Genomic DNA, 288,358 nt, shown 5'->3' with positions numbered 1-288,358 from the left:
AATATGTAAACTTTGAAATACGCTTATTAGGGAAATAGGCTGGTGAATGGGAGGAAACTTGAGGACATTAGCCGAGAGAAGGAAGTTGGCATTGGTGGTGGGAATTGGTTTTGTAGCATTGTAGGCTTGAAACTATTATGAACAACTTGTAAGTCATGGTTCCTTCATAAAAATAAATGTTTAAATATTTATTTCAAAAAATAACCTCTATTGTGGTTATTTGCTGAGACTGGAAACTGGATAGTAAACTAGTAGAGGTGCTTTAAAATACTTGATTTAGGGATGGAGATAGTACAGGGATTAAGGTGTGTTCCTTACACTTTGTTGGCCACAGTTTGATCCCCAGGGCTCATAACAGACCTCAGCACAGAGCCAGAAATAGCACCTGAACTATTCCAGGTGTGGCTCAGCAATCATCCTCATGTCAAAAAAAAGAATGCCAGCTTCATGGGGACAGTGATGGAGCATGATGGACAAAGTGGGGGTAATAAGTACAGTAATAAAGTACAGTAATAGTAATTTACACAGACAGTAAAGTACAGATGGTACCGTAAATTTGTACATCAATACTCTAAAGAGAGCATTTAGGGGCCAGAGTGATTGTGCAGCAGTAGGGTGTTTGCCTTGTATGAGACTGACGCAGGACAGACCACGGTTCGATCCCCGGCATCCCATATGGTCCCCAGAATCAGGAGCATATAGCCAGGAGTAACCCCTGAGCATCACTGGGTGTGGCCCAAAATTTTTAAAAAAAGAGTGCATTTAACCACATTACCTAAACTAAATGTTTAAAAACTATAAAAATACCTAAAAGATAAACAAAATTTAAAACAAATACTTGGATCATGTTTATAACATTATCCCCACAGTCTCTACCATCAGACTTCCAAAATTCAAAGACTGGTGAAAGGATCATCTGGCATTACTGAATGGCAGGACCAGGTAGGAGAAACTCTTTACTCCTTGAGACTTTGGTTTTACTCATTATAAAATCAAATTTTCAACTCTCTAAATGAAGCAGGATATAGGAAATAAAGAACTGTCTTTACTAAAAATAAACTCTTTCCATTCATCAGTTCTTCTTCCAGGATAGTTTCACTGATGGGGCAAAGGACGGCTTCATTAAACAGATGGATGACACTAGTCCTAGAGATCAGTGGGTTCAAACTGTCTCAAGCACACATGTTGACTGATGAGTACCAAAGAAACAATTTGTGAATACAAAACACAACTCAAAGGGTTCAACAAATAGTACAAGAGAGGGGGCCTGAGCAATAGCACAGTGGTAGGGTGTTTGCCTTGCACGCAATTGGTCCAGGCCAAACCTGGGTTTGATCCCTGGCATCCCATATAGTCCCCCAGAGCCAGGAGCAATTTCTGAGCGCATAGCCAGGAGTAACCCCTGACTGTCACCAGGTGTGGTTCAAAGCCAAAAAAAAAAAAAAAAAAAAAAAGCACAAGACAAATCCTAAAAAAGCGATAACATCACTACAAAATTGCAATTTTAATGAAAATAATAGCATTTTTCTGCCTCTAAAGTTTACTTTTCAAAATAATATTAATCAATAACAAAATAGAAAGAAAAATCAGGTCAGCTGCTAAAAGCAAGCAATTACAAATAATAAAAAATTCTCCCACAATGTCCAGCTCAAAAGCAAGAAATTTGCATCAAAAATATTTGGCAGGTTCTATTATCTAGTTATCCTTACTGAGAAAAATAACAAGTACTTGCATTAGGAAAAGAAAAACCAACACTAGCTCCAAATCCTTTGTCTTTTGAATATCCATTTACATTTTCAGCAACTTGCTTCTAAGGATTTCAAAATGCTATGCAAACAATTCTGAGCTCTCTCATATGGGGCTGTCAAGGAGAAAAGACCTGAAAAAAATAAAACCTGGCAAGGTGACTCAATGGGGGGGGAGGGGGCAGAGGGTGAAATTCTTAAATCTCAGTTTCTATTTTCCTGTTTTAAACTTTTCCACTTAGGAAAAGTATGCATCTTATTTTCTCACTCCTTTCAAATTCACACACACCCAGAATTTAAACCTAAAATCAAAAGTCCTTTATCTCCTACTAAAAATCCAATGACAGAGAAATAAACCAGAGTATTAAATGTACTGTGGTCTAATTGTTATTGTACCCACAGCCCTCACTACAATGTCTGGAACATAATGAAAAATCAGTAAGTACTTTTTAAAATAATTAACCTAATTTAATATTCATCAAAACTGTTCTCATATGTAACAATGTAATGAAATTGACCCAAATTCATAATTCACGTATTTGTTCCAGATGGAGAGCTTTTAAAATTTTGTTTGGTTCATTCACTTTTTTTGTTTGGTTTTCAGTTCACACCCACTGGTGCTCAGGGGCACCACTGTGTGTTGTTCAAGAGTTGTTCCCAACAATGTTTTAGGACCATGTAGGTCCTGTTGGCAAAAGACATCTCAAGCCCATTGAGCTCTCTCTCCAAGCATTCAGATAGAAAACTTAAAGATTTATTTCACTTAATATATTCAAAGTTTTATCCTCATCAGGATAGGTGTGTTAAAACATCAGAATGACAAGATTATGAGTCATAAAATCTAAGATGCAGACAAGAAAAATTAAGGGTTATTGTCCCCAAACAAAAAAACTTAAATATAAAAACCACTGAGTTATTAGTTCGTATCTCTCAAAGATGTAACTAAATTAGTATCAAAGAATTATTTAGTCCTTAAGCATAAATAAGAAAAATCTGAGACCTAATTCCCAAATATGCTCAGATATCCAGAAATTACTTTCTAAAATAGTCAAATGTCACCTAAGCGGAGAAAAGATATAATAAAAATGAAACTAAAGAAACTGACTGACTCTCAGATAAGTTTAAAAAAAGAAAAGCACATCTACTCCAAGCCAAAGTGATTGGAGAATTAAGGTCTTATTAAACAAAAATTTTCATGTTTGATTCATAGCAGAAATTGTTTTGTTTTGTTTAGGGACCACAATTGGCAACGGTCATGAGTAACTCCTAGTTCTGCACTTCTCTTGACAGTGATTGGGGAACCGTATAGGAATGTTAGAGATCAAATTCAGATCAGTCTAGTGCCTTACCCACTGCTTACCCACTGTCCTATCTCTCCAGCCCCACTTTGAAGAAAATTTTAAGTTATTGAGTTTAGACGCAATATATTGAAAATTTGTATTTAATATTTAAATGTCTCTTATGTAGTTATTGTAAAATAACTATAATAGCAAGAAAGCTAAAGCACTTGCTTTGCATGAGACCAATCATGAGTTTGATCTTTGGTACCACATATGGTCTCTCAAGAACCATTAGACATGCTCCTAAAACCCAGAGCCGGAAGTAAACCCTGTGCACTAGAAGGTGTGGCCCAGCCAAATCCCTTCCTTCCCGTCCCAAAATTAGTGAGAGTAGATAAGGATAACTCAGCAGTAGAAAATATGCCTCACGAGTTTGAGGATCTCAGTTTAACCCAAGAACCCTCTCCCAAATTAAAAAATAAATTTATCAGGGGCCAGAGTCATAACATCGAAGGTAGGACATTTGTTTTACTTGCAGACAACCTGAGTTCGATTCCTGGCATGCCGTATGGTGCCCTGAGCCTACCAGAAGCAATTTCTGAGTGCAGAGCCAGAAGCAATGCCTGAGTGCTGCCAGGTCTGGCCCAAAACCCAAAAATAAAATAAAATAAGTTTATCAGGGGTCAGAGCAATAGCACAGTGAGTAGGACTCTTGCCTTGTACATGGATGACCAGGATTTCATCCCTGACATCCCATATGATCACCAAGCACAGTCAGGAGTAATTCCTGAGTGCAGAGCCAGGAATAACTCCTGAGAACCACTGGGTGTGGCCCCTCCAAATTAATAAATGTATATATGAAGAAAGGTTTATTTTTCTATGTGTCAAGAAGAATATATAAAGCAACTTCAGCCTTACTTTCATTCACAGCCTGAAGATGATAGAAGCCTTCTACTGTCACATTTCAAAATATTTTTTGTAAATGACCAATGCAAGCAAAGGAATGTTTGTACCGTTGGATACACCCTTGGATAAAGCATAAATCAGAGGGAGGATTTTTCTAAAAAGGCTGTTGGAGTCAGCACTCACATTTTGTCACAAAAGGACAAAACATCCCAGGGGTGGGAGAAGACAGGATATTCTATCCTTACCTTAAGTCTGGAAGGAAACATGCAGTGCTCATGGAAACCACTCAGGAAGGAAGCATGCATCCTTTGGAGCCTGAAATCCAGTGGACTTGGGCTTGACTTGTATGTGAAAAGTTGCTGTGGTCGAAGTTGCCTGATGCAAAGTAATTAACAAAAATGTTGCCTCGAACATTACTAATATTCCAGCAACAATGAGTAAAAGGTGCCTATTTTATATACATCAGAAGTGGAGAGGATGAGAGAAAAGGAAAAGAAATGAGAGAATGAGCGAAAGGAACAGATTTAGATCCTTTTTTCTAAGATCTTGCTTGAAATGGCATTAGAAAAAAAGAAGTTGAAAGTAAACAAATAAATACCTGGGAAAGAAGCCCTGAGCAAAAGCAATCAATATGGGACTATCAACCACATTAAAGAATCGAGAGAGCTAACCAACTCCAATTGCAGATGTCACTTTGAGCCCTTTCTGAATTCAGAGATTGCCAATACATTTCATGGCATTACCAATCAAGTCAGATATTTTCCATCCCCTCACTTTCATCCCCTGCCTGCTTTCAAACTGAAGCATAAGTGAAAAGGCAGTTAGTGACCAAAGGAAAGTGGACACAGAGCTCAGGTAGAAAGTTACTTGTTTAATTAGCTGCTTCATTTACTCCTCTGCTGAAATACAGAGAGGAAATTTTATTGTGATACTGTATTGGACACATTAATGACTGAACTGAGTCTGGTTTGAGTTGTGAAGAGACCACAGAGAATAACAGCTTTCCAAAAAAACTTATCAGATGCTATGTAATCAGCATTATTGACCTTATAATTTTTCTTTCAGAATTTATCTTTTTTTTTCCAGTTTTCAGACCATAACCAATGATTGCTCAGAGGTTATTCCTGGTTCTGGACTCAGGAATTATGCCTGATATAGCTTAGAATACCATATGGGATGCTAGGGATGAAATTCAGGTCAGCTGCATGCAAGGCAAGTATCTTGCCTCTCTGGACTATCTTGCTAGTCCGAGATTTATCTTTTTAATATCAAATTTTATATCTATTCATTAATAGGTGTTTATGCCTCTGAACTCACATGTATGTTCATGTATATGCACACATGAACAACTCTGAGTATTCTTCCAGACAATTCATTTTTCTCATTCAGTCCCTAACACATGTACTCAGAGTTATTGAACACATTATTTACCTGGTACTGTGCTAGTTGCTACTGTGAAGCAAAAGTTTAAAAGTCCTTGAGTTAGTGAGGTACCTAACTTTTGATACTCTGAAGACCATTTATAGTGTCGTTGTCTGCTCCAACACTCTATACTTCTACTAGAAAATTAGTAGAATGGGGATTGGAGTGCAAATACAGTGGGTAGGGCAATTACCTTGCATGTGAAGAAAGAAGGAAAGATGAAAGAAGAAAGAAAGAAAGAAAGAAAGAAAGAAAGAAAGAAAGAAAGAAAGAAAGAAAGAAAGAAAGAAAGAAAGAAAGAAAGAAAGAAAGAAGAAGAAAGAAAGAAAGAAAGAAAGAAAGAAAGAAAGAAAGAAAGAAAGAAAGAAAGAAAGAAAGAAAGAAAGAAAGAAAGAAAGAAAGAAAGAAAGAAAGAAAGAAAGAAAGAAAGAAAGAAAGAAAGAAAGAAAGAAAGAAAGAAAGAAAGAAAGAAAGAAAGAAAGAAAGAAAGAAAGAAAGAAAGAAAGAAAGAAAGAAAGAAAGAAAGAAAGAAAGAAAGAAAGAAAGAAAGAAAGAAAGAAAGAAAGAAAGAAAGAAAGAAAGAAAGATAGAAAATAAAAGAGCAAGCCAAGCAGCTGTCAGCCCAGATAGAAACATACATCAACTTGCAAAGAATATCAGGAGGGAGCTTCTGCCCTTTTTGCCTTCACTGCTCCTTCCTCACTAAAGCCAGGAGTTAATGCTGATGGACAGCCACAGTCACATATTATATTACCTGCACTGATATAAGCATTAGTAGGAGCAGCAGTCAGAAATAATCAGCATCTCTCCTAAGCTTATTGAGCAAAACATAACATTTTAATACACAATTTTGAATTCCCTCTCTTTCCAACCTTTTGTGTATGCTATAAAATCACCTAACCCATCTTCCCAAGTTTGTTGTTGGGGAAGGGGGTTGGTTGTTGAGGTCACACCCAATGGAGCTCAGGAGCTATTCCTGGTTCTGCATTCAGTAGTAACCACTGGTGGTGCTCATGTCCCGGCTTCTTCCCCAAAATGGACCAACATAGGTTTTTCTGCAACCTTGCAGATACTTGCTTTGAGGGTAGTTTTTCCCACAATCTCAGTTGATATTGAGCACCTTTCTATCACAGAAGAAAGACATTCAGCCATAAGTTCTTATTCTCTTCACTGTTATTGTTAAAAGAATGAAAAATGTTACACCTATTTTCTTTTTTATTTCTACATTAAAAGTACCAGAATCCCTAAATCCACTGACTTACATTGAATATTCATATTAATTTGCCCTAGTATTTCCTTTCTTTCTTCTAATAGTTTTTCTTTCTCATCAATGGCACATGCCTAAAAGAAAGCAAGACCTGACATCTAAGAGGTCTTTTCTAAAAATTTTGTACATATTTTCTAGGTATATTTGACACCTAATTAGGAAAGCTGAGATAGTAGAAGATGTAACAAGTAACCTTGAGCAATATTTCTGACTCAAATGAACACTGTGAAATCTTTGTTCTGATGCCATAGCAGCAAACTTACTTCGCTAATTCTATTTTTCTTACAATCACATTAAAATGGGTTGCAATTCCCAGTACATATTAAATGTGGTTGAGAGTATTTTGTTAAAATGGCAGAAGCATTAATACACACACACACACACACACTCACACACACACAAACACATACACACCAGAGACTAAACTTGATCCCTAACGAAAAGATAAAGTGGCTGCAATACTTGTGAGGCACTTAGCTATCTAGTAGATGACATTCCAAAATGGAATGCAATGCATTATTCATGTGCCTGTAGAGCATCCACTGGGAATATCAATCAGTACATTTTAACTTGTACCTATGATAGAGTGCAAAAAAATCACATTTCTTTATTTTTCTCAAATAAATTATCAAAAATAACTCCAATTGGACAAGGTTAGCAGAAGAACAAAATCAATCCTATAGTTGTTTGTTCTTGTTTTTGTTATCTTTTGTTTTGTTTTGTTTTTGTTTTTGGCTTTTGGGCCACACCGGCAGTGCTCAGGAGTTACTCCTGGCTGTCTGCTCAGAAATAACTCCTGGCAGGCACGGGGGACCATATGGGACACCGGGATTCGAACCAACCACCTTAGGTCCTGGATCGGCTGCTTGCAAGGCAAACGCCACTGTGCTATTTCTCCGGGCCTTGTTTTTATTTTTTAGAATCACACCCAACTATGATCAGAAATTATTCCTGGCTCTGCACTCAGAAACACTCCTGGCAAGGCTTTATACGGGAGTGATGCCAGGGATTGAAATCAGGTCTGGTCTATGCAAGGCTAGTGCCTTAACCACTGTACTATCCCTCCTGCAGGTCCCAGAACAGAGTTGATACCATGTTTGCACAGATATCTCTCTATATATAAAGAGGAAATCAAAAAGGTAATAAACATAACCTAAAAATAAAAACTATAGAGATTCTACACTTCAGAAAATTGAGATGGTCCCAGGTTCATGTACTGGGTGACCACTAGTCAGTTGTGGCCATAGAGTTTCTATTATCCATGGTTGACCATGTAATTATCAATCCAGGCTCTATCTCCTTTGGTGAAGTGCAGAGCAAAGGGAAATGGACTAAATATTTGTGTAGTTATACCTGCTCAACCTATCATCTCTTTCTTCTAGCAGACTCAGGGAGTCTATCTTCACATCTCCAGAAGATAACCCACTGACTGCTCCCCAAATTTCACCCATAATATTCCCCAGTTTATGCTCTAACCAGTTCTTTATGATGATTTTCCATCTTTGCAGCATGAAGGCTTCCCTCTGAATTGTGGAGAGGTTTGGTTTCTCCTGGAGGGCATATATGGTTCCACTCCACAGAATCATTCAGAGACTCAGACTGATAGATGATCAGTTGTTTTCAATTTATGCCAACAAGTTTGTTTGGAGCATGAATAACAAATAAACAAAAGAGAAAAATAAATAAACTTGATCCCTAATGAAAAGATAAAGTGTCTGCAATACTTGTGAGGCACTTAGCTATCTAGTAGATGACATTCCAAAATGGAAGGCAATGTTGTTTTGGAGCAACAGTGACACCCATTAAATCTTCTTACACTCCAGAAATAGTTGAGTCATAGTGCCTCAAAAAACATCAAGAGCTCTGATTAATTCTATACAATGAAAGGAAGATATATATTTTGATTATTAAATAAAGATTTCTGCTACCAAGTTACCGTATCTACTTGAGTATAAGCCGACCTGAGTATAAGCCATCCCCACCTAATTTTAACCTAAAAACTGGGAAGACTTAGTGACTTGAATATAGGCCGAGGTGGAAAATGCAGCAGCCACTGGTAAATTTCAATAATAAAAATATATACCCACAACAATTACAATAATTGAGGAATCAGTAGGTTGAATGGTTTTAAATGTTTATTGCTAAAGAAAAACTATAAACTAGCAACAATAACTTTAAAACATTAAATAAAGTGCAAAAAACCGTAGCTTAACAGGTAATCAAGCTAAATCACAAAGGTTAAAATCCTTCAAAAATGGATCCTAATCATCATCATCTGTATGTCCAACAGAACTTCAGCTGTATCTGAGGTGAGGGTATCAGCATAAACATTGTCATCATCACTGAGTTCGCAGATAGCCTCATCACTGCTGTCGGTCTTGTACAAAATGCAGAATATTGTGGGTTAAATGGTTCAGGGGCATACAGTTCAGTTCAGGCACCTTCCTCTTCAGCTCAGCTGGGACTTGTGGACTGAGCTGAAGCACCACCCACTCCAGCAAAAGTAGAAGATGACTAGAGACTATGTGCATTTGATTCAGTGCTTGCAAACCTGTATGATTTTAATAGAAGCCCAAAATTTTGTGCTTATACTCAGGTTAAACTTGGCTTATACTCTAGTATAGATGGTATATGTAATCTAAAATATAAATATGTCTTGGGTACTAGTGTTGGTGCCATGATCTTTCAGAAAAAGAAATGTGAAGATTTTCATTCTTTTAACCAAAATGAAGTCAGAATAATTAGCAGATACATCTTGTTACAAGATATATGTTATCTTGTAAAGAGCTAATAATTGAGAAGAGAACTAAAAAATGAAGTACCATAATTAAAGTGATGGGCATGGAACAGACCAAAAAAATTCACAAGACTGTGAAGTATAGAGAGCTTGCTTGACATGTTCTTTCTTTTACTTTTCTTTTTTTATGTGAAATAGTTTTTATTTACCTTTGTTTTGAACTATACCCAAAGGTGTTCAGGGCTTACTTCTGGCTCTGTAATATTTATTATTCCTGACAAGGCTTGAAGAACTATATGGGGTTCTGGGGATATAACCCAAGTTGGCCAAATGCAAGGCAAATATCCTACCCATTGTACTATATCTCAAGCCCACAAAAACCGTTTTTATTGAAAGAAATTTAGAAGTATGAGAGATAGATACATATTCAAAAGACAACATGGGCTTTTCTAGAGTGGAAAAAAGCCTATTTCATTTTTTTTCAACAACAACAAATAAGATCCTAATAAGTTAATTGCCCTTAGTTACAAAAATCATTAAGAGCATATAAAAACTGAAATCCCATGAATTTTTGTGGAATCCTTTTTCCACTAGAATTCAATTTCCCTAGTTTTAGGCTTTGTTTTTACCAATATACCCAACTCTTTCCAGCAAGAATTATTCCACACTAACTTCCTCCTTGAGGAGAAAGAAGACGAAGGTAATTTCACATTCGTACTAAATGTCAAAAAGCACTTGTTGACATATATGTATACTTCTGACAGGGTTATAACTTCACACTCCCTATACCACTTATTATCAACAAGGTTTCAGCTTTTCACACTTAAAATAAAATGTATAAATGGTCAAAATGTTCCCATCTTGAACCACATACATTTAATTTTGTCAAGCAATGTATTTCATTTTTGGCAGCATTTATATCAAAAATGTGTATTTATTGCCAACAGGAACTGCATTTAAAGTCACTGATGATTCATAGAAAAAAATAGAATTTCTATTTAGGGATAACTTAACTTCAGTACAGAATAATGCTTGCTCTCTGTGGCTTTCATTGTGTTTAGAGAAATCTTCTTTAAGTCTGTAAGTTCACTGACTCTGTTATCTATTTCTCACCTGAAATATCATCTCAGTTTCTGATGTTAAAATTTGCTGCTAAAGAAACAATTATTGTTGTGTCAAAAGACCAAAGGATAAAGACTTTATGAGTAGCCTAAGTAACAAGAAACTAATTTAAAAAAAACTCACAACAGAATTACTATTTTCATACTCAAGTTGCTAGTAAAATGTGTTGGAGAAAAGGGAGAAGAAAAATGAAAGGAAATAAAATGTCACTTGAAAGTGTCAACAATTTCTAGAAGAAAACTTTGTTAATCATTTTGGAAAGTAAAACTGGTGTTATAAACTTATGGTGCATTCCTGCCTTTGTGAATGTCTTCTAGAATGCCAGAATAAATTTTTGGAATGAGGGTCAACTTCACAGAATGTACCTGTCAGAGCCTCTTAGCCTGTATTTTAAGAGGCATCTTCAGCAACTCATATATTTTCTCTTCACAGGAAGTAATGCCAAACAGCAAGAGAACCAGGGAGGTTTTTTAAAGAATGGCAGCCAAATAGAATGGTAAATGGAATTTTTCTATTGCTTGTGAATTTCAACTAAGGTCACCGAGAACGTAATTTGTATTTCCCACCATATATATGTAGAGAGTCACTGGGAAGTCACCAGCCACACTCTCAGTGCATTCACTATAATCATGGCTACCATCACATCCTCATTCCCACCAGACACTTTCCGTGGGGTTCTCACTAAAATAATCTGAAGAACTTTTCAGATGTATTCATACCTGAGTCAACTAATCAAGTCTTAATTTCTATGGTTACTCCTTGGACACTAATATTCTATTAAAAGCTTCCAGGGGATTCTAATGTGAGGCTTGCTTGGAGAACTATAGGCCACAAGGACAAAAGACTAAACATCTTTGGATCTTTGGAGTTGTACAGTGTTGGCGGCCAGTGCCCTTATTTCCCCTTTGACTTTCTGGATCTAGGTAAGATAGCTCTGCACTAAATTTAACTCTGACTTTTCTTCTCAAAGTCCTACTTATATCCCCCACAGAGATGTAGCCATCACAGAAAATAAGGAAAAGACCATATGACAGAAAGTCAGAAAACTAAGCTTTTCTCTGAAATACTTTTCCTGTGCTCCAACCCAAGAGGTGAAGGAAGGAAGGAAGGAAGGAAGGAAGGAAGGAAGGAAGGAAGGAAGGAAGGAAGGAAGGAAGGAAGGAAGGAAGGAAGGAAGGAAGGAAGGAAGGAAGGAAGGAAGGAAGGAAGGAAGGAAGGAAGGAAGGAAGGAAGGAAGGAAGGAAGGAAGGAAGGAAGGAAGGAAGGAAGGAAGGAAGGGAATATACCCTTCTCTACCACAGAAACCTATCAAGCATTGATCTGGGTAGCTGAGTCTGAGATTCTAAGTGTCTGTTACTCAAATGAATGTGAGACTGAAATTTCAACCTAGACTAGATACAATTGCACTTTTATTTTTGACCACACTCAGCCACTCTCAGGGGTTTTTTCAGAGTGTACTCAGTACTTCTGGCAGGCTTGGGGGACTATATGGAATGCCTTGGATCAAACCCGGGCAGGCTGCATGCAAGGCAGACTCCCTAACCACTGTACTATAACTCTGGGCCAAAGAAGTACACTTTTTAATATCTGAAAATACTTAAGATTTACAGAACAGAATCTGTTCAAGTTATTAAAGGATACACAAATAAAAAGTATGTTTTGTTTTGTTTTGTTTTTAACAGTGGGAAGCAGGTTTACCTTGCACATGTCTGGCTCAGGCTCAATCCCTGGCATCCCATATGTTCCACTGAGGCCTGCCAGTAGTAATTCCTGAATGCAGAGCCAGGAGTAATCCCTGAGCATCACCAGATGTGAATCAAAATCCGAAACTGAAATTAAAAATAAATTAAAAGTAGTTCAAAATAACATATTTGGATAAGATTGGAGAAAAATTACTTTATATTTAAATCCCATTAAGTTGTGATACCCAATAAATCTCTTGCAGTTGATGTCTTTCTTACATGAATTTTCAACACAATTCAAGAACATAAGAAAAGTATAAATTATATAATTTCCCATGATCTCTCTTTATGTGAGTTTATCATATATAAGATAACAAAGAATTAAAAAGTGAAAACAAGGGGACTTTTTGGAAAAAGAAGAAATTTCAAAGATGAACACTCAACTATTCTATTTGTCATTTGTGTTTGCATAAGAAATGTCTCCAAGAGTTAAAATGCCCCTTTATTTTTTTTAAATTATGAACAACTTTGTGAGTTATTGTATTTACTTTAAAATAAATAAAGAGTCGGTGAGGTGGCGCTAGAGGTAAGGTGTCTGCCTTGCAAGCGCTAGCCAAGGAAGGAGCGTGGTTAGATCCCCCGGCATCCCATATGGTCCCCTCAAGCCAGGGGCAGTTTCTGAGCGCTTAGCCAGGAGTAACCCCTGAGCATCAAATGGGTGTGGCCCAAAAAACCAAAAAAAAAAATAAATAAATAAATAAATAAATAAAATACATATGATCAAGATATTTTTAAAGGCTAAGCATTTGACAAAGGAGCAATAAAAAGAGATCAGGTACATCAGGACTCACCAGATTCCTAGAGACTTATCTTTTGGAACTGCTAGAGTGACAAGTAATGTGGTCACCAGAATGGAAGCTAGAAATTAAACTCAGTTTCTAAAAACTGAAGGTAACAGAGTTACAAAGTTCCTTTTGAAGACAATATTGTAGTAATGCTCAGAGACAACAGAGATGAGAGCTGGAAGGATTGGCTTTCAATGTGAAGCTCACTACAAAGACTGGTGAGTGTAGTTAGAGAGATGACTACACTATCCTGACAATGTTAATGAGTCAGAGAGTAGAATGCCTGTCTTGAATACAGGAAGGAGGGAGATAGGGGACATTGGTGGTGAGAGGTTGCACTGGTCAAGGGAGGTGTTCTTTTTATGACTGAAACCCAACTATAATTATGTATGTAACATGTTGCTTAAAGAAAAAAAATTTTAAATTAAAAAAAATCCAAAGTCCTTTTGAAGGAACCACTTCATGATTGCAAGTTGTGAGGGTTTATTTGTCCATCCAAATTTAATTGTCATCATAGCAGACTATTAGTTGCCTTCTTATCATGAAGTGAGAGATGAAAGAAGTCAGAGAGCCCTGCAACCAGAGTAGAGGACACTATGCAATTGCTGAGACATGAATGCTAACTCTAAGCAGGTGAAGTGATTGACTGACATTTCCTGAAGATTATCTTTTTTTTGGGGGGGGGGGGTTGGTTTTTCAGGCCACACCCATTTGATGCTCAGGGGTTACTCCTGGCTAAGTGCTCAGAAATCGCCCCTGGCTTGAGGGGACCATATGGGACACCAGGGGATCTAACTGTGGTCCTTCCTTGGCTAGCACTTGCAAGGCAGACACCTTACCTCTAGCTCCACCTCACCGGTCCCGAAGAAGATTATCTTAAACCTTCCATAAATATGGTCTTCCTAGTAGCAAAAATTTACATTTCTTTGGACATTATATACAATAATAAAAACAGAAAGAGAAAAAGTCTAGCCACAATCAACCTAAAGACCATTAAATACTAAAAGATTTGTATTCTTTTCGAAATTAATCACCATAATCTTCTTAAAATCACTAACATATAAAACTCCAAGGCTATATATCATCTCTAAAAGATAAATTATAGGGGCTGGAGAAATAGCATGGAGGGTAGGGCATTTGCCTTGCATGCAGAAGGATGGTGGTTCGAATCCCAGCATCCCATATGGTCCCCCGAGCCTGCCAGGAGCGATTTCTGAGTGTAGAGCCAGGAGGAACTCCTGAGCGCTGCCTGTGTAGCCCAAAAACCAAAAAAAGAAGAAAAAAGATAAATTATATTATCCTTAAAATGGATTAAATCTATGAGTGCAGTTTGTGCTAAATATATCCATATGTTGGTTGGATATATAGATGAACAAATAAAGAACGAGAAAGAGAAAAGTAGGAGAGCTCATTTCTACCTTTTAGGTTCAAGGTTCTGAATTTAGTCCTCAGCACTATCACACATTCTGAGTATGACTACAACACACTACCATTAGGATCCAAGACTCATGGAAGCCAAACCAGAACCTTCCACCATGTTTGTGCAAGCAGCCAACACCCATTGACTCAGGAAATTCTAGAAAGAAGAGTGGCCCAGTCAGTAGGAAAAACTCATGGACATATGGGCCCCCCATCTAATCGCACTGGGGTCCCTCAAAAGATCCCTACAAACTACCACTGTCACCATATGAGCTCATCAATCCAGTGACCCTCACATTTTTGGAATACGAGGCAATACCAGGCTACACCCCTATAATTTTAATTCTTATTTCCCAGTAGTAATAACCAAAGATTTAAGTAAATTATTCCTACCTGTCAAGGGGCAGGTTAGGAAACTAATGATCAGGGTAAAGAAAATATTACATTGGTGGTGGTGGAATATTGAATGCCATAAATAACTCTATTATGAACAACTCTCTAATCACAGTATCTAAAATAAAGACATTTCATTTTAAATAAAGAAAAGAATTATGTAAGCACCACAAGATGCAACTTTCACCGAGAGTGGAGCACTACAGAAGGGGTGAGCAAATACTACAGCCAAATGTGAAGCTCCTGGTCATCACACAAATGACAAAGGAACATAGAGAGGGAAAAACATTAAATAATTTCTAAATAAAATAACAAAAACTGAATATGAATGCACATGTTTAAGATAGGGCAAACCAAGAGAAACACTGTATTTGGATGGGGCTTCAGGAGAGAAAAAGACATAAAAGGGTAAAAATCAGAAATAAAATTTACAGCATCATTTTCCCCCTAACTATGCTATGAAAAATTACTGGAGCAGGGTTGAATATCATCCCTTCTAAATGAATAAATTTCAACAGTCTCTTTGCCTAATGATTCAAAATTCAGATGGCTTTGGATTGGCCTTGAAATATGATCTTGCCTAGGTCTTCCCATTTAAAATTGTAAGCTTTTTCCCCCCTCAGCTGGCAAACTGCAGTTTCAATATTTGCACTAGACATGAACAATTGTATACATCATAAAATCCCAATTAAGCAATTCCTATGAATACAAAGATTTCTCCCAAATTAGATCTCTCCTACAAATCCACTCTTGATAAAATTAATGTTGAGTTAACGTAGTGGAGCGTGTGCTTTTCATGTTTTGACAATGTTGAATCTATGATTACAAACATGGATTTCTGGGTACTCTCTGTTTATCCCGTCTCTCCACATGCACTGTAATAAGAGCATTTTTATTCTTAGTCAAGTGTCTCTAGTTCCAAAAACAAAGATACTCATTTTATATGTAGACATTTTCTATTACCTAGTAAATGCAACCATCCCCAAGAGTAAATAATAACTTTATCACAGTGCAAATTAGAAGCCATGAACCCTGGGCTGGTGAGGTGGTGCTAGAGGTAAGGTGTCTGCCTTGCAAGCGCTAGCCAAGGAAGGACTGCGGTAGATCCCACCGGCGTCCCATATGGTCCCCCCAAGCCAGGGGCAATTTCTGAGCGCTTAGCCAGGAGTAACCCCTGAGCATCAAACGGGTGTGGCCTGAAAAACCAAAAAAAAAAAAAGAAGCCATGAACCCAATTCACATTTTCATTAATCAAAAATTACTTAGATTTTTCCAATTTTTTGAAAAATTAACATACAATTCATTTGTTAACAAGTGTTGAGCCACAACACATTAACAGCATGGTTGTGAATATTTTTTTTTGGTTGTGAATATTTATAAAATGCAGAATTCCTCAGATTCTAGTGAGATGCAGCAAATGCAATGGCCATTCATTTTTATTTTTTTGTAGTAGTTGAGGTACAATGATGGTTAAACAATGTAATGCTTTCGGTGTATAAAGTTAATACATCTCCATCACCATTTAAGTGTCAAAGACCTTTTCTCACTGTCTTCTTGTTATTTCTGGCAATTCTCTTCCTACCCAATTCCCAAAGTTTCATCCTCCATCACGTGGTAACCTTAGTTCTGTAGTCAAAACCCACAGAGGTTATCAATGAATACTGTACTGTACATTTGTCTACTTTTCTTCATTATATGCTAAGTATGAATAAGATAGTATTTGTCTTTCTCCCTCTGATTTATTATTCACTTAATATGATCTCCTTTACATCCATGCAAAAAAAAAAATTTTTTTTGGGCCCCACCCGGCGGTGCTCAGGGGTTACTCCTGGCTGTCTGCTCAGAAATAGCTTCTGGCAGGCACGGGGGACCATATGGGATGCCAGAATTCGAACCAACGACCTTTGGTCCTGGATCAGCTGCTTGCAAGGCAAACACTTCTGTTCTATCTCTCCGGCTCCAATCCATGCAAATTTTTACAAAACACAAGATCGTATTTTTTCTTATAACTTAGTAATATGCCATTGCGATATAATATACCACAACTTCTCTAGTCATTCATCTGTCATGGATATGTGGGTTGTTTCCAAACTCAAATTCTAATTATTATGAATATATTACAATAAACACAGATATGCATATGTATTTTCATGTTGATGTTTTTGTGTTTGTGAGAATTAAGTGAGGTTTTATTTTATTTTTTTACCTGTCCTCTGGAAGTTTTTTGTGGGGTTTTTTGTTTGTTTTCTGTTTTTGTTTTTGTTTTGAGATCTTTGTACTCTGTCCTCTGAACCAGCCAACATTCTCATCAACAGTGAGGGTTCCTTCTCACCATAGTTCTGCCAACACTGGTTGTTTCCAGTCTTTCTAGATACAAGTCATTTTCACCAGTGAAAGAGACAGAATATTTCAGTTTTGATTTGCATTTCTCTGATAACAAGTGATGATGAATATTTTTTCATATGCCAACTAGCCATCTGTATGTCTTCTTCGAGGAAGTGTCTGTTCAGCTTTTCTCCCCATTAATGGGGTGTTGCTTTTTTTTTTCCTTAATTCGTTACAGACCTTAGCCCTTAGTCTGATGTATTCTGTGGAAATATTTTCTCCCATTCAGTAGGGTATCATTTTTATCCTAATCTTAGTTGCATTTCCAGTGCAAATGCCTGTCTCAAATGTAGGCAAGGGGGTAGGGGAGGAGGGTGAGATGGAGCTTTGGTTGTGGGAACATTGCACTGGTAAAGGGGGTTGTTCTTTTTTATAACTGAAACCCAACTACAAACATGTTTGTAATCTGTAATCATGGTGCTTAAATAAAAATATTTTTTAAGGGCCCGGAGAGATAGCACAGCGGTGTTTGCCTTACAAGCAGCCGATCCAGGACCAAAGGTGGTTGGTTCAAATTCCGGTGTCCCATATGGTCCCCCGTGCCTGCCAGGAGCTATTTCTGAGCAGATAGCCAGGAGTAACCCCTGAGCAACGCAGGGTGTGACCCAAAAACCAAAAAAAAAAAATTTTTTTTAAATATATAAATAAAATTTAAAAAAGAACTTTTAATTAGATGCATTCTTGCTTACTTTGTTGTTTGTTTGTTTTTGTTTTTTTTGCTTTTTGGGCCATACCCTGTGATGCTCAAGGGTTACTCCTGGCTATGCACTCAAAAATTGCTCCTGGCTCGGGAACCATATGAGACACTGAGGGACAGAACCAAGGTCTGGCCTTGTGCCAGGCAAATGCCCTACCACTGTGCTATTGCTCCAGCCCCACTGCTTATATATTTTTGCTTTTGTTCTCTACCAAAGAAGTTGAATCATTAAGGACACCTTGAGAAAAATCTTATGGAGAGTGCTGCTTATGTGTGTATATATGTATGGTGATTGTTGTTGTTTATTTTGTTGGTTTGGAGGTCACCCAGGGCTTACTCCTAATTCAATACAGCAGTCACTACTGGCAATACTCAGAGGATTTTATAGGGTGCCAGGAATTGAACCTAGTTGGATGCATGTCAGGCAAATGCCCTACCTACTCTACTATTGCGTCTATATTGTTCTAAATGTCTTTTATACATTCTGATTTTATATTAAGGTCTAAAAACCTTAAGGAATTTCTCCAAAAGTTAAGATTTTACAATATATTTTGTTATTTTGAATGCTGAATTTGAGCTAGTCCTTTAGACCTTTGACCTTTTAATTAGATAGAATTTAAATTGGAGATAGTATAGGGGAATCTTGCCAATCCTCATAAGGAGAAATTTTCCCAAAATTATACATCTTCCTCATCCTATTTCTTTTTTTTTTTTTTTTTTTTTGGGCTACACCCGGTGGCACTCAGGGGTTACTCCTGGCTCTGTGCTCAGAAATTGCTCCTGGCAGGCACAGGGGACCATATGGGATGCTTCGATTCGAACCACTGTTGGTCCTGGGTCGGCTGCTTGCAAGGCAAATATCCTACCGCTGTGCTATCTCTCAGGCCCTCATCCTATTTCTTTGGCTTTTTTTTTTTTGAGCTACACCCAACTTTGCTCAGGAGGTACTCCTGGATCTGCACTCATGAATTATTCCTAGTAGTGTTCAGGACCATAAAGAGTAGGCTGCATGGAAGGGAATTGCTATTACTATCACTCTAGCACCCTCACCCTATACTTTTTCTTATTCCACTTAATGGAAGAACCAGCCTCGCTACTCACTCTCTTTCTTACCCTTCTATACTTGCATTTCAGCAGTAAACTCTCTGGAAGATAAACTACCATGAGCCATAATTATATTTTTTTACAAATCTACAAAAATTTTTATTATATATTTTATGGAAGTTTTATTGGAATGTAGCAAAAATAAAGAGTATATGACAAATACACGATTGAATAAATTCATATGGTGTAAACACACTGCTGGAACTGCTACCCAGATCAAAAAATTAAATATTACCAATACCATCATTCTCAATCATCCTTCCAAAAGTAACCATAAGTACCAGAGATTTATTTTCCCTGTTCTTAAAATTGATGTAAATGGAATCCTGTAGCTTTGCACTTTTTTTGAGCTGGTTTCTTTCAATTTACATTATATCTGTGAAAGGATATATGCTTGTATTTTTATATGCTCAGTTTTTGCTGCATAACATTCTATTGCGTGATTATACCACAAATCTGACTGCAAAGGAAGATCTAGGGCTATTCTAAATTTGGGGCTATCATAAATAAGGTTTGTGCTCTGTTTGGGTACACATACACTTTGTTTTCTGGTGGCCATATACTAATTGCATTTTGACTACTGATAAAAATGAATCAGTGAAATTCCTATCAAGGGACTATTTAATTGTTGAGCTCATATCAAGTGAATAATACACTGCAGTATCTTTTGTTCCTATTGATTGACTGCAGAATAGAACAAGGAGGCATTACTGCCCACAGAGAACTTGATCATGACTGTGCTGAGCTAGGAAAAGAATGGCATGGTCAGCCCAGCGGGCTCATTTAAAGAAGATGAGATTTGTGAAAGAGGCCACTACCTATTATGAATTAAAAAAAAAAAAGAGCTGTTTGTTGAGGCTATCTTTGATGAAAGGAACCAGATTTTGCTGAGCAGCAGCCAGAATCTGAGATAATGGGTTCCAAATGCTGTCTGCCCAGTTATACAAGGAACCTATATTCCCATGTAAAAGGCCAGAAGTTTATATAAGACACAACACTGGCTGCATGGTGCTTTGTGCGTATTTCATCATTTCACTATCTTCCTTTTTGCTCCAAGCTAGTTAGAAAAGAAGAAACTACTTTAAGTAGTACCAATGAACACAGAGTCACTGTACAGAATCACCTGCAGAGTAGTCAGGGGGTGCTGCACCCAGAAAGCTCATTTGAAAACACTCTATCAGAGCAGAAGCCTGTGACATCAGTGTAGGTGATAAGTGAACAGCTAAATGAGAAACTTGCAAGAAAAATAGCTATCAAGTTTTTTCTCCTACCCCATCTTCTTCCCTGGGACTTCTGCCATAGTCACCTCCATTTTTGATGAAGAAAGACATACAGGAACTCCACTTAGAAATTAGACTCACTTCCAAATTGGACTCACAATTGGATATTGCTGTATATATCCAAGTTCCCACTAATTTAGTTTGGTTTTGGTTTAGGGGCCACACCTGGCTCTATGCTCATATGCAGTGGAAGGATTGAAGTTGAGTCATGTGCAAAGCAAGTGCCTTAATCTCTATCGCCAGCTTCCAAGTGTCCATTGTAGTTAGCTATGAACAAGGATTATTCTGTTAATAACTGAAAATGTACATTTTTAAGTATTTATGAAAATGTTTATCCAGGGGCCAGGCGGTGGCACTAAAGGTAAGGTGCCTGCCTTGCCTGCGCTAGCCTTGGACGGACCGCGGTTCGATCCCCCGGTGTCCCATATGGTCCCCCAAGCCAGGAGCAACTTCTGAGCACATAGCCAGGAGTAACCCCTGAGCGTTACCGGGTGTGGCCCAAAAACCAAAAAAAAAAAAAAAAAAAAGAAAATGTTTATCCAGGTGAAAAAAGACCAGCCATTAAAGATAGATTAAAAGAATGCCCACTTTCTAGCTTCACCACCACAAATGGGGCCAAGCAGTCACTAACAGACAGAAATGGTCTGGATTCCTAGGTCTAGTACAAAAGAGACGTACATGCCAGACTATTCATCCAACAAGGATTCTTTCTAAAGTAGTTAATAAGCACCTAAGGCATGCCAAGAAGTTATGAGATTTCTACCAGCAGAGAAGGCCTTTATTCTTCTGAAAAAAGGTCTCCTCTGGGCAACTGCATAGGACCTCACTTCTCAGAACATTTCCTTTTCATAACATATCCTTCTCTTTCAAAATACCTGCCAACAGAATGGCTCTGGAGGCAAACAAGTTTTAGCATACCTGCCTATCATTTTTTGGATCACAATCTGTATTAAAATAATAAAGACTCCAGGACCAGAGCAATAGTACAATGGGTAGAGCATTTGCCCTACACATGGCCAATCTGGGTTTAATTCCAAGAACTCCATATGGTTCCCTAGTACTGTCAGGAGTAATTCTTTTTGTTTGTTTGTTTTTGTTTTTTGGGGGGTCACACCTGGCAGTGCTCTGGGGTTACTCCTGGCAGGCTTGGGGGACCATATGGGATACTGGGATTTGAAGCACTGTCCTTCTGCATGAAGGCCGTGCCTTCATGCTATTTCTCCGGCCCCAGGAGTAATTCTTGAGTTCAGAGCTAGGAGTAACCCTGAGCACCACCAGGTGTGACCCCCAAAAATTAACAAAAGATAATAAAGACTCTAAAAACTTCAATCAGTAAACCTTGTTATTTGTCTTTAATTCAGGGCTAAGAAATAGTATATTAATTCACAGCACTGCCAAGGTAGCCCAGGAATCCCTGACACCACAGGGTTCAAGCAGCATTTTGTCCTCTAATCTTTTCATTCAACCACATGCCTGGTTGACTGAGAATATCAGTGAGGCTCCCAGGCCTCCTGAACACTGCATGGAAGGCTGCCAATTTTTACTTTAAGCTAATATTTAGCAAGCATACTTGATCTTTGAATACTTTATATAAAATTATTATATTCCTGGATAACATAAGAAAAGATGTTATGAAAAAGTCACTTACTTTAAAGAAGCATTATCTGGATCATATGGGAGCTCAATTTTCAGTTTTTGAGGAATCTCCATATTGTTTTTCCATAAAGGCTGGACTAGATGGTATTCCCACCAGCAATGAATAAGAGCTCCTTTCTCCCCCTATCCCCACCAGCACTGATTGTTCTTGGTCTTTGTGATGTGAGCCAGTCTCTGTGGCATTAGATGGTACCTCATTGTTGTTTTGATTTACATTTCCCTGATGATTGGTGATGTGGATCATTTTTTCATGTGCCTTTTGGCCATTTGTATTTCTTCTTTGAGAATTGTTCATTTCTTCTCCCATTTTTTGATGGGATTAGATTTTTTTCTTGTAAAGTTCTATCAGTACCTTGTATATCTTAGATATTAGCCCCTTATTTGATGGGTATTGGGTGAATAGCTTATCCCATTCTGTAAGTAGCTTTTGTATCCTAGGCATTATTTTCTTTGAGGTGAAGAAGCTTCTCATCTTAATATAGTTCCATTTGTTTATCTCTGCTTCAACTTGTTGGAGAGTGCTGTTTTCCTCCTTGAAAATGCCTTTATTCTCAGTGTCTTGGAGTGTTTTACCAACATGTTATTCTATATACCTTATGGTTTCAGGTCTGATATCAAGTTCTTTAATCCATTTGCATTTGACTTTTGTCCAAAAACCGGAAATCGAGCTCCCATACGATCCAGCTATACCACTCCTAGGAATATACCCTAGGAACACAAAAATACAATACAAAAACCCCTTCCTTACACCTATATTCATTGCAGCACTATTTACCATAGCAAGACTCTGGAAACAACCAAGATGCCCTTCAACAGACGAATGGCTAAAGAAACTGTGGTACATATACACAATGGAATATTATGCAGCTGTCAGGAGAGATGAAGTCATGAAATTTTCCTATACATGGATGTACACGGAATCTATTATGCTGAGTGAAATAAGTCAGAGAGAGAGAGAAAAACGCAGAATGGTCTCACACATTTATGGGTTTTAAGAAAAATGAAAGACATTCTTGCAATAATAACTTTCAGACACAAAAGAGAAAAGAGCTGGAAGTTCCAGCTCACCTCAGGAAGCTCATCACAAAGAGTGATGAGTTTAGTTGGATAAATAACTACATTTTGAACTGTCCTAATAATGAGAATGTATGAGGGAAATTGAGAACCTGTTTAGAGTACAGGCGGGGGTCGGGTGGGGAGGAGGGAGACTTGGGACATTGGTGATGGGAATGTTGCACTGGTGATGGGTGGTGTTAAGAAAAAAAAATATTGTTATTCAATAATGGAATACAATGTATATACAATATATTATTATATACAATACATTGCATTATAAAAAAAAGAAGAAAAAGAAAAGATATCAGCAAGGGGACTTCTTCTGAGAATTATGTTATGGGTGATTGTCCTTCCACTGTAACTTTACCTTGTCCTCTTTCTTTGCATCTTTGTTCTCATAATTAAAAATAAAAAATTAAACAAAAGAAGTCAGAAAGAGAGATACACAGAATAGTCTCACTCATCTATGGGTTTTAAGAAAAATAAAAGACATTATTGAAATAATTCCCAGAGATGAGGGCCAGAAGGACCAGTTCATGATATGAAGTTCACCATAAAGAGTGGTGAGTGCAGTTAGAGAAATACTACACTGAGAACTATTATAACAATGACAATGAGTGAGGGAAGTAGAAAGCCTGTCTTGAATACAGGTGTGGGGGGGGTAGAGATGGGGGCATTGATGATGGGAATGTTGAACTCATGAAGGGAGGTGTTCTTTTCATGACTGAAACCCACTACAATCATGTTTATAATCACAATGTTTAAATAAAGATTTAAAAAAAAAGAAACATAATACTGAAGAGAATGTATGTTAACACAATAAGTGCAATCAATTCTACTTAAGTTATAGTGTTGCTGCATATAAACTCATTCTCTTACATAATATAAATTATAAGAAGGTATAAGAATCATAAAATTATAAGGAGGTTTGCGACATTTTCCCTTCATAGAGATCATAATCCATAGGTATAGGTCAAGTAGAAGGGAGACCTTGGCAGTCACTGATAATGCCAACTTGAGGAAAAGAAAAGAAAGCATCTGCCTTTCAACAATGCTCTCTCTCCTCTTTACACTGTTCAACTTTACATTTTATACTGTTTGTATACACTTTTCAACTCAAACATTGATGGAAATGTGGCTAGTGTTTTCCATATTGGAAAGTATAGTTCTCTTCCTTTCTTCTCTTCCTTCATCTTCTCTTCCTTCCTGTGACTTTCTAACAGGTCAGCAATGGCCCAGATCATCTATATTGCAGTATTTCAATACCTGAAAAAGGCAGTTTCATGTTTTCTCTTAGTTAAAATGAAACACACTGTAGATATTCTTAGGAAGGTAAAACCCTTATACATCTTTGTGGGCTCATTTTTCATCATTATTGAACTCTTTCAATTATATTCCTGAAGGGAACTGCCAAAATGCAAAATAGAGGCAAAGAAACAGCATAGGGGATTATATGTTTATATCACATGTGCCAACCTTGGTTCAATCAGTTACCTCATATAGTTTCTTAAACATGGCCAAGAGTATTCTATGGACACAGAAAAAAGAGTAAGCACACCCTGAGCACATCAAATGTGCCCCCATAAATAAAATTATGTTTGTTACAGATGAAATGATATAATGATGTAATCACATTATCATGTGAGGAACACCTTCATGTCATTAAATTTATCAACTCCACAGTAGGAAACAGCGTCATGGAACACATTGTTAATAATATAGAGAACTTATTGCATGAGAGTTGATGCAATGAGAATGACAAAGGAAGAATAGACTGTTAGTGTAAGGGCATTTGGGGGAAAATTAAATGAGAAAGATAACAACGTTCTTAGACAATTTTGGATCACTTTGAAACTATTCTGTAGCTTCATAAATTTTTGGTTTCTCCTTCTGTTAAATAAATCCTTAAGTTAAGAAATCTTAAAATTCTCATAAGCTTAAGCTCTCATAATCAAACCTTAAGTATAGGACATTAAATACTGCATGCTACTTGTATACCTCACAAGGCCATGCAGATAGGACTTTTGAATTTTAGCCTAAACTTTGGTTCCCATGAGAATAGAAACTTCAACAGAAAATGGTTTGAAATGTCTTTAAATTCTATTAACTTCTACTAAAGTTTCAAAATTGAGAAAGTCATTTATCTTTCCCAGAATACTGACTTTTTAGCAAGTTTTTTCTTTTATTATTAAAGAATGATCAGAGCTCTGGAGACTTGTCATTGAAGTTAAATTTCTGTATCAACTTTCATGGCAAATCTAAATTGGCAATGCCAAAATACTAATAAAACTAGCTCATACTTATATTCTTCTCTTTGACTTTTCTTTTGTTTCTTTGTTTGTTTATAGACTTTTATAAAATTTAGGCAAAGGCTCTAAATAGGAAGAAAAAAGAAAAAGCAGCATTTGTACATGTATGAAAGCAATACATCCTGTATTTACTTCAACATAACTATGAATATATTGAATATAGATATAATTAAAAGTTTTATTTCACACAATAGCTATAGATCATTAAATGTTATTGTCCTGACCCAAAAATTAAAGACAAGAAACATATAGCACTAAAGCCAAAGTAAGAATAAATTTCCAAAAAATAGCAAGAATAAATTTCCAGAAAATAATATATGTATAGAACTCAGGTAAAAAATTTCAATAAACTTCCTGACGAGATGAATAGAGATCAAGAAAATCGAGAGTTTTCCTTTTTCAGGTAATTTTTAGAGAAGAATAAAGTTATTTAGAATCCTCTAGCAAAGTTTCTTCAAAGTCAAGGAATAAACCAGAAATACAGCAAAGCTTTCTGGTGTGCCTGCCATATGCACTGTCACTGTTAAAATTCAGTTTGCAAAAAAATGAGGATTTATGAGGCAGAATCAACCATAAGTAATAGCTGCATTTCAAGTCCTCTATTAGGCCATCTCAGTGCTTGGTTCCTGTTCCTTTCACTGTGTGTATTTATTACAGAAAGGTTCCATAATGTTCTTCTTGCTACTATCAATCTGCACTTGTATTTGGTTGACGAATTGCTTCAATATACACTAAAGAGTTGAAAATAAAAATAAAAGTATGCCAATCAATAGAGCTTTATAAGGAAACCCTATTTCTGCTTTGTTTGACTATAAAGAGAAATTCACTTATGGCCTAAAAATGCATTAAGTAGAAAGACTCATAGTGTAGAAACTAAACTCAGAATGAATCATTGTGGTCAGAACTGAGCCAATTTGTGCATGGGGTTCTGTATCTAACACCATATAGTGAAGTCTTAGAAAAAGGTGTAGTCATGGGGGCCAGAGAGATACCATGGAGGTAAGGCGTTTTTGCCTTGCATGCAGAAGGACATCAGTTCAGATCCCAGCATCCATATGGTCCTCTGAGCCTGCCAGGAGCAATTTCTGAGTCTAGAGCCAGGAGTAACCCCTGAGCGCTGCCAGGTGTGACCCAAAAACCAAAAAAGAAAAAAAAAAAAAGAAAGAGAAGGCTGTAGTCAAAGAACTGGTCCACCCACAGAGATGTTCTGGGTAAAAAGAAATTTGGAAGCCAGATGCCATACACTGTGTACATCCTATCTATCTTATTTCTAGTCTGGGCTTTCAGGGAGCACCTGGCTTTGAAAAGACAGCTTGTGGAGGAGTCCCAAGTGTTCTGGTTTGGCAGGTACCTAGTCAGATGGTCTGACCAGAAACATCTTCCCCTGACTCTGACCTCCACAGATTTGGAAATCTCTGACCTGATCCTCTTATTGAGATGAATCTTAGAAGATTTAGCTTGGAAATTGGGAAGGGAGTAGATTGCATTATGATTAATGCTATCAGCAGATGTTGGCAATTAACATGACCACAAAATTTTGATCATCTGGTCTAAATACTCGAGAGCTTGCTTCAATTGAAAGGACAGACACTTACTTGGGAAGACTGTGAAAGTTAAGGCTAGAGAAGTCCTGCAGAACACAATTTGTCTCAAGGTATCTCTGCATTCTTCTCCTGAAAATGATTATTTAAGGGTCCAAAGAGATGGTATAGTGGATAAGGCTATCTATTGCACATAGCTAACCCAGGGTCAATCCCTGGAACCCTATATGGTCCCTCAGCTTTGCCAGTAGTGATTACGGAGCATAGAGGCATTGGGTGTGACCTAAAAACAACAACAACAAATGAAAATAATAATTCTAAATTAACGAGTTTTGATCTTCTAAGACATCTACTGACTCCTGACAACCTTTCTGCATTTAAAGAGAAAATAATTCTCTTCATAATAGGTTCTCATTAATACATGCAGAGAAGCATGTTTCTGAAAGTTAAAGAATATACTATGTTTATAAATTATCCATGATAAGATTCATTTTATTAAGTAAGAGCAAAAAATTTCTGTTCCAGAGCCGGAGAGATAGCATGGAGGTAAGGCATTTGCCTTTCATGCAGGAGGTCATCGGTTCGAATCCCGGTCCCCCATGCCTGCCAGGAGCAATTTCTGAGCGTGGAGCCAGGAATAACCCCTGAGCACTGCCAGGTGTGACCCAAAAACCACAAAAAAAAAATTTCTGTTCCCATTTTAAGAATGTGAAAAGAGTGAGCCTTTCCCTTCATACTAAAACAAATTTCTGGTGCTCTTTTGTAATAGCTTAGTTTCTCACCTTTTGTTGTCATATGCTGGCTAATGATTATCTCTAAAATCCAGTAGCACTGCCTCTCACTTTAAAGTCTAGAGTCTTGACCTATCTGATATCACCAAAAATGCACATTCACTCACATTCTTCATCCTCTTCCTTCATGAGTTGGATCCTCCTTCCCCCAACTTTCTAAAACATCCCTTGCATTTCCCTTGTGATCATTTTTTAAAATGCTTTTCTAGGGGGCATTGGTGATGGGAAGGTTGCACTGGTGAAGGAGGGTGTTCTTTATATGACTGAAACCCAACTATAATCATGTATATAATCATGGTGCCTAAATAAAGAAGAAAAAATAAAATAAAATGCTCTCTACTTAGGAGATGGGTAATCAAGAACTGTGAGGAATGCCTTCCATACACAAACTGTTCAGACCCTTTCCTGATTCCCACTACACATCATCATCACATCTGGACTCAGATATAGCCTGAAACAATGTCACCACAGACACTGTCCTGGGTCACTCTCCTTCCCTCAACAATATGTGAGCTGCATTCAGCCAGCAGGCCAATTGGTTCCCTTCCTTTTCTCTCCCCATTTAGGCTTGGTCTCTTTAGCACTACCAATAGAAACACAGAGCTAGCCACATCAAAGTTTCAGTGTTCTCGTGGTCACATTTATAAAGTAAAAGTGGGGAGAAATCGGTGAGATTAACGGCTTATTCTATGGGAGCTGGAGAAATATTACAGCAGGTAAGGTTCTTGCATGCAATACTGCTGACCCAGTTTGATTCCCAGCATTCCTTATGGTTCCTTAAAGAAGCATTTACTCATTAGTAAAGCCTAAGAACCACCAGGTATGGTCCCAAAACAAATAAAAATATTTTATTTAGCCCAATGTATTCAAACACCAATATATAATCAAACTGAGATGTTTCTTCTTTTTTTTCTGTTAACTTTTAAAATTCAGTATGTATTTTATCCTTACAATCAACCTCAGTTTGAGACTTACATATCTGTTGAAAGTGTTGATCTATATCTAATTTTTATAGAATTTACAGATTTAAATGTTTTCTAGTGTCTGAATTAGTGTCAGTATTTAAGTTAGGGTCGGATCAATAGCACATGGAGGGCATTTGCCTTGCATGCAGCTGACCCAGGACTGATACTGGTTTGATCCCCCACATCCCATATAGGTTCTCCATGCCTGCCAGGGCAACTTCTGAGCACAGAGCCAGGAGTAACACCTCAGCACTGCCGGGCTGGATGTGACCCAAAAATAAAAATAATAAAAATATATAAGTTAGTCAAATTGTCTCTGGTCGCCCTTAGAAGCAAATGGTTCCTCCTAAATTTCCCATCCCTTCAGATTCAGTACTGGTGTTATACTTCTCTCTGCTCCTCAGTGGAATTCCCATGGTGCTTTTCCATGAAGCTAATAACATCTCCTGGTAATGAACATACTGACCCAATCATTTTTTTTCACATGTCAGAATTGTGCCCCACCCCCACCCCTTCCTCTCACTTTGGAGAACCTCGGTGCTCCTGATACCCCAGCTTCACCTTGGCCTCATGGGTAGTTGACACCTAAGCTTTAATGACCTTCAATTTCTTTCTATTCTAGTCATCCAAATTAACAGCTATCTGTAGCTTTTATCTTAACCCTGAACTATCCCATACCTCCAAACTTTTCTCTCATTTGTAGATACTCTTCTAACCTCCTGTAACTTCCATTCCTTATCTCTCCCGCACACACAAACACCCCCAGAGAAGCATTTTCCTCCCTAAATTCGACCTTTACTGTTCTCTGGTCACTCAATAGCACAAAAACAAGAATAGTCTTTGAGCATGGTTGGCTTGTGTATCCCTTCCTGCATCCCCTAAAAAATATCTGTGCCCTGAAAGAATTACATTTTGATAAAATCATTAGGGCCTTAGGTCCAATCCCAAAACTGTAAATGAGAGTGACCAGGCACACCTGGATCAGTATAGACCTGGGTTTAAGAACATTAAAAAGTGGAAAGCAGTAGCCTACTCAAAAGGGTTGTGAGTTGAACTTGTTCAAAAGAGAGGTTTTACAACAGATCAAAGATCTGTCTACAAAACTGAGCTTACCATGATAGTCAGATGTGTGCTTGTGTATGTGTGGCAGGGGAGCATAGGGACAGTAGAAAAGGGATTTAGGGAAGACTCTGAGACAAAGGTGAAGGAAAATGGACACCCTGGTGAAGAGTGTTGAAGTATTATAGTCACAAAACTCTATCACTGACAGTATAATAAATTATAGTGACTTAAAAAACATTTGAAATAATTAAAAATGATGTTTTTAGGTTCTCCTAAAACTAAGTTACTTTTAATATCTCTATCACTATTAGGGACTCTAGAAAGCCAAATTGGGATGTATGCTAGAAAAAAGATCTCTATATAGGTCTGTTACTAAACATAAGCATGCTGTTTGCCATTCAATAACCAACTACTTGACACAGAACTGAAGCAAAAAGGAGTTTTATTCTGATGCAGTCAACCAGAGAGGATGACAAACTTCTGGTCTCAACAAATCAATCTTACTTTTAGGTTAGAGGCTAGAGGTTATATGAGACTGACTAGAAAATAAAGAAGACATTTATAGTAGAGAGTCAAGAGAAAGGGGCTCCTGTCTCAAGCAGTCCAAGTTGGTGTCAATGGTTAATGAGTTCTGGAGTCTGTACTCTGAAAAACTTTGTGTCATCATGATAAAGCAACCTACCTCTGGAGTCTGCATAAAAACCTTCTTTTCAGAGGGTTTGCTCCCACCTGCTCTCCATCCATAGTTATATCTGAGTTAACATCACACATGCATGAGGACATCTCTTAGGGTAAAGAGACAGACAGGAGTTCAGGAGAGATAAGAGATGATGGAAAAGAAGCACCTATGTGAAAAGGAAAGTGGAGTCTCTATCGCTTGCTCACTGACTCATCTATTATTTTTGTCCCAAAAGATAGATACTGGAATCCTAACATCCAGCACTTCAAATGGCCTAATATGAAATATCTGAGTCGCTGCAGATAGAATTATATCAAGATCTGAACTTCCTGGAAGAAAGTGAGCACCTAATGCAATATGGTCAGTTTTTATAAAATAAGGAAATATTTGAATATAAGCATCCACGGAAACTGCATAGATGTACGACTGGGAGAAAGAGTAGTTTGGTGGAGAATTTTAAAGGAATCTTTTCTGGAAGAGAAAAATAAAAACCTACTTCTCTGACCAAAGAAGTGACTCCATGAAGGAGAAATAACTATTCAAGATATTAAATCCCCACCCTGAGCTTTCCCCCAGGATCCTGCAATGTGGCAGTGAAGAAATGTCTAGGAGGTGGGTTGGTCCCCTTCAGCACCCCATTCCATCTCTGTCCACTCCTCTTGCTCTGAAGTCTGCATAGGACAGAGTCACATTCTCTTATATCTAGAACATTTCACAAAGATCCCAAAACACTGTCATATCAGTATATAACCTTTATCTCAGAGCCACCACCTTTTAGAAGATCAAAACTGTACAAAAGAAACAATGCACATTACTGTCAACTCAAATCAAGGTTAAAGTTCTTGAAGCTTTTTTAACTCAATCCTTGATGGATCACAGGCTTGGGAACTTGGGGAATCTGAGCTGTAGTGTTAAATAATTAATGATGGGATGTTGCATTAAGCCCTTAGGATGGACTTGGATGGTGGATGGAGATGGAAGCCTTTGTCCTTAGGCTCAGAACCACGCGGCTCCATCCTCCATTAACCATCAGGTTATCATCTTTACGTGGTCCTGGCGGGTATTGAACTCACTCACAGGTAGGCTTCATGAGAGATAACATCTTTAGTCAGCTCTAGCCAACAGATGTGGTTGCTAACCATTTACGCATGCCATTCTTAGCTTGCCCTGCATCTTAACTCCTTTCAGCCATCTTCCCTCTGACCTCCATGCTGGCAAAGACCCAAAGACCCTGATCCCCTGGGTCAAAGCCCTTATCTAACTTCTCCAAGACCCCTCCCAGGAAATGGGAGGGTTCTAGCCGGTAAAGATATCATAATATCCGCTTCCCAAGACCCCTCCCAGAAATGGGCGAGTCTCAGGTAGATACACCTAAATCCAGGGTGGAGTTACACTGAGCCATTTCTGAATAAGCAGCTTTATTTTATTCGATACCAGAGACCTTCTCCTGTCCTATTCATATTTAATAAGCCAGATCCTATTTGCTGCAAAAGGTCTACATTTCCAAGTAGAGCTCTCTTCTCTTCTACCAGCCATCAAGTCCTATTTTTTCCTCCTTATGGCTGTTCACTTGGAAATTAGTCTTTTTCCCTTTATTTCCCACTGCCTCCACAAAACTCAAAAACAAAACTATAGGACACTTATCAGTCTTTATAGCACACAGGCTACGATTGCAGGGGTTAAGGGATTTTCAAGATGGTCAAGCAAACAACAAACTTTTTTGGTGGGAGGCCACACCCAGTGTGTTCAGTAATCACTCCTAGTAGGATTCTGGTATCCTGTGTGGTGCCTGGGATGGAACCTGAGTAGGATGTGTTGTAAGACAATTGCCTGACCGCTATTTTTCAACACACAACAAACCTTTTTGTTGTTGTTTTTGTTTTGGGACCACACCCAGTAGCGCTCAGCAGTTACTTCTGGCTCTGTGCTCAGAAATTACTCCTGACAGGCTCAGAGGACCATATGCAATGCTGGAGGTCAAAAGAGCAAAGCAAACGCCCTATCTGCTCTACCTATCGCTCCAGCCCTACAACAAACTTTTTTTATCTTCCTCAAGCTTCATTTAACTAATAATTAAAATTATTTACACTAACAAAGCATTTTGTGAGCATATTCTAATTTACATTGACTACCATTTTTTATTAATCTTTCACAGTAATATTAAAGGTACATAGTGACAATGAATCAGGGGCATTCCCACCTCCAGTGTTGTCCTTCCTCACCCCTGTTCTCAGCATGCATCCCATATGTCTCTCCTTAACCCCTCCCCAGACTGCTAGTATAACTGGTCCCCTCTTTCTATAGCTTGTTATAGATTGGGTATCGATTCTGTTGTCGTTGACTTTGGGTTTGATGTTTAAGTCTGATCATTTTCTATTTCTACTCAATGTTCATACAACTGTTTGGTCTTGGTACCATCCATTTTCCACCCCCTCAATTTATGAGGCAGAACAAGATGGTTCAAATTATGTGATTCTGTTTTAAAAAAAAAAAAAGACGAAAGAAAGGAAGGAAGGAAGGAAGGAAGGAAGGAAGGAAGGAAGGAAGGAAGGAAGGAAGGAAGGAAGGAAGGAAGGAAGGAAGGAAGGAAGGAAGGAAGGAAGGAAGAAGGAAGGAAGAAAGAAAGAAAGAAAGAAAGAAAGAAAGAAAGAAAGAAAGAAAGAAAGAAAGAAAGAAAGAAAGAAAGAAAGAAAGAAAGAAAGAAAGAAAGAAAGAAAGAAAGAAAGAAAGAAAGAAAGAAAGAAAGAAAGAAAGAAGAAAAACTGGGAGGTGTTGGTCTAGAGGTTATAAATATCAATTTAAAAGAAGAAAGGGGAAAAAAGAAGAAAAACATAACAAATCAAAAAAAAACCCCAAAAACCAGCAACTACCATAAAAGCACAACAGCAAAAACAAAACAAAACAACAAATAATGACCACAAGAATAAAGAAAAAAGGAAGGAGGGCTGGTGTGACATGGTTTTGTGTTGCTTTTTTTTTTTTTTTTTTTTTTTTTTTGCAGAGGCACAGTAAATATTGAGGAAATTAGAAAGAAAATTCTGTTGGTCTAAAACAGGGGTCTTCAAACTACGGCCCGCGGGCCACATATTGTATTTGTTCTCGTTTTGTTTCTTCACTTCAAAATAAGATATATGCAGTGTGCATAGGAATTTGTTCATAGTTTTTATTTTCACTATAGTCTGGTCCTTCAACGGTCTGAGGGACAGTGAACTGGCCCCCTGTTTAAAAAGTTTGAGGACCACTGGAAAAGATACAGGGTTTCTCCGCTTGAAACATATTGCCATGGGAACAACTACAGGCTCTGTACATTTTCATTTTCACACCCCAAGGTCTTTTTATGGTGCCAGGAAACTTTCTGCTCATTTGTGGATGATAAAATCAGGCCTCTGTAAATAGAGATCTTGGTATTTGCACAGGTCATAGGATGAAGCCTAGAATAGAGTCTTTCTTTATGGTTCTAAAAGTACTGTTCCATCACTGTACAACAAACCATTTTTAACAGAACATTTTAAAAGTCCTGTTCTTGGTAGCCTGGAGAGATAAGTAGCACAGTAGATAGGGTACTTGCCTTATATACCGGCAGAACCGGGTTCGATCCCAGGCATCTCATAAGGTCTGCCAAGCACCATCAGAAGTGATCACCAAATGCAGAACCAAAAATAAGCCCTGAGCATAGCGGGGTGTGGGACTAGGGACAAAGCCCAATGGTAGCATTCCTTGGGTTTGATCTCCCACTTCACCGAAAAAAAAGCATAAAATCCTGCCCCTCCACTGGAGACTTCCTTGATCCCCACCCTCAGTGGCTCAAATGCTTTTGCTGAAGTTGGGTCTTCCACACCTCTGTTCTTCCTCACAGAGAAGGGTGACTGATGAGGATCCCAAACTCTGCCTTCCTCTTAAAGGCTTACAAAGTTCTTCTAAATTAAGCCAAAGGCCCTCCCTAAGATATTTTTCTGGCTCCAATTACTAGGCTAATTTTTTTTTACCTCAATACCAGTCAGATCAGGTTTAAACTGGTTGCTTTTAGGTTTTTTTTTATTTTTAACAACACACACACACACACAAAACCCTCATTTTTTCTTAGTTTTTAAAAGCCAATTAATGTAATTTTTTTTTTTAGTTTACTGCTGCATTTGACTGAAGTGTCTGCTTATAAATAAATTCACTCTGGTTCACCTACTCTGTGCGGTTTAGATTGTTTTGACAAATTCTGACAAAGTTAAAAAGGAATATGAGGCAACCAACTGCCTCCACTTCAAACTTAGAACTTAATTTGATTTTTACTAATAATCAACCAGGACAGAAGTACTTAGGAAAAAAGTCTGATTATTTTTTACTTCTTTTTGAAAATAAACATACTGTGAGAAAGATGAATGTATATTGTTACTAAATTAGTCACAAATTTATTCTCTTCCTTACTAGAAAATAAAACAGAAACTTATAAATGATCTCACACATAGTGCCTTAAAATTAATTTTATCTTACAATAAATCTTAAAGACCGAGGGGCTGGGGGAAAGTTACATGTTTTTGCTGGTAATGAACCAAACTGGCAGTTGTGTTGAGTCCTGAGCATTCTGAAGTTTGGTTTCTTCTTTTATTCTTCCGCTGTCCCCTTCCACATCCCTGAGACCAGGAATTTTCTCTCTGTTTCAGTCATCTCTTGATAGAATGCTTTCCATATGAGTAAGGTAGCAGAGTTCATGAAAATAACATGAGTATCGTAAATATTGATCTATGAATTCTAGCTGTGCTGTTTCCAGTCACAAAACTTTGCATAAGTTATCTAGTCTTTTAGACATTGATTTCTTCATATATTGCCTTAAGTTAAAAAAGTGTCTCCCAAGTTCTCATAAAGGCAACGAACAGCCAGAATTTTAGTTTGCCCTTCTGTTGCCTGGAGTATTTTTCTATGTGAAGGGCAGAATTTAACTTATATTTTTTTTGTTGTTAAATAGGGATTGGTGAGGTTCAGGACAGACTCCTCCCACAAATGACACTTTTGTACTTTGCATATCACAGGCCTTAAGCAAAAGAAATCAGAATAAGGATTAAGGCAGAAAGGTCGTGCTTCCTTCTGGTCCCTTTTTCCCTGAAGCCATTCCCTCCCTGAACCCGAAGGTACCATTTTCATTACCAGAGAACTGAGAGCTGAGAAACCTGTTCTGAAAGCACCAACCGAAGTTCTTGCTCGTGTTCACTTTCTATAGTTCAAATCCCGGATGTTTCTTTGCAAATATGTTGCTTCTTTGTCTAAAGGGTATATAAGCTTCCTGCCCTGGTCACAACTTTGGATCTTTCATCTCTTGCAAATGTTTCAATGAAGTTGTATCAAAAAAAGCTATTAAAATGTGTCTGCCCTCCTCCTCTTAATCTCTTTGTCAGCTTAATTTTCAAACCAGCCTTCGATACCAAGAGGAAAAAAAATACCTGCTTTGAACAGGGCTTCTTAAACTTTGACTCCCTTTTTACCCAAGAAATTTTTATGCAACCCAGATATATAAATATATAAAATAGGTATACAAGTCAAACACTTACTGATAATAAATAATAAATTTTTAAACAAAAAATTGAAAGGTATAAGACACCATCCAGGTCACAAGCCACAATTTAAGGAGCTAACTTTTACTGAATGCAAATATTCATATCTGGTACAAGTTAGAATCTTGAAGATTATTAATTTGACCTTGTTTGAACATTAGTTTTATAGCTTACCCATCAGTCTTGTATGTAAGGCAAGGGCCTACCTACAATACTATCATTCTGGCCCCCAAGCACATCATATTTTTGTTGTTGTTTGTTTGTTTGTTTTTGGGCCACACCCAGCGTTGCTCAGGGGTTATTCCTGGCTGTTTGCTCAGAAATAGCTCCTGGCAGGCACGGGGGACCATATGGGACACCGGGATTTGAACCAACCACCTTTGGTCCTGGATCGGCTGCTTGCAAGGCAAACGCCGCTGTGCTATCTGTCCGGGCCCAAGCACATCATTTTTAAATAAACTGCATATCTATATGGAATGCTTTTTGTCTTAAAATTGTCTTTCTTGATTCTCCAAGCACTCGCAGAAATGGCCCCCAAACAAATACAAAGCAAACAGAAAAGCCTCCTCTGTGAGGTGTATTTACTAAGGCAAGGTATACAAAACCTTTATAAAGTCAGGGAAACTTAAGCAATGCCCCATTTCTAAAATGAAGTGCTACTGCATTTCAATTTGTCAGCTCCACTGGTTCCTCTCTAGGAAGCCCTTCTGAGGGTCTTCCAAGAATGCTCTCTCTCTTTAATCCCTCCCTCTCCCTCTCTTTTTCCTCTCTCCCTCATTCTTTCTCTCTCCCTCTTTCCTCTTTGCCTTCTCCTCCTCCTTACACATACCTACTTAGCACTTTCTATAGGTCTCATTTTTTAAAATCACTGTGATCTACAAAGTCCTTCATAACTGAATTTCAGATATACAGTGAGTCAAGGCCATTCCCATCACCAGTGTTGACCTCCCTCCACTAATGTTCCCAGAGTTCATTCTAAACCACTATCTTTTGCTCCCTGGCCTGCCAGTATAACAGGCCCATTTAAGTTTAGATGGTTAAAGTTTAGGTCTCTTGATTCTATTGTTTTTTACTTTGGCTTAGATATTTAGTTCTGTCCTTTGTTTCCCCACCAATACACCTGAGACCACTTGGCTCTGCCCTCCAGCCCTTCTTTTCTTCTTAATGTTATAGAAAAATGCAAAAATATGAGATAAAACAAAGTATTTCATGCCCCCAAGGTTCTATGAAAAAGGCGGGAGTCTCTATTTAAAAGATAAAAACGAAGAAAAAAATTTTATATTTTAAAATTTTTAAAAAGGCAGTTTTTTGTATAGGAGCAGCAGAAGTTGGGGAAAATCAAAAGGAAAAACCTTCGGCATAAAAAACAGGGTGTCCCTATCCATGAAGCACCTGCCATATAACCAACTACAGGCTCCAGCATACTAAGTTGTCTAACTCACAGTCTTTCTTCATGGTCCCTGTAAAAGTTCTCCTCAATCATGGGTTATCACGGTCAGGTTTCCATAATAGATATCTTGGTTTTTGCACAGATTCTATGTCAAAGTCATGGAGCATTTTCTGGTTTCATCTCACTGTTAGGTTCTATATTTGTCTTCTTAAAAACAAAACAAAACAAAACAAAACAAAAAGCATATGTTGCATTCCAGACTTTGAGAACCATATATCACATACTAGATGCAGCACTTAGCAGGCAAGACCTGGATAAGAGACTGGCGTGCAAGAGGCTGAGGAGCATGCCAGTTCACTGGGGGTTGGAAACTGAACAGTGTGAGAAGGGAGTACCCTGAGAAGAAAGGTCTCTCCAATGTGGAGGCCTCTCCTGCAGACAAAAGGAAGGACACCTCTAGGAGCTTTATGATAGGATTTGATATGAATTTGACAGAGACTCTGAAGAGGAAACAAAGAATGAAGCTTCTTTTATTGTTTTGCTTTTTGGGCTACAACCAGTGGATGCTCAGGGTTTACGCCCGCCTCTGCTTTCAGGAGTCATTCTGGCAATGCTTGGGGGCCATATAGGATGCTGGGATTTGAACCCAGGTTGAACACCTGCAAGGCAAAAATGCCCTACCACCTGTGCTATCACTTGGGCCCCAAGAGAGAAATGATGCAGAGAGCAGGCTTTACTCCCTCCTTTCTTCTCCAAGTGACACAAACTTTATAAGTGTCCTGGTATTACCAGAAAGCAGTGTGGTGCCTTTTAGGCATGTGGGATGGCTCAGGACAAGTAAGCCTGCAGGGGCAATTGTCCTCAGTCAGTCTTGCGCATTATTTGTGTGGCCAACTCAGGAAACTAGAGCTCTGATTCTATTGAAAATACCCTATATGAACAGTTTTATGTGTCTTAATTCTTTAAGTTTCTATCTGCCTGATTGTTTTAAAGTGATGATTTTTTTTCCTCTCAGAGCAGTTATCCTCATATCTTCATATTTTTTCCAGTATCAAGAAAGGCATTTTTATTGATCCTATAAAGCAGTGTCTCCCAGAGCTATAAAATTGTGTCTGCATATATATTTTGTTTGTTTGTTTCCCTTGCTTCCAGAAAATATAATTGAATTGATGTGTGTGTTTTCCTTTCTCCCTGAAGAAAAACCAATTGCTCCAAAGTTGTTTTGAGCCCTTTCCTATTTTAAATATCTCTCTGTCTCACTCTCTCTCTCTCTCTGTATCTCTCTCAAACCTGCCTGACCTTTCTATTTAATCCCACAGTGTGGAATAAATAGCCAAAATCAATCTAGAAAGAATGCTGAGCGTTCTACTGGCACAAGCTGGAAAACAAGGGACCATCTCCTGTCCGACAATAAGAAAAGCAAGAAAACAGCATCTGTCTGTCTCCTGACACATGGGCCCTGCTGTTATTCTGGTTTTTCTGGCTGTCTTTCCTTCCCTCTCCCAAGCAGGCATCTGTATGAAGTTGCCTGTCTCAGTGGGGCATACAGCCATAAGGATGTCAGTGAGATGAGGTCTGCTCATTTAACGAATGGCAGCTCTGGGCCACAGTTTCAGGTAGAAATAAATGGTACTGCTATGTTCATTCAACAACCCCATTTTACATCTGGAAAGGATATGAACTCCCTTTAGCATAGGAAAAACTGAAGCTCAGAAAGTTTATTCAACTCACTTACAGTTCCATATCTGAGAAGTCAATAGTCTTTATGAAGTCCAAGCCTATTCCACTCACCACCAATCTCCAATGAGAAGAAATGAGCTAAGCAAATCTTCACACTGATTCTCCCAACTCCTAATATATTTGGACTAATTTGTTGATAAAATTACATTTTAAAGCAAAAATGCATAATTATCTATGCATGCATAGATAATTATATCTATATTTCCATTAGGGAAAAAGTCCCCTGGAAGACAAAGGTGGAAACATTTTAGAGCAGAAATTGTATCAGCCTTCATGTGCCTATTTATTAAAAATGGGTTCCACAAAATCCAACAAAGCTGAATTTTTTAGTTTTTCAATTGCAGACTCTAAGACTTCTAAGGATTGACTGTATTTTTTGTAAAATCAGGATTCATATATGCATTACGGTCAAAGAGGCACTGCCCTGGTCTTTTCAAATGTTAGAGAGTTGTCCCCAGTTATGTACCATTATCTCACTGTTTCACCTATTTTCCTGGACTTCATGTACCCTTCATGTGATTTACCCTCACCCACTAGTATGGGGAGATTAAATAGTGCCAAGCCTACTAGTTGGTCACCAAAATGTGAGTGACAAAAGAAACTTAAAACCAAGTCCTGGGCCTGGAGAGATAGCACAGTGGTGTTTGCCTTGCAAGCAGCCAATCCAGGACCAAAGGTAGTTGGTTTGAATCCCGGTGTCCCATATGGTCCCCCGTGCCTGCCAGGAGCTATTTCTGAGCAGACAGCCAGGAGTAACACCTGAGCACTGCTGGGTGTGGCCCAAAAACAAAACAAAACAAAACAAAAACCAAGTCCTGCACCACAATCTATCCAAGATTTACTTTCATAAATTGGACCACATAACAATTTGATCCAGTGGTACTAAACTTTGAGGCACTCAAGGAAAGTTGAATCAGAAAATGTCTGTTCAACTTATTCCAAGTTGTAGGAGTGAGGGGGGAAGTTAGGGTATTAGGGTCCTTAGGAGAGGGAGAGAGTACACTGGTGATGTGTGTGGTATTGGAATTATGTACACGAGAATAATTATTAATAAAATTGTAAGCCACTGAATACCAAATTTATTTATTTATTGGTTTTGGACCACACCCGATGATGCTCAGGGGTTACTCCTGCCTATGTAGGTGCCCCTGGGTCGGGGCACCATATGGCATGCCACCAGAGACTGAAGCTATGTCTGTGTCAGCCATGTGCAAGGCAAACTCCCTGACACTATGCTATCGCTCCAGCCTCACAGGATATCAATTTTTAAAAAATTGTAAGGGGGTAGAGGAGTTTAAAAATAAATTTTAAAGACTTACTCCAAGTTCCACATCAAAGAAAATGATGTGGATCAGCCCCAACTCAAGAGATCAGATCTCTGAGAAATAAGAAATTACTTTGGCCAAGTGCCAGTTTAGCCCTTATTGAATCAGAATTATATAAATAGTTGAGGGTCTGATCTAGCCTATCAAGTGGTGTCCTGTATATAGTAAATGCTTAATATTTGCTTGTTGAATAAATGAGATATTCTACTTCAAGTCACACTATTTATAGCTACATTTTGTTTGTTTGTTTTTAGGCCACATCTTGAGGAGCTCAGGAGTTACTCCTGGCTCTGTGCTCAGAAATCACTCCTGGCAGACTCAGAAGACCATAAGGGATGCCCGAGTTCAAACCTGGATCAGCCACGTACAAGGAAAATGGCCTACTCGCTATGCTATATAACTCTAGCCCCCTATTTATAATTACATTTAATCATTCGGAGAACCTAATTTTTTTTGTGTGTGTGTGGTTTTTGGGTCACACCCGGCAGTGCTCAGGGGTTATTCCTGGCTCCAGGCTCAGAAATTGCTCCTGGCAGGCACAGGGGACCATATGGGATGCCGGGATTCGAACCGATGACCTCTTGCATGAAAGGCAAACGCCTTACCTCCATGCTATCTCTCCGGCCCAGAACCTAATTTTTTTAATTTTTTATTTTTAATTATGAGAACAAAGATGCAGAGAAAGAGGACAAGGTAAAGTTACAGTGGAAGGACAATCACCCATAACATAATTCTCAGAAGAAGTCCCCTTGCTGATATCTTAACTTTGAAATTTCAGCCAAAGAACATTAAGATAAATAAAACAGAATCCATGTACAATTACTTTGTCCCTCAAGTCCCCAGATTGTAACACATTATAATATTTCTTAGCAGCACACAAGGCAATCTAAAGCCATAAAATTTATGTAACTCCTTAAACATTAGAGGCATAGTATTTTTTTTACATTTCCATGTACATGCATATTAGTTTAAGTTAACCTCAAAAGTTTAAGTGGGTTTTTTTTTAAGGATTAGAGTCAAAGGAGCACAGTAAAACGGTGTTAGAGTGGCAATTGTTGTTTGCATAGGCCCACCAAAATATGAGGGGCATGGAAAGGAATAACCTTGGCCTAAATACAAAGAGACCCTACTGCTGAAGTTTCCTGGCATAAGACCAACTCTAGGCTCCAGGCAAGCTTGATCGTCCAATCCAAGACATTGTCTGTAGTGCCAAAACACTTTTATTTTTCACACAGTCTCTGTTGTTGGTATCATGTTTCTGTATTAAAGATCCTGGAATCTGAATATCCTACATTTTAGTCAGAATGGTGCGGAGCATCCTCTTATTTCACCTCACAATTAAAGGGCAATGCAGAGAGCCTTGTCCTGTAAGCAGGTCGTTGTTGTTGTTAAGTCTTCTCAGTGGTAAGGGAAGTCTCTTTTCAGCAGGTCGATATCTGAGCGGTGGTAGGGTCTTCCATGGTAGAGGATTGCTTCCAGGTGATGTTACAGACAAACTTGGATGTTTCGTGGATGGCTTCCCTGCAAAGAACCTAATTTTTATTCAAGTCATTTATCTACTGGAATTTGGTTGTTCCTTGTTTAATCACAAAAAGAATCCTTGTATCTCTTACTGGGAAATTGTATACCTAAACTAGCAAATCTGGACTGCAGGCATCCTATATACAAGCACCCACAATAGCAGTCTAAACCAGGAATAGATAGGAGAGATCAGGTGCAGGATCTCAGGCTGATTCTAGCCAAGTTTGAAAACCTTTGTGCTTATCCAAGAGAAACATCACTCTTACAATTATGTGGCAGCACCTGGCAATTTCTGCCTCCGAAATATGGCAGACTATTGCAATGATGCCCCCATCATGTTCACCAGGTCTCCAGGTTTTTTCTGTGTAACTTTATAGTTCCCCCATCAAAGCATGAGGTTTTTTGCATCTGTGTTTAATCTGTTTTTAATTCTCAACACCATACAGAATAAAAGTCATGATACTTCTCTAAAATATTGTTTTCTTGTTATTCCTGCTGCTGCTGTTTTGTTTTGTTTTGGGGTCACATTAGGCTGTGCTCGGGGCTTAATCCTGACTCTGTGCTCAAGGATCACTCTTGGAAGATTCAGGGAATTATATGGGGTGCCAGTAATCAAACCCAGATAAGCCAGGTGCAACGCAAGTACCCACTGTATATCTCTCCAGCACTGACTTTTCTAAACCTTATTGCAGGGTGTTAAAATGATAAACTGAGGCATCTTAAACAATATATGACTTGGGCAGAACAATCAATTTGAATCAGCCAGTGCTTAATGGGAAGTGGTTGAAGCTTTGTGCTGGCAGGAACAAAAAGCAAAAATTTATACTAAGACGACACTTCTGCAGAACAGGAAAATGATCAATGGGAAACAGCTTAAAGCTTAGCTGCTGCTTTTAACTGGCTGCCTTTAGAGCTTGGGTTCCATGCCTTGAAGTATGTACAGGTTTGGATTTCAGGGGTGTGCATAGGACCTGCCCCATGGTTTCTGTATCCCATTGAGTTAATATAGGAATGTGGGAAGTATGAAATCTACTGAAATAATTTACCTGCAAATTATGTCAATGTATATGTTCTAATTTCACCATTCAAGGCCTGCTACTTCATCTTCATGATTAGACAAGCATTTGGTGTTTAATGCCAAGCACAGGAACTGTAGCAGCTGTAGCAGAGATGAGGGAACCAATGCCAGCTCAGAAAACAGAGCAAAATCAGTCAATAAAGAATAGACACCTGTCTACTGCAGGACATCCAGCTTATTAAAAAAAAGAAAACCCTCAGCAGCCAGCAGATTCATAAGCTGCTCTTCATTTCCTCTAATGGATTCTGAAGGAATGAAGGCAGCCTGTGACTCACCCTTGATCATCCTGATACCACAGGTATTGAAGGTAATGCATATTAATTTCCTGCAGTAATCAATAGCTAGAGACTTGGTGACTTAAATGAGTGAACATTTATTCTATCGTGGTTTGGAGACTAGAAGTCTATAAATAGCTTCTGTGGCCCAAAATGTGGGTGTCTGAAGGTTCTGCTCACCCGGGCAGATGAAGGAGAAAGTGTTCTTGTCTCTTACAGCTTCTGGGGACTTTTGTCATTGATTGTCATGTGATTATGCAGCTCCCAACTCTGCCACTGGGATCAGATCCTTTATCTGTCTCTTCTGTTTCCTTCTTACAGTGCTATGTGAGGTTACATTTAGGGACCATCCAGTGTATCCATAATCTCTCCATCTGTAAATTCATTTGTTTGTTTTTTGGGGGCCACACCTGACAATTCTCAGGGGTTATTCCTGGCTCTGCTCTCAGGAATCACTACTGACAGTTCCAGGGACCATATGAGATGCCAGATCAAACCTAGATTGGCTCTGTACAAGGCAAACACCCTACCCATTGTATTATTGCTCCAGGTCCCTGAAAAATCTTAATTTTGCACATCTCTACCCATATTCACCTTTCTGCTAACACGATAATAATTACCGGCTCTAGGAATTTAGAATATCTATTGAGGCAGCATTATTCAGCCTACCAGAGACAATTAAGGAAATTAGGGAGTGTGCTTGGGGGAGGTGGTTAAAAGGCAATAAGCAAAGGCTCTGGGGAAGTTATTGATGGTCTTATGGTCACACCATTAGAAAGCAGATAAATCGGGTGTTGAAGAGACTAATCTTCATGACTTTCAGTTAAAAACTTTGCCTCTGTCTCATACTGTGACATATGGTGCTTTAATCCCTTACATATTATTATACTTTCAAGTGTTATTCATGCACCTATAATAAAAAACAATAAATTATCCATTTAAAATCCTCTAGGCAAAAAATAAAGGACTCAAATTTATGACATTGGCTTTCTTAATAAATGCTACTCCAATATTGTTTAAAGACCCGATATCAAGAAATAAAACATGGGCCTGGAGAGATAGCACAGAGGTGTTTGCCTTGCAAGCAGCCGATCCAGGACCAAAGGTGGTTGGTTCGATTCCCGGTGTCCCATATGGTCCCCTGTGCCTGCCAGGAGCTATTTCTGAGCAGACAGCCAGGAGTAACCCCTGAGCACCACCGGGTGTGACCCAAAAAAAAAAAAAGAAATAAAACATAAGATTTTTATCTGCAAGAAAATATAGATTTATATTATAAAATAGTATCCAATATTGATCACAAATCTGTGCAAAAAGTGTTCAATGAGCACCTACTTTGTGCAAAACACTTACAGTGTTAGAGAAAGTAGGAAGTAGACACCAGCTGTCATTTCAAGTTGATGAATGATCGGACAATGCTCTACACATTCAGTGCTCACTGAGCACTTTATATGTACTCTAATCAGAATGTGATTAAGTATAGATAAGGTAGGGTCTTTAGCCCAGAAATTTTTGTGCCTTGGATGTGTGATTCAGTTTAAATTGAAAGGAACAGGGAGAGCTGGTTCAGTGCTGGGAAAGGACCAGGGTAATAGCCAACATTAGAAAGTCCCTAAAATACCCCTGTCAAAGCTTTATAGGTCACAACTCTCTAATTATGTGTCTCACATGCATGGCATGAACAGGCAGCCAGAAAGATGTAGCCCAGCAGTCCATTAGTGGGTTACACAGGATTCCAAGAAATAAATAAATCAAAGGTATAAATTAGTTTATGGTTAACAGGAGAGAAAGAAAGAATGGAAGAGAGAAGAGGAGGGACCTTCATGCATATTGAAATGAGTGTTGACTCCAGTAGGTACCTTTCTAGAGATCACTTCTCTGTAAGAAAGTGGATACTCTGGAATAGAACAAGAGTCAGAGAATGTTGCAGGAATTAGTATACAAAGGGGGTATATAAAATACAAGAGTGGGAAGCTTGCTTTCCTTGACAGTATTTCATAGGGTAGCCCTAAGGAGAAGTCAAAGAATCTTAAGAGAACTTGAAAAACACTCGTCTTAGATATTCTGATGCCAGTGGGCTTTGCAATCTGTACTTCAAATCAGTGACTTGCTAAGTGCTAAAAATGCCTGCTCCCCCTTCTCCACTTTTTAGGCAAAAAAATACTGAAGTTATAAGGGTGCTTCCACCTCTGCCACCCACATGGTGTCAATTCAAAGGTGAACCTGTTATAATTAAGCCTTTTCAAATAATCTTGACTTTTTCCTGTCATCTTTCAAGTTCAGTTTGAAGGGTAACTTGACTCTCTTGGAAAAAAAAAAAAGAAAAAAACTTGTCAGCTAATTATATCCTTGAGGAAATCTTGGTCAAGATTTCTCTTGAAATCTAAAAACACCACTTCGTCCCTTCCTGGGTAAGAATGGAAATAGTTACTTGTCTGGATTCTGCACTCAATCCTGTGCTCTGAGACTACAGATTGACTCCCAAGTGAAAACTGGAAACCTTAAGTTATTGGTTTTGTATGTTCCATTTCAGTATAGAAGTAGACAAAGGGAGTAGACTATTGTAAACAACCAAAAGTGTTCGCTTGACCACATCCGTAGAAAAAATATTTGTGTAACCCAGACCAGTCCTCACTTCAATCCTGAGCTCAATCTTATAGTAGTTACAAACTCAGAGCCACTAGGGGGTGCCTTTCATCTAATGACTACCAGTCCTATATTATATTTTTCCCCAGATCCAGTTTTGAGTCATTTCAAATGACAACTAACATTATAATATCTTCTGGTCAGAATTATGTTACCATTTTTCTTTTTTAGAACTGTTATCTTTTATTTGGGGGGGGTCTTAAAAATCTAAATTTAATTTTAATCATTCTTTTTTAAAAATTTTTATTGTGATCATAGTGGCTTACATACCTTTCACAGTAGTATTTTAGGTACATATTAACATTGAATCAGGGGAATACCCATCACCAAATTTGTCCTCCCCCCATCCCAGTTCCCTTTCTGCAATCCATATACCCCACCATCACCACCCAGGCTGCTAGAGTAGGTGGGCCCCTCTTTGTCTAGCTTACTATTAGTGGTCTTATATCTGTTTGATCCTGGTACCCTCCCTTGTTTCTGCCTCTATTTAAGATGCGGAGCTAGATAAATCGAGTTATGTGGTTTTGTTTGTAGGAAAGAAAAGCAATAGAATGGGGTAAAAAATAAGAAAAAAAAAGAAGTCAAATACTTTGAAAATGGGCGGAGACCTTCTAGAGGCTTTCAAATTCAGTTTGAGAGAGGACATGAAAAAGGTAATGAAACACCACAACAATACAGAAAGAAATATCAAATTCAATATCCAGTGAGCACTACAGCAATAAAGACAAGCACCACACAATAGTCTCGGTTCTGAAATCAAATCATGCTGGAGTGAAAAAAGAAAGAGAAAGATAAAATAAAATAAAATGAAATAAAATAAAATTGGAGATATCAACTTCAATATCTACACCAAAATAAAGACGTCAAAAAATCAATCGATCAAATAAATGTGTGGAAAGATGATTATTTTGTGTTTTTTTGTTGTTGTTGTTTCCCCCCTGCATAGGCACATTAAGTATTGGGGATATTATAGCGGGAATTCCCTTGGCCCAGGAGTTACAGGATTTCTCCACCCCTGAAGTATACTGTCATGGGATTAACTGTAGACTCCTTGCATGATCATTTACTCTCCCCTCGGTGCTTTGTGGTATATGGAATCATTCTTTATTTTAATAATTTTTATTGTGACCAATGTGAATTACAAGTCTTTCAAAGTTATATTTAAGGTACATAGTGACAGTGAATTAGGGTTATTTCCACCACCAATGTTGTCTTCCCTCCATCCCTGTTCCCAGCATGCATTCCATACCTCACCTTTGCCCCCTGGACTACTAGTGTAACAGGTCCCCTTTGTGTATAGCTTGTAGATTGGGTATCTTGATTCTGTTGTCTTTGACTTTGGGGATCGTGGTTAGATCTGATCATTTTTTATTTCCACTCAATGTTCATGCTAATGTTTGCTCCTGATACCATCCACTTTTTCTTCCCCCTCAATTTATGAGGCAGAACACAATAATTCAAATTCTGTGGTTCTGTTAGAAAAGAAATCTGGGAGGAGTCCATCTAGTAGCTATAAATATCAATTTAAAAGAAGAAAGGGAAAAAAAGAAAGAAAAAATATAAACCAAATCAAAACAAGCAAGGACAAAAAATACAACAGCAATGAAAAACAACAACAAGAAAGAGTTGATATAAAGCAGGGGTCTCAAACTCGTGGGCCGTGGGCCATTTGTGGCCCTCCGTACAACATTTTGTGGCCCTGCCCTAGAGGAATCTTTTTTTGTTTTGTTTTGTTTTAGTTGTTTGGGTCACACCCCCAATGTTTAAGGCTTACTATTGACTTTGCACTCAAGGATCACACCGACTTTGCCTCCTAAGGCCCCCAGATAAATTGAGTCTGAGACCCCTGAAAAGGGAAGGAGGGCTGGTGTGGCAAGGTTTTGAGGTTTGTTTTTTGTTGTTTTTTATTTTGTTTTGCATAGGCATAGTAAGTATTGGAAAAATTAGAAAGGAAATTCCCTTAGCCTAAGAAATACAGGATTTCTTCTCCCTTGAAGCATACTGTCATGGGAACAACTACAAGCTCTGGACATGCTTGTTATCAAACCCAAAGGTTGTTTTTTTTGTTTTTGTTTTTGTTTTTTTTATGGTGCCAGGAAATGTTCTATTCAGTTGTGGTTGACAAAATCAGTCCTCTGTAATTAAAGATCTTGGTATTTGCACAGGTCATAGGACGATGTCTAGGATTGAGATTTTCTTTATAGTTCTAGAAGTTCTGCTCCACAGTTGTTGTAGTCTGTCTTCTGTAATTAGTGATCTTGGTTTTTGCACAGACCCTCAGATAAAGCCTAGGATATAGTCTTTCCTTATGATTCTAGAAGTTCTAGAACTATTACCTTTTAATATTCACATGAGAATTTTTCTGCAGACATTTCTATTTTTTTTGGGGGGGGGGCCACACCTGGCAGTGCTCAGGGGTTACTCCTGGCTGTCTGCTCAGAAATAGCTCCTGGCAGGCATGGGGGACCATATGGGACACCAGGATTCGAACCAACCACCTTTGGTCCTGGATCAGCTGCTTGCAAGGCAAACGCCGATGTGCTATCTCTCTGGGACCTCTGCAGACATTTCTAGCACCAAACAGAATCTCCTTAGATCTGTGGATCATGGCAAAGAGGATGTGATCCATTCACCAACGTTCTTTGACATGATACCTTATGGAACTCTGTCAGTGAGGTTTCTGAAGCCAAACGTGGGCTCAATGAGAAAGAATGCTATGCTATGATCAATGAACTAGGCGGCAAAACCCATCCAAGATGGACCCATAGTAAAGTCAGAACCACCTAAATAAACTACTTGGGACTATTAATTGCAATACAGATTTTTAATTAATTAAATAATTATGTTAATTAAAAGAATTAATTAATTAATTAAGATGATTATTGATATTAATTAAACCACAGAAACAACTTCAAGGGGCAGAGCTGTAGTGCAGAGTATCAGGCTCTTGCCTTTCATGTGGCCAATCCAGTTTCAATCTCTTGTATCCCATGTGGTCTGCCAGGTCTACTAGAAGTCATCTCTAAGTACAGAGCCAGAAGTAACCCCAGTTGGGTGTGACCCAAAAACAAACAACAAAAAATGATACACTTGGGCTATAGCAATAGTACAGACTTTTGGAGCTGCCTAGAGCATAGCAACCTAAGTTCAATATTCAGCAGCCCATAACAGTCAAGACTACAGCTCATAGATGGAGTCTGCACTGTGCATATATGTGTTGAATGAGTGTGAGACAAGGTCCTGAGCTGTATCCCCAACAGTAATCCCCCAAAATTGCTTTTAAAACAATCTCAGAATGTCACTGTTTTTGATATTAAAATTACTACAAACTCCCAATATATCAATGAAGTTCACACAGGGGACATAGCTCATGTCTATAAAGGTCCACTTCTTTGCTTGTTTTCCTGGAAAAGTACAATATGTGCCGGTTCCCAATAAAGAACTCCAGAAGTGACATCTGTGCATGTCATTCTTTCCTTTAAAGGATACAAGATGAGGATAAATCCATTTTTAAAAGCATTGAGTAAAAGGAAGTGGTAGGTCAGATACAGATGTATTAAGAACACAGAGCTTTCATCGCCAAGAAAAACTCAGCTAGATTCGCCACATCCTGTGCTCACCTCCAGTCTAGCACTCAACTAAAAAGGACACTAAACAGCACAATCTTTTGCACAAACTTCATCCCAAGGGATATTCATCACAAAGATTCAGCAATCAATAAAGTTAGAAACTTACAAAGTCTCTAGAATAACAGATCATGAAAAACAATATCAGTTCTTGCTCCACTGCATAATACAAACAGAATTTTATAGGCATCCTAGCCTTTTAACACAATTCAAAAGTCCATTTACTGGAGAGTTACACATTTGTTCCTCACATTCAGCATTTCCACCAGGAAGCTGTAGGTATGCATTTAACTCTTTTGTCTGACAAGCCATTTTTCACTGGAAGGAGATAACGAAGTGGGAAAGAGGCTGAGGATAACAAAAGACTCCTGAAGACAATGAAATGGCTACCAAATTCACCTATGGATGACCTTGTCTGCACTGGCCTGAATTGAGTTTCCAGGAAATTTCTTTACACTGTCTTTAGGGACATTTTCAGGGACCAAAATTATTTGCCCAGGCTCAAGTTCTATACAGCAGAACAAATCCATACGTATCCACGCATATGAAGAACAGTGGTTTTTCAGCTAATTACTCAATTACAAAATGAGGGAGCTTTTAAAAAGGTTAATAAACCAAAAAATATCTGATCTAAATTCTGTAGATTCGCCTCAATAAATTAGTCTAGAAATTGCTGAGGTGAAACCAGAAAGATCTCTTAGAACTATAAAGTCTTGGATCTAGAGATATATAGTGTGAAGGTGCTTGTCTTGTATGTGGTCAGCTTTGGTTGAATCCCCATATAAACCCTGGAGCCCATCAGGATTGATCCCTAAGCACAGAACCAGGAAGGAGTAAGCTCTACATTGCTGGGTATGGACCCCAAACCAAACAAACAAACAAACAAAATGAATAAAACAAAAGGCCAAAGCAACTGTACAGCAAAGTAGAATTAGCCTTGCACATGACCAACTCTAGGTTTTAGCCACAGAACCTCATTTGGTCCCCTGAGCCCACCAGAAGTGATTCTTGAGTGCAGAGTCAAGAGTAAACCCTAAGCACAAACAGATATGACCTGCACCCCAAAAAATAAATAGATAAAAATGTTTAAGGCTAGCTCTGACCATATAAATATCAAATCAAATTGCCTTGCTCTCAAATCCATTTTATTCTAAAAATTAAGTAACCTAATTTACTTGTTAATTTAGCTTGAAAAAGAGGTCAGAGCTCTCATTTATTCATTCAATTAGTTTTTTAAATACTTTTTATTACTCTCCTAGAAAACATCAGGCACTATCCTCAGGGAGCTGCAAGTTCAAGGCAAGGACCCAGGTTTTATTGGTGGTGGTGAGGTGTGTGTCACCTCTTTCTTCTCCTGCTGACCTCAGTCCTTGGCCTCCTCATCACTCCAAAATACACAGTCCTTGTTGCAAGGCCTGAGTTAGGGAGATTTCATCACTTGCAGTCATTTATCAAAGTAGATGAATAATGATAAAGAAATCTTTTAATAAATCCTATGAGTGACTGAAGAACTTTTCCCTTTCTGATTGAACACAGAGATTTCCAGATTTCCAGAAAGAACAGGAATAAATAAGTGACATTTCTAAACTCCATATTGCCTGGAAATTTGGAAGTGACACATTCTGAGTGGGTTTCAAGCTAGAGAACAGGTTGATAAAATGGCCCTCTGGCAGCAACTCCATGGAGGAAGCTGGAGCAGAACCTTCTATGGAAAAACATCTGCTTAGAGCAGAGCTACTCAGGAGCACATGCAAAACCAGAGCTGGAGAGGAGGCCAACACTGGGCTGAATATGGAACCTCAGGGAAGGTATATATTCTTAGAAGATGAGAAGTAACTGTCTTCAGCTGCATCAGTGTGTATAGTTTGCACTGCTTTTTTTCATTAACTTTCAAGAATTCTCCATAATATAAGTCATCAAGTGCTTGAGTGAGGGACAGTGAATAAAGTACTTGCTTACAGCCAACTTCTGTTTGATCTCTGGAATCAGATTTATTCCTCTGAGCCCACTAGGAATGATCCCTGAGTGCAAAGTCAGGAGAAAGCCCTGAGCTCTCACAAACAAAATTAAATTAAGTTTAACAATTAAATATATATATATTTATAAATACACAGAAACATCATACAAACAGGTTTTTAAATATATTAACACTTTAAATGTTAATACATTTAATACACTGTTTTGCCCTCTTATACTATGAATAAGAGAAAAATAGGACTTGATTATTAGCTGCAAGATTATAGCAGGGTAATCTTAGGAAAGCTGTTTTATCTGTTTAGTTACCTAGTTCTTTAAAAAGTAAAATATGGGACAATTACCTCAGGATTATTGTGGAGATTGAATGAAATGACCCAGGCAAACTTTGAGTTCAGTCTGACCCACAGGAGATGTTGAGAAAAACAAGCTCTCAGCATATCCACAAAGCAAGCCCATCCTCCAAAGGGGACAAAATACAGCCACTCTGAATTTCCAGTTTCCTGTGGCAGGGCCCAGTCCTATATAACCCACAAAGAAGGGAAATCCCTGCATTTAATAAAGGGTATCACCCAGATCAGTACCAAGTGGTGGGTATGGGGCACGTCAGGAAGCTGCCACACCAAACCCAGTTCTCCAACAAACTGCCAGGAGGTTCAGAGTCTATGACATTCTGCAGCTGCAGATCTTCATAGCTTCTTTCACAAGGTTTGCATTAAGCTAAGTTTTCATAAAATTCCAGTAGAAAAGTGGAGAAACATATGACTTCCCTTCGAGTTAGACAATGTGCTTTTATTTCCAAACACATTCTTCAACATCAGGCCCACCGAAAGGAAATACAGTAGATGAGCAGGGAAGTGAAATGATGTGGCTAAGAACTCATTAAGCATCAAAGACAAAAGAAGGATGTGGAAGAAGCACCCCCTGAATATGGACACCATGAAGGGCCTTCTCAATTCAAGAACCAGCACTGAAATGTGGTGTGAAACTGGGGGGAGGAGGGTATTTGGGGGTATCTTAAGTGGCATATGCTCAATTCAAAGGCCACCACAGTCATTGGTTCTTTGAAGTGCAGGCAAACTCATTTGAAACTCTTGAAAAGAGATGTTTGTCAGCTCACAGTGCTGCCAGAAAGCCCCAGGACCCAGTTCCTCAGATGAATGGAGTCGCTTGAACTCATTTGGCAGACAGAGTGTGGAAGCAAACTTGGACAAGAGAAACGTTTTCTCTTCATCTTTAATCTTAACCTTTTCTTCTGTTGGCACTGACTAAAGGAATGGGTAAATTTAGACTGTAACTTCCTTCTGACATCCCTCAGTCACTTGGCCACATCTCAAGCCCTGAGTTAGCTACATTTTCTTTTAAAAACAGGAGGCTAGGGGCTGGAGAGATAGCATGGAGATAGGGCATTTGCCTTGTATGCAGAAGGATGGTGGTTCAAATCCTGGCATCCCATATGGTCCTCCGAGCCTGTCAGAAGCGATTTCTGAAAGTAGAGCCAGGAGTAACCCCTGCGCAATGCCAGGTGTGACCTTCCCCCCAACAACAACAACAAAAAAAACATGGGGCTACTTTGAAAATGTACATGTCATGTCAAAATAACACGTAGGTGCTCAAGCAGTATGCCATATTCTTATTGTACCAAAGTGAAAACAAAAGGGAAAATAGTATAGAGAGATTTTGAAGTTATAAAATGTCCTCAGTTCTAGGGCCAGAGAAATAGTGCAGGGATTAAGGTACTTACTTACCTTGCATGTGGCAACCCAGTTCAATCACTGACATCACTTATGGTCTTCAGAACATCAGGAGGAATAAACCTTAAACTCAGAGCCAGAAATAAGCCCTGAGGCCTGCTAGGTGTATCCCAAGTCTATAACTCCCCTCAAAAAATAGCATTCAAGTCTCGTATAAGCAGAATCACTCTATGTGGTGAATTAATTTTAAGAAAATAAAGCTACATATTGTGAAAATAAAAAGTCTATCAGTGACATGTTATTTTAATTAAAATTAAAAACGCAGACATTAACATAAATGCCCCAAGTCTTAATTCCAATTGAGTGTACTTGCAAAAAGAAAAAAATTAAGACCAACAGTTTGCAAACCTCTTTTGTATTCATTTGCTTAAAGGAAATAAGTAAATGCTCAGCTCTTTACAAATAGTAAGTCCCGAGCTCTTCCACAGCTTGGCAGCTTGTGACTGAAATTTGTTCATAGAGCACTTGCACAAGTGATAAAGGCCACTTTCGATTACCACCTTGAGCTAAAGGGTTTGTCTCCTTTCTCACACTGATTTCAGAGTTTATAGTAGCTTGTTGTGGTTGTTTTTTGTCTGTTTGTTTGTTTGTTTTTAACAATTTAGATGTGTTAACATTAGGGTTGGCAGGTCAACATGACAAGCAAAACAAAAACAAAACCCTGGATTCATGAACAATTACACTGACTTCTCTCGCCCTTGAGAGACCACTTTGAATTCCTCCCTAGAACAACAAGTAAGCAAATCCAGCCCCATCTTCTTTAAGCCATCGAATGCTTGTGAGGCCTTTATGCTCTGCAGCTCTCACAATCAATAAAATTCAGCTTCAACTTGTTAATAAGGACTGAAACTCAGAGATAACTAGAAGAAACCATCTGGGAATAGAATCAGTCTCATTGATATAGCTCTCTCTCCATATTTTAATGTCTCACCACATCTGATTTGACAGTTTTAAAGACCATTGTTATTATTGAGTCTTTACAGAGCATTTGTTTCCATAGAACATTTCCTTAATGTTCAAGCTCATTCCTCATCCCTTTGAAAAGTAGTTAAGTTCTGTGGTTATAAAATAACATAGCTGGTATAAACACAGTGGGAAACACACAATGGAGACCTCGGTGTGTCAGGGAGTTGGGTGCTTCACTTCAAACTATCCTGAAAAGAGCAATTAAAAACAGCTACCAGGTCTGAAACTCCCCTTGTGCCATCTTCTAGTCAGGCTCTGCTGAGCTCCTTTAAGTGTCAGCTGCAAGGCAGTGGGGCAATGGGGCAACTCTGAAGGTGTGCTGAGGCTAAGGGATCCACTGGACCATCACCCATCAGGCTCCCTGAACAGTAGGGCTTATTCAGTGGGTTACAGTGTGTAAGGGCACCTGCATCCCATGTTTCAAGTCCCAAAGGCAGCCGAGATAGAAGGGTGGGGGGTGGACACCACCATTTGATGAAAGAAGTTGCAGCATCACAGAGAAAAGGAGCATGGGAGCAAGGGGACACTGTCTTCCACTCCTGGTTAACAGAAGACCTGTAATGGAAACATATGCAGCAGATAGCAAGGGTAACCCACAGTTGAAAATTCTCAAGGGTGCCAAGGCTTGATATGATTTTCAAGGGAAAGGAGATTGCCTGCTCTTCCAGGAAAACCCATTAAAAACCATTAAAGAGAGCTACAGCTTCCCAAATTTGTGAAATGTAAGGTGAAGATCAACTGCTTTTACCTTCCGAGTTATGATTTGGGATAAGAATGATGTGATTCCTGGGGTCACACAGCTGACCCTAATTTAATTCCTGACATCCCAAATGGTCCTCTAAGCACCACTAGGAGTAATTCTACTAGGAGTGCAGAGCCAGGAATATACCATAAGTACCACCAGGTGTGTCTCTAAAATAAGAGAATAATGTGGTTCAGGGAAAATGTGACTGAAGCTCGCTAACTGTTCCATAAAACCCATATTTCATCACTTTCTGAATTTTTACTGGGGCAAAAATGATCTGAGTTGTTCTAGCTAATGGTCTGTTATTTCCAGCAAAACCTAGTGCTATTCTAATTACTGCAAAAATCTCACTCTTCCCTTTTCGTGGTGATCTCAACATCTAAGGGGGGCAGATAGTATAAAGGAATATCGTCCAACTTAGGTTCAACTTTACATGAGTGAACAGTCAAACTATACCTGCTTTATACTACTAAGAATTCAGAACCACTCTTACCTCTGGATAGAGATAGAACTCTCCTCATTGATTTGAAGGACAGCACTCCGTGAAAAAATACACGTGGAATACACTATCCATTAGAGAGGAGGAGGATGGGAGCTGCCTTCAGATCACTAGACTAAGAGCAGAAACCCTTTGAAGGAACCAGAGCCCATGAGGCCTGCTCTCACTCCAACACCTTCCACCAAAAGGTGTTCTCTCAGCCATATGGGAAAAACTGTCAGGCCCAAAACACTCTAATTCTAGAACATCCTTATTCTGAGCAGAAAGCTTTGCATGGCAGGTGGTGTGCTAGGGTCTAAGTGTGCTCTCTCTGAGGTGCTTTCTTGTCTCTCCATGGGTAGTTAGGATGAACGTCAGATCCATTACTAAAATCCTTAGAACTGAAAAAAAAAAAACAGATAAAAAAGTCTGTCTATACTGTGTCATGATATGGTGATTCCATTTTAAGACAGTGACAATAAACACATGAGTTGAAACATTTGTCTTTTACCTCCAACACTATAACGCTTGACCTGACACCCATTAAACTTGCACCATCACATCCCCCCTCAGTCTGAAAAAATCTAGTGAAAACTCTGGTAACTACAATGCACATATGTTAGTAGATCTCTGAGATTTAAGGAGGTTATTTTTTTTTTAAATTTTATTTAAGCACTGTGGATATAAAATTGTTCATGATGGAGTTTCAGTCATAGTATGTTCAGCACCATTCAGCAGTGCATATTTCTCGCCATCAATGTCCCCAGTTTCCTTCCCACCTACCTTCCCTTACCTGTTTCTTGATAAGGAATCTTACTTCTCTCTCTCCTTTCTCTCTCTGTCTCTTTCTCTCTCTCTCTCTCTCTCTCTCTCTCTCTCTCTCTCTCTCTCTCTCTCTCTCTCTCTCTCTCTCTCTCTGTGTGTGTGTGTGTGCGTGGTTTGCACTATTGTTAAAGAAGGGGTACCATACATATTACTTTATCCCCTTTCAGTACCCAGTTTTTGCCCATAGTGAATAGTTCCAACTATCATTGTCATATTTGACAAGAAGGGAAGTTCTTGAGGGGGTTTGAGTTGATAAGAAAAATCCTTAAACAGACCAAATGATGTCAGCTAAAGACGATGTAAATGATCCAGTCCTCACACATTCAAAATAAGAGATGAGCATTCTTTTCACACATGTGACAGTATAATTGGTTCTAAAAGCCTGGTATCTGATGTCAGAGATTGTGTCACCCTTCTATATAGATTACAAGAAATGTTCTGTTGAGATAGCATAGTGGTAAGACATTTGCCTTGTATGTGGTTGACTCGGGACGGACGTGGGTTCAATTCCCGGCATCCCATATGGTCCTTCGAGCCTGCAAGAAACAACAATTTCTGAGCACAGAAGTAACCCTTGAGCATCACCGGCTGTGGCCCAAAAAACTAGAAAAAATATATTACAAGAAATGCCAGTGACCAACCCAAAATAATTCCAGTTCCAACCTTCTCATACAGCCTTTGTCCTCTCTCTTTCTCTGCATTTCCAGCACCACACGTGGTGCATCCTGGACTGTCTTGGCCTGTTTAAAGAGACCCCATTTCAAATATTTGTTTTATTCCACTTAAAAATAAAAATATCAAATCCAAATCAGGAGAAAAGCAAGACCATTGCTTTTCCTAAACCTGTGTGGCCCTTGGCATCTTCAGCTCTTTGTGTCACAGGGATAGGTGTCCAAAGCACTAGGATTCAACATCCCATGAGGATTCTGAGAAGTGGGGGGGGGGCATCTTCAGAATCAACCCCTCCTCCTCACAATCAAACCTCCAGTTTTCTAAATAGCTTTCCCATAAGAAACCTCCTGTGACTTTATTCCAAGTGTTTTGATGGCAACATTTGTGTTCTGCCTTTTAGAAGAGGTTTCTATCACCTTTCAGACTTCATACTCTGAGAAGCAGGGTATACATGATTAATCTGTGAGGTCCCTCCATAAGTATGCAGGTAGAAACAACTGTAAGTAAGGCAAGATTGTAGAAGACTAGCTGGGGGTTGAGGAAAGAAGGAAACCAAGGCGGAAGAGACTGTAGGGGTCAGAGGTAATGGCCTGGGCACTAGTGAACACAGTTGTGGCCCTACCTTGAAACAGACATCCCTCATCCCTGCTGGAGAAACAGGAGGCATATCTCCATAATTTCCCTCTTCAATTTCCCTTGGACTGTCCCCCTTTCTGCTCTAGGGTAATGTGGTATGTGTATGCTATGAGATTTGTAAGCCAGCACCCTAGAGACCAGAAAATCGAAGAAATGGGAGTTGTATGGGTGCCCAGCATACTATGGACCTAGATCTAGATCTGAGAACAAAATGGAACCAGAAAATTTCCCAGCCTGGTAAACTACCAAGTTCTTTTTGCAACATTATGAGATGATTTTTCTGGGCCTGTTATGCTGGCAGCTGGAGGCCGGGGGTAGTCACATGGAATGCACTCTGGGAACACTGGTGGAAGGAGGTGGACCCTGGTGGTGGGATTGGTTCTGAAACATTGTATGTCTGAAACCCAACTACTTAGAACTTTGTAAATCACAATGGTTTCATTAAAAAAAAAAAAGAGGACTTTTTATCACGGCAATGAACACACTCCTGGAGTTAGCACACTTGTCTGTGAATACAAGAATTGCTCCATATTGGGGCTAGAATGGTGGCACAAGCAGGAAGGCATTAGCCTTGCCTGTGCTAGCCTAGGACAGACCAATGTTTCATCCCCTGGCATCCCTTATGGTCCCCAAGGAGCGATTTCTGAGTGCATAGTCAGGGTAACCCCCTCCCCCGTGTCACAGGGTGTGGCCCAAAAACCAAAAAAAAAAAAAAAAAAAAAAAAAAAGAATTGCTCAATATTGAGGAGTACAGTGAAATGCTAATAACTCAGACACTACAAGTGACTTTGTCACTGGAAAAAACATAATAGGACTTCCTGGCTATCAAAATATTCATGTATTTGACTACTTAGTTACAATTCGGATACTATATTCTTTGACAATATAACATTAGCTCAAAAAGGTATGATAGAAATATATTTAATACCAAAAAATAGAAGCAATACCAATGTCAATAAGAAATTGTTTTTACAGGTTTATGACTAGTGGATTATAATGTACAAAAGGTCCATTTAAATGATTGCTATGGAAATGTACTTTATATTTGATTTTAATACAATACTTTATATTAGAAGATAAATGCAGAACAGATTTCAGGTTTTATGAATACTATGGATGGAACTATAAAAATCTGTGTTTGGATGAACAGAAAACAAAAAAACCCTCAAAGACAAAGTTAGATGCATTAGAATAGTGAGTTATTTTTAACATAATGCTATAAAAATAGAGTTATTATTTAGTAGCATTTCACACTATGGGAGGAGAGTGAGAAGGTAAATAAAAGACTGAACAAGAGAGATAGTACAGTAGGTAGAGTGCTTGCCCTACATGCAGCCAATCTGGGTTCATTTCCCATTCCCTCTTTTTTCTCCCAAGCTCCACCTGGAGCAATGCCTGAATGAAGCAGAAGAAATCTCTGAGCGCATTGCACAGGGTCTGACTTCAAAATAAAACAAACAAAAAATCATGTAAATGAAAGACCAAAAAGCATTTAATTATCTCAAGACAAAATTCGCCATGTGAGATGTAGTTCATGTCTCAGAACTGCGATTTATTTTGGCATTGAATATTTCAATGAGGATGATGATTACATAATTTGTAATAGGAAAAGCATGCTTACAATTGGAATCTACTTATCCAGAAAGATTTATTCACACATCTTAGACCAAATTACTTTCATACCTAACTATATGAGGAGAAAAGGGCGACTTCAATTTACTTTGCCAAAGATCTACTTGGCTTGGGTTTTCTTGCTGTGGCCTGACAGCCAGCTGTGTGGAGAGGAGCTGGCGACTGAACACCTCTGGGTCTCAATTTCTCCACAAAACAACCAAGTAGCTGATCTGCAACCCCAGAGAGTCTTGGCTGTAGTGCAGATGATTTGGAAAGATTATAGATGCCTCAGTACAACTTACGAGTATTTCTTATTTTTTTCCCTTAAATTGGTTTCTTCATGGAAATGTCACTTTCAACCAAATTACAAAAATATTGGTATAATGTGTTCAAGCATTGGCAATGTATGGTCTCCAGCACATCGTTAGAAATGAACCTTCAGTACTGATATGGAAATAACCCCTTAGACTGATCAGATATACTTATGTTATCTCCAGTCAGCCCCATCATTCCTACTCACCCTTTACTGCCTTCCTTGACCGTCTCAATTCTGAAATCCAACACCAAGAGTTTGGCTTAATAGTTAGATACCTTCCATTCCTTTGTCTTATTTTTCAATATACCACAAACAAGTGCTGCTTTTTGATAATCTATGTAATCATTAATTACCTTATTGTATATATTCACATTGCCCTGTTGTCAACTTATGCTAATAACTATTGAGATGTTTTGATCCATTAGTTGCTCTGGCAGTGTTTAGGGGACCATAGGATGCAGGATTCCCACATGCAAAGCATGTACTCCAGCCCTTTAAATTCTCTCCCCAGCTTCTAATTTTTCAGTACTTTTGTTAATTTTTCATATACCTTATATTCTGCTTTCTCATCTTTCCCTTTGTGTTGAAATATCCATTCTCCATGGTAGTTATTCTGACAGGGCCATGTTAAGTCAAAAAAAAAAATATCTATTTGCCTTAATTTGAATGATCTTAAATGATGTTGAATTTTAAACTGACGATTTTCTCACAACATTTTGAAAATTTCATTGTAACATCTTCTAGTTATTTTAGTTAAGTTGTTAAGTCTTTTGTCATTCTGTCACTGCCTTAGCGATAATATGTCTCTTCTGCATTTCAGGTTGTTTTAAAGATATTCTGTCTTTGATGTTTTGCCATCTTAACATGATATGTATTTTTATTTTTAGATTAGTTTTCCTGAATCACTAGATAGACCTTTTTTATATATTATACAAAAGTTCAGTCATATCTCCTTAAATAATACTTCTCTGTCATTCATTTTAATCTCTCTTTTTTTTTTTTTTTTTTTTTACACCACCCATCACCAGTGCAACTTTCCCATCACCAATGTCCCAAGTCTCCCTCCTCCCCACCCGACCCCCGCCTGTACTCTAAACAGGTTCTCAATTTCCCTCATACATTCTCATTATTAGGACAGTTCAAAATGTAGTTATTTATCCAACTAAACTCATCACTCTTTGTGATGAGCTTCCTGAGGTGAGCTGGAACTTCCAGCTCTTTTCTCTTTTGTGTCTGAAAGTTATTATTGCAAGAATGTCTTTCATTTTTCTTAAAACCCATAAATGTGTGAGACCATTCTGCATTTTTCTCTCTCTCTCTGACTTATTTCACTCAGCATAATAGATTCCATGTACATCCATGTATAGGAAAATTTCATGACTTCATCTCTCCTGACAGCTGCATAATATTCCATTGTGTATATGTACCACAGTTTCTTTAGCCATTCGTCTGTTGAAGGGCATCTTGGTTGTTTCCAGAGTCTTGCTATGGTAAATAGTGCTGCAATGAATATAGGTGTAAGGAAGGGGTTTTTGTATTGTATTTTTGTGTTCCTAGGGTATATTCCTAGGAGTGGTATAGCTGGATCGTATGGGAGCTCGATTTCCAGTTTTTGGAGGAATCTCCATATCGCTTTCCATAAAGGTTGAACTAGACGGCATTCCCACCAGCAGTGGATAAGAGTTCCTTTCTCCCCACATCCCCGCCAACACTGTTTATTCTCATTCTTTGTGATGTGTGCCATTCTCTGTGGTGTGAAGTGGTATCTCATCGTTGTTTTGATTTGCATCTCCCTGATGATTAGTGATGTGGAGCACTTTTTCATGTGTCTTTTGGCCATCTGTATTTCTTCTTTGTCAAAGTGTCTGTTCATTTCTTCTCCCCATTTTTTGATGGGATTAGATGTTTTTTTCTTGTAAAGTTCTATCAGTGCCTTGTATATTTTGGAGATTAGCCCCTTATCTGATGGGTATTGGGTGAATAGTTTCTCCCACTCAGTGGGTGGCTCTTGTATCTTGGGCACTATTTCCTTTGAGGTGCAGAAGCTTCTCAGCTTAATATATTCCCATCTGTTAATTTCTGCTTTCACTTGCTTGGAGAGTGCAGTTTCTTCCTTGAAGATACCTTTAGCCTCAATGTCCTGGAGTGTTTTACCTACGTATTGTTCTATATATCTTATGGTTTTGGGGCTGATATCGAGGTCTTTAATCCATTTGGATTTTACCTTCGTACATGATGTTAGCTGGGGGTCTAAGTTCAATTTTTTGCAAGTGGCTACCCAGTTTTGCCAACACCACTTGTTGAAGAGGCTTTCTTTGTTCCATTTAGGATTTTTTGCTCCTTTATCAAAAATTAGATGATTGTATGTCTGGGGAACATTCTCTGAGTATTCAAGCTTATTCCACTGATCTGAGGGCCTGTCTTTATTCCAATACCATGCTGTTTTGATAACTATTGCTTTGTAGTAAAGTTTAAAGTTGGGGAAAGTAATTCCTCCCATATTCTTTTTCCCAATGATTGCTTTAGCTATTCGAGGGTGTTTATTGTTCCAAATAAATTTCAAAAGTGCCTGATCCACTTCTTTGAAGAATGTCATGGGTATCTTTAGGGGGATCGCATTAAATCTGTACAGTGCTTTGGGGAGTATTGCCATTTTAATGATGTTAATCCTGCCAATCCATGAGCAGGGTATATGCTTCCATTTCCGCGTGTCCTCTCTTATTTCTTGGAGCAGAGTTTTATAGTTTTCCTTGTATAGGTCCTTCACATTTTTAGTCAAGTTGATTCCAAGATATTTGAGTTTGTGTGACACTATAGTGAATGGAGTTGTTTTCTTAATGTCCATTTCTTCCTTATTAGTATTGGTGTATAGGAAGGCCATTGATTTTTGTGTGTTAATTTTGTAGCCTGCCACCTTGCTATATGAGTCTATTGTTTCTATAAGCTTTTTGATAGAGTCTTTGGGGTTTTCTAAGTAGAGTATCATGTCATCTGCAAACAGTGAGAGCTTGACTTCTTCCTTTCCTATCTGGATTCCCTTGATATCCTTTTCTTGCCTAATCGCTATAGCAAGTACTTCAAGTGCTATGTTGAATAGAAGTGGTGAGAGAGGACAGCCTTGTCTTGTGCCAGAATTTAGAGGAAAGGCTTTCAGTTTTTCTCCATTGAGGACAATATTTGCCTCTGGCTTGTGGTAGATGGCCTTAACTATATTGAGAAAGGTTCCCTCCATTCCCATCTTGCTGAGAGTTTTGATCAAGAATGGGTGTTGGACCTTGTCAAATGCTTTCTCTGCGTCGATTGATATGATCATGTGATTTTTATTTTTCTTGCTGTTGATGTTGTGTATTATGTTGATAGATTTACGGATGTTAAACCAGCCTTGCATTCCTGGAATGAAACCTACTTGATCGTAGTGGATGATCTTCTTAATGAGGCATTGAATCCTATTTGCCAGGATTTTGTTGAAGATCTTTGCATCTGCATTCATCAGCGATATTGGTCTGTAATTTTCTTTTTTCGTAGCATCTCTGTCTGGTTTAGGTATCAAGGTAATGTTGGCTTCATGAAAGCTATTTGGAAGTTTTCCTGTTTTTTCAATTTCATGAAAGAGTCTTGCCAGGATTGGTAGTAGTTCCTCTTGAAAGGTTTGAAAGAATTCATTAGTAAATCCATCTGGGCCTGGGCTTTTGTTTTTGGGCAGACATTTGATTACTTTCTTAATTTCCTCAATAGTAATGGGTGTGTTTAGATATGCTACATCCTCTTCATTCAATCGTGGAAGATTATAAGATTCCAAAAATTTATCCATTTCTTCCAGGTTTTCATTTTTAGTGGCATAGAGTTTCTCAAAGTAGTTTCTGATTACCCTTTGAATCTCTACCATATCAGTAGTGATCTCTCCTTTTTCATTCCTAATACGAGTTATCAAGTTTCTCTCTCTTTCTTTCTTTGTTAGTTTTGCCAGTGGTCTATCAATCTTGTTTATTTTTTCAAAGAACCAACTTCTGCTTTCGTTGATCTTTTGGATGGTTTTTCTGGTTTCCACTTCATTGATTTCTGCTCTCAGCTTTGTTATTTCCTTCTGCCTCCCTATTTTTGGATCCTTTTGTTGAGCACTTTCTAATTCTATGAGCTGCGTCATTAAGCTATTCAGGTATGCCCCTTCTTCTTTCCTGATGTGTGCTTGCAAAGCTATAAATTTTCCTCTCAGTACTGCTTTTGCTGTGTCCCATAGGTTCTGATAAATTGTGTCTCCATTGTCATTTGTTTTTAGGAAGGTTTTGATTTCCTCTTTGATTTCATCTCGGACCCACTGATTATTCAGTATGAGGCTATTTAACTTCCAGGTGTTAAAATTTTTCTTCTGTGTCCCTTTGTAGTTTATATATAATTTCAGGGCTTTGTGGTCAGCAAAGGCAGCCTGCAAAATTTCTATCCTCTTGATATTATGGAGATATGTTTTGTGTGCTAACATGTAGTCTATCCTAGAGAATGTCCCATGTACATTAGAGAAAAATGTGTATCCAGGCTTCTGGGGGTGGAGTGTCCTGTATATATCTACTAGGCCTCTTACTTCCATTTCTCTCCTCAGGTCTAGTATATTCTTGTTGGGTTTCAGTCTGGTTGACCTGTCTAGTGTTGACAATGCCGTGTTGAGGTCTCCCACAATTATTGTGTTGTTATTGATATTATTTTTCAGATCTGTCAACAGTTGTATTAAATATTTTGCTGGCCCCTCATTCGGTGCATATATGTTTAGGAGGGTGATTTCTTCCTGCTGTATATATCCCTTGATTAATACAAAATGTCCATCTTTGTCCCTTACTACTTTCCTAAGTATAAAGTTTGCATCATCTGATATTAATATGGCCACTCCTGCTATTTTTTGGGTGTTGTTTGCTTGGATGATTTTCCTCCAGCCTTTTATTTTGAGTCTATGTTTGTTCTGACTATTCAGGTGCGTTTCTTGTAGGCAGCAGAAGGTTGGATTGAGTTTTTTTGATCCATTTAGCCACTCTGTGTCTCTTAACTGGTGCATTTAGTCCATTGACATTGAGAGAAAGAATTGTCCTGGGAGTTAGTGCCATCTTTATATTAAAGTTTGGTGTGTTTGTTGGTAAGCCTTGTCTTAAAGTATGCCGTTCAGTTTTTCTTTTAAGAATGGTTTTGAGTCTGTGAAGTTTTTGAGCTGTTGTTTGTCTGTGAAACTATGTATTGTTCCTTCAAACCTAAAAGTGAGTTTTGCTGGGTACAGTATTCTAGGCGAAGCATTTATTTCATTGAGTTTTGTTACTATGTCCCACCACTGCCTTCTGGCCTTGAGTGTTTCTGGTGACAGGTCTGCAGTAAATCTCAAGGATGTTCCCTTAAATGTAATTTCTCTTTTAGATCTTGCTGCTTTCAGAATTCTGTCTCTATCTATGGGATTCGTCATTGTGACTAGAATGTGTCTTGGGGTGTTTTTTCTGGGGTCTCTTTTAGTTGGCACTCTTCGGGCATGCAGGATTTGATCACATGTATTCATTATCTCTGGTAGTTTCTCTTTAATGATGTTCTTGACTGTTGATTCTTCCCAGAGATTTTCTTCCTGAGTCTCTGGGACTCCAATGATTCTTAGGTTGTTTCTGTTGAGCTTATCATAGACTTCTATTTTCATCTGTTCCCATTCTTTGAGTAATTTTTCCATTGTTTGATCATTTGCTTTGAGGCTTTTTTCCAATTTCTTCTGCTGTATGTAATTGTTATGTATCTCATCTTCCAGTGTACTGATTCTATCCTCAGCTGCTGTTAACCTGTGGGAAATCTCAAACATGTTTTTCTTCAATTCATCTACTGAGTTTCTCAGACCTGTTATTTGATCTGAAATTTCCGTTTGGAGTTTTCTCATTTCTATCTTCATATTCTCCTGATTCTTTTTAGTTTTCTCTTCTATACTTTGTTTGAGTTCTTTGAACATGTTCCATATTGCAACTCTAAACTCCTTATCTGAGAGACTGACTAGGTGGTTGATCATGTTCAAGTCATCAGAGTTGCCATCTTCATTCTCTATGTCTGGCACTGGCCCATGTTGTTTCCCCATTGTCACACTAGTACTGCGTGTTTTTCTACGTGTTGTGATTGTATTCATTGGCTAAATGCTGTGCACCGTCGCTAAGGGGAGCGGAGCAACCGTGCTCCTCTGGCTTCTCCCTTTCTGGGCGTGTCGACTCACCTCCACGGAAGGCTCACAGGAAGGCAGGCTGGCAGATGGGCTGCACCCAGGATGAAATCAGGCCAAAAATGCAGGACAGCAGAGTAGAGAGGCAGAAGGGTGCTGGCATCTGAGATCCAGCGAAGTTCAGTGGCTCCTCCCTTTCTGGCGTGTCGACTCACCTCCACGGAAGGCTCACGGGAAGGCAGACTCCCCGGAAAGTTCACAGGAAGGCAGGCTGGCTGATGAGCCGCACCAAGGGTGAAATCAGGCCGAAAATGCAGGACAGCAGAGTAGAGAGGCAGAAGGGTGCTGGCATCTGAGATCCAGCGAAGTTCAGTGGCTCCTCCCTTTCTGGGCGTGTCGACTCACCTCCATGGAAGGCTCACGGGAAGGCAGACTCCCCGGAAAGCTCACAGGAAAGCAGGCTGGCTGATGAGCCGCACCAAGGGTGAAATCAGGCCGAAAATGCAGGACAGCAGAGTAGAGAGGCAGAAGGGTGCTGGCATCTGAGATCCAGCAGAGTTCGGTGGCTCTCATTTTAATCTCTCACTTTAGGTTTCTGTAGGTCTTTCTCATTTTAAGTTCCATAATTCGTAACATATATTCTTTATTTCTATCTTGAGAACTGTGATTAGTTCTGCATAATAGACATAGGTCTAACTTTCAGTTCCCCAGTTTATTTTTTGTGTTCTATTGTTTATGCCCTAATACATTTTAAATAATTAATCTTATATCTATTAAATTATTTTAGGTGCTTTTGGTTGGCTAATCAAACTATTTGCAATATTTGTGGATCTGACAAAAGCCACCCACAGAATGGGAGAAACTATTCACCCAATACACATCAGAGAAGGGGCTAATATCTAAGATATACAAAGTACTGACTGAACTTAACAAGAAAAACAAATCTAACCCCATTAAAAAATGAGAAGAAATGAACAATTTCTCAAAAAAGAAATACAACTGGCCAAAAAGCACATGAAAAAATGCTCCACATCACTAATTATCAGGGAGATGCAAATCAAAACAACGAGGTACCATCTCACACCACAGAGACAGGCACACACTAAGAACAAGAACAATCAGTGCTGGCAGGGATGTGGAGAGAAAGGACTTCTCATTCACTGCTGGTAGGAATGTTGTCTAGTCCAGCCTTTATGGAAAACAATATGGGCATTTCTCAAAAACTGAAAATTGAGCTCCCATTTGATTCAGCTATACCACTCCTAGGGATATATCCTACTAACACAAAAATGTCTTCCTCGTACCTATATTCACTGCAGCACTATTTACAATAGCCAGAATCTGGAAACAACCAAGATGCCCTTCTAACACATGAATAAAGAAACTGTGGTACATATACACAATAGAATATTATGCAGCCATCAGGAGAGATGAAGTCATGAAATTTTCCTGTACATGGGTGGACATGGAAACTATCATGCTAAGTGAAATGAGTCAGAGGGAGCGAGATAGACACAAGAGTCTCACTCATCTATGGGTTTTAAGAAAAATGAAAGACACTCTTGCTATTATTTTCAGAGACAAAAGAGAGGAGGACTAGAAGTTCCAGCTCACTACATGAAGCTCACCACAGAGTGATGAGTGCAGTTAGAGAAAAAACTGCACTAACAACTGCCATGACAATGTTAATGAGTGAGAGAAGTAGAATGCCTGCCTTGAATACAAACAGGAGCATTGGGGAGGAGGGAGATGGGGCATTGGTGGTGGGAATGTTGCTCTGGTGAAGGTGGGTGTTCTTTTTATTACTGAAACCCAACTACAGCCATGTATGTAATCATGGTGCTTAAATAAAAATGTTATTAAAAAAAGAAGCAAAACAAATTCAAACAAAAATGTTTGTGGATCCTATTTACTTTAACATGTAACCATAATTTTTAAGATTTATCTTTGAGTTTTAAGGTTTACATTTTTTCAATTGAAATACATTAGTTTTCAAGAGTACAGCTTATATGTCAATATTTATACATACTACATTATTTTCATTACATGTATCTAGTAATTTTAAATTGTGAAGTTATATTCAGTGGATTTGGGGAATTTTGAGTTAATTGGTTCAATGGTCTAAGCCAGTATTTTCAACATTTTTGTGCAAAGGCACACTTTATTCATGAAAATAAAAATCATGAGGCATACCACTATTAGAAAATGTTAAAAAAAATTAACTTTTTGACTATATTGACTATATATAAAGTAATTCTCTTGAATAGGATTCAAATAAACACAAAGATATTATTTTATATTTACTTTATTATGAAGTAATAAAGTATTTTACAATGATTGGTCTATTTGTGAGCCGAAGCCACATGTTATGGATGAAATTGAATTTTTCCCACGGCACACCAGGCAATGTCTCATAGCACACTAGTGTGTCATGGCACAGTGGTTGAAAAACACTGGTCTAAGCTGTTGCTTGTCTGGTGAAACATTTATATGAGAACAAATCTATTTTATAAATTCTTAGGAAGACATATGCTTTCTCAAGTCCCAGGTCAAAACTGGTTTTCTGGGGGCTGGAGCAATAGTACAGCAGGTAGGGTACATGTCTTGCACAGGGCCAATCTGGGCTTGATCTCTAGCATCCCATATGATCTTCTGAGCACTGCCAGGGTGATTTCTGAATGCAGAGCCAAGAGTAACCCCTGAACATTGCAGGATATAGAAACAAACAAACAAACAAACTTGGTCTTCTAGAGAAGTAGATTGTCCAAAAGAAATATAAAGTGAGCTACAAATGGGATCATATATAAATTAATGTTTTCTAGTAACTATTTTAAAAACTAAAAAAGAACTTGTGCTATTAGTTTTAGTTTCAGTGAGCACTAACATATAAAACATTATGAATAAAATGGTTTACCTTCTTTCATGCTAAAATTGTGAAATAATTTTTATGATTTTTGTTGTTGTTAAAGTGTGAAATCCTTTTATTTGCATTTCAAAGTTGGAGCGCACCTAAATTTTGAGGTGATCATAATTCCTTAATAGTTGCATGTAGCTCCATTGGAGAGATGGAGTGCATGATTTGGGGGTATATGTTTGTAAAGACATCCCTTTCACTACTGCTATATCCCTTTAAAAATTTTGTATTTATGATGTTTCTGTTTTAGCACTCTTTTGAAAGAGCTTGAGGCATTATTTCTATTCCTGTATGAGTATTAAATCAAATCCCCTAGATTCCTGAAACTGAAAACTCCTTTGTAACTCCCACCCAACCCTAGGGCAACTGCAGTTTTACTTCATGTGCTTACAACATAGTTTCTTCAAGGGGCCTGACAATATCACTTACATTTTTTTGTAAGGCTCAGAGGGAAAGAAATTTTCAGGTGACCTCCATCACTGTACTGTAAAAATAAAGTCCTGGATCTTGGTCCTGAAAGTCATCAAATAGGTAAGACTGAAGCCATACCATAGCACAGCAGATAGAGTATTTGCCTTGCATGAGACCCATCTGGTTTCGATCCCCAGTATCCTATATTTGTCCCCCATTCCTGTTAGGAGTGATTTCTGAGAGAAAAGCCAGGAGTAACACCTCAGCACCACCAGGTGTGGCCTCAAAACAAAAACAAACATAAAATCCAAGGGGTCAAAATATTCTTGTCGTTTAGTGACTAGAATATTTAAATGCATTTTTATGAAATATAAAAATAATCAACTAACATAAATGCAATTTTGTGAAATATAAAAATAACCATTAAGCCTAGACATTAGAAATAATAGGAAGTCTGTCTAATAATGACAGTTAAAGGATTATCACCAAAATTATGGTAGAAACAAATGATTTAGACTCTAAGAGCATGCAATAAACAACTTGATAAAAATTAATTTAGAAAACAATGTGAAACAATGTGAATTTACAAAAACATTTGGAATGAGTTTTAAATCATACAGGTGTGTACTAATTATCCTTATGCTAAAATATATATCCTAATAAAATGATTTTTAAGGAAAAGTATAAATTGTCAAAATTAACAAAATATATGTACAAGTCCAAATAGTTTAGTAACTAAAAGAGAAAAAAAATTTAAGTTATTCAGAATCACCTTTTAAAGTTCCCCAGGCTCTGGTTAGCATTGATAGTTCTTCTATATTTTTAATCATCAACAATACATGGTCCACACAGTCATTGCCTCACACTGCAGGAAGCAGTACAAGACAAGCTCTATAGTTATTATCACCTCCTAGTGCCTATTTCTTCAGGAGAACATAAAGCCAAGGGGCAGGCATGTGTGTCATTGTTTGACCAATGTGCTTTTCCCTACTAAACCCACCTGAAGGGCATTTAATGAATTCATGCATTGCTAAATAAAACAATAAGAGAGTCTACTGATAAGCAATTAAGAATACCCAAACAGTTTTGTTTGTGTTGGGGTGACACTTGGCAGTGCTCAGGGCTTATTCTTGGCTCTGCACTCAGGAATCTCTCCTGGCAGGGCTCAGGGTGTTGTTCAGGATCAAGCCTGGGTCAACTATAAGCAAAGCACATGCCCTATTCTTTGTACTAGCTCTCCAGCCCTCCCCAAGTGTAATAATAAAGTGGATGACAACATAATAATGTAAGAGAATTATTACAAAATAATCTGTAAAGAATTTTTGGTATATGCTACTTTCAGAACAAATTGGAATCAAACTTTTGATTCTTATTAGCAATAATTACAACGAATTTAAGAATAAAATTAAAAAAAATAAAATTAAGAAAAATATGCAAAAATGACAAATAGAGAATTACATCCTGTTTGAAAGAAATAGAATAAGTTAGGAGTTGTACATTCTCTGAAAGGGGAAGGCCACACACACACACACACACACACACACACACACACATGTATTTCATATATGTAAAATATAGGTCAATGTTTTACAAATTAATCTACAGACTAAATTTAATTTCAAATAAAATATTAGTTTAAAGAGACAAATTATTAAGTCTTATGAGCTACACCTGCAACATGAAATATCATTAAACAGATATATGAGGGGAAAAAATGGACAAGCCCTAGAACAGTCCAAAAATTCCAGTATAACTAAATACTATATGCAATAGAATACTAGTTTTGTAATTATTGTTTCTTTTTATTTGTTTTGGTTTTGGTTTTGGGGCCACACCCAGTGACACTCAGGGGTTACTCCTGGCTATGCGCTCAGAAATTGCTTCTGGCTTTGGGGACCATATTGGATGCCTGGGGATCACCACTGTAGTCCTGGGTCAGCCACGTGCAAAGCACGTGATGCTGCATCATCACTCTGGCCCCTAATTGTTGTTTCTTAAAAGATAGTTTTGCATATGTGCATATGCAGATAAAAATATTTTATATATACCTTCCAGCATTAAGAGAAGCTACTTTATCCTAAATGAAATATGAGTGTTTGATGCTACTTCTCTCCCTTTTCTCTATTACCTTCCTTCCTCCCTCCCTCCCTCCCTCCCTCCCTCCCACCCTCCCTCCCTCCGTCCCTCCCTCCCTCCTTTCTTCCCTCCTTTCTTCCCACCCTTCTACCCTCCCTCCCTCCCTCCCTCCCTCCCTCCCTCCCTCCTTCCTTCCTTCCTTCCTTCCTTCCTTCCTTCCTTCCTTCCTTCCTTCCTTCCTTCCTTCCTTCCTTCCTTCCTTCCTTCCTTCCTTCCTTCCTTCCTTCCCTTTCTTTCTTTTTTTCTGTTGTTAGTTTTTGGGCCACACTCGTCAGTACTAGGGGTTACTCCTGGCTCGCTGCTCAGAAATCACCCTTGGCAGGCACGTGGATGCCGGTATTTGAACCACAGTTAGTCCTAGGTCGGCAGCTTGCAAGGCAAACACCCTATCACTATGCTATCTCTCCGGCACCCCCCCCTTCCTTTATTTTCTTTTTTTTTTTTTTTTTTTGGGCCACACCCGGTAACGCTCAGGGGTTCCCTTCCTTTATTTTCTAATGCTCCAATAATAAACAATGAATAACATTACTTGTACAATCAGGAACAAAATGCACACACATAGGAAAGTGCCTCCCCAAAAATCACAAGTCCCGCAGAGGTTGTTTAAACTGGACACCACATCTTCGGTGGCCCACACACAGCAGGCATGCACGGCTCAGTGGCAGCAAATACCTATTATCCTGTCAGTGCTCAAGACTTTTAAAACTGTGCTTGGCTGATTCCAGATGTTCTTGAAATCCAAAGTGCATTTAGAAATCTTGATGGAGCGTCAAAAGGGAACAAAACAGATGGAGTGCCAATCCATCTGAGCATTACTTTAGTTTCATTTTATTTGAAAAGAAATTTCCATCAAGTCAGTATTTACCCAAACGACTTTATTTTTCCTTTTTAGTATTTATCCACTAAGCAAGAATGATGTCTTCTTGAACAACTGATGGTTTTCTTCCCAGGTCTTTAAAAGGAATGTGTCAAGGACACTAAGTTGGCACTAGCACATACACCTACCCTCCCTAAATTTGACCTCTGTCACTTCACCAGGATGTTACTACAGGTGCTGCTCCTAAGGATCCATCATGAGTCAAAAGGTCAGAGCCATAAATATAACATCAACAGTTACAACTGTCAGAACTAACATTTATTGCTGACTGCTACGTGCCAGGCAATGTGTTGAGCCTTTCCATGTATTAAATAGTTCATGTCATCTTCTCAAGAACCCCCACAGGAAAGGACTGACACCATCTCTGCTCATCAGCAAAGAACCAGAGATACAGAAAGAACCCTCTTCTGGAACCACAGAACCAGACCCAGTGTCAGGAAAGCAAGAGTCTGAATATCAGACGTCACAAAAGAGAAATACCATCAACGGTTCCCCCTAAGGGAAATGAAATGAGAATAGGGCTAGATAAGCAGCAGGGGAAGTGTGAGCCCTCTGGGCAGCAAATCAGTCAAAACAGATGAGAGGATATGCCTTGAAAATGTTTTCAAAATGAGGGAGGAAGTCAGACTAAGACTGAAATACAGGTTGCATAGCAAGGAGGTAAAGGGATGCAGATCTGCATGATGTAAGCATGGTTAAAAGTAGCCAAGAAATCAGATTAGTAGAAAGGTCTTTGAGTGTGTGCAGATCAGAGATCAGGATATGAAACACAATCAATGGGCTTGCCAGCCAAACAGAAGAAATGGAAATGTAGAAGAGAAAATAGCTCTACTCTGGAAAAGCAAGAGGCAAAGGGGGGTGGAGGCACTAAGTTGAGGGGGAATTGAATCATTTCCTTTTCACTGTTATTGTAACCTTGGGGTGATGTCTTCCTGGCTATGTAGCCCAACTAATGACAAAGAATCCTTCCTCACGGCTCAGCCTTAGAGAGAACTGAATGTCAACCATCACCACTGTCCGGAGGCAGATCAAGTTAGTTTGGATGCTTGGATTTCTCTCTGGCTTCTGTGTTTTTAAGGGATTGTTTCTAAGAATAAGGTGTGTTTTCAGTTGAAATTAAGCCATTTTTGGGCCGGGCGGTGGCGCTAAAGATAAGGTGCCTGCCTTGCCTGCGCTAGCCTTGGATGGACCGCGGTTCGATCCCCCGGTGTCCCATATGGTCCCCCAAGCCAGGAGCAACTTCTGAGCACATAGCCAGGAGTAACCCCTGAGCATTACCGGGTGTGGCCCAAAAATAAAAAAAAAAAAAAAAGAAATTAAGCCATTTTTATTTGGTTTTTGGGTCACATCTAGCAGGGCTCAGGAATCACTCTGGCAGGCTCAGGTGACTATTTGAAATGCTGAGGATAGAACCCAACTCAGCCACCTAAAAGACAAAAACCCTACCTACTGTGCATTTGCTCTGGTCTGTTCTTTTGTATTCTTGTCATAGCCATGATCACCTTGAGAAGGAATTCCGGAGTGTGAGAACATGTGCTCAGAGAATGGTAGCCACAAGGAGGTGCCTCCCTCCAACTCAGAAATAATCCATTACTCCCCACATGCTAGCAGGCCACACAGTGAAGCTCTCTAGGGACTTGCCCTTGCTCATATTTTCATAACCTTCATCCCAAAATGAATTTCCTATATTGACATCTTGGCAGCTCTAATGCTACTCAGATATGCCAAAAAGTCTATGTAAGAGGATTAAGAATTAAATGGCATGGGCTCCCTTTGATTCCAGAGCTTAGTTATGGATCATAGTTTATCTACCAACTAACTCTTTCATGTTCAGACAGGGCATGTGAAGAAACACGAGCTACATCCTTAAATAATGGTCAAATTTGGAAAAAGACAAGGTGATGAGAACTGGAGAACAGCTTTCAGTTCAAATAGTGATAGAAGCGGGGGGGGGGGCAGATATTTGTAAATTCAAAATCAAAGGAGCAGAAAAAGAGAGCAAAGAGCATCTAATTTCAATGAGAAAAATGAAGCAAGATTGTTGTGTTTTAAGCAGGATGGTCACAAGTGGTCAGGTTGAAGATGAGTAAATAGCAGTCACTTGGTGTGGTACTTGGTAAGGCCTGGGGAGTCTCAGAGCAAGATTGCTACAAAGGCTATTCTCCAGGAGAACTAAGATTAAGGAACTTTTCTCTATATTACACACACACACACACACACACACACACACACACACACACACACACACCCCAGAACTCATTTTTACCAGTCCTTTTGACTCTGTACAGAGAAGTTACTTTTGCTTCACTGAAGGTTTTTGTTTTGTACCATATTCATCCTTCTAGTAGTGTCCTTTTATGTTCAGTCCACCTTAATGAAATCTATTCCTAGAGTTAAGTATGCAGCTCAACTCAGCCCTCCTGGCCATCAAAACATTATTCCATGGGCCATTCGATTGCTTCAGTGTTATGTCTGTAGCCCTATAAAAATCAATGAGACGAGGGGCCAGAGCAGTGGCACAAGTGGTAAGGCGTTAGCCTTGCCAGCACTAGCCTAGGATGAACCGCGGTTTGATCCCCCGGTGTTCCATATGGTTCCCCAAGCCAGGAGTAATTTTTGAGCGCATGGCCAGGAGTAACTCCTAAGTATCATTGGGTGTGGGCCAAATATCAAAAAAAAAAAATTGATGAGATACAATGTAATAAGGGAGAAGGCTTTGCTTTTTCTGCTGGAATTTCTCTAAGTAAATTAATACATATCTCTAGCTGCCCTGGAGAAATAAAAGGCAAAGCCAAAATAAATTTCTCTTTACCAGATAGATGGGATAGCCTTGACATTGAGAAACAAACTCTTGTTTCCCTGCACGGCACCTGCCCAGGTGGCAAGAACTTAACCCAAGTGCTCCTCAGTGGAGAGAGGTCTGGTGTGGACTCACAAAGACTCAACCAGCTCTCAGCCCAAACTTACTGGGCAAACAGTCACCATCGCATAAAAACAGAGAATTTAGGCAATCGTACTGAAAAGCCAACTCTAAGAGACTTTCCTGATCTCCAAATAGTGAGCAGTGTCCACTATTTATGCTCTGTCCTCTAATTCAACACATCCTTTTCAGTAGACCTGGTCAGATCACTGACCATGTCAAATGTTCTCCTGTTCATCCACAGGTTGGCTCTTAGCTTCCTCCATCTCATCCTCTTTACCATCAACCTGCCTTTATTTCATGACCTGGCTCAAGTCTCTTCCATTTTTTTTATTAGCCATAAAATTTCCATTTAATTTTCTTATCCAGAAAAAAAATAATAATCCTTTAGGCATTTAGTCAATCAAACATAATGATAATGATCATAATAGTTGCCATTAATGAGGGACATTGATATATATCAGGCACTGTCCTAAGTGCTTTTCCTATATCACGTCACTTGATTTTATGCATCCTTATGAGAATGTTGTTGTTATGACATACAATGAGACAACAAAAGCAGAGGTAGTTTAAGTAACCTGTCAAATATCATAGAGCTAGAAGGCAACAAAGCTGTATTTCAAACTCAAGGAGTTTTATGCCAAAGCCTTCATTCTGATGTTCCAGTGATACTTAGTGGTGCTAAGGTATAAAGATGAAATAAGAGCAGGAGCTGCGGTGCCATCAGAACTCTGCCCAAACAGTGCAACAGCAAATGAAAGCCCTCTCAGCACACTGTACTCACACAATGCCAGTGCTAGAGTTTTCACTACTCTCTTATTACTAGATTAGTGCCCTAATGAAGACTCCCCCTTCTATCCCAAAACATACATTTTTTTTTTCATTTTTGACTTTGTTTTAGTACCACACTCAGTGGTCTTCAGGGATCACTCCTCGGTCTGCGCTCAAGAATCACACCTGGTGGTGCTTGGGGACCATATAGGATGCAGGGGATGGAACTCAGGTTGGCCATATGCAAGGCAAGCAACCTACCTGCTGTACTATCACTCCAACACCCCCAAATCAAACATTCATATCACCAGTCAGCTGTCCAAGCAACAATGATAACTATGCACAATCATTTGTTATTCCGTTCAGGAATTCAACTGGGATAAACAATGTTCCATTGGACCTGACAGCCCCAGTCATGTCTTGTTGCCCTTGTAGACGGTAATAACTCCACAAGCATAATTTTGCCCTGAGTCTGTTGGTCACCCAAGTCTTACCCATATTTTCAGCTGGGGGAGAGAGCATGATAGATGTCCTGTCTGTTCCTCCTACAATCACCCTTCCCATTCATGTTCCCAATATGCTGTATATCCTGAAATGAGGGTGATGCCTTTTAACTCCAGATGGGGGGGGCACCTTCTGGAGCTTCTCTTTAAAAGTTCTAAAATGGTAAGAACATTAACCCAAGGCCCAACTATGGAACAGAGAAAACAAAGTAATAACAGTCTGCATTAGCATTAGTTTTAACAAACTACAAAATACCATAGAGGAGATGGGGAGTGGGAGAATTTAAACAGACCAAAAAAAAAAAAAAAAAAAAACCTATATATTTAATCACAGAAAAAAATAAAATAAAGCAAACAGACATTTCTTCCTAGTAGTTCTGGAGGCTGGAAGGTTCAAGATCAAGGTGCCCGGAGATCTGATGAGGAATTTCTTTCGGGTTTACAACTGCCTCCTAATGAGACTCTCCTGTGAGAGTGAAGGGCTGGGGATGGCCATGGTCTGGTGTCTCTACCTGTTTTCTATTCTTTTGGTTTTGGGGCCATACCTGGTGGTAATCAGAGTTACTTCCAACATTGTGCTAGTGTTTCTAGGGAAGTGGGGGAAATCAAACCTGGGCCTTTCCATCTTTCTTTTCTTATTAGGGTGTTAATCCATCACAGATTCCTTAACTTCAGCTTCATTAAAACCCTCAGAGTGCTGCCTCTCAGTTCAAATTCTTAGTGGGTGGGGGCTTGTGCTTGTTTGTTTTCTCATATGCAGCAGTGCGTAGGGCTTACTCCTGGCTTTATGCTCAGGGATCACTCCTGGCAGGGCGTAAGGAACTATATGGAGTTTCTGGGGATCGAACCCAGGTCAGCTGAGTACAAGATATGAGACTTACCTGCTGTACTATTGCTCTGGCGTTTGTACCCACAATTTAAACCCTTCTTCACGTCCCTGCTCTAACTCTCCACCCCAGAAATTCTCATACTTGCCCAGCATTGGCAGCACATGTGTCAAGTAACAACTTGCCCCCACCCTGATGAAGGTAACCTTAATTTTTCCTGCTGAGCTGGAGGCTGCAGCAGGAGGGCCACTAGGAGGGAACAGTGGCCCCTCAGCTCTTCTCTAGCTACCCCCAGGGGCCAAGTTCTCTGGGATCTAGTGGGCGGCCACGAAGGAGCCGACTTCACCACTGCACAGCAGGGCCCCAGGACACTCTGTAGGGCTCCTTCTACAAGCGCTTTGACCCGACATTGATCAACCATGCAGGGGTGCGGGTACCAGCTCCCACCCTCCCTCGCTTCCTCCTGCCACATTCTGATAAGGCTTTCTCCCGGGTTGTGTCCTTTTGCAGAGGGGCGATGGCCGGAGCTCACGAATCCTAATTTATCCTTCCTGCCCTGCATAGTGACAGGACAATGGAGCTGGAAGTTGAGTGATCAAGCTTTGCGCACCCACTTATCTGCTGTGTGACCTTGGGTCAATCACACCTGCCTCCCTTTCTTTACCGAGTGGTGAAAGCTGGGGGAGCGATGTAAGGTGGAACCTGGAACAGACCATGCTGATCCTGCCGCTGGCCATGCTGGCTGGTCTTAACAGCAGCGGGGCTGCTGCTGAGACGGAGATGGCCTCAGGAGCCCTCCAACGTGCTCCTCCTCATTGCCTCTCCTACTGGAACATTTCCAACAGGACCCAGAGGTGAACTCGGAGGGAACTCACTGGCTTTGAAGTTGGCAAAGCTGCTTTTCAGACATTCAACTTGGCAATTTGTAATTGTTCTCCCTTTTATTTTTTCAGGCCTCACAACCAGGGCTGCAAGGCCACAGACCCTCCAGCTGGCAGTCTCCTGCCTGGGTGGCTCAGCCTGGTTCTGCAGAATTTGGGAACAATTGCTTCCCGCCACCCAAAGCTCACCTGAGCTTATGCAGTCTGCATTGGACCCTTTTTGGTTCTTCCTAGACAGCACTGAGAAATGACATTTCTTTTTCTTTTTCTTTTTTTTCTTTCAGTTTTTGGATCACACCTGGCAGCACTCAGGGGTTACTCCTGGCTCTATGCTCAGAAATCTCTCCTGGCAGGCTCGGGGGAACATATGGGATGCTGGGATTCGAACCACCAAATCTTCTTCATGTAAAGCAAATGCCTTACCGCCATGCTATCTCTCCAGCCCCAGAGAAGTGACTTTTCTATAAGAAAGGACAAGTTGTGCATACCACATGGCCTCGTATGCCACCATGGCACATTCAGTACGGGGCTGGCCTCTGCAGAGGAAGGCAGAGTAGACTCTAGTAAGAAAGACCCAGGTGCTTCCAGACAACTCACAAGCATGCAAATCCCTGCATCCAAGTGGGGCGGGAGGGGGAGGATAGAGAGTGTGCACCTGGAAAGATTGCACTGTCCCTAAACTGAGGGAACGTGGGCAGGGCTGAGGCAGAGTGGCAGAAAGAGAAGTGTTGGTCTGGGCACAGGATCAAGGTAGGGTGTGAAGATGGAGAGCAGATGTTTGGTATGCAGTGACACAGGGAAGAGCATGGTTCAATGTGACCAGGTTGATCTTATATAACTTGTTGTCGTTTTTTTTTTGTTTGTTTGTTTGTTTTTGTTTTGGGTCACATCCGACAATGCTCAGGGGTTACTCCTGGCTCTTCGCTCAGATTCCTGGCAAGCTAGGAAGACCATCTGGGATACCAGGATTCGAACCATCGTCCTTCTGCATGCAAGGCAAACACCCTGCCTCCATGCTATCTCTCCAGCCTCTATCGTATAAAATTTTACAAATCACCACAAATTTAGAAGCTTAAAACTTTTGTGTTTTTTTTTTTTTTTTCAGGAGCTTAAAATTTGACACCATTGCTTTTCAACTCTGGTAGTCAGGACAGGGTTTTGCTGATTTTAAGGGGAATGCAAAATGAATTACAATAAACAAAAATGACTTTAGCTCTATTTAATTTAGATTGAGGGGCCTGAGAGATAGCATAGCAGTAGAGAGTTTCCCTTGCACAACCCGGGAGGGAGCCAGTTTGATTCCCAGCATCCCATATGGTCCCCCAGCCTGCCAGGGGTGATTTCTGACTGCAGAGTGAGGAGTAATCCGGAACACCGCTGGGTGTGGCCCCAAAATCAATCAACCAACCAATTAATAAAGTTTAAAAATATGTAGATTAAATTCAGGCTGCCTGTGGCTACATGAAACTTATATACCATTATTGAATTGGCCTCCAGAAGATACAACATTCAACTTAATTTTGTTCTGAATTGTGTTCGGAAAGGAGCATAGACAATGGTATAGTCTCTCAACCTTTCAAAATCAAGACTTTAGCAAGGAAAAGTTCCTCCTAAAGAAACTACGTGATGCTTAGACAACACCATCAACTTGTTACTTTTACTTTTCTTCCCTTTGTAACTTCAGCATCACCACCATTCCTTGGCTTGTGGTCTCCTCCTCCATCTCCAAAGACATCACTTTTACCCTTTTACACACTGCCTTTTTTAAAATTCTTTTTTCTTTGTTACATTTCCAACCATAGCTGGGAATGTTCCTCTGAATCTTGACTCCTGTAATTAGATTTAGATTCACCCAACTCGCCCATTTCAAGATCTTGCCCTAAACAAGTATGTAAAATTCTTCACTATGTAAAGTAACACAATCACAGTCTCTGGGGTTAGACATATTGGGAGGTGTGACTAGGAAGGGTGTTGCATTATTCTTTCTACCACAGTGAGAAAAACCTAGAATCAAATTTGGGTTTTATTCCACAGTCTATGCTCCTTCCTGAACACAGTTCAGAACAGCAGCTAAGCTGAATGTTATTGTGTCTTCTAGAGGCCAACTCAAGAATGGTATGTAAGTTTAATGCAGCTACAAGCAGCCTGAATTCAATTTACATTTTAAAGAGTGCTGAAGTCATTTTTGTTTATTGTAATTCATTTTGCATTCCCCTTAAACTCAGTAAAACCCCGTCCTTCTGTGCACTTGCAATGCCTTGGGATAATGCATGAACATCTAATTGTGTATCCTCACAGTTATTTAATCTGAGAAACAAGATGAAAACAAGGAAATAGCTTTAAGATTGGTAATGAATCAGACTTGGGCACACATTTGGAACAAAAGAAAGATTAGACTAGTAGGAGCTGTGTTCATGGACTTATCAGACTTTTCACCTCTACAGTAACAGGTACTCCTATCTATGGAGATTCAGTCCCTAAACCAAGGAACCAGTCAGTCCACACTTCCTGAGAGCAGAGAGAACTCCCAGTACTACTCTGTAGTCCATCCTACCTCCTCATTCTCCCCTCCATTATCACTATCTTGATGAATGGCCTAGACCTAACTCCAAGTCAGATGTACTTATCACACTCTCACAGGGTAAGGACACAGTTCCATCTTTCATTAGGCTTTTGGTGGATTTCTTTGCTATTACAATGAAAGCTCAAATTAAAACAATATACCAGACTCAGCTTTGTTGTCTTTGGATCTAGACAGAATGTCTGTCTGGTAGACACTCAACAATTTGTTCAATAAAAGTTGACCAATGATATTTAATTTTCACAACCACCTGAAAAAATAAAATGCATTATTCTCTTCCAGTGAGTTTAATTAGTTAAGTCGCAAATATCAAGATACACATCCTGTCTTTCTCTAGTTACAAATTCACATTCTTATCTATACTCAGTTGTTCATAAGATACTCAAATGTCACAGAAGACTCTGTGCTAATACTACAAAAGTAGGTCAGAAGTGCCATCCCCAAGGAATTGAATGCAGATGAGTCCTAGGGAATGATGGTTCTTGAATAGGCAGTTAGGATACCTCTATCAAGATAAACCTCCCCACCTAAGCAATTGGCCTATGCCAAAAGTGTAAGAATAATCAATAATTTTTAGTAATGGTAATTCTCCACTAAGTTTTAACTGTTTCTAGTATGGAGGTGCACAGGGGCCATGAAGGTGACATCTATCATGGTGTCATAACATCTGTCATGTCATCTGTCACGGTCATGACAACTGTCACCATGCCGACAGTTCTGATGAGCAGGAGGCATCTATACCATGGAACAAAAACAGAGCCTCATATGTAGCCATTTTTTCTATCACTTGAGTTTATTTCTTTTCTGTGGTGAGGAGGCACACCTGGTGTTGCTCAGGGCTTACTCTTGGCTCTGCTTAGAGATCACTCCTGGAGATGTTCAAAGACCATAGGAGGTGCTCGCAATTGAATCTAGGTTAGCCATGTGCAAAGCACTGCTCCCATAGTTGAGCCCACATTTTATTTTAAGGACATTTTAAGAGGTACAAGCGAATTTATGTGCAAGGACATTAATCATAGTAAACATCCAAAGAACAGTTAAATCAATTTTTTTTCATGAGTTCTTTTAGAGAGTACTTCTGTGATCCAAGAAAATATGAGTAAGAAAAGCAAAGTACTATGAAACACTAGGATGGTCCATATTTCGGTGGCAAGTATTTCTATCCATAGTGAGAAAAATACAGCAAATTATTAGTTATTTCTCTAAGAAATACAATTATGAGCAACTTATATTTCCTTCTATATATATAAGTATTTAACTGATTACCATGAACATGTGTTATTTTTATAAGGAAAAATGCTATTAGAAAGTAATTTACTATGTAATTAATTTAAAACATTTCAGCTATAATTTAAAAATGGCTTAGAAATAAACTGCTCCAAAAAAAAAAAAAAAAAAAAAAAAAAAGGGGCCGGGCGGTGGCGCAAGAGGTAAGGTGCCTGCCTTGCCTGCGCTAGCCTTGGACGGACCACAGTTCGATCCCCCGGCGTCCCATATGGTCCCCCAAGCCAGGAGCAACTTCTTCTGAGCGCATAGCCAGGAGTAACCTCTGAGCAATACTGGGTGTGGCCCAAAAACCAAAAAAAAAAAAAAAAAAAAAAAGAAATAAACTGCTAGATTTTTTTTAAACTGCTAGATTTTTGAGGTATTTTTTAATCTCATGTTCTACTTTAGGCAATTTATACATGGTGGATACTTAATGTTTTAGGTCAAACTTTGGGCCTGGAAATCATCAGTCCAGTCCTTAACAGGGAAAAAAAATGGACAAAACCCAGTTCCTTTATTTACTTTTTTGTTTGTTTGTTTTGGGGCCACATCTGGAGGTGCTCAGAATCTACTTTTGGCTCTGTGCTCAAGGGTCATTCCTGGCAGGCTTGGGTGCAATACTGAGATGGAACCTGGGTCAGCCCTGTGCAAGGCAAATGCCCTACCTGAAGTGTTATAACTCTATGCCAAACACACACACACACACACACACACACACACACACACACACACACACACACACACCAGCTTCTTTAATTTAGTTTATATTTAGTTTATACACGGATCTCACTTGGACTTACAGAGAATTGAGTTAGTAGGATAAGTGGATTCACTGAAACATGAAAACATCTGAAAATTTATTCACAAGTATCACTTATTGGAGCAAAAGTGTAAGTGGATCAGTTCTGGGGATCATAGTCTAGAGAACCCCTTGCATTACTCTACATTACTTCAAGAAACCTTAATAATTTCTCATGGAGATCTGAGAAAGATCTGCTCAAAACTAAGAATTGGGCTTCCATATGACCAATATTCCACTTCCTGGCATTTACCCCAAAGGATCTAAAAACTATTCAGAAAAGACATTTGCTCTGTTTGTTGCAGCACTATTTACAGTAGCCAACATATGGAAACAACTCACATGTCCAAGAACAGATGGGTGGATAAAGACTATGGTACATATGGTACATATATAAATGATATACTACTCAGTTCTAAGAGGAAATCATGCAATTTACCTCTGTATGAATGGACCTGGAGAGTATCATACTCAGTGAGGACACAGAATGGTATGTGGGATATAGACATAGTAAGGAAATAACAAATTACTGAAGGCAACAGAACATGAGAATTAGTTTACAGAAATGAGCTTACCAAGTTAAGAGGCTGGGAGTGGGAAGTTGAGGGGTGGAGGGTTGTAGTGGGGGTAACCCTGAGAGAATGGTGGAGGGATGAGGGCACTCTGGTGGAGTCTGTGTTGCAATGTTGCATGCATAAAACCCTTATTAATGAACAGTATTATACAGTATGGTGCACTGAATTAAATTTTTTAAAAATATAAAGACGGACCGAGAGATAGCATGGAGGTAGGGCATTTGCCTTGCATGTAGAAAGATGGTGGTTCAAATCCCGCATCCCATATGGGGATGCGAGCCTGCCAGGAGTGATTTCTGAGCATAGAGCCAGGAGTAACCCCTGAGCACTGCCGGGTGTGGCCAAAAAAAAATGAAAACCAAACAAAAAATATATATGTATATATATAAAGACATTTCATTGTTATTATGTTGAAGATAATGTCAGTAACTCAAAGAACTCAACAACCCTACCTTACCAGAAATGTTTCTTCACTGGTGAGATGAGTTAAAATAGATTTTTATTTTAGTCTCTTATTTCATTCCTGTTCTGAAATCCTATCACTAAAAAATTAAACTAAAAACCCTACCCTCTGGGGACAGGAGAGATAGGACAGTGGGAAGGGCAATTGCTTGCACAGGCACTTATTCAGATTTCATTTCTGGTACCCCATATAGTTCCTGAAACCCACAAGGTATAAACTTTGAGTACAGAGCACTAGCACTGCCAGGAATGGTAAAACAAACAAAAAACCAAATAAAAGCATAAAGCCTACTTTTTGGAGAGAAGCAGACACTGATGGAGAATGAGTGCTGGAACGTGAAATATGGAGTATGTATGTAACCCTATCAACAAACCATGGTGCCTAAAATTAAAAAAAAAAAAGTTATCCTCATCTATCTATAAAATGCAATGTCTACAAGAACCCTTTCAAAAGTAATAAAGCAGATTTAAAATAATTTCATATTACTTCAAAAGATCTTGGTTAAAAAGTCTGCACTTCCATATACCATATTTTATAGTCTTTAGTGGTTTTACCTAGAAGTATAATATTTACTTACCTGATTCAACATTTTCCAGTGTATTGTATTGTGAATAAAAAAGATTAGGGGAAATAAAGGCTCTTTCACAGTATTGATTTCACCACCAGAGACTGCCCAAGACATCAGGCTATCAAGTTAGAAAAGAAAGGACTGAGCCGCCTTCTTGCCTAAAAGGAACTTGCAATTAATTTGTGATTACCTCCACTTGTGTCAATAGACTTCCCTTTCCTGGTTGGCTGTCAATAAATGCACTTCTGAATGCAGTGCACAATGTTATGAGCTACAATTTCCTTGTCAATCAGAAAGTTTTGCTCTTAAGATTGCTCAAGTTGCAAGAGAAAAAAGAAACACTACTTTGAGAATAGCCTCAAGTACACTGTGGAAATGGCCTGTCTCTTGAAATAAGACACTAACTTTGCTTCAGGTTAGTTTTTGAGGAAAACAAAGTTTACTTCAGGTCAACTCAGTCTCAGCTCGATTTTCCTGCTGTAACCTCTTGCAACAACAAATCACAAACAGAATCTTAGCCATGAGGCCAATTTCCAACTTGAAAACCATCTGCCACATGGCAGACAGATCTATACATGCTTCAAGCCTCACTGGCCTCATACCTGTTCTGGCCATTATCTGCATTCTATTTCAGCCCTACTGGGAAATTAAATGGCATGGAAATCAATGTTTCACTTTGAAAGAAAAAAAGGCTAAATGACCAGATATTTATATATTCCTTGGATCAGACAGTTCTTTAAAGCCCACTTAGCTAAATAAATCCCACAGATCCAAATGAGGTAGGCATTTACTGGAACAAGAAGCGAATCTTCTTGCTGGTTAAAAATCTTTAATCATTCTACAGCTGTTAAATAAAGGAAGAATTCAAAAGAAAATGTAGTCAGTGTCTATCGAATTTAAACTTTATCCAAGAAATGTACCAGGAGTCCTCAAACTATGGCCCATGGATCCCATGCAGCCCACTGAAGACATTTATCCAGCCCACTAGGTGTTTTTACTGCCGATGCCTGTCCTACTTAGCTGCTGACTAGTCCCCGTTCCACAGTGTGCATGTGTGGAATGTGTGCCGCACTCTCTGACTTGCCTCCTTCTATCCGTTGACTCCATCTCTCAGTCTCGGGCAGGGGTCCTCAAACCAAGGTCCGTGAGCCACCACTGTTCATAGTTTACTGTTTTAAACTATAGTACAGCCTTCCAATGGTCTGAGTGACAGTAAACTGGCCTGTTGAAAAAGTTTGAGAACCCTGCTGTGGACCATAAAGAATCCTCCTTCCCCTCCTGTCAGAAGTTGGACTCCCCAGAATTAAAAATGGAGAAATTCAGATCAAGTGGAATAGTATCTGGAGGCCCTTCCATGGCACTAAAGCTCAACTACAGGCAGAAGCATGAGACTGTAGAAAAGGTTGAAGCTATACAGCCACATAGCTGTATCCACGTAGAGGATCAGACTTCATGAAATACTAAATTCTCTATAATATGGAAGGTCTGGCAGTTTAATCTTCATGGGGATAAGGAGACTGATATTTAAGGAGGCTGGAGTAACAGTGCATCTGGGTAGGGTATTTGCCTGGTGTGTGGCCAACCTGGGTTCAATCCCCATCATTTCATTTGGTTCCCTGAACATCACCAGGAATAATCCATGAGCACCACTGGGTGTGGCCCCAAAACAGAACAAAACTATCTTTAGTCCTACCTATAAAAATACCAAGATCAAAACTCTGTTCTCAGGGAATACTTTCTTTTGTCCTCAAAAGAGATTCTGTCAAGTGAACACATAATGCTTCTTATCCCAAATACAGTAAAATAAAGCACTCTAAATTCTGGAAGGTTCTGTACTGAGCCAGGAACAGACCATGAGCACTGTAGGGTATGGACAAAACTAATAAGTAAATAAAATTTTTTTATTTATTTACTTATTTATTACTATTTTTACTTAATTCCAATTCAGAGCTACTGGGCCCGGATAGCACAGTGGCGTTTGCCTTGCAAGCAGCCGATCCAGGACCAAAGGTGGTTGGTTCGAATCCCAGTGTCCCATATGGTCCCCCGTGCCTGCCAGGAGCTATTTCTGAGCAGACAGCCAGGAGTAACCCCTGAGCACTGCCGGGTGTGGCCCCAAAACAAAAACAAAACAAAAAACAATTCAGAGCTACTCTTGTTTTTGTGTCACAACGGGGGGTGCTCAGGGGTTACTCCAGGTTCAGCACTCAGGAATCGATCCTGGCAGACTCCGGAGACCAGATTGGAAGCTGGGAATTGAACTGGAGTTCGTCCTGTGTTGGCTGCAAACAAGGCAAATGCCCTTCCGCTGTGCTATTGCTCTGGTCCCTAGAGCTACTTTTTAAAAAACTTATCACGAGTTAGAAAGACACTCAGCTTTGATAATGCTTATGGTGTGCATATGGAAGACCAGGAAGCCACCAGCAATCTCCTTGTAGAATCGAGTATTTCATTAACTAAAGAATCGGAGCAATCTGTTCTCAGATTTCCGAGAACACTGAAATGGTACTTCAAATGAAAATAAGTGAACAACAAAAAAAAATCACCCTCGAGGATTAAAGTTTTTGGTCTTTAAGGAAAAAGGAAATTAAAAGGGTAAGTAGTATCTGCTGCCACCTGTAGCCCTGGCATCTACAAGGACAGCAACAAATGTGCATGCACGTGTGTGTTTGTGAACACTTGAGCGCGCTGGGGATAGAAAAGGGAAAAATAAAATCCAACAAATCAGTCAGAGGTGAGGTATCTTTGGAAAATTTAATTTGGGCCATACATTGTATCTCTTGAATTGCTGCAAACATCACCTTTCACTCGCTGGGTGCCACACTTTACCAAGGGTCACAAGGTTTCCCACAGTTACATAATGCACCCAACTTGCTACAAAAAGAACATTTATTTTCCATGCTTGCTTCTGATAATGTCCTTAAAAAAATGCTGTAAAGGTTTTTTTTTTTTTTTTTTAAATAAATGGCAATTTAACAAAGTAAGGCTTTATTTTTTCCTCCCCATCTTTTTTGGTATTCTATGCCAGAGGAATAGGAAGACTTGTCATGTGAGTGTTGTAGCCCAGAGATAGCTGTTGGGTTCTCAAGGGGCACCCATTTCACTGAGGTCTGGATGGTTATAACTATGGAGACCTGTAAGTACTGGCCAGCCTGTCACTGCCCTGCATAGCACTCGAGCTTCTGTGGGCCACCAGCTGCCTCCCAGTGTCTACCAGGCTTCCCAGCCTTCAGGAATAACAACAGGGCCAGGGCAAAGCTTGGTCAGAGGACACCCAGCTAACACTTCAACAGAGCAGGCTGACTTCTGCAAGTTTTACAATGTGCATTTACAGAGAGATTAAATACAATACTGAAAATAAAATGAGGGGGAAAAAATCCCTTTACTAATTCTTCTATCAAATTACTAGAATGAAGATAAAATCATGTGATAAAAAACATTTCTAAGATATGTTATTCTTGTAAGAGAATATCAGTACTAAATATCTGTTAGAATCTATTTTTGTCTAGTGCACAAATTTCTTTAACTGTGTCAACTGAACAGTGTGCAACTTTGTCATTGGATTGCTCAGAACAAAAAGGAGAGAAAAAGGAGGAGAAAAGAAAACAAAAGAAAAAAGTGAAAAAGTAGCCAATTTTAACTAATGTAGGTGGTAGGAAAAAATTTTCAACATGAACCCTTATCTTCTCAAGTATCAAGAGCACATGATTAGGAGCTAATTGAACTGTTTCTTCTTAACAGGAAACTAAATAGCTACTGCTGTCACATCTCTCTCTAGTAAACACGCTGTCCCTAATAAGTACAAAATTAAAATCTTCAGAATGGTGGTTTTAATTATGAAATTTACATTTACTTGTTGAATCTCAGTCATAGCTGTAGTTGTATGTATGTATGTATGTATGTATGTATGTATGTATGTATGTATGTATGTATGTATGTATGTAGCTGTAGTTGAATGTGTTGTTTCTTTATTTTCATATAAAAGGGATTCTTTAGCTTCTCAGCAGGTTCTCGCACAGACGACAGGCTGTGTTCCTCAGCATACTTCTGAAAGCGGAGGCGGCCACATGCCTATGCTTTCAGAAGCCCTGCAGGAATTCCTCTAGCTGGTTGACGATCTCGGTATCCACTGTCTCCATGAGGGACTTGAAGCCTTGCTCTCCCAGGAGTGCCTGCTGTGCTTTGAGCTTCTCAAAGGTGAACTGCTGCAGCGACACTGTGTGCACGGGGTCCTTCAGGGCCAACTGTGGGGCAGAGAGGAGGCACATTGTCAAACCATGGAAACAAGGCCCTTCACCTAGGACTTGGGAATAGTCCGTTGTAACAGAACTGCTTCTGTCTCTCCCCTTAATAAAGGAATATAAAAAACTGTGAAAGTTGGGCTGAAAAGTAGCGCTGGCGGTAGGATGTTTGCCTTGAACGCGTTAACCTAGGAGGGACCACGGTTTGATTCCCTGTCGTCCCATATGGTCCCCCAAGCCAGGAGCAATTTCAGAGCGCATAGCAAGGAGTAGCCCCTGAGCATCACCAGGTGTGCCCCCCCCCAAAAAAAAAAAAAAACTGTGCAAGTTTTATCAAAGAAAATTCTCAGGCAATTCATCTAACCTCACTTCCCTGGGCTTCTGAACATAATGTATGATGAGCCCCTTCTTTTCTAAAGAGCTGAGAGTTCATCCACACAGAAACATCAGAGCCTGGTAAATGGCTCCCAAAAGGAACAGAGCATGCAGAAAAACTTGTACACACAATTGTCCAGGCTTCACCTTAGGAAGCTTTGCACCCCACAATGGCAGCTCAGCAGGGACTAGGTCCAGAGACATGGGAACTGTGTGCCCTTGTCTTGAATGATTACACTCAAATCTAGTCATTCTGTAAGCTACACTCCTCATTTATACCATGTAAACTACATTTCACATGTTAGTTATACTGAAAAACTACACTCAAGCTAGAAATTACGTTCCAAATGCTAGCTACACGCTGTGAACTACACTCTACATGTTAGTTTCACTCTACAAACTACACTGCCAGCAAGCTACACTGTCAACTATACTGCACTCTAAATTATACCCCATCTACTAGTTACACTCTAAACTACATTCAGCAACTAGTCACACTCTGTATGTATTACACCATAAACTAGTCACAATCTATGTCAGTGACACTACTAAGACTAGTTATACTTTGTAGGCTGTAAACACTGTAAACTAATTACACTCTATGCTATGCTGTGCATTCTCTGGTTAAAAAAAGAAAAATGGTAACAAAACAAACACATATATAACCTTTGGGGGATGTATAAGACAATTTTAAGTAACTCAATTTCATTTCCTAAAATAATCACCACAGCTTGCTTATCTTTAAGCCCTTGCTTCCCCTTGAACACATATCTCCTTTGCTTGTCTGTCTCTGCTTGCTTATTTCCAATCTGCAGAAGTCTGTGTTCTCTCTTGAATACATTATTTCCCCCATCTTTTGAAGTTTTGTTTAATAAAACAAACTTGCTTCTCTAAAAAAATAATTGAAATAAATTAAAATAAAAAAATCACAATAGAAAACATTCTAGTCTCTTTAGATTTTTCTGTACCTGAACAGAATTTATATACATAAAACCTAAATATACAATTAGGACTATTTTTCATTTGTATAGTTGCACTGAAAACTCTAAATTAATACATTTAGGGGTCAGAGAGATAGCACAGCGGCGTTTGCCTTGCAAGCAGCCGATCCAGGACCAAAGGTGGTTGGTTCAAATCCCGGTGTCCCATATGGTCCCCCGTGCCTGCCAGGAGCTATTTCTGAGCAGACAGCCAGGAGAAACCCCTGGGTACTGCCGGGTGTGGCCAAAAAAAAATTAATACATTTAACAAGTCTATTCTAACCACTGGGATATGGTTCAATGATAGAGCACCTGCCCGGGCTATATGAAGCTGTGAGCCTGATCCATGAAACTGTTGTTGTGATTTCCAGCATTGCATATGTGGAATAAATAGCCAGTATACTCTAGCAAAGAACAGGATCCCCCATCCTCCTGTGCGTAGGGCAACTAAGTATGAGAGACTTGGCACCATCTATAGACTAACACTGTACTAACGAGAATATGAAGAAAAGGTAGAAAAGAATGTTATTTATGTCAGTGTTTTGCTTTAAGAATGAAGTAATTCTGATATAATTGGAGTCGATATATCACTATTCCTTGGTATTACATAGCCTTTCTCTATATTTAAGGTTACTTATATGTTTCTACATCAGGAGAATATTTAAAAAGAATAATAATATTGTCAAGTTATTCTCAAAACCTGCACTTTGAAAAACTGTAAATTTTCACATTATGAAGGTCACAAGTATTATCAATATTAAAATGCTTTATAACTAAATAATCAGTAGTACTCTACTGCTTTAACTTATACATAAAACTGCACATTTGTAAAATTAACATGCATGAGGTCTTGTGTCCAATACGGCTGCACAGAAATTCCATTTTCTTACTGATACTCAACTTTATTCCTAAGTAGATAAAATAGCTGAATCACATTTTTAGTTTGAGCAAAGTAAATAAATTTTAAAATAATAACCACAAACAGAAATTATAACTGAGAAGCAAAGACAGGTGGCATAAATTTGAAATCAAATCTGATATGTTACATGATAAAGTCAAGACAAGAATAATTTCACTACTTAATTCATGGTATGGTAAGAAATAACACTAAAAAGAACTGCAAACAAAAACTGTTTTCGTAAATCTTAAAGCACACAAAGTATACAGAAATTAAAGAAAATAGGAATAGTTACTCTCAAGCAATACTTATTAATAATCACTATTACTATATTAAAAAATATAGGCTTTACCACAACAGCATTATATAACTAAAATCACACCCTAGTATTAGAAAAAAAAAACAGAAATAAATTGTTTATTTGTTTAAGGAACCATGTGGTGCCTCCAGCAAGCAAAGCACATGGTTCTAGCTAGCCCTTTGAGCTATTTCCCCCTCACCACCAAGTATTTTAAGAGTATGATTTAAATACTGCTTCTCTTTGCTATAGAACTGGTAGACAGTTCTATATCATACATTCATCTTTTAATCTGCAATGTGAGGGAGAGAAACTTAATAAACCACATTAGAAATGAAAAGAGGGAGATCACTACGTACACTACAGAGATTCAAAGGTTAATCAGAGACTACTTTGAGAAACTATGCCACAACACATGAGAACCTAGAAGAAATGGATAAATTCTTATACTCTTATAATCTTCCACAATTGAATCAGGATGATCTAGCATACCTAAACAGACCCATCACTATTGAGGAAATTAAAATGATAATCAATTCTTCCCAAAAACAAAAGCCCAGGACCAGATGGATTCACTAACAAATTCTTTCAAACCTTTCAAGAAGACTTAATACCAATCCTTTTCAGGCTCTTCCAGGAAATTGAAGAAACAGAAACACTCCAAAATAGTTTTTATGAAGCTAACATCACTCTGATAACAAAAGCTGATAGAGATGCTACAAAAAAGAAAACTACAGACCAATATCCCTGATAAACATAGATGCAAAGACCCTCAACAAAATATTAGCAAATAGGATTCAATGCCTCATCAAGAAGGTCATACACCATAACCAAGCAGGTTTCATTCCAGGGATGCAAGGAGGGCTCAACATACATATATCAACATAATATACCATATCAACAAATGAAAAAATAAAAAACACATGATCATATCAATAGATGCAGATAAAGCATTTGATAAGGTCCAATACACATCCATGATAAAAAAAAACTCTCAACAAGAAGGAACTTTTCTTAATATAGTCAAGGTCATTTACCATAAGCCCATGGCAAATATTATACTTAATGGAGACAAACTAAAAGTCTTTCCTCTAAAATCTGGTACAAGACAAGGCTGCGTCCTCTCATCACTTCTGTTTAACATAGTATTGCCATAGCAATTAGGCAAGAAAAAGATATCAAGGGCATCCAGATAGGAAAGGAAGAAGTCAAGCTCTCACTATTTAAAGATGGCAAGCTACTATATTTAGAAAACCCTAAAGACTCTACCAAAAAGCTTCTAGAAACAATAGATTCATATATCAAAGTGGCAGGCTACAAAATTAACACACAAAAAACAATGGCCTTCTTATACACAAATAATGACAGAGAATAAATGGGCATTAAACAATCCCATTCACAATAATGCCACATAAACTCAAGTACTTGGAGTCAACTTAACTAAAGAAGTGAAGGACCTATACAATGAAAACTACAAAACATTGCTTCAGAAATAAAGGAGGACACAGGTAATGGAGACACATATCCTGTTCATGGACTGGGAGAATTACCATCATTATAATGGAATACTCCCCAAAGCATTGTACAGGTTTAATGCAATTTCTCTAAGGATACTCATGACATTCTCCAAAGAAGTGCATAAAACATTCTGAAAATTCATTTGGAACAATAAAAACCCATGAATAACTAAAGCAACTCTTAGGAAAAAGAAGATGAAAGGCATCACTTTCCCCAACTTTAAATTGTATTACAAAGCAACAGTCATTAAAACAGCATGGTATTGGAATAAAGACAGAACCTCAGACCAAAAGAATAGATTTGATATTCAGAAAATGTTCCCCAGACATACAATCAATTAATCTTCGATAAAGGAGCAAAAAAACACAAAATGGATCAAGAAAAGCCTCTTCAACAAGTGTTTTTAGGACAACTATCAGCCACATGCAAAAAAGTGAACTCAGACCTCCATCTAACACCATGCACAAAGCTCAAATCAAAATGGATTAAAGACCTTGATACCAGACCCAGAACCATAAGTTCTGAGTTCATATATATATGTAGGTAAAAATACTCCATGACATTGTGACTAAAGGCATCTTTAAGGAGGAATCACCACTGTCCAAACAAGTGGAAGCAGAAATAAAGAAAGGGGATTACATTAAACTCAGAGGCTTCTACACCTGAAAGGAAACAGTGACTAGGATACAAAGGCCATTCACGGAATGGGAGAAACTACTCACCCAATACCCATCAGATATGGGGCTAATATCTAAAATATACAAGGTACTGACAGAACTTAACAAGAAAAAACATCTAACGCCATCAATAATATGGAGAGACTAAATTAACTGACACTTCCTCAAAGAAGAAATACAGATGTCTAAAAAGCACATAAAAATGTTTCACATCACTAATTATCAGGGAGATGCAAATCAGAACAACAACGAAGTACCATGCCACAGATACTGGCACACATCACAAAAAGCAAGATCAGTGCTGGAGGGGATGTGAGAAGAAAGGAACTCTCATTCACTGCTGGTAAGAATGCTGTCTAGCTGGTCAGGAGAGATGAAGTCATGAAATTTTCCTATACATGGATGTACATGGAATCTATTATGCTGAGTGAAATAAATAAGAGAGAAAAACGCAGAATGGTCTCATTCATCTATGAGTTTTAAAAAAAATGAAAGACATTCTTGCAATAATAATTTTCAGACACAAAAGAGAGAAGGACTGGAGGTTACAGCTCACCTCATGAAGCTCACCACAAACAGGGATGAGTTTAGTTAGAGAAATAACTACATTTTGAACTATCCTAATAATGAGAACGTATGAGGGTTATAGAAAGCCTGTCTAGAGTACGGGTGGGGGTTGGGTGGGGAGGAGGGAGATTTGGGACATTGGTGATGGGAATGTTACACTGGTGATGGGTGGTGTTCTTTACATGACTGAAACCCAAATCACACAATCATGTATGTAATCAAGGTGTTTAAATAAAATATATATAAAAAAAGAAAAAAAAAAAGAATGCTGTCTAGTCCTTTATGAAAAACAATATGGAGATTCCTCAAAAAACTGAAAGTTGAGCTCTTATATGATCTAGCTATACCACTCCTAGAATATACCCTAAGAACACAAAAACACAATACTTCTGTATTGTGTTCATTGCAACTCTACTTATAATAGCCAGAATCTGGGAACAATCCGGATGCCCAACAAGAGATGAGTGGTTAAAGAAACTGTGGTACATATACACAATGGAATACTGTAACAGCTGTCAGGAAAAAAAATGAAGTCATGAAATTTTCCTATACATGATGGACACAGAAACTATTATGCTGAGTAAAATACGTCAGAGGGAGAGAAACAGGCATAGAATAGTCTCACTCATCTATGGGCTTTAAGAAAAATAAAATATAGTATGTAATAATACCAAGAGACAATAGAATAGGTTTGAAAGGACCAACTCATCGTAATACAAAGATTGGTGAGTGCAGTTAGAGAAATAACTACACAAACAGCTATCATGACAATGGTAGTGAGAAAAATAGAATGCCTTTCTCGCAGATAGGCAGAGGGTGGGGAGGAAGGATGGTGGGAAGGTTGCACTGGTGATGGGGATGTATTTTTGTTGTTGTTGTTGTTGAATCCTAACTAGCAAACATATTTGTAACTATGGTGCTTAAATAAAGATATCAATAAAAAAATAAAGAAAATAAAAATAATTTTAAAACCCAATGACGCTCAGGGGTTACTCATGGTTATGGGCTCAGAAATCACTCCTAGCTCAGGGGACCATATGGGATGCCAGGGATCCAACAGCGGTCTGTCCTAGGTCAGCTGGATGCAAGGCAAACGCCCTACCGCTGTACCACAGCTTAATTGAACAGTTTTTATTGTACAGTTAATTGAACTGGTTTTCATTTATACTGTTTATTTGCTTCAGCCAAATCTAATTATCTTAAGATTCAAAGGATTAAAAATGTGTACTATTCCTCACACTTCTCATTCTCTTAAAAGCAGTTTTCTCTTTTGAAGTACTGAAGAATTCTACCTCATGCTCTTGATCTCCGTACAAAGGCAGTAAGATTAGCATCTTCAAAATAAATTATTTTTCTTTTGTATTCACACCACATAATATTTTTCAGTGCTTGCCATATGTGGAATGTTGATCTTTATCATTGGTATTTCCTCTGCTAAAGATACTTCTTCTATCCTCAAAATCTATCTTATGGTATATGTTCTTTTTTTAAAATGTAGTACATTGGTTTATTACATACTCAATCTATTTAAGTGAAAGAATTTCTCTCTGCCTTGCTCATATCCTACCTTCATTTCTTGACTAACTATTAAGCTGCTAATAATACATCCTTATTTTCATTTTCATGTGATACTAAAACACAAAAGGGCACAATAACTAAAGCTGACTGTACAAATAGTATTTCAAAACTGTAAATTTTGGCCCTCAGTCACTGTTGCTATCCCCTAGTTTTAGAAATGCACTGTTGCAATGGTTAATTTGGTTCTGAGATACTGTGGTTACAAGTGACATTAAAGCAATCCAAGAGGACAGGAAATAATGAATTAAAATAATCCAGCTGAGATGTAATACAGACACAAGTTGATAACTAGGCATCCTCCTGCGATAGCAGCGCTTCCTGTGATGGAGTGAAAATGTTAATCAAAAAATAGTTTGTGATCTAGAGGTTAAGATCCTTCACAGTAGGCCACAGAATAGTAATCAAAAGATTCTGAAAGAGAAAATTCTATTGCAAATGCCCTTGAACTAAAAAGACAGTGCTGGTTTCTGTGTTGATTTTTGAGTTAGACTAATTGTCTGCTGACATCAGTATTCTTAAATGCACATACTCAGTGCCTCTTCATTATTTACTTGTTTAAAAAATATTAATTAGGAGGAAACCAGAAATTTACTGCAATTTCCTTAGAAACTTTAGTAAAGTGGTACTAACTCAAAGTAGTAAATGAAATTTGATGTTTGTCGATAGTGAGCTATTTTCACATAGTTTAGATAGCATGCCAGTGAACATTAGACAATCTTAATAGTTTTCCTGAGTGTCCTTCTACTTCATTGCTTTTCTCAAATAGTTTTTTTTTTTTTGCTTTGCTCAAATAGTTATCAATACTGCTAAATGTGTTTTTACAAGGAACCACTGTCTTTTGAGGAAAGTGAAATAAAGTGTTTTTTATGAATTGTCTTAGGAATGTCTAAGAATTGTATTAGTTTTTTTGTTTTTAAATAATTCTAATCATAAACCCAATAGTTTAAAAACAAATAATTGTATGGCTTGAAGGGCCCTTTCCCCACCATAGCTTTTCTAGCATTGATTAAGCCCAGTTAAATATATCTATATGTACATATTTTTCCATGTACTTTATTTGGCTCTGTAAAAATGTTCTAAATGTAGTTCACCAATTATTAATAGTATACATTATTTTTGCTGCTTAATGTTCTTTTTACTCTTATACATGCATGGATACTTTCTTTTCTTTCTCCCTCTCCTAATAGTGCTTGGGGGAACTGGTGGTACTGAGGATGTGTATACACATGAGTATTTTGAGCTATGTCCAGTTTTTAATTTTCTTAATGAAGAAATATAAATAGGTAATTTTATTAATCCTTCACTTTTGAGTCTAAGTCTTCCAAATATTTTTGTGTCATATATATATTCTTAGGGAAATTTGGGGTCTGAGCTGAGTCCTATGCAAGCAGTATAAATGTAGAAGAGTGGTAAATAGATTAATATATCAGACTTGGGTATTTGGCATACATCTTTTAGAACACAGCCTTCTAATTCACAGAAAAGTACCGTAGTCTGATTTTGAATTTCTGTGTCCAGGCATGTGTTATGACATACCTTGCGAATATGGTAGGCAGAAAGCAGTATGCTCAATATGTTTTCTACTGTTATAAGTTAATACCATGTATTTTTCAGATACTTTTTCTTTTCCTTTGATAAATGACTTGTTCTCATTTCCCCCTCATTTTTCTATTTCAAATATATTTTTATTTGCTTTTAATATTTGAGTTCTTTAACAGTATTTATTCCAAGAATAATGATATAATACTGTCTTTCATTCTATGTTATTCTTTCAGTAAAACGTTATTAATTGAGCTCATTTATGCTTTATGACTTAGATCTATTCCACAGAATCAGTTCACATTAATAGGTCTGAAGAGATAATACAAAGGCAGGTCTCTTGCCTTGTACATGGCCAACCCAGATTCAATTGTCTAGCATTCTATCTGGTTCCCTGTACACTACAAAGTAGTAGTTCCTGAGTGGAGAACCAGGAGACAACTCAGAGTATTCACCCAAAACAAGCAAAAACTGTTTCTTGTAATCTTTCAATCATCAATCAGTAGAGTGAACAAGCTCTTTAGAGAATTTTTAAAAGTCAGCCTATAGTCTTCAAATATATTGACTTCAACTTGGTATTTGTTTTTTTAAGCCAGATGCTTTTTTAAAAAGCCACAAATTTTGTATATGGCATGTTGTTGCAAGGGAAAATTCACATAATGGGAATCATGCTGTATGTTACATTTTGTGAATCTCAGTTTTGTATAGTTTGGGAAATTAATCACAGGAGAATCATCAGATATTTTGTAAACTATTCAGATTGCTGGGATAGTCAGTGAGCCATGAGGTTAACCATTTTGCTCAATTCATCAATGAATTCCTGGATTTGGAATCCAGGAATCCTAAATGAACTTGGCCAAAGAATATAGGTTTTATGATTTGTCATGGTTGTCTTATTTTAGAAGCATTTCTTGCATATTAAGGTTTAGGAGAATTTGTTTTGTGACCCCTTAGTCCCGTTTTGCAAATTATAACCTGTGCACTAGTTCTCTACATCTTTTATAGCTGCCGGTGGGACACCCTCATTAGACTCTTCAAGATGGATGGCTGGGGCCGGTGAGGTGGCGCTAGAGGTAAGGTGTCTGCCTTGCAAGCGCTAGCCAAGGAAGGACCGCGGTTAGATCCCCCGGCGTTCCATATGGTTCCCCCAAGCCAGGGTCAATTTCTGAGCGCTTAGCCAGGAGTAACCCCTGAGCATCAAACAGGTGTGCCCCCCCCCCCAAAAAAAAAAGATGGATGGCTAACTTTTGAGGATGAAATCAGCCCACATTTGCTCTGCTCTTTGAAGTCATTTTGGCTTCAGTGGTTGTTTTAATCTCTTTTAAGTGTCAGCAATTTAATTTTTGATTTCTTACTTTTCAAGTTTCATGTTTGAAATGACTTACTCCACTCTCAAGAGCATAATTCTTTATGCATCTGTGATGTTATTTTATTTACATCTGTAATCCAACTACAATTTTTTTTTTTTGGTTTTTGGGTCACACCCGGCATTGCTCAGGGGTTACTCCTGATTGTCTGCTCAGAAATAGCTTCTGGCAGGCTTGGGGGACCATATGGACACTGGGATTCGAACCAACCACCTTTCGTCCTGGATCGGCTGCTTGCAAGGCAAGCGCTGCTGTGCTATCTCTCCAGGCCCCAACTACAATTTTTTTAAATAAATGAATATCTACTTAAAATATAAATAGTTAGCCTCTGTCAAAAACTAGTCGTCTAGCCTGTGCTATTTTCAGATGCTAACCATTACTGGATACATTGCCAGACTGGCAGATTTATTTCAGGACTAAAGGTTGTAATCTGTTGAATTGTCTGTCTGAATTGGGAAGCTTAAAAATTTCAATATTTTAATAAATTAGTACATTTTAAGAACATTTACCATATTTTCCAGCGTATAAGACAACTTTTTAACCCATGAACAACTTCTTAAAAGTTGGGGGGGGCGTCTTATAAGCTGGTATATGGCATGCTAAAACTTACTCCAGCTTCAGGGACGAGTGATCCATCCCCCTTACTGCCACATCCCATCCAGCTGCAAGGCATCATCACTCAGTCCTCTGTTTGTCCTGATTCATCTTTCAAGGCATACAGAGGAGCTGAGTTACCAAGCACCATATCTCATCCAGCTGCCGGGTATATATGGCTTTCCAGTGCTCAGACCTGTTCATCATTTGTGGGACACAGAGAAGGCATGCATGGGGCCGGAGAGATAGTATGGAGGTAAGGTGTTTGCCTTGCATGCAGGTCAGTGGTTCGAATCCCGACATCCCATATGGTCCTCCGAGCTTGCCGAGAGCGATTTCAGAGCATAGAGCCAGGAGTAACCCCTGAGCACTGCTGGGGGTGACCCAGAAATCAAAACAAACAAACAAACAAAACAGATAAGGCATGCTGTCTCCCTCTAGCTGTCCTATAATCACTGTACCCCAGCCAGCTGATCTTGGAGGAGCCCCCTCTCCCTGCTCTCAATGTAGATCACAATTAAAAAACCACAGTCACTCACTACAAATGACAAATGTAAAGTGACTGTTGGCACTCCAAAGTCTAGCTTGATTAAACATATACTGTTAACCTTTGAGGGTTTTACTCTTTTCCTTACTTTTTTTTTTTTTTTTGGGTTTTTGGGCCACACCCGGTGACGCTCAGGGGTTACTCCTGGCTATATGCGCTCAGAAGTCGCTCCTGGCTTGGGGGACCATATGGGACGCCGGGGGATCGAACCGCGATCCGTCTCCTAGGCTAGCGCAGGTAAGGCAGGCACCTTACCTCCAGCGCCACCGCCCGGCCCCTTTTCCTTACATTTTTTAATTTCCATTTGGTGTACGTTAAAAGAGAGGTAGCCTTATATGGCAAATATAGTCCAAACCCACCCTATATTTTATTTATTAATATTATTATTTTGAAAACAAAACACATAAACACTATCACAGATCTCTACATGTGACCAACCCCACAAGGAAGTGTATGGGACTACCCAGGGAACATCAGTGAGAGACTCTGCAGATTTCTTCTTAGAGAAGGAACATTGGGAAAGACAACAGGGCTAAAGAGGCAGAATAGAAGGAACAGAACTTCATACAATTTGGGCTGGGCAAAATCAGTATCCAATAGTTACAACAGGTGTATATCTGTGGCCTTGGCAGAAAAGCAATTCAGAGATATTCCAAACCAAGGATAAAGGGCATCAGAAAGAAATACATCTGCCAAGATGAAAAATAAAGTACTTAAGTTCCCAGAGTACAAAGGACACAACAAAAATGGTTCTAAGAGGTAAGTACATAGCAATACAAGCATTCATCAGAAAGCAAGATTCAAATACTAAACTTACCTCAGATATTAAGAAACTAGAAAAAAAAAAACAAAAAGTTTTAAAAATAGGAGCAGGAAATAATACAACTTGAAATAGAAATGATTGATCTAAAAACTAAAAACAAACAAATAAAACCGTCAACAACAACACAAAGAATTAGAAAACTTAAACGTGTTTTTTTTTTTTTTTTGGAAATAAATAAACAAGATCAACAAACACTTAACTAAACACAGATTTCGTTTTTCCTTTTTAGTTTTTGGGTCACACCCAGCATTGACAGTGGTGCTCAGGGGTTACTCCTGGCTCTGCGCTCAGAAATTGCTCCTGGCATGCTCAGGGAACTATAAAGGATGCCAGGATTCGAACCACTGTCCGTCCTGGATTGGCTTCGTGCAAAGCAAATGCTCTCCCACTGTGCTATCTCTCTGGCCCTAAATACAGAAATTTAAGAAAGAAAACTGAATAAACCAGAGCAGAAATGAAAAGGGAGAAGTTACAATAAATACCATAGAAATAAAAAAGTCCATACAAGAATACTATAAAAATATTTATGCCATGAAATTTGAGAGCCTAGAAGAAATGAATATATTTGTAAAAATCTTGCAACCACTCAATACTAAATAGGAAGAAGTGAAAAACATACACTGCCAATTACTGGCACAAACATTGAAATAGTATTCAAATGAAAGTTGAACCTAGATCCTTCACTAGTGAGATCTTCCAAGCTTTTAAAGAGGATATACTTATCTTTCTCAGGCTCTTCTAGGAACTCAAAAAAATAGGAATTCTCTTGGCCTCTTTAAGGCCAATATAGACATGTTACCAAAATCAGACAGAGCTATCACATAAAAGGATAAATATTACAGATAAACATTTCTGATTAATCTATATGTAAATATCTCCAACAAAATAGCTAAAGCAATCATTGGGAAAAATATGGGAGGAATTACTTTCCACCCTATATTTTAACAGGAAAAGTAGGGGGTTGTCTTATACGCCGGAAAATACGGTAACTTTAAAATCATTTCATGTAATTTATAACACAAGACAAGCAGTTCTAAAGAATATTGAAAACTTCAGCTTAAAGTGGAAAGATCTGTAATTGTTGGAAAGCAGAAGAAACAGTAGTATTGATTTAAACTTAAGAGATATAAGGTTAGCTATTTTGATGCCAAGAACTGCAGGTTTATTTTCCTTTTGAGATACTTTCTTCAATCTAATAATATTACAGCTTAATCTTTTGAGCAATGCATTGAAAGCATTTGCTTCTTTAGACCTTACCTTAACTGTATGCTGTGTGTGGAGAGCAAGCTTGTCCTACTGTCTATGACTTAATATAAATGTACTAAGGTATGTGATTTTAACACAAAGAGATTGTGGGAAAGAATTAGTCCATTTAGCTTTATTTAAAGCAATTTCTATATAGATTAATTCTCATCTATATAGTCATATGTTCACAACAAAAAGATTGGTTTTCATGTTGTTTATTTTTGAGTAGAAAGGGATTATCTATAAAAATTGACAAATTTGGGACTGAACAATGGGTAGGGCACTTGTCTTGCACATGGCTCACCAAATTTTTTTTCTTTTCTTTTCTTTTTTTTATTTTTGGGTCATACCCAGCAGCGCTCAGGGGTTACTCCTGGCTCTATGCTCAGAAATCGCTGCTGGCAGGCTCGGGGGACCATATGGGATGCCAGGATTCGAACCACCATCCTTCTGCATGCAAGGCAAACACCCACCTCCATGCTATCTGTCTGGCTCTCACCAAGTTTCAACCCTTGGCATTCCAAATAGTTTCCTGAGCCTACCAGGAGTGATCTCAAACACAGTTCCAGGAGTCAGCCCAGATGACTGTGAGCATGGCTTAAACAAGAAGAATATGAAAATTAAATGGTTTTGGACTATTATAACCACTTTTCTTTTTTATGTAAATTGATCTTGTGAAATGACTTGGTGTATCATTTTATATAAATGGAAAGATCATACTAAATCACCTGATTTTTACCTCTTAGAAGTATTTTAAAATAAAACAGATATTAAAGAGGAAATCTTTTGTTATAGAAACTCTGTAGGAGTTATTTATAACTTTCAACTTGAAATTTTTCTCTCCACTGCTTATCTGAGCTGGAAGAAATAACAATGAAGAAATGGATGAATTTCTTAACTCTAGCTAAAATGACTTTAGGTCATTGTATAAATTCAGTAGAAATTTACTTTTACATACAATAGACTCATATCTAAAAGAACACTCTTAGCTGAGTGTTCTAAGCCCACCAGTGGATTTATACATTGTCTGGAGACATTTTTATTGTCAAAGCTCTAGGCAGTAATCTGGCATTTAGTGGTAGGAGCCAAGGATACTTTTCATCATTTTACAATACCCAGGAGATGTAGTTGCTTTACCATATTTTCTGGCGTATAAGATGACTTTTGAAACAAAAAAAGTCAACCAAAAATCGGGGGTCGTCTTATATGCCGAATATATCCCGATCGATATGCTGCTAAACGAAAATCTTCTGAATATGGCCACAAAACAAATTTTCCAACTTGATCCTGTACCAATCACTACAAGGCTGCTTGAACCGCCTCTCTAACTCACCATTCCAAGCAGGCTTTTTATGTTTGCAAATTATACAATGTTCTGTACTCGAATCTATACTGTAAAAAACCTGCTCAGATTGGCCAGAGCCAGAGAGGAAGTCTATTATAGTATAACCTTTGAACCTTTGCTTATTGTGATTGACTCACTGTGGTACACACAGTTGCAGCACAGGAACGTTTTGTATTATACAGCGAATATAGGCCTAAACCTGTGTTTTAACTGTAAAATTAGGGGGGTCATCTTACACACCAGAAAATACTGTATCTGACTGAACAGTGGGTAGTTGCAAGAATATCACACAAGAAACTTGTATTGGGTGCTTTCTGTATGCCAAAACAACCAAACTGTAGAGGGTATTATATGTATATGATAGATGTGGTATGAGAATCATCCCTTTCATTCCCACTGTGTGCCTGCTTTAGAACCTGATCTTAAGAATAGATCTTAAGGGACCAGAGAGATAGTTCTGCCGTGTTTGCCTTGCAAGCACCCGATCCAGGACCTAAGGTGCATGGTCCCCCGTGCCTGCCAGGAGCTATTTCTGAGCTGACAGCCAGGAGTAATCCCTGAGCACTGCTGGGTGTGGCCCAAAAACCAAAAAAAAAAGAATAGATCTTAAGAACTCATATATTCCCTATGAGTATGTTTTGTTGCATGGAAAAGTAAAACTATGCTGCTGCTTCTTGATTATAAGGAAGATTATCTAGAGATTATCTAGGTAAAGCAGCTTCAAACAGGTTGGAATTTCAGTTAAATGGTCACAGAACCAGAATTTCCTTTCTTAGAGATAATGAACGTACTAAAACATTGCAATTTCTTCAGTATTATTTTTGTCTGTCAAATGATGGTCAAGGTGAAGTCCTATTGTTCTTATTTTCAGTAATTTTTATTGAAATTTCTTATTTCAATTTCCTATTATAAAGTGGGGGTGTGTGGAGGAGGGGTCTCCTAAGCAGTGCCCAGGGGACGTGGACCACTCCCAGGTATAAGGAGCAATAGAACAAGTTGGTTCAGTGCTTAGATAACTGCAGTACTAGGGCTCAAACCAAAGCTCTCCCAAACTACTGTTCTTTAATTTTTTTGCAATTATTGGTGGTTTGGAATTCTTTGATATAATCAGTATCCCACTATATCTTTTTCTTTTGGTTTTTGGGCCACACCTGGTGATGCTCAGGGGTTACTCCTGGCTATGCGCTCAGAAATCACTTCTGGCTTGGGGGACCCTATGGGATGCTGGGGGATAAACCGTGGTGGTCTGTCCTAGGCTAGAGCAGACGCCTTGCCACTTGCGCCACAGCTCTGGCTCCTAGAATCCCACTTTTGCAGTAGATTGAAGGCACTGATTTTTGTTATACCTTCTTGTGTTTATGGTCTCCTTCAGCATTTCATGTTTATAGCACTTAAACTTTTCAATCTTTTGCCTAAGAGCTTGACTTTACAGAGCATCTTACCATGAGACTTGAGATCTCATAAAACTTGCTAGTGATCTCACATCAAACCAGAGATAATTGGATCAGTAAGGGAGCAGGCGCTTTTTATAGAAGGCTCCCACTTACAAGGTTCAGATTTCGCTGTCCCTTTAATAAGGCTACAGGTAGCAATAAATGATATTCAGAAAACCCAGATAACACATTCAGTGATGACATTACATTGCAAATATAAACCTTTAGGGGTTTTTGGTGTCTCTTTTTATCCTTTCTGTTCTCAATATTCTGGTAACCACATATAATTGGATGAATATATTATGACAAACAATTGGTTTTATAGTCTATTTTCTCAGTACAGATGTAAATATTAATATTCCTGAAAGCAAGTAGGAGTCAAAGGTTATTACTATCTGATCAACTAGGCTGTTTTTTTCAATAATATGCTTAAGTTACTATATATTAATAGTATTTAGAGCATATCCCTAAATATCCTATTGTAATTTGTTATAGTCATTTTAATTTGAAGGTGATAAGATAAATAAAAGTAGGGTATCTTTATTATTAATTAGTTCTATTTCAGAATTGATTTGTTTTTTTTGGGGGGTCACACCCGGCAGCATTCAGGGCTTACTGCTCCTGGCTCTAGGCTCAGAAATTGCTCCTGGCAGGCTCGGGGGACCATATGGGATGCCAGGATTCAAACCAATGACTTTCTGCATGCAAGGCAAATGCCTTACCTCCATGCTATCTCTCCGGCCCCTATAATTGATTTTTAAATGTAAACCGTAGCATTAAATTTCATACCATTAAATTTCATTACTAGAAATTTTTGGTATGTTTATTGCTAAATTTTGCTTATAGTAGAAATGCTTTCATAAAGCATAAATGATCATTTCAAAAGGTATATTTTAATGGGATTTGAAAGATGTGTCTAGTTGCTACTATTGTACAGGGAATTAGATGTGTGTCTTGCATGAGGCCAAATCTAGTTCTATCTCTCACACACCACATAGGGTCTCCCACAAATCTTCAGGAGTGATCTCTGAGCACGGAGCCAGAAGTGATCCCTGAGCTCTCCCAGGTGTGGCCCCAGATAACCCCCCAAGTAAAGATGTGCCTATGAAGATAACATTGATTGATCCAGTCTACTTGCGTGCCACATCATCCCATGACATCCAAGTAAACAAAACGCAAGTAAAGATGTGCCTATGAAGATAACATTGATTGATCCAGTCTACTTGCGTGCCACATCATCCCATGACATCCAAGTACACAAAACGCTAGGTAGTCTGTGGGAATCCTTCAATCCTATTTGTTTATTTGGGTTTAAATTAATCATTTCTTTTGGGGGAGCATAGACTACACCCAGCAATTCTCAGGAGTTACTCCAAGCTCTGCTAGCAGAGCTTGGGGGATTTGGTATTTGAGAATTGGGATTTAGAGATTAATCCCGGTTGGCTACATGCAGACAAGGCAAGCCATCTACTACTTTACTATCTCTCTCTAGCCTCAATCTTCACTAATTTTTAATATTAAATAATGAAAATACAGGGATTCAGAATTCAAAATGTAAGTAAAAGAGATAAGCCAATGCTAGAAAATATTAAGATATCTTCTGTATCAGGTTTCTTTTGGAATCAGGATTAGGGTTTTACTATGCCCACTCAGCATAGTAAAAGTTCTTAATCTTTTGATTCTAAGACATAGGATCAGGTGACATTTTTTGTTTGTTTTTGGTCAAAACTGGCCAGGGCTTACTCCTTGCTCTGCTCAGGGATTACCATTGATGGGCTCAGAATCATATGAAATGCTGGGCATTAAACCCAGGTTGGCTGGGCTGAATGCAAGGCAGCTCATCCCCACAGGAAAGATAGCTTTGACAGCAGAGCTGAGTGAGATCCTACAGAGTGTGGTCATGGGTGGATGAGCAGCTGTGAGGAAGTGGGCCTAGGGTGGACAGAAGAACTCAGAAAGGAACCCTGATCCACAAGGTGGTGTGGTGGGCACATGACCTGCTGGGGTCCTTGGACATGTGCCACCTCCCAGGCAGCCCTCTGGGGCTTTTGAGGGAAAGCTGGCTCTGCTGAGTGACAGCAGGCAGGGGAGCAGAGGCAGGGGCCCCACAGTAGTTGGGGTAGTGGCGATGCCATGTCACCATAAGGTTGGTGGAAAAGCCTGGCTTTTCCTTTCTGGCTCAGGAACACAGTGCAGAGTAATCAGCTGGGCAAGCAGTAGAGAACCCATCTGCTGAGATTGCAAAGTACAACACCTGGCTTGGGGGAGAAGTGTAAAGAGCAAAGACTTGGGGAACTGGGAGCACATGCCAGCACCCCACTCCATGGAGCTCATGCTGACCTCCCAGGAGGTCAGAGGCACGAGAAGACCCAGACTAAGATGACGGTAAGTAGGGGAGTCTGCCCGAGGTGAAGAGGTTGAGGCCCCACGACCCTTCGATGGAACACAAAGCTCTGGGAGGTCCAACATCCCCAGGTAAGGGAAGTAGGAGCACAATGACAGATAGCTGGGGCCCACACTCACTACCTATAGCACCCCCCCACCCCAGGCCCTGCATGCCTGGTGGGGATACTGTACCTTAGTACAAGAAACAATAGAGCAAATCTCCATTTGAAAGGTAAAAACACAATCAGATGTCTGCTTCATATTCTGCCAGTTGACAGATATTTTTTAATTGCTTGGAAATTATAAATGGAAGTAAATATTCGTATTTCAAGAAAAAAAAGTACAAACACAAGGAATATGTTGGAATTTTTATAGGAACTGGGGTGTGGTTTGACATCCCTCCATTATATGAAGTCCTGAGTTCAATTACTGGCACTACAAATTGTGAGTTTTATTTAACAAAGCTTTATAAAGTTTTATTTGCATATCACTGTCTAATGTTCTGTTCAGATATGTATACAAAGATAAATGAGACATGGTGGGTATAGCTAGTATAACGTAGTATATTTGTGTTGCTAAGGTTACATAGTGCATTGTGGTTACATTACAGAAGAAATGCTACCGAAGTTCAATTAAGACAATTACTATTTACTTAACGAGTATGGATAGGAATGGTGATTAGATAGATGAAAGGATGTGTCATGAGGAAAATGCCAAATGAGCAGTCAGAATGGACAGAAAGAAGACAGAAGGTTCTCCAGGTAAAGAACTAGTATAAGCTCTGACAGAGGCAGGAAAACATGGTATATAGGGAGATAACTTCTTTAGTTTAATTCCTTTAGTTTAAGCTGTAAAAGAGTGAGAAAGATGAGGACAAGGCTAAAAGGGCTAGTACAACACTGAATAGATCCATAAAAGATGATCTAGTAGGCCAAACAAATAATACAGGAGGAAGGCACTTGCCTTGGAACAGATGGCCCTGGTTTCATCCCCAGCATCACATGCATATGGTCCCTGAAGCACTGTCAAGAGTTGATCCCTGAGCAGAGCCATATACATCCAAAAATCAAACAAAGCAAACAAAATAACAAATAAGGATGATTAGGCATATAGATATTACAGCAGAGGCTTTCAGTATCAGCTGTACATCAAAAAAGTATATGAAAGTTTAAGAAATAATGTAATGTAATGTCCGGTTTTCATACCCAGAATTTTAGGACATCTAAAGCAGAAACAAAGGTAAAAACTAAAGGAAAATGGGGGAAATGTAGGTTTTATGACAGAAAAGTGATCATTAAAATAAGAGCAAGTTGGGGCCGGGCGGTGGCGCTAAAGGTAAGGTGCCTGCCTTGCCTGCGCTAGCCTTGGACGGACCGCGGTTCGATCCCCCGGTGTCCCATATGGTCCCCCAAGCCAGGAGCAACTTCTGAGCGCATAGCCAGGAGTAACCCCTGAGCGTTACTGGGTGTGGCCCAAAAACCAAAAACCAAAACAAAAAACAAATAAAATAAGAGCAAGTTAAAGATTGAAAATAAAGATATATAACACATTTACCAGGAGAAAAGGAATGATACATAAGAAGAGAATGAGTGAAAGAAATGGCAGATTTCAGGAAGAGGTCAAGATGTGCCATAAGGAAAAAAAAAGCTAAAAAGAAAGTTCTTTAAATTTAATGTGCTAAAATAAAGTAAGTTATTTATAATTATTATTCTTCTGTGTGTTTGTCTGTTTGTTTTGGGTTTTGGGTCATACCCGGCAGTGCTCAGGGGTTACTCTTGGCTCTGTACTCAGAAGTCACTCCTGGCAGGATCAGGGGACCATATGGGATCCTGGGATTCGAACAGGGGCCTGTCCTGTGTTGGCCAAGTGCAAGGCCTTACTGCTGTGCTATCGCTTTGGCCCCTATTCACATTTTTTGGGCCATACTTAGAGATGTTCAGGGTTTATTCCTGGTTCTAAACTCAGAAATCACTCTGGAAGAACTCAGAGGACCATATTAGGTGGTGAGTGATCCAACTTGTGACACCCACATGTAAAAAGAACAGTCTACTCACTGTTTTATTTTTTTCAGCTCTTGCCAGAGTATTTTAAACCATTTTTTTAATTGATGGAAGTGGTGATTAGGTACTGGGTTCCCAGGGGGCACACCCAGCAATGCTCAGGGACTACTTTTGGCTCTATACTCAAGAGTAAGCCCTCGTGGCACTTAAGGGTGCATATGCAGTGCCAGGAACCAAACCCAAGTAGGCTAGATTCAAGGCAAGTGTATTATTACAGCCCTAAACAATCATGCATTTGTTTATTGAATGCCATGAGGCAAGGGTTCTCAAGGAGGAATTTAGAAGCAACCAACATGTTGAGCCATATTATAATTTGTAAAATAAGACAGCCTCTTCTGCATGAATTTTGAGGCTACTAGTAATTAAGTAAACACACAGTAACCTTGTTCTTGTTAATGGTGACCAAATACAATTATTTCTACTAAGTGTACTTAGATTTTCTAGACAAATGGAAGCAATAGGCAAATGAATAATTCTAGTGATTTCAGCAATCAAAAATCATTCAAGGAGAATTTATAAGACCCCACCTCATTACTAAACTACTATCACACAGCGTACACACTGTAATATTTGGACTAAAATTTTTCCAGACAATACTAAGAAATGTTTTCAACAGGTAAGTGTTATTTCTCTTACAATGTACTCTATTATTTAAATTACTTTTATTGAGGAAGGGAGCAACTGGGCCACAATTGGCAATATTCAGAGGCTATTCCTGGCACTGTACTAAGAGTGATCTCTGGCGGTTCTAAGGGGAACATATGTGCTATCAGAGATTCAAACAAGGTCAGCAAGATAAATTTACCCCTACAGTGTATCTCTCTAGTCCATCCAAAAATGTATTCAAAGTTCTGTTTAGTAAATCTCTGAGAAAATTTACTAAATTTAAATGTTGAACAAATAAAGTTTTCAGGAAGTGTCAATAAGAGAAGTCAGGGAGAAGTGGTAGTGGTAGTGGCAGAGACATTCTTTCAACTCTCAGAGGGACTCTACCTGCACTCAGAAAGAAAATGTCAGTTGATTTTTGAGATGATTTCACACAGCCTTTTTGCCTTGTCCTAACCAAGGTATTCTAAGGATTTTTTATATTTGCAATAAGACAGAATCTGGTTATACATTTATGAAATAAAATGCAACCCAACTTAATATGCAATCAATCTACTTGGATGAACTATCCCAAAATTATAAAATACAGAGGCAGGGCCTGTTAAAGCAAGAACCTACACATATTTGGCAGTGCTCAAAATCCTACTCAGTTTGACTGCAGGGTGATTTATATGAAGTTCAAGTTAAAAATTATAAGCCTATTGATTATGAAAATATTCATATCCATCAGAATCTAAAGAAATTACTATAAAGCAAAAAAACTAAACTACCAAACGCTCATTCACTTCTGATGGGAATGTTGCCTGGTTGAGCCTTTATGGAAGAATATGGAATCATGTTTGTAATCATGGTGTTTAAATAAAGATATTATAAAAATATTTATAGAGCTTTCTGAAGAGGGAAACACAAAGCCTCTGTTTAAACAGGTGTTCAATCAACCTCTCACTGCAAATACCTATAATAATGTTCTAATGTATTTATTCACAGAACCAGGTACAGAATATGATTGGAAGCCAACAATTCCTGCTGCAATGCTTATTACCAATATGTTCTAGTGCCTTAATTTTATTAGGTATAAAACAAATTTCCAGCGTCTTTGTCCACAGTGGTTCTTGGAGATTTAGGGTGGACAACCTAATTTTGCAAGGTGGTGCTCAATCATATAAGCTACCTTAGACAGTGCTCATTATGACAATGTCTTGATAAAATATCCCAATCTACTTACTTCCCTTTTGATTATATTTTCTATTAGGACATAAAACATATGACCATTGAGACCACTGACTGCACACCACAAACTTGTTACAGGTCCCACTTTTTGAAAATTGCTATTATCCCTCTTCCTTTTTTTTTACCCTTTCTTCTTTTTTCTTTCCTCTTCCTTTCTTCTTCTCTTCAACTCAACCTATGCTACTATTATATCATAAAGTCCATGTCAGTTTCTTTTCAGAAAAGGAACCTCGATGCACAAGACAGGGCAGATAATACACAGGGTAGGCACCTCCTAAAGTGCTCACTACCATAATGTTTAGTACTATAGATGTAAAAAGTATCCTTATGCTGAAATGCTCTAGCCACACCTGACCCTGAAAGTTTCATTTAGCAAAGTTCACTCCTGCCATTGATGAAGTGCCTAGAAATTAGAAAACCAGCCCACCCTGTGGTGCCGGCCCAATTATTTTTTACTTATTTTTTCTTTATTTTTTCCCCACTTCTCCTTTTTTTCTTTTCTTTTTTCTCTCCTAATCTATATTTCAGCCATTTACTTATCTTTCCTTAATTCAAGTATTTCTTGAGCACTCAGACCCACCCGATGAGGGTCAACCCTCCAACAACAACTTATGAATAGATCTCTAATGTCTATCTATAAGTTTGGCATGAGCTTGTATACAATCGATTCCTCAATATCTGCTCAATTTATATTGTAAACAATCCATGCCTATACTGTATATAGCCCTTATTATACATTTTCCCTTTTCCCCCTTCAGAACTCCTTCTATCTTTGCATCCCCCCAACCCATATCCATTATCTCCCCCCACCACCACTTACCCCTCTTTACCCTCAGTTCTTAACTCATTAGGTACTGAGACCGACTTCTAGCTCCAATAAGCCACCACCCAGCTCCAAAGACACCCTCTCAGTTCCACATTTGTGGCCCGGCAAGAAGCTACAACAACCACTCCCATGACTCATTCTATGTGGCCCTTCTTCTCATACTCTCCCCTAATGTAAACTGTTGAAAAATGTGCCTGCTACTGTGCCGGATTCAGCTCCAGTGAGACCTTCAGCTCAAGGTAACTGATCCCTTGCTGCTGCAAACCATTTCTCAAACCCAACAGAACCACAGTGTGGGATGAAAATGTGCCCTGGATCTCACCCCCACCAAGAATATCTCAAAAAACCGAATGAGGATATCTTTGTATGTTTAATACCTCAATAGTCAAACTTCTAGTGTGTTTATTTCACAAAGTAAAAGTAGCCTCCTTCACACCTCTTTTTATTTTTTATTATATATATATATATATATATATATATATATATATATATATATATATATATATATATATATATATATATTTTTTTAATCTTGCTTGTTTTGGTTCTGCTTGATATGAAATTTTAGAAGAAAGATTCTTGCTTGGGATAAAAGCTCAGGACAAAACCAGGGCACAGAGATTGTATAGCCTATTATTCTTACCTCCAAATGTACCAGCAACTTAATATGCACTGTTACCTTTTGTATAGATACCCCTTTCCCTGTATCGTCCTTCTTCCAGGAGGTCTGGCAGCTGAATACATGGCCCTAAAAGCTGTAGTATCAATAATAATGCTTTGAATTTCTGGAAGAGTTAATTTGTTTGATACTGTCATACCTAGAGGAACACCCCAAATTAACAGAATGGACAGCTTTACTTATCTTAATGGACAATTTTACTAAACGTTCTACCTTTGTATTAACAATTTCATTAGAGATATAATAGTTTTCCAAATGTGTTTGCTACTGTGCCCTTGCAGGCCTCTAACAAATTGAGATGTCAATAAAAATCTCAATTAATATATAAGTTCATTAATATATTGATAGAAAATTTACTTTTTTAATTTTCTTCTTTTCATCTTATTTTTTATTTCTATTTTTTCAATAACTTCACTTTCACTTATTGGAAACAAATGTATTATCATCTATGTCAACTATGTGATGCATGTTCTTTAAATAAATTTAAAAATCTTTAATTAAAAATAAATTGTAAAAAAAAATAAATAAATTGTGATATAGATACACAATGAAATACTACACAGCTCTGAGAAAAGACAAAGTCTTGCCTCATAAAAATGTAGAGCTTACTTCATGTGAAATAAGTCAAAGGAGAAGAACAAATATCAAATGATAGCACTTATCTGTAATACAAAGAGAAATAAAGGACTAGACAAAAGGAAAGAGAAAACACCATTTGCAAAAGTTAAATGATCAAGTGGAGGGGGGCTATGGATGGACATGAAGGAAGAAATGTAGAAACTGAGGTGGAAGGTCTGGGGAAGAATGTGAAGTGAGGCTCGAGAAACAGTAGTTTCAAAAAGTCTGAAGACAATCCAGGTTTGAACCCTAACATACAGTCTCCCTAGCCCCATCAGAACTGATCCCGAAGCACAGAACCATGTGTGATTCCAACAAAAAACAAACAACCTCCCACCAATACAGCAGTATTTTATTTAAAAAATATTCTGATAAGAGTCTGAAGTATATCTTAAAAGATTTGCTGCAAAGGTCCATAGAACAAGAAGAACTGAAACAATTTCAATAAATCTAAAATAGAAAGATTTAGCATTACATGATAAAAAAGGCTTTAGTGGGCCAGAGCAACAGCACGCAGTAGGGTGTTTGCCTTGCACGCAGCCAACCCAGGTTCGATTCCATTCAACATACATGGTCCCCGAGCCTGCCAGGAGGGATTTCTGAGCGCAGAGCTAGGAATAACTCCTGGCACTGCCGGGTGTGAACCAAAAACAAACAACAACAACAACAACTAAAAGATCAAGAGTTTAATTCACCTTTTGTACTATGAATATAATTAAACTTTGTGTTTTAGGAGTATTCTCCAATTCTGAAACTTGATTAACTTGATAAATGGACATGTTCATGGATACATGGACAAATGGACTAACATTCTCAAACCAACATAATATAAAAACATTGTTTTTTCCCTCCAAATTTAGAAACCATTAGTAACTTACCATTTTTTTCCTTTTATCCTGTTCTGTGGGTGGTTCTTCCTCGCCTGTTACTTTTGGCTCTTCCAGATGAGAAATCAACATACAGCTAAAATTTTTAAAAAGTTTGAGATGAATTTAAAATGTCTATAACATACTAAAATTAAACCCTCAAAATCACTGAGATAACTAATACATTAAGATACCAAAATATGAGGTAAATATGACAAGTAAATATTTAATAAAAACTTTTATGAAAAGATGAGCTCTGAGAATGGAGTAATAAACCTTGCGTATCACCAGATGTGCCTCCACAAATTTATATTTACATATATAAATTTGCATATATTTACACACAGAGATCTCACACAACTCAGCAACAAAAATTCAACTTAGAGAAAAGAAAAATAGGTAAATGACTTAAACATGTTTTCCCAAAGATACACAGGTAGGGCTAGAGAGATAAAATGAGTAAGACCTTTGCCTTGCATGCAGCTGACCAAAGTTCTATCTTTGTCACTACATATGGTTCCCTGAGCATCACCAAGAGTGATCATTGAGCAAAGAGCCAGGATTAATTCCTGAGCAAAGTCAGGTATGTCCCCAAAAATAAACAAACAAAAAAATCCAAAGACAAAGAAATGGCCCTAAACTATGAAAAAAATCATCCTAGTATTAGTGAATACTAAGAAAATGCTAACCAAAATCACAATAAAATTATTATCTTAAAACCTTGAAAACAGATTTGAAGAAAAAGGAACCCTGGCACATTGTGGGTGAAAACATAAATTGGAGCAGCCTCTATGGAATACACATATGCAGGTTTCTTTTTTTTTTTTTTTTTTTTTTTTTTGGTTTTTGGGCCACACCCGTTTGATGCTCAGGGGTTACTCCTGGCTATGCACTCAGAAATCGCCCCTGGCTTGGGGGGACCATATGGGACGCCGGGGGATGGAACCGTGGTCCGTCCTACACTAGCGCTTGCAAGGCAGACAGACACCTTACCTCTAGCGCCACCTTCCCGGCCCCATATGCAGGTTTCTTAAAAACATAAATTCCAGGGGCCCGGAGCAGTGGCGCCAGGGTTAAAGCGTCTACCTTGCCTGCACTAACCTAGGATGGACTGTGGTTTGATTCCCCAGAGTCCCATATAGTCTCCCAAGCCAGGAGCGATTTCTGAGCACATAGCCAGGAGTAATCCCTGAGCATCACTAGGTATGCCCCCACAAAAAAACTATAAATTCCATATGATGCAGCAATACTATTCATATCTAGAAGTACTAAAAACACTAATTTAAGAAGGAGGGAGGGATGGAGGGAGGAAGGGGGTGGGAGGAAGTCAGAGGGAAGAAGTGGGAGGGAGAGGGGGAGGGAGGAAAGGAGGGGGAGAAGTGGAAGAGGAAGAAGAAAAAGGAGAAAGAAGGAAGAGGAGTTGGCATTTTATTTTTATAAGAACTGAATCTGTATAGTGCTTTGGGCAAGATGATCATTTTGACTACCTTAATTCTTCCAACCCATGAATTCTTCCAACCCATGAACAGGAAATATGTTTCTGTTTTCTACTATATTTTTTTTCTTTTAGTAGCTTTTTCCTAATATTTTTTGGTATAAATCTTTTACATTTTCTGTTAAAGTGAGTCCCAGATACTTGATTTTCTGAGTAACAATTGTGAACAGTATTGATGTTTTAATTTCTTCTATTTTATTATTCACAAAGAGAAAAGCCAGGGGGTTCTGTGTATTGATTTTGTAAACTGCCATTTTATTATACAGGTATATTATTTCTAGAAGCTTTTCTGTGGAGTCTTTGGGATTTGTCTTAGTATCAAACAATTTAACTTCCCACTTTCAGATATGAATGCCTCATTCTTGACTACTGGCTGTGACATAGACTTCTAATACCTTGCTGTGGTAAAAGTGAGCAACCTTGTCTTATGCCTGATCATAGAGAAAAGGCTTTCGGATTTTTGCCATTGAGTATGTTTGCTGTAAGCTTTATGATAAGACTATAAACTTGATAAAAGTCGAATAAAAATGGATTGAAGGGACCAGAGAAATAGCACAGCAGCATTTGCTTTGTACACTACCAGCCTCAGTTCAATCCCTGGCATCCCATATGGTCCCCCAAGCACCACCAAGAATGACCACTGAGTGCAGAGACAGGAGTAATCCAAGCACTACAGGTGTGGCCCCCAAATAATCAAATAAAAAAAAGGATTGAAGATGCTGATATTAGATTGAAATTAATTATACTGAGGAAAACATAGCTAGGTCACTTCATGACATTGAATTCACGGTCACGATTCAATGATTCAAAATTGTTGTTCAAACAAACTGAAATAAAGATAAACAAATGGGATTATATCAAACTAAGAAGCTTCTGATTTACAAAAAAAATAATGCCCAGAATTTAAAAATACCCCACAGGATATTTGTCCATCACCCATCAAATAAAGAGCTGATATCCAAGACATATAAAGTACTAGTAGAACTCTATAGAAAAAATAAGAACCATATCCAAAAATGATGAATAGGGGCCAGATGCCTTGCATGTAGCTGACCCAGAATGGATCACGATTCAATCCCCTGGAGTCCCATATGGTTCCCTGAGCCAGGAGGAACCCGAGTGTCATCCGTGTGGCCCCCAAACAAACAAACAAACAAAAAATTGCTGCAAGAAGACATACAGATGGTCAAAAGACAGATAAAAAAATGTCCTATATCACTAATCACTAATCATCAAGGACATACAAATCAAAACAGCAATGATATAACCTGATTACACTACAAGCAACAAAAACAACTAGTGTAGGTGTGGATGCAAGGAAAAGGGGATCCTTATTCATTGTTGGTGGAAATGTCAACTAGTTTCATTCTTTTTGGAAAACAATATGGAGACTCTTCAAAAAACTAGCAATTGTGCTCCCATATGAACCAGCAATTTCATTTCTGGGTAGTTTGGGTCCAAAGGTTAAAAACTCAGTTTATAAAAGACATCTGCACTTTTATATTCATTGCAGTACTATTCATAGTGGTCCAAATCTGGAAATAATACAGATGTCCAAGATTAGATGAATGGATAAAATTATTGTGGTATACAATGCACAATGGCATATTACTCAGCTGTCACCTGAATGAAGCTGGAGAGTTATCATACTAAGTGAAGTTATTCAGAAGGAGAGGGACAGACATAAAAAATATCTCTTTCATATATGGATTATGAAGAAAGAGAATAGAGGAATAACATGTCCAAAGGCAAGATACTCGGAATTCGATCTTCAGCAGAAAGATTACCAAGTGAAAGAGGAAGGTGGAGAAACCCTGGTATGGTGGAGGGAAGTAGACACCTGGATGGAGGGTGTGGTGTTGGAATAGTTTGTGTATCAAATCCTATAATTTGTAAACCAGGTGGAGGGAAGTAGACACCTGGATGGAGGGTGTGGTGTTGGAATAGTTTGTGTATCAAATCCTATAATTTGTAAACCAGGTGCTCAAAAAAAAAATGCTGTGGCAAACTGAGTGAAACACTAATTTTCCATTAAAAAGATTAAATCAGGGGCCAGAGAGATAGCATGGAGGTAGGGCATTTGCCTTGCATGCATAAGGACAGTGGTTCGAATCCCAGCATCCCATATGGTCCCTCGAGCCTGACAAGAGCAATTTCTGAGCATAGAGCCAGTAATAACCCCTGAGTGCTGCGGTGTGACCCAAAAAAGCAAACAAACAAACAAAAAAAAGAGACGAAATATACTTTTTAAGACAAAAATGACTGGATGTTATTTTTTCATTAAAAAAATATAAAATGCTTCACTAATTTGCATGTCATCCTTGCGCAGGGGCCATGCTAATCTGTTTCGTTCCAATTTTAGTATATGTGCTGCCGAAGCGAGCATGAAAAATGACTGGACCTTAAGGCAGTTATACTAAGTAAAGTAAGCAAGGAAATGTTAAGATATACTAGATGTTGAATATGAATAACTAACCAAATGACATAGCAAAGAAACAATAAAACTTTTGCTAGCAAATGGCAGTGAAATTTTGGTTGTGGGTCCGGCATAATATACATAAAGAAGTGTAATGCTAAACCCTTGAAATACTCTAAAATATTATATCCCAGTGATAAATCAATTTTTAAAAAGAACCACACCAAAATAATTTAAAGCAAGCTATTCAAGAATTTAAATTAGGGCCTGAGCAGTAGGATAGCAGTAGTACAGGTAGAGCACTTGTCTTGCATGAGGCCCACCAATATGGTCCCCAAAATTTCACCAGGAGTAAGCTAGAAGTGCAGAGTTAGGAATAAGCTCTTAGCATAGTTGAGTGTGGCAACAAAAACAATACAAAACCTACGAAAGATATAAACAACTGAAAATTAACACATTTTTATAACTACTTTTTTTATAACTACTTTTTTTTTTTTTTTTTTTTTTTGTGGTTTTTGGGTCACACCCGGCAGTGCTCAGGGGTTATTCCTGGCTCCAGGCTCAGAAATTGCTCCTGGCAGGCACGGGGGACCATATGGGATGCCGGGATTCGAACCGATGACCTCCTGCATGAAAGGCAAACGCTTTACCCCCATGCTATCTCTCCGGCCCCTATAACTACTTTTAATGTCTGTAGGTTTTTATATTTAATTCATAATAGTAGCAGTGATTTAAGTAATGTCAGCATTAGGACAAGAGAGCTCACAGGACAAAGAAGCCCACGGTCAGTCTCTGGCACATTGTCACCTAAGCACTGCTGGGCATGGGGAACCATAGTCAGTACCCGAGTACCACTGGATTTGGCCCCCAAACCAAAAATAAATAACATCACTCAAAGATGGTTAATTATGTTACAATTCAAATAACATTACTGCCTTAAGAACTTTTGCTGACAGCATTTGTATCTGCAGGACAGTTACAAATTATTTTACTTTAACTGCACCACTGCATTTTACCATTAGCAGAGATAATAGAAACAGTTTCTTATTCAGACAACACAGGTTCCAGGAAGACAAGAAAAGAATATTGTCTGGTGATATCCAGCCAATAGAAATTCTAATTTAGAATTCCCTAATTCAGAATAGTAAAAAGTAGTAATTAATTAGAGTCACAGTTTCCTAATCAAAACTACTATGAGCAAGGAAGTGTGGTTTCTTACATTTTACAGCAAGTAAATGAAGGGACAGTTCCTGTCTTGGTTGTATTTATAATTTTAATTTAGAGTGGAGAACAGGGGTCAACCTGAAAGCTACTCAGGCTCATTCTTAGCAAAAGACAAGAGCATACATTCATTCTCACCGAGCCTCGCCATTTCAAAACTAATTTATTTCGAACAACTGCCCCTGAACCAGTTAGCACGAACTGATGAGGTCACAAAGGAAAATCTTAAATTGGACATCGGAAGCTCTTAAAAAACAATAGCCCAAGTCACACTACATAATGTCGATCTTTTCTGACTACAAGACTTCAACCCATCATAGTACAGAGCAGAGCACAACTACCTGTTTAATGAACTGGACACAAAACAAAAAATCGTGATAGTATTTCTTAATCCCAAAGTCATCAAATAATGTGAAATGTCTAACGAATTCTAATCCCAGTTTGCATTTATTTTTTTTTTGCTTTGCTTTGGTGTCACACTGGGTAGTGCTCAAGGCTTACTCCCGACTCTGCACTAAGGAATTACTCCTGATAAGTTCATTGAACTATATGAGATTTTGTGGTTTGGCTCTGAGATGGTTGTAGGCCAAGTAAATGCCCTACTTGATGGATTATGGCTCCAGTACCCCAATTTGTATTTTAGAAATGAATAACAGAACGGAATTTCTTCACACTAGTTATTTTATGTCTACTATAGACTTGAATTCTTAGTGCAATAAATCTGATCTCATGAACTAAAAAGCTTTACTTTGCATCACTTTTTTTATTGCATTCCAAAACCTGTTCAGTTACTTGTATAATTAAAAAAAGTCATAAATACTGTCTGGTCTACTTTTCCTAAGTTAACAAGATGTATCTATCATATTAAAATAAATTCTGGATATAATTACACATATATTTTCTCACTGGTCAAAATTTACCCAGAGTAAAAACACTTTTGCTTTAAAATACATATCAATGTACATATTTTGATCATTACAATGTATACTATTTTGCAACCTGCACATTAAATTCATTTGGGCCTCTGGGAATTAGGAAAGGGGATTTTTGTGGGGTGGGGGGGTCCATATCCAGTGGCACTCAGGGGTTACTCCTAGCTCTGTACTCAGAAATCATTCCTGGCAGGCTTGGGAGACTATATGAGATGCCAGGAATCTAATTCAGGTCTAATTCAGGTTTCAAGGCAAACACCCTACCCACTGTGCTATTGCTGACCCCAAGAAAAAAAATTTTAATTGAAAAGTCCAAGCAAGTATTATCTTCTAGTGGAAAATATTCAAATAAATGTCAAATCTCTAAGGCTGGAGTGATAGCACAGCAACAGGGTGTTTGCCTTGCATGCACCCAACCCGGAACGAACTTGGGTTCAATTCCCAGCATCCTATATGGTCTCCTAAGCATGCTAGGAGTGATTTCTGAATACATAGCCAGAAGTCCTGAGCGCCACCAGGTTGTGACCCCCCCCAAACTAAAAATAAATAAATACAAATCTCATTGATGAAGATTAGAGAAAAACCTGTTTTACATTTAAAAAACACAATAGGTGGGGCCGGACAGATAGCATGGAGGTAAAGCATTTGCCTTTCATGCAGAAGGTCATTGGTTAGAATCCCGGCGTCCCATATGGTCCCCCGAGCCTGCCAGGAGCAATTTCTGTGGAGCCAGGAGTAATCCCTGAGCGATGAGGGTGTGACCACAAAACCAAACAAACAAAACAAAAAACACAATAGTTTTCTAATAAACTAAAATGTGGAATGTGAACATATTAATAGCAGTAGTGAAATAGTAACAAAAAGCTACAGGAATGACTAAAATATGAACATAGTTAACTACCTTCTCCATCCTACTTTCATTCACTAACAGATCCAAAATGTGCTAAATCAGAATTATTCTTAACAAGAAATTCCAATCATGTCAGGTGAACTTGCTATCAGCTGGGCTGATAAAAGAAATCTTTTATGGATTCCACTTGAATGTTATAATAAAACTAGAACTGACATTATTTTTTATATGATCTCTGTAGTGAATATTTGATTTAAGGGGCCAGAGCAATAACACAGCGGTAGGGTATTTGCCTTGCATGCAGATGATCTAGAATGGACCTTGATTCAATCCCCTAGCATCCCATATGGTTCTCTGAACCAGGAGTGATTTCTGAGCACATAGCCAGGAGTAACCACTGAGCATCACAGTGTGGCCCAAAAAGCAAAAAGAAAAAAAAATTTTATTAAAAACAAAAAACAAACAAACAAAAAAAACCTATGTAAACCTCCTCTCTAATAGATCCCTGAATTTGTCTAGCTATCTTCTTTTTCCACATTATAATATACATCAGGGAAAAATAACAACAGAAACAAACACCAACAAACTGGTCCACCATCTCGTGACCCTTTCTGACTCATGAATACTGGTTTTCAAGAGCAGTATGTATAAGAAATTCTAGTCACTGGACTAAGAAAAGGTCTTCTGACATAACTACTAGGTAAGATTTAAATTGAGTTTATATAAAAAGAAAGTTTGCCTAATGTAAAAAAAAGTGTATTGTTTTTGTTTTTCCCTTCCTACCAATATGTATATTGGTACATATACACAATGGAATATTATGCAGCCATCAGGAGAGATGAAGTCATGAAATTTTCCTATACATGGATGTACATGGAATCTATTATGTTGAGTGAAATAAGTCAGAGGGAGAGAGATAGACGCAGTTTTAAGAAAAATGAAGGGCCCAGAGAGATAGCACAGCGGCGTTTGCCTTGCAAGCAGCCGATCTGGAACCAAAGGTGGTTGGTTCGAATCCCAGTGTCCCATATGGTCCCCCGTGCCTGCCAGGAGCTATTTCTGAGCAGACAGCCAGGAGTAACCCCTGAGCACCGCCGGGTGTGGCCCAAAAACAAAAAAAAAAAAAAAAAAAAAAAAAAGAAAAGAAAAATGAAAGACATATTTGCAATAATTCTAAGAGACAAAAGAGAGGAGTGCTGGAAAGGTCCAGTTCATGACATGAAGCTCATCACAGAGTGATAAGTGTAGTTAGAGAAATAATACATTGAGAACTATCATAACATTGTGAATGAATGAGGGACGTAGAAAGCCTGTCTAGAGCACAGGCAAGGGTGGGGTAGGGAGGAGGGAGATTTGGGACATTAGTTATGGGAATGTTGCACTGGTGAAGGGGGGTGTTCTTTACATGACTAAAATCATACAACTACAATCATATTTGTAATCACAGTGTTTAAATAAAGATAAGAAAAAGAAAAAAAGAAAAAAGTTTGCCTAATGTTGCAAAAAAAAAAGGTGTATTGTTTTTGTTTTTCCCTTCCCTGTTCCTGTGGGTTTTTTTTTTTTTTTTTTGACAATTTCTTTTTTAAAATGAGGAAAGGTGGCTTGAGGTTGAAATTAATATGCTTAAGAACCAAAAGACAGGGCTGGTGATGAGATAGCATGAAGGTAAGGCGTTTGCCTTGCATGCAAGAAGAAGTCGGTGGCTCGAATCCCGACATCCTATATGGTCCCCTGAGCCTGCCAGGAGTGATTTCTGAGCATAGAGCCAAGAGTAACCCCAGAGCACTGCCGGGTGTGACACCCCCCCTCAAAAAAAAAGAACCAGAAGATAAAGAACCTACGTTTTATTTTATAATGAGGCTACAGTTATCCTAACCTATATCCTATCCAATGTACCCACACTTGTTTTATTATCAACAAGAAATTTTTCTTCTTAAAGCCAGTTGACTCAAAGCCTTTTACTTGCAAATGACAATCCATTTATTTATTTATTTTTTCCAAAAATTTCATTCTGGGTGGCTAGAGTGATGGACAGGGATTTGTCTTACACATAGTTGACATAGGTTTGATCCCCAGCACTACATATGATCTTCCAGAAGTGATCTCCTAAAGCAGAACAAGCAGTAAACCCAAAGCACCACTGGGCTTTAGCCTAAAGATACAAACAAAAAAATTTCTCTCTGGGTCCAGGCCAAGAATGTCTCCCATTTCCTTCTACAGGAAAATAAGAACTATGTAACTGCTAATCTTTTTCATGTTTGGCCTCATAATTAAAAACGCTAAAGATTAGCTTTCATCGCTGTACATCACAGACATCAGTCCAAGATGCCTTGTTTAAATGCCTACACATCTCTGTTCACAGTTTTTGATCATAATGAGCACCTTCTTTTCTTATGCAATGCCTAAAATTCTCTTTCAGTCATTAAATAAAAACAATTGTCTCATCATAAGAAGAAAATTAAAAAGAATGTGTTAGCAATTACGGATAAAGCCACAAAGAAGAGCTAAAGATGCAATGAATAAATACTTCCTGAAGTCTGAAGGAAATTTTTAAAATGGGTGTCAGGCATAAATACACAAAGAAATCTTGGTTTTAGAGAATGGAAAAGTTGAAAAGACACCCCAAGGTCATTGGGTCCTACACAGCTAGGATAATATTCAGAGGACAATTTCAGTCTCAATAATCAAGGTTTCTTCTTGTATTTATTGTTTAATTCTAAAATCATCCAGTGGGTCAATGTATCAAGAGAAGGCAAACAAATATATTTTAAAAAATATTTTAATATTTTAATTTTTTAATATTTTAAAATATATTTTTAAAAAAAATCTAAATTTTATTTTGTTTCAAACTAGACTACTTCATTTATAGTCAGTTTGTTTTACAAGTTAGCCGGGTCTGGAGTGATAGCATGGAGGTAAAGCGTTTGCCTTGCATGCAGAAGGTCAGTGGATTGAATCCCGGCATCCCATATCGTTCCCTGAGCCTACTAGGAGCGATTTCTGAGCATAGAGCCAGGAGTAACTCCTGAGTGCTGCTGGGTGTGACCCAAAAACAAAACAAAAAACAAAAACAAAAAACACACACACACACACACACACTTCCACAATTTTTGAGTTCTTTTCTGGCACATGTTAGTGCCTCTAAAGTTACTAAAATTCTGCTTAAATTCTTCTCTTTTATTTTCCTCTCTTATGATGAAAATGGCAATCTCATATCCCTATGTGCTCAATAAGAAGGTTCTAGGAAGAAAAAAAGTAAAAAGATAACTCTCTAGCCAAAAACAAATAGAATTTGTCTTTTCCTACTATAAATAATAAGAATTTAACTAAAACACAAACCTTAATTTGTAGATTCTCAAAATGAAGCTCTTCTTCTAATGGGATTCATTTTTTAAAATCATTTTCTAGAAATAATGGCTTTTTTGACCCTAAAGAAACCATGTTTTCTCTTTCTCCAATAACACATCTAAGTAAATTGTGTTCAATAAAAACTATTTGCTTCACTTTAAAACAGAAGAAAGAAAAACATATTAAGATTAATAGTACTATTTGACTACCCACTAATCTTAGAAGGTAAGTTTTCCTAATAGAGAATAGGATCATCCATCATAAACACAAATAAAAATCTGCTTTTGTATTTCCTACACAAAATGTTACAAAATTCTAAGATGCCTAAAAAAATTGAATAAGTTAAAAAAAAAAAGAAGAAGAAGAAGAAGAAAAAGGATAATGCAGGAGCCGGAACAACAGCATAGTGCTGAGGTATTTGCCTTGCACGTGGTCGATTTGAGACGGACAGGGTTCGATCCCCGGCATCCTAGATTGTCACCCAAGTGAGCCAAGAGCAATTTCTGATTGCAGAGCCAAGAGTAATCTGAAAGCTGCCAGGTGTGGCCCCAAAAGCAAAAAATAAAAAAAGAAGTAAATATTTAATTCCAAAATTAACATATGCTGTTAGTATAAAGCATGAACTCTTAAATTACATGTGTCACAGATCGTCCAAACTATACACACTTATCAACCCTCTCTAACCACACCCATCCATCAATTCCTGCCAATTAGTCTTCTCCCAGTCTCCCATCACTATCACTCATCACCAGTAGCACAATATGAGCAGCACAATGAAGCCCACACATCCCGTGAGGCATCTCAGTGTTCAGTGTCCATGAATCATCCAGGTGCAGGCTTACTGTGCTTGTTTTGTAGTCCCACCCACACATATTCTAACGCACTGGGTAAACGAAAGCCAGATTTTTAAACACTCCTGAAAACTGCACTGTACCTGGCTATGAGCCTTTCTAGTCTTCCCAGTCAGCCTTCACACATGTCAGGTCCATGCTTTAAAACTTCCAATGGATTTCCACTAATTATACAATAACCCCAAGTCCCTGGCATTTCACATAGGTTATTTTTCTAGTTGGTTTCTATTTTCTACATATTCTTTTGTGTCACATTCGGCAACACTCAGGGGTTACTCCTGGCTTTGCACTCAGAAATTGCTCCTGATAGGCACAGGGGACAATATGGGATGCCAGGATTCAAACCACTCCCGGATTGGCTGCATGCAAGGCAAACACCCTACTGCTGTGTTATCTCTCCAGTCCCTATTTTCTACATATTATTAAAAATTATCCCTATCCTCCAGAACCTTTCCTTTCCTGTAGCTGAGTGACAGTGATTTTATCTTTCCTTTTGGCTGTGTTCTCTTTCAGCTGATTCCTCACATTAGTACAATGCCTAGAATAAACCAGGTTGAATGACTGAAAAAATGATCTGTCATCAATGCCCCCGTATTGTGACCAAGCCATTGTGGACAAGCCATTACTGTAACAATTTCATATACCAACATCACTGGACTGAATGCCCAGAGAGCTAACTGTTATTCTGGGTGGTTTTGTAATAGTGATTCTAGATGATTTTAACATATGATCACAAAAATCTGAATGAGATTAACATATGCTATCAAAAAAATAAGTGAAGGTACATTGCCTTCCCCTGAGCAGACAGGCCTCCAAGACTTAAAGTTAAAATGGAGTAAGAGAATTTACTGTCTTCTCTGCCTGTCTCCAAGAGAACACTGGTTCTGCCTGACACAGATTTCTTTGAACTTGTTAACTACAAATCATGGAATTTTAAGCCTTAATTATCACATAAGTTAATTCTTTATGACAAGTACATAGTTCCTATTAGTTTCTTTCCTCTGAAAAACCCTGACATACTACTACCTGTGCAAATGGAAAAAGAATTTTCTTTTGGGAAGGGGGCCCACATCCGTTGATGTTCAGAGGTTACTCCTGGCTATGTGCTCAGAAATGGCTCCTGGCTTGGGGAACCATATGAGATGCTGGGGGATCGAACGAAGGTCCGTCCTAGGCTAGCGCACGCAAGGCAGATGCCTTATGCCCTGAGCCACCGCTCCGGGCCCTAGAATTTTCAACCTTTATTCTAATTCAGTCTACATGCAGACTACAAGAAGACTTTGACAGAAAAGAAAACAAACTTTCTTTGACTAAATAGGGAGAGGATACTGAAGTTAAATTAGTTATTAGTATAAATATTTGATGTTTCTCATGCGGACATTTCTGAAAACTCATTTTATACCTTGTGGTCTCATGGACTGTAATTCATGGGAACTGGACAAAATTCACAGCATTACAAGATTTATCAGAGAATTCGTTTTATGCCTCTTAGAAACTGAGAAAGTCAAGTAACTTAGTTTCTTTCTCTATTATGTCTCTATATGCCAAACAATTTATGAACAATGTGGAAGAAAACAGTCTAAATTTAATTTCATAAATAGTGTAAGCTTTGTCACGTTATATTTAAAAATGCAATATAAAGTCATTTGCTATCAACCCACTGTTCTTTTTAATTGCCTAGATAAACAAATTATTTCTTATTTGGGTTTGAAATCATGTGAGTTAAGTTTCTACTTCATCTGAATTCCTATGTTATCAAAAATATACAATATATATTTAATAAGACTCAAAAACACAGCTATTTCAATGTTTTTTCAGCAAAGTACGATTGAATGGCAATTACCCCTAAAGCTGACTTATGAAATGCAAAGAAGATATTCAATAATTTACTGAAGATCTCGTTGAAGCCTAACACATAAAATGTTCTTTATAAATAATACTAATACGAAAATATAGTGGTTTTATTAGCTAAAAGAATAAAATTACTAATAAGACATTTTAAATCAAAAGTGACATCACTATGTTAGTATCAGCATTTCTGATAACCCAACTTTAATCTGTTCTGAAATTAGTTAAGTACCACATGACCTATAATATCTTAAAGATGCCAGTGAGGACCGAAGATGGCTCATATGGCTGTCACACGTTTTGCTTGCAGAAACCATGGGTTCATTCCCCAGAACTGACAAATATAGTTCCCAAACCAAACAAAATAAAATGTGCCAGTGATGGATCATGTTGGCAAATATAATAACCCTTCCTCTTTTTCATTTCTCTTTATGAGGGAGGGGAGGCAAGATATACTCAACAATGCTCTAGGGTTTCTCCTGACCCTGGACTCAGAAATTAATCCTGGCAATGCTCAGGAGGACCATCTGGGATACTGGGAACTAAAACCCAGATCATCTGTGTTCAAGGCAAATGCCTGATCTGCTGTACTATCACATCAGTCCCAAACCCTTCCTTTTTCCGCCATAACTAGCTTTGCTACTTGGGGGGGGAAGGATGACATACTTTAAAAAGATGTTCAAAGGGCAAGTAACATACCAAGCACATTTTAAGTGTTTTTTAAAACTTAATGTCAGTGGCCAGCGCAATAGCACAGAAGGTAGGGTGTTTGCCTTGCACACAGCTGGCCCAGGTTTGATCCCCAGCATCTATATGGTCCCCCAAACTTGTCAGGAGAAACTTCTAAGAGCAAAGCCAAGAATAACCACTGAATGCTGCTGGGTATGGCCCCCAAACAAAAACCTTAATATCAAATTGTTAATAATGGTTAGACCAAAGTAGTTCAATTCAAAATTTAACTATGGCATGAAAATGGTTTCAAAATTAAAAGCTAAGTATGGGACAAATGACAATTTGTTGTTGTTGTTTGTTTTGGGGCCACACACGGCAGGGCTGAGGCGTTACTCCTTGCTCTCTGCTTAAAAATCGCCCCTGGAAGGCATGAGGGAACAAATGAGATGCTGGGATTCAAAACACTATTGGTCCTAGGTTGGTCGCTTGTCCTACCACTATGCTATCTCTCTGGCCCCAAATGACGTATTTTTTTAAATAAAAGACAAAATTTTAGAATTTCCACACTGCATTTATATGGTAACAATGATCAAAAATTATGTAAAATGCATTCATTTACCCCCTCTCATGTCCAAGTCACAAGTAATTTTAATGATCTACCTACTCTCTGTAAGTTCTTGTTTCAGGGTCTTCTGTCATAACATCATGTAGACCCTCCACAGCGATGTTTATAATCCCACAGAATTTATCTTGGATAACACTGGAATGAAAAAAGAGAAAAATAAAAGTTAAAGTGAGAATTTCAGCAGGTATTTCTTTTTGTAACCCCAATTATCCTTTCCAACATGAAGAGAACGTTTAGTTCGAAAATATCAAGGAAACCCTCAATTTTTAAAAAGTAGGATTTTATTTTGAATATATAACAATATACTTCACTAGATTACTAGTGTGTCTAGCTACTAGAAGAATAGACCAGGTAAAAAAAATAATTTAATTTTCTCTGCTTTAATATGTTTTGTGCTTAAATTTCAATCTTAAAAGTAAATAAGGGGGCCGGCGTGGTGGCACTAGAGGTAAGGTGCCTGCCTAGCCTGCACTAGCCTAGGACGGATTGCGGTTCGATCCCCCAAGCCAGGAGCGACTTCTGAGAGCATAGCCAGGAGTAACCCCTGACCGTCACCGGGTGTGGCCCAAAAACAAAAAAACAAACAAAAAAAGTAAATATGTTGTGGTTTAAAAAAAAACTTCTTAAAATGCCTGCCCCAAAGGCAGGCAGGAGAGAGTAGGTCAGACAAAAACTGAATAACTAGTGGAGGGAAATGTGTACTGTACTGCAAACCAAAGTGTCTAAAAGAGGAGAGGGGGGAGGGGGGGGGAGAGAGAGAGAGAGAGAGAGAGAGAGAGAGAGAGAGAGAGAGAGAGAGAGAGAGAGAGAGAGAGAGAAGAAGAAGAAGATAAAAGTATGCCTCAGACACAGGAAGAAAGGGGCCATCTAGGAGGGAGAGAGAAACTGGGGACATCAGTGATGGGAAATGTGCACTTGTGAAGGCTGCTGTACCCTGTATGACTGTAACTCAATCATGAACAACTTTATCTGTGGGGAAAAAACCTGTATTATGAACAATCAGTAACCACAGTGTTTAAATAATATAAAATAAAAATAAAAATAAAAATCACTCTTCTGAAAACACTGTCACCAAAAAGACACAGCTTAGACTTGGGGAAAATATCTATAAAACATAATTGATGAAGTACATGAATATAAAATATATATAAACTGGGGGGCTGGAGAAATAGTACATTTGTCTTGCACACAGATGAACTTGGTTTGATACTCAGCATCGCACATGATCTCCAAAACATGCCAGGAATGATCCCTGAGCAAAGAAAGAGGAGTAAACTAAGAAAGAGGGAGGAAGAGCATGGGGGAGGGAGGGAGGAAAGGAAGGAGGGAGAGCGCAGAAAGATGTGAAAATTTCTTTAAGTGTTTTAAGCAAACAGCAATTTTAAAATGGGCAAAAATTTTAACACCTTGCTAATGAAGACAGCGTATGAGTACCTAAAAAGATGTCTAACACCATTAGTCATCAGAAAAATAAACATTAAAATCACAATATGATTTGTTTGTTTTTATGTGGGCCACACCTGGGCTTTCTCCTTTACTCTTGCAGAATCAGAAGTAACTGCTGAGCACCACTGATGTGACCCCAAAACCAAAAAATAAAGAGGACATTTTACTTTTCAAACCATATAAGCAGTATTTTATTAAGTTAAAATACTCTACACAGGGGCCGGAGAGATAGCATGGAGGTAAGGTGTTTGCCTTGCATGCAGGAGGATGGTGGTTCGAATCCCAGCATCTATATGGTCCTCTGAGCCTGCAAGGAGTGATTTCTGAGCATAGAGCCAGGAGTAACCCCTGAGCCTACTGGGTGTGACCCAAAATCCAAAACAAACAAACAAAACAAAAAACTCCACACAAGTAAGCAATCTTATTTTAGGTTATTTGACCAAGATTAAAGCGCACATTCTAAGAACTATGTGTGATCACTTATGGTGCATTTATGTTTATTTTATATGTGTATTTATATTTATTTATAATAATCCAAAATGGCACATGACTCAAATGTCCATCACTAACTGAATGAATTAAAAGAGATAAGACACAAGTTACCAGAATAGAAGCCAGCAGTAAATTCCAACAGATACATGTAAAATCTTGGATACTGAGGCTGGAGCAATACAGTGAACAGGGCCTTTGCCTTGCACACAGTTCAATTCTGGGATTCTGGGTTCAATCTCCATTATCCAATATGGTCTCCCAAACCTGCCAGGAGTGATTTCTGAGAGCAGAGCTAGGAGTATCCACGCCTGCCTGTGTACCACCAGGTATGATCCAAACACCAAAAAATATCAACAATAAAAACTTCAATAAATCTTAAAAAGAAATTATGTTGACAGATAAAATACACTTAAAGAGCTACCAAATTTGTATTTTTTTCTGAACAAGGAAAATTACTTGGTAGTTGACAGGCAAAGTTAAAGAAAACTTTTTGTTTTTGTTTTTGGGTCACACCTGGCAGTACTCAGGGTTACTCCTGGCTCTACGCTCAGAAATCGCTCCTGGCAGGCTCAGGGACCATATTGGATGCCAGGATTTGAACCACCAACCTTCTGCATGCAAGGCAAATGCTCTTACCTTCATGCTATCTCTCCGGCTCCAAGGAAACTTTTTGAAGCAATAAAATATTTCATATTCTGAGATAAGCAGTAGTTACATATCATGCACATTTGTCAAAACTACATGCTCTAATGTCAAAATGTAAATAGGTTAATGCTCACTATGAGTATACTAAAATACCTCATTTAAACTTGAAATTGATAAATTTAAATGATATATAAATATATAATAAATTATATAAGTATATAAATATAAACTGATAAAACATTTTAACTCTTGCTTTAGGGCCTTTTAAAAGAAATATACTGTTTCTAAACTGCACAGATACATAATTTGACTGTTTTACTGTTCAGTAAGTGTTCCCAAGTCACTTCCATTTGTAAATTAAAATCTTTTGTTAATACATTCTAACAAGACCCTATATTGAAGAAGTGCATCACCACATAGGAAAACAAATAACGAATATGGGGCCGGTGTGGTAGCTCTGCAGTAGGGCATTTGCCTTGCATGTGGCTGACCCAGGATGAACCTGGATTTGATCCCCAGCATCCCAAATAGTCCTCTGAGCCAGAAGTAACCCAAGTGACACTGGGTTACTCAAAACCCAAAACCAAAACCAAAACCAAAAAACCCAAAAAATTATCCTAAAAGGTTATCATTTTGATATATTCCAATCTTCATACAACACCTTATTGGAGGACGGATGAGGATGAGGACACGGTCTTAGGGGGTGGGGGTGGCCGGACACGGACACGGACACACACACAAGCACACACATACCTCATGAAAGAATCACTGTCTTATCTGGTTCACTGAAATATCCTTAGGGAAAAAAAATGTAGAAGACAAAAAAAAACTATTTTTCTCCCTGTTATCATTGTGAGGGCCACCACATGGCCCCTCACCCCTGGACATAGGGGGCATGTGGTTCCAGGGATCAAACTCTGGGTCCCACATATTATGTTTTTAAGTTTAGCCACTGATTGTTAAGTCCTACTGAAGTTGGCTCATTTCTCCTTGTATATAAAGCATAGGCTGAATTGGTGGGCTGAAATCTTGTAACTCATTTTCCTTTCCCCAGTGCAGAAAAAGAAATTCATCTCTAACTCAACATAGCATGCTAAGGCAGAAGACCTGAATTTAAAAACAAAAAACAACGCAGCCATCTTTTAGGCAACTATCCAATAGCGCAAAAAGAAAGATCTCTGGACCAGTATCAAGTGCTCTTCCCTGGGCCTAGAGATAAGGCATAAAAGTAGCTGCTTTCTCTACTCACATCAACTCCATGCATCATCCCCATATATTCTAGGAAAAACAGGAAAAAAAAAAAGCAATGGGATTTCTGATTTCTATATTTTTTCAAGAAAAGACTGATAATAAAATTTCCTACCATGTATCTGATTATCTGAGTATTGCAATGTTCAGCTATGTGGGTGAATACTTAATTATATGGGAGTTAAAAGACAGTAAGATAAAAATTATGTTATTTGACAAACCACAAATTTAATTATAGATTTTCTTTCAAATGATCACACAGATCTATGTCAGTACTGCTAGCACAAGAACATGTTCTATGATGAGAAATTAATCTTTGCCATAACTAGAAAAAAGTAATTAGAAACATGCTGAATTACTAAATGATACAGACAAAGATAACTGGGTGTGAGGTCTCAACTCAGGCATATAGTGTTATAAGCTTAAGCCATCGAGACTGAGAAGAAATTTTGATCATCAAACTATCAAACATATAGAATAAACTTCTGATTGCACAATTCTCATCAAAAACAAATACTTTTCATAAAATTTAAGACTGTTTTCATGGTATTGTTGAAACCAAACAAAGCCTGCTAGATTTCTGAGAAGAACCTGATGAATAGGTCAGGAGCCTGTCATTTAAAGCAAATTTAACAGAACTAGTAAATAACTATCAAAAGAAAAATCAAAGAAATTAAGAGTATGTCCCCCCACTTTTTTTTTGGTTTGTTGGGCCACACCAGTTTGATGCTCAGGGGTTACTCCTGGCTAAGCGCTCAGAAATTGCCCCTGGCTTGGGGGGGGGGGGCATATGGGATGCCAGGGGATCGACTCGCGGTCCTTCCTTGGCTAGCGCTTGCAAGGCAGACACCTTACCTCTAGCGCCACCTTGCCGGCCCCAAGAGTAGGCCTTTTTTTTACCTCAGGAGATGCTCATGGTCTTTTTTTCCCCTCCCATTTCTCTAAATTTCCTTCAATAAAAACAGAGGGGGGGGGAGAGAGAGAGAGAATAAGGAATAGATGATATTCAGAGAAGCAAAAAAAAAAAAAAAAAAAAAAGGACATAAGCCAGGGGGTGCAGGTCTGACCTCTGCTCAGTCTGTGCAGTGCTATTCAGGAATAAACACTATTGTTCTTGCCTCAGTTTGTTCAGACTTATAAATCAGTCGGGCAATCAGCACCGGAAAAACTGCCATGTGATCACTGGGTTCTCCGCGCCCCTTCTTTCCTTCCCCTGCTCCCTCCTAGCTCTTTCATTGGGAACTGAAACAAACCTGATGGAAGTGACTCAGTAATTCTTTTGGTAGTTTTTTTGTTTTGTTTTGTGGCCTCACCTGGCAATAATCAAAGGTCTACTCTTGTCTTGCACTCAGAAATCAATCCTGGTGGTAATAAGGGGACCATGTGATGTTGGGGTTCAAACCTGGGTTAGCCTCATGCTAGCAAAATACCTGACTTGCTGTACACTCTCCTGGTCACAACCAGTGCGACACTGGTTCCATAGATAAAGTAGCAAATATCAAGTTGGGGGAAGAGGGAACAGAAATCCAAAAGGTAATTCATACATAGTTTGGGAAAAGCTCATTTTAGAGTATCTATTAAGTTCCCCAAAATGTAAGGAATAGACCTCAAGATCAAAAAAGAGGAAACTGTCTCAAATAAAAAGGTAGGACCATAGATTTAGACTGCAACAATGGACTCTAAGAAAGGAGAAGCAAAGAAAAACTTGGAAAAAGAGAAATGAAAATAATGGAAGACATTGCTCCGGTCCAGTAATTACAGTGGTTTTTTTTTTGAGGGGATAGGGTGGTGGATATGACCCAGCTATGCTCAAGGATCACTCTTGGCAGCCTGAGAAGAACACTTCTATTTTTGGCTCCACAGTTCACACCAGAGTGCTTGTTAGAAAAACCTAATTGTGACTCTCCTACTTTAAAACTGGTGATTAACCTATAAGAACTCCCATAAGTTAAAAAACAAACTCCCTGTCATCTAGTTCAGTCTTATGGAATAGTATGAAGATTTCTCAAAAGGGGGGGGGGCAGTATAAAGCTTTCATATGATTCCACTTCTTGACATTTATCTCCAAAACAGAAAAGCATTAATCCAAAAAAGATGTAGGAACACCTTTGTTTACTGCAGTGTCAGTAAAATAGATAAGATATGGAAATTATCCAAATGCCCAATGACATGGTAAATGAATAAAGAAACTGTAGCATAAATGTGTGTATATATACATATATATAAAATGAAATATAATGCAGTTGTAAGAACAAATTAAACTGCAGTTGTAGGCTGCAAGTTCAATGAACCAGGAGGGTAACATGTTAAGTAAGTGAGAGGGAGAAGTATAAAGTAATAATCTCATTCATGGATGGTATAAAGAGAAAACAAAAGGGAATAGATAGTCTAGGAAGATGGCAAATCCTTGACTATGGATTACAAAACTGAGATTACCAACCTAGCAGGGGAATGAAGAGGTAGAATAAAAAACATTAACCTATATGGTAGGTAAACTGGGAAAACTGGTGGCAAAAAATAAACAATGGTTAAAAGATGGGTGTTGAAACACTGTACGACTGAAACTCAACTAACAACAATTTTTTAACTCTATCTCAGTAATTTAATTTTTTTGATTTAAAAGTAAAATTGACCTTTGCCAGAAAGAACCTGCCAGTAATATATGCTTGATACTTATAGTCAAAATAAATCTCAAACACAATATATATAACTATGAATTCATTATTTTTGTTTCTATGTATCTCCATTTTCCCACTTCCTTTTCACAGAGTATCAAAAAGCAACAGAGATAATAGAGGGGTTAAAGGTGTTTCCCTCCCTTGCAGCTGTCCTAGATGTCCTGGTTTGAATCCAAGCTCCACATACAGTCTCAACCAGTGGATCACTCCTGAGTACTATGTCAGGAATTGCCACTGAGCTCCAAAGCCACAACCCACTCCCCCCAAAGAAGTGTTTAATCATAACCAACTAATTCTATCTCAAGACATACTGCTGCTTCTTACAAGAGGGTAATTTCTAAAGGACAAATTTTGTCAGCTAAGGATTTTTTTGTTTGTTTGTTTTGGGGTCACACCCAGCAGCATTCTGGGGTTACTCCTGGCTCTGCACTCAGTAGCAGGTTTAGGGGACTATATAGGATGCCAGGAATCAAACCCAGGTCCATCCTGGGTCAGCCAAGTGCAAGGCAAATGCCCTAACTCTATGCTATCTCTCCAGCCTCTCAGCTAAATTCTAAATATCCTCCAATGACCCCTCGAAATTACATAAAATTACAAAACCTTAGGTCATCTGGCATTTCCCTCTATCTGCACATATCACTCAAAATTCAAAATCCAGCTATACTGAACTTTTTGTTTCCAAAACTAAAATTTCTAATAATTTAGTTCTAACCTATCTCTTTGCTCTCTGGGCTGCACTAATTTTTACTCATTCCTTTATGACCCAATTTTAATGTTTTGCTCCTAGACTCATCTCCTTGCTTTCCATGTTCTACCTGACAGCACCTTCAACTGAAGTCCTTATTATACTCTGCAAAGGCCCTGAGTCTCCCTCTAGATCTCACAATTATAATGCCAGGACCATACTAAGCAACAGAACAGTATGAAATTCAAAGTAGGCACTCTGAAACTGAGTAGACTTAAAAGTGTCTCAAGTTGTGAGAATCAGAAAGTTTCTTAAACTGTTGTAATGAGATTTTCTTATCTGTAAAATATAGATAGTACTATCTTATAACCCATTTTAAGTGTTAAGTGTGATTAAGTGAAATATCTAGTAGAGTTGTTTGTACAAAGACACCATCTTTTATTATTGCCTAATAACAATGCTTATCAAATATTTTCTGAATGAATACACTATTCACAAATTATTTTTAAACATTTTATTACTACTGAGCCCACACCATTCACTGCATTTTCAAATAAATTTTATGATTCTCTAAGGAGACTTTAGTTTTCTTATATTCATGTTTTTTGAAATCCCTTATAGCTAAGATTTAGCTGAATTACAAAGCAGAATGTTCAAAGAGTATGACCTGTGCCTCACTTTCAGGAACAATTTGTTTGTGGAGCCCAATTTGTTCCAAAGCAGGGCTTTCTAGAGAACCCGAGCCAGTATTATAGACTGAGGCAGTTACATTATACCTTGCTGACTGATAAAAGCTGTAGTATTCAAGTCTATTTTCCCCTGAGTTTTCTGGAGCCTTTAGTTTTTGTTTAAATTGAACAATTTTGTAGATCAAAAAAATGATTAGAACACAAGCTAAGATGAAAAAAGCCAACAAAATGTCAAAAGCCTCATTCAATTTTTCAACTTCTTGTGTGCAAATAAGAGATGTTTTCCCTGACACTGGTGTGGCATCAATTGGTAAAGCACTGGTTTTTTCCAAGTTCAAGTTAACAGAAGACGTAAGCTGTATTTGCACAGGTAACACTGCAGTAGTTTCTAATGGATTACTAAAGGTATCCTCTTCAGAAAACGTACTGGCAGGTGAAGTGCGAACATGATTCCAGAAAGTAATGCTCTCAGCGTTTTCCAAATGGTTCCCATTTGTGGTTACTTTGTGCCAGGCCATCATTAATTCAGTGGTCTTGTGAAGAATGTGAAGAGATTTTACAAACCAATCTCTGGATATATTTGTTGAAGATGTAACACAATTTGTAAGGTCAGTCCACTTAATATAATGTAACGATCTGCCGCACATAGGCAGGAGATTCTGACAACAGATGTTTAAAGTAAAGTCTGAGGATGCTAGCCAGTCTCGAAGGCCCAATACTCTGCAGTTACATTTCCAAGGAATAGAATTTGCCTGAAGATGAGTCAATGAAGACAATGGCTTAAGGGCCCTGGGATGTAAGTCTGTAAGATTATTAAATGACAGATTAAGAATCTTCAAAGATGTTCCCATGTTTTCAAAGTCATTATTATTGATGCTGAGTATTGTTTCTACTCAGCTCAAAGTAAATTATATTCTTTAACAACTAAATGTTTCAGAATTTTATAAAACACTGTGACAAGACTAGATAGACTAAATGTTTAATACACTGTTAACTCTATGACATTCCTTCCAAATATTTTTCATACTTGAATTTTTCAAAAGGCACTTCTAGATGACAAATCTTTTTTTTTTGGGGGGGGGGGATTTGAGGCCACACCTGGTGACATTCAGAGGTTACTCCTAGCTATGCATTCAGAAATCGCTCTTGGCTTGGGGGCCATATGTGACGCCGGGTGATCGAACCGTGGTCCGTCCTAGGCTAGTGCATGCAAGCCTTACCGCTATGCCACCGCTCCAGCCCCTAGCTGACAAACTTTTAAATGCAAAGGCTGTATATAACTTCACTATGATTCTGAGACAAAGAAAGTCTTGATGGTACATGAAATCATTGGTTTCTAGAAACATATGATTCAGATTTCCAGGATGAAAGTATGAATCTGATATCCTCAACAATTTAGATAAATCAGGAATCTGAAAAGCAATCATGCCAACAAAGGTGTATAATTCTCCAAGATTCTGAATCAACAATTCCTTTGTAGAATAAAGTATAGAACTGAAACTAAATATTTAATTTTCATCTTGTATAAAAAATATGTTGGACTGTACATATTAATTATGTACACTTAAATATCATCAAGACCCCAGGATCCAAATGCTTTAATAAAATAATCATTTAGACATAGAAAATATAGCTGCCTCAAAAGATGGCTTCTGGACATACACACTCAATGCTAAAATTAAACAAATATGAGAAAAGAAAATAGTACCTCTTAATTCACCTTGACTTATGAAATATATTATTCTACTCTAATACAAAAAACTACACATTCAGGAAAATTCTTAGAAGTACTTGAAAAGTCTAAATTAGGACCAGTAATTTTGTCTTTCAGTGCAGAGCTGGTGAATAGAAAACACACAAGTATTTTTTTATGACATAATATTGAATTACAGATAGCATATAGAAACAATTGTAGGCAGGACAGAGAAAAATGTAGTTCATGGAATAACCCTGTTTTTGGGTTTTCTGCTCATGGCATAACTACAAAAAGAAAATTAAAATAAAAAATAATTAAAAACTGAGATTATAAACAAGTTCTAAAAATGTAAGTGTTAGTATGCTCCATTTCTGTATACTATTTTCATTAGGATCAGTCAATAGTATTAGTTATCAAACTGTGCCTCAATGACCATATTAGAGTTTGGGTATATTCTAGAACCATTAAACCACTGTTTGACAAAAGAAATAGCTCAAGTTTAATAACAAAAATAAAATGTTTGCTAAGTTAATTTAAAAATAAAGCAAATCACAGTATCAAAAGTGACCAAAGAAAATCTAGGAATGACACAGCCTTTGGATATATGTCCCTTTATTGATGCAGAGCCCCTTCCTTATCCATTAAATAACATTCATAATTTATGAAAATACTAACTCATTACAGATTAAACTTCCTAAAGTTTTTCACAAGACCAGTTTGTTTTAGCTGAAGATTTAGATTGAAATAAATAATCTTACCAAGAACAGGAAATTCAAATTATTAGCCCTCGGCTGATTCAAGTAAAGATTTTCTTTCTAAATCTGAAGAGCGACACTCCTAAACTCCATCTCTTTCTGTGGTACTGTTGACCTCCACCCATCTACCGTTTTTTTCTTTTTAAGTCACAGTTTGCTCAGGAAACACCACTCTTCACATTGGTTCCTCCACAGTCAGAGTGCAAAACAGAGGTTGCCATGGATACAGGAAACTGACAGGAAGTAATTTTATCTGTGTTTCAAAAGTATTGTTTTAAAGAAATCTCAGAAAAATATTTTCTCAAAATGCAGTTAATTTCCATTTTCCTAATGCATAACATCAAAATATCATTGATTTTTTAAAAAATAAGTGTACCTGTTAAAAATATATGAAATATTTAAATATTAAGAATAAGCAAATACGGGGCCAGAGAGATAGCATGGAGCATGGAGGCAAGGCATTTGCCTTTCATGCAGAAGGATGGTGGTTCGAATCCCGGCATCACATATGATCCCCTGAGTGATGTCTGAGCATAGAGCCAGGAGTAACCCCTGAGAGCTGCCGGGAATGACCCAAAAACCAGAAAAAAAAAAAAAAAAAAAAAGAATAAGCAAATATCAACAACAGCTAAGTATAAAAATATGGGGTGGGAAAACAAAGTTAAAATATATGTGATTAATATAATTTTTAAATTCAAAAAATAAAACTAAGATAGTCTTTTATTAATATACTTCAATATAATGCATTGAAGTGAGTGGTAAATTGACACTAGCCTGTTTACAAATTATTGACAATGTATTTGGTGAGAAAGTTGGGAAAATAAAAAAGGCACTTTAAAGTCTTTACACCATAAAAAACACTCAAATTAGTTTGAATTATTTAGAAAATAATTTTATTTGTATTTAGAAAATAATTTTATTTGTATATAAAATTTTAAGAATCTTAATCTAAGCAGTTGCTTGGATTACATTTTAGTCATTTATTTTCCAAAATCTGATTGTTTAAATTTTCTAATTATAAGTATATCAAAACTACTAAAACATTAACAATAAGCTTAAAATGAATAATAATATATAATGCATTTTATAACTCTTGATAATGGGGCAGCTTTATTTCAAATCAAGATAACAAGACAATTATTTTAGAAATATGTGAGCCATTTCCAGGCAAAATCTAAAAAAATAGAAACTTGACAACAGAAAATGCTTTACAAGACAAATGTTTTTCAGCAAGAGGAAGATATTTTCTAAAAATACATTTTCTAAAAAATAAAACCCTAGGGGCCAGAGAAATAACATGGAGGTAAGGCATTGCCTTTCATGCAGAAGGTCGGTGGTTCAAATCCCGGCATCCCATATGGTCCCCGAGCCTGCCAGGAATGATTTCTGAGCATAGAGCCAGGAATAATCCCTGAGCGCTGCCAGGTCTGACCCAAAAACAAACAAACAAACAAAAAAAACCTTAAATAAATGTATTGCCTTAAAGTACTGAAAGTCCCCAAGCTGAAATAGATAAATACAAATTCAAGCATGTATACTTCCAAAAAATATTTTAAAATATTGCTAATGGTGCATGTATGTATAGTTTCCTTGAGACTATACTGACACGATAATATACAGTCTAAATACATCTAATACAATATTGGTTAGCTATGTTTGAGATTTTTTAAAAATTGCTTAAAATACTATAGGGGGAGGGGGAAGGAGCAATAGCGCAGCAGTAGGGCATGTGCCTTGCACGCGGCTGACCCAGGACAGACTTTGGTTCGATCCCCAACATTCCAAGGCAGGAGCGATTTCTAAGCACATAGCCAGGAGTAACCCCTGAGCAACTCCAGGTGTGGCCCAAAACAAACAAACAAAAAAATTTATCCTGGAAACCTGGGCAGCAAATGGAGAGGATAGATATTGCAAGGCCAAATATGTGAAGCAAAGTTTTGTAGGCCAGTTCTAGGAACTGATAATGAAGATGGAACAGTAAAAGGATGTAACTCCACCCTGGATTTAGGTGTACCTACCTGAGACCCGCCCTTTTCTGGGAGGGGTCTTGGGAACTGGATATTAGGTGTAACCTTACCTGCAAGACCGCTCCCATTCTGGGAGTGGTCTTGGAAGGTTACATAAAGCCTTTGACCCAGGTGATTAGGATCTTTGCCTCTTTTGGTCTTTGACCAAAGGGAGATGGCTGGAAGGAATTAAGATTCAGGGCTAGATAAGAATGGCTGAGTGCTTGAAAGGTTATGATGTAGGCCACACACATGTGGTGGATAGGGTATGAATAAAGCTGATGCTTCCTGATGCCTGCCTGTGAGTGAGTTCAATACCCGTGGCTTTCCTGAACCCCAGACCTGCCGGTTGATGGGGGATGAAGCCACGTGGCCGGGGCCTAAGGACAAAGGCCTCCATCCCTTCACCATCCATCGCCATCCACCACCATCTTTAATTATTTAATACAACAAAAGGATGTCTAGAATCTCGACACACTGATTTTCTTTTTCTTCAGTTTCTAAGGCACATCGAGCAATGCTCAGGGGTTTATTCCTGGCCCTGTACTCAGTAATTATTCCTGGTAGTGCTTAGGATGCCAGGGTCGACCATGTCCCAATGTAAGTACCTACCTGCTTTGCTAATGTTCATGTCCTGCAGCTGATTTTTCACAGCAAGGACAGTCACTTGTCAGCCTTTTGAAATGGGAGATTTAAACAAGGCATCTTCTTAGGGGACTTCTGCTAAACTTCTTCAATAATGGCACACTGGTTAATATCTTAATCAATATGATTGACAATGATCACAGATACCCTTTTGATCGGCTATTACTTTACTGACATTTTATCACCAAAGACACTGGAAAATTACCCCCATGGGGGGGGGGTGAGACAAGCACCAAAAATTATACCAATTAGAAGAAACATTTCAAAGTTCATTTGGTTAGTATTTCACCAACATATGGAATAAAGCATGTCCCATTGACTTGTTATTGCATCATACAATTTCAAGAATTGCCTAGATTTCAAGGCACACTATCCAGTACAAGTGGTTTTATTAATTGGAATTTTGATCTGAAGTCTGAGAAATCAGCAGAAAGAGGAAGGGCACTCTTGACAACTTCAAGAAGAAGCATGTATGTGCTGAAGCACTAATACAATGATGGGGCATTTGCCTTGTAAGCAGCCAACCCAGGATGGATGGAGGTTCAATTCCCAGTGTCCCATATGGTCCCTGAGCCTACCAGGAGCGATTTCTGAGTGCAGAGGCAGGAGTAACCCCTGAGCGCCGCTGGGTGTGACCCCAACCCTCCCCCCAAAGAAAAAGAAGCAGGTGATAAAAATCCTCATGGGACAGATGCCCTGCCCACGCCAGGAAAAAAGAACATCCTTTTTCTCTGGAGACACAGAAAATGCTATAAAGAATCTAGACCTAAATATCTCTACCATTACTACACCCCGTATACATCTTGCTCTATTGTATTTTTTTCTACTCTTCTTTACACAGGTCATAAAAAACAGACTTTGCAATTTTGGGGGGACTTCATTTCCTTATGAAAGACCACATGTCATGTAAAACACACTAAAAGTTTATGCTTTCTCTTGCTAATTTTTTGTTTTCACAAGTTTAATTTTCATTCGAGCCACAGACTCAAGAGAATCTAGGAAAACTTTTTCCTTCTTTAGAGTTTGGAAATATTCATAAAAAAAGATTCAGTGAAATCAAAATTTAAAGAAAAAAAACTACAAAATTATCAGAGCAACAATTTCCCCGTGTTCCAAAAATATCCAAACAAAAAATTATTTTTTAAATGCTTGGGTCACATTCGGCAGGACTCAAGGTTCCTCCTGGCTCTGCACTCAGAGATCCTGGCAGGCTCGGGGGACAATATGGGATGCTGGGATTTGAACCACCTTCTGACCTGGGTCAGCCACATGCAAGGCAAATGTCCTACTCCTGTGCTATTTCTCCGGCCTCAGAAAGATCATTTTTATTAGATCTTACAAATAAGAATTTTCCAAAACATCACCAAAAGAGTGACAAAGTAGAATAAATCTCCAATACTTCTTTTGTCTTTGGGTCACACCCAGCAGCACTCAGGTCACTCAGGTGTGTCTTTGGGTCACACCCAGCTCTACACTCAGAAATCGCCCCTGGCAGGCACGGGGGACCATATGGGATGCTGGGATTTGAACCACCATCCTTCTGCATGCAAGGCAAATGCCTTACCTCCATGCTATCTCTCGGGCCCAAATCTCCAATTTTTTTTTTTTTGCCAATTTTTAATACTGTAAAAACTGAGGGGGAATAATGTGATCACAATAAACAACAAAACTAATTTAACAGGGGTTAGAGAGAATACATATCATGCACCTGACTGGAGCAGATCTCAGAACCACATGGTTTCCTGAGCATTGTGGTGTGTAGTCATGGAATCCAAGCATCACTGAATGCAGCCCTCGACTCCCAAACACCCCTCAGGTGTGATCTATGAATCTCCAATGTGAAAGGGCTCAGCGGCACATCCCCAGGTCCAGATCTTGTATTGAATCTCAAGCCTGGTTGCCAAGAATGAGGTGGGACCCAAGCTTCTAAGCACCACTTGGTAAACTCTACCCAATCTAAATAATATATTGAAGTTTATAAGTTGATAGCAAGTAAAACTTTGATATCCAGAAATGTAGAGTTCAGCCCTCTATTCTATTCTAGGGATTGCTGCTCTCCCAATCAATTACTACTAAACCACAGAAACCAACACTTTAAAAGGGGGGGAGGGGAGATGAGATACCTCTATATCTAACTTTGTATGGTTACATCATTAGTAGTAAAGACTAGTCAAGACTTACTAGGAGAGTAAGTCTTCCTAAGACCTAGCTTTTAGAATCTAGTAAAGACTAGATTCTAGAATTCAAATTTACCCAATTCCCATTACATTTATTATAGTGTACATTTTCTTTGTGCTTTGATTACAAACACATTCCAAAGCAATTCATAGTATTTGGGTCATTTTAACTCTGATGAGCTTTAAATCCTGCAACATGCTTAATTAATTCTTCATATGTTCTCCAATGCATATTAATTTTCCCCAACCTAAATTAGGCATTTGGCTCCTGTTCTGGTATACATCAAATGAATTGAATAGGGTTGGAGCAATAGTACAGCAGTAGGGTATTTGACTTGCATGCAGCCAATTCAGGTTCGATCCTAGGAACTCCTGGATGGTTTCCACCAAGCCTTTCAGGAGTGCAGGCCCTGAAGTGCAGGGCCAGAATCCCAGAATACCACTTTGTGTGGCCCCAAAAGGAAAACGAAAAATTATTTCAACGTTTCTATATATTCTTTTTCTTTTTAATTTAATTTTATTGAAGCCATTGTGATTTACAAAGTCCTTCATAGTTGGGTTTTACATAGTCTTTTTTTGATTCCTACTTATTTTCACTTCTGAACATACTTTCTCCTAAATGCACCCCTCCCTCCTTTTATTTCCAGAAAAATGACTTTTCAATATACTTTTTTTTTTGAGGGGGGTCACACCCAGTAGCACTCAGGGTTACTCCCAGCTTTACCCTCAGAAGTCGCTCCTGGCAGCTCAGGGGACCATATGGGACGCCGAGATTCAAACCATCGTCCTTCTGCATGCAAGGAAAATGCCCTACCTCCATGCTATCTCTCCAGCCCAGTTTTTTCAATTTCTTTATACATTTTTCTCCCTGAATGTTTTTTTTATATTGTCCTTGTTTTAAAATAATCTAATGCTTTAGATATCTGTACATTGTTGTTGTTTTGGGAGGGGCCATGTGCAAGGCAAACACCTTACCGCTGCGCCTCTGCTCTGGCCCACTGTTGGTTTTTTAACATACAAAAATATGGGGTTGAGATATAATACAGTGGGTAAGTAACTTGCTTTGCACACAGCTAGTTGGACTTGATCCCTGGATATGATCCCCCAAGCACTGCCAGGAGTCATCCCAGAGCCATGAGTAAGTCCTGAACACTCTGAGTGTTGCTTTCAAAAAACAAAAACAAAGGGCCAAGCAATGGTGCAAGTGGTAAGGCACTTGCATTGCATGTGCTAACCTAGGAGGGACCACGGTTCGATCCCTCAGCGTCCTATATGGTCCCCCAAGCCAGGAGCAATTTCTGAGCACATAGCCAAGAGTAACCCCTGAGCATCACCAGGTGTGGCCCAAAACCAAACAAACAAAAACAAAAACAAAAGAAAACACACAGCAAATTCTACAAGTAAAAGAATACCTAAAACAAGAGAATATTCTGTTACCATATTTTAAACATATGCTATCTGTATTATTTACAGTAAATAAGCCAATTATGATGGATTTACATACAAAGAATGGTTTGTATTAGCAATTATGTTTTAAATTTTTAAGAAATTCTAAAATAAACAGATTCATAATTTGAAATGGGGCATACAAAAAAAAAATGTAAGCCAGGGCCACAAAAATATCATAGAGGTTAAGGCATGTGTGCCTTGCATAAGGATAACCCTGATTCAATGCCTGCCACCACTTATGGTACCTTGAAGCACCCACAGGGAAGACCATTGAGTGCAGTGCCAAGAGTAAGACCTGAGCATCAGATGTGCTCAAAACCAAGACAAACCCCAAATTTGGTTAGTATTTCACCAACATATGGAATGAAGCATGTCCCACTGACTTGTTATTGCATCATACAATTTAAAAAATTGCCTGGATTTCAAGACACACTATCCAGTACAAGTGGTTTTATTAATTGAAATTTTGATCTGATGTCTGAGAAATCAGCAGAAAGAGGAAGGGCACTCTTGACAACCTCAAGAAGAAGTCTGTGTGTGCCCATTTTCCTTTCAGCCTACAGCCTCTATGCTAAACATTTTTCCTTGATCTACAATAGATTTGGGGAGTTAAGGGGTCTATTGCAGATGAATGTTATAAAAGAGTAACATAATGGAGTTGTTCAGCTATACATTCAATAATAATTTTAAATACCACATTTAACAAATACATGAGAAATCAATAAAAGTTTTTTCCTTAGGTAAAATTATCTGACAATCTCTGAAAGAAGAAATAAAGAAAACCATATTAACCTGATGAAAAATGAACACCAAGTCAGTGTATGCATATGGAATAGCTGCTGGTAGATATTATCTCTCTCAAAAGTTAGCTCTCTACAGAGACACCAATCTGACCAAACTTCCAAGTATGCTGGTATTTGGACTAACATCACCAGAGTTTTTTAAAGTGAGTGCAGACACCCTTCTTGTGCCCCATTCCTTGACTTCTCGTACTTCCAGAAACACTGGCAGCCAAAACCATGCCCACAGATGCAGTCACCATGTCTATATTAGACCAGTTCCATAGATTCACTCTATAAAGAGATATAAATCAAGTTGTGAAAAATTGTGGGTACAATGACTATGCAGCTGAAAGTTTGCAAATCTTGGGAGAAAAGGGAAGGCCAAGTCCCTGCGCTGCTGAAGCCACATCTGCTGCACCCATCACCCACAATCATCTCTTGAATTATTGGCCCTGCTTCACCACTCATCTACAGCTCTCTGTAGAGACAGCAATCTAACCAAAAATCCAAGTATGCCGGTACTTGGACTGACATCATTGGGACTTTTCTTGAAGAAAGTGTAACATCCTTCCCCACACCACCTACCTTCTTCTGGAAGCCCTGACAACTAAAACCACACCAAATGTTGCTTAGAGCTGAACTACACTTCTGCATGACAATCTCAAATTTTCTATTACTGTTTCTATTTGTATTACTATTACAGCAAGAAACACATCAATTTAGACACCAATGTGTATTTGAATGCACTTTACATTCAGAAACAAGAGAAGTAGCAGACTGATCAACTAGCTATAGGAGCTTACTAAACATTCTGACAATAATTTAATGGCCTCATTGCAAGATACAATAATTTTCACATATTTTCTTGCTGCTATACACTTTATTTCTTCTCCCCCCACTTTCAGCTTTCTAGTAATTTTGTTCTCACTTATCTGGAAACAAATATATTATGATCAACTATGTGAACAATTTGATCCATAGTCTTTAAATAAAGTAATACATATTGAGGACATAGGGTGCATTAAGTAACTCTCACCATCAATGTGAAACATAGCTAGCTCTAGACTGAAGTCAGCTTGAAGACATTTCAGTCTCATCTGTCAATGTACATACTTATATTTGTAATTTGTAAGAATTTTAAAAAGATTATGAACTCTGATTACCTGGAATGTCTGGTAGGATGTCTAAGTAAAGAGGAGCCTCAGGGAAGTCTAAGTAAAAATTTTCATATATTCAGTCAGAATCTTTGCTACATAGTGACAGTTCTTACTGACAGAAGCTAGAACTAATGACTGAGAGTAATATGTATCATTTAGTAAGTGATCATATGCATCCTCCACTTTTTTTTTTTTTTTTTTTGGTTTTTGGGCCACACCCAGCGGTGCTCAGGGGTTAGTCCTGGCTGTCTGCTCAGAAATAGCTCCTGGCAGGCACGGGGGACCATATGGGACACCGGGATTCGAACCAACCACCTTAGGTCATGGATCGGCTGCTTGCAAGGGAAACACCGCTGTGCTATCTCTCTGGGCCCGCATCCTCCACCTTAACAGGCAACAGATATACATTCTCCAACTTTCCTCAAAGTAACCAAAAGTGTTGGTTGGTATCTCACCCCACATTTGAAAGTTGAGAAAACTGATATCAATGTCACACACATAATCTCTGGACAATCTCTGTCAAATTTCTGAAACCAGAAAGTTGTGAGTTAGCTAAAACTTAAACAGTAGCCTAAAGGTCACTCTAGGACAGCAGTCCCAAGTGGAGACAGGAGGTTCTATTGCCATCTAGTGGTAGAAACCAGGGATGTTGCAAATATCCTACAATGTACAGGGAAGTCCTCAGGACAAATATTCATTCATCTGCAACAAAAAGTTCCTAATACTGTGGTTGAGGGGGAAATACTTTAGGAGAGTTATTTCTTTCCTTTCTTTTTTGGTTTTTGGGTCACACCTGGCGTTGCTCAGGGGTTACTCCTGGCTGTCTGCTCAGAAATAGCTCCTGGCAGGCACGGGGGACCATATGGGACACCGGGATTCGAACCAACCACCTTTGGTCCTGGATTGGCTGCTTGCAAGGCAAACGCCGCTGTGCTATCTCTCCGGGCCCAGGAGAGTTATTTCTAATTTGAAAAAGAACATTAAAATAAGTTAGAAGAAATGATAATTTCGCAAAATAATCAGGCTCAAGAAATTATCATCAACATTATTTTCCTGATCTACTGTTTTTAACAGGAATAAGATATGTTGTAGTGGTCAACTTCCACTAGAACAGCCTTCTCCAGGCTTTTTATGCTTGTATAACAGAACCTGTCCTGCACAACAGTCTATAGACCAGCATTTATGACCAAGATTACAGTTCAGTGGTTTTCATCTTTTCAATGGACTGGCACCAGTAAGTGGAATGGCAGTTAAAGACCACTGTACTAAAGCATTTGATTAGAACATTCCTTTTTTTTTTTTTTTTTGGTTTTTGGTTTTTGGCCTACACCCGGTGACACTCAGTGGTTACTCCTGGCTATGTGCTCAGAAGCCACCCCTGGCTTGGGGGTACCATATGGGATGCCAGGGGATCGAACCGTGGTCCACCCTAGGCTAGCGCTGGCAAGGCAGACACCTTACCTCTAGCGCCACCACGCTGGCCCTTGATTAGAACATTCCTAAGTTAAGTCATGAGCCAATGACTATGTATAGCAAACTTTTAGTGCAATCTTCCTCCCCCCCCTCATTTTTTGCTTATCAGCCTTTTTTGCTATTTTTCAAAATATTACATTTTCCATATCAAACTATGCTTCTTTAATCTGTAATCCTTACAGACTTTATCAAATTAAATCATGTCTAATGAGATAGCTAAAGTGCTAAAGCACAAGCTGGAGCACGTGCTATGTGTGCTGAAGGTCTAGTTCATTTCCAACACTACCTGGTCTCGTAACACTGTCAAGTGCAGCCAAAACACCAAAAACTGAAAGGCAAATCAGTCTTTAAATTGCAATTACCATTTTCTTGGAACCCTAAAAATGACATGAACTCACTACTATCCAAAAGATTTTTACAAAATTTTACTACATATAAACTCCATTATTCCTATCATAAACTTAAACCTTGAAGAGTCATCAGAGCTTAAGAATGAACTGGAGGTCTTCTGCATATTAGGAGTGTGGTCTAACCTAAATGAGCTACTTCTCTGGAACAATTTACCCACGTTCTGAATAAAAGTTAACTCGCTAGAAATAAATCCTTAGTTAAAGCTAAGGATGATTTCTGGGTCAGAGAGAGTATAGTGGGTGGTGAGTACTTGCTTTGTATGCAATTAATCAGGGTTCAATTCCCACTACCATACATAACCCCTTGAACGCTGTCAGGAATAGTTACTGAGCAAAGAGTCAGTCATTTCTGAGCACCACTGATTGTGCCCCAACACAAAAAGAGAAAAGAAAGGATTTCTTTCTGGATTTATTTAACTCATTTATCATTGGGCTCAATGTACCAAAAAATATTCTGACATATTGCTGTTATTGTTATTATTGTTTTTATTATAACAATATCAAGTCTTAAGTTTGGTTTTATGCTCTTAAAATTAGTAATACCCCAAGCCAAAAGAAAATAATAACCATCAACTCTTCCCAGGTAGTTCAGTTTGGACTGATACCTCCACAGAATTCTCAGAATGGGTGGGGTCAGATTCTCCGTTCTGTATGACCCACTGCAGCCCAGCGCCACACTTTAGACCCTCTACCATAAATAGCCCAAGCTTCTCGAATGCATTCAAATAATATGAGCAGCTGACACTTCAGGTGGGACCAAACTATGAAGCTGAAAGCTCTGGGATTCTTTTGGAATGGGGATGAGCCAAGAAACTCAAAACCATCCCATTATCAGAAAACCCAACCACCCCACCAACTTCATGGCAGTAAAAAGGCCCAACACCTCTACCAAGGTCCAAAGAAAATAACAGCACCAACACTTCCCAGGTTGTCTAGTTTGGCTGATACCACTGTTGCAGAATGGGTATGGGCAGATTCCCTTTTCTGCATGAATCACAACAATGCCACATCCTATATTCCCTGACAAAAAATGGCCCAAATCCACAACTTAACCTTATTAAACTGCCAAGCCAACACTAAAAGCCAACAATTTATTTACCTATTATCAGATGGTAGAAGAGAAAGCAAAGCCAAAGCTGAAAGTTTTCTTCTTTCGGGCTGGGTAATGTTATCCATACGGTCAACCCACATTTCAATCACATTCCCCAAAAGCTGGTCCATCTAAAGAAAAAAGAAAAAAAAAAGAAAGGGTCTCTCAAATTATTTGACATATTTAAGTCATAAGCTTTGTGAGTTAGCTTTCCTGCTGTGTGAGGCTCGGCTCATAAGCTAAGACTGAAGTTCAATGCCTGGGTTGGAAAGACAGTACAGAGTTAGTTCAAGGCACTTGTCCTGCAAGATGCCAACCCCAATTCAGTTCCCATCACCGGAAATCCCTCAATTACAGCCAGGATTACCGTGAATAAAGAGCCAGGAGCAGGTCCTAAGCACCAACTAGTATGGTCCATTATAAAACAATCTAAGTTCTATCCTATTAACCAAAGAGCTGGTTACCTGAATAGGGCAAACTCTGAAAGATCAGAATAATCTGAACAAAATCAGAAAATTACTCCCATTAGTCTAGAGAGTCAGCTAACTTGAATTCATGATAGTCCCTTAGTTTGTTTTCTAATTTTTGCAAAAGTTCTCTATTTGTCTAAAATATTAATAGAACATGATTGCTTTTAATAAAATATATTGAGAAACTTCAATTTTAATGATATACTTGAACACCTTTGCAACCAAAATTTCATAAAAGTGTAACTAATAAGCTACTATACTATATATATGGAAAGAATATGGTATTTTTCATCTCAGAAATAAAAATTTATTTTGAATTACTTTAAACCAAAGTTCTACAGTTTCAACAGATTGCCCAAGCTATTTTAAGTTCCTAAATATATTTCCTTATTGAATTAATCCCAAAAAGACCTGTTGAGAAAATTTAAAAAGGAAAAAAAAGTTCCTAGGAGAATCTATGCAATAAATGTAGTAGTTAGGTATTATTATTCTATTCATTAGCAGGAACTTAGCCATACTCAGAGCTTACTCCTGGCTCTGTATTCATGGGATCACGAGGTGGCAGACTGATTTGACCTGTTGAGAAAACTTAAGAAGAAGGAAAAAAAGTTCCTAGGAGAATCTATGCAACTCCTGAGCACTATCAAGTATGATCCTAAAACAAAAAAAGCAGAACAAACAGAAATGTACAAATACCAGTTGAAGTTTTCTACATTTGATGAACTACAAGTTACTGATTTAAAATAAAAAAGTGTTTTGCTTTGTTTTGTTTTGTTTTAGTTTTGGGGCCACACCCAGTGGCGATAAGGGGTTATTCCTGGCTCTGCGCTTAGAAATCACTCCTGGACAGCTCAGGGGAATATATGGGATGCTGGGGATTAAACTCAGGTCCATCCTGGGTCATCTGCATGCAAGGCAACACCAATGCCCTACCGCTATGCTATTGCTCTGGTCCCCAAAAGTAGGTTTTTAATAGTATGTAACCAGCTGACTTAAGAAACTAGCTCACACTTATTCCAGGGTTCGGTTTCAGGGATTTTTTTCTATAAATAAAATTTCACTGAAAAAGTTATTTATACAAGATGGTAAGCCAGAGAGAGAGAGAGAGAGAGAGAGCATGGAAGGTTAAGGCACTTGGTTTGATGCTATCAATACAGTTAATTCTTGAAACTGTACCTAATCCCCAAGACACGCACCACCAGGAATGATCCCTGAGCAAAGAGGCAGTAGTAGACCCTGGATGTGACCCAATCTGTCCCCCAACTCCAGTCCCCTTCCCTACTCCCTCAAGACTCACTCTCATTCTCTTCTCTCTTTCTCCTCTCTTTCTCTTCACTAGGGTCTAGAGTGAAAGAACAATGGAGAGGACATTTGCCTGCATGAGGCTGATCCACGTTGGATCCCTGACATCTCATAGGGTCTCCATAAGCCCTGCCAGGACTAATTCCTGAGTGTATAGCCAGGGGTAACTTCTGAACAATGGTTGATGTGCCTCCCTCGCCAAAAAGAAGGGAAAAAAAAGTTTATTAAAGGAATAAAATAATCATGAAAAGTATTTTCATGAGAAATATTCCTGCTTCATTTTACCAACGAGTAGAAATTCCAAACAATCTATATAAGTGGTAACTAAACAGACTAAGAGAAAAAAGGAACATGGCGAAATGGTGGAAGAATGATGTAGTAGCACTGTAACTGTGAAGCCATTTTAATATTATTGTCAACTGTGTAGCCCCATCCCCCCATTCTTGGTGTAGCCTTACCTACAAGAAAGACCCTCCCATTTCTGGGAGAGTTTTTGGGAAGGTTACAAAAGGTTTGACCTTAGGGGCAAAAGAGGGGATTTGCATGGATGCAGGATGGAGGAAGAAGCAGGAGGAGATCTCTGAAGGACAACGTACAATGCAGGGCTGAATAGGAATTCAGCGTAAATGGTTATGTTACAGGCCACACATGTTGGTTAGGGCATGAATAAAGATATCTCTGGAAGCCTGACTGCATGTGAGTTTTCTACCCGCCACGATCACCTCAGAACTGCTGGCTGAACAGGAGGTGCATACATGTGGTCCTGGTTTGGAGGAGAAAGGCCTCCATCACCATCCACCTTCATCCAGCTCCATCCAAAGGGCCTCTTTATTATTTTATACTACAAATGGTGCCCTGAACATGGATCTGAACTCCAGACCCAAGAGGACAGTAATCATGGTGAGATTTTTGTTCCTGTGTGTGATTTTGGCTCTTTTCAGCTGGAGTGAGCCCAAAACTTTGGGGCCACCATGTGGAGCCATTTTCAAAGATGGCCAAGACCCCTTATGGGGGCAGAAGGGCCAGTAAAACATGGGAGGTGAAAACTTGGATCACTGCCATCGGAGGCCTAGGACTGAGACTTTGTTGCAAAATGACCTATTTCCAAAGACCTCGGCCTACTAAAAGACTGATGGAGGTCCTTGATTGGAAATGGATCAGGAAGAAAAAGTTTATCTAACTGGACTGATTTACTGAATTATGACCTACAGCATGAAAAATGGATTTCGACTTTGAAAACTTTGGACTGGACTTTTAGCTTGGATCACTTTAAACTCTGTACACCCAGACAAGCCTGGTGGAAAAACTGTGGCTGAGAAGCTTGCGGAGACAGCAGCTGTAGCAGCAGCAGGGATCACTCACTGAAAAGCGGAGCAGAGACTGCTCCACCCCTCCTGATGCAGCCGCTTTGGTCCAGCTCCTGCCGTTCAACGGGCAAAAGAGCGGGCGCGCTAGGACCCAGCCCCAGATCCAGCTGTGGGGCTGGGACTCCATGGAAGTAAGCCATGTGGTGAGTGGCCTGGAAAAAGACCAGCATCTGGACAAATGGTTTTAGGTGAAGGGATAAAATGGGAAGCCCACAGATTTTACACAAAGTCTGGACAATTGGTGTTGGTGATGGGATAAAATTAGGTAGTGGTATAAAAATTTTAAAAAGGAGAAGAAATAACAGTAAAGCCCAACTAAGAAATTTCATTTCAAACCGCCTGCATCTAATTTTGTTTCAGGTGTATCTCTTGATTTAAGTCATTTTCTTGCCAATTTAAATGTGCTTTATTGTTTTCCATAGTTTATGTTCTCAATTGCAAATATATTTTACTGTGTATTTTGATCTATTAGCCTGTTTTTAAAATGTATGTTCTGTATAAATAATCTTGTAATTGTGTGTAGGTAAAGGTTATATAGGAACATGAAAGTTCCAGGATAAAATGCTTGATTTTATATAGCATTAAGAGGTATAGGAACAAGGAAGTTCCAGGATAGTGCTTGGTAGAAAGCATTAAGAAAATTTTAAGTTACAGGTGTATGGTGTATTTTGCAGAAAAGTTACGTTTTTGGAAAAGGCTAATATTAATAAGTTAATTTTCACTTTAAACCTTGTTGCTTTGGAAATAATACCCACCTTTAGCTATAGGCGGAAGCTGGGGTAAAAAGGATAACTTATGCTCTTTTTTTTTTTTTTTTAATATTTTTATTTTGATCATAGTGGCTTACATATTGTTGACAATAATATTTTAGGTACATATTTACATAAAATCAGGGGGGATTCCCATCCCCAAATTGCCCTCCCTACACCTCCGTTTTTGTCTTACCTCCCTTTTCCTCTTCCCTCACCCCCAGGGTGGCTAGAATATGTGGTCCCCTCTGTCTCTAACCAACTACTTAGTAGTCTTGCATCAGTTTGGTCTTGATGCCTCCCTTATTTATGCTCTTTTGTTTTTATTTAAAAATCTTACCTACAAGAAAGACCCTCTCATTTCTAGGAGGGGTCTTGGGGAGGTTACAAAAGGTTTGGCTTCAGGGGCAAAAGGGGATTTGCAGGATGGAGAAGTAGGAGGAGAGGAGATGGCTGAAAGAGAAGTTAGAATGCAGGGCTGAATAAGGATCCAGCATAAATGGTTATAATATAGGCCCTACATGTTGGACAGGGCAAATAAAGATGATCTACCTTGAAGCCTGCCTGTGAGTTTTCTACTCACAGCTCTCCTGAACTTGCAGACCTGCTGGCTGGTGGGGGTTGAAGCCACATAGCCTGGGACTGCAGAAAAAGGCCCCTCCATTCATCCCATCACCATCCAGCTCCATCCAAAGGGCCTCTTAATTATTTATTTCTACAAACTATGTACTAAACAGAACAAAACTATTTGACAGCAAAATTATAAAGGTTTCAATTGCTACTCTTTTGCTATCTTCTCCTGTATTTAGGTACATTTAACTACTATATATATAAAATTGAAGTTTAAATACTGCAAGTCTTTAAAAACAACCATTTATTTAAGTGAATTGATTCTTCTTACCTCCTGATTAAATTTATGTGCCATTTCATTAAGAAGTGAAGAAAAAAAGCTAGTGTTTTGCAGCAGGACTCGACCCAAAACTCCAAGATATGTTGACATCACTACCGGATATCTCTGTACAATTAAAATATAACATATGCAAAACTATGTCAAGGAAAAATTACAGACAACTATAAACAATACACAACAAAGAATCAATAGGGCTATGGAATAACAACATCTTTCATACTGCATTTTCTTTAATAAAGGGCCTGTATCTTACTGAATTCTGACTAACCAAGTATCTATCAAACTATAATACAGGCATTATGTGTGTATGGTTCATATACTCATATAATTAATTACATGTGTATACAGAAATAGAGGAAAAATACCTAGTATTTATTTAAAAGCTTCTACCATACAATTGTACAGATCTATTTTAAGAACTTACTTTGAAATTAACTAGCAGTCTCTTTAAAAACTAGCACTACTGGGGCCGGCGAGGTGGCGCTAGAGGTAAGGTGTCTGCCTTGCAAGAACTAGCCAAGAAAGACTGCAGTTCGATCCCCCAGTGTACCATATGGTCTCCCCAAGCCAGGGGCAATTTCTGAGCGTTTAGCCAGGAGTAACCCCTGAGCTTCAAATGGGTGTGGCCCGAAAAACAAAAACAAAAACAACAACAAGAAAAACTAGCACTACTTTCTCTTCCTTTACTTTGTGTAAAATATGTATCCACATGACTGAAAGAAATGACTTATCAAAGTAAACAGTATATTTTTATGTAGAGAAAAAAAGGAAGATATGTTTAACTATCTAAAATTTACTTCAAAATTGTCTAGTAATAAATTAAGGTGAACTTCACCTTATTCATTTTAATTAAGGTGAGTAATTAGAATTAAAACCTAGAACCTAAAACTACTCTAAGAAGATAAAGAAACTCTTAAAAAAGAAAAAGAAAATCTTACCTCCCCTTCTAAAATGCCACTAAAAACACAGGGTAGAATAGGTTGAAACATTTGTGGACCTAATACTGGATTTACTTTGAGAGCATTTTCCACAACCTAAAAATAAAAAAGACACAGGTAATACTAAATAACACAAATAACTGTTTTAGGCAAAAATGACATTTAATATCACACAGACATTTGAGAACACACAGCACACTAATCAAGCACTAAAGATAACTTTACAAAGTAATACATTTTAACTGAAAAGTGATGTAAAGACTGGGAAATAGATATACATTTTACATGGAATTAAACTTAACTATATTTTCTTTTTTCTTTTTTTCTCTTGGCAGGCTCAGGGAATCATATGGGATGCCAGGGATCAAATCTGGGTCAGCTGTAAGCAAGGCAAGTGTCCAATCTGCTGTGCTATCACTTCAGACCCACTTAACTATAACTATATTCTAACAACAACGGTTATGCTCTTAATATAATTCTCACTCTTATCTTTGCATTTTAAACTATCAAACTTTACAAAATGTTGCATTAATACAGCCAGCACCCTAACACTGTGTGAAGAAAAAAAAATAAAGTGCAAACTTTAAAAATTCTGGCTGAACCCTGGGTGCCAGCTCAGATGGCCAGTAGTGAGTTCAGGAGGACTCTTAGTGGTCCTCAGGCTTCCCCCCTCCCTCTATACTCCAGGGGGGAGGTGCATGGGGAGGAGGGTGTTCTTTACATGAATGTAATCATACAACTATAATCATATTTGTAATCACGGTGTTTAAATAAAGATAATTATAAAAAATAAAATAAATAAAAAGTCTGGCTTTTAAAAGTCAAAGGGAGGTATGAGATAGCACAGCTGCAAGGAGTTTGCCTTAAACCAAAGGTCTCAAACTCAATTTACATGGGGCCACAGGAGGCAAAGTGGGGGTGATCCTTGAGTGCAAAGTCAGTAGTAAGCCTTGAACATTGGGGGGTGTGACCCAAACAACTAAAACAAAACAAAACAAAAAAAGATTCCTCTAGGGCAGGGCCACAAAATGTTGTACGGAGGGCCATTTGTGGCCCACGGGCCACGAGTTTGAGACCCCTGCCTTAAACACAGCAGACTAGGGACGAACCCAGGTTCGATTCCTGGTATCCCATCTGATCCCCAAGCCTTCCAGGAGTGATTTTTGAGCAAAGAGGCAGGAGTAACCCCTGAGCACCACCAGATGTGTCACAAAAACAAAAAAACAAAACAAAAAGTCAAACGGAAGATAGACATTGTACCCAACATTCAAAAGTAAATTTGCATTTAAATGTATTAATAAACTGGAAAGAAAATGGGCATGTTACATATATGCTAGATAATTAGAATTATATATTAATGTTCAATCATGAACAATAATGTAGGGAGCTTCTTAGGACAGGCAGAATACTTAGTTAAAATGAAGGACCTTGTGACTGCTCAAAGCAGGTAACCTCAGGAATTGTAAAACATTTAAGGTCACCTTATATTCCACCTGCAGGCAGCCTTGAGAAATTAAGTGTTGCTTAAGGGCACCAAACAGAGAGCCATAAGCAAAACAAGTAGCCTCAAGGATTAAACATTTAAGGTCACCTTATATCCCACCTGCAGGCAGTCTTGAGAAATTACTTAAGGGCACCAAACAGAGAGCCATAAGCAAAACAGGTAGCCTCAAGGATTAACTTGTATACCCCACAGGCCAGAGATAGGCTCCATTATCAGTTTATCCTGACTTAGTACAGACAGATCTCATTATCTGCATATTATCTCATTTGCTGATGGATCTTGTTATGCCTGTTCTATAGGTACAAGCAGAACTATGCCCACAAAAAAAAATAAAAGCCAGGCCTTGAGTTTCAATAAATTGGAATTGGGTTCAGTCTTGGCTGAAATCTGTTCCCACTTTTGTCTGTCTGTCTTCCTGTCTTTGTGTTTGCGTCTCCCTCCAAGAAAGAATAGCCACATCTTAATTGGGGTGTCCCTGCAGGAAGGGCACCCACTCATTAACTTAGAGGTAAAAATTCTGAAATGTAAATTACTTTTACATAAGATCAGTTTCCTTATAACAAAGACAGAGACTTTAAGTTTCAAAGTGGAGTGTGACCTTTTTGCTATCTACTTTTGCTTTATTATTGAATGAGAGATTACGGAGCTGCAATGAGGTCCACAAGTGAATCCACCAGGCTGTGAATTCCCACCACTCAAGTAGGAATGAAAACCAGCACTAATTGAAAAAGATATAGACAAGCATTAGCCTCAGAGTAGGTTTCCCTTTCCAACAATGTGTTCCAAGATTATCAGAATCTGTGACTGAGACAGTATTTACTGCTGTACAAGATTATTTCATGAATCAGAGAGCTCTTAGCAGTTTTGATCTGTCATTAAATGCAAATAGCATAACACTTTAACAATCAAATATGTTTCCAAAGCATTTAGAAACAATGCCAATGCCACCAAATAGCACCAATGAATAGCAATATTCTATACACCTAAGCAAGATCTAAAGCAAATTTCCAGAGTTAAAGATTACAATCAAGTCCTGCATGGCCGAAGAGTACCAGCCAAAAGAGATACAAAGAAAAAGACTCCAAGACACATCCTCGTTATGATGACAAATCCCACAGAGAGATAGAATACTGAAAGCAGCAAGATCAAAAAGGTAAATTACATTCAAAGGAGAATCCCTAAGACTTACAGCAGATATGTCACAAGAAACTCTCAAGGCCAGAAGACAGTGGTGGGATATTGTGACAAGACTGAATGAAATGGATGTCTCACCGAGAATATTGCACCCAGCCCGACTCACGTTCAGGTTTGAAGGAAGGATACATAGCTTTATGAATAAACTACAGCTCAGAAACTACACAGATGTAAAACCAGCCTAAAAGGAAAAACTGACAGGTCTACTTTAAGACAAGAGAGACTAAACAAGCACAGCAAACTTATCTACAAAGATGACATTAAATCCTATGACAATCATCTGCCTCAATGTCAATGAACTAAATCAAAAAACACAGAGTGGCAAAATGGGTCAAAAAGATAAATCCAACCTTCTGCTGCCTACAAGAAACACACCTGAATAGTCAGAACAAACAGACTCAAAATCAAAGACTGGAAGAAAATCATCCAATCAAACAACACCCTTAAAAAAGCAGGGATGGCCATATTAATATCTGATAACACCAACTTTATACTCAAAGAAGTTGTAAGGGACAAAGATGGACACTATGTATTAATCAAGGGATATGTGCAATAGAAAGAAATCAAACTATTAAACATATATGCGCCCAATGATATACCAGCAAATTATCTAATACAATTACTGACAAATCTGAAAGAAGACATCAATAACAACACAATAATTGTGGGAGACCTCAACACAGCCCTGTCAACATTTGATAGATCAACCAGACTGAAACTCAACAAAAACATATTAGCCCTGAAAAGAGTAATGGAAGAAAGAGGACTAGTATATATATATATATATATATATATATATAGGACACTCCACCCCAAAAAAACCTGGATACACATTCTTCTCCAATGTACATGGGTCATTCTCCAGGATAGACTACATGCTGACACATAAAACATACCTTCATAAAATCAAGAGGATAGAAATCTTGCAGGCTACCTTTGCTGACCACAAGGCTCTGAAATTAGACATGAACTACAAAGCCACACAGAAGAAAAACTTTAACAATTGGAAATTAAACAGCCTGCTACTGAACAACCAGTGGGTCTAAGATGAAATCAAAGAAGAAATCAAAACTTTCCTGGAAACAAATGATTATAAAGACACAAACTGCCAGAATGTATGGGACACAGCAAAAGCGGTCCTGAGAGGAAAATTTATAGCTTTACAAGCACACATCAGGAAGGAAGAAGGGGCATACCTGAATAACTTAATGATGCAGCTCATAAAATTAGAAAATGACCAACGAAAGGAACCAAAAATAGGGAGACAGAAGGAAATAACAAAACTGAAAGCAGAAATCAATGAAGTTGAAAATAAAGAAGATTGATAGACCATTGGCAAAACTGAGAGAGAGAGGGGAGGGGGGAGAGAGAGAGAAAGAAACCTGATAACCCGTATTAGAAATGAAAAGGGGGAGATCACGATAGATCTTGCAGAGATCCAAAGGGTAATCAGAGACTACTTTGAGAAACTGTATGCTACTAAACACGAGAACCTAGAAGAAATGGAAAAATTCTTGGACACTTATAACCTTCCACAGTTAAGTAAGGAGGATATAGCATATCTAAACACCTCCATAACTATTGAGGAAATTGAAACTGTAATCAAACATCTGCCCCCCCCCCCCCAAAAAAAGCCCAGGCCCAGGTGGATTTACTAATGAATTCTTTCAAACCTTTCAAGAGGAGCTACTACCAATCCTAGCCAGGCTCTTCCATGAAATTAAAGAAACGGAACACTCCCAAACAGCTTTTATGAAGCCAACATCACCTTGATACCTAAACCAGACAGAGATGCTGCTAAAAAAGAAAATTACAGACCAATATCCCTGATGAATGCAGATGCAAAGATCTTCAACAAAATCCTGGCAAATAGGATCCAATGCATCATCAAGAAGATCATACACTACAACCAACTAGTCTTCATCCCAGGAATGCAAGGATGCTTTAACATCCGTAAATCTATCAACATCATACACAACATCAACAAAAAGAAAAATAAAAATCACATGATTATATCAATAGATGCAGAGAAAGCATTTGATAAGGTCCAACACCCATTCTTGATCAAAACTCTCAGCAAGATGGAAATGAAATCGGAACCTTTCTCAATCTAGTTAAAGCCATCTACCACAGCCAATGGCAAATATTATCCTCAATGGAGAAAAACTAAAAGCCTTTCCTCTAAATTCTGGTACAAGACAAGGCTGTCTGCTCTCAGTACTCCTCTTCAACATAGTACTGGAAGTGCTTGCTATAGTGATCAGGCAAGAAAAAGATATCAAGGGAATCCAGATAGAAAAGGAAGAAGTCAAGCTCTCACTGTCTGCAGATGACATGATACTCTACTTAGAAAACCCTAAAGACTATCAAAAAGCTTCTAGACACAATAGACTCATATAGCAAGGTGGCAGGCTACAAAATTAACACACAGAAATGAGTGGCATTTTTATACACCAATAATGATAGGGAAGAGATGGACGTCAAGAAGGCAATCCCATTCACATTAATGCCAAACAATCTCAAATATCTTGGAGTCAACTTGACCAAAGACGTGAAGGACCTATACAAAGAAAACTATAAAGTCCTGCTCCAAGAAATAAGAGAGGACACATGGAAATGGAAACACATACCCTGCTCATGGATTGGCAGGATTAACATAATTAAAATGGCAATACTCCCCAAAGCACTGTACAGATTTAATGCGATCCCTCTAAAGATACCTATGACATTCTTCAAAGAAATGGATCAAACACTTATGAAGTTCTCTGGAACAATAAACACCCTCGAATAGCTAAAGCACTCCTAGGGAAAAGGAAAATGGGAGGCATTACTTTCCCCAACTTTAAACTGTACTACAAAGCAATAGTTATCAAAACAGCATGGTATTGGAATAAGGCCAGGCCCTCAGATCAGTGGAATAGGCTTGAGTTCTCAATGTTCCCCAGACATACAATCACCTAATTTTTGACAAGGGAGCAAGAAATCCTAAGTGGAGCAGGGAAAAACTCTTCAACAAGTGGTGCTGGCAGAACTGGTTAGCCACTTGCAAAAAAGCAAACATAGACCCCCAGTTAACATCATGTACGAAAGTAAAATCCAAATGGATTAAAGACCTTGATATCAGACCTGATACCATAAGGTATATAGAATAACACGTAGGTAAAACACTCCATGACATTGAGACTAAAGGCATCTTCAAGGAGGAAACTGCACTTTCCAAACAAGTGGAAGCAGAGATCAACAGATGGGTATACAATAAGCTGAGAAGCTTCTGCACCTCAAAAGAAATAGTGCCCAGAATACAAGAGCCACCCACTCTGTGGGAGAAACTATTCACCCAATACCCATCAGATAAAGGGCTACTATCCAAAATATACAGGGCACTGACAGAACTTTACAAGAAAAAAACATCTAATCCCATCAAAAAATGGGGAGAAGAAATTAACAGACACTTTGGTAAAAAAGAAATACAAATGACCAAAAGGCACATGAAAAAAGGCTCCTCCTCACTGATCATTAGGGAGATGCAAATCAAAACAATGATGAGATACCATCTCACACCACAGAGATTGGCACACATAACAAAGAATGAGAACAATTGGTGCTGGCGGGGATGTGGAGAGAAAGGAACTCTTATCCACTGCTGGTGGGAATGCCAACTAGTCCAACCTCTATAGAAAGCGATATGGAGATTCCTCCAAAAACTGGAAATTGAGCTCCCATTTGACTCAGCTATTCTACTCCTAGGGATATACCCTAGGAACACAAGAATACAATACAAAAACCCCTTCCTCACACCTATATTTATTGCAGCACTATTCACAATAGCCAGGCTCTGGAAACAACCAAGATGCCCTTCAGCAGACGAATGGCTAAAGAAAATGTGGTACATATACACAATGGAATATTATGTAGCCGTTAGGAGATGAAGTCATGGATGTACTTGGAGTCTATACTGCTGAGTGAAATAAGTCAGAGGGAGACAGAGAGACAAGGAATAGTCTCACTCATCTATGGGTTTTAAGAAAAATAAAAGTCATCTTTGCAACAATCCTCAGAGACAATGAGAGGAGGGCTGGAACTTCCAGCTCACTTCATGAAGCTCACCACAAAGAGTGGTGAGTTCAGTTATAGAAATAATTACACTGAGAACTACCATAGTCATGTGAATGAATGAGGGAACTGGAAAGCCTGTCTATTGTACAGGTGGGGGTGAGGTGGGATGGAGGGAGATTTAGGACATTGGTCATGGGAATGTTTCACTGATGAAGGGGGGTGTTCTTTACATGACTGAAACCTAATCCCAAACATATTTGTAATCAAGATGTTTAAATAAAGAAAAAAATGCAAAAAAAAAAAAATCCAAATTTTAAGGCTGGAATAGCACAGCAGGTAGGGCATTTGCCATGCACGTGGCCAACCGGTGGTTGAACCCTGGTGAATAAGCAGGAATGATCTTTGAGTGAAGAGATAGGAGTAACCCCTGAGTAGCACAGGTGTGCCCCCCCCCAAGGAAAAAAGAAAACAAATTTTACTGTAAACCAAGCACTGTGCTATCTCAGATATAGAATTACAAGATACAATTCCTAATTCAAAACGAAATGGAATTAAGTTTTAACCTCAATACAGATTTCTTTAATTAGATCTAAAATAAAGATGAAAAACAGATAAGCTACCTCTAAGATATTCTCAGTGGAAGATGTTAAGAGACAATATTTTATCTATGAATTTAGAGTAAAACTAGATTCTTATTAAGCACACATGTAACCTAATGCCCTCCTAAAAATTCTCCTAAAGTAGAGTGATTGCTCAAGGACACATACCTTGACTGCTCAAGGACCTGAGTCTGAACCTAGTATCACATGTTACAGAATTGCCATGTGTGATCAGAAACCCTTCAAACTATCCTGAAGGCCACTGGTTTCAAGTAGCATCACATCACCAGACACAAACACTGATTCATTTGGTCCAGTTCATCAATATATATAAAAGGGAATGATTAACAGCACTATTACTTGAGAGGACTTCCCTTAAAATTCCACTAATATTTTAAAAGTTTAAAGAGAGATGGGGTAATTTTCAATAAATTTAAAAACAATAATGAATTACAAGGAGAAAATCTCAAGAGATAACTGACAGTTGTTTTAGTATATTAATTAATGAGTCCTAGAGTTGGAGTGGGGATGGTGAGGCCTTTCTGGGCTCGACCGGGCTCCTACAGCCAGGGCCTGGTGAAGGTTGCAGGGTGAGGGCAGAAAGATTCACAAAGCAGTTAGATGAAGTTCCAGGAGTCAACCAGCTTTATTTCACAGTCCCTATCACCATGCACACCTCCTCACATGGCCTCCATACTAAGCCTTTTCCTAGCAGCTACTTCTCTACTCCTTCTAACTCTCTCAGCCTTTGTCTCCCTTTAAGCTCCTTTTCCAGGCTTCCTAACTGGCTACCTGGCTGACTAACTCCCTTTGGTGATGCTACTGCTGCTGATTTTTTGATGATGCTCACTTGCTGATGCTGAATCTGATGCTGAATGTCTCTGTTGAATCTCGCTGTTGATTCTCACTTCTGCCATTCGCCTCTCTCACACTTCTCTAACTTTCCTTCTTATCCCCTCTCTTCCCCTATGCAGAATCCTCTAACCGCCTATTCCAGGTGTGGGCAGTTCTGATCATTCAGGTGGGATAAAGAAGAAGTTGGGGGAGGGGACACCCACAACTGACATCAAATCTGAGTTGAAACCTAAGTGTACAATGAAGAAAGCTAAGAAGCAACTCAATTTATATTATTATGTCTTCTCCCCTTAGCCCCAATCAAAAACAAAAGTATAAAAACCAGTAGAGTCAAAAACCTTTGGAAAGCAGGGGAAAACAGAGTGGTTTAAATTATATTTAGACAGATTTCTAGGTATGAATAACTAGTATTTCTTCACAAAGAAGACACACAGTATGCTACATTTCAAAAAGTTTCCAAGCTAAGAGGATGGCAAACTAAGCAGTGCAGAGTACAGTAAATGAAAAGAACACTAAATCAGGGCACATCATTATCAAACCTTAGATCATCAAGAACAGAAGAAAAAGTTAGAAGTTTCAGAAAAGACCAACACAGCAGGAGACTTAGTCCAGCAGTAGAAGAGACTGCTTCATGAAAATTAAAATATCTAATGATTCAATGTATTTAAACATGTGAAATAGAGACAACCAGGAAGAATGTAGCACATAATAAAACCACACAATAGGAGCCAGAGAGACAGCATGGAGGTAAGGCGTTTGCCTTGCATGCAGAAGGACAATGGTTCGAATCCCAGCATCCCACATGGACCCCCAAGCCTGCCAGAAGCGATTTCTGAGCGTAGAACCATGAGTAACCCCTGAGCGCTGCCGGGTGTAACCCATAAACCAAAAAAAGAAAACAAAAACAAAAACACAATGGTCAGAGAAATAGTGTAAGAGTTAAGCTGTGTGTTTTGCACAAGGTGGATCCTCATTCAATTCCCAACACCATATATGGTTTCCTAAGCATCCCCAGGAAAGATCCCTGAGCAGAGTCATAAGTAAGACCTTAAGCACTGCCAAGTACATTACATGTAGTTTATATTCATTATCACATTCCATGGAGGCAAACCAGACAAACTGTCAGGGCATGTAATATTTGCACCCCTTTGAAATGTATCCCACAAGTAGTTGGAGCTAATTCCCGAAGTCTTCAAATTATTTGTGGTAGATGTATTAGACACATGTTAATCATTTTTCCTAACAACCCATATAGTAGTTGACATTTATTCTTGTTTTATGTGGGCTGTCCCTATAACTTCTGAAATACCTAAGGCTGTTTGCTCATTTTTACAATGTTTCTCTGTCATAGGCTTTCTCCATACTATCAAAACTGAAAATGGCCCAGCCTACATTAGTAAAACTTTTCAATCATTCTGCAAAGAATGGCAAATCAAACACATCCCTTATGATCTCTGAATTCCAGCTTTGTCATCTGGTCTACAAAGACTTTTTGAACCTTACAGAATGTACTTTGGGGATTGTGAAATACTCTTGTTTGGAGCCTGTAGTTGGTTCCTTGACACATGTTTTTGGATAATATAAGAACACCCTGTTTATAGGCCTAAAAGTTTTTTCTTTACAATTTTCCTTTTGATGTGCCTATATAAACTGCTGTTTTTTTATTTAGCTTAGTTTTTACCTTGTCTTTTCAGGGCCTATAACTTATCTTCCATGTTGTTTTAATTTTTAAAAGACTTAAAACGGTGGAGATATGAGGTAAATAGAGGCATCTGAAATAATTCCCCTCAGTATCTCTGTTCCCACTGCCTTTTACCCTCCCACCCTAGGGTAAGGGTTTTGGTTTTGGTTTTGGAGATGAATAAAGAGGAGGCAGAAAAGCTGATGAGCTGAGCTATCATCTAGGCTTGTGGTTCAGCATGGTTGGGCGACTGGCTTGTGGGTGAACAGCTTGCTGTGTGAGTTTTCCTTGTCTGCTGAAACCTTCATTTCTGTGTGGATTACTTATTATGGGAAATACGACCCGACCAGCATCTCCTATCCTCCCTGGGATTCCCCTTTCCTGATTGAGGTCTGTGGAACAATCAATCTGTACCCCTTCATCCTCCCTTCCCCCAGCCAAACTCTATTATTCTTTATTCAAGGTAACCCCTCCCCCCATCCCAGGTGTGGGCAGGCCTGACCATCCAGGTGATATTAACATTTCAAATAGAAAGGTTAGGGCATGGGGAAGGAGTGCCTCACATTTCCACCTTCTGTGTATTTAAAAAAAAAAAAAAGAGGGCCGGGTAGGTGGCGCTGGAGGTAAGGTGTCTGCCTTGCAAGCGCTAGCCAAGGAAGGACCGCGGTTCGATCCCCCGGCGTCCCATATGGTCCCCCCAAGCCAGGGGAGGTTTCTGAGCACATAGCCAGGAGTAACCCCTGAGCGTCAAACGGGTGTGGCCCAAAAACCAAAAAAAGAAAAAGAGAAAGTAACAAAGCTTTTGTTTTCCAGTTTTCCGCCAAAGGTGGGAACTGTAATATCATAACCCAAAGGGAGAAGGCATATTTGAACATGCTCAGAGAACCCTCAAAACTTAATTATTAAAATACAGGAAAAGGGGCATGCCACCAACTGATCTTCTATTCTTAACACTATTTTTACTAAACTTCTTGAATTTATCCCATGGAGAAAGAGTCCCACACAGCTGCAGAAAGACACTTTCAAGAAGATGCACAGCCTCAAAAAAAGGTTAACTCACTTAATTGGGTAAAAATTTAAAAAGAATAGGTAGTAATCTCCTCATTCGAGGAAAAGTATATGCTTATATTTCTACAGATGGCAGGCCACAAAGCAACTCTAGGTCCCACTATACCTTGTCATAAGCAGAATTCTCACAAATGATGAAACCAAGCTACAGATTTCTGCTCTTCCCCAAATCCAGTTACAACCCAATGGGTAATAGGGACAACAAGCTGACATATCACATTAAGACAGAGTATGGGGATTAGGAGTGACCAGATTCAGAATGCTGGTTCTGTCTTAGAGGAAGATGGTCCAGTGCTCACTGGACTTTGTAATTTAGAAACACTTGTGACATGAGCGAAGTTTTACAGTGCCCGTGTAATTCTCCATAGTTGGCTCATTATTTTCATCAAAACCATTATGAAGATGACTTTAACAGGACAAATCTGTTGAGACATAAAGGTAAAGTGGCAGAAGGATTTGGCAAAATTATGAAAGCTTTGTGAGGAGGACAACACAGTCATATCAGTCCAAAGACTGTAAGATAACCATTGGGAAAATTAATAATGACCAATTTGTAAGTCGTGGACAATAAGATTCATATGATCTACTTCTATTCCTGATGAATGATTTCTATGAAGACCTAAATAAAGCTGATAGGCAGAAAAGACATAAAAAGAAAAATAATGATGATCTTGATGACTTAAAATCTGAGGAGCATGCTTGGCAGAGATACAAGCAGCTCAATGAGTCTATTAAGCTTTTTCTTGTTAGTTTTTGTTTTTGCTTTTGGTTTTTGGGTCACACCCAGCAGCGCTCAGGGGTTCCTCCTGGCTCTATGCTCAGAAATGACTACTGACAGGCTCCGGAGACCATATGGGATGCCGGGATTCAAACCACCATCCTTCCACATGCACGGCAAGTGCCTTACCTCCATGCTATCTCTTCGGCCCCTATTAAACTTTTTCAAGCCAGTTCAAATCCACTGTCCAGTGCCTCACTTGTCACAAAAAGTCTCAGACACTTGAGACTTTCATTCACTTATCTTTGCCATTAGCACTCACAAGTAAATGTACACTACAGGATTGCCTCAAGTTATTTTCCAAAGAAGAAAAACTGACAGACAATAACAGGTATTATTGTAGTCGCTGTAGAATGCAGCAGGATTCTCTAAAAAAGATAGAAATTTGGATATTACCACCTGTGATTTTAATACGTCTGAAATGCTTTTCCTATGCGGACAGGCATAAGCAAAAATTAGGCCTACCTGGACTTCTCTTTAGGAAACCTTGATTTGTCACAGTATGTTATTGATTCTAAGAACTCTAAAAAATACAACTTATTTTCTGTTTTTAATCATTATGGTGAAATAGACAAAGGTCACTACATGGCCTATTGTAAGATGCAACAAGACAACTCTGGTTTAAGTTTGATGATAACAAAGGTTTGGATATCCCCACCTCTGTGAAATCTTCAGTAGCTTATATCCTCTTTTATACTTCAACGGAACTTATAGCAATGGATACGCTGCATAAATTAAATAAGGTGTTTAACTAATTGCCTTTCATAGATGTCTACAATAATGTTCTAATTCTTTTACACACAGATATCTCTGTAGAAAGAATTTGGATGTCATGGACTCCTGTTTCAGTGCTCACTTAAGTGTTTTAGCAACTTAATTTCAAACTGATATCGGCAATAACTTTCTAATGTTTCTGTTCACAGAGGTCTAGGGAGGAAAAATGCACATTACAGTGTTCTATATTCTATACTCTATTCAGTGCTCATTATAAGAATGTCTTAACTAATCATTTTCAAAGTGATTGACTGCAAAAATGTCCTAATGATTTTGTCCACAGATATTTTTGGAGAAGGAACTTGGATATTATAAACTCTTATTATAGTGCTTATTATGAGAATGTTTTGGCAACCTATTTTCATTTTAAGTATTCTGTAATCATGTCCTAATGTTTTTGTTCACAGAATCCTGCATGAAAGGAATCTGGACACTAGACCTGTAATTCAATGCTCAATAAACTAGACTCTTGTTACAGTGCTCAATATACAATTATTTAGCAAATTTCAGAAAAAGCTACTGTGATATGCTGAAGACAGGATATGGAAAAGTCGGTAGGTTTTAAGTACGATGTATGCATAATGTAATCTATGATCCTTTTTACAGCCAAGTCTAAAATTTCCTTACCACCTTACTTGCTGGCTTTATATTTATGAAGCATTTTGGCCCATCCCCATTTACCATCCTCAAAAGGTCCATTTTACAGCTGTAACATATTGATTGATCTATTATGTGCATGTGTGTGGTGGCCAGCTTTGTTAGTTTAATATCCATCTGTGTCATAAACAATGTCTGTGTATTGCACACAGTTCTACCTTCACCCTTCCTCGCCTGCAACTCTGCAAAACCTTTTCTATTTTTCTCCATGCTCACTTATTCCAGATTTATTGTTCTCCCTATTTACCTCTGTATCCCTACAGTTCACAACCATTTGTGCTCTGGAAGATCACCCCAGACCCACAAGCCTGCGCCCTTCCCATATCCTTTAACCTCTCATCACTGTGGACTGCTGCTCATCCCAGAACCGCCTTCTTGAGTAGGCCTTGGCTCAGATATCAGCAGCTGCAAGACATTTCCATGGTCTCCTTGACTACCAACAACTGAAATTACCTCATTAGCTGAAGCAATATTATGGACTCTACCAACCTTGGACTTATTCAACAATTCAGAGGACTATGTGTATTTCTTTATGTGTGCTTTTTCTTTATTTGGGGATCAGTATTGTTCTTTCTAACTTGTTCAGCAGAAAATAGGGGATATGTGTGTTTTTTTAGGTATTTCTTGGGGAATAGTGTTGCTGTTTACCAATGTATCAGGAATTATAGAGAGACGATTTGAGGTATAGACGCTACAACCTAGCCATAGTTCTCTTGTACCCCAATAGTACATTGTGGCATTATCCTTTTTCTTTTTATATAGACTCAATAAAATGGGGGAATCTTAGGTGAGACAGGAATCCCTTTCTATTAAGTATAGGAACTCCAAAATTTGTATGAATCAGGTGGGTCATTTCCCCTGAACATCTATCATACTGACTTTACGTAAGCTTCAAATGCTCTGAGATTTGGGTACTAGAGCTGAACCAAGGACAGGCTTTGTGCCACCCTGAGAACAAGGAGTCCATGAATAGGCTTTGAACCACCTCGGCAACAAATTGTGACATCCTGGCAATGACTTGTAAACCTGGCATTCTTTGTGATTCCCTGGCAATAACATAGGACTTGTGAGAACCCAGGGACTCTATCTAGTACTATGCCTACAACAGCATTCATGAGAACGTTTCTCAGGACCTAGAAGACTCTCTGGAGTTTAGCAAAACTTAAGATTGTCTAAACGCCTACAGTTGAAACAAATGCTTCTTGGGAAAGGCAACCCTGTTCCTACCTAGGCTTAGAGTTTTTTATTTCCCCAGCTTTTATCATGCCTATGCAAAATAACAGCCAAAATAATTTTATAGCTCTCATTTGAGGTTCTTGTCCTCAAATTTTGTGCTAAAAGCATGCAGCAGGTAATTTTACTTATTATAATCAATACATTAAAATTTTTCCTGTATTGAATGCCTGTCTCAAATACAGACAGAAGGTGGGGGAAGAGGAAGATAGGAGCAATGGTGATGGGAAGGTTGCACTGGTGAAGGGGGGGGGGTGTTTCTTATAACTGAAAATCAACTACAAAAATGTTCGTAATCATGGTGCCTAAATATATTATTAAAATAAATAAATGCCACTGTAAATAACAGAAATTTTTAAAAATAAAAAAAGAATTCTGAAACATATAAATAAGAAAATAAAGGGGCTGGAGCAGTAGTCCATTGGGTAAAGCATTTGCCTTGCACTCTGCTGACCCAGTTTTGATCCCTGGCATGCCATATGGTCCTCTAAGCACTACCAGGAGTGATCCATGAGCACAAAGCCAGGAGTAAGTTCTGAACACAGCAGGATGTGATGCCCCCAAGAATTAAACATCAAACAAGAAAAGCAAATAAATAAATTTTTAGAAATTCTGTGGGATGATAAAAATTTTTTTCCTATATTAAATAAGTCTATCACAATGAATGAAAACAATTTAGATCATTATCACATAAGACCATGATAAAAAAATAGCGTTTCTAAACCCCAAATGGCAAGTTATATATATCAATAAACTTCAATTTTTTTTAAAATCCTTAATAAAGTTTCCATATTTTTAGAATAATTGTTTCATCTAGATAGTGTTCCTACTCATAGACTACAATAAAGGATATTTTTGCTCTTAAATATTTGCTCCTAAAGCACATCTTGCTCTCTACCCAATTTTCATAACATTGTAATTTCTATTTCAGAGAACAAAGAAGCTACTTACAGATACTGTCAAAGATAAGTTTAACAGTCGACATTTAGTCAAAAACATATTATAAATGTTATATACTATCCTATGTTAAGAAATAGTATGAAGAGGAACTGAAAATGAAAATAATGAGCTAACAATAACTATTATTACAGCTTCAGTGAAATTCTGAGAATAGAAAAATGTCAAAAAAATTCAGCACTCTCTCAGCTTTCAAGTATAATCATAAGGGCACTATTGTCCTAAAGTCATCCTTTATGTAAGAAACAAATAATTTATTAATTATATTAAGTATTCCCAGAATTCTGGGCCATTTATTAAATAACAAAATGTAGTTTCTACGATTTCATGTCAACATAAAGGTTTAGCTATGACAACATTTATATGAAAATATAGCCATAATGAAAGCATAGGGTATTGCTATACACTATAAAAATTTTCCATAGCATGATGATTCTTCTTCTAAAATGAGTTAACTATAATTTTAGGGTCAGCTGCAGTCTATCTGTTGAAGATAAAAAGTAGTGGCTAAATCATCTGAACATCAAAAATGTAACAGTATATTCTTTAAATAATCATTTCTTGAGAAAAATGCCCAAAGGATGAGGTAGAATGAATATATTTGTTTTGTTCTCCTAACATTCAAACATCACAACAACGAAATGATCTGGCTTCTGACAGTGGGAGTCTGTGCTCTCCCCTGCCCTGTAAAATTACATCATCTGATAAAAGCTATTTCCAATACTTGTTAGTTGATTACATGCTTACCATTATTTTGAGGTACTTTAAATATACACATTCATGTTTGAATCCCAATACACAGATGAAAAGCCAGGAGCAGAGATTTGCCTACTCACCTCCAGCTGTGAAGGAGTAGTGAAAATACCCAAACATGGCAGTTTCCAGGCCAGACTAGTGTTTCTAATTACTTTGAAGAGAACAATTAAAACCTAGTAAAACAAAGTATCTCTCATGTTTTAACTAAATTTCACAGTGGACATTCCATATGACTGAGGGCAAGTTGTCTTTTAACAATGACTTTTGTAAATAGTATTGTAGAAAAGCAGGCAAAACCTTTTTTGTTTGTTTGTTTGTTTTTTGGGGTCACACCTGGCAGCGCTCAGGGGTTACTCCTGGCTCCATGCTCAGAAATTGCTCCTGGCAGGCTCGGGGAACCATATGGGATGTCAGGATTCAAACCAATGACCTGCATGCAAGGCAAACGCCTTACCTCCATGCTATCTCTCCAGCCCCAGGCAAAAACCTTTTAAGTCAAATGTTTTCCTGGGTTTGCAAAAATGATCAAGAACCTCTTCTTTATAATTTGGAATATGTCAATTATAATTTAATAGAGGATTTCAAATACTACAAGATTACAAATTACTAAAAATCATGTGATATAACAGCTTATGTAATAAGTTCAGAATAAAACTAAAAGTGTAGAAATAATTGAGCTGAGTGTGCAAAGCAAGGTGTAAGTTAGGAAGAGAATAGCATTCCAAATGCACAGAGACAGTCTGATATGCTTCAGGTAGCATTTCTAGTAGACATTTTGAGCAATCTTTAAAATAAAAATTATGTATGTCCTGGTCTTATAACCTCCCAAAATTCAATGAAGATGAAACAGTATTGTTAAAATGACCATTCTACCCAAAGAATTATCCAAATTCAATTTTCTCTATCAAAAACTCCAATGACAGGTCCAGACAGTAAAGGACATAAGATGCCTTGCATACAGTGACTCCTGGTTCAATCCTGGTACTACTTATGGTTCCCAAGCACTCTGAACAGAGGAAAGGAATAGCCCCAGAGTACCACAGCAATACTACTAAGAAAAATGTTATCAATATAAGTATATACTACCGCATCAGCTTAGTAAGGGCATATAAACATTTTACTAAACAACATGTCTAACAGTACTTGTAAGCATTTGAACTAGGACAATACCTAGTGACAGATAAGTAACAGCAAATCAGGCCTCAAGTGTTCAGAGATTTAACAAGTCACAGAGGGAGAAAATGCTACAGTGGGTCAGCCCCTTGCCTTATTTCAACTCCCAGAACCCCCATATGTTCCCCTGAGCCCCACCAGGAGTGATCCCTAAGCAGAGAACTAAACTAAACCCTGGGCAATACTGATTCTCCCCACACACACACACACACACACACACACTATCCAAAAAGACACCATCTACAAAGACTTGTTTTTACTCCTTTAGAGACTATCTGCTTCTTTGCTAAATCTTTTATTTCTAATAATAAACAAGGAAATAAAAGTATAATAAAAGATTTCTGCCCTATTTCTTCTTTATTTCATACTTTTTAGTTGACATTATTTGATCTGTTGTGATTTCAAAGAGAAAACAGAAGAAATCAGAATGCATTGAAGAAAGTAGTAAGTTTGATAAATGGACTTTTTTTGAAAATCAGAACCCAAAAGCTTTTTATTTAAACTCCTATTAAAGATGATTCTAAACTCTAAGATTCCTGTCATGCCTAAGGAAAATATTCTAATATAATGACATTCTTAAATAGCATCCTAAACATAAATTTGGTTTCATTTATTTCAGACAGTGACATAAATATTACTCATTCCCTTTAGAAAAATAAGAGTTAATGGGGACCAGGAGTTGGCTCAAAGACTGAAGCACCTCCTTGCAAGAAATAGACCTGAAGTTCAATTACTGTTGCTATCTACACATGCACCCAGCTCACAGATGGCAATTATATCACCTATTATCCCTTTTATCTCGTGCAATCTCCTGCTGCACTACAGAAAGTTGTTCATAAACCAGTAACTAAAGGGTGCATCCTTTGTTGAGAAGCACAAGTTAAGAAAAAGAAAAAGAAAAATTATGTATAAGCACTGTGGTCAGGAAGGCAACCCTTATGAGCCTGTGTATAAGCACAAAGAAAGGCATCATCAATAAAGTCAAATCAAAGTGAATCAAAAACCTCAACATTAGGCCTGAATCCATAAATTAAGGAACACATAGGTAATACACTTCATTACATAGAATCTAGAAGTATAGTCAATGATTCAATGACATTAGTCAAATAAACAGAAGCTAAGATATTAAACTAAACTACATCAAACTAAGAAGCTTCTGCATAGCAAAAGAAGCAATAAAGAGAATAAAAGGTTACTCCACAGACTGAAAGTGTATTTACCTAGTACAACTGAGCAAAGGTTTATATGCAATATATAAAAATTACTGGGAGAACTTTGCAAGGAATAAAAAACCCAGTCCCATTAAAATGGGGGGAAAAGATGAACTGGAACGTCCTCAAAGAATACATACAAATTAACCAAAGTTCTATGAAAAAAATGTTCTGCATTTTTGGGGGTTTTTTTGTTTGTTTTTGTTTTGGGGCCACACCCAGTGACGCTCAGGGGTTACTCCTGGCTATGCGCTCATAAGTCGCTCCTGGCTTGGGGGACCATATGGGACGCCGGGGGATTGAACCGAGGTCCGTCCTAGGCTAGCGCAGGCAAGGCAGGCACCTTACCTCTAGCACCACCTCACCCACAACCTGATGTGTAACCACATCACATGTGTAACCACAAGTGAGCATCACAATTAAATGTGCAAGTACCACAAACAAGTGTTATATAACCTTTGATTACTACAATGTCAAGAGGGGAGAGAGGGAGGATTGCAAAGCCTTTGTTTCTCCTAACATTATATGACTAGTGTTCAGTAGCTATTCTTCTTGCCTACTCTCTCAGAAAACAAAATCCTGTCTCTTTCTCAAGTGAATTCTTTCACATGAGCTCTAGAAGTCTCCAGATTTTGAGGATTTGTAGGCCACCCAAGCCAAGAGCAATTTCTAAGCACATAGCCAGGAATAACACCCGAGCATCACCAAGTGTGGCTCACCCTGCCCCCCCCCAAAAAAGAAATTACTTCTGGCTGAGACAAGGGACCATACAAAATTCTAGGGATTAAACCAGATCAGCCTTGAGCAAAGCAAGCACCCTACTTGATGTACTATTGCTCCAACACCAACCACTGTCTATTAGACCCCTCCCATCACTGTGTACCTTGTTGTCATATAACTTTAAAATATCTTTACTCTTATGTCAACCCTGGCCCTCAGATGATTTAAAGCAGCAGATAAAGAAGCTTGGCTGGCTCAGTAAGATCAAAGGAGATGTTTGATAAGCCCTGGCAGAAATATACTTTTTCCAGTGACTTTGTCTGACTTCTTATCCCCATCCTTTCTCCAAATAGTAGCAAATTGTTTTTGGATCTTAATCTAAACATTAGATTTGGATTTGTTTTGTGTATTCTATTATCTTATTCACTATACCTAAATCAATCAAGTGAGATCAACTAGTGTTCCTCTCATGTGTATGTTGTGTTTTCTTTATTTAGGAACAGAAAGCTTAGGACATACCTAAAAGACTCAGGGGATCATATAGTGACAAACAGGTGTCAGCCACGTACAAGGCCTCTTCATCCACTACCTGTCACTGGGGGGTTAAATATACAACTTTTCAAATCACCATTTTTATATTCTTCAGGCAGAGACCTTAGAGTAGAACTGCTGGGTTCAATGCTAAATGTACTGTCAACCATATTTATTTCCAAAGAGAATGGGTTAATTTCTAGTGCCACCAACAATGTTCAAGAATTCCTTTTCTATAAATTTCAGCCAACACTAGTTTCAGATGCTACTTTTATAGAATGTGAACTGTTCAATGTTTTGATTTGTATTTCCCCAACACATAATATTGAGGAATTTTTATAGGCCTACTTTGAAAAAGTATTTTTTTCTTTCTTTGAAAAAGTATTTATTCGGCTGGTAAGATGGCAGTGGTTTATCAGAGCTTATTAACGTTAGTATCACAAAAGTTGGTATATAACCCCCCACTGCTCTATTTGACTGGCTTAAAAAAAAGAAAATCTATTCATCTCTACTGGACAGATGAACTTTTTTTATAGTGTTATATTGACTATTTTGACTAGTTTTTAATTTTTTTTATTTTTAAGCAGTTTATTTATTAATTGACTGATTGGTTTTTGGGCCACCCTAGCAATGTTCAGGGGTTACACCTGGCTCTGTGCTCAGAAATTGCTCCTGGCAAGCTCAGGGAACCATATGGGATGCCAGGAATGGAACCAGTCCATCCTGGGTCAGTGCATGCAAGGCAAATGCCTTACATCTGTGCGATCACTTCAGCCCCTAGGTTTTTAATTCTTTATATATTTATATATTAGATCTTCATTGGATGCATAATTATGTTCAAATATTTTCTCCATTCAAGTCACAAAATGTTCTGTTTTGTTTTTTGGGGGGCCACAACAACCAATGGCACTCAGGAATTACTCTTGGCTCTGGCTCAGAAATCACTTCTGGCAGGCTCGGGAGACCTATGGGATGCTCTGGATCGAACCTAGGCTTGTCCTGGGTTGGCCATGTGCAAAGCAAACACCCTAACCTTGTGCTATTGCTCCAGCCCCATCAAGAAATTATCCCTACCCTAAACAAATGATCCTCACAATGTTAATTTTACAATACATTAATTTTACTTCAGTATGTTTAATGTTTTCTTAATTTTTTCCAAGGTTGCTACAATTAGAAAATAAAAACTCTATGTTATCAGACTACAGTGATGGTACAGTGGATAGGGTGTTGGCCTTGTACACAGACAACCCATGTTAGATTCCTGGCACCTCATAGTGCCCCAAGCCCACCAGAATTGACTTCTGACTACAATCAGGTCTAAGCTCTCAGAACTGCTGGGTGTGTTCCCAAAAGAAAGAAACAAGCAAACAAGTATATCACACACACACCCCTTGGTTTTCTTTAGAGGCAGGCATTTTTACTTCACTGGCAAGAAATAATATACTTTCACTTTATTTAGTATTTAAACAATAAATTTCCTACAACATGTACTACATTGTTATAATTACAACAGATCACCTAATAGTTTTCACAAGCAATCTGAAAAGGTAACTCAATAAAAAAGGGTTTGGTTTTTTTCTGTTGTTGTGCTCAGGGGTTACTCCTAGCTGTGTTCAGGAATCACTCCTGGCAAGTGCTCAGGGAACCAATAGAATGCCAGGGATTGAACCTGGGTCAGCCATGCACAAGGCAAAATGCCCTACCTGCTGTCCTCCTGGCCCCCCCCCCCCCAACCTCCCCATCCCCGCTCAATTTATTTCTTTCCTTCCTACCTTACTTCCTTCCTTTTCTTTCTTTTTCTTTTTTTTTTTTCGGGGAGGGGGGCGGGTTTGATACCACACCCAGCTGTGCACAGGGCTTAATGGATCTTGGCTCTATGCTCAAAGATCAGTCCTGGTGGAGAGCTAAGTGTGCCAGATGTGGTGTCAGGAATCCAGTCATATTAAGTGCATGCACAGCAGGCACCTTACTTTATCTTTCTGACCCCAAAATATAGCCTGGCAATTCATTCCTGGGAATCTACCCCAAGGGCTCAAAAGCACAATGGAGAAAAAGATATTTGCACTCTTATGTTTATAATAGTATTATTTAGCCAGAACACAAAAACAACCCAGTACTCAAGAACAGGTGACTAAATAAAAAAACTATGGTACATACACACAAAAGAAGATAACTCGGCTGTAAGAAAATGAAGTCATGCAATTTACTGTGAAATGGATCTGGAGAGCATCATGTTTAGGGAAGTTAGAGAGAGAAACAGACTCCAAATGATCTCTCTCTTCTGTAAGATATAAAGAAACTTCACAGAGAGTATCAAATGTCAAAGGCAGTAGAAACGAAAAGCAGAACAGGGGGCCGGCGAGGTGGCACTAGAGGTAAGGTGTCTGCCTTGCAAGCGCTAGCCAAGGAAGGACCGCGGTTCGATCCCCCAGAGTCCCATATAGTCCCCCCAAGCCAGGGGCAATTTCTGAGCACTTATCCAGGAGTAAACCCCTGAGCATCAAACAGGTGTGGCCCGAAAAAACAAACAAAAATAAAAAAAGAAAAGCAGAGCAGGACTTCAGAAGGAAGCTTGCCACTGAAGTGGAGGTAATGGGGATAAGTTAGGGAAGAAAACACTAGGACAGGGTGGTAAACACGCAAGCTGCATGCGGCTCCTGGCCAAAATGAATGCGGCTCTTTACCTCTTATCATTCTTTTGTATACTGTGGCTCTTTACCAAGTTTGGATTTTGTTCTGCTGCTTCTGAGGAGGGATCTCGGAGGAGAGATCTCCGAGCGCATAGTCCCACCCGCAGGCTGCGTCATCCCGTCTCCCATCCCTCAGAAACAAATGCACAAGCCAGCAAGCGGGGGACCTGTGTGTCACATGTTGTGTCACATCTTGCCGTTAGTTCTGAGTGTGGAGGACGCAGCACACCCTCACCATCATTGCAGGATTTTTACCCTCACTCAAAAATGGCAAAATGCAATATGTGTTTCATAGATTATTGTTAAAATTAGATGCTTTTGTGTGAGTGTTTGTTTTGGCAGGTCACTGCATGGTGTGGCTCTCTGACTCTCACCGTTTAAAATTTTGGCTCTTTGTGTCGAACTTGTTCCCTACCCCTGCACTAGGACAATGATGGAGAGGGAAAGTGTCTGCTTGGAGCGGACAGGATGAGGCAGACAGTATATGCCTGAAAATCATGAATATCTTTCTAACTTTGTAATTCATGATGATTCAATAAAAAACTTAAACATTAAAATAAGAAAGTGATACAATTAAGATATATACATTTCCCCAAAGTCTATACAAAATATATATATGTATCTGTGTTAAGTACACAATAAACATGTCAAGATATAGTTCAAGAAATATTTACATATATCCTTATATATAAATATACATCCAATTATATTATTAATAGTATATCAATTTGAGATCTGGTTCAGAATAAAATCAAGTAAAATTTACTGAAAGAATCACTAGATCTATTCGAGAATTAGTCTAGAATCAATCTTCCTCATTTTAACAATTATTCAAATTGAAATGAAGGCCCAATTTCAAAAACCATAAATTAAAAATTAACAATATTAAATGTTTTTTAACATTATCTTGGCTTTTCCCCCTCCAGAAAAGTTCAGATTCTCTCTTCAACACATACCTGTCTCTACCCAACTTAGATGTTCCTAAATAAAACTACTTTATTAAGAGGGCCAGGGAGTACAGGACGTAGGGAACTTGCCTTGCATGCAGCATACCCAGGTTGGATCCCCAGCACCTTATGTGTTCCTCTGAGTATCGAAAGGACTCATTTTTGAGTATAGAGCCAAGAGTAAGTCTTAAGCACTGCCAGGTATGGCCCCAAAATAAATAACTACAACAATAAAACCTATTTTATTAAAACAAAACAAAAAAATATAACAATACCTTAAGAACTTGGACTTGACCTTCTATAGTGATCTCCTTTAGAAGTTCACAAAAGGATTGACACAGACCTAGTGCATATGTCTGAAATTTAACAAAAGTCAAAATATGCATATCAGAATATTAAAAAGAAAACAAAATTACATTTGAATGTGTTATAATCTACCTAAAAATTATACTAAGAATCTAAGCAATATTTGTATTAGAAACTACTAGGAAAATAAAGAATTTAGAAAATAAAAATGTGTTTTAGGGTCCTGAGCGGTGGCACAAGCAGTAAGGCATCTGCCTTGCATGCACTAGCCTACGACGAACCGTGACTGGATCCCCCAGCATCCCATATAGTTCCCCAAGCCAGGAGCGATTTCTGAGCGCATAGGCAGGAATAACAACCTGAGCGTCACCAGGTGTGGCCCAAAAACAAAACAAACAAACAAAAAAAAAAGTGTTTTAGTGCTATGCTGAATTTTATAAATATAAAATTTTTATATTTTTGTTTATATAACATTTTCTTTATCATATAATTTAATTCACATATCTGTCTTACAATGATCTATGCTTCCCCAAGATTTTCACCTGTAAAGAAATTCTAAAGTTTAAAAAGGTTTTATTTGAAGTAGAAATCATATAAACACAATATACAAAAATTAACATACCTGTAAAAATTCTGTTGATGATAAAAAGATATAACCGTTGATGATCTTAAAGCAAGTTCTGAGATTTTCTGAACTGAGTTCTGTCAAAATGTTAGATAATTTAGTATAACTCAAATTAGTATAAATGCCATATCTTTATTTAAAGCAAAGTTGTACACCACTTATTTATACTACTAGTAAATGACTATCTAAAATTTGGCATCACTGGCAACTTAATGATTTCCCATACATCTCCCACTAGTTAAAACAATTTAGAAAATAATACTAAATTTCTTTCAGAACTGTTCTTTCAGTAAAGAATTATCTAACCACTTGACCCAATCTTTAACTTCAAACTCAAGTTAAAATGTAGCATGGTAAACCAACAAGTGAAGCATTTTACCATTTTTTTTTTGGTGTCTGCCTTAATTGGGTTTCCTTTATGTACAGTACTGAATAACTATTGTGCTGAACTGGATAACTACAATACTTAAGAAAAATGCTCAAAATAGACTTCAAAAAAATTATACTGTTAAGGTAGTTTATCTCTAAAATATATATCAAAATCCATTTTCCTATAAAAATGTACACATAAAAACATCTTTAAAATGTAATTATGAGACAGCAAAATGGCTCAAAGAGTTGAAGCACATACTCTGCATATGGTATGCCTGGGTTTGATTCCTTGTAGCACATGGTTGACTAGTATTCTGTACCAAAGTGCTGTTTTAAAAATATTAGGGTCTGTGATCTCTTTGGTTAGACATAAGAATTAGCTTTAACAAACAATAAATAATTTCCTGGACTTAATAGTCTAAATTTGCTAGTTCTTACTTAATAAAAAAAATATGTAAATATCCCCCTCCTCTACCCCAATGGGATGCATGCTGGGAACAGGGGTGGAGGAAGGACAACATTGGTGGTGGGAACGCCCCTGATTCAATGTCGCTATGTACTTAAAATATTACTGTGAAAGATTTGTAATCCACTTTGGTCAAAATAAAAATTAAAAAAAATGTAAATAGCAGACTTGTGAACAACAGACAGCACTATATCACTTTGCCAAGGAAACTGAACAAGGGCAAGCATTATAGGAGATCATAAGTAGGATGATTGCCTTGCACACAGCCAACCTGGGTTTGATCCCTGGCATCTTATATGGTCCCTGGAGCACCACCAGGAGTGATTCCTGAACACAGAGTCAGGAGTTAACCCTGAGTATTGCTAGATATGGCCCCAAAACAAAACAAACAAATAAGAAACTGAGCAAAACCATGGTATACAGAACTAGTCTTACAGTATTGTTTAAATATGTTAAATGCTTTTTATCTTTACTCATTTTCATTGGCTCTGAGATTTCTAAAACTACTATGAAACACGAAAAATCTTCCAGGTAAAATGCAAAGTTTGTGTTTATTATTCTAAAACTATATTTTGCTTGTAATTAATACTTTAGTGTGTTTTTTGTTTATTGGTTTTGATTTTGAGGTCAACCTGTTGCTCAGACTTATTCTTGGCTCTGCACTCAGAAATCACTCTTCGTGGGACCATATGAGATGCTGAGGATCCCAGGTCAACCACGTACAAAGGTAGAGCCTTACACAATTACTATTGCTCTGGCCTCATTTAATGTTCACTCTTAAAAGCAGAAATGATTCTAAAAGGGTATACATATAGAAAAATCTACAAATTATGTTATTCAAATTTTGGATTGACTATCAATGTTTTATCAAGAATAGGAGGCATAATTTAAAGTCAGCTATACTGCATCAGCTATGGCTACTTTCAAAAATATTATGCTATTATGATGCGTACCAAGAAGCGATGACATATTCTGAAATAAACGAAGCAATTCTGGTGTGATGCATGAGCTGTTTTCCAAAGTCACTAACCTAGGAAGAGAAAGCAGATGATTAAGACAGTGTCCATGTCCGTTAAAACTATAAACATACAACTTAGTCACTAAAACCAAATATAAACAAATGTCAAATGCAAGCCAATCCCAGGATATTAGAAATACAAAACAGAGTAAGAGGGATTATTTAATGCCGATTCATATATTTTGCACACTAGAGTTTGATTCCCATCATTTTAAAATAGAAATGTGGGTGTGATTTATCCCTGCTACACCTCCTGACATTTCCCCCAAGAAGTTAAAGGTGTAAATAACAAGACTCACAAAAGCTATAGAAAAAGAAGGATTTCTCAAATTATGATATCTATTACCAAAACCTAATGGTACATAAAATGAAAATGCAATCAACCCGTCCCAGTTTAATCCTCCATACATGTGATTCTCCAACACTCTAGTAGTGATCCCTGAGCATTGTCAGGTATGACCCAGAAACCAAAAGAGTAAAACAGAAAGAACTTCCTTAACTTAATGAGAGAATTTTCTACCAAACATATAACCAACAGTCAAGTGATATGTTAAAACCTTTCTCCGGAAAAACAAACACAGAAACAGACATCAATCAAAGAACATCTATTACCCTGGTCTAGCTTCATCTCTACTCAGCAATTAAGAGTTTTTCACTTAATAGGACAACTAAGTTAATAAAAATTTAAAAAGGAGAAGAAAATTTAGTCTATATTCTCAGAAGACATGACTGAGGGAAAAAAAAGGAATAAAAATTTCACAGTTAAACAAATTATTTAGAAAGTTCAATGAGTTTGCTGAGGACATCAACAGTAGGCTGACACTTAATGAGAGATTAGAAAAACCAATCCCCAGGTGCAGCAGAAAATCCTGGCCTAACTTTTAACTCCACCTAATGTGTTACTAACAATGCTGACAGCAAGAATTTCCAATAACATAACTAGTGCATCAACACAGGTCTATATGCTTCTGATACTATATACTCGCAATTAAGTCAATATTGAAAAGACAATGGTTAAGAAAATGCGAAGGATAAAAAAGTACATTTACAAGAATGTTATGAAGTATAAATTCCTTAAGTTTTGATCATTTATTTACTAAAATATTGACATAATGGAACAATGTAGTTTAAACCTATGCTGTTCAAAGGTTAATTATAAAAAAATCAATTTAATCTTTATATACCGAAACAATTATATGACTGAATGATGGTATTAATAAGATAAAAATATAGCACCATAAGAACATTAATTATGTACATTGGTATACAAAATAAAAAATAAATCCAAATTCATATAAGGTTTCCCTTGGAAATACATAAATCTCATTCTAAAAAGATTCAGAGGACAAATGGCAAGAACAGAAGAAATTGCTCAACAAATAAAAAGTTGAGGGTTGCCACCATATAAACAGCCCAGCTTTACAGCTTCACAACTTGTCTTGGAAGAAGTCTAAGTCCCTGAAACTCATGGGTACATTGGCTCTTTCGACTGAAAGCTCTGGAGCACCCACAGGAGAGAGCACCCCAGCAGCTGCAGCACCCATACTCCATATCCATAACAATAAAATAGGCATCTTCACTGCTTCATATCTAATCTTTGCAGACAACGACCCAACAGAATTCCCAGTACACATTTCTCAGAGAGCAAATTCTGCAAAACAAACAGCCAAAAAACAAAACAACAAAAACAAAAACAAAAAAAAAAAGACAGCCAAGAAAGAGCACACCAAATGAGTAGCATAAAAACCAATTAGCTCAATAAATAAAAATGAATACACGGAAAGCTCACTAGCAACAAAGAACTCAACTCAGTAAATCCTCAGATGATTAAATCCTTTAATAACGCCATTATGAGATACAACAATTTTCACAAACTTTCTTTGACTGAATTACCCTTTTGTTGTAACGAGAAATCTAAATAATTTTTTTATGTCAAGGGAGCAAGCTTAGGAAGGTAGGTAGAAAACTGGGTATTATAATAGAGGGTATTATAATCACACTGGTGATTGGTACTGAGACACTGAATGCCCAAAACAACTATATTAAAAATATTTCATGGAATACTTTTTTAAAGATATCTGTTTTATAAAATATTACACCATAAGACTACTGTAAACATTATCAAACATAGTAATAATATGTAGGAAATAGTCCTACATACAATAGTCCTTAGTACAAAAGATGCTACCAAGACCACTTAAAAGAAAGATCTTTGGTGGTGGTGAAACATAAGCACTGTAGCACACACAAAATGTAGACATAATCCCAGGACTTATATATAGTCTTTAAAGATACCATAAAAACTTTGTAGTCCTTGTAGGCTAAAGAAACTTAAATATATTCAAAATAAAAATTACTCTATATCGGGGCTGGAGCAGTGGTGCAAGCGGTACAGAGTTTGCCTTGCACATGGCTAACCTAGGATGGACCGCGGTTCGATCCCCCGGTGTCCCATATGGTCCCCCAAGCCAGGAGTTATTTCTGATCACATATCAGGAGTAACCCCTGAGCGTCACTGGGTGTGGACCAAAAAGCAAAAAAAAAAAAAAAAATATATATATATATATATATATATATATATATATATCATTATATATCAAAATATGACTCAGGAGGTTTTAAATAGTCTCATACTGGGAAACTGTTTGAAACGTATCACCAATTAAAAAAAAAAAAAAAAAAAAGAGTATCCCATAGTACTGCCAAAATGTGTTTGATCCCTGACACCCATAGGATTCTCAAAGCCCTGCCAAGAACCTTGTCACCCTGAGAGCAGTAACACAAGGTATAATTTGTACCAAAGACAAATTCTAGGAATCCAAAACTGTGACATTCCTAGACACCTAATCAAAAGGGGAGTAAAGGACAAAGGAGGAAAGGGGCCTGAAACCAAAAACGGAGAAGGAAAGGGAAGAAGGGAGAAAGGATGATGGATAGAAAAAAAGATACAAAAGGGATGGGAGAGGAGGAAAAGGAAATTAACTATATATATTTATTTTTATATGACTGATATCTATAAATTGCTTTTTAATTTTGAGTTTACACATTGGATTACCATGCCTTTCCTACATAATAAACTGCATCTTAAATAAAATTGAGTGAGCACTGTATAAAATTGCTATTATATAATAAGCTCAATGGAGCAAAAGGATTTTCTAACAGTTCATGTGCCACAGAAACACATTTCTTTTTTCTTTCTTCACGACTGAGTAAAATATTAAATCAAATATTTGGTGCAGAGCCCGAAGTGGCTTTTGCCTTGCAAGCAGCCGATCCAGGACCAAAGGTGGTTGATTCGAATTCCGGTGTCCCATATGGTCCCCCGTGCCTACCAGGAGCTATTTCTGAGCAGACAGCCAGGAGTAACCCCTGAGCACCGCCGGGTGTGGCCCAAAAACCAAAAAAAAAAAAAAATTTTTGGTGCAAAGGTATTTTATCTCAGTACTTAGTATTGGTAAGAACTGAAAATTCAATGTCTTTCAAAACACCTCATTTAAATACTGAAAGCCTTAAATCTTAGTTTTGGAACATTAGTAAGATTTCCACTTTATATTTCAAATTCCAAAAGATAAATGTTGCTAAGTTCAAATTTAGATTTTCCCTTTAATACTGTTAATAAGTCTACAGTGAACTAAGTTTTACCCAATTCAGAAACGTATATTTTATGCTTCATTTAAAAAAAGCTGAAATATAAAGCCTTGTTACATTTCTCTGCTTTATTCGCATCCAAATAGGGACAGGCCAGGGAGGTGGAGGATAAGGATCCATGGTACTGAATTTTTCCTCTTACCATAATTCTAAACCATCTTCCAGAAGGTAAACATGTGGAGGCTGGGAAACATCTGTACTCAGTTGAATAACTGGGAGCAGGAAAGGGTACAGGTTCTTGCTGTCTGCTCCTAATCCCTACAGGAAGTATAAATAAAACTTAACATAAGACACTCTAAGGTTACAACCACCTCTCCAACCAAAATGTCACCTATCTTATATAAAGTCCTAAAACAACTCACAAAAATAAATTTCTTAGGATATCATAATCATCAACATCATAAATGATTCTGTTTATAACTGAAAAAAAGTAGCAAAAAATATTGTTCAACTGCCTAATGGGGGTAAACTACATATGCCAAGGCTACACCTCTACCTCTGTTCATTTTAAGACATTTCAATGCAGATAGCTATTTCCACTCTTGGAATACTAAAGAAATAGCAATAGTTTAATTTTTTTGAGGGGAAAGGTCATTCTTCTAAGCAGTACCCAGGAGGCCAAAAGCCCTTACTAGAAATTCTCATCGATATAAGGGTTTGACTATATGTGGTGCTCAGGAGATTCCAGGGTGCTAGATATGGAACTAGGATTAAAAACGCATCAGGTATACCCATATACTATTTCTCTGGGTCTATTTTAAATTTTCTTATACAAATAATTTAAAATTAACTCAACCTAAATGTTCACCAATAAGATGAGTTGTGATATGTTTATATTCTAAAATATTGAGTAGCCATAAAAACGATTAGCCATGGAACAAAAATATTCTGAAAGTTAATTGTAAATTAAATTTAAAAGAAGCAGTAAATAAAAATTCTACATGCCAAAGAATTTTTATATCTTATTCACATATGTAGGTATAAATAAAAATTTTTCTTATAAGGAAACATAAAAAGTATTAAAAGCACTAAAATGAGAAAAGAAAGATGAGAATGGGATAAAAAGAATTTCCTTTTTAACCTTTTTATAATCTTTTATAAAATGTATGCATTTTCTCTGAAAGAAGTTTTGTTTTAATGAGTGAAGAGATAAAGGAAGGGTTTTTAGTTTTAGTATGCATAATGACTAATGAAAATTATCAAAATGTATCACTCTATACTCAGAAAGAAAAAATATAGTATTCATTTTTATCTCTGTAATCTGATACACACAATAAAGGAATCTATCAAATAATCTATCAAATAAATTATCGAGTAATTCAAAATGTCAAGAATTAGTGAGAAATCATAATGCCACAACCACAGATGAGGGCTGGAGAAAGAGAATAGTAGGCATGGGCTGCCTTGCATATAGTTCGGATTGTCCCCCAATCCCAACCAGAAATGATCATTGAGCACAGAGCCAAGAGTTAAACCTTGAACACATAAAACACAAAGTGTTTGTTTGTTGATGACACTGATACATAAATTTATCATGGGACAAATATTTCAATAGAAATCCATAAGGATTCTACTTGAACACGTTAAGTTTGACCCTTTCTAGAAATAATATTCAACTGAAAGATTCTATTACAGATATTCCAAAGGAAAAAAATTTATAAAACTATTTTTTACGTTTATTCAGACAAATGATTTTATTCTTTTTAATTAATATATTTAAGCAACAGGATTATAAATGTTTGTAGTCAAGTTCAATTATAAAAAAAAATAGCTCCCTTCATCAATGCAACATTCCTACCACCAATGCCCCCCATTTCCCTCCTCCCCCACCCACTGCCTGTATTTGAGCAGGCATTCTATTTTCCTCACTCATTAACATTGTCATGATATAGTCAATGTTGTTATTTCTCTAACTGCACTCACCACTCTTTGTGGTAAGCTTCATATTATGGGCTGGACTTTCCAGCCTTCATCTCTGTTTTCTCTGGGTATTATTATAATATCTTTTATTTTTCTCAAAACCCATAGATGAAACTATTCTGTGTGTGTCTCTCTCCCTGACTTATTTTACTCAGCATAATAGTTTCCATGTCATCCATATATAGGAAAATTTCATGACTTTATTTTTCCTTGATGGCTGCATAGTATTCCATTTTTATATGTACCAGTTTCTTTTGCCACTCATCTGTTGAAGGGCATCTGGGTTGTTTCTAGATTCTGGCTATTGTGAATAATGCTGCAATGAATACAGGTGTGCAGAAGGCATTTTTATGTTGTGTTTTTGTGTTCCTACGGTATATCCCTAGGAGTGGTATAGATGGATCATATGGGAACTCAATTTCCAGTTTTTTTGAGGATTCTCCATATTGTTTTCTATAAAGGCTGGACTAGAAGGCATTCCCACCAGCAGTGAATGAAAGTAGCTTCTCCCCACATCCCTGCCAGCACTGACTGTTCTTGTTCTTTGTGAAGTGTGCCAGTCTCTGTGGTGTGAGATGGTACCTCATTGTTGTTTTGCATCTCTCTGATGATTAGTGATGTGGAACATTTTTTCATATGCATTTTGGACATTTGTATTTCTTCTTTGATGAATTGTCTGTTCATTTCTTCTCTGCCATTTAAAAAATAAAACAAAACAGTACAAAGCAGGAGCGGTGGCCCAAGCAGTAGGGTGTTTGTCTTGCACGCGCTAGCCTAGGATGGACCACTGTTCAATCCCCCAGTGTCACATATGGTCCCCCAAGCAAGGAGCAATTTCTGAGCTCATTACCAGAAAATGAGATGCTCAAAAAGACTGGACTACAATAGTGCATAGGGGAAACTCCAGCGCTGATCCTGAACACAATCAAATGCGGCCCCAAACCACGTTAAACTCTTACTTATTGAATATGCATGTGTGATCCATGCACATCCCAATAAGAACAACATGCTAGACTTAGCAAAAACTAACGCATTATTAAATATTAGATTCTCTCTTTTTTTGGGTGTGTGTGTGTGTGTGTGTGTGTGTGTGTGTGTGTGTGTGTGTGTGTGTGTGTGTGTGTTTGGTTTTTGGGTCACACCCGGCAGTGCTCAGGGGTTACTCCTGGCTCCAGGCTCAGAAATTGCCCCTGGCAAGCACAGGGGACCGTATGGGATGCCGGGATTTGAACCACTGTCCTTCTGCATTAAAGGCAAATGCCTTACCTCCATGCTATCTCTCCGGCCCCAATTATTAGATTCTCTTGATCAAAGTCTTTTTTTTTTTTTATTGGTTTTAGGGTCACACCCGGTGGTGCTCAGAAGTTATTCCTGGCTCTATGCTTAGAAATTGCTCCTGGCAGGCTTGGGGTACCATATAGGATGCCGGGATTCGATCCACCTCCCTTCTGCATGCAAGGCAAATGTCCTACCTCCATACTATCTCTCCAGTCCCTTGATCAAAGTCTTAAATTCACTTTGCAATCTAGTTCTATGAAAACTGTATCCAATTTACATGCAACTTTTAATAAATTTGAACATTATGCTGAGTTTTTTATTATTACAATACAAAACTCAAAAGTTCACTATATTACTTTAAAAACATTGTTAGGAATGTTTAAATGATAAGGGATCATGTTGTAATATAATTACAAGGCATACAGGAAAATTTGGTAAAGAGTACAAGAGCTCTTTCTGTAGTATGCTGACAACTTACAGTATATGTAAAGAGACAAAAAGGGAGGAAGTGATTCTATCCTATAATTAAAAGCATTTCTCAGGATTTGAGCTATCAATACAATAGAAAATATACACATATAGAAAATAATATATTATACTTTGTTGATCAGTTCAAATTAATTATAGCCAATTCAAAACCCTGAATTCTAGACACTTGTAAAAATTATAGAACATCAACATACAGAAGGTTTAAACTAAACATTAATTCCTCTTCCTGCATTTCCTAGTTCATATGACATGAAGACTACCTAGCAATAAATTTATCAGCAACTTACTGGTTCTTCTTTATCACACATTACATCCCAGTCTAAATAATCCTTAATTCTCTGTGTGTGTGTGTAAAATTTTCACATTTTTTTTCCCTTTCTTTCAGTGGCTTTGGATTTTATGTTCTCACCCTCTCTTCCCTAGTTAATAAAAAGAGCCTTCCAGGCTGGAGAGATAGCACGGAGGTAGGTCATTTGCCTTGAATGCAGAAGGATGGTGGTTCAAATCCTGGCATCCCATGTGGTACCCCGAGCCTGCTTGGAGTAATTTCTGAGCACAGAGCCAGAGCATAGAGCATAGAGCCAAGAGTAACCTGAGAGCTGCTGGGTATGATGACCCCCCTCCAACAAAAGAGCCTTCCAACGATTTTGTGTGTTTGTGTAGGGGGCTACACCAGGCAGTGCTCAGAGATTATTCCTGGCTCTACACTCAGGAATTACTATTGGCACTGCTCAGGAATGCTAGGAGTGTGAATCCAGATAAGCCTTGTACAAAACAAGCACCTTTTCCCACTGTATTATGTCTCCAGGCCCCTAACTACTTTAGTTTTAACTAACTACACCAAACCAGATAGATTCTTTACTAGTGCTCTGATTATCTTTTTTTTTTTTTTGGTCTTCAAGACCTGGACTCTAAGCACAAGCTCTATGCTCCAATACATCAAATAACTCAAACAAATCACTATGCTAATATCAGAAGAGCTGACAGATGTAACACATTATATTCAGTACTATCCTTTCCCTGATTCCACTAAAAAAATGTTTTTAATGATCTAAAACAAAATATTTACAATTACATAAGAAGAAAACAAAAGTGGAACCAGAGAAATAGTATAGAAGATAGTGTGTTGCCTTGTACAAGGCTAACCTAGGTTCAATCCCAAGCCTGCCAGAAGTGATAACAGAGGACAGAGTCAAGAGTAAGTTCTGAACTCAGCCAGATGTAGCCCAAAGAGAAAGAGGAAAAAAAAAAAAAAAAAAGCTCTTCAACTTATAAGTTTAAAAGATAAGTAAAAAAATAATTAAGCAGAAATAAAAGATCAAAAATTGAAGCCAGCAGTGAAAAAAATCAAAGAAGCAACTAGATTTTTATTACAAAGATGCAAAATATCCAGATAGAAGGAATTTTGGAAGGTAAAATTAGATAGGATATGTTTAAATAGCAATTGATGGTCTAAGACAGTGGTCCTCAAACTACAGCCCATGGGCCACATATTGTATTTGTTTCCATTTTGTTTCTTTACTTCATAATAAGATATATGCAGTGTACATAGGAATTTGTTCATAGTTTTTGTTTTTACTATAGTCAGACCTCCTCTGAGGAATAATGAACTGGCCCCTGTTTAAAAAGTTTGAGGACCACTGGTCTTAAGATTACAGTGGCAGAGCACATACCTAGAAATTGCGAAGAGCTGGATTTACAAAGCAAAAACATAAAGATTTTTGCAAAAGAAAAAAATTTTGGTGCAAAATTTCATTCATGAGCACAAACAGTTAATACTAAGCCAATATGGGGGACAGAGTCATAGGAACAGAACAGAAAGCGCTTCCCTTGCACAAGGTTCGATTCCTGACACCCCATATGGTCCCTCAACACCCAGCAAGAGTAAGCCCTGAACACAGTTATGTGTGGTCTCTCCAATAGAAAAGATAAAAAAAAAGAAACTGAATATTTATTTTTCTAGTAAAAAAAAACCAAATGGTCACACACACAGAAACAATAGGTAATAAAGAACAAGGACATTTTATAAAAGAAGTATCAAGCAAGAGACTGAAATATGCTTCACAGAAAAAATATTTCAAAACATTAACATGGAGGCAGACGGATTAAAGTGTTAAAAACTTGAAAAAAAGAAACATTAACATGGAGATTTCTCCCATGAAACAGTCCAGCTAGACACCCTAATGGGGTGAGGGGGAGGAATAAAATACAATTAGCAAGCTTTCTAATAATAGTCAACCCTTTTCTTTTTTTTTTTTTTTTTTTTTTGGGTCACACCCGGCAGTGCTCAGGGGTTATTCCTGGCTCCAGGCTCAGAAATTGCTCCTGGCAGGCACGGGGGACCATATGGGGTGCCGGGATTCGAACTGATGACCTCCTGCATGAAAGGCAAACGCCTTACCTCCATGCTATCTCTCCGGCCCATAGTCAACCCTTTTCAGCAACTTTTAAAAACCAAAAATGTTAAGACAAAATGTTAACAGTTATTGCAATAACTGTCCTACTATTGTGTATACTTCAGTTTTCTAAAAAGAAAAAGTGAACAAGAATCAATATATCTGATTGAAATGTCTAACATGAAAAAATAGAAAACAACACATTGAAAAAGAGATCACCCAGAGAGATAAAAGCATGGAGATATATATATATAATTACTACATTAAAAATCTTTCATTCCTGGAACCAGAGATAGTACAGTGGGTAAGGCGCTTGCTAGACTAGCATATAGCTAAACTGGTTTGATCTCCAGCATCCCGTATGGCCCGCCAAATCAGGAATGATTAGAGCCAGGAGTAACCCCTGAGTAGAGTCTGGAGAAGAAGACTTGTGTTCTCTCTTGAACGTACTACTCCCTCTCTCTTCATTACATCTTTCTAATAAAGTTTAAATACAAATAGGAAGGAAAGAAGGGCAGGATGGGGAGGGAGGTGGGAGGGAGGGAAGGAGGACAGTTTCTTGTAAGTTATGGTGAAGTTCAGCAAAAGTACAAATTTATTAACACAACAAACATGCAAGAACTCCACTGCTGATGCTGAAGTAGAAAGTGGCCATATATGAAAGGTCAGCATTTCAGGGAATGAGAAGACCCACAGTAGTCAGCAGATAAACTGAGACCTCAGTCTTATAGATCTAAGAATTACACCTAGCCAACAAAATGAGTGAGTATGGAAAGTCTTTCAGTGAGCCTCTGAGAAGACAGCAGGGCAAACCTTGAGGAGAGAATTTAGATGTGATATGTATAATTCTGATTTACAGAAATAATAGGTTCATAAATGGTCATAAATGTGGCAAAGCAGATGCCCTGGTGATCATAGCAGTAGATATGGTGATCAGAGCATAGCCTAGAGTGGTTCTAGTGACCACAGTATCAGGACATATAGCCCCAACAAATAACAAAGGGTGGGTGAATGGATGGGTGGATGGATGGACAGACGGACAGATCAACAAATACGTCAAAAAAAATTTTTTTTGCAGTGCCAGTAATTAAACCAGTTTCAAATGAGGTGCTTTTTTTCAGTGGTTGGGCATTTGCCTTGCATGTGACTGACCCAGAACAGACCCAGGTTCAATCCCTGGCATCCCATATGGTTCCCCGAGCCAGGAGCGATTTCTGAGCGCAGAGGCAGGAGCAATCCCTGAGCACCGACAGGTGTGACCCAAAAACCAAAAACAAAAAACAAAAAGAAAAGAAAATTAGGTGCTTTTTTAAAAGTAGAAATTTAAAGTGAGTTTATGCAGAAAGCCTTGACTGCAAGAGAACTACAGGTATGGTACAATGAACATCACAAAAAATGAAGAGAGATCACAAAAAATGAAGAAAGATCACTACATCTACAGAAAGAAACATCTCTAGTCACATAAAAACTGAAGAAACTTACCTGAACAAGATGTATAAGTGTTGTCAGAATAGCACATCTCAACATATTATGTTCTTCACTCTGCTTCCAAAGAAGAGGCAAATACTGTACCAAGCACCCCACATATGGTCGTATCTACCATGACAGAAGCAGAAGAGGCAAAGAATTCTATTAATAAAGAATGAAATCTACTGCAAGAAATGCTGACAGAATAGTATCAAATCCCAGTCAGCAACTATTACATAATGTCACTTTACCAGACACATGTCATTTTAGAAATAAATCAGATATTTAATTTAGAACACAGAGCTATATGATAAACATTTTAAAGCTATTTTAAACAATTGCCTCATTTACAGCATGAAATAAACTTTAAAAACTGTAACAATTGGGGCCTGAGAGGTAGCACAGCGGTAGGGCATTTGCCTTGAACATGGCCACTTAGGATGGCCCTGGGTTCGATTCCTGGTATCCCATATGGTCCCCCGAGCCTGACAGGAGCAATTTCTGAGCGCAGAGCCAGAATAACCCCTGAGCGCTGCTGAAAAAAAAGGGGGGGGGGGGACTAGTAACAATATACTAAAGTCAGTTATTTCTTTAAACTACAAGAAAATGTTATATCATGATTCTTTATAAATATACAAAACAAAATTGTTTTATAAAAGCAAATTACCTATTAACAATTACACTGTTTCAAAATAGACATTATTTACTTGTTCATTAAGAACTATATGATGGCATCTGCCAAGTATCAGACCCTGAGGAAAACATACTGAGAAGGATAACAACGAAAACAAGTAAGTGTATTAGCAAAATGAGGGATAGTAGAAACACGGGAAAAGAACATTTTCCTCCTAATGACTGAAATGCATTACAGATTAAGTGATGGGAGTTTAATAATATATCTTCAAGTGGTGCAGAGATAAGACAGGGATTAATAATGCCTTGCACACAGCAGGTCATGAGCAATTTCAGATATAATCCCAGAGGCCTCAGGCATCTGGGTTTAGGCCCAGAGTAATGTTTATATTGCAGGGTCCTTACAGCATTGCATTCTCAGGTCTTTACATTGAATCAACCCCGAGGATGAAAATAAACCATTTTTTATTTTGAATATAATACTATTAAAGGAATGGCAATAGGGAAATATATACTGTGAATTATACATAGGGTAGCCAATAAAACCAAATTATCTGCTTACATTTGAAAATCATAAAATATATCCCAATCTTAGCCTCTCACAGTATATGACATTCTAAATAAAGCTTCAAAACAATTATTTCAAAACTTAAAAATAAATTCATAGCTGCAAAATAAACATAAACCTAATACCAATTTAAAAAAAAAAAAAGAAAAAGAAAGGTTGGAGAGATAGTACAGTGGGTAGGGCACTTGCCTTAGAGGAGGCCAACCAGATTCAAGCCTAGCAAACCTAAAAGGTCCCCTCAGACCATGCCTATAGGAAATAAAATGTCTAATATGTGAGGGTTAAGTCATAGAGTTTGCTACCAAAATTAAAATGATTTAACAAATAATATCTCAAAGCACTCAGATCAAGAGACAAGGTGATAGAATGTTACTAATGAAACACGGTGAAAGATGTATGAATATTAATTTATTGAAACTTTGCTGAACACTTGAAATTTTTCAATAGAAAGACAGAAACAAGAAATATCCATAGAATTCTAAAAATAATGACAACAAGGGTATTATTTGGGGACGATTAATGTCAATTATTTAAACAAAATTTTAAAAGCCACATGATTAATTTACAATAGTTAATATACATCAAGCTCTAAAATATTAACCCTGTAACACTTTAATAAGGAAACTGACAGCATAATACAAGATGAAAATGTATACTGACTAAATGACCATTTGGCATCTTTATTCCAAAATAACAAACATTTTGAAGAAAAATTATAAATATTTTGTTTTATGTTAATTCATCATAACAGAGAGAATCAATTTATAGCAAAATAAAATGTGAAAATCTTGGGCCAGAGCAATAAGTACAGTGAGTACATTTTATCCTACAGCATTTGCCTTGCAAGTGGCTGACTCGAGATTCAATTTCGGCATTCCATATGTTTCCAAGCCCCACCAGGACTAATTCCTGAGTGAGAGACAGGAATAACCTGAGCACTGCTTGGTATGCATCCCCCCAAATTAAAACCATAAAAATCTAGTATGTGACAATCTAGCATATTTTAGGCAAGGGTTCCATATACAAGAGATTTACACAATTAAGTCCCTATAATACCATATTTTAGATAAAAATTTCAACCAAGGGGCAGGAGCAGTGGCGCAAACGGTAAGGCGTTTGCCTTGCACTTGGCTAAGCTAGAACATACCACAGTTTGATCCCCCAGCATCCTATATAGTCCCCCAAACCAGGAGCGATTTCTGAGCACATAGCCAGGAGTAATGGAGTAACTCCTAAGCATCACCGATTGTGGTCCCAAAAGCAAAAAACAAAAAAATTTCAACTGAGGGGCCAGAGTGATAGCATAGTGGTAGGGTGTTTGCCTTGTACAAGACGACTAGGAACGAACCCAGGTTCGAGCTCCAACATCCCATATGGTACCTCCTGAGCCTGCCAGGAGTAACACCTGAGTGCTGCTATATGTGGCAAAAAAAAATTTTTTTGAACTGAATATTGAATAGTGTGCAAGTTTGTTCTTTCCATCAAATAATACATAAATCAAAAGACTATTTGCCAGGGCCGGAGAGATAGCATGAAAGTAAAGTGTTTGCCTTTCATACAGAAAGGACAGTGGTTTGAATCCAGCATCCCATATGGTCCACCGAGTCTGCCAGGAGTGATTTCTGAGCCTAGAGCCAGGAGTAACCCCTGAGCGCTGCCAGGTGTGACCCAAAAATCAAAAAAATAAAAAATAAAAAAATAAAAAAACTATTTGCCTAATATCATTAAGTGACCTGTTTTATAATTCTATGATTTTCACATTACTATTAAATTAAAAAAATTTAAGCTCAATCATGCCCCAAGAGTGCAGTCACAAAGTCTGTGTTTAGCTAACTCTAGACTAGACTCATTCTATTCTCAAATGAGATATAAATTAAGTCATAAAAAATTATGGGTGGGGGCCGGAGAGATAGCATGGAGGTAAGGCATTTGCCTTTTATGCAGAAAAATCGAATCCCGGCATCCCATATGGTCCCCTGTGCCTGCCAGGGGCGATTTCTGAGCATAGAGCCAGGAGTAACTATTACCACCCGCATAAGGAAGCATGCACCAGACGTGGCTTTTGCCTTCCTGGTGCAGTGCCTAATTTTCCTCCCAAGAATTATCTGCCAAAAAGCCCACCAAAAGTTCCCCCACTGGCTAGTTTATTTGTGACTCTTACTTCTAGTATAACCTGGCGCCAGCAGCTTTTTTTTTCTGAGTCTAGCTCTATAATGGTAAACAATTATTTCCGTCCCCCAAAAAATCTATTTTCCAGCAACTACATAATAATAAATCTCTCTCTCTCCTGGTTTCTTGAAAAACCTGCTCTAGCTCTTGTTTCACAGCCCTCTAGCAGGGCTCTTTCTCACCTACATCAAATAGTTATTTGATATGTAAATTCTAGGGCCTGGTCTCATTGGGAAGATCTCCTACACCTTGCATACCAGAGCTTGTGCTTAAAAATGTCATCAGCTGAACAGTAAATTTGTCTCTCATCCCTAGGACGGGGGTCCCCATACAATTCATTTTGTGTGGTCTCATTTATTTCATTTTCATATTTCATATTTGTCCATCTTGTGTACCCGCTTATTCCCAGTGAGGATTATCTGACCCACTAAGGTTTTGCTTAGGGACGCAAACACGTCCACAGCAAGTAACCCCTGAGCACTGCCAGGTGTGACCCAAAAACAAACAAACAAAAAATTATGGGTGGAGTCAGAGTGACAGCAAGTGGGGTAGGACATTTGCCTTGCATGCAGCTGAGCCATGTTCAATCCTCAGCATCCCATTGGTCGCTGCCAGGAGTGACATCTAAAATTATAGGTATACTGGGCATACAACTGAAAGCTGGCAATCTCGGGAGAAGAAATAGCCCAAGTCTCCATGCTGCCAAATGTACCCACACCCCCAACTGCCACTTCACCAATAGCCCGGCTTCACCACTCACCTATAGCTCTCTACAGAGAGAGCCGTACAAAACTCCAGGTGTGCCAGTATTTGGACTGATATCACCAGGAATTTTTTTTTTTTTTTAGTGCAGCACCCTCCCCCTGCCTTCTCATACTACCAGAAGGCCTGGCAAACAAATGCACATCCTCCAACCCACAACCCCCAAGCTGTTGTATCAGTCACAGTGCTTGGAATTCCTGGACCATGCAGCTGTATGGCTGTGACACTTTGATTTTTTTTTAATACTGTCATTCAGTAGGAACAAAACAATTTAGATCACCAATGTATATTTGAAGCTACCTATACTGTTCAGAAATAAAAGTAACAAAAATATAAACTAGCAAAACTAGTTTACCAAATCTTCTGACAATGACTTAATGATCTTATTATGTTAAACGTTATACAACTGAAACTCAATGATGAACTTTATAACTGTATCTCACAATGATCCAATTTTTTAAATTATTTTAAAAGCTGCTTTTTATATTATATAAATTCAAAACTGCTACGGGGCCAGAGAGACAGCACAGCTGTAGGGCATTTGCCTTGCACACAGCTGACCTTGGACAGACCTGTTTGATCTCCAGTGTTCCATATGGTTCCCCAAGCCAGAAGCGATTTTTGAGCATATAGCTAGGAGTAACCCCTGAGCGTCACTGGATGTGGCCCCCAAAAAAACAAAACAAAAAAATAAAGTGATTCAAAACTGCTACAGGGGCCGGAGAGATAGCACAGTAGTAAGACATTTGCCTTGCATGCAGCTGACCCAGGAGGGACCTGGTTCCATTCCTAGCATCCTATATGGGCCTCAACCTGCTGGGGAGATGAGATGTCTGAGCACAGAGCCAGAAGTCACTCCTGAGCACTGCTGGGTATGGCCCCAAAACCAATTAATCAATCAATAAAGTTTAAAAAAAAACTTGCTATAGGAGACACATTGTTACATCCCATCTCAAGGAAAGCATGCACCAGACGTGGTCTTTTCCTTCCCTGGTGCAGGGCTTTCCTCTTCTAAAAGAATTATTTGCCAAAAGGCCTGCTTAGTGAAGTCAATCATCTGACCCTTTGCGTGGATCATTGGCGGTAATTCTAACATGGCTGCAACATTACATTTTTCTCTATCTGGCCATTATAGAAATCCAGCCTCAGCTCTCCTACAAAGAAATGTCAGTATCAAAGCCCGCCAAAAGTCTCCTGCTGAGCTCTCCTGTGATCTCTCTCTCTCTCCACATTTCCTTAAGGTATCTGGTTTCTCTTTACCTGTCTCTTCATATGCTAATTCTAGCTCTGATCTCATTGGTTCATCCCCTTTTCCTTTCTGGCTATGCCCCAAATATCCGTCTATTTAAGGCCCGATTCAAGGAATAAAGCCTCTCTCTCTGGCCTCTCCCTCTTGTTTTCACCATGTAATTCTGTGTGGTTTCATTTATTTCATAATTCATATTTCATATTCATCCGCTCGTGCATCCGCTTGACTCCCAGTGGAAAAATAGACCCACTAAGGTTTGCTTCAGGGACTTTTATCTTATTATGATAAAAAGTCCGCAGCAACACATAATGTTGAACGTGAGTATTAACAATGATACTAAGACATCACAACATTAACATGCTTCTGAAAATCATTAACATGCTTCTAAAAATCTCAAATTAATACATTCTAATCCTCGCACAAAAGTTTCTGTGAGAAATAGGTGAGAAGCATTTAGACAAAATCTGCAAATTTGTGGACTACAAAATTGATGGCAACCCTTACCAACTGGTATAAAATTAAGTGGTTTGGGGCAGAGAGATAGTACAAGGGGTAGGGCCTTGCATGCAACTAACCAGGAATTCCTGACAACCCATATAGTCTTTTGAAAGGGCCAGTAGTAATTTCTGACTGCAGAGCCAGTAGTCCCTGAGCATTACCAAAACAAAAAGATTTAAGCCTATACTCTTTAAACCCATGCTCTCCCCTGAAAACTGTTCTCGCTTGTCTTGATGTTTCTTTGCTTGTTTATTTCCACTCTGAAGAAGCCTGTATACTCTCTTGAACATACACTTTCACTTCCTTGCCCCTCACATCTTTCCTTTTCCTTCCTTCCTTCCTTCCTTCCTTCCTTTCTTCCTTCCTTCCTTCCTCCTTCCTTCCCTTTTTAATTTTTTTGTTTTTTTTTGTTTGTTTGTTTGTTTCTTGGGTCACACTCAGCAGCGCTCAGGGGTTACTCCTGGCTGTATACTCAAAAATCGCCCCTGGCAGGAACAGGGGACCGTATGGGATGTCGGGATTCGAACCACCATCCTTTTGCATGCAAGGCAAACGCTTTACCTCCATGCTATCTCTCCAGCCCCCCATCACATCTTTCTAACTAACTTTCAATAAAAAACTATTCCTGCATGATCAAGATACGATAAATAAAATAAATAAAATTTAAGCTGATTTGTTTTGTTTTATGGCCACATGTGGTGATACTAAGGAGTTAATCACTCCTGGCCTGGGGGAACAGATGAGATGCTTGAAGGATCATGGTCAGTCCTATGTCAGCCGCATGCACGGCAAATGCCCTACTGCTGCACCACTGCTCCAGCCTCTTAAGTTGATTTGTGTGTGTGTGTGTGCGTGTGTGTGGTTTTTGGGTCACATCCGGCAGTGCTCAGGGGTTATTCCTGGCTCCAGGCTCAGAAATTGCTCCTGGCAGGCACGGGGGACCATATGAGACGCCGAGATTCGAACCGATGACCTACTGCATGAAAGGCAAATGCCTTACCTCCATGCTATCTCTCCAGCCCCAAGTTGATTTTTTTGTACTTAAGGTTCTTTTTTTCCCTTATTGCTTTAAGGAGTTCATCTTTCTCTTTTTTCTTTGCCATTTGGATTATAATATGTCTTGGTGTTGGTTTATTAGGATCTATTTTATTAGGGACTCTTTTTGTGGGGAACCTAGAACAAAGGACACCTCAGAAATCCCTGACCTTGTCACCCACCTTGTCAGAGGCGCCCGTGCCCTGAGGACAAAGGAAATAGACAAATACTAAAGTAAATTCAAAGCAGCCCAATACATCCAGCCAGAAAGAAAATCATAGAGCAACTTGCCTTTGTGTTAGCAAAAGATTAATATGTTTACAGCCGGTTTTTTATTTATGCTTGCTGAGTAAAATTTATAGGACCCTGTTTGAATCTTGTGCTTTCAGTATAAACAGGTGCTCTCTACCTCTTTACCCCTCCCTATTACCTACACCCAGCTTATGCTAATGAGTGCTTGCAATTGTAATTGGTGGAAAAACTGTAAAGCCTCTATGATGTATTCTGCCTTTAAAAGCTGATCTCCCAGTGCAGGAGGGAAAAAACAAAAATACAAAAAGCACAAAACCTTGGTTATTTTTTTGATATAAATATATATATTACCTTTATTTATTATTGTTATTATTATTTTTGATTTACCAATCTATTTTGGTCGATTTCTCTGTTTGGGTGTGATTATTGAAAGTGTAGTCCCCAATTATACTTATTTTTTTTTTCTCTTCCTTTCTTCTCTTTCATTATGTGCTATGCCATGTTTCTTAATTCAAGACCATGGCGTGATTTTTGTCTGTTTTTGTTTTGTTTTTTTTCTACTTGTTTGTTTGTTTGTTTTGTCTGCTCTGTGTGGTGCTTATCGATATAGCTGGAGCCCTCACTGGATATTTGACACTTCTTTTGGTACTAGTGGAGTGTTTCACCTACTTTTTCTCCATCTCCCAGATTGATGATGAGAGCCTTTAGAAGGACTCCGCCCATTTTCGGGGTATTAGACTCTTACCCCAGTTTATTACTTTTTTCTCCTTCAAACAAAACCACGCAACTTGAACTAGCTAGTCCTGACTCCAGTTAGAGGGGGAAATAAGGGAGGCATCAAGACCAAACAGGTGCAAGACTTCTAAGTAGTGGGTTAGATACAGAGGGGACCACATATTCTAGCCGCCCTGGGGTGAGGGAAAAGGAAAAGGGAGGTAGGATAGAAACGGAGGCGTAGGGATGACAATTTGGCGATGGGAATCCCCCCTGATTTTATGTAAATATGTACCTAAAATATTGTCAACAATATGTAAGCCACTATGATCAAAATAAAAATTTATATTAAAAAAAAAAAAAAGCTGATCTCCCAGGGCAATAAACCCCTTTTGAACAGCATGTGTTGTCTTGAGAACTTTTCTTACTAACTTCTCAAAGTTTTCTTTACTGATCGGTCCTGCTCAAGTAAACGCATGAATTACTAGCGACCCTCATTCCCACACCCCCGCGGGACGGGGGTCCCCCACGGAAGGTTGCAGTGGCGCCCCACGTGGAAGCTTGAGTTACAGATCACCGATTGGATGGCAGAGCGACAAATCGGAGCTAATGTACGTCAGGTAAGGTGACATAATATTAGTCAGTCTAATACCTAGGTGAAAACCGCCATCCCATTACAGTCCCAGAGTAAAAATGGGGACCAACCCGAGTAGAGGGGCGAAAATTATTATATACTAGAGAAACTAAGAAGTAGAAAGATTAACAGTTAAAGAAACTTGTTGAAATTTTTGAATCTGCTCAAAAGCATTATTGTTTAATCTAATCTTGGCCCTGAAAGTTTGCAGATTGTGAAAAATGCACAGGAGCACTTAAAAATGGCCTCCCGTGCTGGCTCCCAAGGCAGTTCTTTTGTTAATCTTTCCAAAGGAAACTCAGAGACTCCTCCCTCCCACCCCTCCTCTCTCACTGAAAAAATGTGCTCTCTACCAGCGTTTACCCCTCCCTTCAAGCTGTTGCCTCAGCTCCCCGGACGAGGCAACAAACTGTTGCTACTTTCCCCCGCCCTCCTGGCCAGGTTGCCGCTTCAGCAACCAACGTGCAGGGCAAACTTTTTGGCCTGCCCCGGTTCGCTGCCGGAGTTCCCCTGACTCCTCCAGCTGAGGGTGTCGCGGCGGCTGCCCCAGTCCCCAACGCTCCCATAGATGGCACAGAGCCCCCAGAGAGCCCCATTCATAAACAGCTATCCTTTCAAAATGCCAATGATACCTGCAAAAATATTTTAAGAGGCAACCTCCAAAAAAAAACCTTTTGGTGTTTTAAAATCTAAACGGACACACAAGTATTAAATCTGAGTCTTTTATATTCCTATTAGAAAATTTATTTTGATTCTTAAGGTATTTAAAAAATAATGTGAAAATGATGTGGTTAACCTTTTTAAATAATATAATTAATTTTATTGCACAGTTAACACCCAGGTGTGCTTCATAATACCCTTAGTTTTAATTTTGTGCTACAGCAATTGTTCTTTACCTTTGCATTACAACAACTATCCTTTTAAGTGTATTCAGAAGGTCAGCACATTATACAAATCTGTACATTTGTCTCAAAGTAAAAAATCTAGTATTGATGAAAAAATATATATTTAATTTTATGAGTAATATTATAAAAGTAACTAAATTTTATAAGCAAATTACTAAGTATCAAATATAATTTTGGTCTTAAGTTCTAGGTGTGGAAATGCATTAGATGTCTTTAACTATATTTTATAATATCTAAACGTCTTGTTAATTTGGTATATAATTTTTACAAATTATTCACTTAAAGTCTTCAAAGTAGGAACAGTTGTTTGTTAAAAATTTTAACACGTTATTGCAGCTGCCTCACTGTTTTCCTGTTAAACTAATTTAAAGAAAACCTGTTCATTTACAGCAAATGATATAATACTTCAGAGTGGAAACTCCTTCTACAGTGCTCATTAACCATTTTACTTAACAAATTTTTTTAACTGCTTACATTTTACTTCATGTTTTAAACTTCAAATTAGGATTGGTTTTTTTTTGTTTTTTTTTGTTTTTTTTTTTTGGTTTTTGGGCCACACCCGCTTGACGCTCAGGGGTTACTCCTGGCTATGTGCTCAGAAATCGCCCCTGGCTTGGGGGGACCATATGGGACGCCGGGGGATCGAACCGCGGTCCTTCCTTGGCTAGCGCTTGCAAGGCAGACACCTTACCTCCAGCGCCACCTACCCGGCCCCAGGATTGTTTTAAAAATGTTTTGTGTAAAATCTAAACCTTAAAATTTATTTTCAGCAAAGTTTCACTCCAGCTACATTAAGTACTTCAAAAAACTAAGTTTTTCTACAAAATTTTTTTTTCTTACAAACATGCCGGCTAAATATTTAAAAGCGCTTGTCAATTTTTCTAATGCGAGTTTTGATTCAATCCTTTGTCTGTTCATGTGTGTGTTGTAATGAGTGAAAGTAGCCACAATGTTGTGTTTAGTGTTTTTTTTTTGTCTGTTTATTTGTTACTTCTACATTTCATGATACAATTTTTAAAGCCTTATCCATTTTTGAAATTTCAATTAATTTTTTTTTCAACCTGGTTCAGTCTGGTCATCTGACAGACTGTGACATCCTGCTAAAAATCATGTGTTAAGCTAGCTTTGTCCTGACAGCATGGCAGAAAGTGTAGGGGATGGTAAACCCCAGATTTCTCAATGGCCATCGGGGATAACTTTTCCCTGGAAAATTTCTGGACTTTGCAATCACCCAGCTTTCCTGCTATGTGTAAGTTAAGGCCTAAAGAATATGGATTTGTGGCTAGAGAATAGCATCTAGCTTTAAGATAATAACTAAGAAGTTTAAGAAAGATCCTTTAAATTCAGTTTAAAAGTTTTTGATAAATTGGCAATTGTTAATTATATAATTTTTTTATGCTGAAGTCTAACAGAGGTCAGATAACATTCCCGTGGTATTCAAAAATAATTTGTGTAATGTAAATTGCTAATGTCTTCTGCCTGTAAACCCAGGCCAGAAGACTAAGTAAATTCCTAATTTTTATATGAAAAATTAAATTCATGGAAAATTTTATTGTAAAAAAAAAAAAGGCCCCCAAGTAACCACTTTGCCTCCTGCTAAGCTGTTTCCTTATAGACCTCCTGCAGCCTCTCGCAGTCCTGTCTTCATCCACTTCAAAAGAGCCTGTCACCCCTCCTGCTAGCCCGCCATTCCTGCCTGACCTCTTTCTGACTGACTCTGCCTAAGGACAATGCTGGATTTGACTCTGCCTGGCTGCTCTTGATGCCCACCACTGCCACCAACAACCTCCTTCACACCAAGGCTTAACTTTGAAACAGGTCACGGGCGTGGGACTTTGCTTACTCGGACCATATATGCGCCCCCCTGTCCAACCATCAGACATTTGCAATCAAACCATTGTGGTTAACAACTCCTCCATCTTCATTATTTTGTTTGCTCCACTGGACTTTCTCCCCATATTGTTACTAAAAGGTTTTTTGCTTATCATGACTATTAGCTTTGTTAATGCCTAGATTAACCATGAAACCTGTTGGTCCAGCTTCCACCTTGAACCTCATCCTGCAGATAGTCAACGCCTCCACCCTCACGGATCCCGCCTACCAACAGTGCTAGATCTGCTATTCATCTCAACCGCCCTTCTGCCTTGGCGACCCTCTGCCTGTCTCCGACCCCTTTGATCTGCACTGCAGCCCCCAGCCTCACTTCGGCATCACCTTGGGACAGGTGCTGGGACTTGAACTTTGCCTTTCGGTACCCTATATGCTTCTCCCTATTCCCCTTATTGAAAATTGTAATCAAATTCTTGTCGTTAATTCCTCCTTTCAGTTCATGATTGCCCCCAATTTAACGTTTTTTGCCTGTTTCACTGGTTTATCTCCCCCATTGTTTCACATTTGTTTTTTTTTTTAGTCCAAGGACTACTGTGTTTTGGTTGTTTTAATGCCTAAATTGACTGTTAGACCAAAAATTGCTTTATTACCTCTTAGATATAACTTTGTGTCTCTCTCCCGCTGCAGTAGAAAATTGGACACTGCCTTCACCCTAGCTTTATTGATAGGCCTGGATGTTATTGGTGCGGGCACAGAAATTTATTCATTGGTTCATACTCTAGAATCTGTTAATGCCTTATAACTGTTATTAGAAATGTTTAAAAACTTAAAAGAAATTTACAATATTTAACGCACTGTTGAATCCCTAGCAGAGATAGTGCAGAAAAACCGCCATGGTTTAAATTTGGCATTTTTTTGAGGGAGGGGAGAATTTGTGTCATCCTTATAGTAGACTGTTGCTTTTTTAAAATAAACTTGGCTTAGTTAAAGATAGCATTAGACTTGTGGAAGAAAGTCTAGATGATAGAAATAGACAGAGAGATTAAGATGAGTCCTGATATAAAAATTGGTCCTCTGCCTCATCCTGGCTGTCCAAGCTGCTGCCTAATTTGGTCCTTTCATTGGCTTTTTGCTACTTTTTCCTTTGGCCCCTAGGCATTCTGTCGCCTCACAAGTTTTGTTAAGAATCAGGTTGATGAGATTGCCCTAATGTTCAGTATAGGTCCAATATCAGTGGCTCTCTTAAATGCACCCCAAAGGACATGAAGCTATGGATAAACCTACGCTTCAACCTCTGAGCTTTAAGGAGTCTTGAGTATCTGGCTAAACGCCCTTGCTAGCTCTGCTACAGGCTGTGGAGATGCTCATGACGGGGATATCTTGGTGCCAGTGTCTGGGTGCAAACATGACATTCCTAATATTTTGCGCGCAAAAATTTTTAATTTGGTCTCTTATTGCCATGTCCAGAACTGGAAGCCCACCAAAGTAACCTAAGTCAGGCACTCCACCCATTTTGCTCTTTTTCTTTTATTATTACAGTAAAGGGGGAACTGTGGGAAGCCTAGCTGATGGAACCTAGAACAAAGGACACCTCAGAAATCCCTGACCTTGTCACCCACGTGACCAGAGGTGCCCATGCCCTGAGGACAAAGGAAGTAGACAAATACTAAAGTAAATTCAAAGCAGCCCAATACATCCAGCCAGAAAGAAAATCATAGAGCAACTTGCCTTTGTGTTAGCAAAAGATTAATATGTTTACAGCCGGTTTTTTATTTATGCTTGCTGAGTAAAATTTATAAGACCCTGTTTGAATCTTGTGCTTTCAGTATAAACATGTGCTCTCTACCTCTTTACTCCTCCCTCTTACCTGCCCCAAGCTTATGCTAATGAGTGCTTGCAATTGTAATTGGTGGAAAAATTGTAATGCCTCTATGACGTATTCTGCCCTTAAAAGCTGATCTCCCAGGGCAATAAACTCCTTTTGAAAATCACGTGTGTTGTCTTGAGGACTTTTCTTACTAACTTCTCAAAGTTTTCTTCACAGATCGGTCCTGCTCGAGTAAACCCACGAATTACTAGCGACCCTCATTCCCACACCCCCGCGGACGGGGGTCCCCCACAGAAGGTTGCATCTTTTCACTTCCTGGATTTGCACAGAGTCCTCTTTCCAAAGGGTGGGGAAGTTTTCTGCAATTATTTTCCTAACTACTTGTTCTTCCCCTTTCCCTGTTTCCTCCCCTTCTGGTATACCTACAATTCTTGGGTTATTTCTTTTGTCTTTGTTCATCAAGTACTGGACTTTTCTTCCAGTACCTTGCCTCTTAATTCCTTGTTGGTTTCCTGTTCATTTTTAGTTTGCAATTTTCCTTCAAGTACTACTATGTGCTTCTCCATCTCTGCGATTCTGCTTGTCTGGCTTTTTACGGTGTCCATTAATTCCTTTAATTGCTTTTGTATGGAGTCTCTCATTCTGTATCAGATCTTCTTTAATTTGACTAATTTGTACCTCCATGGATTTCTTGTACTCGGTGGCTAGAGATTTTCTCATTTCCTTTACCATGTCTTGCATTTCCTTTCTCATCTCTGCTTTTAAATCTTCATCTCTTGGATCTGTGCGTTTTGGTGGGCTTGGGAACTTAGTAGGAGTTCTCTCTGTATCTCTAGCTGTTAGGTTCCTCCTCAGTTTACCCATGGTTTTATGTATTTATTGGTGTGGCTCGGAGAGCAGTGTCTTCTGATTTTGGCCTGCTTTTGCTCCCTGAGATGTGGGGCTGGGTCCCTTCTCTGGACTGCAGCTCTGAGTGGGACTGTTGGGTGGGCTGGCTGAAGTCTGGCCTCTAGTGTGCCCTTTAGCGGGAGCCTGGTTAGTGTTCCCTGCTCTTGCTGCCAGCCAGTGCAGTACCGCTCCGAGCCACAGTGGTGGGGGGCGCTGTTGGAGCCTGGCTCCTTTGCCCTCTCCTTGCCCTCCCCTTCCTAGAAGTCAGTGGAGCTCCGCCACTTTCAGGCCTCTGTCGAAAAACCCTCTCATCTATGGTTCCTAGCCCGTCCCAGCTGGGAGTGCTAGAGACCTCGGAGATGCGACTGGGGGGGTGGGGGGGTGGGGGGAGGCGGAGGCAGCAGGAAGTCCCCTGGCAACTGCTGCCCCGGGAGACCTCACAGCCACCACAAGGAGAGGGGCGGAGGCAAAGGACGGTCTTCTACCTGGTGCCACCTCTGGAACCTCACAGACACAATGGGGGGAGGGGTGCAGGTAAAGGGAAGTCTCCTACCTGGTGCCGTCTCTGAAGACCTCACAGGCACATGAGGTGGGAGGAGCGGAGGCAAACAGAAGCCTCCCACCTGGTGCGGCCTTCTTCGAAGACCTCTCAGACACGACAGGGCGGGGTGGAGGCAAACGAAAGCCTCCCACCTGGTGTGGTCTCCAAAGACCTCTCAGACGCGACAGGGCGGGGTGGAGGCAAACGGAAGCCTCCCACCTGGTGCGGCCCTCGAAGACCTCTCAGACACGACAGGGCGAAACGAAAGCCTCCCACCTGGTGCGGCCTTCGAAGACCTCTCAGACGCGACAGGGCGGGGTGGAGGCAAACGAAAGCCTCCCACCTGGTGCGGTCTCCGAAGACCTCTCAGACACGACACGACGGGGTGGAGGCAAACGAAAGCCTCCCACCTGGTGCGGTCTCTCTCCGAAGACCTCTCAGACGCGACACTCTTCAGACACGACAGGGCGGGGTGGAGGCAAACGGAAGCCTCCCACCTGGTGCGGTCTCCGAAGACCTCTCAGACGGGACACTCTCAGACGCGACAGGGCGGGGTGGAGGCAAACGGAAGCCTCCCACCTGGTGTGGTCTCCGAAGACCTCTCAGACGCGAAGTGGGTGGGGCGGAGGCAAAAGGGCAAGTTGATTTTTTTAAGCTGGAGCACAGACACCAGTTTTTAAAACAATACTAAAATCACAGTAAGTTAAAACATTTTAGTCATTTTTAATTTTAAGTATAGACAATATAAAAATACTAATGAATTCCACTCATCCGGCATTTGCTTTTATGTTTTATAACATTACCTGCATGTTAACTCTTTCAATCACGCAAGAAAGGACATGCAAAACTTGCATCTTTGTGTCACATTCTGTAACTTGCTGCAGTAACTGAAAAAGCAGTGTGAACATGGTTTCCAAATACTGTAGATAAAAAAGTTTAAAATATAAATATCTTTACATAAAAACAGATATAAATAGAAATAAAATTAAATCATGATAGCAAAACATTCAAAGATTACAAAAAGCTTAACCATCCCTACACAAGTTGTTCAAATAGCCAATACTTACAATTATTTTTTTCCTTACTGATACATTCTTATTTAACTGTGTACACTTTAAAATTTAACTCATACAATAAAGTTGCTTTCTGAGGAAAATGTTCTAGACTCCATGTGTTTATATTTTACCTTAGTAACTAAACTATTAATAATGTCTTTTCATTACTCTTCAACAATATGCCTGTTGTAATCATAAATTTTTTCATACTGTTTTCTTTCTATTCATTAAAGCAAAAGGACACCAATTATACACTCCATGAACAGTGCATGCAGCTCTCTAATGTAGCCCTTCAGATACTGCATAAAAATGTAATTTTTATAGATATTTATTTATTCTGACAGTGACAGATTATTTATTAATTCTTATTCTGGATATAGCAAATATCCTGTGAGGCTCATAAAACTTATAAAAGTTACAGCAGCAATTAACTATTCATAGAATGCTAGATATGTAAATAACGATTTGATATTTCAGATTTTTTTCTTCTTTTTTAGATAAATTTCTAAAATACAGTTCTCATCTAAAAATATCTAATTCTTTTTCCCCTTTGTGCCACAGTGCACAGGCGCTACTCCTGGACTTACTGCATTCTGGAGTTACTGTTGGCAGTACAAATGGGACCATACAATATGCTGCCAGGGATCAAACCCAGGTCAGCCACAGCCACATACTAAGCAAGCACTCTACCACTGTACTATTACTCTATGGCCTCTTTTCTTTTTTTTGCGGGGGGTGGGGGGGTGGGGGGGGGGATCACACCCAGCAGAGCTCAGGGGCTACTCCTGGCTCTAGGCTCAGAAATCGCTCCTGGCAGGCTCAAGGGATCATATGGGATGCCAGGATCTGAACCATCAACCTTCTGCATACAAGGCAAATGCTTTACCTCCATGCCATCTCTCCAGCTTGCTCTTTTCATTTTTAAAACTTTTATTACGATTGACTGGGGTTCTGTGATTTATAATAGTTTTATTTAACAATTTCACATGTACATAATTAACACCATCCTTTAAATCTTTTTAAAGAAAAATATCGGGGCCGGGCGGTGGCACTGGAGGTAAGGTGACTGCCTTGCCTGCGCTAGCCTAGGACGGACCGCGGTTCGATCCCCCGGCGTCCCATATGGTCCCCCAAGAAGCCAGGAGCAACTTCTGAGCGCATAGCCAGGAGTAACCCCTGAGCGTCACAGGGTGTGGCCCAAAAACCAAAAAAAAAATAAAAAAAATAAATAAATAAAAAAAAGGAAAAAAAAAAAGAAAAATATCTCTGTTCTCTAAGTTTCCTCTTCAACGATATCTTAAGAAATAGACATTTTGGGCTGGCATAATTGTATAGCAGATAGGGTGTTTACTTTGCTTGCAGCTGGCCTGAGTTAGATCTCTGGCATCCCTCATGGTCCTCTGATCCCTGAGAACGCAGAGTGACCTGAATGTCACTGGATGTGGCCCATAGAAAGACATTTTATATGTAAAGCTTCCTTCATATACTGCCCCAATCTTAGTGACACATTTAACAAATGGTTATTGAAAACATCATGCAGGGTGCTGATACTAAGTAAAGAATGAAGGTTTAGTATTCTGTTCTTCAAAATTTATAACCCAATAAATGTAAACTACTGAGGAAAATAATATAAGGACTAAAGTACCATATTATCTGGCGTATAAGACGACTTTTGAAACAAAAAAATGTCAACCGAAAATCAGGGGTCGTCTTATATGCCGAGTATATCCCAGAAAATGTTTCAATATGCTGCTAAATGAAAATTGTCTAAATATTGCCATAAAACGAATTTTCCAACTCGATCCTGCACCAATCACTGCAAGGCTGCTCGGACTGCCTCTCTAACTCAGCCAATCCAAGCAGTCTTTTTATGCATGCAAATTAGACAATGTTCTGGACCCAAATCTATACTGTAAAAAGCCTGCTCACATTGGCCAGAGTCACAGAGGAAGTCTATGACAGTAAAACCTTTAAACCATTGCTTGTTGTGATTGGCTCACTGTGGAACATACAGTTGCAGCACAGGAATGTTCTGTCTGATACAGTGAATATAGACCTAAACCAATGTTTTAACTGCAAAATTAGGGGGTCATCTTATACGCCCAGTTGTCTTATACGCCGACAAATACGGTAATAAACACAAAATAAAATTACTAAATGTTTTATACTTATGAGAAAAGAAAAAGAATGGTAACCAAGTTCAGAGTAAATTAAAACACAAGTAAAAATAAGCAGAATAAGAGTAAATTACTGTAAATAAGTTACCAATAAAAGGAATCCCTTTCAAAATAATATACTAAATTCAGTTTTTATATATAATTATATAATTTCAATTTTAAAGTAATTTTAATTAGCAAACTATAAAAACAGAATTGTTATGAAACCCAGAAATAAAAATCTTACCGGTAGAAACTGATCTGTTCTAAACTCAAAATCATCAACAGGTAAAGAGCAGTTAAGGAATATTAATACTACCATCAAATACAGATAAAATATGCTTAACAGTAAAATATAAATACATCAAAATGCCATTTTAAACAACTTCAAATAAATTTCACAAAACAATCATTTTAAGTATTAAAATTTTTCGATAAAGTTTTTGACAGTTTTAAAGGATATTTAACTTTAGAGTTGTAGCTGTTTCAATACGAACCTAAAAGAAAGTATTATAGTTACTAAATTAGTAACTAAAATTAGTAAATATCAGTAATACGAAAGGCAAAACAAAATATTTCTAATTTTGTCTAATTCTAATATCAAAACACAAGAAAACAAATAGAAAAATAAATTAAGACTCTCTAAACCGGGGCCGGGCGGTGGCGCTAGGTAAGGTGCCTGCCTTGCCTGTGCTAGCCTTGGATGGACCTCGGTTCGATCCCCTGGTGTTCCATATGGTCCTCCAAGCCAGGAGCAACTTCTGAGCACATAGCCAGGAGTAACCCCTGAGCGTTACCAGGTGTGACCCAAAAACAAAACAAAAAAAAAAAAAAAAAGACTCTCTAAACCATAATTTTGGGGGCAAAAAGGCAGCTTGGGCTAGAGCCAGAGAAGTTCAAAAATTACTCCTGGCACCAGTTCTCAGGGGACCCTATGTAGTTAAACCCAGGTCAGCTACTTGCAAGAAAAATGTCAAACTCTGTACTTCTCAGGTTCTCTAAACTTAACTTTCACAGAGAAAATTCAGACCTTCTGAAAGAATAGAACACTAAGGATCAAAGAATCAAACTAACATACAATCTCTAGCCTATCTCATCTGAATACCTCTGAAAGCTCCTGGAATGACAAGCTAAATCCATAACAGACAAATGTCTTGAAAGTATGAAAATTGTCAGACGTATTTTAGCAAGCATGAGAGCAACAGAGAAATGAACCAGAAGAAGCCACAATATACTATTTCAAAGAAGATATAGCTAGAAAGGTAAGATTAGCCACACTTGCATGTCCTGAAATTCTTTCTCACTGAATCATATCAATTAAGATGATTGTGTGACAATGGAATACTACACACTCTAAGAAATACTTAGCAGGGGCCTGAGAGATAGCATAATGGTAGGGCATTTGCCTTGCATGAGGCCGACCCAGGAGGGACCCGTTTCAATTCCCAGCATTCTATCTGGTCCCCTTAGCCTGTGAGGAGCGATTTCAGACTGAAGAGCCAGGAGTAACCTGAGCACCATTGGGTGTGGCCGGATGGGCATAATATCCCTTCAGTATCAATAATGCAAATCAAGAACCTAAAAGGAGGGCCCAGAGAGATAGCACAGCAGCGTTTGCCTTGCAAGCAGCCTATCCAGGACCTAAGGTGGCTGGTTCGAATCCCGGTGTCCATATGGTCCCCCGTGCCTGCCAGGAGCTATTTCTGAGCAGACAGCCAGGAGTAACTCCTGAGCACTGCTGGGTGTGGCCCAAAAACAAAAAACAAAAAACAAAAAAAAACTAAAAGGAAGAGAAAGGGGGAAGAAAAAATGTCTGCCAAAGACAGGCAAGGGAAAGGGCAGGGAGGGCAGCAGGAGGGAAAGTGGAAACATTGGTGGCAAAAAATGTGCACTGGTGAAGATGTATGATTGAACTCAATCACAAACTTCGTAATTGTGTCTCGGTGGTTCAATTAAATAATTTATTTAAAAAATAATAACAATAGGGGCCGGGCGGTGGCGCTAAAGGTAAGGTGCCTGCCTTACCTGCGCTACCCTAGGACGGACCACGGTTCGATCCCCCGGCGTCCCATATGGTCCCCCAAGCCAGGAGCGACTTCTGAGCGCATAGCCAGGAGTAACCCCTGAGCGTCAACGGGTGTGGCCCAAAAACCAAAAAAAAAAAAAAAAAAACAATAAAGATAATTATGTGAGTTCTAGACTGACTTAGGGCTTGACCATGTCTACAGCAGTGAAAGCGACTTATACAATAGAGTTGTAATGGTGCTGGGACCAGAAGATTTAGTCTTTTAGGTGGTTTTTGGTTTTTTAAGGAGGGCACAACCAGCTGTGCTCAGAGTTCACTCTTTGCTCTGTGCTGAGAAATCACTCCTGGTGGGCTTCAGGAGACCAAATGGGGTGCCAAATATTGAATCCAGGTTGGTCATGTGCAGGGCTTACTGTACTGTCACTCATTAGTCCATTGAGTGAATCATCTCCCTGGCCTTCTTATACTCTAACTTATCTCAAGCCCTCAATTCTTCCAATAAAATTAACTAGAAAAAAGTATCCTAAACCAGGGTCGGAGCAGTAGCGCAGTGGTTAGGCATTTGGCTTGCCCACGGGGCTGACCCAGGACAAACCTCGCTTTGATCCCCAGCATCCCATATGGGCCCCCAAGCCAGGAGCAATTTCTGAGCTCATAGCCAGGAGTAGCCCCTGAGCGTCACCCAGAGGGACCCAAAACCCAAAGACCAATAAAATAAATAAATAAATAAATAAAATAAAATAAAATAAAATAAAATAAAATAAAATAAAATAAAATAGTAACCTAAACACTGGTACTACTTGGTAATATTAATACTTCACCCAAACGTCAGCTACAACTCCTTCCACAATATAGTCATGCAAGACCACTAAGTTCCTTCTTAGTTCTATTACAAACTTTTCATTTAGGTAATTCACTATTTCTATTGTCAGTAGCAAATCTGTCCATGAAGAAGACCATTTCTTTGCTTGACAACACAACACATCTGTTGTTTTTTTGTTTTGGTTTTTGGGCCACACCCGTTGACGCTCAGGGGTTACTCCTGGCTATGCGCTCAGAAGTTGCTCCTGGCTTGGGGGACCATATGGGACACCGGGGGATCGAACCGCGGTCCGTCCAAGGCTAGCGCAGGCAAGGCAGGCACCTTACCTCTTGCACCACCGCCTGGCCCCTTAAGTGATAGGATTGATGTTTTTTTTTTTTTTTTTGGTTTTGGTTTTGGTTTTTGGGCCACACCCGTTTGGCGCTCAGGGGTTACTCCTGGCTATGTGCTCAGAAATTGCCCCTGGCTTGGGGGGACCATATGGGACGCCGGGGGATCGAACCGCGGTCCTTCCTTGGCTAGCGCTTGCAAGGCAGACACCTTACCTCCAGCGCCACCTACCCGGCAACACAACACATCTTACCCTCAAATAAATCTTCAGATATACTAATTTATATTTTACATAACTTCTCACAAAAGTAAAAAAAAAAAAAAGGTATATTCTAGCTGTCTTTTAGCTGCTGAAGGTTGTGTATACAAAGTAAAAATTCTTTTATTTATAATTTCCAAAAGTGAAAGATAAAATTATAAATGACTCAAACTATACAGCTTAAGGAAATCTAATATATCAGCAGTTGTTACTTAGGGAATCATGTAAAATTATAAGAAAAAACAGTTCCTCTCACACAATTTGTGCATTCTAATTTATAGCATTCTCAAATAGGATTTTGTGAAAGGCACACTTACTAAGGAATATTTTCTGCCACGAACAGAAGGAGGCACATAAAGCACTATCCTTAGAGAACCTTTTTTCTTTTCATACTCAAAATAAATTCCACACAGAAAAATCAAGTGTAAAATACTAATTTATTCAACACCACTATAAAAAGCACATGAACAAAAGAAAAAGTAATCTGATTGAACTATGATTAAACTCTTCTGCTTCGGACCAGAGAGAAGACAGAAAATAAGGAAGATGCATTTGACCCCAGTTCAATCAAGCATTGCATATTACCAAAAAAAAAAGTGCTAAATACTAAAAATTATAAACTCTTGTTCATAGATCTAATTTTAGTTTTAAAAATTAGATATCTCAGACGAATAAGTCAAATTGTTAAAACACTGAATATTACAATATTTTAAAGGTGTCAAAAAAGTATATCATTAACATTGTATTTCTCTAGAAAAAACTGTAATATTAAATTGTGGTACAACTGTTAAAGGTAGACTAGTACTAAATATTAACAAAGAAAATTGATTCCTCCAGTTACTGTATTTTTTCTACTTTGTGAAATATAGTTCTATAACATAATGGTAACATGACAGGGAACCCATACTACATATAACTATAGATGTTCATGATTAAATCTACCAGGCATAGAACAGTCGTACAGGTTTAGGGCACTTGCCTTTCATGTGGCTGACCCTGTTGTGGCCCCCTGAATCCTAGTTGGCCTACCCAAATACCACTAAGAATGATCCCTAAAACAGAGCCAAAAATAGTCCCTGGCAATACCAGGTATGGTCAAAATTTTTACAAAAGTTTGATTTTTCTTTGAAATGTATATTTCTACAATAGAAATACCCTTCTGGTTGTTTCTTCCCTTGACTTAACACTAAAAAAAATTCATAAAATTTGCTTATACATGGCTGGATACAGAGAGTATTATGCTGAGCTAAAAAAAGTTTATATTATAATGACACACATTTAAAAATGAAAATGTTTGGTTTAAGCTTTTGCTGAGGAATAGAAGAATAATCAGGTGGATTCAAATGTTTTTTAAAGGGAAATTGTATTGAAAATCATTAAATAAGATTCTAGAATAACTGGGGGGGGGGCACAAGAAATTAACAAATAAGAACTTAGAAAAATACAGCTGAATCACATTTTCTAGACGAAATATTTCTAGACAGTATAAACTACATCAAAGAAAAAATGCAAGTCAAACACATATTAATCCAGCATACAATAAAGCACCTGTAGAGGAAAACACAATTTTTCCTTCATACTTTGGAAATTCTTTTAAAAACTTAAGTATCCTATACAATATAGCAGCAAAGAAAACTGTTTTGAAAAGGGAATAAAGCAACACAAAAGTAATTATTACAATTTCAGTAACATAAAATCAAGACTACAGCAAAAATCATTATAGGGGCTGGAGAGATAGCACAGTAGTAAGGCATTTGCCTTGCATGCAGAAAGATGTTGGTTCGACTCCCGGCATCCCATATTGTTCCCCGAGTCTGCCAGGGGCAATTTCTGAGTGTAGAGCCAGGAGTAACCCCTGAGTGCTGCCAGGTATGACCCAAAAACCAAAAACCAAAAAAAAAAAAAATCATTATTAAGAAAGAAGTCTGGGGCCGGAGAGATAGCACAGCGGCATTTGCCTTGCAAGCGGTCGATCCAGGACCTAAGGTGGTTGGTTCGAATCCTGGCATCCTATATGGTCCCCCGTGCCTGCCAGGAGCTGTTTCTGAGCAGATAGCCAGGAGTGACCCCTGAGCACCGCCAGGTGTGGCCCCAAAACCAAAAGGAAAAAAAAAAGTCTATGAAATAATTCCAAAGACTTCATTTTGTTTGTTTGTTTTGTTTTGGGGCCACGCCCGGTGACGTTCAGGGGTTACTCCTGGCTCTGTGCTCAGATATCGCTCCTGGCTTGGGGGACCATATGGGACCTGGGGACCGTAGTCCATCCTGGGTCAGTCACGTGCAAGGCAACTGCCCTACCACTGCGCCACTGCTCCGGCCCACAATGTACAGCAGGTTAGGCACATGGGCCTGATCAAGGTTTGATTCCAGGGATTCCACTCCCTAAGCACAGATCCAAGAATAAGCTCTGAGCATGTCTAATCATATCCCCCCAAAACACAAAAACAAAACCAAAAATTTTATTCAAATATAAGAGACAAAGAATCAAAACTAAGTATAAATCAGACTATGATGATACCAAATATAAAAACAACAAATTCTAACATATATGTAAGGAAAACAACTAAGTAAGCTAAAATAGGATCTGATTTTCTTCAACTCTTAACTGAAACTGATTTTGGAATAATAGAACTATCCTAATTTTTTCTCAGTGACTTGACTATTAATGACAAGAATAAAAATCAAAAGATTTCTTTCCTTCAAATCATACTATTCACCAAGAAATAACTACAGTAGTGAAAGACTACCAATATTTCAATAAAGACCTAAATAATTCTAAATTTTTAAACATAGATTAAACTTCAAAAAATAAGTATTTGGGTCATTAGGTAACATACCACCAAATCTTGATCTTGAAGTAAGTTGCAAATTGCTTCATATAACATGGGTCTTAAGTCAGACTTGAATTTCACAGAAACCCACTGACCAATCAGCCAAATCACCCTGCGTCGTAATGGCTTATATCTAAATAGGGAAAATCAGAAAATTAAAGCTTTATTAATTCTACAAAGCTTAAAATGTAGAAATGCAATGAGCTTTTTTGACACACACACACACACACACACACACACACACACACACACACACACACACACACTCCGATACTCAGGACTTACTTCAGGCTACATGCAGGAATTACTCCTGGAGAGGCTTGGGGGGAACATATGGGATGCCAGAGATCAAACCTGGATCAGGTGATTACAAGAAAAGTGCCCTACCCTCTATACTATCATTCCAGTTCCAAAATACATTTTTAAAATAAAAGCTTTTTTAAAAGCTACTGCTATTAATACTAATAAAGTTGTGATATTACATAAAATTCTTAGGTAGGGCCCAAAGAATTAGTATAATGAATGGCCAACGTGCTTGTTCAGCACATGACCCATCCAAGATTATTTTCTCCCATGGTAACCTGCTAAGTCTCCTATTGGCTTACCTAAGACATATGTTCTTTCAGGAATTCATAGACTAGAGCTAAAGCTTTAGCACAGTGGATGGGCGGCTAGCCTTGTACAGGCTGACCAAGGTCTACCCCCACACCCAGCACCTCTAGGAATAATCCCCTGAGCTTCACCAAAAAAAGAATTAAAAGTCTTCCATTTACTATTGCCTTTACATATTTTTTCTGCAATATTTTTACCTAATATTTTAGGTTAATCACTTTTTTTTGTTGTTTTTTTTTGGGGGGGGTCACACCCAGTGGCACTCAGGGGTAAACTCCTGGCTCTGCACTCAGAAATTGCTCCTGGCAGGCTTGGATGGTGGTGGGGGGCCAAATGGGATGCCAGGATTCGAACCACCATCTGTCATGGGTCGGCTGCAATGCAAGGCAACCGCCCTACCATTGTGCTATGTCTCTGGCCCCAAAATTACTTAATTTTTACCTAACACTGCATATGTCACAATTCATACTTGAAATAATTTAGTGTTTTGCTTATTTTTCAATCATAAGATTTGTAAGTCATTCCTTTCTATGGTAATTTTCTAACAATTAATTCAAATTGAATTTTTTAAACTATAAACTATTTTCATGCTTTTTTCATAAGAAGACCATAAAGTAAAATAAGTGCAGAACAAACACAAAATTATATACTTGCCTATTGTGAGTAACCTGTAATTCCGGAAGAAGTTGGTTGTTAAACCACTGATCAAAATCAACACTGTCAAACAGCTCATAAGCAGCTAATCCAACGGCATTATATACTATGAAGATTTAAGGAAAAGAAAAATTAAAGGCTGCAGATATGAAATGAAAAAGCTAACTGCCCTTGCTTAAGAAACTAAATTGTTAGGGCTATTTTGTAGCCTGTTCACAAAATATGTTATCTAAAATACTAGGAAAATACTTAAAGACTTTTTAGAAATCTTATTTCATTTTCTGTTTTTCTTAGATATTACTTAAGATATTAAGCAGAAAATACAATTCCCTTTTAAATTCTTATAACTTTTAATATCTTAACTTTTTTTTTTTTTTTTCGGTTTTTGGGCCACACCGGTGACTCTCAGGGGTTACTCCTGACTATGAGCTCAGAAATTGCTCGTGCCTTGGAAATTATATGGTATGCTGGGTGTTCGAACCACGGTCCATCCTAGGCTACCTCTTGTGCCATCACTTCGACCCCTTAATTTCTTAATATTTTAAGCAGATATTTTAATCCCCCTTTTAATTTTATTTAAAGACTCAAGCAGAATTACTAAAATTATATAACATCTGCTTCAAAATGGAAGCAGTATTTTACCTCCACTTCTCTCTCCTCTAATCTCACTTTATGTGATTGTAATCCTAACGCACTATATTCCAATTTAAAGTTTATCTCTGCGTGTCAATTTGTCCCCTCCATTTCAACATTTTGCATGCCTCCATCTCCTTAAAACTCTGTTCACTAGTCATCCCCCCACCTTGCACACATTACACTTCTTTTCTTAAGCACATCAAAACTATTTTCAGTTTAACAAATTACCACCTATTATAAAATCAATTATCTCACTATCTATACCTTGTAATAAATGATGACTGGGTTATCTCTCACCAGGACGATACTGTATTTTAGGTATCCTTATATCCCAATTTTTTTTTTGTTTTGTTTTTGGTTTTGGTTTTTGGGTCATATCCGGCAGCGCTCAGGGGTTCCTCCTGGCTCTACACTCACAAATCACCCCTGGCAGGCTCGGGGGACCATATGGGATTCGAACCACTGTCCTTCTGCTATCTCCCCGGCCCCTATTCCAATTCTTTTGAGTATAAAAAAAAATTTATACTATCTACTAAAGAAATGTTTACACATTATTGTAATTAAACATACCAGCATCTTTGATTAATATTGCATTCATATCTTCCACGTTAGTGGGCCCTGAAAAAATAAGTATTAATAAAATAAATTTTAAAATGTCTTTTTAATAAAAAACCTTATTTAAACTCAATTTGTTAGTTTCAACTCAATTAAGCATTACATATCTTGAAGGTTTTTGGTAATGGGTGGATTTTTTGGGGTCCAGAACAAGAGATGTTCACTGGTTACTCCTGGCTCTGGACTCAAGGACTATTCCTGGTGGTGCATAGCACCCCATATATATGTATATATGTATATGTACATATATATAGGTATATATATATGTACATATATACAGTACATATTATATAAGATATATTATATATTTATATATTTATATATAAATACCCTGCACATATATATGCATAATACAGATGAAAAAAATCTGAGTCTAGAGAGAAAATATGGTAGACAGGGTGACTGCCTTGCATGTGGGCCAATCTGGGTTCAATCCCAGAATCCCCAATAGTCCTAGAACCCACCAGGAGTAATTCTTGAGTGCATAGCCAGGAGTAAACACTGAATATCAACAGGCATTACCCCCCAAAAGATGGGGCATTTGTGTTTAGTTATTACTATTAACGAAAACATGTAAGGCCATAACTTTACATTTATAATACACCTGAAAATTATACAAGCAACATCTAGAGAAATACATGACACAAACTGTTCATTACATAATTATATCTTTATTATAAAAATAACTTGTGCAGAGAACATCTCCCAATAGAAAAAAAAGGACTAAGAATGAATAATTCACACAAGAAACATTAAACATAGAAAGTAAATTAAGTGATGCCAATACATAAAATGAAGGTTACGGGCCCGGAGAGATAGCACAGCGGCATTTGCCTTGCAAGCAGCCGATCCAGGACCAAAGGTGGTTGGTTCAAATCCCGGTGTCCCATATGGTCCCCCGTGCCTGCCAGGAGCTATTTCTGAGCAGACAGCCAGGAGTAACCCCTGAGCACCACTGGGTGTGGCCCAAAAAACAAAAAAAAAAAAAAAAAAAATGAAGGTTACAATAAGAAGAAGAGAATAGGGCCCGGAGAGATAGCACAGTAGAGTTTGCCTTGCAAGCAGCCAATCCAGGAACAAAGGTGGTTGGTTCGAATCCCGGTGTCCCATATAGTCCCCCGTGCCTGCCAGGAGCTATTTCTGAGCAGAGAGGCAGGAGTAATCCCTGAGCATCGCCGGGTGTGGCCCAAAAAACAAAAAAGAAAGAAGAAGAAAGAAGAAGGAGGAAGAAGGAAGAAGGAGGAGGAGGAAGAAGAAGAAAAAGAAGGAGGAGGAGGAGGAGGAGGAGGAGGAGGAGAAGGAGAAGGAGAAGGAGGAGGAGGAGGAGGAGGAGGAGGAAGAAGAAGAAGAAGAAGAAGAAGAAGAAGAAGAAGAAGAAGAAGAAGAAGAAGAAGAAGAAGAAGAAGAAGAAGAAAAGAATAAACAGAAAAGTGCTAGTCGTTAAGTAATGTGAAAATTTTTAAATAAAAACGGCTGTCTATGCACTGTTATCCACAAAGAAATAATGTAGTTTACTTAACTCTAGCCTATTTATCAAAATACTTAAGTGTTATTAAATGTGAAATCACTAATCTAACTAGAGAGAGTAAACACAGCCCTAATAAGAAAAGTGCTCAGAACTAGAAAGAAAACTAAACTCAAGAAACTATTCCAAACTGGGCTGGAGCAATAGAACAGGCAGTCGAAAGTTTGCCTTGTGAGGAGCCAATCCAAATTCAATCCCCAGCACATCCAGGAATGACTCTAAGAGTCACTGGGCATGGCCCAAACCTCTTTTGCCCAAAGAAAAAGAAATTCAAAACCTTACCAGCATTCAACAATTTAACAGGGTATGATCTAAATAACAAACCCACTTTCCTACAGTGATCAGAGGAATAAGCAGATGGAGATAATAGAAATAAGTTTCTACTTTGAACCTCCAAAGTAACTTAATATAAACATTAAATTTGTTTTAATTTTTCAGTTCTATATTATAAAATTAGTAGATTTCTACTATGTATTAGAAATCAGTCACATGAAAATGCAATTGAATACTCAATTTTTTATTTTTTTTTTTTGTTTTTGGGCCACACCCGGCGATGCTCAGGGGTAAGTTACTCCTGGCTGTCTGCTCAGAAATAGCTCCTGGCAGGCATGGGGACCATATGGGACACCGGGATTCGAACCAACCACCTTTGGTCCTGGATCGGCTGCTTGCAAGGCAAACGCCGCTGTGCTATCTCTCTGGGCCCAATACTCAATTATTTTTAAACCTATCAGCACTCAAATATACTAGATACAATCACAATATTGAAAGTGATAAAAAGAAAATCCAAGCATTATAGAAACTAAGTTCTCATTTGTAATTTCTGTTTGTTTTTTTTTTTGGACCACACCCAGCGGCGCTCAGGGGTTACTCCTGGCTGTCTGCTCAGAAATAGCTCCTGGCAGGCACGGGGGACCATATGGGACACCGGGATTCAAACCAACCACCTTTGGTCCTGGATCGGCTGCTTGCAAGGCAAACGCCGCTGTGCTATCTCTCCGGACCCCTCATTTGTAATTTCTAATTATAGTTAATTCGATCTTTCACTATGTATTATTTTATAAATAAAAAGACATTATTTTCTCTTTTCATAGGAAAACAAAATGTTTTTAATGGCTAGTTGGCTTACTTAAAAGAACTTTATTTGAATAGATCTTGTACCATTTAAACTAAAATCTTATTTTGCCAAAATTACATTAATTTGTCCATCTAGATTAATAGCACTGGAAAAGGGAGGGAAGAACACTCAAATTCTTGATAAAATTAAACATAGAAGGAACCAGTAAGATAAAAAAAGAAACAAAAATAATTTAAGAAATGACCAATTTCATAAAATGACTATATTATTTTGCATTCCTACCAGCAATAAATGATATTTCTGAAGAAAAAGAAAAAAGAACCAGTGAGATGGCCCATTGATAAAATAAATACACTGCAGGTGTGAGAACCTGGGTTTAAATTTCAGCACTTCCCTGCACCTCCCCTCCACCAATAAACACAGTAAAACCTGATAGTTCACTTTCCCCCTTAGTTTTTTTTTTTTTATTTTATTTTTTTATTTTTGGGCCACACCCGGTAATGCTCAGGGGTTACTCCTGGCTATGTGCTCAGAAGTTGCTCCTGGCTTGGGGGACCATATGGGACGCCGGGGGATCGAACCGCGGTCCGTCCAAGGCTAGCGCAGGCAAGGCAGGCATCTTACCTTTAGCGCCACCGCCCGGCCCCCCCCCCTTAGTTTTTAATTTAAGCAAAAAATGTCTTTTGAGAAAACAAAGGCTTTATTAATAAGTTAACCATTCCTTAATTACAAGAAACATGATTAAAAATCTGCCTCAAGAGAAAACATCACTCTTATCATTATTTCCTTACATCACCTATGAAATACTTGATAACATACAGTATAATTCCTGCCCCAACCAATCAGACAATATATGGTCTCAGAATATCCCAAAGCTTGGGGCCGGAGAGAGAGCATGGAGGTAAGGCATTTGCCTTCCATGCAGAAGGAAGGTGGTTCGAATCCCAGCATCCCATATGGTCCACTGTGCCTGCCAGGGGTGATTTCTGAGCATAGAGCCAGGAGTAACCCCTGAGCACTGCTGGGTGTGATCCAAAAAAAAAAAGAATATCCCAAAGCTTTCTACCCTCCGAACAGTCCTGACAATATGCTCTTCTTCAGGATATACCCCCAATTTTTACCATCACTCTGATCTGAATTTATTGAAGGCCATTCACTACACTGTATCTCACTAGTGAATGCTTCAGGATCTGTCATTAGCCCTCCTTTGTTTTAATGAGTCTTAATCCAGTATATGAAAGTGTATTTAAAGTGTATTTCTATATCAAACCACTACTAATAACTGATCTATCACTATATCTCAAATATTTATCATCTTTTGCCTGGTATGAATTGCCAAGAATTAACAATCATAATAATTTAGTAAGCCAAGCCCTGGGAGTAACATGTGAACAAAATGGATGTGACCACTATCTCCTCCTGGAATTTACACATTGCAAAAAAATGAAAAATGGTAATAGTTAAAAAATTACTTCAAGGGCTAAATATTCCACTTCACCATTCTCTCTTCAGCCCATCACTTTCATCCAATTTCCACTGTTACTATTATAAAGTTAACTATTAGAAGTTATTATTCTAATCTTGTCTCTCACTACTTTACCACAAAATGCTCCAAATAAAATGTTTCCCCAAGCAATATATCTGGCTGTCTACTATTTTGCTGCTGCTGCTAGCTTACCACAGCAAAATGTATTACAATCAAAGATTGCCTCTCTTCTTGTTCTCTACCCAAAAGGTCACCCATACAGAAAATAGCACATTTGGTGCTTCATAAATTCCTATTATATGGTTTAAGAAGTAATGCATACTAGGGGCCGGAGAGATAGCACAGCGGTAGGGCATATGCCTTGCATGCAACCAAACAGCAGGTTCGAATCCCAGCATCCCACATGGTCCCCAAGCCTGCCAGAAAGGATTTCTGAGTGTAGAACCAGATTAACTCCTGAGCGCCACTGGACTCAAAAACAAACAATAAAACAAAAAAATGAAGAAATAATGCATAATATATATAATAGGTACATAAACTTTTTTAACTTAAAAAATTAGATTAGTCAAAGTAATACGAAATATACTTCACCTTGAAGTGTTTGCATCATTTCGAGAAGTACAGGAGTAAGGGTTTGATTATATTCATGGAATATATCTATAAATAGTACTTCAGTACATGGCTGAATGAGGGAAAAAAAAAACAAATTTGTAATAAAAAAAAAACAATGGCAGATCATACTAACTCTACAAAAGCAAAGTATATGTAGTCCTAAAATTCTAAACGTATTTCTAATTATCGATTTATTTCTTAGAAATATTATTTTTAAGTTTCTTTTTGGTTTTTGGGCCACAACTAGAGGTATTCCAGTGCTTCCCCTTGGCTCTGTGCTCAGGGATTACTCCTGTTGGGCTTAGGGACCATATAAGTATGACAGGGATTACACCCAGGTCAATTTGTAAGCAAGGCAATCACCCTACCTCTCTTAATATAAGCTACTACTATTATTAAAAAACATACAGAAAAATAAAATTATAGTAATTCAAAATAAAGTTTATTTTACTATTCCAATCATTTGGTATTATGTATTCAGAACAAAGTTAAGAAGAAATAATATTTTAAGCATTCTATGCATTTTTTAAAAAGTATTCTGAATCCACACTCATTTATAGATGTAATACCATAAATGACTAGCTGTCCAGGAATTATTATATATTTCTTTAGCAATGACAGACATAAGAAGCAACAGCAATACATATGTAGAGTTCATCACAGAGAAGCATTTCTTTGACTTTTTTTGAGATAATACTGGTTTTTATGAATGTAAATGTTATTATATGTTAGGGCTACAAGAAGAGACAATGCAATTAGTAGTATATCATTAAATATACAAAAATATACAAAATATACAAAAATAAGCGGAAAACAGCATAGCAACAATAAAAACAATGATTGCTTTTGGTTCCATAAAGTGTTGAATCACTACATTTAAGGATCATAATAAACTAATTAAGTTATTTTCTCTCAAATATGATATTATCCATGTATATAATAAAAATATTAAAATATATATGAAATAGTATGTCATTTGAGAAATATTCAGATATTTGCATCAAAATCACCCCAGGTGGGGATGAGAAAAGACTGACAATGTATTTGGAAATATGGTTACATTATCATTTATTGTTTTTTTTTTTCCTTTGATTTTGTTTTGGGGCCATACCCAGCAGCACTCAGGGGTTACTCCTGGCTCTATACTCAAAAATCACTCCTGACAGTGCTCGGGAGACCATATGGGATGCTGGGGATCAAACCTGGGTCGGTCACATACAAGGCAAACTCTCTACTTGCTGTGCTATATCACTCAGTGCCACATTTATTCTACCTTTTTTTAATACTTATTTCTTTATTAATTGATTGGTTTTTGGGCCACACCCAGCAGTGCTCAGGGGTCTCTCCTTGGTCTGCACTCAGAAATTGCCCCTAGTAGGCTAGGATATCCCTAGCATACGGGATACCGGGAATCGAACCAGAAACACGTCCAGGTCAGCTGCATGCAAGGCAAATGTCCTACTGCTGTGTAATCTCCGGCTCCCTTATTCTACTTTTTTTTTTTTTTTTTTTTTGGTTTTTGGTTTTTGGGCCACACCCAGCGGTGCTCAGGGGTTACTCCTGGCTATCTGCTCAGAAATAGCTCCTGGCAGGCACGGGGGACCATATGGGACGCTGGGATTCGAACTAACCACCTTAGGTTCTGGATCGGCTGCTTGCAAGGCAAACGCCACTGTGCTATCTCTCCGGTCCCCTTATTCTACTTTTTAAAGTGTTTAAAATTTTCCTTAGTAGTGCTAGAGTGGGGGCCAAAGATAGCACAGCAGTAGGGCATTTGCCTTCCATGCAGCCGATCCAGGAAGACTTTGGTTCGAATACATCTCATGTCAACCCATCCATGACTGCCAGGAGCGATTTCTGAGCAGAGCCAGGAGTAACCCTTGAGTGCCACCAGATGTGACCCAAAAACCAAAAACCAAAAGGGGGTAGGGGGCCTGGAGTGATAGTATAACAGGCAGGACACCTGCCCTGCAAGCAGCCAACCTAGGTTCGATCTCCAGACCTTATCCCCTGAGCCCAACAGGAGTAATATTTGACCACAGACCCAAGAATAAGCCCTGAGAGCACTGACAAGTGTGTCCCTAAATAAAATAATAAAATAAACAATAAAATAAATTAACAATGATAAATAACAATAAAATAAAATACACGTCTTTTTTTACTTCTTAAAGATCACATTTGATTAAATATTCCTCAAATGCTGGTCATATCAATAAATATATGTTTAAAATGCATTTCCTAGCATGGAAATAAATAAATAAATAAAAAGCATTTCCTAGATGCTTTTTACTATTCCAATCATTTTACAGTGGTAGAAGTAAGAAAGGTGGGAGGTCCTGAATTCAGTGCCTAGCATCACAAGAAATAATAAAATAAGAAGCTGAAGCAGGATTATAGCATGTAGGGAGCATGCCTTGCACACAATTGATGCTGGTTCAATCCTTGACATTCCATAGCCAGCCAAGAGTGATCAGAGCCAAAAATAAGCTCTGAATACCACCTGGTATGGCTCAAAATAACAACAAAAACAAAGAATAAAATAAACAGAAAGAGTAAAGTAATGTAGAGCTTGCGAAGAATCACACTTGGTGACAGAGAAATAGCATCAAAATAACCTTTAAAAATATTGGAAAATTTAAGAAAGATCATTCTAGCAAAAAATTGTCAGTTTTTACTAGTGATAATTTCTTTCTTGTGTAACAACAATCATTTTCAATCATTAACTGCAAAAAAATAGAAAAAGAAAAGAAAAAAGAATATAGTATCTGAATCCAGTTAATGAATAAAATTGTTTTGCTTTGTTTTGTTTTGGTGCCACATCCAGTGATGTTCAGGGTTACTCCTAACTCTCAGATTTTTTAGGGGATTCTTCAGCCTTATCCACTGAATAAAGCTGGTATCTCCTGAAAAAAAAAAAAAAGAAAGAAATTTTTCCTAGAAGTTTTCAAAGTACCATATGCCATACTGAGGATTGAATCCAGGTCGGCCTGGTGCAAAGCAAGTGCCCTACCTGCTATACATTCCAACCTCCTGAATAATATCTTTTTCAGTTCTAAGTTCACAATATACGTGCTTCCTCTAAAATATAAATTCCTGCAAATATAAACAGTTGTCTATTAATACTTGAAATATTTTAATAGATTGCTTTCTTTCCATTGAGTACAGACCCACTAAGGTTTTCCCTAGCAATTCTTTTTTCCATCAGTACTTACCCTCAAGCTATATTTCCAAGAATCTCCTCCTGTTTCTTCCGCTGCTGCAATTAAAAATATTAACAAGTGATACTACCCAGAAATGCAATAGTAGGGTTTCAAGTTTTAGTTGGGAAAGCTATAATTTTAAATAGTATAAGAATAGTATTTTTATAAATTGTCTTTGTTTGGTTTTGGTTTCTGGGCTACAATGAGTGGTGCCTTATGGCTACTCCCATCTCAGGGCTCAGAAAATGGCTCCAAGCAGGCTGTAGAGGAAGCTATGTCAAATCCAGTGTTCCAGCATGCAAATCATGTGCTCTCATCCTTTAAACCATCTCATAGCCCATGTGAATTTATTAAAAATATAATAATAAAATCCTGCATCAGAGAGAATGCAGCTGGTAATATGCTTGCCTTGCATGCAGTGACCTAAGTTGGATCCCTAGCACTGCATATGGCCCCTAGAGTCCTGCCAGGAATGATTCCTGAGTGCACATCCAGAAATAAGCCCTGAACAAAGCTAGATGTTGACCAAAACCAACAAACAAAAAAACTCAAAAAACATCTCAAGGAGCCAGAGAAATAGCACAGTACCTAAGGAAGCATGCTTCATATATGTAGGACCCCAATTCAATCTCCTACACCACTTGGCCCTCAGCACATCAAGTGGCCTCAAGGTCAGTTAACATACTCACTGATGCTATTGGGTAAACTCTAAATAGGTAACTTAATCAGCAATGCAGGAGCAATTTCTGAGCATTATGCCAGGAATAGTCCTAAACACCATCGGGTATGGCCCAAAAACCAAAATCAAACAAAGCACCATTAAAATACAATGGTATTATCCCTATAAATCAGGTAATTATAATAATTAAAGGGGAAAGAATATTTGCTAAAGATGAAAACTTAAATTCTTACTAAAGCTTTCAGGGTCCTCTTCCCACATTGTCAGTTCTTCTTCAGTTAAGAGAAAATAATGAGATACCAATCTTCTACATATCTCAGTCAAAGTAGGATATGTAAAGAATGCCATCTTAATTTTATGAGCTTCAAGAGTTTCTGGACTACTATCTAAAAAAAAATTTTTAGTTAATTAAACATTTGAACCAAATTGGAATTATTTAAATTTAAATAAATTTCAGTAAACAATAAACTTGCTTATAAACTTTTTACTTTTACTCTGAAGAATTCAAGATACTTTCTTATCATACTCATATGATATATGTCAGTATTACTTTATCTGACCACTATAACTGTACATTATATACATTATAGACTGTATTATCATACCATCAAGTGCTTCACTTATTTTTCTCCTATGAGACTTCTTTATTCATCTCAGCAGACATGTAAATAAATAACTTCAGATAATAAACAAGATAATAAACAGATAATCAACCTTCCAGAATCAACCTTACATTATATATCTATGTATACACACACACACATATATATATTATATATATAGTCAGAGTAAAATAATTTTTTTAGGCCAGATTTAAAAGTGCTTAGCACTACTGGCAGAACTGGAAACAATACTGGGTGCTAGGGATCAAACACTAATTGGCTGCATACAAAGCAAAAGTCCCACCCACTATATTATTATTTGGGCCCCAGAATAAATCGTACAATAAAATATAGAATGAACTGCAGTTGTCATCACAGAACATGATTCTTCAAGTCCCAGGATATCAACGCCTCTATTTGTGACGAAAGACTGTTTACTAAAAACACGAATGGTCCAAATAGCTCACATTCCCTATAAAAACTCTTTCATCTTAGTTCAAGTGCCAAAAACAATTTTTAATGTTTAAATATACAAACTTCAAATTTTACATTAAAAATGTCTGTATCCTTAGATAAAAATAAAGAATTTTAAAAACTGTATTAAGACTACAAATGAAGCACTTACCTTCAAAATTTTTGGATGGTTTATAAGCATAATTTTTGACTATCATCTTAATAAGATTCATGCACTGGACAATGAATCGTTCAAATGTAACACCTTCACCAACTTCCGTAAATACATAGCTTACAGAAAATTCTAATGATCTCTGAATTAGAGGAGTAAATGAAAAGGGATGCTGATCCAAGAAGTCCAAAAGCTATAAAGAGAAAAAATTTCATGTATTTTCTCCAAATCCATATAGGAAGATAATCATATGAAAACACATCTTACACTGTGACTCTCTGCTAATAAACACCTAACAAGTTTAAACTTAGGCGGAAGTATGTGTAGCTATAGTTTTACATGCAAAATATATTTAATACTTCTTGGGAATCAGTATGATTCACATAATGTGGATTACATATTATATCTCATAGCAAGAAAGAACTTTCTGTTATCTCTAGTACAAGATACAAAACCGATTTAATTTTCTTTTTTTTTTTTTTTTTTTTTTTTGGTTTTTGAGTCACACCCGGCAGTGCTCAGGGGTTGCTCCTGGCTCTACACTCAGAAATCGCTCCTAGCAGGTTCGGACCATATTGGATGCCGGGATTCGAACCACCATCCTTCTGCATCTACGGCAAACGCCTTACCACTGTGCTATCTCTGCAGCCCCAACAGATTTAATTTTTAACTTGAAAACTATATATAAATGACACCAAGTTTGAGTGTGTAAAAGATAAGATGTTATAAGAAATGCAGATAGAAAGGACATACCTCAGTATTTAAAGGCCACACTATGAACCCATCACTAATATTATACTCAATAATAAAATAACTGAAAACTTCTTTTAGGGACTGAAGCATAGTACAGCAGATAAAGCATCTGTCTAGCATGCAGTCAGCCTGGGATCGATCCCTGGTACCCATTTGGTGGGTTCCCCCCAAGTCACCAGAAATGATTTTGAACTCAGAGCCAGGAGTAAACCCAGAGAAGTACAGGGAATGGCACCAAAACAAACAAAATAAAACAAACAAAACAAAAATAACTTCTTCCTTCAAAATAGAAAACAAGACTGTTAACAAGATAAAACTGTTAACTCTCTTCACTATTTAAAACAGAATCAATATAGGATATTTTCGGAATGGGATGGGCATAGTGATAACTTACTTTAGACCAGTGCTTCTCAATTATTTTGTCATGCCCCCCAGAAAGAAGAAACATTTTCTGCCCCCCCCCCGCAAAACAAAAAATATAAAAAATAATTTGAGGCCCAGAGAGATAGCACAGCGGTGTTTGCGTTGCAAGCAGCTGATCCAGGACCAAAGGTGGTTGGTTCAAATCCCGGTGTCCCATATGGTCCCCCGTGCCTGCCAGGAGTTATTTCTGAGCAGACAGCCAAGAGTAACCCTTGAGCACCATCAGGTGTGGCCCAAAAACAAAATAATAATAATAAAAATTTGAGCTGATATTTTAATCAGAGTTGATGTCTGGATTAATAGCTACAATGAGCAAGTTTTGCGATGCATAGCTTTTCAAAGCGGGGTTTGAAGCAGGACACAGCAACTCTCAGCTCCAGAGACATACAGAGACATTAAACGTGGGGCTTAGCTTGTTATAACAGTGTTTGCAGAGGTCAAACGCGGCCCCCTTTACACAGCCTCGCGACCCCCATGGGGGGCGCCACCCCCACTATTTAAAAAGCACTGCTTTACACTAAAGTAAAAACACATACTTGTAAAATTTTCCTTACTAAATAAGTTAATGGGACTGGGTGATTTGCATGAGGTCAACCTTAAATCCCTGCCAGGAGTTATTCCTGAGTGCAAAACCAGGAGTAACCCCTGAGCATCTCCTAGTATGGCCCAAAACAAACAAAAAACCCAAATAAGTCCAGTTTATTTCACATAAAATAAACATATAATCTAAAAATAAAAAAGAAGAAACTTACCACTTTAGTAAAAAGGATGATGGTCTTCTCCAGTCTATCCCTACATATGTTATCTGCAGGTATATTTCTACCTGTTAAAAACATTTTAAATATTAGTACAACTTCAATTTCCATAAGCTTATAATCATGCAGTGCCAAACTATTATAAAAATAATAGTCACAAATCATGTTACGAATTAATACTATGCATATCTAATTTTAAACACAAGTAATTGTTTTTAAAAGCAATACTAATATTTGCATTTATAAGACAGCAATAAAGTAATATAGTAAAAGTGTCTAATTTTACAAAGTTAAGCCAAAAACACAAATAGCCCATTTGAAAGTAAAATACTTTTCCATGAATCACATCTATAAAATCTAAATCAGCTAAAATACTTCCAAACTGCAAAAAGCAACTATTAAATGAGAAGCATTATAATTTTTCTTATGCCTTCTAACAATTTTCTTCTGATAATTTTCTTCTGACATTATCAATATTTTGCCTATTCATAATACTAAGAACTAATCTGTTCTTTAATCAAACACTTTATCTTCTGTCTCATGCTCTCATTCTTCTTCCCTTCTCCTCTGGGTCCCTGATGGAGATGGCCAAAGAAAAATGAGATATTGGGGGCGGGCCGGTGGCGCTAGACGGTAAGGTGTCTGCCTTGCCTGCGCTAGCCGAGGATGGACCGCGGTTCGATCGGCGTCCCATATGGTCTCCCAAGCCAGGAGCGACTTCTGAGCGCATAGCCAGGAGTAACCCCTGAGCGTCAAATGGGTGTGGCCAAAAAAAGAAAAAAAAGAAAAATGAGATATTTTAGAAAAACTAGCATCAGATGAGCTACCTTATTTAGCTTGCTGTGCTAAAGTCCTTTCTACCTCTCCTCCCAATTTACTAAATTGAACTGATTTACATAACAATAATACAGAATTATACAACAGGAAAGTACTCCTCAAGGGTAGTTTACTTCTTAAACACATGCATAACAATGAATAAGTGTATGATTCACATATAGAAGAGAAGAGAGTAAATTGATTTTTGGGTCACACCACAAAGTGATCTGAGTTTACTCTTGACTCAGATCTCAGAGATTAACCCAGAAGGAACTTGGGGTACCATAAAGGATGCCAGGTAATCAACCCTGGTTGGCTATGTGCAAGGCAAGCAACCTACACACAGTACTACATAGCTTTTGAACCCTAAATTTTCTTATATGAAATAGTGGATTACAAAGGAACCCAAAAGTAAGCCAGTGTGGAGTGAGAAACATGGGATTTATGCAATAAAAGTTTCATTTAGGGTTAGGAGATAGATAGTACAGGAGTCAAGGCACTTGGCACTTGCCTTGCATGCAGCTGACCCTAGTTTGATATCCTATATACTACATGGTCCTAGGAGCACACATTAGCAGGAATAAACAAAAGCAAGAGAGGGGGAATAATGGAGGGAGGAAGGGATAAAGAAAAGGAAAGGAGGGAGGGAAGAGGAAAGAATCAGTGAGGGAGGAAGGAAGGGAGAGAGACATTTATATAAAGTAGATAATTTAAATAGTCTAGAAAAAGCAGTCTCTACGTCTTAACAATTTGAACATTTTGTATTTTTTTAAGCATAGGGCCATTGTGGATTCTACATAGAACAGAGACAACAGTCCAAAATTAAAAGGAGCAAACACACACACACACACACACACACACACACACACAATTTACTTTTCACAAAGAGGAGCCAATACTCACGAAAGATCTAAAAGAAAAAATTTAGTTCCAATTTAAGTCAGAGATTTTATCTAGAAGCAAGATCTTGCCCTCTTCCAAATCTTGCAGGTGCAGAGCAGGAAAGTACTAATGAAAAGAATTCTTTTTTTTTTTTTTTTTTTTTTAATGAAAAGAATTCTATAGTAAAAGCTACTGTGATTCAAATACTTACTGCATTCCAGAAACTGTTTTAGTCGTTCAAATATTCCATGTAAAAATCCCTAGAAAAAAAGTTTTTAGGAGTCTCAATTTATTCTGATATAAATAATTCTTTTTACTCTTTAAGGATACTAAAAAAGTAATACTTCACCTAAGAGAGTTAAATTTAAAAAAAAGGTTTTTCTTTAGAAAGACTAAGTAATAAGAAAAATGTATTTGATCACTTTACTGTCTCATTTCAACCATTAATACTGCTTTAAAAATATCAAAAAAATAAGAATATTCATTATACAATCTATTTTCTTTAGTGTCCAATTTCTCTTCAGTCTTTATAACTACAATACCGGTACTTTTGTCTATGGCTTCTCCTGGTAGAATGCAAATTCCCTGAGAAAGAGAACTTCAACTGTTTATTGCTAATAATTTTCCAGAATCCAGAAGCAATACATGACAGAATGTTAATACTCAATAAATGAATTTATGGCACAAATTATATAAAGCAAAGGTGCTTAATCTCAAGAAATGAACACAATAGCTTTCAGAGATAACAAGCGTCAACAAATATCTTCTGTATCCAAACGATCCTTGCTTGAATACTAGTACACTAAAAATTTTATAAAATATAAGGAAGTGGGTGGCCCAGAGTAATAGCACAGCAGTAGAGAGTTTGCCTTACACACTGCCAACCAGGAAGGGCCCGAATTTGATTGGCATTCTATATGGTCCCCCAAGCCTGGCAGGAACAATTTCTATTTTTTTGGTTTTGTATTTTTGGACTATACCCTTTTGACGCTCAGGGATTACTCCTGGCTATGCACTCAGAAATCGCTCCTGGCTTGGGGAACCCTATGGGATGCCGAGGGATTGAACCCCAGTCCGTCCTAGGCTAGTGCTTGCAAGGCAGATGCCTTACCTCTAGCACCACCAAAGCTCAAATGGGTCTAAGTGGCACCACACAAAATATCAACTGGTTAAACCCCAGTTTGCCTAATCACTGCTTAGGAATCCAAAATAAATATATAAAAGCAAAAAAAAAAAAAATCAAGAAGCTAAATATAATGTACATGGCAATGTCATAAAAAACATTTCCATTTATAGCTGTTTACTGTAATTCAAAATAAAACTGGTACTCTCAAGATAAAAAGGCTTTTTGTTATTTTTCTGGGGATTTTGGGTTATTTTGTTTTATTTTGTTTTTGGTCACACCTTAAGTATACAAGAATTACTCCCACCTCTATGCTACAGGTACTCTGGGTAGCAGGGACAATGTGGTACCAGGGATCCAAGCCAGGACTCTTGAATGCATAACATGTGCACAGCCCACTGTGCTCACTAGCCAGATCCCACTGTGTATATAAGACTTCTTGAAATCCACCCTAAGCCAATTTCCTCTTCACACAATAGTTGCTTTGATGTAACAGATGGAAGGAAAGAAATATATAAAGTATGTATAACCACATATACAGTATAACTTATACAGAATGGCTAAAAATAAAAAAAAGATCAGAACTTACTAAAAACTTTTAAATGCATTACAAATGTGAAAAATATGCTATAAAACATCTATTAGTATTTACCAGTTCCCCAAAATCAGAAGAATAAATTAATTATTTCTCACTTACCATTACTTCCATATTTTTATGAGGGTCCAGAAATCCATTAACAGTTAATTTACGTAGCACTGAAAGGTAAAATCAAGCTTTATTTGTAGCTTATATTTTATCCTATTAAAATCATAATCTTAAAAACTCAGAATCAAAAAGTCTTGTTAAGGTTTATAGTTAATATCCTTTAAACCTTTTGTTTAAAAGGCTTAAAAATAATCCCTTTTAAATCATGGGACTTTAAATAAAATATAACCCCTGATCATTACTGATCAGGGTTACTGAATAGAATATTTAAATAACAGCCAAATTTTTGTAACTCAAAAGCAGGTACTTTCACCTATCAACTACATGTTTCTAAAATGCACTTTATTATTTTTTTTGCTAACTACTTTCTCAGATTAAGTGATAAAAGTTTAAACTATTTCATGAACCTTTATGACTCAATAGTGTCATAAAAGCTTCATTCTGAGATCTGTTCTTGGTCAGGTTTTCTTTTGCAATAAAACACATTCATTTAAAATAAATAAATAAAAACTTCATTTTATTTTAGGCTATTATTAATTAAAATAAATCATCACCTAAAAGAAACATAAAATGAATTTTTTTATTTTTATTTTTTTTTAGTTTTGGGACCATACCTAGTGACACTCAGGGGTTACTCCTGGGCTATACTCTCAGAGCTGATCTTGGCTTGGGGGACAATATGGGACACCGGGGGATTTAACCATGGTTTTAGTTAGCACATGCAAGGCAAATGCCTACCATTTCTGCCACCACTCTGGCCCCATAAAATTAATTTTTATTATAAAATCTGAAGTTGAATATAGTAGTAGTTCATGGTAAGCATCATGTTATGAATAAATTGGTATATCCATGGGGGCAAACAATTAGATTTGAAGTCAAACTTAAATTTAACCGTCATTATCTAAGTTATTTTAGGTTACTTTTTCAAATGTCCTTATCCGAAACATGTGGTTAGGTTATTAAGTTTCACATCATAGGGTTAATGAAGAATTCAGTACTATAATACATGAAAGTCAATACAATTCATTAATGACAAAGATAATGGCAGCATGAACAGCATGAGTTTCTTCTCATATTAGTTCCCTTAATTCCTTTGGAATAAACATTCCTAAGACTTTTTACTTTCTTCCTCAGGGATATTGACAAAATTTATCTCCACACAATTTGTATAAACAACCTGTTGAATGGATTTTACTTGCCAACAGTTCTTAATCATTCAACCATCACTCCACAAGATTCACCAAAATGTGCTTGGCAGTTAGAAGTTTAAACAGACACTGATTGCCTCATTAAAAGTTGAGTGACGGCCCGGAGAGATAGCACAGTGGTGTGTGCCTCGCAAGCAGTCGATCCAGAACTAAAGAGGGTTGGTTCGAATCCCAGTGTCCCGTATGGTCCCCCATGCCTGCCAGGAGCAATTTCTGAGCAGACAGCCAGGAGTAACCCCTGAGCACCGCCCGGTGTGTGGCCAAAAAAAAAAAAAAGTTGAGTGACATACTAGAGCGAATCAAGGGGATTTGGTGGCATTTTAAAGTACTGAGTACGATTTGCTTATAAAAATGATTTATGAATATATCACGATGTTAAATTAGTTATAATAAAAGATAAATAAAAGTCAGTTTGAGATCAAACTAAAATAAACAAAATTTAAAGTGTACTAACTTTAGACAAACTAAAAAGAAAAAATGAAAGCTATGATTTAAAATAAAAGAAAATGCAGAATTCATTTATAAATAGAAGCAACTCAGGCTCAAGGAAGGTGAAATGGAAATTTAGGCTTAAGGGGACATGCGTACAGGGGCCAGGGGAGATAGAACAGCATTGGGGCTCTTGCCTTGCATTCGACCAACCCCAGAAGAACTCTGATTTGAATCCTGGCATCCCATTATGGTTCCCTGTGCCTGCCAGGAGCGATTTCTTTCTTTCTTTCTTTCTTTCTTTCTTTTTTTTTTTTTTTTTTTTTTTTTTTTGGTTTTTTGTTTTTTGGTTTTTGGGCCACACCCGGCAACGTTCAGGGGTTACTCCTGCTCTATGTCATAAATCACTCCTTGCAGGCTCAGGGGAGCCATAATGAGATGCCGGGATTCGAAACCACCATCCTTCTGCATACAAGGCAAACGCTTACCTCCATGTTATCTCTCCTGCCCCACCAGGAACAGTTTCTGAGTGCAGAGCCAGAGTAACCTCTGAGTGCCACAGTGTGACCCAAAAACCAAAAATAAAAAAAAAAAAAAAAAAAAAAAAAAAGGAATACCTACAAATAAATCACAGAAAAGCACAGGTCAAACTAGCACCCCATTAAGCTCCTTCTAAATTCCATGAGTTTAAGGTATAAATAAAAATGATGGATACTTCAGTTCTCAGGGATCTGAAGAGAGAAAATGGTATTTAACTAAACCTTAGGACCCTGGCTTTAGAATAGTTAGCTTAGCAAATATATGGGTATGGGTGCACAACAGAAATGCAGAAGTTAAAAAAAAATAGTAGAAGCACTTGAAAGAAATATTCTCAGAGCCCTGAGACTCAGTCATCTGAATACAACTTAAAAAATTTAAACTATGGTGTGCTTTCCTATATATGGTGAAAAGAGCTATTCTCACAGAAGAGTATTTGGTGACTATTCTGAGGTATGCCAAAAATGAACATATTGAGCCTTAATCGTACCTTTCAGTGATAGCAGAGGTTCGTTCTAGTGAACTCAAAACTGCAGCTTCATTGCCAGAAGAAACATGCTGAAGAAATGTGTCTGTATGGTGATTCCACAGAGAGCAGGCAAAATTATAAACTTCAGAAGCTAACTGCAAAGAAATACCAACACATTTTATCATGAAAAATTATAGATTTCACTAATTAATCCTACATAATAATACATTTTGGCTTTTAAAAAATTAATTTTCAATGAGTTAAAATAACTAAGCCATTCATAGTGACATTTCAAATATTTTTATTCACAATGCACAGTATTAAGTACAGTTGTACAATGGTAATTGACACACAGCTCATATTTAAAATACTAGCTATTTAAAACAATATGTGATGTAATGTCTGCAATAGTCTAATATTTTTTATTTTTATCTTCTTTTATCTTTTAATAGGCTGTAACACTCAATTGTCAGCAATGACTTGCAGGCTTGTCACAAAGTATCTCAGACAAATATATTCAGAAAAACAAAGGAGTCAATTTCTAACTTCTATCAGTTCTACTCACAGTATTAGGAAACCGAAAGCCAACATACAAACCACATCATTTTCCTAACACTGACTAGAAATTACTTAAAAGTCGAACATACATTGCATTACAGTTAGCATCAGCTTCTCCTGGATATTCGATGGTATGTTTAGCTTTTTCAAAAAAGGCCAAGAACAATCATGATCCAACACAAAGATTTACATCGAATAAGTAGTTACAAGCACAATGACAAGCTATTATTTTTATACTTTAGAATCTTCCTTTTGTCTTGTATTGGGGGGGGTACACCCAGTGGTGCCCAGCAGCTATACCCAGTTCAGTGCTCAGAAATCATGCAGTACGTAGGATCAAATGTGGCTTCCTCTACAGCAAAGCATGTGGTCCAGTTCTCTGGTCTATTTATTCCCAAGTCTTCAGAATAATTGTTTTTGCAGCTGTTCTAGTTAGTCTTGGTTTCTGAGCCATACTCTACTCAGCAGTATTCAGGAATTGCTCATAGTTCTGTGTTCATGGTTTCTCTCATGTCAATGCAGGGGACCCCAAATAGGGTTAGTAGATGCAAGGCAACACCTGCATCCTTGTACTATTATTTCTCTGCATATCCAGTCAATTTTCTTTTTGTTTGCAACTAAGTCATTATGTTAAATTAAACTCTTAAAAGTGAAGAAATAGGGCCGGAGCCAATAGCACAGAAGGTAACGCATTTGCCTTGTTCAATCCTCAGCATCCCAGATAATCCCCCAGTCAGCCAAGGGTTGATTTCTGAGTGCAAGAGCCAGGAGTAAACACCTGAGAACCACCAGGTATGGCCCCAAAAGAAATAAAAACAGGGGCCGGCGAGGTGGCGCTAGAGGAAAGGTGTCTGCCTTGCAAGCGCTAGCCAAGGATCAGGACCTCGGTTCAATCCCCCCCGGCGTCCCATATGGTCCCCCCCAAGCCAGGGGCAATTCTGTGCACTTAGCCAGGAGTAACCCTGAGCATCAAACTGGTGTGGCCCAAAAAAAACAAAAAACAAAAAATAAGAAAAGAAAAGAAAACAACAACAACAAAAAAGTCATAAATTAGAAAACAGTCAGAAACATAACCACAGAAAAACACCCAGCTCCTCTACTTTGCTCCCAAAAAAATGATGACCTGCCCAAATCTTGCTGAACAGGCTGGTCTAAACTCAGAGCCCTGGAGCCTTCTCAGAAAGGATGGTGAGAGATTTCCCTTCTGTCTGAAGCCACAGCAGCCCAAAGCTACACCAGACATCCTCCTAAAGAAACAGCCCACCTCCACAATTTACCTTATTATTATTTTGGTGTCAAGCCACCAAATTTGTTCTAGATCCTACGGCAGTTACTTTTCATAGTATTGTCAGCCCAACAGGATCACAACAAACCTGATGGGAAAGCTACATAGAAATCTACCAAACTCAGGGCTGGAGTGATAGAATAGTGGCAGGGTGTTTGCCTTGTACGCAGCAGACCTGGGTTTATTCCCTGGCACCCCAAATGTCCCCCAAGCATGTCAGGAGCAATTTCTGAGCACAAGAGCCTGAGTGCTGCTGAATATGGTCCAAAACCAAAATGGAAGGAAGGAAGGAAGGAAGGAAGGAAGGAAGGAAGGACGGAAGGAAGGAAGGGAGGGAGGGAGGGAGGGAGGGAGGGAGGGAGGGAGGGAGGGAGGGAGGGAGGGAGGGAGGGAGGGAGGAGGGAGGGAGGGGAGGGGGGAGGGATGGGAGGGAGGGAGGGAGGGGGAGGCGAGGGAGGGGAGGGAGGGGAGGGAGGGGAGGGAGGGGAGGAGGGAGGGAGGGGGGGAGAGGGAGGGGGAGGGGAGGGAAGGGAGGAGGGAGGGAGGGGGGAGGGAGGGGGAGGGGAAGAAAGGAGGGAGGAAGGAAGGAAGGAAGGAAGAGAAGGAAGGAAGAAGGAAGGAAGGAAGGAAGGAAGGAAGGAAAGGAAGGAAGGAAGGAAGGGAGGGAGAGGAGGGAGGGAGGGAGGGGAGGGAGGGAGGGAGGGGGGGGAGGGAAGGAGGGGGGGAGGGAGGGAGGGAGGGAGGGAGGAAGGAGGGAGGGGGGAGGGGGGGAGGGGGGGAGGGAGGGAGGGAGGGAGGGAGGGTGGGAGGGAGGGGAGGGAGGGAGGGAGGGAGGGAGGAGGAAAAGGAAAGAAATCCACTAATGCACAGTAAACCTAAATAAAAACACAGGAGGGCTCAACTAGCATCAACAACACTAGGCAGTAAATCCTCCATGACTTTAGTAATACCATAGAAAATATAACAATTTGTTCAATCTGACTCTTGTTAATCTAAGTTTTGATAACTCCATTTGCCTTTGTGTTGTAACAAATATTATAAAGTAAAATTGTATCTCCTAAGTGGTAGGTGGGAATCTAGGGACACTGATGAAGGGAGGTCACACTGGTAAGTGGGCTTGATGTATGAACATTTAATCCCTGAAAAAAATGTATTTGTGAACAAGTTGGTAAATCAGTGTTATAACAAAAAATTTGAAAATAAAAAAGTAATCACACAAATTATATTCCAATGAAAAGCATCAAATTTCATTTCTATTACTCTAATCTCCTCTCTCCCTCTTCCCTCTCCCTCTTCTCCTCCCCTTCTCCCCTCTCCCCTCTCCTTCTTCCCTTCCCTCTCCCTCTCCATCTCCCCTCTCTCTGTTTTTGGGCCACACCCTGTGACGCTCAGAAGTTACCCTGGCTATGCACTCAAAAATTGCTCCTGGCCCGAGGGACCACATCGGATGCCAAGGATCAAAACCATGGTCTGTCCTAGGTCAGCTGCATGCAAGGCAAATGCTCTACTGCTGAGACACTGCTCTGGACCTAATTGGAGTCCCTTAATCAGAAGATCTTGCCATCGTCCTGGAACCTGGGCAAGAAAGGTTAAGGGACTTCTATGACATGGACTGTCTCCTATGACCATCCCTCCCCTCCGTCCCACCTCCTTTATGCTGTCAGTAGACACTTTCTCATGCAGGATCTGATTAGGTAGAAATAAGCTTTCTGCACCCTCTACCTGAGAACAGAATCACAGAATATAAAATCTCTTATACTCTAGAAAATACCTTTCAACAATAGGACATCCCACAACTTATTTTAAAATCATATACAGCCCTCTTGTGCTCACCATTCTTTTTGTGAGAGGACACAAATGGGCTGACATCTCAGCATTGCATCCACCAATAAGTAATCATTAAATTTATCTCAATTAAAAGTGACTTAAAACTTCATCAATTGATCATGCAGATAGGCTTTGGTACTCCCCTTATTTTGTATATGTATTTGGCAACAGGTTCAATGACTAGTTATTAATCATATTAGCATATTCAAGACCAAATGAATCTGAAAAGCAAACTCTACTTATCCTATTGTGTCATTATAACCAAACTACTATACTTAATAATGATCTTAATCAAAAAAATCAAAAGCAAATATTAGATAAGCCTCTACTGCATGTGTTTGGAATACACTGAATAAATCCCATTTTATTAAATTAATAAAACTTAACTGAATAATCATGAGATAGTTACAAAGTTGTTCACGATAGAGATTCAGTTATGCAATGTTCCAATACTCATCCTTTCACCAGGGTACATTTCCCTGCTATCAATGTCCAGAGTTTTCTTCCAATACTTCCTTATCTGCCTGTCTCTATTCCAGACATTTTTCTTTTCTCCCTCCCATCCTCCCCACCCTGGATTTTGGCTATGTGGTTTACAATATTGTTACTGAAGGGGTATCATGCGTATCATTTAATTTCCTTTCAGCCTCCACTTCTCCAGAGTGATCATTTTCAACTATCATTGTCATAGTGATCCCTTCTCTGCCCTAACTGTCCTCCTACTCTTTTGTGGCAAGCTTCTTTCCATATTCTTACTTCTGGTCATCATTTCTAATGTCTTTAGGTATTAGTACCATACTACGCTATTTTTTAAATATCCCACAAGTGAGTGCAATTATTCTATTACCAGGGTGACTTAACTCTTATTGAATTCACTTGCATACATTTTAAACATAAAGTTCTTTCACTCATTCTCAATACAAACAGACAAAATGTAACAAATAACACTGTATCCTAGGTTCTTTTTTGTCACAGATTTGAATAGAAGAAGCATTTCATAGGTAAGAGAACAACACTTAATGGGTAGAACACATGCTTTGCATGTGTGAGGTCCAGGTTCAATTCTCCACTTGAGCTGAGTGCTCCACTTGAGCACATACAAGGAACAGCCCTGAGCACAGAACCAGTAACAACATCTACCGAAGGTGTGGTCCAAAATTTAAAAACGAAAACAAAACTTTAAACTAAGAGAAACATCAACAAGGCAAAACCAAAGTCATTCAATTCTATCACAAAAACTGTCCCTTTTCCTTTTCTCCTTCCTTTTTTTTTTTTTTGTGGGGGGGGGGGTTGGGCCACACTGGCAGTGCTCAAGGTTACTTCCTGGCTCTGAGCTCAGAAATCACTCCTGGCAAGCTCAGCGGACTATATGGGATGCCGGGATTCGAACCTGGATCCATCCTGGGTCGCCATGTCGCCATGTGCCTCACTGCTGTACTATCACTCCACTCACTCCCCCTTTCCATTTATAATTTGATCAGATACATAGCTCAAAGGCCTCAAACATATGGGTTTATAGAAAAAAGGGGCTTGATCCTACCAAGAAGGATCATCCCCAAACACTAAGTCGCTGGGTGTAAAAAACATACAAAAAGGGGGGATTTTTCATACTACTCGCTTCCTTTTCAGAAATAGTAACATCTCAGTGCCCATAAAAATCTACTTTCTTGGGACCCGAGTGATAGCACAGCAGTATGGCATTTACCTTACATGTGGCTGACCCAGGACAGACCCTCCAGGATTTGATCCCCAGATCCCATATGGTTCCCGAGCCTACCAGGAGTAATTTCTGAGTACAGAGCCAGGAATAACTCCTATCACTGCTGGGTGTGCCCCCCCCCCTCCAAATTTCTACCTTCTCCAGTTAAACAAACAGTGTTCCCCCACCTGCATGTGGTGCTATGACTCGGCCCCCTCTCCATTTTGCTGCAGTGTGTGTTGGGAGGTAGTGCCACCATCGTTTGAAAAACATCTCTTTCAAACTCATTAGAAAGTGTAGTAACTTTCAGTAATCAAACCTATCCAATCCACCTTAAGAAACTATAAATGTCTGAAATCTTCATTTCCATTAATTTTTAAAAAAGACTAACATAGGGCCCGGAGAGATAGCACAGTGGCGTTTGCCTTGCAAGCAGCCGATCCAGGACCAAAGGTGGTTGGTTCGAATCCCGGTGTCCCATATGGTCCCCCGTGCCTGCCAGGAGCTATTTCTGAGCAGACAGCCAGGAGTAACCCCTGAGCAACGCTGGGTGTGGCCCAAAAAAACCAAAAACCAAAAAAAAAAAAAAAAAAAAAGAAAAAAAAAAAAGACTAACATAGAAGTATTTATAGATATTAACAGCAATGATCTAGAAATTCTTTCCTCTTTGGGGTCTAAAATGTAACAACAGTATAACTTCTGGGTTCAGAGCAATAGTACAACAGATAAAGCACTTGCTTTGCATGCGGCCAACCCGGGCTGAATTCCAGAACTCCATGTGCCAGATAGGAGTTATCCCTGAGTGTAGAGCCGAAGTAAACACTGAGCAAGGCTGGATGTGGATGTGGCCCCAAAACAAACAAACACACCAAAAAATAAATAAATAAATAAATAAATAAATAAATAAATAAATAAATAAATAAATAAATAAATAAAATAAAAAAGTTAAAAAAACTCTAAGAAAGCATGACTTTGATTATGAGGCCAGAGCAAATGTTTTGCATGAAGAAGCCCTAAGTTCATTTCCTAGTACAACATGATCCCAACAAGCACCTCAGGAGTGGGACCAAGATCAGTATATTAGGAACAACCCCAAGTACAATCTGGTGTGGCCCCAAACAAACAACAAAGTAATACTTCATTTTGAAATATACAGAAATCATGAAAAGGCAACCGGATGTAGTTTTGTTTAAAAGTGAATAGAAATAGTTTTCAGGCCTTGAAGACTGCTCAGGAGGTTGAACCATAATGTTCTACACAACAGAACCCTGGGTTCAATCCCCCTGCACCAACTGGGTTCCCCAAGTACTACTAGGAGAGGCTCAATTACTGTGCTGGGAGGTAGACCCTAAGCACACAGTAGGTGTGGCCAAAAAACAAAAAGAAATGTTCTCCCATTTCACATTCCAGTAGTTCTTAGAGTTAGACACCTTGTTAAAGAGATCAAAAATCGGGGCCGGGCGGGTGGCGCTAAAGGTAAGGTGCCTGCCTTGCCTGCGCTAGCCTTGGACGGACCGTGGTTCGATCCCCCAGTGTCCCATATGGGCCCCCCAAGCCAGGAAGCAACTTCTGAGCACATAACCAGGAGTAACCCACTGAGCATTACCCGGGTGTGGCCCAAAAATCAAAAAAAAAAAAAAGAGAGATCAAAAATCTATGAAATTCCAATTTATGATTCCTCTTAACACATCTAGAAAGACTTCTACAAAACATGAATGACTAGAAAGAAGTAGCAAGAACACTACCATTTTAGTCCCAACAGGTTAAAGAAGGAAGAGACAGATTAAAAAGAGAAATTAGAAAAGAATACTGCCAGTTCCCAGAGAGATAGCACAGCGGCGTTTGCCTTGCAAGCAGCCCAATCCAGGACCAAGGTGGTTGGTTCGAATCCCGGTGTCCATATGGTCCCCCATGCCTGCCAGGAGCTATTTCTGAGCAGACAGCCAAGAGAAACCCCTGAGCACCACCGGGTGTGGCCCAAAAACCAAAAAAAAAAAAAAAAAAAAAAAAAAAAGAATACTGCCAGCTATCTTGAACACAAACCCAGTACCAGCTTCTATCTGCTCTGAGAAAACATAAAGTACTTACAGAAGGTTCAGCTGGAAAAAGGAACGTTACAAAGCGAGTGGGAGGAATAAAAAGTTTCCCTCTATATTTTCTTCTCAAGAATGGGTGGGGGTGGGGAAGACTATTCAATTAGACAATATGAAAATAAGCTTTATAATGAAAACGTTAAGAGACTGAAATGGACTGGAAATGTCAACTACTTGCCTTTTTAATCTCTAAAACAGAAGAAACAGCGCCACCACTGTTTCAACTAACTTTAACTGGACAAGAGCAGACTGATTCCTTGATTACAAAAAGAAAACCATGACAGTAAATTTTAGCTCCTGCTCACAAAGATTAAGCTTAAAGGTTAAGTAACCTCAGAGCTATTGCCCTAACAACTTCATTCCCCTCACAAAAGTTAGCACCAAACACAATTTTAAAGTCAAAATCTTATGCATTACTAAGAGGCAATAAATATCCATAAAACTATAAAAAAATAAATATCCATAAAACAGTTAATTAATCTGAACGTAATTAATGAGGTACATGTGTAGAAAAGGACAGTATCAGCAAAACAACTAACCCAAGATTCTTTAACAAGTCAATGGTATGGGGGGAAAGGGAAGAAAATGAATACTATTGTAAATTAAAAGCTAGTATTTGAAAAGATAGCTCAACAGGCACAGCACCACTTGCCTACCAAGAATCACCAAGAACAATCCCAAAGCACCAAGGTCAGGAGTAGCCTCCTGAGCACCTTCAGGTATAGTCCTAAAATAAAACACAGCAGAGCAGAGCATGGTGAAGCACAGCACAGCATAGCACAGCACAACACAACACAACATAACAACATAACAAGACAATAACTTAACAGAGAACAGCTAAAAACTTCCTTATTCATTTCTAGCTCAAAGAAACCACTCACTATTGGGTTTATTAGACTTTAGAGCAATAGTACAGAGTGCCTTGTATGTGACCAACACAGATGTTGATCCCCAGCACCTGTGAATCTACCAGGAGTGATCCCTGAGTATAGGAGCGAAGAGTAAATCCCTCAATACATCTAGATATGCCCCCCCAAAAAAACAAATAAAACAACCCCCTGTAAAAATAAGTTTAAGCATGATGTAGAAAATTGCCTAAAGGTACTAAATCATTAAGTCATCATTGTGCTTTTACATATAAGTTGATAAAATGAACTATCAAGGATACAAAGAGGTAATACACGTGGGGTAAGGCACTTGCCTTGAGACCAGTCCAATTCTATCCCCAGTACACACTATGGTCCACTGAGTCCTACCAGGTTGGCCCAAAAGCCAAAACCAGGAAAACAAACAAGTCTACTACATTATTTAATTGTCTGGAAAATTTTCTACTTAATACGTAAAAACAAAATACTTTTACAGATTAAGTAATGAAGACAGCAATAATATATTAAAGTCTTAAAGTCCCCTTAGAAAAAAAGCAATTAAGGGGCAGCAGAGGCAGTGGCGCAAGCGGGTAGGGCATTTGCCTTGCATGTGCTAATCTAGGACGGAGCAAGTGGCTCAATTCCCCCAGCATCCCATATGGTCCCCCCAAACCAGAAGCAATTTCTGAGCACATAGCCAAGAGTAACCCCTGAGCTTTCACTGTGTGAGGACCAAACCACACCACACACACCCAAAAAAAAAGAAGAAAAGAAAAGAAAAAAGCAATTAAGCAAAGTTTGCAAAAATATAAATTCTAGATTCAAATGATGGATAAATGTTGGTTGTGGGTTTGGAGATTTTTATTAAGATAGTTTTTGGGGTGTGTTCTTGGGGGGGCTGGGGCTCTGAGTCACATTTGTCAGTATTCAGGGGTTACTGCCAGCTCTATGCTTAGGGAGTTGTCCCTTGTAATGCTCAGGGATTGTGTGTTGATGAGAATCAAACCCCAACCACACATACAAAGCATGTCTTAGCCAATTGACAGCTCTCTCCAGCTCCCTTTTTCTATTTTGAATTTACTTTTCTTTGTTTCTTTACTTATTTATTTATTTTGGATTTTTGGCTTTTGGGTCACACTCGGCGGTGCTCAGGGGTTATTCCTGGCTCTATGCTCAGAAATTGCTCCTGGCAGGCTCAGGGGACGATATGAGATGACGGGATTTGAACCACCGTCCTTCTGCAAGCCAGGCAATGCCTTGCCTCCATGCTCTCTGGCCCCTGTTTCAAATTTTTTTAAAGAAACAAATGAAAAAATATTTGTATGTTCTTTATAATAAGGAAAAGGGTATTTTATTCAATGCATAACAGATGTATAATGCTACATTAGTTTCAGGTGTAAAATATAATTAATTTTATACTTTAATAAAATAAGAAATAATCACCACAATAAATCTAGTTAATAGGCAACACCATGATACTGAGCTATAAACGTTTTTCTTATGATGAGATGTTTTGTTTTGTTTTCTCTTTTATTTATTAACGACACACAGTGGTGCTCAGAGGCTATACTTGGCTTGATGAGGGGTTTCCCTGGCAATGCTCAATGGCCATGCAGTCTAAGGTTCAAACATAGGGCCTCCTGCATGACGAGTATGTTTACAAAGCCCAATGAGCTACCTTTCTTAGCCCAAGCACTGTATTTAAATAAAGAAAATGGAAGTTCTCATCATAGCCAAGGAGAACCCTTGTATATTATGTACCCATGGCTCCAGATGAGTGATCACTAAGCAACCACCAGTAGTAGTTGCAGAGCAACATTGGGTATAGTCCAAGATAAAACAAAACAAACTAATAAATGAGATAAAGGCTTCAATATAAATTTCCTTCCATCTAACTTTGACACACATATTTAACAAATTTACCAAACTGGAAAAAGAACAATCTCCACTCAAACTGCAATCTACTTTCAGAATTAACCATATTCCTAAATATTTGACTACCTAATGCCTACTTTTGAATCTTAGATTGGGGCCACACCAAGCAATACACATGATCTATTTCTGGCCTCTGTGTTCAGGAATGAGCCCTGGCAGAATCAAGGAACCTTATATGTGGTGTCAAGGATCAAAGGCATATGTACAGCAAGTACCTTACCTCCTATACTATTCTTCCAGCCCTACATAATGTTGTTTCTTTTTCCTTTCATAATGTTTTAAGTAGAAATAATGTTCATCTTTTCTCAAGTCTGTTATTGGCTCAGAGATAGTAAACTAGGTTTATTCCCCATATTCTTAAGAGTCCTCTAATCCTAGCATAGCTCTATATCATCTTTAGTTCAGAGTCGTGCCTAAACAAATCCTCAAGTAGTTAAATAGGTAAAAATTGTACTCCTCTCCATCTGGGACCCTGCCTTTGGTGAAACAAACTGCAGCTCAGATTACCAGCACAGTAACTAGCAAAACTCAGGAACCACTAACAAATGACTAAGGAACACTAACAGATGACTAGACAGATGAGTACAAGAGCAAAGCATGTATTAATACTGCTTCAAAAGCAACTTCTAGAGATTTTCATACTAAAGTTTTTTACATTTTACTGTCCTTTCTCCTGCTACCTTTTTCTAGTATCCAAACCAAAGTCCCTGTGAAACACACAGAAAGAAGGAAGGAAGGTAGTGTGGTTTAGAATCAGCATGATGGGGCCGGTGAGATAGGCATGGAGGTAAAGTGTTTGGCCTTGCAGCAGAAGGTTGGTGGGTTGTTGTGAGGACCAACCACACACACACACACCCAAAAAAAAGAAGAAAAGAAAAAAAGGCAATTAAGCAAAGTTGCAAAATATAAATTCTAGATTCAAATGATGGATAAATTGTTGGTTGTGGTTTGGCATCCCATATGGGTCCCCTGAGCCTGCCAGGAGGCAACTTCTGAGCATAGAGCCAGAAGTAACCCCTGAGCGCGGTCGGGTGTGGACCCAAAAACCAAAAAAAAAAAAAAAAAAAAAAAAGAGATCAGCGATGGACATTTTAGTGTGGCCAAATCACTCCAAATAAATAAAAACACGTTTATCATTTAAATAAATTCTTACTGTATTTCCCTGAAGAATATTAGGGAGCTATACTCAGTGAGTGGGCACCTTGAACATTCTTAAATTAGATACATAAAATATCAACTATTTCTGGAATTTCTCTGAATAAATACATCACAAGGTTGTGATCTATAAGCAATAAATATAAAAGTTTAGCTACAAAGCACTTAGGACTAGCCATCTCACGACCAGGTTAGAAGGTCCCAAAGGTCCTGGCTGGCCCTGGGAAAGGGTCCCCACTCCAACCCAATTCCCACACACCTCGGTTCCCACGAACTCAGAGTCTTATCATCGAACCCCCAGGTCAAGATCCTGCCAAAACACATGGGAACCCAGCTAGGCCCCAAATCGACCCAACGCAGGCAGTCACTAGTTCAGTCTTGCATATCTCACCTCTTCATGTCTCACTGATATCCTAATTCTAATTACCTATTAATACAACAAACAATACCTCCATACTGCAAGTGACAATAGGAGAGTAATGCAGCAAGCCATCACACAAAGTGAATGAGGATGGTAATGCTGAGGACCAAATCAGTGATAATCAGCTATAGAATCTCTCTGATAAAGACTTTTGAGGGGGGAAATGTTGAAGATGTTCAAGGAACTCAAAAGAACCATGAAAAGACAGTCAGTGAAACATCAAAAGGATTCCTGAGAGCTAAATGAGGAAACTACTAACAGAAATGACATAAGTAAACTATTTGGCTGGTGAAATTAAAAACTCACCCAAAAGCCTCAGCAGTAAGGTAACAAAGCTGAGGACAAAATTAGTGAACTCCAAGATGAAATATAGACAACCTCCAGAAAACAACAAAAGATTGGGGGAAAGCCTCAAAGCAAACAAGAGAACTCTAGAATAAATTCAAGAGTAAATAACAGAGAGAACAATCATGGTCTGGAGATAATGCTAATAAAGAAGAAATAATCAAAGACTTCACTGCTAAGAAACTCCCAGAGCTGAAGAGCACATGCACCCAGATCCCAGGAGACCAAAGAGTACCAACCCAGCTAAAAGAGATCAAAAATGATACATTCTAATCAGAATGATGAAAACCAGTTAAAAAATACTGGAAAGTAACAAGATCAAAAAGGAAACAATACATACAAAGGAAGGTCCTAAAAATTTACAGGAGAAGGAATCAAAGTGATAATACAATGGGTTGAACAGCCAGCCAATAAAGATTCAATCCCTGGCATCCTAATATGGTCCCCCAAGCACCACCAAAAAGTAATTCATAAATGCAGAACCAGGAGTATGAGCATCGCCACATGTGGCCAAAAAACAACAAACAAACAAAAATATTACAGGGGAGCCGGAGGAGATAGCATGTAGGTAGGGCTTTTGGCCTTCATGCAAAAGGGACAGTGGTTTGAATCCCGGCATCCCATATGGTCCCCCAGGCTTGTCAGGAGCGATTTCTGAGTGTAGAGCCAGGAGTAATGCCTGAGTGCTGTCAAGTGTAAGCCAAAAAAACAAAACAAAAAAAATTACAGTAGACCTTTCAGAGCTAATGTTCCATGCCCAAAGGCAATGGGATTATGCAGTTTAAAAAAAAAATAGCCGGGGCCGGCGGTGGCGCTAAGAGGTAAGGGTGCCTGGCCTTGCCTGCTCTAGCCTTGGACGAACCGCGGGGTTCGATCCCCCGGTGTCCCATATGGCGTCCCCCAAGCAGGAGCGACTTCTGAGCGCATAGGCCAGGAGTAACCGCTGAGCGTTACCAGGGTGTGGCCCAAAAACAAAGCAAACAAACAAAAAAAAAAATCAAAGTTTTTAAACACTTCACCAAGAGTATTTCATCCAGTCCGCTCCTCATTCAGATTTAAAGGACCAATACACAACTTCAGATAAACAAACAGCCTCTGCGAACGTCATAGACTTGAAACCTATCTTACAAGAACTGAAGGACAACTATTAATGTATTTAAAAAAAAAAAAAAGTTACACACAGGGGCCAGAGCAGTGGTGCAGTGGTAGGGCTTTTGCCTTGCAATAAGGCTGACCGAGGACAGACCACAGACCGTGGTTTGTCCCATATGATCCCATAAGCCTGGAGTGCACACGGCCAACACAGGGTGGACCAGGTTCAAATCCCGGCATCCCATATGGCACCCTGAGCCTGCCAGGAGCGACTTCTGAGCACAGAGCCAGGAGTAACTAACCCCTGAGCGCCACTAGGTATGACCCCCCACACACACCAAAAAAAGTTACAAACACACAAAACTTCTATAGAAAGATGGCACAAAACTCCATGACAATAATCTCTCACGACGATAATGGTCTAAATGCACAAATTAAGAAAGTGGCAAGATTAAGATAATTCAATCCAAACATTCTGTTACCTTCAAGAAACACATGTGAATAGTGAGAGGAAATGGGCAATGTCAAAGATTAGAAGACAAGTCTTCAAGCAGAAACAGCACCCTAAAAAAGGCCATATTATTATCAATATAGATAATGTAGACTTTCAGGCTCAAAAGACTGTGAGGACAAAGAGAAGGTCATTTCTAATAATAAAGGAAGAAATAGACTCCTAAACCATATATGCACTACTGAAGGACCAGCAAAAATACTTTAAAACATCTAATAGATTTAGGGCCCGGAGAGAGAGTACAGTGGCATTTGCCTTGCAAGCAGCCGATCCAGGACCAAAGGTGGTTGTTCGAAATCCCGGTGTCCCATATGGTCCCCCATGACTGCCAGGGAGCTATTTCTGAGCAGACAGCCAGGGAGTAACCCCCTGAGCTTCGCCAGGGTTGTGGCCCAAAAACCAAAAAAAAAGAAAAAAAAGAAAAAAAAAAACATCTAATAGATTTCAAGGAGGACATTAACCAACACAATAGTGATTGGAAGCTTCAAAACCTGTCACCTCTGTCACCTTAATAGATCAACCATGCTAAAAATTCAACAACAACAACAAAAAACAAAAATAGTAGCTTTGAAGGAAGAGATGAAAGATAGGGCTTTAGTAAAATTATAAAGGGTTTTCAGCCCTAAAAAGCTAAGTGAGCATTCTTTTTCCAATGAACATGAGACTTCTCCTTAGACCACATGCTGGGCCAAAAATAAAAAAATACTTCATTAAGCTCAAAAGGATAGAAATCATATCAGGTATCTTCTCAGACCACGAAGTATAACAAAAGTGGCATTAAGAGAAAAATTTATTAACTTGGAAGCATTGATCCAAAAGAAAGAAAGAGCCCACATAAATAACATGACTGCTGGGATGGAGGAGGGAAACTGGGGAAAATGGTGAAAGGAAGTGAAGATGGATGTTCAAGCATTGTAAGACTAAATCTAAGGGGCCGGTGAGGTGGTGCTAGAGGTAAGGTGTCTGCCTTGCAAGCGCTAGCCAAGGAAGGACCACGGTTTGATTCCCTGGGTCCCACATGGTCTGCCCAAGCCAGGGGCAATTTCTGAGGGCTTAGCCAGAAGTAACCCCTGAGCATCAAACGGGTGTGGGCCCCCCCCTCAAAAAAAAAGACTAAATCTTAATCATTAACAACTTTTTATCTCATAGTGATTCTGTAAACAAACAAAAATACTTTAAGGAAAAAAAATTTTAAAAGTTTCAACTTTAAGTAAGCTACTAACCAAATCATTTCAAAAACATTACATGTTACTGTTTCAATTTAGAAAACAGATTAATCCAGACAACTCTTCTGAACTACAATTTGACTTCATCTTGACTCATGTTTGATATTCTCATTATAGTATATATACACCATGTAGTAGAAATATTAGTCATCACAGACCTTTAGTATACAAAGGAGTCTGCTGAGTTTCTACATAAACAATATAATAAAGTGGTTAATTTTTTCCATGGCAGATATTAGTAGATTATTAAATAGTCTGTTAACTTTTCAGAGTTTGTCTCCTGATTTTCCTCACCAAAGCTGTCTTTTAAATGTATATATATCGTATGTATATGTTATAAGAGATGAATAGATAACTTACAGCAATCAACATCTGTTACAAACTCAGATAGAATTTTATATTAATTTGATAGTCTTAAAATTTTCAAAATTATGGAAAATTTCCCTTTTAAGATATTCATACTGAAATGTTTCCAGATAAAATGAAATAGGATCTGATCCAGCAAGAGGAAAAATAAACATAGCAACAACTTAGAAACTGCTAAATATGGTGAAAAGGTTTTATTGTTGGCTTCTCTCAACACTAGCATATCTGAAAATTTCTTACTGCAGAAAATTGTTTAACAGGTTATGTATCAAAATTGTACAGCAAACTGGTCAAGAGCATATGCCCAGAAAATATAAAATAAGAAAACTAAACAAAGGCCTTTGCTATTAGAGAAAAGGATGATTAAAATACATATATCCATGGGGCTAGCACAATAGAATCACGGGTAAAGCTTTTGCCTATACTCGGCCAATCCAGGTTGGATCTTCAGTATCGGTCCCCAGAGCCCACCAAAAGTGAATCCTGAGCAGATTCTGGAGTAAGCGCTGAGCACTGCCAAATGTGGTCCAAAAACAAAAAATATATGGACCAGAAAGATAATGGACTGAGCACATGTTTTATGTGCAGAAAGCCCAGGTTTTCTCTCCAGTACAAGGTTTCCAAAGCAATGCCAGGAGAGATCCCCAAGCTCAGAGCTGGGAGCAGCCATCACCTGAGCACTACTGAATGTGGCCCCCCACATACTCTGCAAGAAAATGCAAACATCTATATGTAAATATTGATTGAAAATGTCAACTCGGGGCCAGAGAGATAGCATGGAGGTAAGGCATTTGCCTTTCATGCAGAAGGACAGTGGTTAGAATCCTGACACCCCATATGGGCCCCTGTGCCTGCCAGGGGCAATTTCTGAGCATGGAGCCAAGAGTAACCTCTGAGCACTGCCTGGTGTGACCCCCCCCCCAAAAAAAGAAAAAGAAAAGAAAATGTCCAACTCAAAATGCTAATGATGCTTATATAGATTAGCTTAAAGTAATAAATATTATGACATTATATAATCAGACTTTAGACTGACAAAGAAATGTTACATAATTACAAAGTTTAAGCATCTTCCTCACCATGCTGCTGTATAAAGAAACATTCTTCACTGGGAAATAGGTCTTCTCAGAACTGTTAGGCCACATTTCTAAAAGCAAATGAAATATATATTGCTTTTAAGAGATCTTTGAGGGCAGAAAGATAGCTGGAGTACATGTTTTGCATGCTGGAGCCCCAAGTTAGAACCCAGCACCTTATGGTCCCACAAGTACCACCAGAAGTAACCCCTAATACTGAACTAGTAATCCAAACACAGCCATGTGTACAGTCCAAAACCAGCAACAAAAAAAGACGACTGGAAACAAGAGAAGTGGAGAGAGAGAGAGAGAGAGAGAGAGAGAGAGAGAGAGAGAGAGAGAGAGAGAGAGAGAGAGAGAGAGAGAGATATTTTCATCTTTTTTCAGATTTGAATTACCTCATTTATAGCTGCCATTTACCTGGGGGGGGGGGGGATTTGAGCCACACCTAGCAGCACTCAGGGGTTACTCCTGGCTCTACAGTAGAAATCACTCCTGGCAGGCTCTGAGGACCATATAGGATGCTCAAGATCAAACCTGGGTCAGATGCATGCAAGGCAAACACCCTACTCACTGTGTTATTGCTCCAGCCCCATTCTTTCTTTTTTTTTGGGGGGGGGTGATTTTTGGGCCACACTCAGCGGTGTTCAGAAGTTACTCCTGGCTCTGTGCTCAGAAAGTTCTCCTGACAGGCTGGGAAAACCATATGGGATCTGGAAATAGAACCAGGGTCCATCCGGGGTTGGCCATATGCAAGGCAAATGCCCTACAGCTGTGCTATCGTTCTGGCCCCATGTTATTTTCTTTTGAGGTTGTCTGAAAGATATTATTTGGTTAATATGTTTATAGCTATATTTTATACTTTGAATTTCCTTACTTTCATGTATTCTAGATTTTGATTATAACTGTATAGCAATTTTCTACAGTCAGAATTATATATAAGCTTCCTATTTTACAAAAAACAAATTCCTCTCTGTGACAAATCAAACTCAATTTTATTACTGCAAAACTATTTTCTCTCAACTGTTGATTTTGTAATTTGTCACTTGTGAAAAGAACTTAATTCACATTAATGTGAAAGGAAAGGAGAACATAAAATTGTTGGGAGACAGGGAGCAGCAGGAAGAAGCCATACATATACATGCACTGACTTTGCCATAGCAACCAGCTTGATCCAGGGCTCGAACTTACTTAGGAGCCTAATTTAGTCTATCAAGATCATCTTGGCACTGCAGTAAACATTTTTGTTTGGTTTGGAGCCACATTCAGTGGTGCTCAGAGATCACTCCTGGCAGGCTCAGGGAGCTTATGAGATGCAAAGGATGGAACTCATCTCAGTTACATGCAAGGCAAAACGCCCTACCTGCTGTGTTATCACTCTGGCCCAAACATATTATTAAAAAGATTTCCCCACACTTTAGATCACACAAATAGTAATGGCACAGACAGAGTAGTAGTACATTTGCCTTCCATACAACAGACCACGAGTCAATCACCAGCACCCATAAGGTTCCCAGAGTACCTCCCAGGAGTAAGCTCTTAGTATCATGTCTATGGACCCCAACCCCCCAAAAAACAGTCGTAGTGACCATTTTATTCAACTAGTCAAACTGTTTTCTGTAAGAAAGTTTCACCAAATAAGCTACTTTCAATTGAACTATACATCTTCTACCCCCAACTCCCATTAGACAGGATTCCCTTCCTCAGTCATGTTTCCAGATCCAACTACCACATTCTAAAACAGATGCTAGGTCAGAGATAAGACATCATCACCAGAGTACCACTCAGCAAAGCTGAGCAGTGGTGGGGTCACCCATGAAATACACAACACCACAGGGTAAAAAAACAACAGTGCATCCTTAGCCTCACATTGAACCTCTCTCCAGTCCACAGTGAACTTCTAGTACTCCAAGTTAAATAACTGAGCCAAGAGTGCCAGGAGGGGCTAATAGGCATTTTGAACATTGCTTTGGAGCCACATGTGGCGATGCTCAGAGGTTACTCTTTGCTCTCACTCAGAAATCTCTCCCAGTGGTGCACAGAGAGCTATATTAGATACTGAGGTGTTAGCTATGTGCAGTGGCAGTATTGTAGCCAATGAGGTTTATCCAAGGCACGATTATTGCTAATTTAAAAAAAAAAAGATACTAGGGGCCGGGCGGTGGCGCAAGAGGTAAGGTGCCTGCCTTGCCTGCGCTAGCCTTGGACGGACCGCGGTTCGATCCCCCGGTGTCCCATATGGTCCCCCAAGCCAGGAGCGACTTCTGAGCGCATAGCCAGGAGTAACCCCTGAGCGTTACCGGGTGTGGCCCAAAAACCAAAAAAAAAAAAAAAAAAAAGATACTAAAAAAAAAAAAAAAGATACTGAGGTGTTAGGTTACACCTTGTTTTACCCAAAACAAAGATCATCCCTGATTCTTTTTTTTTTTTTTTTTTTTTTTTTTGTTTTTGGGTCACACCCGGCAGTGCTCAGGGGTTATTCCTGGCTCCAGGCTCAGAAATTGCTCCTGGCAGGCACGGGGGACCATATGGGACGCCAGGATTCGAACCAATGACCTCCTGCATGAAAGGCAAACGCTTTACCTCCATGCTATCTCTCCGGCCCATCCCTGATTCTTTTATCTGTTTGTTTACAACTTGATTTTACCCAAAAACAGACAGTCTTACATGTTTCAAGCAAACCTAAGTGGGACTGGCTCAGAATTGCCTGGGCTATCTGTCCTTACTCCCCTACCCAGGGATGGTCTGGTACTCAACAAAAATGACAATTTTAGCTGGCAGCTCACTCTCAACATGAGGTAGAAGACTGCCAAACTACATGTGTTTTACCCTCAGTTTAGTTTGGATTATTCCCTGTGGTGATCCGTGCTCCAGACCCACTTTCCCTAGGTGGAAATACAGATTTTGTTGCCATTACACTGAGGAACAAACCCAAGTCATCTGTATACAAGATCTCCCTAACCCCTAAAAGATAATTTTTAAAAATAAATGCTAAGCTAAATCTTTTCCAGGTTTTTTATTTTTGTTATTTTTTTAAATACCATGGTTACAAAGTTAATCATAAATTTTTTTTCTACAGATAAAGTTGTTCATGACTGAGTTACAGTCATACAATGTAAAACAACCTTTATTTGTGCACATTTCTCATCACCAATGTCCCCAGTTTTCCTCTCATCCTCCCTGATGCCCTCTTCCCTCCCATGCACCCAACACTGCCTGCTTCTGGAGTGGGTACTTTTTTGATGTGGCTGTTACTGCTAGATTGGGAGGACATGCCAGCAGTGCTAGGGTAGTGGTGATTGAACTCAGGGCCTCAACAGAGGCAAAACAAGTATTCTACCACTTGAGCCACACCCCTGACCACTTTTCCATATACTTTAAGTTTTATGTTCTCCTCTGAAAACTCCTGTACTTGAAACAGTTGCAACACAGCTATAGAACTTTGAAATCTAGCAGGAATAAAAACAAGTCTTCTCTTCTGTTATTTAACAGTTACTGAGTATACCACCCACTTACTTGCATTCTTCTGGCCTAGACAGAACTAAACATATAAAAACAATCGAACCAGAATGGTACCACAGTAGGGCATCTGCCTGACATGCAGGGTTCGATCCCCGGCATCCCATATGGTCCCCCGAGCCAGGAGCGATTTCTGAGCCCTAGAGCCAGGAGTCCCCTCTGAGAGCCACCGAGTGTGGCCCAAGTTACCAAAAAAAAAAAAAAAAAAAAGTAATAGTAATCCTTAAATCTCACATTATATGAATCTCTGAAACCTAAGCCACCAATTCTGACACAGAATGTTAATACACTGTATAAAATAAAATATAGAGATTTTCACAAGATGCCAGAAACTTATATTTCATTCTTTCTTTTTCTGGGTGGGGAGACAGGGAGATACACATCCAGAAGACCCCTAAGAGGTCTCCTAAATGACGCTATTTCTTCTTCATACTCAATATGAAAGAAAAAAATAGCTTCACGTTAAGGGAAAACTAAGCAAGAACCAGTGAAGCAATGGGAAAATTAAAACAAATTATAAAAATTAAGGTCCCTAAACTTGCGCACACCACTATTCATCACAGCACTCATTACAACTTAAGAGTTGGAATCAGCATAGAAGTCTAACAACAAATGACTAGATCGTGAAGGTGTGGTACTTCTATACAATGGAATACTACAAACCTGTAAGGAATGATGCACTCATGCGATTCACTACAACACAGATAGAACTAGAAGATAAAATGAAGCACAGCAGTAGGGTGTTTACCTTGCATACAACCAATCAAGGAGGGACCCGGTTCGATTCCAGGCATCCCAGATGGTCCCCCTGCCTGCCAGGGGCAATTTCTGAGTGCAGAGCCAGAGTGACCCCTGAGTAATACTGGGTGTGGCCCCAAAGCCCATCAATCAATAAAATAAAAGTTAAAAAAATTAAGCAAGCCAGATAAATACATAATGCTATCGCTTATATGTAGTATTTAGAGTAACTGTATAAGGGAATACAATAGTTTTAAATATGAATTGTCTAGAATATTCTTGACCCCACAGTATAGTGAAAGGAAAGAGAAGGGAAGCAAAGAGGAAAGATGTGAAATAATTGAGGGACAAAGGTCAATGTGGACTCAGGTGCATTGATGGTGTTAAGGGAGTTACAGAATAAAATATCCAAGCCAACGAGAGTCAATAACAATGAAATTATCAGACCCAACTTTTAACAACCAAACATAAAAAAGTACCTGTTATGATGTCATGTTGGGGCAGGAGGTAGGGAGGTATGGGATTGAACTCCTGAGAACATTTATGAATAGAGATTGACACCCGTGGTGTGATTAGAGCTGAAACAATTGCGATATCTAAAACTTAACAATAAAAAACTTTGTAAATCACAATACTTTAATTGTTTTTTATAACTTCAAATAATAAAAATAAGATTCTTGATTATAGCACACTATTTCTAGAGATTGCCTGGGTTAAATTTAAGATATCTGAAAAGCAAGGAGAACTCCACAGTATAATATCAGATGTGAAACCAAACTTAAGTCCGCACTTTTAATAAAGAATACCTGGGGGGGCCTAGGAGCAACAGCACATTGATAGGGCTTTGGCCTGGCACGCGGCCAGATCTAGGACAGTCCCTTGATTCGATTCTCCGACACCACCATATGGTCCCCCAAACCAGAAGCAATTTCTGAGCAAATAGCCAAGAGTAAGACCCTGAACATCACAGGGTGTGGCTCAAAAAGCAAAAAAAAAAAAAAAAAAAAAAAAAAAAGCTGGGACCCAGGCTGGGGGAGATAGCACAGTTGTAGGGCATTGCCTTGCATATGGCCAACCCAGAACAGATGGTGGTTAGAATCCCGCATCCTGGGGCCAGAGAGAGAGCATGGAGGTGGGACATTTGCCTTGCATGCAGAAGGATGACGGTTCGAATCCCAGCATCCCATATGGGTCCCCCGAGCCTGCCAGGAGCAATTTCTGAGCATAGAGCCAGGAGTAACCCCTGAGTGCTGCCGGGTGTGACCCCCCCCCCAAAAAAAAAAACCAAAAAAACAAAAGAATCCCTGGCTTCCCAATATGGTCTCCCCAGCCTGCAGGGGCAATTTCTGAGCACAAAAAAAAAAAGGTGGGGGGGAATACCTGGACCAGAACAATGTAAACAGCAGGTAGGGTATTTGTCTTTGCACATATCCAACCTGAGGTTCAATCCCCGCAACACCACAGTATGGTCCCATATTGATGTCCTTTATGACGCCATTCCCGACTGCTTGACAGACAGAATGAATCTCTGTAAAGGTGTTTGTTCCAGGGATCTCCTTGAGGCTGGAAGCTTCAAAGATACCAACTCACCAGAAACAGGAAGAGAAAGTACAGAGAGGAGCGATGTCCCACCACCCCAACCTTCAAAGGTTTGAGGAGTACATAGTTTGCTTGCTAGAGGGATTCAATCCCTATCACTGCATAATCTCATGAGCAAGCCACAAGCAGAAAGTAGTCACTGAATACTGACAGCTGGGCCAGAAGAATAAAAAACGATGCCACGTCCAATGCCAAGCTCTATTGAGTGTAACACTACAATCCCTAGCCCATTAGGTCTACACAGCACTGCACTGTGTAAAAATCCAAACTGCTGGACTGTGTAACACAGGGGAGCTGCCGTGAAACCTCTAAATACCACTGGAGGGGGAGGGAGGAAGAGAAAAAAATAACACAAGAAAAAGTAATTTTAACAAAAAGAATTAATCTTATACTTACATTCCCCAGATAAGCATAAAATTAGCTTTAAACGTACTAGGTAGCACATAATGAAGCAATGTGGCACTGGCTTAAATTCTTATGAACATAGTAATGACCTGGAGAACTTAATTAAAATATATATTCCCAATCTATATCCTCTAAGTGTGGAATCAAATAAGCAAGAACACTGTTTAAAAAAAAATATTTGGGGGCCGGCGAGATAGCATGGAGGTAAGGCATTTGCTTCCATGCAAAAGGACAGTGGGATTCGAATCCTAGCATCCCATATGGTCCCCCGAGCCTGCCAGGGGCGATTTCTGACATAGAGCCAGGAGTAACCCCTGAGCGTTGCGGGTGTGACCCAAACAAGCAAACAAACAAAAATATATATTTTTTTTTTGATGACGCAAGAGCAATAATACAATTGATAAGGCACTTGCCCATGGCAGACCAGACAAAGGAAGCTGAAAGGAAAGAGGGAGGGAGGGAGGGAGGGAGGGAGGGAGGGAGGGAGGGAGGGAGGGAGGGAGGGAGGGAGGGAGCGAACGAATAAGGAAGGGAAGAAGAAAAGGGAGGGGAGGGAGGGAAGAGAGGGGATGAGGGAGGGGGAAAGGGAAGAAGAAGGGGGAAAGGGTAGAAGGAGGGGGGGAGAGGAAGGAAGGAAGGAAGGAAGGAAGGAAGGAAGGAAGGAAGGAAGGAAGGAAGGAAGGAAGGAAGGAAGGAAGGGAGGAAGGGAGGGAGGTAGGGAGGGAAGGAGGGAGGGAGGGAGGGAGGGAGGGAGGGAGGGAAGGAAGGGAGGGAGGGAGGGAGGGAAGGAGGGAGGGAAGGAAGGAAGGAAGGAAGGAAGGAAGGAAGGAAGGAAGGAAGGAAGGAAGGAAGGAAGGAAGGAAGGAAGGAAGGAAGGAAGGAGGGAGGGAGGGAGGGAGGGAGCGAATAAGGAAGGGAAGAAGAAAAGGGAGGGAGGGAGGGAAGAGAGGGGATGAGGGAGGGGAAAGGGAAGAAGAAGGGGGAAAGGGTAAGAAGGGAGGGAGAGGAAGGAAGGAAGGAAGGAAGGAAGGAAGGAAGGAAGGAAGGAAGGAAGGAAGGAAGGAAGGAAGGAAGGAAGGAAGGAAGGAAGGAAGGAAGGAAGGAAGGAAGGAAGGAAGGAAGGAAGGAAGGGAGGAAGGAAGGAAGGGAGGGAGGGAAGTAGGGAGGGAAGGAGGGAGGGAGGGAAGGAAGGGAGGGAGGGAGGGAGGGAGGGAGGGAGGGGAGGAAGGAAGGAAGGAAGGAAGGAAGGAAGGAAGGAAGGAAGGAAGGAAGGAAGGAAGGAGGAGGAGGGGGGGAGGAGGGAGGGAGGGAGGGAGGGAGGGAGGGAGGGAGGGAGGGAGGGAGGGAGGGAGGAAGGAAGGAAGGAAGGAAGGAAGGAAGGAAGGAAGGAAGGAAGGAAGGAAGGAAGGAAGGAAGGAAGGAAGGAAGGAAGGAAGGAAGGAAGGAAGGAAGGAAGGAAGGATCTAAAAAGATTATAAAAAATACATGCAAAAAAAAATGAAGTCATTTGTTTTTTCTCTTTCCCTGGCATTAGCAGGGTTGCATACAGGCCTGGCTATGGTTTTTTGCACTTTTAGCTGAGTGCTTGCCCAAGATCACACACCAGACTGAAGTCCCCACATAGTCACCATGTCAACCTCACTGATGTTTACATTCCTTTGTTGTGCTTATACACATACTCAACCAGGGTCACTCTCCTAACTAAGGCATTCACAGTTAGTTGCAGTGCTCTCCAGAGAACTCTATGGTCCTCACCCATGCTCACTAAGGAAGGGTACACTTCCATTTGTGAATATTTTTGGTTGTAGATATCCTTTTGTGGTATCTATACCTAGCTACATTACCTACAGTGCCAGGAATCAAAGCAGATCATCAATTTCATGCTCCACATATATAAAAAATCGGGAATTTGAATTTGTGACTATAACACTCTAAATCATTGCACTACTGTATGGGACAAAATAGTGCTACACACTCAAGAAAGGGCTTCTTGCCCCTCCCCACCAGTGAATCAGATTCCTTCCTATATCTGCCTATATTCATCAATTCCACAGGCACCCAATTTTAACTTTAAAATTTCAACTCTAGCCGACAGAGCTATAGCACAGTGACAGGGCATTTGCCATTTGCCTTGCACGCGGGGGATTCAGGACAGACCTGGGTTTGGTTTCCAGCATCCCATATGGTCCCCCAAACCTGCCAGGAGCAATTTCTGAGCACGGAGACAGAAGAAATTCCTGTGTGCTGCTAGATGTGGCTCAAAAACAAAAAAAATTTCAATTCTATACCCTCCTTTACGGTATTTTCATTTATAAGCTTTATCATCTCATCTGAACTACTTCAATTGCCTAAAAGCAATATCTGCTTTGATATTATATATGTACTATTTTGGGAGGGGGTTGCTTTTGGGTCACACATGGCAGTAGTTATTCCTGGCTCTGCACTTAAATCATTTCTGGCGGTGCTCAGGGATCCAAAGGGAATGCCAGGAATCAGATCCAGGTTGTCTGCATTCCAGGCAAGAGCTTTACCCTACTCTCATAAACAAGTACAACTTACTTGCAAAGAAGCGATCTTGTTAAGTAATTCTATCACTTAGAATCTTTCAAATGTCATTTATTATTCTAGAATTTTGAGTTAACTTAGAAAAAATATATCATCTATCAGTAAGAAAAGATCATCACGTCTTACAGACATTTTATATTATACATTTATATCCTGTAGAGTTTTCTTAATCATACTTAACTGAAATCACTTACATGAAAAAAAAGTTTTCTATCTGCAGCCAGACGTTTAGAGGCCAAAGTCTTAGTAACATGATAGAAGGTAAGCAATGCTCTGTGCTGTCGGAGATCATCCTGGACTTTCACAGATTCTATCAGAGTGGGTATCAATTCAGGCCACTGTCTGGGACAGTCCAATCGAGCAACTTTTGCAATGAGAACTGCAATCTGAGTTGCAATCTAAAGGAAGAAAATTAATTTTAAAAAAAATCAAAACATATATCAGAAATATATTATAGTTGAAAGTTACCTTTAAGTTAGCCATGCATTTTGACAACAGTAAATGAAATTTCACAAATGACTACTAGAGATAATGGTTCTCAAGGTAAAGCCTAATGATTGCAGGAAAACCAACATTTTTCAGGGGTGTTAAAGGGTCTCTTAGCCAATTACGTATCCAAAGAAAGTTAAATTTTCTTACCTTTTGCCCAAATAATGTGTTTTGTTTGAGGGTTTTTCCTTGTATGTGTGTGTGTGTGATTTCTAATAAAATTAAGTATCAGCAGGTACATTTGAGATTTTGTTTTTAGCAGTATAAGTTTAAAGACCTCAAGGTCTCACATAAGAATAAAGATAAAAATCAAATATTAAGTATGTAAATAATATTTGTACAGATCATCGCTTCCCAAATGCTGGTGAACAGAACACCGAAACACTAATCTAAAGCCCCTACCAAGTACCTCCTTCTCTAATTAGAGCAACTTTCTTACTCTCCATCTCTGTTGTCACTTAAGTGAAAGAACTGAAAAAAAGAAAACTGGAGGGCCCAGAGAGATAACACAGCGGCTTGCAAGCAGCTGATCCAGAACCAAAGGTGGTTGGTTCGAATCCCGGTGTCCCATATGGTCCCCCGTGCCTGCCAGGAGCTATTTCTGAGCAGACAGCCAGGAGTAACTTCTGAGTAACCCCTGCGTGTGGCCCAAAAACCAAAAACCAAAAACCAAAAAAAAAAGAAAGAAAACTGGAATAATTTTAAAAGTGTGAGCTAAAGCTACATTAAACAATATACTTCAGTAGTCTAGTTAAAGGGATGAACTAAAATAGAGCTGGGAAGACAGCTTTATGGGATAAATTCAAGCTTGAGCACCACTGGGAGTGACCTCCCTGAACAAAGTCAGGAGATGGGGTTGAGCACCTCTGAGTGTGGCCACAAGACCAAAAAATTTTTTTTAATTTTAATTGAACCATTTTGAAATACACAATTACAAAGTTATTAATGATTGAATTTCAGTCATACAATGTCTAACATCTATCCTGTCACCAGTGCACATTCGCACCACCACCAATGTCCCTACTTCCCCCACCACCCACAATAACAGACATTGTTTTCTCTCTTTTCCTGTTTTTTCCCTTTTAGATACTGTAGCTTGCAATACTGTTATCGAAGGGGCACCATGCCTATCACTTTATCTCCCAGTTGTCCAGAATGATTATTTCCAACTATCATTTCCATAGTTGTATTTTCTCTGCCCTAACTGCACTCCCCTGCTCTTTCTGGTAAGCTTCCTTCCAAGAACCATTTTCTGGCCCTCATCTTTATTGTCTTTGGTTATTATGATCACACTATCTTTTGTTTTTATATCCCACAAATGAATGTCGCCATTCTATCATTCTCTGCCTGATATAGTTGAAAATATCTCATCCACATAAAATTAACTTATATAGAAATGTTTATTTCCTACTTTAAAGATATTTATTCATAAATGCATCTAGTTTTTGCTGATATAATTTCTCCATAGTCAGTGAAAATTTTACTGCCTTGTATTATTTTTAATCATAATAATAAAGTCATTATTTTCCTAAGTACTTCATATACAAGAGCAAAATTTTAAAAGAATTAACTATAAGAGAAATTTAAGAATTTTATAGCCATTAATAAAACATTTTTGTTTTGTTTTGTTTTTGGGTCACACCGGCAGCGTTCAGGGGTTACTCCTGGCTCTATGCTCAGAAATCGCTCCTGGGAGGCTCAGGGACCATATGGGATGCTGGAATTCGAACCATCAACCTTTTGCATGCAAGGCAAACGCCTTACCTCTATACTATCTCTCCAACCCCCAAAACATTTTATTCTAAATAAATCTCACTATAAGTAAAAGAAAATTTTTATTATAATCTAGTATCTATCCTCTACCAAAAATTTTTGAAAATGTGGTGAGTGAAGAAAACTAATAAAAACCTGAGCAATGAGGGGCCAGAACAAAAGTACAGCACAGCGGGTAGGGCATTTGCTTTGCATGCAACAAACCAAGGTTCGACAACCCACCCTACCCCGTACACCTTCAGGTATGATTCCAAAGCACAGAGGCATGAGTAAGTGCTGAGCAGTGCTGGGTATGGCCCAAAAAGAAAACACTTAGTAGTGCTCTCAAGTTTCACTCACAACACCACCAAATACAAAGCCTGTAAACCATCCATAAAAATAAACCAGGCCAGGCAAGGCAAACACCTACTTGTGTTATCTCTCTGGTCCAGTTTATATAATTTTTATAAAGATGAGATAAAAAGATATAGCTCAAAAATCTAGAGCACGTTTGTTGGCCATCTTTAGGTTTTGGGGGACTCAGCTTTCTGAGTGCTTTGTATATTCTGGTTATCAGCCCCTTATCTGATGTGTTGAGTGCAAAAATTTTTTCCCATTCAGTTAGCTGTCTTCTTGTCTTGAGTTGGGTTTCCTTCGCCATGCAGAAGCTTCTTAGTTTGATGTAATCCCATTTGTTTATGTTTGATGCTAAGATCCTTGCCATTGGTGTTCCATCCTCGAAGACTTTTTTAATATATAGGTCTTCGAGTGTTCTGCCTATTTTTTCCTCAATAAACTTTATAGATCCTGATCTAATTTCAAGATCTTTAATCCATTTTGAGTTGACTTTTGTATAAGGGGTGAGGTATGGGTCAATTTTCAGTTTCTTACAGGTGGTTTTCCAGTTGTACCAACACCATTTGAAGAGACTTTCTTTGTTCCATTTCAAGTTCTTGGCTCTGTTGTCAAATATTAGTTGACTGTACATCTGGGGATTTATTTCTGGAAATTCTGTTCTAACCCACTGGTCTGAGGCTCTGTTTTTGTTCCAGTACCATGCTGTTTTGATCACTATGGCTTTATAGTATAGCTTCAGATTAGGTAAAGAAATGCCACCCAACTTCTTGTTTTTCAGTATCTGTTTGGCTTTCCTGGGTCTTTTGTGGTTCCAGATGAATTTTATGATTGATTGTTCTAAGTCTTGAAAGAATGATGCATGGATTTGGATGGGAGTAAATGATCATGCAAGGAGTCTAGAGTTAATCCCATGACAGTATACTTCAGGGGTGGAGAAACCCTGTGTCTCCTAGGTCAAGAATTCCCTCTACAATAACCCCAATAGTTACTGTGCCTATGCAGGGGGATAAAGAAAAGGAGAGAAAAAAAAAGCACAAAACAATCATTTTTCCACATGTTTATTTATCGATTGATCGATTTTTTTTTGACGTCTTTATTTTGGTGTGGAGATTACGGTTGATGTCTCCAATATTATTTTATTTTGTCTTGTCTTTCTCTTTCTTTTTGCATTCGAGCATGAGTTGATTTCAGAACCGAGACTATTGTGTGGTGCCTACCTTTATTGCTGTAGTGCTCATCGGTTATTTAATTCGATAATTTTTTTCTGTATTGCTGTGGTATTTCAATTACCTTTTTCACATCCTCTCTCAAACTGAAGTTGAAAGCCTCTAGAGAGACTCAGCCCATTTTCAGCGTATTTGACTTTTGACTTCTTTTTTTTTTCCCTCTTATTTTGTACCCCATTCTATTGCTTTTCTTGCCTTCAAATAAAACCACATACCTGGATTTTTCTAGCTCTGCCTCTTAAATAGAAGGGAAAACGAGGGTTCCAGGACTAAACAGATATGAGATCACTAGTAGTAAGCCAGACAAAGGGGGGTCCACCTACTCTAGCAGCCTGGGGGGTGATGGTGGGGTATATGGGTTGTAGAAAGGAAACTGGAATGGGGGGAGGACATAGTTGGTGATGGGTATTCCCTTGATTCAATGTTAATATGTACCTAAAATACTACTGTGAAAGATATGTAAGCCATTATGGAAAAAAATATGTTTTTAATCAGAAACAAACAAAAAAAAAAATCTAGAGCACTTGCCATACATGCACAAGGCCCTAGGTTCAATCCACAGAACCACTGAGTTCAAAGACTTGATAGTCTTAAAATATCACTGAATCAGAGTAACACATTGCCAAGACAAGGTCCCAGGGACCTCTGAGCACTGCTTGGAAAGTACATCCCTACAAAAAAATGTTAATGGAGGAAAGACAATTAAATCATTAAATAAGGGGCCGGCGAGGTGGCACTAGAGGTAAGGTGTCTGCCTTGCAAGCACTAGCCAAAAAAGGACTGCGGTCCCATATGGTCCCCCCAAGCCAGGGGCAATTTCTGAGTGCTTAGCCAAGAGTAACCCCTGAGCATCAAATGGGTGTGGCCCAGAAAAACAAAAAAAAGGGGCCGGTGAGGTGGTACGAGAGGTAAGGTGTCTGCCATGCAAGTGCTAGCCAAGGAAGGACCGCGGTTCGATCCCCCGGCGTCCCATATGGCCCCCCCAAGCCAGGGGCAATTTCTGAGCGCTTAGCCAGAAGTAACCCCTGAGCATCAAATGAGTGTGGCCCAAAAAAATCATTAAATAAATCATTAAATAAATATAAATCATTAAAATTAGTTTCTATACAGTGAAACTACAAATATATATATTTGCTTTCAATATTGACACAAAATTGAAAGAGTAAATTGAAAGCAGTAAAGTTTAGCTACAATTCTTAACAAAGGATGTTAAAATATTAAAAATCAACAGAGAGGCCAGAGAAAGGGCAGTGGGCAAGGAACATTCTTTGCACAAGGTTAACGGGGGTTCAATTTCCAGAGTCCCATATGGTCTCCCAATTACTGACAGCAATGACTCCTCCTGAGCATAGAGACAAGAGTAAGCACTGAGCACTGCTGGATGCAGCACCTCTCTCAAAAGAATCAACGAAGAAACATATTAAACAAGCAAAACAACTGAAAATTGTATAATCAGATCTTATTTCTAGTGTCAAGAAACAAATTAGTCTGGAAAAGCGGCAACTAAAGAAGAAATAAGAATTAGCACAATTTTCTACTAACCTGGTTTATTGGTTCATTGAAGTTAGTGATTAGTCCTGCACGCAATGTAGATTTCTCCTCCTCTGAGAGAGCACTGTAAAAAAATACATTAATTATGTAAGAAAGTTATACCTTGGGGCTGGAGAGATAACACAGCGGCTTTTGCCTTGCAAGCAACCGATCCAGGAACTAAGGTGGTTGGTTCAAATCCTGGGGTACCATATGGTCCCCCATGCCTGCCAGGAGCTATTTCTGAGCAGATAGCCAGAGGTAACCCCTGAGCACCACTGGGTGTGGCAAAAAAAAGAAAGAAAGAAAGAAAGAAAGAAAGAAAGAAAGAAAGAAAGAAAGAAAGAAAGAAAGAAAGAAAGAAAGAAAGAAAGAAAGAAGGAAGGAAGGAAGGAAAGGAAAGGAAAGGAAAGGAAAGGAAAGGAAAGGAAAGGAAAGGAAAGGAAAGGAAAGGAAAGGAAAGGAAAGGAAAGGAAAGGAAAGGAAAGGAAAGGAAAGGAAAGGAAAGGAAAGGAAAGGAAAGGAAAGGAAAGGAAAGGAAAGGAAAGGAAAGGAAAGGAAGGAAAGGAAAGGAAAGGAAAGGAAAGGAAAGGAAAGGAAAGGAAAGGAAAGGAAAGGAAAGGAAAGGAAAGGAAAGGAAAGGAAAGGAAAGGAAAGGAAAGGAAAGAAGAAAAGAAGAGAAGAGAAGAGAAGAGAAGAGAAGAGAAGAGAAGAGAAGAGAAGAGAAGAGAAAAGAAAAGAAAAGAAAAGAAAAGAAAAGAAAAGAAAAGAAAAGAAAAGAAAAGAAAAGAAAAGAAAGTTATGCCTAATAAAGAATGCAGGTCAGTAATATACCACTGCAAATGTTAGCAATGATAAGTCTTATTGAGGACAATGCCTGAGCAGAGCATTAGCTATGCATCTGTGAGATCCTGGGTTCCATCCCCAGCATCACAAAAAGAAAGAAAAGAAAAAAAAAGACTTGGGAAAACTGAATTAAAGGCAGACTACATGAAAAGTTCTAATATTTCAAATGCATATATAAAAAAATAAAAGAAGCATCTCGAATTTTATTTCAAAAATCTAGAAAAAAGAAGAGCAAATTAAAAAATTTTTTTTCTGGGCCCGGAGAGATGGCACAGCGGCATTTGCCTTGCAAGCAGCCGATCCAGGACCAAAGGTGGTTGGTTCGAATCCCGGTGTCCCATATGGTCCCCCGTGCCTGCCAGGAGCTATTTCTGAGCAGACAGCCAGGAGGAACCCCTGAGCACCGCCGGGTGTGGCCCAAAAACCAAAAAAAAAAAAAAAAAAAAAAAAAAAAATTTTTTTTCTTTTTGGGGCCACAATCAGCAGTGTATAGGGATTATTCCTGACTGTCATGGATCACTTCTGGTAGGTTCGGGAGACTACAGGGGTACCAGGGACTGAATCCAGGTCGGCAATATATACAGGTTAAGCTCTCTACCTCTATCACTTTGGCCACTGTCAAACTTTACAAAGTACAAAAAATAACTAAAGACAGACAAATAGGCCAACAGGATAAAAGAACAAAGCCATAGAGTAGTAATATTATACTCCTGCTTCACATCACATACAGTCCTGACAGAGACACCATTTCCAGTTCACTTCTAAAAAATAGTTCCTTTGGGCCCGGAGAGATAGCACAGCGGCGTTTGCCTTGCAAGCAGCCGATCCAGGACCAAAGGTGGTTGGTTCGAATCCCGGTGTCCCATATGGTCCCCCATGCCTGCCAGGAGCTATTTCTGAGCAGATAGCCAGGAATAACACCTGAGCGCTGCCGGGTGTGGCCCAAAAACCAAAAAAAAATAAAAATAGTTCCTTTATCATTTTTTGTTTTGGGGCTGGGGAATACCTCCTAAATAAGACTCAAGAGGCTGAGTGCCCTCCAGATGATTCATGATTCATAACCAACCATATCCAATGATTTAGTAAAAGTCCCAAGAGCCGGGGCCAGAGAGACAGCACAGCGGGGTAGCACAGAAGGTAAGGCATTTGCCTTGCATGCAGAAGGTCGGTGGTTTGAATCCTGGCATCCCACATGGTCCCCCGAGCCTGGCAGGGGCGATTTCTGAGTGTAGAGTCAGGAGTAGCCCCTGAGTGCTGCTGGATGTGACCCTCCCCCCCCCAAAAAAAAGTCCCAATAGCCCTGAGAATGCAGTGCTTAAAGGACCATGAGATGGTACCTGGGGCTCAGTAGGCAAAACATGCATTCCAACCCTTTGAGCTATGTCTCAAACAACCCTTCACAAAATCCTAAAAATTTACATGACTTTGGGTTGAATAAAATTTTATTTAAAAGACCCAGGGCCAGTGAGATAGCATGGAGGTAAGGCGTTTGCCTTTCATGCAGAAGGTCATTGGTTTGAATCCCGGCATCCCATATGGTCCCCCAAGCCTGCCAGGAGCAATTTCTGAGCAAGGAGCCAGGAGTAACCCCTGAGCGCTGCCGGGTGTGACCCAAAAACAAACAAACAAAAAAAAGTTTTGGGGGCCGGGTGGTGGCACTAAAGGTAAGGTGCCTGCCTTGCCTGTGCTAGCCTTGGATGGACCGCGGTTCGATCCCCCAGTGTCCCATATGGTCCCCCAAGTCAGGAGCAACTTCTGAGCACATAGCCAGGAGTAACCCCTGAGCGTTACCGGGTGTGGCCCAAAAACAAAAAAAAAAAAAAAAAAAAAAAGTCCCAAAGTAATTATGAAAGTTAATTGATCTTTATCAAAACAAAACAAAACAAAACAAAAAAACCTCTGCATCAATATATACCATTAAGAGTGAAAAGTACAGTCTGACCCAAGTTCAAATCCTGGCACTATTACTACTTATTTCTGTTCCCCAAATCCTGCAGGAAGAGAGTAATCATTAAGCCAACCCAGAAGTAACTCCTAAGCACACCTGTGTAGTCAACTGGAAATTGAGCTCCAATACGATCCAGCTATACCACTCCTAGGAATATACCTGAGGAACACAAAAATACAATACAAAAATCCCTTCCTTACACCTATATTCATTGCAGCACTATTTACCACAGCAAGACTCTGGAAACAACCAAGATGCCCTTCAACAGATGAGTGGCTAAAGAAACTGTGGTAAATATACACAGTGGAATATTATGCAGCCATCAGAAGAGATGAAGTCATGAAATTTTCCTATACATGGATGTACATGGAATCTATTGTGCTGAGTGAAATAAGTCAGAGAGAGAGAAAGATGCAGAATGTTCTCACTCATCTATGGGTTTTAAGAAAAATGAAAGATATTCTTTCAATAATTTTCAGACAAAAGAGAGGAGGGCTGGAAGTTACAGCCCACTTCATGAACCTCACCATGATGAGTTTAGAGAAATAACTACATTGCGAACTATCCTAACAATGAGAATGTATAGAGAAATAGAAAGCCTATCTAGAGTACAGGTGGGGGAGGAGGATTATTTGGATCTTTTTTTTTTTTTTTTTTTTTTTTTTTTTGGTTTTTGGGCCACGCCTGGTGACAATCAGGGGTTGCTCCTGGCTTGGGGGACCATATGGGATGCCGGGGGATCGAACTGCAGTCCATCCTAGGCTTGCGCTGGCAAGGCAGTCACCTTACCTTTAGCGCCGGCCCCAGAGGAGGAATATTTGGAACATTAGTGGTGGGAATGTTGCACTGGTGATGGGGGGTGTCCTCTTATATGACTGAAACCCAACCACAATCATGTTTATAACGAAGGTGTTTAAATTAAAAAAAAAGTTTAATACAAAAAAAATTGTTTAAGTGAAAAGTCAAATCATAGAGATAAGGGGTCGGAGCGGAGGCGCAAGTGGTAAGGCATCTGCCTTGTGCATGCTAACCTAGGACAGACCGCAGTTTGATCCCCCCCCCCCCCACCGCATCACATATGGTTCCCCCAAGTCAGGAGCAAGAAGTAACCCCTGAGTGTCACCAGGTGTGGCCCCAAAACCAAAAAAAAAAAAAAGACTAAGTGAAAAGTCAAGTCAAAAAAAACAAGATAAGGGGCCAAAGCAGTGGTGCAGGTGATAGTGCATCTGCTTTGCATGTGCTAACATAGGATGGACTGCATGGTTCAATCCTCTGGCGTCTTCAAGCCAGGGGTGATTTCTGAATGCATAGCTAGGAGTAACCCCTAAGCGTCACCAGGTGTGGCCCAAGATTCCTCCCCCCAAAAAAGATAGCACAAAGAGGCAGCTTGAATACCACATGATATATTATTTAACTGTTGTTTAGACTTCTAGTTTCTAATGATCTAAGAAAGCACATTGAAAATATTTAACCATAACTTATTCTACATTCTACCTGTGAAAAATAGTTGTTTATATTATACATAATATAATGATATATATTATATCATATTCTTCATATAGCAAACAAAACAATAATCTTTAGGACATACTCAAAACTTGACACAGTATAAGAAATAAAAAATAAAATATAGGGACTGGCCACAAGAAAATCACAAAAGACAATAGGGAAGCCTATACTTCCTTCAAATGTTTAAGACCTATATAATACTACCTCTTAACCTGTTTTCCCCCAAATGTAAGGTAGTCTCCTGCATCACTTTGTTCCTTTAATTACTTTTTTAATTCATTTTTTTTTGTTTTTTGGTTTTTGTTTTTTTTTTTGTTTTTTTTTTTTTTTGGTTTTTGGGCCACACCCGGCGGTGCTCAGTGGTCATTCCTGGCTGTCTGCTCAGCAATAGCTCCTGGCAGGCACGGGGGACCATATGGGACACCGGGATTCGAACCAACCACCTTTGGTCCTGGATCAGCTGCTTGCAAGGCAAACACCACTGTGCTATCTCTCGGGCCCTAATTCATTTTTAAGATTCTTTTTTCTTTATATAAATGTGAGTATATATATATTTTTTGTCTTGTTTCTGTTTTCTTCTCTTTCCACCCCCAAATGCACCAGCAATATAATGTAGCATCATTTCTTCTTGCAAAGGCATACTAAAAAAAATGGGAAATCTTACTTATAAAATCAAGCTCTTATCTACTAGGGATAAGAACTCATACTTTTTTACAATACAGGGGCACCTCCCACCTTAAACATATGTCATGTGGACTCAACCTTGAACCTGGATCCCAGATATAGAAACGACACAGTTCTCCACAACAGCTCCAGGAACCAAATCCCCTCTGGGACAACCTTAATACTGCTCTGGCACCAACATGTGCCAGTTCTGATATGATATCCTGACAAGGAGGAAATGAAAACAACTTGATCGAAGAGCAGGTTGTCTTACCTCACCATCTAACCATAAGACAAAATCAGAAGACTTGTCATCCTTTGATCTGTGCAAAAGCCAAGATTGCTATCTACAGAAGACTTGACTCTGACAACCATGACTGGGCAGAACGTATCCTAGGACCAATAAAAAAAGCCCTCATCTAGGTTTTAGCCTATAATCTGTCCAACAACCAAGATCTCTATTTCCTGAGGTCTGACTGAGACAACTGCAACTGAACAGGTCTTCTGGAAACATAACGAAAGACTCTATCCCAGGCTCCATCCTAGGATCAGTGCAATGACCAACATCAACAACAATAGAAGACGGATTAAAAAGACAGTGAAGGGGGCCTGGAGAGATAGCACAGCGGTGTTTGCCTTGCAAGCAGCCGATCCAGGACCTAAGGTGGTTGGTTCGAATCCCGGTGTCCCATATGGTTCCCCATGCCTGCCAGGAGCTATTTCTGAGCAGACAGCCAGGAGTAACCCCTGAGCACCGCTGGGTGTGGCGACAGTGAAGGAACAGAACTTGTAGAACCACAAAAAAGACTTCATCATAAGCTCCATTCCTTGACTAGTGCAAATACCAAGATCTCTACATATAGAGGTCTGATTGTATCACCCATGACGAAGCGGAAGTTTTCCATACACCACAAAAGCACCTAGGGGAGCGTAAATGAACATGCAAGGAATCTGTAATTATTCCCATGACAGTATACTTCAAGGGTGGAGAAACCCTGTATCTCTTAGGCCAAGGGAATTCCCTTTCTAATGCCCCCAATATTTACTGTGCCTATGTAGAAATAAACAAATAAACAAAAAGCATAAAATAATCTTTTTTACTTACTTATCTATTTTTTTCTTTTTCTTTTTGCGCTCTATTATGTTTTTATCTCAGGACTGTGGTTATTATGTAGTGCTTGTCTTTAATGCTGTAGTACTCACTGGATTTTTTGGTTGTTATTTCCTCTTGTATTGTGGTATTTTGCTTCTTTTTTCCCTTTTCTTCTCTCAAACTGAGGTTGAGAGCCTCTAGGACTCTGCCCATTTTCGGCTTATTTGAGTTTTACTCCATTTTATTGCTTTTCTTTTCTTCAAACAGAACCACATAACTTGAACCATCTAGTTCCGCCTCCCAAATTGAGGGGGAAATAATGGAGGGTACCAAGACCAAACAGTTGTATGATCACTAAGTAGTAAGCTAGACACAGAAGGGAACACTTATACTAGCATCTCGGAGAGTAAGGGTGGGGGATATGGGATGCAAGCTGGGAACAGGGGTGGAGGGAGGACAACTTTGGTGATGGGAATTCCCCCGATTCAATGTTAATATGTACCTAAAATATTACTGTGAAAGATATGTAATCCACTTTGGTCAAAATAAAAATTACTATAATAAAAAAATAGGGGTTGGAGTGGTAACACAGCAGGTAGGGCATTTGTCTTGCACATGACAACAACCCATGTACAACCCATGTTCAATCCCTGCCATCCCATATGGTCCCAACATCATGACAGGAGTGATTCCTGAGCACAGAGCCAGAGTAACCAGAGTACCACCAGGTGTGGCCCAAAAGTAAAAACAAACCCACAAAAAAGTGATAGTAAACAGTTTCCTATAACTCAATAATACTCCATTTCTTATCACTAAATATTTTATTTCTCAAAACTGTGAATTCTAATGTAAGAGTTTGCTTCAAATCATAAAGTCCTAAGTGCCTCAAAATATTCCAGCTTGTATTCAAGGGCAGATTCTCTTCTATATTTTATAATACTAAACCATTTAATTTTTTAAAGACCTACAGTGCCATCTGCTGGAAATCAAAAGAATGTTACTTTTTCAGCAAAGCTCACAGTAGTTTTTTTTTCAATATCTTTATGTAAGCACCATGATTATAAACATATTTGTAATTGGGTTTCACTCATAAAAAGAACACCCCCACACCAGTCACAATTTTCTATAAAATTCCAGGGTTTAGTGCACACCACTTTTTCAATTTTTACACACACACGAGATAAAATTGCTAAAATCCAGACACACAAACATACATGCACACAAGCAAAATAAAATTGCTAAAAACCAGAAAACAAGGAATGGGGACAAGCATCAAGAAGTGAGAAGGGGGGCCCGGAGAGATAGCACAGTGGCGTTTGCCTTGCAAGCAGCCGATCCAGGACCAAAGGTGGTTGGTTCGAATCCCGGTGTCCCATATGGTCCCTCGTGCCTGCCAGGAGCTATTTCTGAGCAGACAGCCAGGAGTAACCCCTGAGCACCGCTGGGTGTGGCCCAAAAACCAAAAAAAAAAAAAAAAAAAAAAGAAGTGAGAAGGGGGCCGGAGATATAGCATGGAGGTGTTTGCATTGCATGCAGAAGGATGGTGGTTCAAAACCCGGCATCCCATATGGTCCTCCGAGCCTGCCAGGAGTGATTTCTGAGCATAGAGCCAGGAGTACAGGAGTAACCCCTGAGCGCTGCCGGGTGTAACCCAAAAAAAAAAAAAAAAAGTGAGAAGGGACTAAAGACAATGGTGAAGGTAAACTTACCTTGGTATTTCTTTTTTTGTGTTTTTGTTTTTTGTTTTTGAGGGGCCTTACCCAGTAGTGTTCAGGGGTTACCCTGGCTCTGTGCTCAGAAGTCACTCCTGGCACACTAGGGGGCCATATGGAATGCCAGGAATCGAGCCCAGGTCTGTCCTGGTCGTTCGCATGCAAGGCAAACACCCTACCGCTATGCTCTCTCTCCAGCCCTGATCTTGGTATTTCTGATAGTCAGTATAGTACAATACCACTGTATGCCTAAAAGATGACTATTAATATTATTATAACTCATAATACCTTAAAATTCTTATTGAATAATAATTTTAAAAGAGAAATCAAAAAGAGAGAGAAAGAGAAATCAGTTACTTGACATACTGAGAAGTTACAATTGAAGGGGCCAGAACAATAGCACAGCGTGTAGGGTGTTTGCCTTGCACATGGCCAACTCAAGTTCAATCTCTGGCACCCCATATGTCCCCCAATCCTCCAGAACTGATTTCTGAGCACTGGGCCAGGAGTAATCCCAGAGTGCCACTAGATGTGGCACAAAACTAAAAAAAAAAAAAAAAAAGTTACAATTGAATCTGAAGAGAATACACAAAATAAATACTACCTCATCCTTCCACAGAAGGAAGTAGTTATGTAAAAGGCTAGGAATTAATAAAGAGCTGGTTCAGAAATGCCCTGCATTTCCTTTTCAAGAATGTTTTTATTCAAAGTTCTAACCTCATATTTTTAAATACTTTTTTTAAAAAAAAAAAAAAAAAAAGACAGTTTTCAGGGCCGGAGCTGTGGCACAAGCAGTAGGGCATTTGCCTTGATACTCGCTAACCTAGGACTGACCACAGTTCGATCCCCCAGCATCCCACATGGTCCCCCAAGCCAGGGCAACCCCTGAGCGTCACTAGGTGTGGCCCAAAAAAACAAACAAACAAACAAAAAAAGGCAATTTTCAGCATGACTCACTCACTCTGCATTTGTTTTGTGCCCAGAAAACCACAAAATTAAAGATCCTCAGAAACAAAAAGCCAACAGGAAATTCATGATTCCCTCACCCTTAAGAAAAAACTCAAGGGGCAGGAGAGATAGCACAGTGGTGGAGCATTTGCCTGAGATGAGGCAGACCCGGGAGGGACCTTCAATTCCTGGGATCCCTAAGGTCCCCCAGCCTGCCAGGGGTGATTTCTGAGTGCACAGCCAGGAGTCACCACCACTGGGTGTGGCCCCAAAACCAACCAACCAACCAACCAATCAATACGTAAGGTTTAAAAAAAAGAACTTGGGGCCAGGAAGGTGGCGCTAGAGGTAAGGTGTTTGCCTTGCAAGCGCTAGCGTAGGATGGACCGTGGTTCAATCCCTCGGCATCCCATATGGTCCCCCCAAGCCAGGATCGACTTCTGAGCTCATAGCCAGGAGTAACCCCTGAGCATCAAACGGGTGTGGCCCAAAAACAAACAAACAAAAAAAAAAACTTAAAGCAATAAAATGGGTAAATGGATACTGATTTGTAATTAACTATACAAAACATTTTTGTTCTTCAGTCTTTAAAGCACTTTTCTTCTATAAAACATCAAACATTTCATGAATTTGCAAAGCACCCTAATTCTGGAAACTTGCTAAACTTCTCTGTATTGTTACAGTTCTAGTACTGTGTTGCTGAAATAAGCATCATGGTATTTTACATAAAAGAAAGAAAGAGTAGGTACATTCTTATAGGTTGAATTTAAAAAAATAATTACAGTAGGAGGTGAAGGACAATGGAACTTACTGAGGTGCTACCCGTCTCCAGTAACGGTCAATTCCATTTTTAAAATACAGCACAGCAAGCCATCTTACATTTATATCCAAAGTGTGGTTTGTAAAAATATTCTGTAAATAAAAAATAGTATTCAAATAAACATGAAGAAGTTAAATATACCCACAACAATATCTTTGCTGAGAGATAGTTCAATGAGTTAAATACATATTTTGCATGTGGGAGATCCAATTTAAATCCTCAGTACCAGCATTGACCCTAAATACCCCAAAAGCATCCCCCAAGAACATAGTCAGAGGCAATCCCCAAATACTGCCAGATATTAACCCAAAGAAATCCAAAATAGTGTTTTAAACCAAAAACTGTCATATGTGTTAAAATCTCAATGCTTGAGATTGGACAGAGTGTACAACTAACTATAGGGCACTTACCTTACCTGCAATCAACCGAAATTCAATCCCCCAACATCACATGGGTGCCTTAAGCACAGTCAGGAGTGAGCCCTGAGCACAACTGGGTATTGCTTCCTCACTCCCTTTATCCCTCCCCCAAAAAACCAAATCAAGCCAAAAACAGGATACAGAATTGTGATCTTTACAATGCAAATACAGTCATATGTTAAATTTTGAAAACCAGAAAGTATGTATTAATCACATTTTTAAAAATTATAGTTATACAATATCTACTAATATTTTAAAACTTAGCTCACATAATAATATTTGGAATTAACACTTAAATTATGTCTAAGCTTTCCACACTAGATTGAATATCTAGTAAAAATAAAAACAACAACAACAAAAATAGATTGAATATCTTTTCCTGTACTCTATCACAGGGCCCAGACATAAACACGATAAGTATCTGTTGAGCCAATGTATGACTACTGCAAAAGTTGATGGATTTCAGCCTGTCTCAGCTATTTCAGCTATCCTGAAGGACCAAGAAAAATCAATCTACAGATATATATATCCAAATAGAAACTACTAAAGTACTGGGACATAAGGTTGAGATCAGGCACACAAATTTAGCCAACTGAAGACTAAAGTAGGCAGCTACAGCAAAAATGAAAGAAATGCACTATTGATGTAAAGTACAGGGAAAAAGAAAAAAAGTTAGCAGGTTTTAATATGTATTATAAAAATATCGATTCCACGGACCAGAAAAATAGCACAGCACTAGGGGCGTTTGCCTTGCAAGCAGCCAATCCAGAATAGATGGTGGTTCAAATCCCAGCATCCCATATGGTCCCCCAAGCCTGCCAGGAGCAATTTCTGAGAGCAGAACCAGGAGTAACCCCTGAGCATCGCCAGGTGTGACTTAGGACCAATCAATCAATCAAGTTGGGGGGGTTGTTTTTTTTTGGGGGGGGTGATTTCTGGGCCACACGCAGTGACACTCAGTTACTCCTGGCTATGCGCTCAGAAATTGCTCTCGGCTTAGGAGTCCATATGGGACACCAGGCATCAAACCAAGGTCCATCCTGGGTCAGCTGTGTGCAAGGCAAAAGCCTTGCTATCGCTCCAGCGATTGATATCGCTCCAATCAATCAATAAAGTTAAAAAAAATTTTTTTAAAAAGTAACAACATACCCAGATAGTACAGCAGTTAGGGTGCTTGTCTTGCATGTGGCTGACGTGGATTCTATGCCAAGCATCCCATAGGGCTCCCTAAGCACTGCTAGAAGTGATCTCTGAGTGAGAGGTAAGAATAAGGCCCCCCCAATAGTAACAAAATATAGAGAGACTTAATAAATCAGACATTATACACAATAGCTGGGGTGAATTGAAAAAGAAATCAACAGGTAAGCAAGCCTAGTGGTTATTTTTAAGATTGATCAGTAACTAAGAAATTCTAAGTATTTAATATAATGGTCTAAAAAACTTACAAGACTGACAATGAGCATATTCATCTATATAAGTATATAAAAAGTATAGCATTCAAGAGATATTTACTGACTGGTTTTTGGGCCACGACCTAGCAGTACTCAGGAGTCACTCCTGGCTCTGCACTCAGAAAGCACCCCTGGCAGGCTAGGGGACCATATTGAATGCTGCGAATTGGGCCAAATCCCTCCAAGAATGACCACATGCAAGGCAAATGCCCTACCACTATGCTGTCTCTCCAACCCCTCAAGAGATATTTTTAACATTTGTATTGTACCAAAATTTACAAACATGGGATTATCTAAAGAAGAATAGAAACTTGAGGGTTAGGCATCTGGCTCAGAGGTTAAACTCCAGACTTTTTATGTGTGTGAGGTCTTAGGTCTGAGCTCCAGCATTACCAAAAAACTTACTTCTTTTGTATCCTTTAAAAAAATAAAATTAATGCTTTGGTGGCAAGAGAGGCAGAAGAGTAAGAATAAGGAGCTTGCCTTGCATTCAGTGATCCTACTCAATCCCCAATACCAACAGGTGATCTCCGAACTCAGAGTCAGAAATAAGCCCTGAGCACAGCCAGGTACAAACCTCAAGTCAAAAACAAGTTGTCTGGAGCCAGAGCTATAGCACAGCAGTAGGGTGTTTGCATTGCACAAAACTGACCTTGGACTGACCTCGGTTCAATCCTGGTGTCCTATATGGTATGGTCCCCCAAGCTGGGAGCAATTCTGAGTGCATAGCCAGGAGTAACCCCTGAGCATCAATGGGTGTGGCCCAAAAAAACAAAACAAACAATGAAACAAAAAAACAAACAAGTTGGTTTTGTTTTGTAGCCACACCCAGAGTGCTCAGAGATTACTCTTGGCTCTGCACTTAAAAATTACTCCTGGCTGGGGCCGGAGAGATAGCACAGAGGTAGGGCATTTGCCTTCCCTGCAGAAGGACAGTGGTTCACTCCTGGCATCCCATATGGTCCCCGAGCCTGCCAGGAGCAATTTCTGAGAGTAGAGTGAGGAGTAACCCCTGAGCGCTGCCAGGTGTGGCCCAAAAACCAGCGCCCCCCCCCCCCGAAAAAAAAAATTACTCCCGGCAGGCTTCAGAGACATATGGGATGCCATGGATTAAACCCAGGTCAGCCACATGCAAGGCAAACGCTCTACTCACAGTGCTATCAGTCCAGCTTCCATAAACAAGTTTGTTTTTTTTGTTTTGTTTTGTTTTGTTTTTGGTTTTTGGGTCACACCTGGCAGCGCTCAGGGGTTACTCCTGGCTCTACACTCAGAAATTGCTCCTGGCAGGCTCGGGGGACCATATGGGATGCCGGGATTCAAACCACGGGCCTTCTGCATGTCAGACAAACACTTTACCTCCATGCTATCTCTCCAGCCCTCAAAAAACAAGTTTTAAGTCAAAGTTTTGGCCCAGGTTTGTCTGATCTCCAACAAAAATTTGTCTCCAGGGCCCGGAGAGATAGCACAGCGGTGTTTGCCTTGCAAGCAGCCGATCCAGGACCAAAGGTGGTTGGTTCGAATCCCGGTGTCCCATATGGTCCCCCGTGCCTGCCAGGAGCTATTTCTGAGCAGACAGCCAGGAGTAACCCCTGAGCAATGTCGGGTGTGGCCCAAAAACAAACAAACAAAAATAATAATAATAATAATAATAATAATAATAATAATAATAATAATAAATAAAATAAAAGCAAATCACCAAAACAAGAAGGCTTTTAAAACAAAGTAATGGTATCTCAATTTATAAATAATAGTAAACTATTATTGACCTACTTACCAGCAACACTGAGTAGAAACCTGGTTGTGTTTCCCACTGTTTCAACTGCTCTTCAGCTGGTTTCAACACAGTCGTATCCTGACTGGTGGCCTGTGTTAAGACCTGAAGAACAACACTACTGGCGCTATTGAGATCCATGGATATCTGGCAATAAAAAAAAGAAAATCAAAATACTTGACTGTAACATCACACATACACAATCAGTAGTAACAAACAGGGAGAAGATTAATGTTCTGAATTAGTCATCTATTTCTGTCTGGTTTTGGTTTGGGTCCCATAGCTAGTGGTGCTCAGACTGCATTCACAAATCACTCCCAGCAGGATTTGAGAAATCATATAGGCTGCCAGAGATCAAACCCAGGTTGAGGGGCCGGTGTGGTGGTGCTAGAGGTAAGGTGTCTGCCTTGCCAGCTAGCCTAGGACGGACTGCGGTTCGATCCCCCGAAGTCCCATATGGTCCCCCAAGCCAGGAGTGACTTCTGAGCACATAGCCAGGAGTAACCCCTGAGCATCACCGGGTATGGCCCAAAAACCAAAAAAAAAAACCTCAGGTTGACCATATTCAAGACAAGCATTACCCACCATACTATGGCTCCAAATCCTGTGTAATATTTCAACTAGCCTGTATTTCTATTAATATTTCTTATTGGGGCCGGAGCAGGGTTCAAGCAGTAAGACGTCTGCCTTGAGCACACTAGCCTAGGATGGACTGCGGTTCAATCCCCCCGGCATCCCATATGGTCCCCAAGCCAGGAGCGATTTCTGAGTGCATAGCCAGGAGTAACCCCTGAGCATCATATTAATTGCACTATGCCTGACAAAGTAATAAAAAAACTGGAAAAGGAATATTTTGATCCAATGCTCATATCTCAAAACATTTTTGTTTATACTTTTGTTCTTGAGTCACACCTGGCTATCTCAGGGTTACTTATGACTTTGCTAAGGGATCACTTCTGGCGGTTCTTGGGGGACAATATGGGGTGTCCATATCAAGTCCACGTTGGCCATGTGCAAGGTACACACTATCACTTGGGCCATCTCATAACATTTTATGGGTGGTTAATAATATTTTTCAAGACCTAAATAGCTTACAGGGCTAGAACGTGTTCTGCATGCAGAATGATTGGATTCGTGGCATCATAAACTGTAGTTCACTGAGCCAAGAGCAGAACCAAAGCACTACCAGTTATAGCACAAAAGATAAGCAAACAATATGCATATATAACATTTTTTAGGGGGCCAGACCCAGGAATGGCGACCGACTCAGGAATAGCGTTGGTTCGAATCCTGGCATCCCATATGATCCTTTGTGCATGACAGTAGCGATTTCTGAGCACAGAGTCAGGAATAATCCCTGAGCGCCACCAGGTGTGGCCCAAAAACAAAACAAAACAAAAAAGTATTTTTTTAAATATGTGAGACCAAAGAATCAAGGAAACAGTTCAAAGATCTAGTATGCAAGTTTTGCAAGCAGGAGGTCGAGGTTTGATCCCTGCTACCACATAAATCTATAAGCACTGACAGAAGCAACAATCACAGAGCACAAGTCAGATATGAAATGTACTCCCTGAGTATCACCAGGTGTGACCCCAAAACCAAACCAACCCCAAACAACCACTAAAACCAAAACCCAAACCAACATGAATATAAAGTCCTAAGTTATAATGAACCATATAATCCTACACAAAATATCTGAAGTCAATCTAAAAAACAAAATTTATTGCATTCCTTGGGACTATTTGAAAATATTCCTCAAAACTGTATAATTATTTACTTAGAAAGTATGTATAGCTGTTTACAATATAATACTAAAATTAAAGCTGAAAAACTAAAAGTCAGTATTAAACAAATGGTAAGTTCTTTGAGCAGAGTTGACTGGCAATCGTTTTGTGGTATTAACCATATCTAAAACTCAAGAAATTTCCAAGCATTAAGAGGTCAAAGTTATTAACCCAGGAGGAGAGAATAACAGGCAAATGACTTCCTTTGCTAATTATAAACAAATTGTAATGATTAATGTAAAGAGAAGGTAACCAAATGTTGACTCAATTAAGAAATCTGACACAGGGGCTGGAGAGATAACCTGGAGGTAAGACTTTGCCTTTCATGCAGAAGGACAGTGGTTCGAATCCCGGCATCCCATGTGGTCCCCTGTGCCTGCCAGGGGTGATTTCTGAGCATAGAGCCAGGAGTAACTCTGAGTGCTGCCGGGTGTGAACCAAAAAAAAAAATCTGACACAAAATATTCCAGCTTTTTTTTGAGTCACACACAGCATTGATCAAGAGTTTTTCCTGCACTCAAGAATTACTCCAGACAAAGGACAGCACAATAGCACAATGGGAATGGCAAACTTTGCCTTGCACAAAGCAAACCCAGGTTCAATCCCTGCATTCCATATGGTCCATGAGTACTGCCAGATAGTGATTCCTGAGTGCAGAACCAGGAATAACCCCTGGGTGCAGCCAGGTGTTGTACAGAAACAAACAAGTAAACAAATAAAAGAATTACTCTTAACAGAGCTCAGGAAACCATATGGGATTCCAGGAATTAAACCCAGGTTGGCTGTTTGTAAAACAAGCGAGTGCCCTACCTGCCATACTATATCACTCCAGACCCAAAATACACAGACTTTAAAAAAAAAATTAGGGGCCAGAGAGATATCACAGCAGTGGGGCATTTGCCTTGTACGCAGCCAATCCAGGATGGATGGTGGCTCTAATCCCAGCATCCCACCCCCACCCCCATGCCTGCCAGGAGCAATATTTGAGTGCAGAGCCAGGAGTAGTAACACCTGAGCACAGCTGGGGGTGACTCAAAAACAAACAAACAAACAAAAAAATCAATGATTTTAAAGATAAATTTTCCTTTTCTTGCTTTTGTTTGTTTGGGGGCTATATCCAGCTATTTAAGGGTTTATTCCTGGCTCTGCGCTTAGGGATTACTACAATGGGCTAGGAAGACCATATGGGATGACAGAATCAAAGACAAGCACCCTCCCTGCAGCAGTCTCTTTGGTCCCTAAAATTTCTTGTAAAGGCATACAAAATTGTGCTAGGGCCAGAGCGATAGTACAGCAGGTAGGACGTTTGCCTTGCATGCAGCCAACCCAGCTTAGTTCCCCAGCATTTCATTTGGTCCCTAAAGGGCCACCAGGAGTAAACCCTAAGCACAACTGGAAGTGACCAAACAAAGAGTTCATGTCCCATTTTGGACTACTACCTGAAAATAAAATTGCTAAATACTGCCAACCCCCAGAGCAATTTCTACCTAGCTAGCACGCACTCATGAAGTAAAACACTTATATATATATAAGTACTTTCATGCTTCACAAAAATAAAAACTCAAAACAAAGATCCCTTAACAAATCTGTAAGTAGTTAATATCTTTTGAAAGAAAACATTTTGGAGTCAGATAGATAGTACAGTGGGAAGGGCACTTGCCTTGCAAGCAGCCCACCTGGATTCAATACCTAGTACATGCATGCAGCTAACTGGGGACAGACCCGGGTTTGGTTCCTAGCATCCCATATGGTCCCAGAGCCTGCCAGGAGTGATTTCTGAGTGCAGAGCCAGTAACCCCTGAGTGCTGCTGAGTGTGGCCCAAAAATCAAAAAAAAAAAAAAAGAAAAAGAAAAAGAAATCAGTCCTAATGGGCTCAGGGGACCTTCTGGAGATGAAAATCAGGTCAGCTTCATGGAGGCAAGCACCTTGCCCACTGTTAAGACACTATTTTGGGGACTGGGACAATATATCAAACAGCTCGGCCACAAGCTTTGCAAGCTGAAACACTGGGGTCAATCCTCGGCAGATCAGGTACCTGAGCATCACTAGAAGTAAACCCTAAGCCTCCAGGAGTAGCTTCCACTATTGAGGTGGGCCCCAAAACAAACAAACCAAAACTTTCAAATCTGAATCTAACCTAGTTTTTTGGTTTTGCTAACAAAGTAGTTAGAGGAGAAGTAGGTTAAGATACATTAAGAATGACCACTAGCTGATATTCATTATATATAAAAAAATTGGCTGAGGAAATTTCATTATATATCCACATTTGGGATCAGAGTGATAGTACAGTGAGCAGAGAGATTGCCTTCCATGTGGCTGAATCAGGTTCAATTCCCAGCACCTCATCTGGTCCCCAGCATCACCAGGAATAATCCCTGAATACTACCAGGTATAGACCCAAAACCTAAAATAAGTAAATAAATTCAGTTTTGCATAGATTTGCCACCCCTCCCTTTCTCTATGCTGTTTCAGAACACAGATCACACATACACTTGGGTTATTATGCTTAGACATGTGATTGTTATACTTGCTAAATGCTGCTCACCCAGTGCTCTGCTGCAGTGCCCATCACAAACCTGACACCACACTTCTGGCTGAAGTGCTTTCACACACAAGGTCAGTGCACTGGATAGTGGAGGTACGAATCCTAAACAGCTACTAAATGTCACTCCACACAAGTGAGCAACAATGGGATCAAACCCAAAACCTCATGCTTGCAAATTTTGCCACAAAACCATCTCCCAGGACCCACACATATTTTTCTTGCATCTTTTTGTTTTGTTTTGTTTTTGTTTTTGTTTTTTTGGTTTTTTTTTTTTTTTTTTTGGTTTTCGAGTCACACCCGGCAGCGCCCAGAGGTCACTCCTGACTCTACGCTCAGAAATCGCCCCTGGCAGGCACGGGGGACCATATGGGATGCCGGGATTCGAATCACCGTCCTTCTGGACACAAGGCAAATGCTTTACCTCAATGCTATCTCTCCGGCCCTTTTTCTTGTATCTTATATATAAAATCATGAACTCCAAAATACAACAAAAATCGCATCTATCTTATTCATCTGTATGTAGCATTTATCTTGTACAATGTGCAAGGTTTGGCAAATACTGATATTTAAGGAAAGCCAGAAACTGAAAGAAATCAAACAACAGATATCAAGTCAGAGTAGAGAATAAAATATCAACCAAAGATACTGAAGTATCTTACAACCCTAGCATAAGGTGCTTGCCTTACACATGTCTAATTTGTTTCAGTATCCATATAGCATCACATACAGGTCCCCTGAGCACCTCCAGAAGTAACTCATGAAAAGAGAAAGGAATAACCCCAAAACTGTTGGTATGGCCCAAACACCAAATTATTACTGTTTTTATTTTTGGTTTTTGTTTGGTTGATTTTGGTTTTGTTTTGGAGCCACTCCTAACAGTGCTCAGGGGTTACTCCTGTCTCAGTACTGAGAAATCACTCCTGGCAGACTAGGGGACCATACGAGATGCCAGAAATAGAAACCGGGTTGGATGTATTCAAGGCTGTTCTATCTCTCCGGCTCCAAAATTCTTACTGTTTTAATTTTAGAGATATTAATGGATGGGGCCAGAGAGATAGTATAGTAGTAGGGTGTTTGCCTTGCATGCGGCCGACCCAGGATGAACCCAAATTCTACCCAAATCTGCCAGGAGTGATTTCTGAGCAGAGTCAGGAATAACCCCTAAATAACACCAGTTGTGACCCAAAAACAAAACAAAACAAAAAGATATTAAGGGAGTCAACAGTATGATGAATGACAGAAAATGAACTACAGGTAGGGCACTTGCCTTATACACAGCAGACCTGAGTTCAACCCAGTACCTGGGTTAGAGGGACAGTACAGTGGGTAGTGCTTCAGCATTGTACAAGGTCAACCTGGATTCATTTCCCAGCTTCCCATATGATCCTGAGTGCAAGAGTGATTCCTGAGTGTAGAGCCAGAAATAACCCCTAAGAATAATGTCCATTTTACAGCATACACATAAAAGCATTAAATATGAATTAAAAGACCTGAAACCATAATATACATAAAAGAACATAGGCAACATATACCTTGAGTCCAGTTTTAGAGAAACCTTAAAGTTTAAGAATATTACTCTATGCACAAGAAAAATAAAAAAATAAACAAATGAGAGTATCAAATAACAAAAAATCTATGGGCCAGAGAGATAGTATAAGAGTGAAGAGTTGGGGCCGGGCGGTGGCGCAAGAGGTAAGGTGCCTGCCTTACCTGCGCTAGCCTTGAACAGGACCACGGTTCGATCCCCCAGCGTCCCATATGGTCCCCCAAGCCAGGAGCGACTTCTGAGCACATAGCCAGGAGTAACCCCTGAGCGTCACCAGGTGTGGCCCAAAAAAAAAAAAAAAAAAAGAGTGAAGAGTTGGGGCCAGAGCAGTGGCGCAAGCGGTAGGGCATTTGCCTTGCAGGCACTAATCTAGGACAGACTGTGGATCCATATGACCTGGCGTCCCATATGGTCCCCCAAACCAGGAGTGATTTCTGAGCACATTGCCAGGAGTAACCCCTGAGCATCACCGTGTGTAGCCCATAAGAAAAAAAAAAAAAAAAGTGAAGTTACTTCCAGCACTGAGCTCAGGGAACCATATGATACTGAGGCCCAATCTTGCACTATTGGACTCCCACATGCAATATGCATTCAGTTGTTTGAGCTATCACTGAGGCCCCACAAATGACTTTCCTAAGTTCTTACTGTGACATTTCCAGAACCCAGAAGTATGTCCCTGTCACAATTTTAAATAGGCTTCCATCTTCCTTTTTTTGTGTGTGTGTGGTTTTTGGTCACACCGGGCAGTGCTCAGAGGTTACTCCTGGCTCCATGCTCAGAAATTGCTCCTGGCAGGCACGGGGGACAATATGGGACACTGGGATTCGAACCGATGACCTTCTGCATGAAAGGCAAACACCTTACCTCCATGCTATCTCTCCAGCCCCCCATCTTCCTTTTTGACCAAAGTGCTGGCTGTTTTCCTCGAGTGAAATAAACTGGCTTTTAACTTTAAGCTTGAAAGAAAATCAAAATATAATTTATCTTCCTAATAAATTATACTAATCAATGTTCAAATTCACTTCCAAGACTTTTAAAAGACCAAATAAAATGAAATAAAAACAATACAGGGCCAGAGCGATAGCACAGTGGTAGGGTGTTTGCCCTGCATGCAGCTGATCCAGGACGGACCTCAGTTCGATACCCGGCATCCCATATAGCCCAAGCCAGGAGCGATTTCTGAGCGCATAGCCAGGAATAACCCTTGAGCATCACCGATGTGGCCGAATCCCCCCCAAAAAAACTAAAAACAAATAAAAACAAAACAAAACTTTACATTTTTTTAAAAAAGAGGGAAACTTCTTGTATTTAGGCCAAGGCTTTTCCTTCCCATGTCCCCCATATTTTGGTGGGCCTATGCAAACAATAATTGCTACTCGAACACCGTTTTTACTGTCCTCCTTTGACTCTAAATCTTAAAAAAATTTCCACTTAAACTTTTGAGGTTAACTTAAACTAATATGCATGTGCATGGAAATGTAAAAAACTACTATGCCTTCAAGTTTAGGAGTTACATAAATTTTATGGCTTTAGCTTGCTTAGTGTACTGCTAAGAACTGTTATAATGTACTACAATCTGGGGACTTGAGGGACAAAGTAATTGTACATGAGTTCGGTTTTATTTTTCTTAAAGTTCTTTGACTGTAAGATCAAAATTATGTTGTCAGCAGGGGGATTTCTTCTGAGAACTCTGTTTTTGGGTGATTGCCCTTTCACTGTAACTTTATCTTGTCCTCTTTCTTTGCATCATTGTTCACATAATTAAAAATAAATAAAAAGGGGCCAGTGAGGTGAGGCTAGAGGTAAGGTGTCTGCCTTGCAAGCACTAGCCAAGGAAGGACCGCGGTTCGATCCCCTGGCGTCCCATATGGTCCCCCCAAGCCAGGGGCAATTTCTGAGCACTTAGCCAGGAGTAACCCCTGAGCATCAAATGGGTGTGGCTCCCAAAATCATAAATAAATAAAT

At 38.8% G+C, this 288,358-nt stretch overlaps 2 protein-coding genes, 3 non-coding genes and 1 pseudogene across 5 annotated transcripts; 2 read left to right on the top strand and 4 right to left on the bottom strand.

The window, feature by feature from the left end:
- Positions 1 to 88,075: 88,075 nt before the first annotated feature.
- Positions 88,076 to 280,659, bottom strand: IPO11 (importin 11). The gene is given in 30 exon segments (XM_049768835.1): positions 88,076 to 88,357; positions 113,421 to 113,505; positions 127,706 to 127,801; positions 149,199 to 149,320; positions 153,979 to 154,092; positions 154,926 to 155,021; positions 178,585 to 178,665; positions 179,238 to 179,317; positions 181,032 to 181,108; positions 184,887 to 185,002; positions 192,310 to 192,423; positions 207,604 to 207,720; positions 210,259 to 210,299; positions 210,475 to 210,508; positions 216,287 to 216,413; positions 217,547 to 217,652; positions 218,753 to 218,800; positions 223,478 to 223,568; positions 226,711 to 226,754; positions 227,611 to 227,763; positions 228,605 to 228,797; positions 230,533 to 230,603; positions 232,445 to 232,493; positions 234,054 to 234,112; positions 236,727 to 236,742; positions 236,744 to 236,860; positions 262,178 to 262,381; positions 267,350 to 267,422; positions 276,868 to 276,968; positions 280,521 to 280,659. Coding segments are annotated over 30 exon segments (2,928 nt in total). The 5' UTR covers position 280,659; the 3' UTR covers positions 88,076 to 88,192.
- On the bottom strand, positions 117,188 to 117,289 carry LOC126002223 (U6 spliceosomal RNA). The gene has a single exon (XR_007492986.1). It is a non-coding gene; the product is annotated as a U6 spliceosomal RNA (small nuclear RNA).
- On the bottom strand, positions 135,498 to 140,095 carry LRRC70 (leucine rich repeat containing 70). The gene is given in 5 exon segments (XM_049768181.1): positions 135,498 to 136,434; positions 136,436 to 136,475; positions 136,478 to 136,488; positions 136,870 to 137,021; positions 140,078 to 140,095. Coding segments are annotated over 5 exon segments (1,158 nt in total).
- LOC126002502 (small nucleolar RNA SNORA22) lies at positions 201,631 to 201,757 on the top strand. The gene has a single exon (XR_007493194.1). It is a non-coding gene; the product is annotated as a small nucleolar RNA SNORA22 (small nucleolar RNA).
- On the top strand, positions 255,226 to 255,306 carry LOC126003003 (uncharacterized; annotated as a pseudogene).
- On the bottom strand, positions 276,663 to 276,770 carry LOC126002387 (U6 spliceosomal RNA). The gene has a single exon (XR_007493105.1). It is a non-coding gene; the product is annotated as a U6 spliceosomal RNA (small nuclear RNA).
- Positions 280,660 to 288,358: the final 7,699 nt, after the last annotated feature.

This window comes from Suncus etruscus, chromosome 2 (assembly GCF_024139225.1).
Source record: "Suncus etruscus isolate mSunEtr1 chromosome 2, mSunEtr1.pri.cur, whole genome shotgun sequence".
In the NCBI taxonomy this organism is placed as follows: domain Eukaryota; kingdom Metazoa; phylum Chordata; class Mammalia; order Eulipotyphla; family Soricidae; genus Suncus; species Suncus etruscus.
Note: the sequence above shows the minus strand (reverse complement) of the source record. Positions and strands in the feature narration are given on the sequence as shown.